Source organism: Hippocampus guttulatus, chromosome 1 (genome assembly GCF_054856545.1).
Source record: "Hippocampus guttulatus isolate MCC_2025c chromosome 1, RoL_Hgut_1.0, whole genome shotgun sequence".
In the NCBI taxonomy this organism is placed as follows: domain Eukaryota; kingdom Metazoa; phylum Chordata; class Actinopteri; order Syngnathiformes; family Syngnathidae; genus Hippocampus; species Hippocampus guttulatus.
The window spans coordinates 23,626,048-23,840,246 of NC_141261.1; the positions used below are offsets into that span (position 1 = coordinate 23,626,048).

General features: G+C 43.1%; 6 protein-coding genes across 15 annotated transcripts; 4 read left to right on the top strand and 2 right to left on the bottom strand.

The window, feature by feature from the left end:
* Positions 1-12,103: 12,103 nt before the first annotated feature.
* LOC147211057 (vasopressin V2 receptor-like) lies at positions 12,104-33,114 on the bottom strand. The gene is made up of 6 exons (XM_086121170.1): positions 32,834-33,114; positions 24,067-24,446; positions 20,526-20,771; positions 20,218-20,364; positions 17,996-18,512; positions 12,104-14,058 (listed from the first exon to the last, which is right to left on the bottom strand). Exons 2-6 carry the CDS (start codon positions 24,442-24,444, stop codon positions 13,859-13,861), a joined length of 1,488 nt encoding a protein of 495 aa, XP_085977296.1. The 5' UTR covers positions 24,445-24,446; positions 32,834-33,114; the 3' UTR covers positions 12,104-13,858.
* A 36,312-nt stretch (positions 33,115-69,426) lies between these two features.
* idh3g (isocitrate dehydrogenase (NAD(+)) 3 non-catalytic subunit gamma) lies at positions 69,427-75,684 on the bottom strand. The gene is made up of 13 exons (XM_086121195.1): positions 75,413-75,684; positions 75,189-75,236; positions 74,961-74,972; positions 74,611-74,708; positions 74,430-74,545; positions 73,439-73,499; positions 73,241-73,373; positions 72,794-72,927; positions 72,627-72,729; positions 70,788-70,934; positions 70,607-70,701; positions 70,467-70,527; positions 69,427-70,377 (listed from the first exon to the last, which is right to left on the bottom strand). The coding sequence occupies exons 1-13, from the start codon at positions 75,491-75,493 to the stop codon at positions 70,276-70,278; spliced, it is 1,191 nt and encodes a 396-aa protein (XP_085977321.1). The 5' UTR covers positions 75,494-75,684; the 3' UTR covers positions 69,427-70,275.
* A 79-nt stretch (positions 75,685-75,763) lies between these two features.
* Positions 75,764-87,216, top strand: fam3a (FAM3 metabolism regulating signaling molecule A). The gene is made up of 10 exons (XM_086121182.1): positions 75,764-76,019; positions 76,867-76,903; positions 76,990-77,097; positions 81,329-81,352; positions 82,840-82,966; positions 83,245-83,303; positions 83,377-83,427; positions 84,708-84,792; positions 85,106-85,232; positions 85,676-87,216. Exons 2-10 carry the CDS (start codon positions 76,891-76,893, stop codon positions 85,772-85,774), a joined length of 693 nt encoding a protein of 230 aa, XP_085977308.1. The 5' UTR covers positions 75,764-76,019; positions 76,867-76,890; the 3' UTR covers positions 85,775-87,216.
* Positions 87,217-88,370: 1,154 nt separating this feature from the next.
* Positions 88,371-142,310, top strand: wnk3 (WNK lysine deficient protein kinase 3). Its single transcript, XM_086121209.1, has 25 exons — positions 88,371-89,386; positions 100,371-101,409; positions 111,926-112,098; positions 112,472-112,692; positions 114,289-114,446; positions 114,546-114,634; positions 114,719-114,938; positions 115,970-116,261; positions 116,340-116,455; positions 118,131-118,292; positions 120,370-123,210; positions 123,441-123,484; positions 124,578-124,713; positions 124,799-124,915; positions 125,531-125,632; positions 125,713-125,761; positions 125,846-125,998; positions 127,226-128,760; positions 129,127-129,373; positions 132,901-132,995; positions 133,074-133,402; positions 134,448-134,683; positions 134,758-134,853; positions 136,059-136,222; positions 137,909-142,310. Exons 2-25 carry the CDS (start codon positions 100,714-100,716, stop codon positions 138,488-138,490), a joined length of 8,853 nt encoding a protein of 2,950 aa, XP_085977335.1. The 5' UTR covers positions 88,371-89,386; positions 100,371-100,713; the 3' UTR covers positions 138,491-142,310.
* A 1,698-nt stretch (positions 142,311-144,008) lies between these two features.
* Positions 144,009-160,955, top strand: phf8 (PHD finger protein 8). The gene is made up of 22 exons (XM_086121221.1): positions 144,009-144,283; positions 144,738-144,986; positions 145,776-145,861; positions 146,103-146,229; positions 150,946-151,106; positions 151,264-151,405; positions 151,956-152,142; positions 152,226-152,388; positions 152,509-152,596; positions 152,743-152,849; positions 152,927-153,018; positions 153,773-153,862; positions 153,988-154,269; positions 154,357-154,439; positions 154,545-154,711; positions 155,986-156,071; positions 157,776-157,897; positions 158,027-158,361; positions 158,598-158,693; positions 158,779-158,888; positions 158,972-159,332; positions 159,417-160,955. The coding sequence occupies exons 2-22, from the start codon at positions 144,880-144,882 to the stop codon at positions 159,503-159,505; spliced, it is 3,081 nt and encodes a 1,026-aa protein (XP_085977347.1). The 5' UTR covers positions 144,009-144,283; positions 144,738-144,879; the 3' UTR covers positions 159,506-160,955.
* A 3,838-nt stretch (positions 160,956-164,793) lies between these two features.
* On the top strand, positions 164,794-213,214 carry huwe1 (HECT, UBA and WWE domain containing E3 ubiquitin protein ligase 1). Of its 10 annotated transcripts, none has more exons than XM_086121246.1 (82): positions 164,794-164,839; positions 166,434-166,501; positions 174,233-174,300; positions 175,410-175,508; positions 175,671-175,877; positions 176,461-176,613; positions 176,698-176,760; positions 176,863-176,940; positions 177,042-177,089; positions 177,177-177,345; positions 177,439-177,539; positions 178,839-178,989; positions 179,063-179,190; positions 179,254-179,394; positions 179,484-179,589; positions 179,677-179,784; positions 179,866-179,967; positions 180,083-180,163; positions 180,320-180,426; positions 180,618-180,795; positions 180,873-180,964; positions 181,046-181,266; positions 181,395-181,452; positions 181,530-181,706; positions 181,825-182,070; positions 182,234-182,367; positions 182,447-182,559; positions 182,644-182,817; positions 182,918-183,134; positions 183,209-183,331; positions 183,420-183,657; positions 184,457-184,804; positions 184,982-185,104; positions 185,196-185,291; positions 185,404-185,673; positions 185,873-186,025; positions 186,111-186,238; positions 186,357-186,438; positions 186,557-186,733; positions 187,194-187,739; positions 187,826-188,021; positions 188,101-188,268; positions 191,466-191,614; positions 191,695-191,761; positions 191,891-192,114; positions 192,202-192,413; positions 192,501-192,683; positions 193,702-193,874; positions 194,156-194,295; positions 194,402-194,477; positions 194,569-194,667; positions 194,747-194,871; positions 194,957-195,116; positions 195,267-195,498; positions 195,589-195,764; positions 195,858-195,947; positions 197,422-197,582; positions 197,700-197,742; positions 199,466-199,554; positions 199,624-199,837; positions 200,010-200,217; positions 200,311-200,432; positions 200,545-200,765; positions 200,871-201,262; positions 201,359-201,995; positions 202,389-203,097; positions 203,186-203,274; positions 203,431-203,587; positions 203,695-203,827; positions 203,926-204,128; positions 204,209-204,438; positions 204,992-205,091; positions 206,302-206,451; positions 207,614-207,859; positions 210,023-210,140; positions 210,222-210,362; positions 210,441-210,728; positions 210,813-210,918; positions 211,117-211,234; positions 211,805-211,986; positions 212,074-212,264; positions 212,357-213,214. In XM_086121246.1, the coding sequence occupies exons 2-82, from the start codon at positions 166,456-166,458 to the stop codon at positions 212,457-212,459; spliced, it is 13,671 nt and encodes a 4,556-aa protein (XP_085977372.1). In that variant the 5' UTR covers positions 164,794-164,839; positions 166,434-166,455; the 3' UTR covers positions 212,460-213,214. The 10 variants fall into 10 exon arrangements, with proteins under 10 accessions (XP_085977372.1, XP_085977356.1, XP_085977367.1 ...); XM_086121242.1 differs by adding an exon at positions 174,115-174,161 and having other exon boundaries at positions 164,799-164,839; positions 199,466-199,837; XM_086121230.1 differs by having other exon boundaries at positions 199,466-199,837.
* The last annotated feature ends 985 nt before the right edge of the window (positions 213,215-214,199 follow it).

Sequence of the window (214,199 nt, forward strand, 5' to 3'; positions counted from 1 at the left end):
GAAAACAGCCTTCTCTTGTGGAAGGTTTTTGAACTGCAACATATCTTTCAGAAAGGAGCTGGTTGCTCCGCACATACAAATTTAGATAACAGGTGGCCACTGCCATTGGTGGCCGTGATGTCAAATCGCATTATTATCACCGCCAAGAAAACAATTCGCTCTTCGCAGATCTCGCTCACAGCGGAGCGCGAGTTTGAAATGCAATAAACATTATTGGTGGGATAAATGTTAGCAGGTTGCATCTTAAGGGGTCGCTACAGCCTTCTGCTCAAATCAGTTGAAGTGTGAACAGGTGAGTGAATACTGCTCATTGCTGGACTCGCGCTATGCTCGCACCCACATCAGGTTTCAGGGGCGAAATCGTTTGGTGGGTGTTTTTTATCTATTATTTAACATCTTTTGCATGTGATGCGGGTAGCAACAATGTTTAGTTTTAGTGGTTGTAAACCGGAATTAAGTGCTTGAGAGATCGAGTCTGGCTGGAACCATGTTAAAACGCAACATATCCAACTGTTGAATACCAACATTGCAGGCAATTTAATACGTGTCTGAAGAGAAAATGACTCAATCACGGCTGTGACAGGACCGGATCTGAAAATGAATTACCGAACATTGTGGCGCACATCAGCCGTTAGTTGTGGCCTATAAAGTTAAAAGTACCTTAAGGCTGACACGTGATTGGGCGGTACTTTGGCCACACCCTCTTATCGGACCTGGACTTTAGGGCTGCACTAATTCTGTGGCGGTGTAAGTGGCCCCCTCGAGTAAGTCAATTTCGGATTTGCTGCTGGAGGTCGGTTTGGCAAAATTTGCTCAAGGATCATAAAACCCATTCAGAAATACTAAATTTACGGTAAACTGAAATGTATACTACCCACTGAAAAGGTTCCTAGACAAGTTTGTTGCTATGTTAAATGTGAATGTAAAGCAATGTATACATGTTATAAAAAGGAAAACATTTGTTCATGTTATTTTGTCCTATTTCGATTGTTTAATAAAATCCTTACTGCAGGTCCCTGGGATTAAACTGCAAAAAATGCTCCTCAAAATGAGAAAGTTGCTCCTCAAATGAAGCAAAACTGCTTGGCAAAGAAAACCCTTCGCGCTTGGCAAAACCCACGACAGGGTTGGAGTTTCCAAATCTTTGTGGCACAACCATGTGGAAACCTCGATTGTGTGCAGTCATCTTGGCCTGAGGACAATAGAGATGTTGAGTTGTTGATGATTAAGAAGGAACATGAGTTGGAGGCACGACCAGATGGAGTCACCTATGAGACTGTGGGAAGAAGTCCTGCTTCGCTGGATGGATAGAACAAACAAACATGCAAAAGGCTTCAGGCTGGTCTTTCTTTCTAGTTGTGCGGTGGTGTTCCAAGGCATGATTACACATCACTGCGGGAGTACAAATCAAATATGTTGACATTTCTTGTTTTGGTTTCAGGGTAATTGCAGCCACGGGAAGTTTATTTTGTATTATTCTTTGCCTGTGGGATTAGCTAAAGGTCATACTCGATTTTCAGAAGAAAGCAGTTTGACGGTTTAAGATGAATTCATCACTACAAAGTGTCTATATGACATTCACCATTTAAGAATCACAGCCTTTTTTTTCTATTACAGCCATACATCCATTCTTGATAGTGCTTGTCCTATTCAGGAGAGAGCTGGAGCCAAAAGATGGACGAGTTCCTGGGCTGGTCGCCATTTAAACACATGCCACGTTGTCACTGAAGGGAAGTAAAATCCACACACGGAACTCAGGGAATGTGTGTGTGTGTGTGTGTGTGTGTGTGTGTGTGTGTGTGTGTGTGTGTGTGTGTGTGTGTGTGTGTAACAGAGAGAGGGACACGTGTGACAAAAATTCACAAAAGGACCATATAAAAATTAAAACACACACTGAGCTCATTCTTTAGTTCTGGGCTTTGGGTGTGCGTGTGTGTAAGGCCAAGCAAACCTACTTTGACAGAAGGGTCTAAAACACAGGTGTCAAACACAAGGCCCAGGGGCCAGATCTGGCCTGCCACATGATTTTATGTGGCCCGTGAAAGCAAATCAAGCAGGTCAACTTGATGCTTGCTAAAATCTAAACCAAAATTTCAAATTGCCAAATGTAATAAATAATCATGTTGCTATATTGCAAGCATTTTCTTGTCATGTTATTACAGTAACTTGAACAGCAGTTGAACAAACTACTATCCTTTTGATTTAAACATTTTTTATCTATTAATTATGTACTGTGGGAAACTGTGACTACCATGTCGCATGTGACAAAAATGAGACACCTGTGGTGTAAAACATCTCCAGTTCACTCATGCCGGTCATTGTGAGAGTCCATCTGTTCATCCATCTATTTTCTGGACCACTATTCATGGTAGTGGGTCATTACAGCCAATTCCAGCTGATCTCTGGTGAAATTGTTGCCAGTCAATTGCAGGGCCCATATCGAGGCAGCACATTAATATTGTTAGTGAGCAGTAACTGAATAGTGCTGCCTGCATCAAAATCTGGCAAATGTTCCACTACTCCGTCAGTAACTCAAAGTGAGATTCCACCGTTTGGAACGTAGTATCGCACAAATGATTGTCGCGCAGTCACTCTGTATCTTTTCACCCCCCATGCTTGGCGTCTGACCGTACTTCAATCATAGTCATTGTTGTGGTGATTTTATGAGTGCCGAAGCATGCAGGCTCTGACATATGCCCTATGTACGGTAGAGCAGCTGCAAAAGTAACAGACGACTTTTAAAGCCATGTAAGCCGATATGCTTTTCTCACACTCATCCTGTCCTGTGTGAGCATCTACTAATCCACTTTGCCCGCCAGCCGAGTTGCTTGTCAAAAAGGAGCCATATATGGAAGCTGCCCCCTTTCTTTGGCTTCTGTTTTCATTTTGCTTTTCCATCATACTGGAGCCTATTTCACTCAATCGCACAGAGCGCAATCTCATTGACTGCTCCCAACTGGAGGTCAGTCATGAAATATGACGAAGGAGACAGGAGCAGATGCAGCATGTCAAACCGTTACGGTGCCCGTAAATCCACTGAAAAGTTGTTCCATGAGCTCCCGTGAAAGGCCTTTGACCAGGTGATACTTGCACGACAAAGAAATGCACATCCATGTGGAGGTGTAAACACAACTGCCCTCTAAATTATAAAAACGAAGTGGGCGAACAATACAAAAGCTCACCTTGATCCCTTCCAGCTCTTGGTGTGAGCTCTTCTCAATCAGTGTGCTGTATGTAAAGAATCAGGTGAGAATTTCTGAAGAACCGGAAACAGTAAAAATAGAAGTGTGGCTATATTTGGTCAAATAAAACGGATGCCTTGTACTATTTTATACACCGGTACATTTGGGGGACGAAATAAAAATGAATCTACAGCTGCTCAGAGAAACCAGCAGTAGAATTTGCACGGTGGTACTTTGAAGTTAGTGGCCCAAAGGTTTTTGAGTTTGGAGGTCCACAAAACATTGACAAATTCTCCAATGAATAACCTATTTTTGGAGTTCAAACCGACATCATACATGAGTCAAGTCAGCTTCTGGTTTGTTCTTATCTGGGCTTCTTGTAACATTTTGTCAGAAAGGATTACATGATGAGATGCTCAATTCGATTTGAAGCAGAAGAGACACCTATTCAAATATTTCTGTCCAGCGTTAGCTACTTTTTCTGATGCTTAAAAAAAGAATGGGGTTGTAAAGTACACTGCTGTTAGCATAGCTGCTAGCTTGCCAGCAATCTTGTGGAACAGCAATTCATTTTTCTGCTTGTCACGAAACAGTGGGGGGAAAAGATGTATCAACCTTTTGGAATTTCTCCAAACTGTAAACCGGCCATAGTAATTGAACTTCACCTAAATCACGAGCATAAGCAAACAGTTTGCTTAAACTAATATCGCACACATAGTTGTATGTTTTCATATTTCTATAGATCATAGCATGTAAGCGTTCCCAGGATATGACCGGCTCTCATGAGGTCAAGCTACAACATCTCAATCGGATTGAAACCGTGGATAACACCACATACAGTATAGGCTCCAACGGCCACTTTTGAATTGCATTTGCATGTTACGAGTGAAACAGTGGGGCTGCTAGTAGTTGTATCTAATTAAGAGAAGCTTTTCATAACTCTTGCCAGAAAGTCAATTTCTTCTAGGAGTGAGCACCAAAACACAGATCACTGAAAAGCCGCTCACTTAACTTGAATATATTTGACGACTCTCCCCGACACGGAAAGAGAAAGCTCACAGTATAAACTGTAGCGTCAGCAAAGTTGATGGCATCCTAGCAGGCCTCACGGTTCAGGTTGACGGTAGTTCCCCCTTTATTTGATGTGTTCCATAATGTACAGTTGTTTGTTCGTACACCTTTCGTTAGGAATGGGGTCTTTCAGGCAGGCACCTCCTTTATTTTATTGTTCAATAACTATTACCGGTAGTATTGTTGCATCTACGGTGAGTGAATGTTGTGTTCAGTGATCTGCCTCATGTTGCTTGCTTTTGCAAACAAGTGGGAATTGTCTGCTATCGCCACGTCTGAGGGAAATCTTCAGCAAAGTGAGCGTATCGCTCTTGTCCTAGCTTGTGGGTCACCACCATCACAAGACAACAAGAGTTACCTTTTTAGTAAGGAAAATGATAAAGACAGTAATGCTCAGTGACTTGGATTTTTGGAAATAGACATATTTTAGATGACTCTTAGTAAATAAAAACTAAAGTTGTCATATCATACCTTGTTATTAATACAAATATTGCAATAGTAGCACGATACACTTCAATGATGTTAACATGTGTGGTTTTGGAATGCGGGAGGTGAGGTAGATGAGCTAAGCCCACATTACATCTGTGGTTTATTTAATTTCACATGTCTGGGACTGTTAGAAGAAAAACATTGTCTATATTTGAAGGTCATGAACAATTGCGCTGCTTGTTGTTCTTTGGCTCCCTCTGCTTCATAAATAGAATGCTGCAGTGCACAAGTGGTAGACTCGTCGTCTGCAGATTCATTGTCTGGTGCGAAGTGCAGAAATGCACAGGATCTCCTGCATCGAGCAAAGGTCCTACTTGGTGGGTCTGATTTATACTGACTTTAATCAAGGCTGGTGGCCCCCCCGTTGCACACCATTCACCTGTTTTGCCGACCTTGCGACAGCCTCAAAGCGGATTCATTCATTCCTATTATAGTCCGTCGCTTGGCAGGAAACGCCACCGCAGCACGACATAACCTTGACTTGTAACATCAGCCTCTTTTCTCTTTCTGCAATCCCATCACGATGTATAGCGAGCACACCCACTCACTAAAGGCACACAAGCGCTCTAACCTTTCATTCGCTGTAAGGACATTTTTGATGGAAGCGTCAAATTGGCCAATTTAATTTTCCTTGTTTGGGTTATTGCTGCCAAATTAGTATTGTGGACCGCATCCAGACAAAAGATGGCTTGTCATGACTGCTTGGGACCTCACGAACACAAAAATAAGATTTTGTTGTGTCTTCTTTTTCTGTACACAATGGATTCTAAATGAAATGTCGTCACTGTGTGAATTCTCAGCAAATTGGATTACACATGTGGATGTATATATATACTGTATACGGTATATATACAGTATATATAATTAAAAATGGATCAGTAAATAAAAATACTCACAGGAATGAATTCTTTGTCCTTTGCGAGGAATGACAGACATTATCGCAGCTTATTAAAGACTTGTAACCATCTCCATGAGCATAAGTGTCATGATTCGGTTTAGGGACCAACAGGTGGCACTCTAGGGCTCCCCCGGCAGCTGCACACCTGTTGGTCATAGGTAATTGGGGCTTTAAAAGGACCCCCAGCCCGAACACTTAGTGTCGGGTCATTGTTGCTCTTTGCTCCTGTCATGTTCGTTTGTTTGCTGTTCCTTTACCGCTATTAGGTTTGTTTCGGTCATGTTTTGGTCACGGTTCTGTTTTAGCTTCACTTGTTATTTTTGTTTGCTACTTTGGATTGTTTGTTTTTGGATTTAGTTTTCTCTCTGTTTTATTAAATATAATTCGTCAAGTACACCCTGCTCCTGCCTGCTTTTTGGGGTCCACCACCACCACGCAACGTGACAATAAGTTCTTATTGTGCTGTCTCCAGGTGGCCAAGCTGTGTACACCAGAAGGAACATCACAATGTCCATAGAGAGGAAAAAAAAAGGAGAGGGGGTGAGCGCTGTTGTAACGGATTAACTACATGTCCATTCATTTCAATAGGGAAAGAATATCTGAGACTGTGGTTTGAATGTGGTCCCAGAACGGATTAAACTTGTTCCTCAAGCCATTGTACACATTGTACACATTTTGTACACATTTTTGTGGAAGAGTTTTTTTCCCTATTTAAATATTTTTTAATATTTAAATAAAATAAAACTTTTTTTAATTTTTCCCTATTTTCCCTCTTTTAAATGTAACTGTTACACAATTTCATTTAAAAAATGGATCGATGCTTGCCTAGCTTTTTATATAATGCCTTTTAATGAGCTTCATTCGGACTTTGTCTTCTGAGGCTGTGTGTTACTAGCGGAGGGCCCCCCACATGTGGCTCAACAATTTTAAGAAACGGTTGAATAGCGATATTTCTGAAAGGTATACAGTATTGCAATTAAGTCAAACGTCAGTGCAATAATCACTATATAAACATGACGGAAAATGACATCATACCATCAAAACATTAAAAGGTATTATTACTGTAATCAAGTGTGGACACTGCAGAGGCTGAGTGATGGAGGCAGTCCTTTTTGAAGGTTTTTAAAATGGTTCACCGAAGCAAGAACTACTGCTTTCCGTCATGTTTAAATATGCAATTATGTTTCATAGTGTATGTAAAAGTAGATTATTTAACCAAACATGTTTCACACATTGTACTAATCTACATGTTTTTACACGAATGTAAGCTCATGTGGAGATATTTTTTTCCCATATTTATGCTCAAGACGTAACTGCTTTAAACAGAGACTGATGGCTTTGCCCAATGGCCTGATATTCATGTCATGATATTAACCCTTTAAGGGACAGCAACAAAAAAACACCCTTTTTTTTCAGCTTTGACGATCATAAAATCGCATTGTACGAGATCACAACTACCATGAATGGTTCAGTCCTAGCATCACATCACATCCCATAACATTATCAAGGGCGACATTTGAGGTTTCGCCCGTGTTTGCTGTGCATGGGACTGACTTCAGTGTGTATATTTGGATGTCTGCAAGCTCTCGTGTGTATTATTTAGCAGCTGTATTGGCCAGTGGCAATGGATGAGGAAAAGAACCATCCATTGACCTCGCCATTTCCTATCAGGAAGAGGAACATACATTAATACCCAAAGCGGATGGGGGAGAACTTCATCCATTTCCTGATGAAATGAAGGAGGACACGACAGGGTGTTGATGTAACTTTTCATCTGGCAAAGCTTCAAAGTGGAACCTTGTGTCTGTGGAACAAATGCACAACGGAGCGCCAGGTGAGAGGAAAAGGAGAGGCTTCTCCTTCGACACGAACGAGGATTCCAGAGACATCTTGAAAGCATCCCAGCATTGTCTTCAGGCTTTTGTGTGTTGGACACATAAACAAAACATTTGAAATGTATGCTTTTGATCTTCTCCTCTTCAATGGTTCCGTCTGCACAATTTAATGAGACACAGTCAGAGACAAATTAATGTAACAATACTGGATGTATATGCTTCTGCTGGTGTAGTTTGCAACGCACCATGTCGTACTGCGAGCTCATTTCCACAGTGGTGCCTTGAGGAAGGTTTAATTTGTTCCATGATGGCGCTCGTAACTCAACACACTCTCAAATCATCTTTACCCACCAAGATGAATGAAAATGTCATTAATCCATTCCAGGCTCCCATTAAAAAAATAAAATAAAAGCGTTCTATGAAATACTAAAAAGAATACAGTGATATCATCATTAAATTGAATGTTAAGCACAATTTTTTACCATGTGCTTTGCTCCAATTAAATGGACATTATGCAGATCTTTCGCCATGGATTCCTCAAGACAGTATAATACAGAGACACACATGAGCAAGTTTCAAAATTCCCTCAGTCAACATGTTTTAAAAAGGGTAACAACTGCCTTTGAGTATTGTCGTGTCTGTTTACATGTGTTGCTACGCCGTTTGTTTTCAAATAGCTGTCGCTTAAAGCAGTGGTCCCCAACCACCAGGCCACGATCCATTTCCTCCATCACAAGTGGCAGGAATGTGCGTGAGACCCCTTCTAACATTGATTTAGAAGTTGAAATTAACAAAATCCTCCCATAAACCAAAGATGACTCAGTAAACTGAAAGTAATAGTAACAAATAGACCACACGTACAGCTAAACCCGCCGCTGATCGGCAGCCATGACCTCCGAAGATGAAGCTATTTTCACAAGAAAAGTTCCTTCCCGAGAGGTTTGCCACAGCGATGTGGAGGAGGAAACTGTTGTGCATGCTCTGTCGTCAAAAACAAGTCAATAAAAGAAATCTGTTGAATCATTTGAACAAGCAGCAACCAGGTGAACAAGTGGAAAGCATGAAAATGCGAGCAGAGTTTGCACAGTCTGCCCACATAAACGTTAGCAGTTTAGTCGCTAATAACTAGCCGGCACCACCGGTTGAAAGCAGCAATCAATCATGTCATCTTTTGATCGGTCACATTTGCAAGTAGCAAAGATGCTAATGCTGCATGTAGGATCATAACTTCAATATTATTTTTTACATTATAAGGCGTATTTATTATTCTTCATTGGTCCATTTCTTGATAGTTCACTGTTTATTTTATTTTATTCTACATTGATTGTACAGTAGAATAAGACAGTTTGATATGAATGAAAGAAAATCTATGAAAAATAAAATTAAAAAGTGAATATTACTCCACCAACTGATAGTAGGAGTCTATTCTCTTATTTCATCATCTACACTCCTCGAATATTTACATGTATGACACCATCATCTGTTTTTTACCTGTATTTTAGATTTACGGAGCATTTTGATCATGTCAGGCTCACGTTAATGTGGTGATTCAGATTTGTTTGTTTCCACTACATTCACATCGATGATTCATCACTCTGACATCTCTTACATGGCAGCATTTGTATCATCTGATTCTCTGTGTGGTGTGCAACACGTGCTGAATGAAGCAGTGTGTGAGTAGAACTTCCTCTTGTGGCATTACAATTTTAGTGAATGGAATGAAGTTTAAAAAATACATGAGGTTTTTATTATCCCAGTTTGGGGGGGGGGCATCAGAATCAGGCACTTGAACCTGCAGTGTAATTACAGCCATTGAGTGGTTTTGCAAGTGTACCTAATGCTGTGGCCTGTGATAGTACACTTTGATGTGATCTCAGTTAATACACACTCGCGTCTATTTGCATTCTCAGAAGCTTATGGAGCAAAGCTTAAAAAATAAAAATAAAAAAACATTCATAAGTGTACTTGATGTCTGTCAGCAGTTGAAGACCAGAGAGCAGTACTCCAACTTTACGAGCAGACATAAGGTAGTAACTGTTGAAAAATGAAAGTGTACTGGCGAGACACAACACTCGAGCCCGCCTCTGGTGATAGCGCCTCCAAGAATAACATGGCTGACATCAGCAGGATAAACCAAGGGGGTAGGGCGGAGTGTGTAGGGGTGGGGGGAGTGTGTGGTTGTGTGTGTGTGGGGGGGGGGGTGCTCTAAAGGTGTCCATGGCCATCACAGACACTTGCTTCGAACTGGGACTACTTTCATTGTCTGAATGGCTTCCACTTTCTTTGTTTCTTCTTATAGCCTTGTAGAGTCCTTTCTGGTGAAGAAGACCACAAGCTTATCTTTGACTGGAGTTCTTCCATACAGGTTAAGCAGCTTTATAACCATATACATGATAATATTTGGCAACATTTACATTGCACATCTTGTCTAATGTGCGTGATCAATTTTGATATACGTTTCATCTGGTTTGAACAAGTGGAAAGCATGGACTGGTTTGCAGTCCTGGGTACGACGTTAAACTGCATCCAACTGGTCCTCCAGGTTGGGGGTTGGGCGTGAGGTTAACAACCTCACCCTGTAAAACAAAACCTGTTACAGAAACGACGAGAGGAAGCCATTCCGGTAAACCACGGCGAAGAAGAGACGGCACATCCTTGGATGTATGTATGACGGGGCCGGGTGAAATCCAGCAGGAAGCCCGACCCCTGATGACCCCGATCTTTGGAACCAAAACCAACACCAGAGTAGGCACCTGGAATGTGCGCACAATGTTCCAGTCTGGTCGCATGGACCAGGTGCTGAAGAATATGAGGGACTATCGCCTGGACATCTTAGGCATTAGTGAAATGAGGTGGACGGGGCAAGGGCGTCTCGTGGTTGATGGAGCAACTTTTCTGTACTCTGGGAAGCAAGACCACCATTCCCATGGAGTCGGCATCATCCTCTCCAATAGTGCAGCAAAAGCATTGATTGGATGGAAGCCGGTGAATGAACGGATTATTACAGCAAGGCCCTACACCAGATATGCCAAAGTAACCATCGTACAAGTCTATGCCCCAACCGAAGCTACCTCAGCGGACGATAAAGACACCTTCTACAACCAGCTCCAGACCGTGCTTGAGGAGATCCCCAGACATGACATCAAAATGCTGATTGGAGACTTCAACGCAAAACTGGATAATGACAGAAGGGGCCTGAATGCCTTGGCAACACCTTTTTTGAGCACAAGCGGATCCACAAAGTAACCTGGGTTTCACCTGGTGGCGGGACCCAGAACGAACTGGACTACATCTGCATCAACACAAGGTGGCACTCGTCATTGCTCGACGTTCGCTCCCACAGAGGTGCAGATGTGGGTTCAGACCACTTCCTTGTGGTGAGTAAAATCAAGCTGAAGCTGAAGAAGGTGAAAAAGGTGCAGCCCAAGAGACCTTACGCAGTGGACAAGCTAAAGGATAACAACATCTCAGAAAGCTTCTGTGAGGAGTTGAGTAGGAAGCTCAAGGTATCACAACACCTTGCAAACATTGAGGAGCAGTGGAGTATGTTCTCTTGTGCCATTGCTGAAACTGCAGAAGCAGTTATCGGCAGAAAGAGGGGTACCAACAAAGAGAGATGGATAACAGACAACACCTGGAAGTTGATTGATGAAAGGAAAGTGGCCAAGATAAAAAGAGAACAAAAGAGGAGGCTCCGGAGCTGGAGGATGGAAGACGAGGAGTACAGGCGCTTGGACAGGGCAGTGAAGAAGAGTTGCAGGAAGGATAAAAGACAGTGGCTAGAAGAGAAAGCAAGAGAGGCACAGGAAGCAGCCGAGAACAACAACACGACGACCCTATACAAGATCGTGCGGGAGCTAACCAACTCCAGGAGCAGCTCTAGCGTGCCAATCAGGAGCAAGGATGGCAGGACACTTCTAAGCGACGAGGAGCAAGAAGCAAGATGGCTGGAACACTTCAGGGAGGTTCTCAACCAACCAATGCCTCCCGTGCTCTTCAATTTCGATCAAGAGACACCAGCTCCAGCTCTAAATATTACATCGAAAGAGATATCCGAGACTGAGGTTGCCAGAGCAATCAAGGGCCTTAAGAACAACAAGGCACCGGGACTCGATGAGGTAGCTGCCGAGATGTTGAAACACGGCCAAGACGCTGTTGTGGAGAGCCTTACCCACCTGTTCAACCTGATTTGGCATGCTGAAGAGGTTCCTGCCGACTGGAGACATGGGGTCATTGTCACGCTTCCTAAGAAGGGAAACCTCGCAGACTGCAATAACTGGCGGGGCATTACACTGCTGTCAATCCCCAGCAAGGTATTCTGCAGTGTCCTGCTACATCGCCTTAAAGATGAAGTGGATAACATCTTGAGGGAAGAGCAAGCCGGTTTCAGGAAGGGAAGGTCTTGCGCCGAACAGATCTTTACCCTTCGAAACATCATAGAGCAGTGCCAAGAACTTCAGACACCACTCATGATCAACTATATCGATTTCAAGAAAGCCTTCGACAGCATCCACCGGGAGTCACTGTGGCAGATCGTCCAGCTGTATGGTGTACCCCTCAAGTACATCAACATCTTCAGGTCATTGTACCACAACTCAACCTGTTGTGTCAAAACCAACAGTGGCACAACTGATGATTTTGACATTGTCACTGGTGTAAGACAGGGTTGCATTCTGTCACCCCTACTCTTCATCATCATAATTGACTTTGTGATGAGGAAGTCCATCACAGGGGAAAAAGTTGGTATCAAGTGGGGAGGGAGCAGACTAGCTGACCTGGAATTTGCAGATGATTTGGCTCTGTTAAGTCACACCCAGCCCGCACTCCAGGAGTTGACCAACAATCTGCATGAGCACGGAGTTAAGGTCGGTTTACGAATTAGCCAGGAAAAGACCAAGGCCGTGGCCGTCGGACAGCACCAACACCTTCAACCACTCACTCTACACCAACATGACATAGAGTACATTGACAGCTTCACATATTCTGGGAGTAACATCTCAAATACAGGTGGTGTGGAGAAAGACGTCAACAGTAGACTTGGTAAAGCTGCGGGAGTGTTCCAACGCCTCCGCAACATCTGGTCATCGAAAGCCATCACTACGACCACCAAGCTACGCCTCTATATGTCAGTGGTTATCCCAACAGCGATTTACGCCTGTGAGACATGGATGAAGACAGCCAACATCACCAACAAGTTAGATGTCTTTCATCGGCGTTGCCTGAGATCCATCCTAAGGATCTCATGGAGAGACCACATCACCAGCGAGGAGGTGATGAAGAGGGCAGGAGTGGCTGAACTGTCAGACATTGTCTCTGAAAGGAGAAGGAAAATGATCGGCCACGTACTCCGGCTGCCAAGAGAGAGACCGGCAAGTGTGGCCATGGACTGGATGCCAGAGGGTGGAAAGAGGAAGAGAGGTAGGCCAAAGAAGATGTGGAGACAGACTGCCAAAGAAGACCTCAGTGAGATGGGTGTCAGCTGGCATGGAGCAAGAAGGGTCGCCAGTGACCGGAACAAATGGAGGAGGCTCGTCGCCCAATGTTCCAAATAGGAGCGGGCGGAACTAACTAACTAACTAACTAACTCATCTGGTTTGTTCTCGTACGTGGAATGTTTTTGAAATGTTTCCTCTTGTTCCTTCAGCGGATTGCCAAAGGCTTCACAGTCAGGAAGGTCCTTTTGTATACTTCACGTGCTGTGTGTACACGTAATAAAAACACATCATTGTGTCCCGCTGGCTTGCGGAAAGCTGAATTGTTCGTTTTGCAGGCCTAAACCGCCTGGTGGGACTCGTGTTTGTTTGGGTGAATGTATCCGAGTGTGTGACTATGTGTGTTTCAGCTTTTGAATGAGCCTCTGTCCAGCTTGCTCGCAGCTCTCTGTTGGACTGAGAAACTCCATGGGTTCCTCTTGGGTGAATATAAATACAGCCGTTGCCCATTCACTTGTTTTGATTTAACAACGTTTGTTCACATTATTAGATTTCTACTACAGCGTTCTTGTGGAACAGCCACCAACACCGCCGTCTGTTGCCAGTCCCGCGCCGTCTCTCCTGTCTGCTTGCTTGCCCTTTGTCCTAGATTACGTCCGTCGTGATTCACACCTTGCATTCTTTATCTTCTTAAAATGACAGAACTTCTTTGTGGCACTCAAATGCTGAGCCGAGGACACCTTGCATCGCAAATGCTGTCGCTGCTCATTCCACATGCGCGGACACCTCCAATGGCACTCTCCGATTCTCTTTGCATGGAGGGGCCCAATGCAATCGGAGATCCTGCTGACAACTAGCTGTCATTTGCCGTCGGGAACATCTGGCGGAAGCGGGCTACCTTCAGAGGACGAGGCAAGGGCGCACGCGCATCTCCCGGGTTGTCTCAGTCAGTCAGTACTGGCTGTCCTTGGTGGTGGAGGTGTGTGTGGTGGTGGAGTCATCAGGCAGCGAGCCCCGACGCCCGGCTCGTGAGCCACAGTGCAGTAGATGTTGCAGCTCTCTGGACACGCTGCTGGAAAAGGCTGTGTAGATCCACGGGTTTGTGCACGAGTTGAGACTGGCCAGCAGCATGAGGATCGTGAAGGCCACTCCTGAAAACAGTATGACGTCATTGCAGGCTACAAATGCCCCAAAAGTCAAGTTCAAACGAATAACAACTGTGTCACCGCATTTCGATAACTACTCCTCACAGCGTTGTCTTCCGTCAGCAATGTGCGAGTCAAAAATCCTCTCGAAATGAACCGATTGGAACGAAATGCCAAAGACACGTGATTAGCGCTCAATCGACGACTCCACATCAAGCTGTATTTATATTCTATTGATATTTATAGACTCTTTGGAATGACCTCCCGCTGAATGTTAGGCAAGCCCCCTTACTGCCCGTCTTTAAAACTCATTTTTATTCTTTGGGAGTTGAGTTGCATTGTCACTTATGGCAATGCGGAGTAGGGGGAACATTAATTCCAATACTGAATCCTAATCTATAACATTCAGTATTGGAATTAATGTTCCCCCTATAGTACTCTCAACATTCCAGATGGGCAAAATCTCACATCCTGTTTCTGTTTGGATCTAATCGTAAGAATTCTATAATAAAAGAAACGGCAGACAACAAACGAGGAAAAAACTGAATTGAGAATATGGAGCGATAAAGATCAGCACTGTATGTTTGTGTGTGTGTGTCTGTTACAACAAATAAGATCGCATATCACTCGTTTAAGGTAAAGGTCAATTCTAAAACTAAGGCGAGGCGTGCATGTGAGCACAATGTCCTCGTGGGGCCTGCCTGTAATTTTGACTGAGTGCAGGCTGCTGGTGCAGACCGTTGTTGATGAAATGTCAACATTTGGTCAGGTTGCAAAATCGGTGGGGAATCTAAACAGGTGATTTATTGGCGTCTGCTGTTTGTCTGAGATAAAAGTGAGAATCTTGCCTACCTTGTTTTTTTTTTCTTCATTAGCCCTAATCCTCTTCTGTAAAAATCTCTTTCCCTTTCTCTCTCTCTTTGAATCATCAGGTGTGCTGTACGAAATTATCCATTTTTACTTGATTTGTCAGGAAATTATTTTGTTGCCACAAACAATGTGTCTTTGTTCATCTGTCTGTAGGGACTGGTCGCAAGTCGATCACAAGCGGTGTAGAGGGAAAAAAACCACAATACAAAACAAAACATTTGGAAGTCTGTGTGCGTATTATTTATATAATATATATTTTTTGTTAGTGCATACTGCTCCCTTAGCATCCTATCAATCTCTCTTTCACAAAAGTGTTTAAAAAATAAAATTAAAAGGCGCGTGACCTGCATCACCGGAAGTTAATAGCGGCGGCCAGCAGTCTGGAATTGCAGCTTGCGACCAGTGCTGTTGCGTTATATCGTTCTTGTCATTATTATTCTCATTAAGAGTTTGTTTCATGTACAATTCGGGCAAAGAATGGGAATCTGGAGTGCATTTTAAATTGGTACACGGGAACTACGATCGTGAACACGCCGCAAAAGTGCGTCGGTCCCATGCCGCCACGTCTGGTGTCTACAAAGGTAGGCAGTGTTTTGCTTTTAACAACCTCACAAACGTTTGTGTTATTTTTCTATTTAGTTCATTTTAGGGTTGCTGCTCATCAGGGGATGCGTGTGTAAGTGCGTGCGTACCTGATTCATGTGTGTGTATACAGTACAGTAGATATATACAAATGTGCACAAAAGTGGAACAGAAGAAAAAAAATACGATTTTGAGTACAGCAAAGTAAAACAAAACACTACTATATTCACTGTTTATATTAATATTGCCATACCATATTTTTCGAGTATTGATTTTCTAAATGTTTTTGGAATTGATTCAGGTGTCAGATGATTTCCGTAGGTTTAAACCTTTTTTCCGAACGGTCTTTTTTTTGGAATACGAAATTTCCCTTGGTATTATGTTTATTTTCTCTCAGTTGGGACCACTCTTATATGCTGCAGGGTAACTAATGGTCAATTGTTTTGTGCATGATTTGGAGAATTTTATAGTCAATTAGATCATGGAATTTGAGTAATTGTAATTCGATTCAGTGAGTCGGTCTGCTCTCTGCAATGTGTTTCATTGACAATACCAATAGCTCGTTTTGCAGGATGAAGACAGGATGTGTGTGTTTTGTACGTGTTCGCCGTACTTCCACGTAAGAGGAGATGTATGGAAGTATAAGGAAACAGTCCTGAGTATGTACTGACGCTTGATTCAAAAAGTTCATTATTGTATTATTGCAATTGATTTGGATGTTTTAGCATTGATAAAATCTCTATGTGGCTTCATGCTGAATTTATTGTCAATTTGTTCTCCTGGAAAATTAATTGCTGTTATTTTTTCAATTTCTGTGTTGATTATCATGCGTTTCTGGTTGGAATTTATCGGTCGGTTCCCAGAGATGATAAATTTAGTTTCAACTTTCATGAAATTTAGTGTTATTTTAATCTGGTAAAACGCGTTCTTTATCCTGCTCAGCTCTCGACGTGCATTTTCTAAGAGTTGCTCCCAGTTGTCGCCATGGCACAGGAGTTTGTGTCATCAACAAACGGTGTTATTTTGAACTTTTTTGATGTTTCATATATGTTATGTATGGTATGTACAGGAGTGGTCCTAGTCTTGAACCCTGAGACATCCATTGTAGTTTTCTGTAATTGTGATTTAAATTTCTACATATTGGTATCTATTGTGTAAGTAGTCGGTTATCCATTTCAGCGCTGTCCCTCTAATGCCATACTTTTGCACTTTTCTGACTAACAGTTTGTGATCTGTGGTATCAGATGCCATTTTAAGTCGAAGAATATCAATACTCTTTGTTTTCTATTGCAGTTGTGATTTCTTTAACAAATTTTCTGAGTACAAATAATGTCCTTTTTGTCCTGAAGCCATATTGTACATTGTCCAGTTTATTATGTGGTTGATGAAATGACCCAGTCTTGTGTTGATGAATATTTTGGAGAACTGTGGTAGTAGTGAAATGGTTCTGTCGTTTAACAATATGTGTTTTTTTATAACTTTGGCTGTTTTCATTTTGCTCGGAAATATGCCAGTTTGTAAAGACACTTTGGAGATGTGAGACAGAGGGTTGGCAATACACTCCATTATGCTTTTAACAGTTGTCATATCGATATCAGAATAGTCTTTTGACATCATACTCTTGAGTTTTATTTACGGTGTCAATGATTTCTTTTTCATCAGTTCCTCTTATGAAAATGGTTTCTTTGACATATCTTTGCTCTCAACCGCTTTATCACTAGTTTTTGCAATCTCACTCGCCAGGCCAGGAATGACATGAGTGTTGAATTCCTTAGCAGTTTTGGACATGGCATAAGTGGGAGTGACATAATTTATTACAAAATAGTTGGGCTTCGTTGCTGTCAAATTCCCTTTCTTGACAGTCTTTCATTGTCATCCATGTGTTTTTAATGTTGCTTTTGCTGTTCTCTAATAATTTACGAAAGTGCTAGTTTTTACTGATTCCAATTATTTGAGTCAATTTATTCTTGTCCTCCTCTGGTGCTCCTTTGAGTGTTATATAAACTGCAGCTTGTTGTTCATATGGATTGGATCTTGTCCAGTTTCCTCAAAAAGGGGGCATGTGCAATGTTTTTTTTTGGGGGGGGGGGGTTCAATGTTCATTGACGTACACTTTTTCCATTCACAATTTCATATGTACCTGTAGATGAAATAGTGAATCTTGTGGTCAGAAAATGCGCACAGCGTACATACTGCACGGGTTACATTCAAATGAATTGGAGCACGCCGCTCCTTTCAAAATATACCCTTTTTTGTCTTTATTCCTGCCCCATGTCCCCTGTCTGTAGCAACCTGCGTCTTCCCTAACATACACTCCATCTTTTTATGGATTAAAAACGAGTGACATGGTACAACATATTAAATGAGGAGCCTCAGCATGGGGCAGCGCGGTGGAAAGTTGGACGTGCGCACTCAAAAGTTTAGAGAAGGTCAAATTAAAGAACCCAAAGCCAAACACATCAAACGCTTTGTCAATGTATATGTTACTGACCTTGACTGGGAGAGTTGGGGTCCCATGCAGCCCACAGCTGGACAATGAAGAAAGGGGACCAGCAGACGGTGTAGACCAGGACAATGACCAGTGTCATTCGGACTGTTTTAGACATGGCTTTGGTGATGCTTGGTGGCGGCATGGCGGCAGGGTCATGGGGGGCATAATCGAGGGAGCAACGAGGTGAGCCTGAGGCCACCTCGTAGGATGTGCAGGACTCCTGACAGTCAGGACTGCTCACTTGCTGCTGAGCCGCCGGCGGTGTGGTTCTTGCTGTGGCGTCTCCCACGTGACTTGTCCTGTAAGTGTTTTTGTGAGCTTTGTTTGTCACGGGCTTCAAGTGCAGCCCCGCCCAACCTCCACCTCCGGATGCCCGCCAACCCCCTTCCCTGGTCCGTTCCTCTTCCTGCCTAAAGCTTTGGAAGCGGAAGAGGATTTCATTCCTCTTCAGCTCAGCCATCACCGTCCTCTCCGACTTCAGGTAGATATTATTGTGGATCTCCCGGAAGATTCTTATCTGTAAAATGGCCAATTAGCACAGTTGAAATGATATCACCAAGACTTTTGCTCTGGATTCAATTTTACGATGGGCACATGCCAGATTCAGCTGCCAGTTATCACGTTCGCATTTGTGGTTGAAGGGCTTCAGGAAATTGAAACAAAAGAACGAGGAGTGTGTGTTGACCTTCACCATCAGCAGTAAACCAACCACGGACATTTTTCGTGTGGCATTATCCAATTCCTCACTCTCTAATTTATGTTCAGAATGAACTCTCAGTGCTCACAGCCGTTGTTTTTTTGCACTATGCTTTTGGACATCTGCTCCTCCAAAACACAATGTATACAATCAAGATGGCCACAAGGTGATCTAAGGCATTACAATGTCATGAGTTATTAATTTTAAAATGACTTGTGTTCTTTGATCCCCAACATCTAATATTGGCGTCTTACTTTTGACATTTCCTACTTTTGAGTCTTTTGGGGGGGGGGGGGGGGTGCGGGGGGTTTCTAGATGTGCTAGCTACCTAGCTAGATAGATAGATAGATTAATGAGACAGCAAGCTAGCTAGCTGTTTTATTAATCTAATTTAATCTAATCTAATCTAATCTAAAAATCTAATGTTCTTGGTTTTACTGTTTGGTGCTTTCTACCGCCTTTATTACCGATTTGTCTTACTGTTTATTGTGCATGTTAAATTGCTCCATGTACAGCACTTTGTATGCAGCGATGGCTGTTTGAAAGTGCTCTATAAATACTGTTGTTGTTGTTGTAATTAATGAGACAGCTGTCTAACTAGCTTTCTAATTAATCAAATTACACATGTCAAAGTTCAGACCAGCCTCTCCTTAGAGTCCCCGTGGTTTATCCCACACAAGTAATTTGCAGCAATATATGAGGACAACACTCTTTTGTCAAAGACATGGTGCTGAACAGCCAAGTCGATTGAAACGTTCAGGAGGATTTCCTTTTGGCAGTGACAATGTCACATTTGAAAAAGTGCCTGAAACGTGCAATGGGCTCATCAAAATAAATTGTCAGCAATTCTGTTTGGCTGCGATCTGCTTGTCTTTGGCAGGCAGTTCCCATGTGGGCAGCTGTTTTGAGCAATCCCGTTCAGCGGTGGTCCTCCAAGTGTTGTCTTAATTAGTGGTAACAGCTCGACTCCGGAAATATCGTTCTCCAAATAGAAGAGCAACGAGTTATGCCAGTGGTTTGGGTGCTCCCAGGAGGCCTGCCCACCATGGATGTTACAAACACCGACCGCCAAGTTCCGTGGCTTGTCGAAACAGTACCCTCCATATGAGCCTGACATGAAGTCAAAACACCATTTTATTCTTGTGCTCAATAATTAATAAGAAGCAATGCATCATCATAATTGCAAAACTGTGTCACAGATGTAATTTCAAATGATGAGGCATCATCATGTGTAATTGATTCAATTATAGACCCTCTGGCTCCCTTACTTGCAAACACACTAATGTGCATCCAATCACGGTACTCGTGATTGGTGATTAGTTTCATCACCAGTTGCATCTCGGCTCATTTTCTTGTTGTCGAAGGCTCTCACAAGGCAGAGCTAATGCACACAATTCCAATGTTTGTCTACTCTTTTAAAAGTAACCAGACAGCACACTTGTTTATTGGATGCCGTTGTCTGCCTCATAGTAGTCTACATCCTGGTCTTTGTGGACGAGCCAGAATTGTCTGAAAGCACTCTTACCTGACAGATGGTAATGATGAGGGCGGGCAGCAGAAAGACAGCTACCGTCATCCAGGTGATGTATGCCTTGAGCCCCCACACCTCGGCAAAGTGACCCCAGCATTCAAATTCCCCGGGACTCACTTCTGAGCGCGAGAAGATGAACACCTGGCAGAATGATGAGAGACTGCACGATCTTCAAGCTTACATCAATCTTACTTCGGCAATGACCTCACGGCACTAAAAATAGATTGAGTTCTCTGGTATGTGTAGTCACCAGCCTGGCCTCGGTACATCAGTGGCAGGGAGGTCATGATATGAGCGCTTACCTGGGGTATGCTGAGGACAAGCGCCAAGCCCCAAGCCACCATGACCGGTGTGTTCCAGCGGGATACCGCCCCGCTACGGTAAGCCTGTAGCGGGCAGCAGATGGCATGGTGCCGGTCCACCGTCATGGCCACGATCATGTAGGAGGATGCAAACATTCCCACTATCTGGAAGTACTTGATGGAGCGGCACAGGAAATCAGGTCCCTGAAACTTATCTGTGATGTCCCAAATGAGCTGAGGAAGAACCTGCATACACACATTATTATTTTGATTTTTTATTTATTTTTTATTTTTTTATTGTAGCCAACCTGAGTTTCTTACAACTCTCAAGACTTTTCATTTCTAATTGACATTTGGGAAAACACATCCCAGTAGGCCTTAATCACTCTCCTTTGGGAGAAATGATTCTTGAAGCTGTGATTCATATCTTTGAATGATTGCGATTGCTTCACTGAGTTGGTATCAATGATGATGTTGATGTTATTTTAGCTGCTGGCAAAAAAACCCAAACAGCGAGTCAGACAGATGCAGGATCTTGAAAATTATTTGCAGATGTTAAAAGTTAGCCTTGTGGTGCCAGTGCTTTAAGTAGTATCCGAGGTAAAACCTGCCGCTTTCCTATTGTCTGTTGAGTGATTGCTCACACTCGCGACCTATGATGAAGGCACATGAAATGTGATATTCTGGCTTGTATAGGACACAATAATGACTTCATAATGATAAGAAGAAGACATTTTTTTAAGATGTAAGCACTTTTCTGGGCAGTCAAGGACACTGTAAAACATGAATAACACAATAACAACAAAATGTAAAAGTGTATTAAAATTAGGAATCAACATTAGTAGTGCAATGATTAATTTGTTAATTGACAACTATTCCATTATCAAACTAATCAATAATTTTCATAATCAATTAATTTAAATTTTAGGTGTGCATCCATCCATTTTCTAATCTGCTTATCCTCACAACGGTCGCGGCACGCTGGAGCCCATCACAGCTGACTTCGGGCAGCTGGCAAGGTACACCCTGAACTGGTTGCCAGCCAATCGCAGGGCACACAGACAAACAAACAAACGCGTTCACAATCACACCTAGGGACAATCTAGAGTGCTCAATCAACCTGTTTTGGGGATGTGGGAGGACACCGGAGCACCCAGAGAAAACACACACAGGCATCCACAAAGGAAGGCTGAAACCAGAATGGAGAGGTGCAGGGTCCTCTGCAGTGTGAGGCTGACGTGCTCACCATTTGAGCACCGTGCCACCCAACAATAAAAAAGTAAATTAATAAGGAAGTCTGTAGAAAGCACAAAAACAGTATTCCAAAAAAAAAAGAAGTCTCATGCTGACTCAAAAGCCAAAGAATAAAAATCAGGGATGAGATTTTTCCGCTTTTTGGCGGAATTCCACTTTTTTCCAGTCAAAATGGACCTTTTTTATATTGTTCCAAATCCATTGAGAAAATTTAAGGCGGGGGTAGGGTCTGGTGATATTTCTGGGCTGCCGGACTTACTTGTCTTTGGCAAACTCAGGACTCGTAATGTTTACAAATAAAGTTTGCAAGCATCCATTTTGAATACCGTTTTTTCTCGCAAAGCGTTAGTTTGTCTTACTTGTTGTGATTGGTCGCTATATCGGCAAATGCAGAATCACAACCAATCCGTGTTCGCCTTCCTAAACCCCTTTCCCGCGAATTCTGAATGGTTTTGCAGGAGGGATGTAGTGTATTGAAATTACTTGTGTACGTAGCCTGTATTAAACAAATGCCGAATGTTATCGAGACTCGTGACGAAGCTAACGTGCGTCAGATAGATGCAGATCTGAAAAACAAGTTTCGATGAGACTGGTTGGACAGAAAGCTGACCGTGTCCCCAGTAGGAACCATTGTCTGTGCTTGTGTCGGATTTCATGAAAAAGCTCAATGTCGCTGGTAAAGCTCTATGTACAGTGTGTGACGATATCATTCTACACGGAAAATGCATTCATAACCCATATATAGTAAACAGTTTGGGACTTCACGATCACTGTATGAGGTAAGAATCAACAGCTTTTTATCACATTTACACAACATTTTATGAATACAAGTAATGAACAAATCTTAAATAAGGCAGGGAATTTGTTTCCTTTTTTTCATTTTGATTTTGAGCAGCAAATTTGAAGTTACATGTTAGTGCTCACCAGGAATGCATAAGCAAAATTGCACAAAGGCCGATGTGAAATTTTCACTTGAAAGAATAGTGAACAATCTTGGGATTTTTTTCTGTAAAAGTTTCAAGTAGTGTGTACATTGAATACACTTCATCTTTAGCATGTTTAGTATAAAGTGCCAATTTTGAAAGCAAATAGGGAATGGTATTTCAAGAAAAATTGTAAAATTTTGTTGATAAAATTAATGGTTTTAAGGCTTTAAAATCTCTAAAACCCATTAGCTTCCGGGGGCTTTGACCCCTGAGCCCCCATCCGGGGCGATCCGCCGGGAAGAGTTAGAAGAAGTGGCTTAGGAGAGGGAAGTCTGGGTTTCCCTTCCCCCGCGACCCGACCCCGGATAAGCAGTTAAAATCGTTACCTGGTTTAAGACCCAAGTTCGAGAATGTTTGCTTAAGATAAGGGGGCCCAAGTCCACAGGACGCGATGTACAAGGGCCACTGGGACCATCACATCTGTCTTCTTTTCATTGGAATTAAAGAAATTCAGTGCCATCCAGGTCTTGATTTCCTCCAGACAGGATCAAAGTGGCCTTTTTTAGCTTTTGCTCAGCGGCACATAGATCTGACAGTCATGCACATAGCAGTGAAAGGAAATGGCATATCTCCTAAAGATGGAACCCAAAATGAGCAGATACTGTGAGAACAGCAGAGGCCACAGAATGGAGCTCTGTGGAGCACCACACGACAATGGGGCAGTTTGTGACTCAGAGCAACCAAGGCTAACTCAAAAAGTTCTGTCAGCCAAATAGCACCTAAAGCACTCAATGGCGCGTCTGCCAACCCCCACCAGGTGCTGCAAACGAGCCAACAAAATACTTTGATCCACTGTATCAAATGTTGCCGTTAAAACCGACACACATAGTCTCCAGTGTCATTTGCCTGGAGGATGTCATTAAAAACTCACGACTGACTCTGTGCTATGCATCATCTTGAAACCTGACTGGAAGACCTCCAAGACGTTATGTTCATAAAGGACACCACTCCTCATCCGTAACTGTTTTCATTCCTTTTACGTGACCGATAGCTGTTTAAAACTGACTGGTTAACATTGGGAGAAGATGGACACATGGATAGAGAACGCATGGGTCAAGGAACCCAAAATAAACTTTTTATATTATTTTTACTGTACAACCCAAGCAAATGCTTGTGAGAACAGCCACCCCTTGGGGAATGCATATAAAGCACGGGTGCCCAAGTTGGGTCCCCAAGTGCCCCTATCCAGCCTGTTTTAGATGTGCCCCTCCTCCAACACAATAGTTCATTTGAATCGGGTGTGTATCATCGAACACACAGGTCATAGGCTAAATACCGAAGACGGGAAGTCATGAGGTCACCTGAAAAAAGGCCACCACCAGGTCAGCCACACACAAGTTGACCATGAACACGTGCATGGGTGCATTGTGCTTCCTCCTCCTGAGTAGCACCCACAGCACAAAGCTGTTCCCCAGGGTGGTCAGAGCCAGTACCACCCCGAGCACAGCGATCTCGGCCTGGGCCAGGCCCTGGTCCCTCACCCTGGGCTGGGGCAGCGGGTACGGGGTGGTGTCGGAGCCATTCTCTGGAAATATCCCGAAGAAGGAGCTTCCGCTGCGGGAGCCGTTGAGGCTGTTGAGCTCAAACAGAGACGAGGAAGAGCGGTTGTTTCTTCCCATCCCAACCAGAGAGGAGAGGGTTAAAGCATCCCAGTCCGTTTGCACACTGATGCTTTCCATTCCTGCAAGACAAATGACGTGGTCAAGTTTTCTCCTCATGTGGGACGTGATGAAAAGGGTGTTGTTCGGATCAGGATCATGGGAAGGCCGTTCTCTTCTCATTATTTTATCATAACTGGATTAGTGTCTTGTTTTAATTTTGCTTGTCCTGACCTTTTCCCTCCGATCCAAAGGCCAGCACCTGAGCCTTATGCAGCATTTGAGACATTGACAATGATCGTATTTGCTACAAACAGCCTCGACATTATTTGACAGACGATCATGCTGCCATGTGAATATTACATCTCGACTTTTTAATAAGTCCCGATCGTCCGTCTGGATGTTTGTCCACTTCCCGGATTCTTATGTTCAGTTTGACGCAAAACCAGCACCGTTTATTTTCCCTTTCATATTTTCTCAAAGTTGATCGACAGATTTTCCCTTGATCCCTCCAAATGTATTCCATCACCTCGCCTCCACATAATCACCCCATGCGCACCCGCTGCATTCCCGCTTTCCCTTGTTTTTCTTTGCTGCCTCGCGTATACATCTCATTCTTTTCTCCTCCCCGTGTCACTCTTGAGTGGAATAAATGTCATGTTTGTTTTCCTTTGCTTATAAATAAATTGCTTGAACATCGCAAGAGAGGAATGACATGACAATCTAAGGAACAACGGGTTCATGGGAGTCTGTGTGCAATCTTGCGCAAATAAACGTGGAAATAGAAGAAAGTACGAGAAAACATGATGAGGGTGGTGTGGGGGGGGGATTCAGGAAAAGAAAATAGTACAGATAAGGTCAAACAGTCGTGGTTGATGATCAGAAAGGCGCGGGTGGCTAAATATGGCTCTTAAGAGAGCTTGGTTGCTTTTAATGCAGTGGCTTTAAGAGTGTGATGCTTCTCCTGCCAGTGATCATGTTGATGCCTCTTTCTTCTCTAAAGACATGTTTAGTACTGTTACCGCTTTTGTTTTGGTTTCCGCCTACTTCCTAGTTTGGTTCAATTACTCAAGCAATCAATACATTATTTATGTACTCCCTTTCATCCTAAAAACAAAACAAAACAAAACAAAACTTTATTTGGGCTCTTGTGTGACCAGGGTCAGTGCATTTGAATGGTCGATGTTTGTCAAGAAGAAGCAACTAGCATTAGCTTGTCACACTGGCCACTTGCTGCCTCATTCAAAAAAACATTAGCGTATGATTATGTTTGTGTGACTGTTACTGTGTCCAAATATTAGCAGTGGACATTTTTCATTACGCTTAACTGGGTGCGAACTTAACGCCAAATTTGACTTTGCAAGAATGTTGTTTGTGCCCCACTGGTCTAAACAATTAACATTGCGTTTATGGAATAAGAATTATGTGGCTTTGCTCAGAGACTTGGGGGGGGGGGGTGGACGACTATTGCAGGTAGTCCACGTTCCAAACTTGCAATTAGTTTGAACACTAAAAGCATGAAGAGTGTTTTGTTTTGAACTGATATGAGATTGGCTCAATTCTGTTTTGCCTGTGCAGTATAAGTTTCAATAGTTTGGTGGTAGAATATTCCAAAGAGACATTTTGTTTTGAAAAAGTGTTTTTGTTGACTTTGATTAGATTTTGTTTTGTTTCATGTTTTGCCGTGTTTTCCTGTGTTGCTTTTTTCACATCATGTCAACTCGTTAGGGTTCCAGCGGTTCTCGTCAGCTTTGTTCTTCTGTGTCAGTTATTCAGCTCCCTCTAGCCACTCAAATTTTGTCCGGGTGCGTCTCGCTGCCTCGTCAAGTTCTCACTTTCTGTCAGCCTTTCCTGGTTCATTGTTGCGTTTGTGTACTTCTGTTGTTAGTCATGTTCATCTAGCTGTGTGATGATTCCCTTTGTTGTGTTTCTTTGCTACTTTTGAGTATTCTGGTTTTTCCATGAGCCTTGTTCACCCCTTTTTGGAAATAAATTCCCCCTTCCTTTTTTTTTTTTTTTAGATTACAGTGATCCCTCACTATTTCGAGGTTCATTTATCGCGGCTTCGGTGCATCGCGGATTTTTTCAAACATATTCATAAAAAATATATATATATATCGCGTGGGTAACTGAGCTTTAATCAGTTTCTAAGTGTTGTTTCCGATGCTGCTAGTGTGTGCGTGCGCTACGTGTCTGTGTGGCTGAAAGAGAGAGAGAGAGAGAGAGAGAGGAGGCTTATAAGAACAAAAGCAGGTCTCTTCCATCCTTAATTGTCTAATCATCCCTAATTGACTAATCATAAACACGTCTGCTGCACACCGAGAGATCGCTGGCTTGTGTGTGTGTGTGTGTGTGTGTGTGTGTGTGTGTTAGTGCGCTCTGCTCAAGCGCAAAGGCCCACGTGGGGCATTTTTTTTGTAATGTATATGTTAATTGGTCGCTACTTTGTGGATTTTCGTTAATCGCGGGTGGTTTTGGTCCCCATTAACCGCGATAAACGAGGGATTACTGTACTCCTGCTGCCCTGCACTTGAGTCCACTTTTTACTTCCACACCAACACCTCCAATATCCATTTGTGATTCTGCTTGGCTAAAAATAGGGAGGTGAAAGTGCTCTAATAGTAGGTGGACGTTCACACTCCTCCACTGGGAACCCGCTGACCAATTAGCTGCCAATCGTGCCGCATGACATCCTGTCAAGTGTCACACGCTGACTTTGACGGAGGAATGCGTGAGAAGCCATGCCAGATGGACGTCGATGAGATGCGGAGAACGGGACTCTTCTCTTGTCAAACATTCCTCCACATCTTTAAAGCCTGTCCTTGGCTATCAAATGTTCTTCTGAGCTGTTACTATAATTTGTCCATGTGGCACACCAAAGCACTATTTAGCTAAGATGGCCTTTTGTGACTTGTTGCCTGCATATAGATATGGTGTGACGTGAATAATTGTTGATTTATTTCTTTATTCATTTGTTTAATTAAGGTTTAATGTTCCAAGGAGGTCTTGATTTCCTTTGGCCTCTCTTTCTTTGAACCTTGCTGTCTTGCTCCCCTCTCTGTAATTACGCCATAGAGGATTCTTTGTGCCTGCGATATCATCTCATTATCTATGTACTCTATAAGCATGTGACTGACTTTCAATGCTTTTTTTTCCTGCCTGAAAGCAAATAAGGTATGATTACAAGGCAAGAGCCCCAAAGCCCCCTTAAATTTGATGACGAGGTAATGAACATCACATTTCACTGAATAATTTAATAACACTGTCACCCAAAACAAGTATACCATCAAAATCAACCACTTCTGTCATGTGAAACGTTATAACACAACAAGCTTAAAACGCGCTATAACAATTGAGAGACTAAACTGTGTACGATAAATTAAATCAAAATGCAATTTTGAAACACATTTATCGAGAAATGTGAAATGAGAAAAGTGTTAAATCCTTTTTTTTTTAAATGATGTCACATTACTGAAAAAAAGGCTACAAATTGTGTTTTTTCTTTGTCTATGGAGGTTCTCATCCAGGTCATGGTAATCTGCAAAGGGTGAATTTATGCAACTGGATGCGTTTTTTTTGGGGGGGGGTTGTTGTTGTTGTGTTTTCTTTTCATGTTTTTCAAAAACTTTTAAAATATGACCAAGGCAACTATGTTATCAGCCTAATGCAACAACTGGCAAGTTTGGGGGGGTTTCAGCTCCACAGTGTACTAGACATTCCTTCTTTTGGGCTGGGTGCACGCCCCCCCCTCCCCCCACCTTCCATATACAAAATGTACTGGATAGTCTACTGGTTTTCATTTGGCTCCAAAGCTCAACTGCAACTGATCCACGCATCCTGTACTTACTTTCGGGTCATGCTATCTGTCTTTCAGATTTAAAATTTTTTATATACTTTTTGTGAGCAGTCTTGCCTTGAGTGGGTTTTACTTGTTTTGGATGATTTTGTTCCTTAAATTCATTGCATCCCCTTTTCTTCTGCTGGTACAGCACTTTGTCAGGCATTTGTTGTTTTAAAAGCGCTTAGAAAGTAAATTGAATTGATTGGACGGGCTGCAGACATCGCTCTTGGTTGTCACGCACGCCACACTGGGCGTTGGCTTTACTCTCAGGCTTTCACTCAGATTAATCAAGGAGTCTGCTCATTCCCCGTGTAGCTTTCCAGAGACAAAGCTGTGCACAGCCATCATTTTCCATGGCGTCCTCGTCCTCTCCAAGCTCAGCATATTCGGTAACGATGCCTTAGCCTTGACTCAAACAGTTAAGGTGCGCGAGAAAATATTAGCGATCTAGGGACTCTTTCAACGCATCAGTCCTGTGTACACGTTTGGCTCAAAAGCCCTGAAAATGATGTCATCGGCAAACCATGCACACAGCCAAACACCGTCCAACTCTCGGACATCATCCAATGAAATATGGCCGCAGAACTTTGAGAAAAATTAAAGACATAGAGCAAAACAATTCAAGGAAGCACACGCCGTGTGTCTTTGTCAGCCATTACACCAAAACAAGACCGCCTCATTGGAGGGAAACGCGCCACTCGTGAAAACAAACTCCATTCAGCATGATAGCAACTTGTAGTTGGATTAATGTGGACTGTTGAGGGCTCATCTCATCAAGTGCAACATGTTCCAAACTATGGGAAGTTGAGCTCATGTATTTATTTAGTGGACTGATGTCTGTGTGGGAACGGAGTGTAGTAGAACTTAAAGGCACCGCTGCATATCTGTACTTCCCCTCAAAATTCAAATGTATGGCTTTTTGGGGGGGGGGGGGGTTGTTTTCTATTTCACTTTGTCCATCTCCCTCAGTGTGTGCCTTGTTGATTATGTTAAACATCAGGGGAGAAGCCTCATAAATACTGTGGGGGTGAAGGGTCATGACATACAAATACTTGAGCAGATTTTTCAGGGATCGTAACGCAAGGACCTTGAATATTGATTTTTCCGAAACGTTTTCATTGTCGTCCCCACATTTGAACACAGCTGTCTGTATTTACTGCTGCTTACTTTGTAAAACGAGACTCGTTACTTTTTAAACTTTTCGCGGATGCGGGCATGATGTAAAAAAAAGATGCCGGTGATTGTGCGTTGAATGATTGGAACTTCCAAAGTCACACCATCTGTCTCTCTGATTGGATATTTGGCCTCTGGCGTGGCTTCTTGTACTACTGTCAAGTCACAGTGACTGTTTTAACAAAAATAACATTTTTTTCTTTGCTTGTACAACAGTTGAATCAGGACTTCTCCTCTTGTAGAATTGGACAACTTTTGCCAGTTCTTTGGAAGTTTTCCCCGACACAGCTTGTCATCTCTCACAGTTTTAAAATAAAATTGTTGTCCAGCTCCATTATTTGCATGTCCAGTGTGGTGAGCTTTGTGTTGCTGAGGCATAAGAGTCAGTTTCCATACCGATCGATACAACAAAGGGCCTCGTGAGTCACCGGCGCATCACAAAGCCTGCGCCGGCGGGCTTTCTTCATGAAGCTTGACTTGTGACTGTATTAGAGCCGGATGCAGCACCAGCACATGACAGTAAACGAACGAAGCGCTTCGATGCCAGGTGGACGTTCTACACATTAATGCGGATTAGCGGCAATTGGCGGCTGATTTATTCATCGGACACAGCGCCATAGGGGTAATAAAAGTTAACAATTTGTTCTTGCACTGTGACAGCACAGCAGATCATTAAATGTTAATGGTGTGGAACCACAGCTCATTAGTCACCCTCATTGTCACTGCCACCTGCACTTTGTGTCACTCGCAAACAGGCGCCGTGTATTTCCACAATACGGCGCACCAATAGGGCAGTAATGAAGAAGTTTGCTCTTTTCGTGTGGGGTGGGGGGTGTTCAATGTATCATTAACCAGCAACACGTGCATTGAACAAACTCTTTGCCACAGAGGAGAGGTGAGGCGACATGGCGGATTTTTCCACATGACGACTCGCCAAGGAAAGTCCTTTTGTGCTCGTCTTGGATTGGACCAAACACTTGGGGGGGGGGGGGGGGGTAATTAAATGTATTGAATGATGAATGGAACGAGCCTGCTAGAGCCTCAGTGTTGATGCAAAAAAAGAACAAATAAATTCTTGGACTCTGTCATTCAGATATTTGCCAAAAATTGATGTGCTGTTTTAGCAGACACACATACTGGGATTAATTGCCATTACTCCATCTGGAAAGTGCTGCAAGCACACGTGTGGGCTAAAAATACGCTTTTCTCAGGCTTCAGTGTAAAAGAAACCAAGCTTCCACAGACACAGTAATCACACAACATAAGGAGAAAACCTACTGGGGATTGGAAAGTGAGAAGTACGACTAATTCTGTGTCCACACTTGTCACGTTTGCTTGCGTTCAAAAGTCCTCTGCTGCGATTACAGTACTCTGCTTGTGCCCTGTGGTACAAAGTGAACGCTGATATCCGAACCCTGGTGCGGTTTGGTTCAGCCGACCGAAGATGCGGACCAGTGTTAAAAAAAATCCAAATGAAGTCACAAATGCATTGTACACATCAGCGTGTGCATTAGAAGTTGTGATTTGAGGAGCTTTTCTCGACTGGTAAATGTGAAATGTAAAATGTGAAACAGCAAACTCATTCAACTCAGCAGAAGGCATTTTGTTTTTGGAAAATTTTTGTTTTACTCTCTCTGTATGTCAGAAATATACAAAGCAGTGGGGCTACAGGAAAGGAAAATAATAATTCTACGAACAAACGGATGTCGCAATTTGGCCATGTTCATGTGTTTCTTTGTTCAAGTCCTATTACATAGACTACTATTTTTGGAGACAGGTGCACGTGCGCTCGCAATAAAAACCGGCTCATATTGGTATTCGTGTCGGGACAAGTCTAGTTTGCCGTATTAGGGAATTTAGCTGAAGTGCAGATCGAGGGCATTTTACTTTTAAAGCCTCCAACGCACTTGGAAATTTGGTGACCGAACATAGACAGCTCAGAGCAGGTCTAAGTTGTGGCGCAGACAGACAGATTCTGCGCTACACTGATGTGTGAGTTTGTGGTGGATGTCATCGTATTTCATTCGAAATTGTAACAACAGGGTGCAGTGAACCCTCAGAATCATTGTTGAAAAAAAGTCATTGAACATTATTCATTATGTTCATTATTATCATCGTCTCTGTGATTATTTTTCCAAACACCCCTCCTGGGCCATGGCACAGCTATCAGCTATCACATTATTAGCAAGCAGAGATCTGCTTGTTTGCTTGCAGTGACTTGCAAACCTACTTTGCAGGTGTCGATCTTCTGCATGGACCGGAGCGAGTTTATTTCTATTTCCACAATGCCAAAGTCTGTGTGCGCCTCTCCTGCCCTGAATTTAAAGGTAATGAGAGAAGCCTTCCAGTGGCCAAGAAGCAAATCAACTCACCCATGCACACAGTTAGACGGCTTTTTTGCACTAGACTTGCACTGGGTGCGAAAATAGGGCCCAAAGGCTTTCAGCGTCATGCGCCTCCATTCCTGGCTAAAGACGCGATGAATCAACGCTCACTTCCAGCAATTGGCAGAATTCTTAACCATGACTTGATCAATTATTACGTGCGGTGCGAATGCCTCCCAGCTTGCTGTGTGCGCTTCCTCGTGCAGGTTTTTGCGACCGCAGCTGCGAGACAAAATATTGGCGCTCCCACCATTTATAGTCCATTAACATTTCAAGCTTCAGCGCTTGACACGCATAAAAACGACACTTTCCCGGACTAATCCAGTTCAACCCTGTTGAGGGATCGCTGCGGTTACACATATCACTCGTTTTCACATGATCATTAGTATTTTTTTCTGTATGACATTATTTAAAAATATATATTTCATGAACTTGTTCTTTGCTGGAATGTTGTAGCCTTCTGAGGGGAGTTTCTAATGTTTTTGTTGAATACAATTTGAGATTATTTTCTCCTGTAGCAATCGAAGTGAAGATTCCAAACAGTTCTTTCCTCATTCGTTGGCGTCGGTGAAAGTCTCTCTACTGTCCATTTGAAATGCCGTTTATTGAGACAAATAATAATATTGAATTACCGCTCTTGTTTTGAGTGTAAATATTTCACCACTTTCCTTTCCTCCAGTTGCTATGATCATCTTATTACAAAAAGAAGCTAATAAGCAGCATGTCACACATTTTTTTTGTAATTTGCATTTAACCGCACGCCGGTCAGGTAACACGCCATTCTTTTTCATTTCTTGATAGTGAGAGTGCGCGGAACAAAATAAAAACAATGACTGAATTGTTTGACCGCTAATAACGACGGCGTAAAGGCGGCGTGTGTGCGTCTCGTGGAGACCTCAGCTGTTTGTTTGCAGAGAGATGACCCACATTGATCCTCAAATAGTTGAACTGCACGCAATCACTTAGAGGCATTGGATTTCAAGATGTGTGCCATGATGAGACTAAAAGCCATAATTACAATAGTAAAAAGAGTTGGGGAGAAGGGGCGGGGGGTTACATGAAAGACACTCACGTTGAATCCACTTTGGCTGTGCAACTGTGTGAGTTGTCAGAAGAAAGAAATGGTAGATCCAGGTCTGATGGCTCTGCTATGACTCAGGTTGGATGCAAAATAAACAAATGTCACCGCACCTTCATGGAAGCATTTTTTGTTGTTGTTTTTGTTTCTTCTCCCCCAAGGGTAGTTGTCCGTCTCTCTTATAACGTTGGTGTAATCCACAATGGGAGCCGGCTTGTCCGCTGTGCTCTGCCTTCTGATTGCTGCACCAATGCAAATACATTCGAGCTGCTGCCTCCCCCACATCCCCCTGGTGTATCCCCTCCTCCTGGGTCGTGCCTGTCCTCGAGGGCTGAGGGTGGAGCAAGCGTGCAGCCGCTCCAGGAGGGCTGTGATTGTTCTACATGCCTGTAAAGTGTGAGTGTGCGAGAGAAAGGTAGTGGCCGGCTCAGTCGCCTGTTCGGAACAAATCAAGCTTCATGTTTGCCGGGGGGGTGGGGGGCAAGGTGAGAGCCTCCCTTCCCCCATTCAACCCATTTGTGCCTTGTGCATACATGCCACTTTTCTTTTGATTCGGAGCACACTCCTGCCTTGTCCTTTGTTGCTGGAGGCCGAGTGCCTGTTGGCCATCACGATGCATGCAGGAATGTCATTTGGCTGAGTCAGCAGGTTGTGACCTTGGCAGGTACAAAGGTTAACGTGAAAAAAAAAAACATCTGTCCTGCGCATTCAATGTCAGGCCTGTTCTTTAAGTGGCAAAAGTCTGTTCCACTTGTGCAAGCAGAAATTTTACACCACTAGGGGGAACCGCTGCGGTCAATTTCGACTCAAATCCACCTGTGTGTGTGTGTGTGTGTGTGTGTGTGTGTGTGTGTGTGTGTGAGTGTGTGTGTGTCTTTTTTTCATGGAATCCACATATTATTTGTGCTCTTTCTGGAATGCCCTAAAACAGCACAAGACGCCACTAATGCCCTGTCTAAATAGGAAAGTAGTACTGTAATTGGTGCCATGGAAGCATGTTGAAGTAATACATCTTCACTGACGGCCAAGATTTGTATGTTAGAGAGGCCTTGAGTTTAGGTTGGATTGCTTTAGTCTCTAGCACCCCGGGACCTTTTACGGCATACCGGGACTTCACATGATCCCACAGCAACCTCTCGTTCTATTTCTCTCTTGTTCTTGTGATACTCACAAGACGCCTTCAGGAATTTGAGTACCGTACCTCAAATTAAAAAAAAAAAAAGATGGATTATTTTTTCTTCCGCTGGTAACAGTTTATTTATCGTGTGTCCCCTCATTTTGATGTGTCAAGGGAGCAAACATACTCAGGCGGAGAAAAAAAAATTGTGTGTTTCCGGTATCGCGACCGACCGAGAATTTCTACGTCGAAAATGCCGACTATAAAGGTTTTTTTTTCTTCCAAACAACCCTCTACGTTTTTGTGTAGAGGGTTTACATCGGTGCAAACTCTCGCGATATTCACGTTGAGCGCGTGCGTCGTTTGTCCTGTCGTCTGTCAACAACATTGAATCATGGCGGCGGCCGCGATCTCCGACGACCGTTTAAACCGCGTTTTTTGTGTTACAGTCGCATGCTCGCACCGTGATGTTAAGAAAATAGCATCCATTGATGTATCAAAAAAATTCAGCGAACTATGTGATGAACACCACGGGCCGAGTATAAACCACGTGAAAATAGCACAGTGCCAACAGTGAATTATATGACATTGATGATATGGATATGTCATTGTTTCAAGTTTTAAATACTTTGGATTCGATTTAGATGTATAGAAAAAACACAAGAAACAGTGGCAAAAACAGAAAGTGTAGACGTATTCGATGTCATGATGAAAGCAGCACGTTCAGAAAAACAAAAGGTCCAACAAAAACTCCAAGGTAGGTGGGTCTACTTGTTACCAGCAAGTTGTGTCTCGTGTGCCAAAGCGATACGAACAGGTTTTGAGTTCTGAAACAGTCAGAATATTTTATGGTTATTTTGTTGAAATTTTTGATGAAAAAAAAAAAAAAGATTAAAAAACCCCAACTTTGTCCGACCTACCGACCCTATGCTTAAATTTCATGTTACCTGAAACACACTATCTTTTTTGTTTGGCCTCATAATGTAACACACTGCCAACTTCAAAACAGAAGCTTCCCAAATAATAGCCTTAAAAAACTTTCTCGGCTTTTATTTTCAAGTTAGCACGCGTGGTGGGGTAACGGCTAGCTAGACTTACATCTCGACATTTTGGCTTACCTTAACACAGCTAGAATGCCAATACATCGTTACTACCAGCATCACCACAACACCATCCTGAAATCATATTCTCCCTCATGTTGGTGCATATTTCCACACAAATGAAAATGCCAGTTGTTTTCCTCGATGAGCAGAGACGTTTGAGTGAATCATCTCAAGTGAGGACGATTACAACAAATGTTGCAATGACATTATATGACGAAGCCATTCATCACTGGCCGTGTGCTCCTGCAGTCCTTCAATCAAATTTCCAGGTTTCTTGGCTTCCTTGGCATTCTGTCACATTCCGCTAATGGCTGCCAACGGCTTAAAAAAAAAAGAAAAAAAATATGTTATTCGGTTTGAGTGGAATGTTCAGAGAGCGGCAAAGGGATTTGTCTTTGTTTTGGACGTTTCGGACAAAGCCATGACTTGGCTTGAGGTCCTCAAGCCAAGTTGAGGAGCACACGGCACAAAACACCTGTTGGCACAAAACAAACGAAGGCACATCTGAGAGAGCCATTTACTGTCAGTCAAGCCATGAATAACGCAGATGGATACCAGCCATGCATTCATCTCCTGTGATTCCAAGTGTGCTGAGTCAGTAATAAGATGCTTTATTTCCACCCCAGCTCCTCTTATCCACAGTGCTATTGATTTTTCCACCGCTCTGTCTATTTTCATTGGCTTGTTTTGGATATTTAGGGCTCTATTTTCGTGCCCCGTGCAAATCTGGTGCAGCGCACAGTCTAACTATGATTTCTTTCTTTACTATTATCCTACATAAGCAGAGGTATAAGGGGGCGTTTGCGCCGTTGTGCGGGAAAACACACCCGACTTGTCTGCCATCCAATCGGAGTGACTCTACTAATTCGCTGTCAATTCAGCGCTGAGCCTAAAACTTGAGCGTGCTTACTTTAGGCCACCTTCCTATTCCCTCTTTTACCATCATCATAGTTTCAGATCAAGTGTCGCAGAAAGAAGAAGAAGGTGAAAAGCACTGATGCAGAGTTAACCCTTGATGCTGACTGGAGTCTGTAAAACATTTGTGGTGGTACCGCTGCAGATGCTTCTCCTCCTGCCTTATATTGAAAGCTGCCTTGAGCCGTAGTTGCTCTTGAACCGTCCACTCGTCTTTTTCAGCAGCCTTTGGACCCTGACGGGCTAAGCCACTGTTGACTTTTTGCAACGGTCCATAACAAAGTTGTACTCCATTGGGAGGGACATGTTGCATTTGCAGTCAATCATACGGCCGCCGCAGAGATGGAAGATGAACACGTTTAACAAAACAAAAGGACTTTGAATTCGATGATCTGGGTGCCATACATTCGAGTTCATCTGTTCGTGAGGAGTGACCATGTCGATTTCTCGATTTATCTCTCACACTAGCCACAGGCTGGTTGTGTTTTATCTGCGTCTTACGTTTGGAGCTTTAAGTTGAGGCGAGTGGATGATTTGACTTTCTCTGTGCTGACTGGTGTGCTGCTCGGGAAGACTTGCGGCTCTTTCCCACTCCATTAAATGGCCATTATCAACTAACGAGCTTGCAAACATGGTCTGCATTGATGCATGTGGTTTGTCACAAGCACTTATGATCTCATCCGTAATGAGTTGCAGCAATGCGCCAAACATTCTGATGTCTGCGGACTGTATTCGTTGTCATGGAGGACCTTGATCACGCAGGTTGTGATTCGTCATTACGTGCCACGAGACGGATTCGATCAAAAGCGCCTTTGAAATCTTTGAAGTTGTACCCTTATCCCGATATTTTCCTTAGACGCAGAGCTTTTGGATTGCATCACACTCGGGGATGCATTCCTGTGTTGTCTTGACGCTGATCAAGTCAAGTGAAGATCATCACAGACACATGAATACATAAATTATGGATTTAAACGACTACAAAAAAAAATCATGGCGAATGCATCCAGTGTCGCCTATCCCAGCCTTGTGGGCAAGAGGCAGGGTACATCCAGGCGCGGTCAGCAGTCAATCACAAGGGAAATAGAGACAAATGGCTTGTGATCGGGAGGCTTATTTTCCGCTACCTGAGCCAGGTATCGACCCCTCTTCCCCCACCCCTAGTTTTTGTACTTTCTTCTGTCTCCTCCTAAATCCTTCAGATGGCTTGCACTTCTCACCTTACCTCGTATCTTCGACTCAAATGACACTCTCCTACCTTCACAAACACTTCTATTGGACAGCTTGGAAAATAACACCCACCCAACTGACACTCAGCTTGGGGTGTCATACCACCGCTGCTTGCACTCGTTGCGCTCCAACAGTCAATGTACTGTAAATCCTTTTCCTATCGGTCTGTTCAGATCTAAATTGTGGTTAACATGGTTGAAATGCTCGTTGATATCCATGAAATGCTCATTTGTGGCAATGAAGCAGGTGTAACGTGCCCACAAAATACAACTTCGTAAATATTATTCTCGATCCCGGACAGTTGGGTAAGAAAATGGCGCGCATCTTCTCACGAGAGGTGCGGCAGTGAAGTTGCGCGCCATTTGCTTACCGCGACATTCATGTCGTCCATGGGAAAGATTTTAAGCCCGCCAACCTGTATCACGTGTGCACGATAAACTTATTTTGCCGCCACAGTTTTTCAAAAATGCCATGTCATTTCAGAGCTGCCGTAAAAAGAAGACTCACAGCTTAAAAAGGAAAAATTAAATGCTTTTCTCAAGCTTCTACACTTGCAAGGTATTGGGCTGCTTAATATGTGTAACTATTTCAATTACTCAGAGTCATGTACCGAATTACATTTTGACTACCGGTACTTTTGTATTCATTTTAAACAAATGGCCTCAACCATTTTCATATGTTAAAACCTGATAGCGTGCAAATCTTTCAGCAGAATTTAAACTAGACAAAAGACGAGACCCGAAAAGAGAAGTACCGGTACCTTCATTCGTAACACCGTTCTTGCATCAGAAGTGAAACTCAAGCTGACTTTCTCATTAACAATTTTTGCGGCCCATTCTATTGTACATGTGTAAACTGCACACATGGAGCATTATGGGAGAAAAAAATGCGACGCTTGCAGGTACGTTTGAGCATATTTGCGAGTACGTTAGGATATATTTGCCAGTCCAAAATGTTTTACTTCACACTTTGTAAAAAGAGGCAACGGCACAAGAAGAACATTGCTAATCCCATTTTTGTGGCGATTTTTAAAATGTCCAAAAGCAACTGTAATTTACTTTTCTCCTTGTCATTTAACAGGTTATAGTTACATACATATATTACCTGATCTCCTTACGTGTCATTTTTCACACTGGTGAGAAATGTTCACTTTTTCCGTAAAGTCGTGTATAATACCCCCACTTGATGTTGAATGATTTTTTTTTTTTAATGTGTGTTGTTTTCCAGAAATTACGATAGTTGTCAAACATCCTCCCTTGTTCTTTATTGGCGTCCCAACATCAGGGATGACTTGGGGCTCACACAATGCGCTCGTCACAATGGCTTGCGTTGAGCAAACAGTCGCTCTACGTAAGCCGCAGAAAGTGAAAAATGATCATGTCTTTTCGGAGTTGGATGCCGTTCAACTGCCTTGTGTAATGGCAGAATGCTGAGGGCTCTATTTGTTTTCCATTAAGCGCAGCAGACCATCCCTTCTCAGAAGAGAACAATCCCATCTACTTATAGTCTCGCTCACTCACACGCTGATGAGGGACAATAATGCAGGAATGAGAAACCTTGCAAAGCATGACTTGGAAACATCCCATAAGCGGCTACCTCGCGTCCCACACAGAGCGCTATTGACACTATCTTGGGCGGCTTCCTCTTCCTCGCGAGCTCCTTCCTCCTGGCTCGCAAGCTGATCTCCTGCCCCTCAGACACTACGCTCATTCAAGCCTTTTCCACCTCCGAGATGAAATAAACATCGGCATCATAATTATCATGAGCTCAATGACGTCAACCCCGGCAAAATGCACTCCGCTCCAAGTATGTTGCAATGAACACGGCAAAATGCACCCTCTCCATTTTCCACAAGGGAGCCCACATTTTCTATACATGCTTGTTACCTTGATGGGAAATTTGGCCAACTTTCAAAACATTTCCCATTGAGAACATTATTATTTTATTTTTTTTTGCAGTCCTTCATGCCAAGTCCAGACATTCACCTTCAAGTGTTACTTAACTATACAATTAGTCTGTTAAGTAGCATTTTGATGTGACTAATCTAGTCTACTGGTCTAGTCCGATTGTATTCAAAACAAGAATTTTTTTTTTTTTATTTTACTTTGATGCATTGTTTTTGTTTGACAGTGTTGTAAAAGTGAACCCTGGTGTCGGCGTTCTCGGGAGTTTTGTCCTCATCTTCTATAATGAGGGAAAGACCAGACATCAATGGCTGTGAAATTCAAGTATGCTGTATGAACACAATTGTAATTTGCAGATGTTTGGATGAGTGAACTGTAAACCGGTGGACTTGAGAAACAAAACAAAACAAAAACACCTAACGAAGGTTAATAAATGGCATGCATCTCATTTTCAGCATTAATTGTCCCACACTACAAATGTAAGGTGTAACGCGCGCTACCCTTTGCTTACAAACTAAGCAGTGCCTTGACATACAAGTTTTTGCTTCTCTCCTCAAGGAACCTTTCAGTCTGATTTCCGCCTGCAAGTGAGATTGATATGCTTCCATTGTCAAAGGGTTCATTTTCCCCACAGCTGGAAGTCTTCATCCATCTCTTCTGGTGTGTTTAACACAGCTTAAGTTTTGGGGGCTTTTGGAGGAGATGTTTCAGGATTCAGGCAAAGCTTTCAAAACAAATAGCAGCAGCTCATCTGGTAGCTATCTCCACTCCCGTTTTCCTCTGCTTAAAAGTTGTGGGGCTCATAGTTTACTTTCTGAAAGAGGCCCCGCAGCCAAAGTGAGCTAATGGGTTTCCATTGGCCCCCTCCACCCTCATACACTCTCTAGTCCCTCCATTTTGCGCGCAGGGCTCAAGCCACTCGACAAGTTGTTGACTGGCAATTAAAAATATGTTGCAAACAAACAAATAAACCAAAAGTGGATTTATGCACAGTGGAGACTTCAGTTTTTTTTTCGAGAGGTGGCCTCCAAATGTTGATATGATAGCCCTGAAAGAAAGGATCAGGTGCCCTACTGTATCAAAATTATAGAACCTTCTTTCAGGAAGCGAAAACCTTGATCCTTACAAGCCAAGCTTGTCAGCATTGACTTGTGTTTACTTTAATTTTTTTAATGCATCCGGCGTTGGGAGAGTTTGCGTGGGTTGATTTGTGTGACTCATGCAATTCCTGTTAGTGTATAGAAGTGAGTCATGTCATCTAAATGAGCACTTTGTGTGCATATACCCCGCTGGTGTAGGGCCAAAACCTCTTGTCACATTTTCATATTTTTTCACAATGCTACACTTTTGGCCAACCCCCACGAGAGTGATTTTTATTTTATTTTTTTTAATCAATGATCCACCAAACCAAAGTGTTAAAAATGGCTTACTCCCTTTGAAGATCCAACGTCAATGGCGAACAAACTAGATGTCTTTTAGTTTTCTTTATTTGTTTTATTTTTTATTTTTTGCGACGTGAGGGGGTGTGAGGATTTGGTGAAGGTGATGATTTTGGAGGTACGAGGTTTCCACCGACACCGGCATTTGAAGCAATGCCATTCATGTGGGTATATTTGTGTAATATCTTGAAGTTATGCGCTGTATTACCGTAAAGGTGTACACTGTGACTACTGTAGTAGTCAAGTCAAGTTCTACAGAACTTGAAAATGAGCCAGAAAGCTGTCATCTGGCATAGAGCGTCTCTTTTCTTAAATTCAATCTTTTCTGTACATGGCCCCTGACAAATCAACGAAAAGCTTTGGAATGAGTTTCCATCTTTACCCCTACTTCACTTTCCACTTTTTTTCGGCAAAGTAAAAGCAAGGGGAAAAAAGCACTCTAGAACAAGGATATTTTTATGAGCACAGAGTAAGTAAAGTGCTCTCTAAGGTTAAATGAAGTTAAATGAATTCCAGCAAATAAGATGGGACATGGAAAAAAAAAAAAAGTACATATACAGTAATCCAATTTCGATGCAGCCGGAAATGGCTTTTGGGGCCCTTCGGCATCCGCAGGCGCAGGCACAGTCGACTATTTGATTGCTGGGTGTTCACCTGATGCAATAATGTAAATGCATTTCCGAATATGTAAACTGTCATTCCTCTGCGGCACGTACACAAACACGAGGTGTTGAATGACATGAGCAGTGGAGCGAAAAAAAAAACAAAACCAAAAAAACGTCTCGACTGTGACAGTCGATGTTGGCGAGCTCTCAGACGCACAAAGTCGTATTCAACACGTCCGCATCTGCAAGCTCGCTTCTCATGCTTCTCTAAACAAACTTCCAATGTGAATGGAAACATGCTCCGCACTTGCGTACACGCACTAGGTACACATGCGCGCGCTCACACGCCAGCACACGGCCTCACGTTGTGCTCACGGCTTGTCCACGGACGCAATGCTCACGAAGCGGCGTCTTTATTTTGAGGGGATGTCACCGCTTCTCCACTTGGGTCTGTGAATAGAACACGCAGCTTCAATTTCCCTCGCTTGCCCTTTCCGCTTCATCCCTCTGATTCCTAATCAGCCACCAGTCGGTATTTCTTTTTCCAGGATGCTCATACAATGTGCAATGCCTTGCGCGTGTCTTTTACCGTTGACTGACAGCCAATCCTGTTTTTCCTGCTCCAGATGGCTACAGAAGAGATTCCGGATCTGAGAGGAAGATAAATGTTTTTGTGGCAGCCTCCTTTGATTGATGGCTTAACGTGGTTCCAATTAGAGGAGAAAAATGAAACATTTTTCGTTTTCAAAGTCCCATCCAGTTTTCCACGTGGTGCGTTTGTGGACCGCTATCTCTGACATGTCTCTTGCTCAAAAAATGGCAATTGATTTCACCTTTATTGACGCATAAAAGAGCACAACCATTTTCCTTGACTTCTGATTTCAAAACTAGTTCTCCACCGATGTTTTGTGAATATGTAATAAAATGTCGAGGCGATTATGCATTTAGATAATTTCCCGTTCATATCGGCCCTATTATTGCGATTGTTTTTGCCGCAGAACTTTGCTTTCTTATCCTATCTGAGTGAGGTGACACAGAAGTGCTCAGAGGAAAGGTTGTGTGAATTCTAAAAACGCTTTGGAAGGGGGCCTCAATGCAACCTTCAACCCATATAGCATAGGAAACTCCTGAGCAACGTTGAGAAAAAAGATGTTACCCATAATCCTTTGTGAAGAGGAAAATTCATTGAACAGAAGCAAAAGAAAAGAAACCCATCTGGAGAAAAGCTAAATCTTGAGTAAGTCACCGGTACGCCACAAAACGAGAACGCCCGAAGAAAAATGAACACTTAAAAAAGCTTGTTAGGCGAGAGAACGTCCTCAGCAAAATAAGTTCACGCTCTTAAGTGATTCTCACTCACTTGCCGTCATGTGACGATGTCAGTTAGGAGAAGAGGAGTTGAATTTATTGAAGCGGTGCTGACTTCCTATATTCTAAAAGCAAAACTTTTTGCGATGAAAACTTTGCCGTACAGGACAGGAAGGCTCTTCAGCGTGTCATTTCAAATGCGCATCACATCTGTGAAATAGCCTTCATCCCACTGCAGCACATATAAAACAGCCGTGGCACAAAGAGGACACAGAACATTATCAGAGACGGCGCACATCCACAACACGCACTTTTCAAACTTCTTGCATCTGGTCGTCAAACATCGCAGTCAGAACAGAACAGAAGTAACCCTGCTCACTTGAATACTTAGACTGTGCAATACCTCCACTACTTGAAGAGTCAAACGCCTGCATCTTTGCTCATTGCTACTGCTCAACTCAAACACGTAGTTTTTTCAATTGTCATTGTTTTTGCCCCATTTTATTTTCACTGCCTCACATTTTTCCTTTGGTAATTATCTTTCATCTTTTAAAATTTCTCTTTTTTTAATCTTTGATATTCTTTGTATAAGTGGGCGGAGATTAGCCAAGTAAGAATTTCTGTGTTTTTACTGTGCATATGACAAGCGAGCATCTTGAATACTTTTTTTTTGTTTTTTTGCATCTTGCTTTACCCCAATGACCTTTTCAACAAAGGTTGTGGAAAGTTGGTCCAAAATCAGCTCTGCTACATTAAGATATTGAAGAAAACAATTCACTGTCAGGGTTCAAAGTAAAAAGATATATTTATTTTGGGATCAGCGACTGACAAATCAAAATGGCAAGCCTGTGGAAAAAAGGCAAGGACTGGTTAGATCTTTGGCGAGAAGCTGGAGTGCACGCACAAGGACAAAACAGACTGGCACGGGACAAAAGGAGACAAGGACCATTTAGGTCAGGTGCAGCAGGTGGATAAAATCTGAGCGGGGCTGAGAATCGGACTGGCACAGGAGAAAAGCTACGTGACCTGAAATGAGAGGAGAATCATTCTTTCAAAATAAAAAAAGGAAGTGACCAGACAAACACATACAACTCCCACCCCGGTGTGATATTAAGAATTGATTGGTGATCAGTCGAGGCTGTACAAGCCATCATCGGCTGCAGCTCAGCTAACAAGCGGCATAGAAAATGGATGGAGGAATAAATTATTTGATAACAGAAAAGTTTTCCCACTGATTGTCTAAATGGCTTCTCGAGAAAAAAAAAAGAGTCCCATTTACTTAAGCTCTTGTGTTTATATTCCGCTGTTCTTTGCCTCATCTGGGTTTTTTGTGCATATTTGCTGCACAAGAAAAGAAAATCCTTCAGTGGGCTCCGTCGGTTAGTGGCCTCTGACAAATTGTCCTACAAACAAAGCGAGAGGCCTCAGCGAGGACAGGAAACAGATGACAAAGACGAGAGTAAACCATCCAGGAATTCTTAGGACAAACATGTTCATAGACATGAACCCAAGAACCTCCTTTGATGCACTGTAGCTGGTTCGCAAGACCCCTTTTATGCTGACTATGTGATGTAGCTTTTGAACTTAAGTGGAGCAAAATGCAGGGCAGACAAGGACAACGTGCGTCATCCGGAATGATTTATTGCAATTGGGGTATGATAATGACGCTATGACACATGACTGGAGTGGTTACGAAAGAGAGACCTGATTTCAATACGAGGCCAGTGGACCACAGGCGTCTCTGATCACACATTGCAGGCTTGACTCTTTACAGCAGCGGTTCGCAAACATTTGACATCAAGTAAAAATACTTTAGAGGTCCTGTGCTTAAATATGGTGGATAGGGATCATGCCAACCGCGCGCATTTAATTGACACCCATTGAATACAATTTGGGCTGCCGGGTTGGTGGATACATTTTTTTAAGTGGATGTACAGATGTACACACTTAAAAAATGTATCTGGATCCAGGTGAATATATTTTGTAAATGCAACTAAATCATTTTTTCAGAGCAGCATGAATGTTTTAAGACGGCGACACAATGGTCAAATGATTTTCTGCGTGGAAAATTTGTTTTATAATCCCAACAAATTTGCCTGTGTTTGACCTGCCAGGTTGCTCTTGTCATTTGCGTTGCTCGCTTATTCTTTCCATTGGAGAAGTGCAGAGAAAAGTGACTTCTCGATTTATCCCTATAGTGAGCCTCACATTATGGTCTTTTGATTTAATTTACCTGGGTTCAAGAGAGATTTTGCTGCTAAAGACTGACTTAAAAGAATCACAAGGGGGAAAATGGTGCATCGGTACACAACAATTACAGTAGCAGACAATGACGTGAGTTGTCCCCGTCTCATAAATAAAGGGAGATGGGAGTGTTTGCTGACTTTAAACCAGTTAAGAAGCCGGGCAAATCGGGTCCACCGCTTTTCTTGAGTCAACAAGCAAACAGAGAAGGCACCCCGGGATGGAAGGTTTTTGCGACTGAGAATTGGAGCATGGAATAAACCAAACAGAATACGAGAGCAGTGATTATGAAAGGGGTCAACTTTCTGTTTTTCCCCCTGAGGGGGAACATGGTTGGATGGCGCATGGAAAATCTCCAGCGCAATGAGTTGAGGCGGGAGCATGCAGTGTTGCGAGAACACACAAGCGCACATAAAACGCAAACGGTGCTGCTCTCCTGTTACACTCAATGAAACATTAAGTGTGTCAGTCGCCATATTGTCTGTTTGGCAGGTGTCCGATTCACCGTCGTCTTTCTTGGTGGGCTTCTTGTGTACAAGACCGCATCAGAGGTGGAGGACTTGACTCACAGTCAACAATTTGCAGACTTGCGTGGCTCAAATTTAGGAAAACCTTAACTTTCCTTTGACTTGGTATTTATGAGACTTGACTTTGACTTCAACTATAGAACAAGTCATCCTGTTCACGAATGAAAATCTGAATTTTCAAAATACAGTGGTACCTCTGCGTACGAACGTCTCTTCATACGAAATGTTCAAGTTATGAAACGTCTCAACAGGAAAATATTGTCTCTCGTTACGAAAGAAATTTCAAGATACGAAAGGTAAAAACACAGTATGGTCTGCTACTCGCAGCGCGGACTTTCCTGAACGCTACACACTTATAGCTGCTCTGCCATTGGCTATTAGCGAACATCATCCTGGCATCCCATTGGCTGAGAGGGACTTCTACCGCATGTGTCGATGTGTGTAGATAGAGAGATATGTGTCTATGCAGCGTCCTCGTCATTCGCCCCTCGGGCCAAGAGGTGTTCCGATAGTTTTACGTAAATGTGAATAACCCAGAAAAAGTGTTCACCAGTCGGGCGATCGCTCACTATGCCGATGTTTGCCTTGGACATTTTCGAAGGATTGTTAAAAGCCGACAAAAGCAAACGTCCTTGGATCAGTTCTTTTCAAAACGCCAGGCAAAAACCACTTCTGAGAGAGAACATGAACTAAAGAGGGCAAAAAACAATGAGGATGCCGTTAAAAGTTAAATGACCATCATTTTTATTCGTTACGTGATTCTTTGTTTTTTACGTTATGCATAACTCTCATTTATTGTACAATAATCTAATTGGAACATGTATTTGTAACATATTTTGATGCATTTTTTTGCTTTAGGGAACATTTAAGTCTCAATTTTGGGGGGGGGCTTGGAACGAATTAAGGCATTTACATGGAAAACGTCTTCACTGACAAAATTTTCGAGTGAAGAAATTTCTTCCACAACCAATTAATTTCGTAAGTAGAGGTACCACTGTAGTTTGTCTTTTGATTTGGGAAGACAACAGCGCTAAACCTATCTTAATAATCGGATCACTCAGTGGTTGCAATTACACTTTGTACTTTTTTTTTTAAACAAAGTAAGTCGTCGAAACCACAGATCTGCTTTCAAATACGGGGAGTGAAGGCAAAATGTAGTCAGAAAAATAAATACGGATACCAGTATGTGAAAAACCTGCTCAACTACAGTACTTGCCGCCACTGGTATTGGATGTCATTGAACTGTAGCATTAATGCTGTTTCGTAATGCACTTCCATGCGGAACATCTGAAGGCGCATTGGGTGTCAGCTTGACTCAGCTTGAACAAAATCTGTTGCGTAGCACTCTCAGCGTGCCTTAATAATCACCTGTAAGCGTGTGAGTTCTGATAGGTCCACTTGGATGGTTTGTGCGCATGTGGCCCAGTTCTCAGGAAACTTGGAGTTGGTTCCCAGGGCCAGGAGAGCACAGGGGCCGTGGAAACAGCAGTACAGTACCACCATAAGAAAAGAAAAAAAATCCTGTTGGTGGTTTGGAGTTACATAAATGGGACCCCAGGACAACATATACCGTCATCTGTTCGCCATCTAACAAGCAATTAGCCTTCCATTGATACAATGTACATAGTGTACAGCTTGTGTCGTCCTCAGTGGACTTCAAGCATTTGAAAAACACTAAGGCCAGCCAGTGTCCTGACTTGCTGCATCTTCCAAGGATTGTTGTCTTTACTGACACAAGTTTGTCACTTTGTTTGTTTGTTTTTTTATTTTTTGTAATTTTCACTAGTGCCTTGTTCTTTAAACATCTCAAAAGTTTGAGGGTTATGATAATTGGAGATGACTGCTTTCTGGATGACTGACCATAAGCGTCCCTTTTTAATGAGCCGAGTTTAACATTGTTTCCGGTTTTATTGGGTTATGCCCTTTTTTTTGTTCTGCTGTTGTTGACTTGATCGATTATTATTTTGGGTCTCCTCTGACTAGACCGCTATGTTAATTCTCAGTTCGCAGGTTTGTCACCCCAAAAAAAAATAAAAATCCCCCCATTGCTGGGGACCAAAATTCAGTATGGGGCTACCGTAAAAGGAGAAGAATGAAGCTACATGTTCACCTGCACATCCTGTAGGGCAGGGGTGTCAAACTCAGGTCTTGGAGGGCCGCTGTCTTGCATATTTTCTAAATCTCCCTGTTGCAACACACCTGATTCGAATGATCAGATCATCAGCAAGCTCTGCGGAAGCCTGACATTGAACCTCATCATTTGAATCAGGTGTGTTGCAACAGGGAGACTTGGAAAACATGCAGGACCTGAGTTTGACACCTATGTGTAGGGCAAAGTATATCCTCACTATAGCACTACTCGCATGATGTTTTCACCGCATTAGGCAACAGGAGGATCGGAAGCCATGGATCAGGCCGGGCCGGGGGCGCTTTGAAGTCGGGAAGGGGGCCATATTATGCACACGTACTGACCCGCTGAAAGAAGCATGAGTGAAAGAATGTGAAAACACAAAGTGACAAAGCCTTATCCTCAGACGGATATTAACATTGCTTTCCTTCAAGATGTGAAGTATTTCAAAAGCTCTGGGTTAATCACTTCACACCAACGGCTCCTCGGTCATTTGTCACTTTTGCGGCATCTTTACAAGACGATCAAAAGCTGTAGGACACATTGACTGCCCAGAAATACATCTTAGGAAAGAAAGCCTAATGGCAGGAGATGGGCTGAGAACAGACAAGTCAGCTTAGGGCTTCATTCCTGCTGGATTTACTGCTTCATCCCTCTCCAGACTGGCTTGACAGCCGGCAGCTTTCCCAAGATAAAAGGCAAGATAAAAGCTAGTAAGTTAGCATTAGAGCAGCATCATTCTGAGTGCCTTTGTGTTGGGAACCATGGGTTTGAACACCACTTCATGCCCAAGGTCACATGGGGTTGAGTGTTAGTTTATGGTTAACCCACAGAACAACAAAAAAAAAAGTGCATGGCTTGGGATTTAAAAATCTTCTGAGACCTCATGATCTCAATCTGCATATTTTTTATTGAACAAAAAAGAAAAGATAACGGTCTGGTGAAAAACAATCATGTGACACCGGTTTCTTCACTCATGGCAGTGCGACGTCACGCATAGTGGGCCAGCAATTCAGACACCGTTTGCGCAATCAATGGATGGTCTCACATGTCATCATCACCATAGAAGCACCAATTTCACATTGAAGGTCTGTAAGAAAGGAAAGATGCCTCCTCAATTCTTGCAATAAAAGATAGCAGTTATCTGATCTACTGCAGTGAGTCTCAGAAAGAGTAACATGCGTACCACTCGTGCCATGCCGACGCTGGTGTTGTTGATATCACATCTCAGCCAATCCAACTACCTATGAAAGTCATCATCTCTTCAGCATTCAGTTAGTTTTTTTGAAATGCTATCTGTTGGTCATCATTACATTATGGAAGTGGAAAAAGGAATAGGATTGGGAAAAGAACAATGGGCACTACTGCCGAGCTTTGCTGTGTGGCTTTGTGTCAGGCCTTGATAAATATGTTCATACTCTTCAAATTTCCCGCAGATGAGACAAATCCCACTGATCTACACTGAAGAAAATTGTGTTTTGAATTCACTCCATTTTATTTTGCCAAGTGGTTGCACAAAATAAAATTGTCTGGATCCAGATACATGTTTTAAAGTAGATGTGTAGTCCGAAATGTGGGCATCCAATAAATGTACTGTATTTTCCGCACTATAGGGCAAACCGAAAAGTCTTCCATTTTCTTAAAAGCTCACTGAGCGCCTTAAAATCCGGTGCGCCTTGTGTATGGTCATTACGGTAATACGTCCACCCCAAGATGGCTCCTTGCTGGAGACATGCTTACAATGTTAGAACTTGCTGTTGGTTCAGTAAACTGTGTCGCTGCTTTATTAAATACGTTTTTGTTGGAGCTCCGAAAAAAGGAGAGCTGTGGTGTTGTTTTTTAAAACACACACTTTATGAATGGACAAAGACATATCTGTAGCTTCATCTAGTGGATGCATTGTAGATTGCGCCTTATAGTCCAGTGCGTGCAATATATGAAAAAAATTAAAATATAGGCCATTCATTGAAGGTGCGCCTCATAATCCAGTGCACCTTTTAGTGCGGAAAATACAGTAAAAAAAAATAATGGCAAAATTAGACATAAGTATTTTTTACAGGACAGCGACAACAATCCACACACACACACAATCTTTTTTTTAGATCCCAAATATTCTTGCACCACTTGCCATTTTCATGCAGTCATATTTTCATAAAAACAAATGCTTAAAAATATCACTCATCATTAGCTACATTTTAATGAGGCATCTGTATTTGTTTTCCACCAAGTAATACTAGTATTAAGTATGACAGCAACGACACAGTGCCAAAGCTTTTTTATTGTATGATAAATAAAGTTGTTGTTAGCACTCAATTGTTGTCCGCACATTATTGAACATAATCTGGTGATAAAACCGCTGCCCTTCTTCCTCGAAATTAATTTGTGAAGACTAGCAGCTCGTCTAAAAGAAGCTTTTGGCTAACATCCCACCTCTGCTAGCTTCCCAGTGCAGTGGAGTGGAGTGTGAAGCGATGCATTACATCACCAGAGCCACAAAGTATTTTGGCTCCTTTTTCAACCTGTTTGAGCAATGTGATCCATGATTCAAAAAAAGTTGTATGTGTGTGTGTGAGTGTGTGTGTGTGTCCTTAATAAGACTATCTTAAGGCCGTAATAAGGGAGAGTTGAGTGACCAAATACGACAAATGTAACAATATACGGACAATCAGTAACAGCTGGCGGCTCTGTATCAAAATAAGTTGTTGTTGATGTTACTTGGACTCATATAATCAGGGGTGGACAAAGCGAATGATTTGTTTGGCACAATATTTTTCACTAGATGCAGCTTGCTGACGCAAACCCACACTTTTTTCATCCCGGTCTGGGACCAGCAGAGGCTGGCTATTTGAGCATTTGCCCGGAAAAAATGATTGAAAAAAGAAATTGATGAAGGATAACTGATTCATTTTGGAAGATCAAATCAAAACTTTTTTAGGTTAAACCCAGGAAACAATTGACACAATTTACACAGCCTCCCCTGTATCAGTACAAGTATTTTTATTTTATTTTTTTAGACTAGACCATGACCTCCAGCAACCATCAATTACACTCCCCTGATGCTCACATTGTTCCTTGCTGACAAGGAAAGGCTCGTGAAATCATGCGCCGCGGGAAGCTGAGGAAAGCATGGTCTGTTCATCAGGCCACATTCATCAAGAGCAGCACAGAAAAATAATCAAAGCGGTGTTTTCTGGTGGCTTTAGAGAGTTTTCCATCCAAACTCCTTTGAGATGCTTCACCTGGGGAGGGCGAGGAAAGTACAGTAGGCATGTATGACACGATGAGGGAAGTCTCACGACAAACTCTAATCGGGAAATAGCAAAGAGCTTTTTTCAGTCAACAACTGCACTGTTAGGTAAAATGTTTGGAAAACGAAAGGAGGGATTTAAGGATATAGTAAATAATGAAATTACTTTTTAAGACGTTTTGAAATGATTGCACAACTCTTTCATTAAAAACCCCTTAAAGTTAGGAGGGCCCCACCTGTCACGTTACGCATGAAGCAGGAAAAGGGAACTGCTTCGTACGTAACAGAGAATAAGTGGATCCCCGAAGGAGCAGACACCGACAAGGACTTCGTCAAAACAAAAATATTTATTACAAACAAAACCCCGTCAAATAAACAACAGAAAGCGCTGGTGAAAACGAGAACGAGGAAATAAGGAAACGCGACAACAGAAAACGCTTGCAAAAAATGGCAAGGAAAATATGTTAAGACAAGTACTAGTTCACGTACGCTAATCTAATGATTCCCTTGGGACGACGAAAATTTAACCAACAGCGAATGGTATCGAATAAGAACTACAATCATAGGCAACAGCAGTGGCACGGCATGCAATACTCCGGCAATGGGTTGACCGTCGGAGCGCCTAGATAAAGCAGGTGCAATCACTGACAAATAGGCAGCAGGTGTTCAGGCGGCAGGAGTGAACGCGTGCCACCTGCTGCCGAATACGGAACATGACAGTACCCCCCCCCCCCCTCAACGGACGCCTCCCGGCGGCCCACCCGGTTTGGACGGGTGAGAAGCGTGGAAGTCACGAATTAGGGACGGATCTAAGATCCAGGAGCGGGGGACCCATTGCCGATCCTCTGGCCCGTAGCCCTCCCAGTCGACCAGGTACTGGAACCCCTAACCCCTGCGCCGAGAGTCCAGGATGGCCCGCACAGTGTACACGGGGTCACCGTCGACGACCCGCGGAGGAGGAGGCGGGGTGGGAGACGGAGCCAAGGGACTGGTCGCCACCGGCTTGATCAGCGAGACGTGGAACACGGGGTGAACCTTCATTGAGGCCGGCAACCGGAGCTTGACTGTGACGGGGCTGATGACGGAGTCCACCACAAATGGTCCGGTGAACCGTGGCCCCAACTTGGCAGACGTGCCGGCCAAGCGCAGGTCCCTCGTAGCCAGCCACACCTTTTGCCCCACCACATAGGTCGGCGCCGGGCGACGCCGACGGTCCGCGATCTGCCGATTTCTGGATGCGGTGCGGGACAATGCGGCCCTGGCCTCCTTCCACACGCGATGGGCCCGTTTGAGGTGGAACTGCACCGACGGAACCTCCACCTGACCCTCCTGGGGGGGGAACAGCGGTGGTTGGTACCCGTAGGCCGTCATGAAAGGGGACCGTCCAGTAGCTAAAGAGACGAGGGTGTTGTGAGCATACTCCACCCAAGGTAAGTGGTCAGACCAGGACGAGGGACGGTGGAGACACACACAACGGAGGGCCGCCCCCAGATCCTGGTTAGCGCGCTCCGCCTGCCCATTGGACTGCGGGTGGTATCCCGACGTCAAACTCGCCGTTGCCCCCAGGGACCGGCAGAACCGCTTCCACACTCTGGACACGAACTGTGGCCCCCGGTCGGATACAATGTCCAGCGGGATGCCATGGAGACGGAAAACATGCTTTACGAGGAGGTCGGCGGTCTCCAATGCCGACGGCAACTTGGACAGCGGGATGAAGTGGGCCGATTTAGAGAAGCGGTCCACAATGGTTAGAATGACGGAGCGCCCACGGGATGGTGGAAGACCCGTGACGAAGTCTAGGGCGATGTGGGACCAAGGTCGAGGAGGAATGGGTAGAGGTTGGAGCAATCCAGCCGGAGGCCGACGCGAGGCCTTGCCGCAGGCGCAGGCGGAACAGGCGTTGATGTATTCCACGACGTCCTTCCGTTGCTCAGGCCACCAGAACCGCTGGCAGACGAGATGTAATGTCCGGGTCACTCCGGGGTGGCAAGCCACCTTGGACACGTGCCCCCACTGCAACACCTCCGACCGCAGTGATGGAGGCACAAACAGCTTCCCTGCGGGACATTCAGCCGGAACTTGGGCCCCGTCTTGAGCCTCCTGAATCCTCCGCTCGATCTCCCACCTCAAAGCCCCCAGAATGCAATGGTCCGAAAGGATTGCTCCTGCCGTGGGATCCTTTTCCGTGGGATCGTGGAGGCGGAGAGGGCGTCAGGCTTGGTGTTCTTGGATCCGGGACAATATGTGAGGGTGAAATTAAATTGCGTTAACAGAAGCGCCCACCGGGCCTGTCGCGAATTCAGTCTTTTAGCGGACCGAATGTACTCCAGGTTTTTATGGTCCGTAAAAACAGTGAAGGGTTCTTTAGTCCCCTCGAGCCAGTGTCTCCATTCCTGTAGTGCTGCAACTACAGCTAAAAGTTCACGGTTTCCCACGTCGTAATTCGCCTCGGCGGCGCTGAGACGACGAGAGAAAAAGGCGCAGGGGTGCAGCTTCTGGTCAACCGGAGAACGTTGAGACAAAACTGCCCCCACTCCTGAATCCGAGGCGTCCACCTCTACGACAAACGGGTGGTCAGGATCAGGATGTTGCAGTACAGGTGGATTGGTGAAGGCTTTCTTTAAGTTCGCGAACGCTGTGTCTGCGTCCGGGTCCCATTTGAACGGGAGCTTAACAGAAGTCAACCTGGTTAACGGAAGAGCCTGTTGGCTATAGTTACGGATGAATCTTCTGTAAAAGTTGGCAAACCCCAAGAAGCATTGTAGTTCCTTGCGGCTGGTGGGCGTAGGCCACTCCACCACCGCCCTGGTCTTTACGGGGTCGGCTCTCAGCTTACCCTGCTCAATGACAAATCCCAGGAACGAGATGGCTTGTACATGGAACTCACACTTCTCTGCCTTGACGAAGAGCCTGTTCTCTAATAACCGTTGTAAAATGAGCCTGACGTGCTGTTTGTGCTCCTGTACTGACCGGGAGAAAATCAAAATATCATCGAGATAAACGAAACAAAATACATTCAGCATGTCCCTCAACACGTCGTTGACCAGACTCTGGAAGAAAGCGGGAGCATTAGTTAAACCGAAAGGCATGACCAAATATTCAAAATGGCCTAATGGGGTCTTAAAAGCCGTCTTCCACTCATCCCCTTCTCGCACGCGAACCAGATGGTACGCACTACGCAAGTCTAATTTTGAGAAAATGGTGGCAGATTGTAAGGGAGCGAAAGCGGAATCTAACAACGGAAGTGGGTATTTATTCTTAATTGTAATGTCATTTAGCCCACGATAATCCACACACGGCCGTAACGACTTGTCCTTCTTCTCTACGAAGAAGAACCCGGCACCTAACGGTGATCGTGATGGTCTGATGAGACCTGCAGCGAGCGAGCTATTAATATAGTCCCTCAATGCCTCTTGTTCTGGACGAGACACCTGATATAATCGGGAGCTCAGCAGCGGGACGCCCACCTGCAGGTCTATGGCACAGTCGTACGGACGATGCGGAGGCAAAGATCGGGCGCGATCCTTGCTAAAAACCTGTTTCAGATCGTGATAGTAACTAGGCACCCCGTCAAGGCAGATGACTTCAGGGGCATCGTTACAGACACGCGTATGCCCCCCTACGGCCGACCGCAAACAATGCTCGTGACAAAACGGACTCCATATTTCTATGGCCGGGCGGTTCCATGATATAATTGGGTCGTGTGTCTTGAGCCAGGGCAAGCCGAGAATAACCGGAACGGCTCGGGAATGCATTAAATAAAACCGTCTGTGCTCTACATGATTCCCTGACAACCTGAGCTTAAGCGGTTCTGTGATCCGGGTTACCACCGCCAGAAGGCGCCCATCGAGATCGTGAACCCGTTTCTTTTCGGCTAATTCCTCGGTCAAACAGCCTATCTCTGAGGCAATGTCGGTGTCCAGAAAGCAGTCGTCGGCACCCGAGTCTATCAGAGCCCTGATCTGTCGCGCCCGAGACGCCCTGTAGATCTCCCCCTCGAGTTCAAGTCTTCTGGGGTGTCCCGGACGAGAGTCGACTCTCCGAGGCTCTCGAGATTCGGCGCGGGGTCGTGACTCACAGTACTCGACAGGCGTAGTCGGTTGGGGTTCCGATGGGCAGGATGCGGCTCGATGTCCTTGTAGACCACGGTTGGAACACGCCTGGTCCACGAACCGACGCCGTCTCTCCTCCGGACTGGAACTTCCGCCCCCCAGCTGCGTCGGCTCCTCCCTGGCGGCAGCCCTCCGGGCGCTGGGGTGCTCCCCGGACCCAGCTGTCCGAGTGATCTCGCTGGATGCACCTTGGTCCGCTGTATGCTGGAACGGGAACCAACCGCTTCCGTGCTCCCGGCTCCTCTCTCTCAGGCGGTTGTCCAGGAGCAGAGAGAGATCGATCAACTCCTCTAGGTTGGAACTGTTGTCGCGGGTGGCCAGTTCATCTTTAAGTGTATTGTTAAGTCCGCGACGAAACAAGCCACACAGCGCCCGGTCGCCATAGCCACTTTGGGCGGCCAAAATGCGAAAGTCAATCGAGTAGTCCGCCACGGATTGTCTCCCTTGGCGGAGCTCTAATAGCCGGCCCTCAGCCTCTCTTCCCCGCACGGGATGATGGAACACACGGCGAAATGCCGCCACGAAGCCGGGGAAGGAAGACCGGAGGCTCGGTTGTGCTTCGCTCACGGCAATTGCCCATGACGCCGCCCGACCAGCCAATAGGCTCATGATATATGCGACCTTCGCGTCATCACTGACATAGACGGAAGGCTGCAGGTCAAAAACGAGCGAGCACTGGTGGAGGAAGTGCCCGCACTGACCCTGCTCGCCTCCATAACGTGGAGGGTGGGGAAGCATTGGTTCCCTACTAAATGGAGGAGACTGGACGGGTACCTCCAGGGTAACATGTCGAAGCTCCGGGGTAGGTGCTCTCCGCCCTTCTAATTTGACTACGCGAGGTTCGTAATCATCGAACTTGTGAGCCAGCATGGAAACCGCGCCGCGGAGCTCTGAAATGGCTCGGTCCTGCTGACTCCTAAGCTGCTCTTGACGGGACAGAGCCGACAAAACCTTCCCAATGTCTGCGGGATCCGGAGTATTCTGTCACGTTACGCATGAAGCAGGAAAAGGGAACTGCTTCGTACGTAACAGAGAATAAGTGGATCCCCGAAGGAGCAGACACCGACAAGGACTTCGTCAAAACAAAAATATTTATTACAAACAAAACCCCGTCAAATAAACAACACAAAGCGCTGGTGAAAACGAGAACCAGGAAATAAGGAAACACGACAACAGAAAATGCTTGCAAAAAATCGCAAGGAAAATATGTTAAGACAAGTACTAGTTCACGTACGCTAATATAATGATTCCTTTGGGACGACGAAAATTTAACCAACAGCGAATGGTATCGAATAAGAATTACAATCATAGGCAACAGCAGTGGCACGGCATGCAATACTCCGGCAATGGGTTGACCGTCGGAGCGCCTAGATAAAGCAGGTGCAATCACTGACAAATAGGCAGCAGGTGTGCAGGCGGCAGGAGTGAACGCGTGCCACCTGCTGCCGAATACGGAACATGACACCACCAAGGGCCCTCTGTCATCTGTCAAAGCAAATCGCTGATGCACGTCGTCATGTGTGAACATGTTATACATCTTTTAAAAGCTGAGTTTCTGGAGATTTGAATGGTACCCTACATGTTACAATTGTCGAATTTGAACTGAAGCTTGGGGAGACTTAAGCTTTGATCCTGTAGTGTTTTCAAGTCCTAATCAACATTCTAAATCCATTTTCAAGGCAGATATTGTGAAAAGAAAGTAGACGAACATAAGATTCGGCTTTTTTTGTCTCTTTTCGAACATCCATAGTTCAGTGACAGGAGCACTTACACAGATTCTTACTGTACGGGACAAATATTCATAATAATAACATTTTGAATATTTCAAAAAGAGACCCAAACTATGCTGATACTCCAAATGGTTCAAGAATAGCTACAAATTAACTTTGGGTGCACCTTTCCATAGGCGTTTTTGGCAAAGTTGCCCTCGGTTTAAAGGGTTAAGTTAAATTTACTCTTCATAGAGACTTCTAAATTGCTATTACCATCTTCTGAAAGTAATTATTTGAATTCCAGTGTTACAATCTCTGTATTGGAATGGGTTGTGAGTAAGGACACTCCCATTATTACGATGGCTCCAAAGATAATTGCATTAGGTTTTCCTGCAGTGTGTGGTATTCAGATTGGTTTTGACCTCTCGGAGGCAGTTTTTAAATCTTGCCATGTGAAGCAGGCTTAACTTTTACGGACAGAATTTTGTGCCGCAACCTATGTGTGAAAGGCATTGGGTTTGGTGCCGTTTGTATTGCATCTCTGCTTTTTGCAGATGACGGGGTACTGTTGGCTTCATCAAGCTGCGATCTCCAATTCTCACTGAGGCAGTTTGCAGCTGGGTGTAAGGTGGTTGGCCTGAAAACGCCTCCAAATCTGAGATCATGCTGCTCAGAAAAGGGTGGCTTGCCCTCCTCTGGTCAGTAATGAGATCCTGCCCCAAGTATCGGAGTTCAAGTATCTTGGGGTCTTGTCAGGAGTGAGGCATGATCGGAGCCGGATATCAATCGGTGCATTGGTGCAGCGTCTCTAGTAATGATGACTCAGCTTTGGTTTGTTGTGGTGAAGAAGAAGCTGAGTTGAGCTGAAAAATGAAGCTCTTCGATTTATCGGGGAATCTATGATCCCATCCTCACTTCTAGTCATGATCAGAATCATCTTTATTGGCCAAGTATGTAGAACAGACAAGGAATTTGTCTCCGGTAGAACACGCTGCACTCGTATCATCATAGACAAGGACATGACAAACAAGTATGGAAGGACATTCCGTAATGTAAGTGAACCGTTGTGCAGTGGTAGCACCTGGTGACAACTGTGAGACAATGTGCAAAGTATCAAGCAGAGCTAAAGTGATCAGTGGTAAAATAAAATACTATAACAGTTGTATCACTTGGTCGTGACCAAAACAATAAGATTACCCATACAAGTGGCCAAATGAGTTTCCTCCACAGGGTGTCTGGGCTTCCCTCAGAGAGACGGTGAGAAGCAGGCTCAACTGGGGAGGGGCTCAGAGTACGGGAGGGGCAAGATAAGGTGACTCCTGCATCTGTTAGGAATGGTGAGGTGATCTGGGCACAATCCAACGAGAGGGCCACTGGGAAAAAAATCAGGACACACTGGAAAGCAGTATGGTCGGGTTGTCATGCAGAGATGCATCGGGATATTGTCTTTCATCCAGATCATTTCATTCTTAGGGCATTGAATCATTGGGAAGTGGACTGCTCTGTGTGTCAGGGAAGGTGTTTTGCCTCTTACCCGAGCAGGCTTCATCAGCTCATGCAGCGAGTCTTGGTTTGACAGATGAGCTGGACAAAACTAGCTGAGGAGAGGGAAGTCTGAGCTGCTCTGTTTAAGTTGTTGACGCCGCTACTCAGGCTTTTGCACTAAATCAAAAGGAACGAAAGGGAAGAAAAACTTCCACATTGTCTCATGCGCATTTCCAGATTAGGAATATTAAACAAATTCTCATTTCTTAATTCTAAAAACATTTATTCTCCAGGTAATATGTGCTCCCCGTCACAGTCCTGCTGCTCCGTGCATTACGGCCACTATGTCATACACGTGAAGACTGATGAAATGGAGATGTGGGCAATTTTAAACTGATGGAGTATTATGGTAACAGGTGTACAGTACTACGACTGAAATGCAAATAACAGGCGATTCACAACACTTTAGCTGGTAGCTCCAGTTGCTCCGTAGGCTACACATTTATTCGATTAAACTCAAATGTAAATGTCACGAGCAAATATGGTTTGTTTTGGCAACCGTGGGGACCAAACACTTGTTCAACTGGTGCTCTGCAGATGACTCTGCAGCAATGAAAAAGAGAGCAAAACAAAAGTGGGGGTTGCAGAGCTGCTAAAGAGCCACGGCGCTCCAGTTTCATGGAAGCCGCGTTGTGATGACATCAGACAAGTGTAATGCAGGTTGTCATGAGGGCAGCATGCTTGCCTTGCAGTAATGTTTCTCTGGCACTGCTTCCTCAACCCCCGGCAGACGGCAAAACGCTTTAACCCATTAAAGATCCAAAAGAACATTGGCGAGACGGAGAATTGTTTGAAAGAGAGCAAATAGTCCATCAATAACACCCTCACGGAGCTTCCCTGTTTGTCTTGTATACATCTGGTTAAAGCGTGCACTTTTCTTTTTTAACCATTGTGTCATTTCTATGCTCCTATGGGTGCCAAACTGATTTTGTGGTTAAGGTTTCCCGAAGAGGGCCAATTGACTGTTATTAGATCAGATACACAAAAAATACTAGTTGTTAAATCGGGTGACAGTAACAAAACAAAAAAATGCCTGTGATGTGTATGTTCTTAAAAGTGATGACAAGTTGCAGGAATGGTCCAGATTTTGATTTGATCATAAAAATGTAGTAGAAAGTAAACAATTTGCTCTAATGGGCCATGTCAGATTCCCCGGCTGCGCATTTGGGCATCTGTGTTCAAAAGGAACCGATTAGCAACACAAGCCTGACCATTTATCATGAGTAAAAGAAAAACAAAAAAACAAAAATAGATGCAGGCTCACTTCAGTTTGCTGAGTGTCTTTTGTTGCATCCCAGAGGAAAAACTAAAGTGTGCAGAAGTGTAAAGCCCACTGCTTTTGTAGCACAGGTGGAATCTGTTTGCAGCAAAGAACCTGGCTACAGCAGCAACAGAGCTATAAATCAGCGCACCTCTTTCGTCTGTCCTTACCATTATCCCGCTGATGATTTTTGGCACTTCCTGTGTGGAGTTTGCCTACCCCTTGCACATCTCACATTCCAAAACTATGCATGCTAGCTTCACTGAAAACTCAGTCAGGTGTCTTTTTCATCACAGGCAGCAATAACCCTAGTTATTGTTTTGCTCAGAGAGCCACTATGATTGTATGAACCATACATACTGGTACCTTGAGATACAACTTGAATTTCAAAAATCTCAAATTATATTTTCACCTTGAAATGAATCGAAACGTCACTAATCTGTTCCAGTCTCACTAAAAAGCTCAACAAAACTCTGTGTTTTTTCATTATGAAAATAGCACTCTGTATTATTGCGCTTTATAAAACATCCAAGACAGAATATACAGTGGAGCTCTGCTCTTCGTTGGCGATAGGGACTGGGCTGGCTGAAAAGCCGCATATAATTGACGGCCATTGAAATACAGTGAGGGGGGGCTCTTCAAAAAATGCTTTTGTTTCCCACAAAAACAGGCGGACAATTAGGCTAAACACACACACACACACACACACACACACACACACACACACACACACACAAATGAAAACCACACCTCAAGGTGACGTAATGAGGACTATCAAGCACCAAAGAAAATGGACACATTTTTCCCCTTGTGCTAATGACTTTATATTAGTACTCAAATGTCAGTCAATCAATAATCACCTCCACAAAGCGATGAATTTATTGGAAGAACAACAATCGACACAGCCATTCCCGAATAACAATTCAAAGAATTGCTTCTTCTTTCTTGTATTCGGTGCCTTAGAGCAGCCACAGGGTGAGTGCCTTGTGTTTCTTGGCTTGTGTATTCTCTTTTTTTGCAGTGGCATATTGAAATGTGTGGCAAGGCATGTGCTGCAGGTTCTGTAATTAAGCTTCCATCATGAAAAAGCCTACTTTTACTCTTTCAAGGAAAGTCCTCGTGGATCCAACTAGCAAGGAGTCAAACGCTCTATTATGAACTATGAGGTGATAAAGATAGAACTCAACAGTTGCTCCGTGCACTCCCACACGTCCAAGATGGATATTCTTCCATCTACTTCCACAGTCGGCCCCCTAAACCCCCATATCCCAAAACCACCTTCATTCACACGCTCTCTGTTTCAATGTTTTGCTCGTCCACTTCATCTGTTTTCCACAACATTTGGAGTCATTAGTTATCTCGGATTAGGCTCGTCACAGCTGTAAAGCCCCAAATACGAGCAGCCCAATAGCAAATAGCAAACCGCTGACGTATAGACGATCTCTGTATATGCTGAGCTGGGATGCGTCTGAGTGAGTGTGTGCATGTGTGATTAGCCCCATTAAGGGCAAATGGAGTTGGCTGACTGCTTGCAGTGGTAGAGGCAGATCAGAAATGCCGCTTGATTGACGACAATTGTCTGCTTAGGGTTCTCTGCGTGTACTGCAGGGTAGTGGATAGGAAGGCCGATAGAAAATAAAAAGCTCAGCATCATCCATCCATCCATTTTCTGATCCGCATTATCGTCACAGGGCTCACGGGACGTGCTGGAGCGTATCCCAGCTATCTCCGGGCAGTAGACGGGGACACCCTGAACCGGTTGCCAGCCAATTGCAGGGCACATAGAGACGAACAACCATGGGGAGAACATGCAAACTCCCCCCCCCGCGAACCTCGTGAGGATAAAGCGGATCGGACAATGAATGATTGAATGAAGTACTTCATATAGTAACGGGTCGTTTTTTGTGTATATCTCGGTTTGACGGGCGAAGGGAGAAATCTAGATATAAACAAACGCATTTTGCGGGCTATATTTAGGTAGGTTTATGCGACTTTCGGTTTGTGCACATACTGTTTGAGCACATACGGTAGCATATTTGTGCGTCACTTTTCAAAATTGGTGCCCCGTTACATTACGACATCTCATCAATTTATTGGCTTAAAACTGATTTGTATAGTTATTTTGCGGTTTGCTTTTGAACCTCTTTTTGGACACAGCAAGTGGGTCGCACATTTTCTGGTCAGCATGATGATCTTGATATCCAAGTCGTCAGGGTCCATACTGTCAAGCGACTCCAGATTTGACATGCGATGCCCGCAGCAAGAGCTCATTTGGCTTTTCTTTTTGAATGCTTGAAGATCTTTTTGACAAAGAAAAGAAAAATTTCTTTTTACTTTCTTTGTTAAGGTCGCGGTTGTTGTGAATGCGCCTTGTGAATTAGGGTATGTTGTATAGCACGTGAAGTATTGATAATTCAGTGTGACGAATGCTGTTCGTTATTGTATCAAGTTGTGATATTTACGTGCGCGGCACACACGGCAGCGTTTTATTTTTTTGAGAGGGGGGACTTGCTGACTATCAGCAACATGATAACGTTTTGGGTTCAGTTCACTTCTGTTTAATATGCGGCAACAAATTCCAATCGGTTGTTGAAGAATGTGGCAAAAAAACAGCAGAACTATGTTGCATGATAAGGTTTATGTCAGCACTGGCAGTAAACCCAAAATTCTTTTTTGCGTCATGGATTATCTCACGCGTTGGCAGGGGGAATGGTGTCTCTGGTTCGGAAACATGATACAACCTATGGTTTTAACCAATGTTGTAATACGGTACATTTCGAGCTACATTTCCATTTCAGATAATTCACATGGGTTTCGTTAAATTAATGAGGGGATGCCATATTGCCTGGGTCTGGTTAAGGCTTTTCCAAAGTGGGTCAAAAATTGATAAAATAGAATGCATGTTTCACATTTTACTTGAGACACTATTGCTCCTGCCGTCCACAATCTGCAGGATTGGTAGCAAGTCTGAAAGTATATGGTTAAAATTCAATTAAAGAAATTGAATTGAAAGTAAATTGACTTATATGTTAATATTACGAGAATGGTGTTTTCTTCTTTGTTTGAAATATTGTTTGGGAGACCATATAAATTACTGATATGTTCTACAAAATTGTGAACTAGGAAATGAAGCTGATTCGGTTGACAATATGTGAGAATGTTTAGAAAAAAAAAAGAAATGAATTGAGATTGCCGTAAGACGATTGTGCTTTTTCACAGCAGGTTCCAGCAGACCTGGCTCTGATTCGAAACATGAAAAAGAAACATTGTGCTTCTTTGAAGTGTTGCTGACCACACCGATTGACGGACATTGTAAAAAGCTCATCTTGATAGAAACATGCACTGAGGAAGGTGAGCGAAGTCCGGTGACGCGATGGGCACAGTATTTTAGTTACTGGGAACATCAAACGACCGGCGGAAGAAGTTTCAAGACACCTTTGCTCTCATTTAGGGTGTGTTTCTGTCGACATGCTAGAATATCAGTGGTGGCATGTCATTTCCTGTTATATGATCACACTAACATATGGACGACTGTTCTCCTTTTTTATATGGTATTTGTGCTCTCCTTTAGCACATGTGAAAGGGGATGTATTTTTTTAATAATAACCTACATTTTGCGAATAGATCTAGACCAGGGGTGTCAAACTCATCTTTGTCACAGGCCGCTTTGGGGTTACACCTTCCTTCGGTGGGCCGGTACGACGGTGAAATTTGATTAAATGGTTATATTTTATTAATTGTACAACTCAACTCAACTGTGTTTATAGAGCGACTTGAATCAACCATCGCTGTATACAAAGTGATGTACATGGAGTGAATATCAGAAATACACTGATGAAATTATTTACTAACAACATATGAATGAATTGCCAATTCTGAAGCCAGTCATATTTTGTTCAATTATTGTTTGGTTGAGTGTTTAACAGGTAACAAAATTATCACAAAATCTCGAATATTCATATAGAATTTTGACATTTCAGTACAGATTTTAGCAGGGTTCATGGAAGTTGATGCGCGTCAATTGCTTTCACGGGCCACATAAGTACATGGGGTTTCGACTTTGACACCTGTGATCTAGATGATCTTGGGAAGAGAAATGAAAAAACACATTTCGGCACAAATTGTTGTATACATTTTTGTTTTGGCGGCAAAAGTATTTTATTTATAATCGGTTTGGTCGATCTCATTATGAAAAAAATAAAAATAAAAATTGAGAAGTGAACACACCAAGGGTGATAAAAAAGAGCACGATTTGGTATTTTTTTGGGTTTGTTTTGGAGGTTGAAGTGATTTGTGTATTGTGCTCCTCTGTTGGTGTTGCTCAGCTGAAATTGAATTTATTACCGTTGATTGATTTATTTCTAGTTCAAATGGTGCATTAATTTGGTCATAATGGTTCAGATACAGATTTTAAATACATTTCTTAGGTGATTTTATGAGTTTAGGATCTTTTCTTTGATGGTAAAAGGAAAAAAGAAAACAACCCGACAGTAATATAGTTATTCTCTGCTGAAAGTTGAACTATATTTCTTTCTTTTGTTATTTTATTTTTATTTTATGTTAATGCGGATACAATGTAATGCAGTAGTGTACTTCTACTGATTTTGAAGGCAAATGATGATTATCGCGGCCAAGAGTTTTTTCTTTTTCTTTGCGAAAAATCCTGAAAGAGCTCTGCTTTAAGGGTTGTCACTGGTGTTTGCGCATTGGTGTCACTGCTTTTACCAATGACTGTTTTTCGTCCACAGGAGAGGATATTTGAGATTCCACCTATGTTGGTGTAATTGGGGTTCCTCGTGGCGTACCAGATGAGTATAAATTGGTTAACCAGGTTGCTGCACGATTGGGGTCCATTTTTATAAACGCGCTGACGGGATCTGCTACCTCCACTACAGTGTCCAGAAGCTTGCAAATTATACTGTGGAAGCCTTTTTGGCGATTGGAAGTAAAACAGTAATTGACAGTCATCTCTCTGATGGTGTTCCGGGACTGCATAGCGGTCAATGTGCTCTTGGCTGAGGCCAATCGAGCGTGTGCGGTATGTGGTGAGCGGTGCTGTTCAACCACGCCCTGAGGGCCCCGCAACACCGCTCCGGCGTGACCACGCCCTTGTCTTCAGAGTTATGGAGTAAGACCTTTGTCACGTAACATATTGGTGTGTTATGTCTTAATCTTTCAAATTCTTTTCTCTCAGCTATCTCGACATTGTGTGGATTTGCTGCGGTCCCTGTATCAAAAGCTCTGCTTATCCAATTTATCACTACGGTTGTGGCACCCACGACGTCTAAATTGAATGGAAGGTACCCTCTGCTGTTACTTTTGGATGACAGTGATTCTGATGTGGGAAACAGCTCGGGTTGTGGTGACTTGTTTTCATTTGGATATCGGGATGTTGTGGACGATGTTTACCATCTTTTCCTGGGTTCTTTTTCAGATTGATTTTTGATCTGGTGATAACCTCTTTCTTTTCAACCCCTGGGTCTTCGGAGCTGGAATCGAACCCGGTACCTCTGCACGGTGAGGTCGACGTGCTAACCACTGGGCCATCGGTCCGCCCAAGTTCAGCATCACTGTATAGTAAACTCAAAAACCACAACATCAGGCACAGCAGTACAATGACAAAGTCCAATCCAAAAGCTGGATTAAGAAAAGGTGGAATGAGAGGGAATATTTTCAGTCAGTGGAAGGAAATCGGGGGCGGGAGAAATACAAGTCGCGGAAAAAAATAACATGAGTTACCAATCAAATGTGATTGATGTCTTTTGGATTCACAAAGCCAGACAGTGTAAGCATCGCTCCTTCCAAGTTAAAGTACATCTTAGCAGCCACCTGCTTCAGGCTCAAAGATACATTGACCACTCGGTCACTCCAGATGAACACGCGCTGCACACAAGCTGAACAATTTTGAGTTAAATTGTTAAAGGTTGCTCTATATTTATTTATTTTCTTTGGAGTCGTCACCCTGTTACGCGAACAGTCAGGGCAACCCACTGGACCTCATTTCACAAAAGAAGAACAACCACCAGAAGTTAACAGAGGCCAGAGCACAGAAAACAAGTGAGACAATGGAAGCATTTATTTCAAGATCTAATCACCAAACGCCGTGACACTTTGTTTGGTAAGAGTTGGGCAGAAGTGCAGATGGCTCGCTCAGAAGACAGAAAACTTGAGATTGACTTCAAGTTCATGTAAAGTGAAAATGAATGTGTTGAATTTATAGGCTTGAGAAGCGCCCCAATAAATGAGATTGGGCCGCGAGTTTTGCATGCTGCTCACGAAATCCTAATTTCATCCATGAGACATATGAAATTGTAAACATGGTTCCAGATTGTTGTAAGACACAAAATTTGTATGTTTGGCTGTCTTAAAACCAGAAATCGATTTTTCGACAACGTGAAAGCTTCTGCGAATTTGATGGGCTGTACTTTGCATCGTCGCCAAGTCACACAACGGCAATTCATATTTTGAATCGCTCCAACAACATTGGCCGAGACTCGCCACTTTTGAAGTGTAGACATGCTGCGAGTGTGAGTAGGGCAGCGCAAGCTTGCGCAATACAGTTGGTCCCGCCCCCATCCTGTCGTGTGCCTGTTGTAGGAAAAGCAAAGGAGGCCGTGTGGTGCCAGGCATAGAGGTGTGGTGTGGTGCGGGGATGTTTGGGGGCTCATGGAAAAGCGCCATGTGTCAGAGTGTCCCCGGCTGGCTTGCCAAGCATATCATCACATTGCCGTAGAGACAGCCTTGGCCATCCCAATTGAGAACACATGAGGGAGGTGTGGGGGATAACACTAGCGTCCAAAGCAGTAGTCTTCATCCCAGGCAAAATTCCAGATGACAAATGTTTTGGGAGCAAGCCGAGAACAATTCCGGTCAGCCTTGACTCTTTTGCCAATGACCTTGAGGGGCATCAATTAGCCATCAATTCTTCAAGACGATGTAAAAAAAAAATACATATATATATATATATATATATATATATACTCACGCCCACACGATTCGAGCATTGGAAAGGCAATTGGGAAATACAATTGTAATTCGTTTCCCTCAAGCTTGCTGTCTTGAAGCCATTCTTCTGCTGCTGCTGTTACTTCTTCTACTACGTTGCTGCAGCAGCAGCAACAAGGAATGTAGAGGCACAGCAGGCTCCAAGTACATCCTATGGCTCTGTCCAAATGCGTTGGCTGCATCCTCCAAAGGCCAAAATTTGTTGACCAGGTGATGTAACTTCTGGCCCACCTTGACCGCACGCCGCGGTTTGAATTCATGCGGCCTTTGGATCCCGCCTTCAAATCTGGCCTTTGGATCCATGGAGACGGATCCTGAGCAAAGGCTGCTTCAGAGCACACTTTCCTGGTCTATGTTGCTCTGCTCTTCTTCTATGCTGGGCCTGACCAAAATTGCCACACTTTTTTTGTGGTCCACGCAGGCTATATGAGGAGGAATCTGCAATGGGTCCTCCAGGACACAACCGACAAAGTTGAACAACATTTTATGTTATAAATCTATCAGCATCACATGCTTGAACTGCTTCCATCTGTTCACTCCAGCACTCCTGTTTTTGTGGCACTCTGAATAACCCAACGGCACTTTCGAAAAACGCTCAGAGTTTCCGAACGGTCGGACTGGAGCAGAGCGCATTCAGAGATAATTTTCCGAATGCACCCGTAGATCAGGAGATGGCCACTCTCGTTGCAATGGGAGTGTACAGAAGGACTGGCTGACATAGTGAAAAAGCTGGTGACTTTCAACTATGTTTTAAACAGCAACACTACAGAGGCAGCAATTTTTGCCAGCACGCAATGAAAAGTTGAGACGAGCAAAGGGGAAGAGAGAATGCGAAGCGATGAGTGACAGGGGCGCCAGGGTGCGTGCTGATGACCTGAAAGGAAGAGGATGATGTGTGGGGAAGCTCTTGCGAAAAAAGCAAAAAGCTCAGCATTATTCTCGTCTGAAATGAGAAGAATCCTCTCTGAAGAACAACATATATTACCGCTGCTTACTGAGAAATAACTTCTGATCTTCTCTATGTCAGTATTATTACTGCCCCTCGGTGGCCAAGGCTCACACACCAGAAGAAAAAAATATGGCACTGTTGAATTCTTTACATTCTATTTAGCTATGTCATCACTATCTGTTTTTATGAAGTCAAATTCTATATTCTATATTTTTTGTGGTGAGGCTGAAATGAATTCATGCATTTTTGCATTCATTTCGAAGGGCAACTGTGATTTGAGATGTTTTGAGTAAGAAGCATGGTCATGCAACGAATTCAACACGAATCCTGTCATCTCCAAGTGAGGGAAAGGTCAGATTGGGCAAACTACATCGGAAATGTTTTGGATTTTACCTTGTGACGATGGTTAAGTTCTTGAATCCAATTGAAATGGAGATCCACGAGAATGCCAGATGTAGTCATATTTGGTTCACATTCTGAGCCCGTTATTCATTGTAACCCAATTGAGAGAAGCAGAAATGTCACAATTATGTTTTAACAAGCTCTCTGCCAGAGGGGCTTGCATTTGCAGTCGCCTAAGACACGCACGCGCGCAGATCCAGTCATTGTTTCAGCTTGCACAGTCTGCGCGCGCGTGTCTGCCCCCTAGTGACAAAATTGAATTACAGCCAGTTGCAAAGGCCAACTTGTTTGAAAACAGGACCGGCAAGGTGTTGTTTAAAATGGACGGATGGGCCGACCACCAGCTCATTTGTAAATCAAGTAACCCCCCCACCCCCGCAAATGTGTATGTAAAACAGGTCATCCATTTTCATTTCAATTTTTTATAATTCGTTTGCCAAAGATTTAATTCAATAAATGTTGGTTATACAGGTATGTAAATGCCAAATTATTTATATTTGGCATGTACTTTTCCATGAGCCCCCAAACATCCCCGCACCACACCACATATATATTCCCAATATTTTATTTCTATTCACAATAATTCATCCATCCATTTTCCAAACCGCTTAATCCTCACTAGGGTCGCGGGGGGTGCTGGAGCCTATCCCAGCCGTCTTCGGGCAGTAGGCAGGGGACACCCTGAACCGGTTGCCAGCCAATCGCAGGGCACACAGAGATGAACAACCGTGCACACCCACACTCACACTTAGGGACAATTATTAGCGTGTTCAATCAGCCTGCCATGCATGTTTTTGGAACGTGGGAGGAAACCGGAGTACCCGGAGAAAACCCACGCAGGCCAGGGGAGAACAGGCAAACTCCACACAGGGAGGCCGGAGCTGGAATTGAACCCGGTACCTCTGCACTGTGAAGTCGACGTGCTAACCACTGGACTACCAGGCCGCCCTCACAATAATTCGACTAGCCAATTATTTAATCAGATAAATTAAATAAAATTTCTTTTAAAATTATTTTGGGGGTTAGGGTTTTTAAATTAATGAAAAATACCGTATTGGCCCGAATATAAGGCGGCGTTTTTTTGCATTGAAATAAGACTGAAAAAGTGGGGGTCGTCTTATATTCGGGGTCTAGACATTATACCCATTTACGACGCTAGATGGCGCCAGATATCATTGACGCGAATGCTGAACTTGACTCCCCAGGCCAAAGTGAACCCCTGTCACAAAGAATAAAAATAAAAATAGCGGTAGCACGAAGAAGAAAAATAAAAAAATAGCGGTAAGAAAGAAAAGAGAAGAAAATAATAGAAGAGATAACAGAAAATGGAGAAACGTAGTGACAATCTGGAGAAAAGTGGGTCGAAGATCGGCCAGGTTAACCGGCAACTGAGGAGAAGTTATGATGTAATTTACATTTCAAAAACCAGAAGCCATTCATTTACGAATGTGATTGCACTTTAGTTTACATATTTAAATGTTCAGATATTAAGATTTGAATGAGGCAAAATAACATGCTTTTTCTCTCAAATATATTGTTAGAATCATTTGTTTCAGATGTACTGTAATTATTTTCTGTATAAAAATTAATTTGGTGTTCAGAAAGTCTTTTTTTCAAACTTGAGTCTTGAAAAAGAGGGGGCCTTCTTATAATCAGGGCCGTCTTATATTCGGGCTAATACGGTACTACACAGCTCTTGATCGCGAAACCAATTGGTAGTCCTGGTTAAAGAACACAGCATTCCTTATATGGCCCCCTGGCTTACAATGACTGCATACGCTTTGTTTTGATCATATTGAAGAAGCTTTAGTAAATGCACTTCCACAAAACTCCCCCCCACCAAAAACGAATCTTTATTGATATGTATGTTATAGAGTGCAACCATAGCAAAATCAAAGTCCACATTCACTAAAGACAAAAAGCTTGTAATGTCACGGTGCACAGTATACATTCCAATTGAGTTGTTTGGTTGATATGCTGTCAACATACAAGATAGTACAGTTTGTAACGTAAGAATGCTGTTACTTTTCAGACAACTTGTAGAGTACGGTGGCCTTTTGTATCATAATTACAGCACAGCAGGAAGTCATTCATTGCACAGCATGGTCAACTGAAAGTTGAAAACCGTAGCTCCATAAATAACGAGGCTTCACGAGGCTAGAAAATATTGTAATGCTTTTTTTGTGAGTGAACCTACAACAGAAGATAACAATCTTCCCGAAAAGTACAAGTAAATTGCTTGTCTTGGAACAGCTAGGGTTGTGTCTTCTGATTCTTGACAACCACAAAGCTTTAGCTAGCGTTTGCATTTCATTTTGATATTCCTTTCAGCATCTCAGGATATGACTTGGGACTTGTGCAGATGCCTCAAGGCCATTGCTTAACCATAATAGCTTTGGAAAGAGTCGGATTAAACCCTAGCCTTGAAAAGTGCATCTCACTGAATTTGAGTGCAGCCAGGAATGAGTCAAACCGTGCTTAGCCAGCGAGTGTTTCCAGGGTTTGGCTTAGCAAAAGATCAATGGGAGAACAGTAGGCTACAGTAATGTGACTGGGAATGGGCCGATATCAGTTAACACGGAATAAGCATCATCAGAAACACACTTGGAAAAATTACTGTTCTGAGGTCTAAAATACAAATGACGATGTGTGCACATGTGAGGGCCGTCAGTGACGTGTTTGATATTTACATCTCAGCTGTGCGTTGTCCTTTGCTCTGGATGATTCGCATGATGGACTGAACCACTTCTGATGTGGTGCCCTGCCCTCCAATGTCTGCTGTGTGCAACTGAATGGTGACCCAAAACCAAAACAAAACATTGCGTTAAAAGGGCAACACGGTGAATGGCAAGAAATGCCGCAGAAAGCAGGACTCACCTGGGTTTCATTCATGGTTGTGAGTACCGCATTCCGGATCAGAGTTGCGTAATCATACAGCCTGGAGGCACCCAGAAAGGAAGAAAAATCAAGTTAAAAGAGTCGCATGGCAGATGAAGGCAGAAAGCGCGGAGACGTACTTAAGATGGTCAAGCATCATGCAACTGGCAAGCAACAGGGCTGTGGGGTTTGCAATGTTCTTGTTTGCGATACTCTTGCCAGTGTTCCTCGTGGCCTGGGGAAAAAGAAATCATCATCAGCTCATCTTGCAAACACAACTGTTGCAATTTCCATCCTCGTGCAACAGAAGAGTCCTCGCACCGTTTCAAAAACGGCGTAGTCACGGCCGTAATTGGCTCCGGGCACGAGGCCGGGCCCTCCCACCAGGCCGGCGCACACGTTGCTCACCACATTGCCGTAAAGGTTGGGCATCACCATCACATCAAACTGCTGAGGCTTGGACACCAGCTGGACACACACACACACACACACACATTCAGATGGGCCTGGGCCACTTGTTGATTCTTTAAATCATTTTTCATGGGCTTTGGCCATCAGTTTTGATTTGAACTAATGGGCCATCCAGAGTTCTTACTTCTCCATGTGTTAGTCTGTTATTAGTCGCTAATCTGAGAGCAAAAGATCACAGTGCGGCATCCTTTTTTTTATCGTACTCCACACGCTTCCTTAAGATCTGCGAGCAGCTGCAGGTGTTGATATTTTTAAAGAAAGTTACTTTTTTAGCCCGGCTTTCGATGGCATTTATTCAATAGTTTTTCCGATATCGTTTCCTCTTATTCTTATTTAGTCTATTAGTTTCCTCAACCTTTTCAATGTTTCTCCTTAGTTGTTCTCTTATTAATACTAATCTTTCAACTTAACTTTTATTTAAACCAGCGGTCGGCCAAATAGGACGTTCCTCGTGTCATAATTCGTGTTTATGTTCGTTATTATGTTTAGAAAATACCACAATATCATGCAGGTCATATCATATTATTGTGTTGTATCTATCCGCCATACCTTAGAGGCCGGTCCCTGAAAATATTGTCTGACATTAAACCGTTCCGTGGGGCAAAAAGGTTGGGGACCGCTGATTTCAACCATTTTATTAAGTTAGTCCATTTTATTCATTCATTCATTCATCTTCCGAACCGCTTGATCCTCACTAGGGTTGCGGGGGGTGCTGGAGCCTATCCCAGCTGACTCCGGGCAGTAGGCGGGGGACACCCTGAATCGGTTGCCAGCCAATCGCAGGGCACACAGAGACGAACAACCATCCACGCTCACACTCAAACCTCGGGACAATTTAGAGTGTCCAATCAGCCTGCCGCGCATGTTTTTTTTTGGAATGTGGGAGGAAACCGGAGCACCCGGAGAAAACCCATGCAGGCCCGGGGAGAACATGCAAACTCCACACAGGGAGGCCGGAGCTGGAATCGAACCCGGTACCTCTGCACTGTGAAGCCGACGTGCTAACCACTGTAGTCCATTTTAAATTATCCTAATTATGAATATTGCCTGGACATAATTTACATTTGTTTTCTTACAGCAAATCGCTGAATTTGCCTGCATTCCTTTCTGCACATATATACCTAATGTTAGACGACTAACAAAGTGTGTGTGAGAATGTGTGCGTACGTTTGTTTGTTTCGCATGCTTTTATTGTGCTACATTGGAATGTGTGTAAAAAAAATGCCTTCTCAAATCAAGTGATTATTTTCACTGATAGATTTTATTCATGAATTTAAGTTTCTGGCTAGGGATCGGATGTGGCAGAACTAGCAGAACTAGAGGGTAGAACATCCGCCTCACGGTTCTGAGGTAGTACGCTTGCAAGTAATTCCAGACTTCTGGACCCGCCGGGCTATGAGGCTTCACTGCTCATTTTAGGATTGTGTTTCCAAAGGCTTCTTGACAATAGGGGTCTGTTTCTCCCAAGAATATCCCAAATGTTGACGAATCGATAATTATTTCCGTGGAAGTTTATGCAAGTTAATGTTGGGAAAACAAAATTTGGACAATTCTATTGTCATTTGCTTTTTCATAAAAGGGGGTTGGGGGTGATTGAAATCAAGACATCTGATTTGAAAATTGACATTTTAATTGAAGGCTATACTGCACAGCCCGAGGGCAAACATTACCCTCTGTACATGTTCTCACCTGCATGGTGGTGTTGTCCACAATCATGCTATCGAATGTGATGTCGGGGTACCCCGAGGCCACCTCTCTGCAACACTGCAAGAACAAGCCGTCGCCCAGTTTCCTGTTGGCACCGAACAATTAGCCACACAATATGACGCAGGGGAAGAGAGGCTCGTGCAACTCACATGATGTTAGCCTTGTGGACAGCCGTGACCCTTCGTCGGCCCTTCTCTCTGGCCAGCCGGAAGGCGTATTCCGCAATTCGGAGGGAATTGTTCCTGGTGATTATCTTAAGAGACTCCACAACACCGGGCACACTCTAAAAAAGGCCAAAGGACACATTGAGCCATTAAGAAGGCTTGACTGATGATGGTTAAGGATTTGCGGCACATTATCGTGGGGGTGGGAAATTATCCAATTTGACTTAAGGGGTCCAAATATTTGTTTGTAAAAACTACAAATAATGTGTCTTTGTTCATGGAGCTGTGCCAGGGACCGAGAGGGTGTTTTCACACCAGAAAAGTCCTTTGGCTCGCTTGTTTGGTCCGTACTTGCTCTGCAGGTCATTCGATGCATGATATGTGGCGGCATTTGTTTTTATTTTTTTGGTGAGAAACGTTGGTCCCACCAACCTCATGCTCCAGACTGCTGTACTCTCCCTCGGTGTTCTCCCGGATGATCATGATGTCAATGTTCTTGTGGCGAGTCTGGACGCCTGGGAGGGACTGGCAATGCATCACATTGGCATACAGGTCCAAGCTTGTACTGTTGAAACATAACAGAAAGGATTAAACAACTAGGACTACATAAAACAAATAATTAAAACTTACCGAAGAAGATTATTCCTGGATTTGACAGAAGGGGGCATGGTGTGTTTGGTTTCTATGTTACCTGTCGAAAGAATTAACGACATAGACGACATTAAACTCAATTAAAACCATTGACTTGTTATATTATCTGTCTACATGTGTTGCTCCACCGTTTGTGTTCAAATGTCAATGCTATACGTTAGCCTGCCTGTGCCCTTTTGCATTGTTTTTTAGCATTCAGCTAAGTGGACATTCCAAAGGCAAAGCTATGTGGGTGTTTTAAATACGCAACAGAATGTATCTTTGTTTTTCTTTTGGTATGTTTAGTTTGAGAGTAAAAGTCAACTGTGAGTGGCAATGAAGGCAGATTGAAGACTTTTTTTGAAGAAGATCTGTCAAACTGATGCTTGTTGTGAAGTCCGTTGAGTTGAGTTCACTGCCACCATACAGCACTCAGTATCTCAAAATTTTATTCGCATATCCACGCAAACAATTGACAGAACAACAGCGTGTATTTTGAAAATCTCATAATTAGGGATCACCTGTATCTCAAGGAACCCCCCCCCTTATATCTGGAACACTTTTTGAAGTATTTTGCCAAATTCTTGTGTATTATCCATCTCAATGACATCCATTCAATAAAAATCCCCTAAACTCACAACGACCTTAATAATACACAATAAAAAACAGCTCTGACCAAGTGTTTATTTCAATGAATGTTAAAGGCTAGGCAGAGGACTTTTCTCGTGGAGGCTACATTATAGGGCTGTCACAATCAAATTTTGTTAGAAAAGATTATTCCATCGGTTGATCGAATAATTGGATAAAATGTTCTTCTACATTGTGTATTACAAAAACCACATTTTTCTCTACTACTGTTTATTAACTGATTAATTTGGTGTGCATTTGGGTCATTTCGTGTGTTTATAAAACTGTGACTTTAATTAGAAATCACTTGAAAATACAAACAACATTTAATAAAATGAAAACTGAAGATGATGAAATTATTCACCTTTGAGGGCTACTCCATTACGGCGAATGGCAGTGATGGCGTTATTGATGTCATCTTCAGTCTCCAAGGCAGAATTGACTTGTACCACCTCAAAGTCCACGGGTACACAGCTGAACCTACAGACAAGACACAGGGTGAAACAAAAGCTCAACTGAATTTGTTGCTGTTTGTTTATACCAACCTGAACACTTCCCTGACGTGACTAAACAGCTCTGGACCGATTCCATCTCCAGGGATGAGAGTGACAGTATGTCTGCCGCCATACTTTGCTGGAGGAGGCTGTAACAAATTTGATGCAACCAATTGTGACTTCTTGTGATCTCTTATGAACATTGTGTCTTAGAGACATGATTTGTAGTTAAAATAAAAAAAGACGATGTGTAAAAAAAAACAAAAAACATCAGATTTTTCCTGTTTAATCATTGTATTTCAATTTTTTACAAGTGCCAATAAGTTCTCAATATCATGATGACCTTTAAATTCGTAGTGTGTAATGTGATGCATTGTCGTGTTGCCATGTCACATACTTACAATGTTATCTCCCTTTGGATGCAGACAGGCAGCATGGAAAGCAGATCAAACGTTAGAAAAACAAACCCAAATTATGACGAATAAGAACTATTTCAGCCCGTGTAAAGTTAAAGTTAAAACAGATTTACACACAATTCTCTATTGGCATGACATTTTCATGAACGAACATATTAGGGGCAAGAAACCCCCACGTGTATTCACACTGACACGCAAAGTTAAATCACTCACAGTCAGCACCGTCTTATTCCTGTGAGTTGTGACGGTTGTTCCAAATACCTGAAGGATCACAATTAAAATAAAAATCCGTCAGCGTTTGACTGGAAGGGAATAATGTGTATTACTACTAGTTTATACTCATTTGACCTTGTGCCACGATAAAAATAATGAAACAAGTTTTGCATATAATTCAAGCACAGACGTTTGGGGCATATTAGAAGCGTTGATCGTCTTACTTTCAAAGTGTTGCCAGCAAATCCAGCCCGAAAAGGTTGGATTATTTTGGACATGGAGAGTGCAGCACAGGAAGCAGCCATCTTGGGTTAGTGCGAGCTAGTAGCGGTACACGAAAAGAGAAGGTGGAGTTTTTTTTCTGAAACAAAAAGACATCCAAATAAGTATCTTTTTATACATCTATTATTTGTTGAACGAAGCACACGATTGACCAGTTGAGGATGTTGTGATTTGATGGCGAAAAAAACCCGAACTGTAGAAGATTAAAATGGTTGCGGAAGTCGCGAACCAATTTCCTGATCCACCACGTGATTATGTTTGCGCAGACTCAGCTCAGACGAGCCAATATTACCGGAAGATGACCGACATCATTTCTTTTCACGACTGCGTTTTCCACCGCTCGTATATGACAAACACCAAGGAACACGGTTGTGTGTTTGTGTGAGTTGCATGTCTTCTCAAGAGCCGCTACCGTCGATGAAAGACCCCATGAGGAAAATGCGAAAAAAGTAGTTCAGCGTCTCGGGCAACGACTCTTCTTGTTCCCTCACTGAAGCTAAACGACAGCAACGAAGAACGCGACATTTGACTGAAGTGTGAACACGGCAGGTAGACAGAAGTGACAATAATCTTCTACAAACAATGATGTCTTGGTTGCCTTGTGTCTGAAATATTTGAAGTTTCAATCGAAAACTGGTGTCACCTAGGTACCAAAGTCGCGACCAACTTTTTTGCATGTTAATTTATTTTTCATAATAGATGAAAATACACACCGAAGTACATTTTCGAAGTGTCGTTCATTGCACCTTATTAAGAACATTATGATTAAAATGAAAACAAAAGCACTAAATTACCTTGGCAATGATCTCTTCTTTTTGGGAAAGTGTTGCATCATTCGTTTGTCTTAAGTTTTTATTTTTTAATTGAATGATGCAACAACAGTCAAAATGTTTATGTAATAAAAAGTGACTTTTGTTAGCAAGAGGCTGTTTAAATGCCACTGGAGGTTGCTTTACAACTACCCTAATATACATATAACACTGATGAATGCCTCTATTCTATTTGTAACCACGGCAACGAATTTGTATTTTAATTTCTGTTTGACTTAGAACCATATCGCGAGCCAGGACTTCCAGAGAGAGTCTTCCAGAGACTTCCCTTCCTTTTTTGTACTGTGCTTGTTCGAGTGGCCATGTGGCTTGAACGAAAAGCACTTACACACTGTCCCTTTACCTATGATAAAATGTGTTGTGTGGGAAGTCGGTATGGTACAGAGGCAGACTGAATACTGTACAAACACATGTACCGTAACACTCCATAAAATAATGCCTTTTTGTTGAGTATTATTGGACAGAGCTGTGTAAAAAATCGTCTTGTGCACGCATGCACGCGCACACACACACACACACACACACACACACACAAACTATTTATCTACTTTTTTTTTCTATCCTAGCCCAGCTCCACGAGAGAGGTAATCATGCGATTAACGGGTAGGTTTTGATTTTTCACCACTTTTAGCCAAGTCGCATCCTAAATTTTGCGTGTCCTGAGTGATCTGTTCCATTTGTCTTCACAGGCCCCATGCGAGCTGTGGCTGTGCTGCTCTTGGTGGGACTCCTATGGCTGCTGGCAAGCACAATGTTTGGAGAAGAAAGTGCTGCTTTTGTGCATCATTTCCTCAATAGTAAGGGATGTTGTAATACCCATTATTACATTTTGCAGTGAGTCGCTTAGAAACGGGAAATGAATAACAGTTTATCAGGTCACTATTAGGGATGTAACTATGACAGATGATGACATGGCCACAATATCATCATCGTCATTTTACGTTATTAAAAGCAGCCCATCTCTGTCAAAAACATTACTTTTTGCCCGCTTCAGCTAAACACAGCATTGTGAACTACAAAGCTCATGATACTTTGTGCCTCCAGCCAATAAGATAAGATAAGATAAGAAAACCTTTATTAGTCTCGCAATGGAGAAATTCCCAATTCACAGCAGCAAAGTTATGAAAGGAAGAAGTAGAACAACAAAATATAGGAGCTGCTGGAAAGGCAGCCACTCTCGCGGCGCCATTTTGAAGTCAAAATAACAACACAACACATAGGACACAGACAGTCGTGCAATCTTCACCACTTTTCTGCATACACTTTGTTGTCTGAAGCAGTTATAGATGAAAGAGGAGAGGATCAAAGTATCCTTTCACCAGTGGATCAGAGACGTCATGCTGAAAATGTGCACACGTCTGCTACAAGCTAAGTTTTGAAAGCAAACACAAAGCTGTAGCGTCCATTGACGAAAAGAGATTCGTTCACTTCTCCTGTCCCACGTAATCCGCTTCAAACTCCAAGCCGCGACTCCCAGTTCCAAATCCGCATCGGCGCTCCGCGCTAACGCTCCTTTCTTCTCATCGTCGGCTCCTCAAGCCTTACATCCATCCAGCCGCAGACCGTTCAACAGCACCGATCTCTCCGCTGAACAAAGCGGGGCTGTGAAAAATGCTGCCCATTACAGGCGCAAGACACAAGCGCCCTGGGACTGTCCAGCAACGACAGTCAAATGGCACCGACATTCCTCCCAGTCAAAAACAGTGCTGGTATACCCATGCTGCCGAGAAGGCGCAACCACCAAGCACACTTGATGAATGTCGTGGCCAAAAAATGCTGAAAAAAGTCCACATCAGGTCCACACGACGTAACAACAAACACAAAGTGACAAAACAAACACAAAAACAACAAAAAAAGCAAGGCTCATGAGAGCACTTGCCGATGGCTGCCTACTCGGGCACCATCTTGACTATTAATAAAATGACTGGTCGAGTCTATTTTTTTGTCACTGCTGTTATTCATCCATCCATGCATCCATTCATTGAGCCAATTTCTAATCTGCCTGTCCTCACAAGGGTTGCTGTCCTCAGACAGTAGGTTGCGAGCCAATGGCAGGGCACACATAGACAAACAATCATTGGCGCTCACACTCACACATAAGGACAATTTTCGAGTGTTCTATTAACCTGCCATCCATGTTTTTGGAATGTGGGAGGAAACCGGAGTACTCAGAGAAAACCCACACAGGCACGGGGAGAACATGCAAACTCCACACAAAAAGGCCGCAACCGAAATTGAACCCCGCACTTCTGCACTGTGATGCCGACGTGCTAAGCAGTCGACCACTGTGCTGCCCACTGCTATTATGTAGTAAAACACAATATTCAGCTTTTTTCTGAAAAATCCTGAGCTTTTTTTCCCCCCAACAATATTGAGTTTTTATACAGTATCATTTTTAATCGCACTTCTGCACTGTGATGCCGACGTGCTAAGCAGTCGACCACTGTGCTGCCCACTGCTATTATGTAGTAAAACACAATATTCAGCTTTTTTCTGAAACATCCTGAGCTTTTTTTCCCCCCAACAATATTGAGTTTTTATACAGTATCATTTTTAATATCGCCACTCTCCCCAAATTATCGTGATATTTATCATATCATGAGGCTCATATCATGATAATGTCTTATCGTGACATTTGGATATCGTTTTATCTGTTGCCACTATCGCCATTTTGGGTTGAAATATCTTGAAAACTAAAGCATGTTACATCCAGTATGAGATTAATAAATCAAAATTTTGTCATAAGTACACTCCATCGTTATGTTAATATCATGTAAGGAGGCAACATTAGAAACCCTTCTTGGGATGATGAAATGCACCTACCTCTACTAACTCCTACCATCGTAATAAGCACATTTGTAAATTCATCTCTGACAGCATCATCATTTTTGTTAAGGCACAATTTTTCTTATGGCCGTGATGATGTGGTGAAGTTTATGCCTGATAACATAAAGATTCAAGGTTTACACATTCGTGAGCCAAACGAAGTGGCGTCGGCGTCTAAAAGGTATGCCAGCATTCCTTTCAAACACAACATTTGGCGCGCGCCCACACAGACACACACACTCAACTCAACTCGAACATTGTTAAAATATACCTAATAGTAGTGATGGGCAAATTGAAGCCTTATGAATCAATGAGACATTAGGAGTGTTCACACGGCAAGATTTGGTCCGGTGCTACGCCGGGGCTGCCCCAGTAGAGCGTTCACACGTGCAAATTAGCTCCGGCGTAGCCCCGGAAAAAGGCTTACACCGGACCAAATTTGATCCACCTCAGGGAGGTGGTTTAAAAATTTGCTCCGGAGCAAATGCTCGTTTGCGAAGCAGCACCGATGTAAATTTGCACGTGTGAACGCAACTGGGTTAAATTTGCTCCAGAGCAAATGCTTGTGAAGCGTACGTACGGCGAGAATGCGTTGCTTTCGCTCTCTGTCGGACCTCCGTCATGTGTTTGTTTAATAATGACACAAGACTTGGCTGGTAACATCTTTCCTTTTGTAGGAGACTGGACTGTCTCGGAGTTGTTAGTGTAGTTTGTTCCTTTGTTGTGTGTTCACAACCCCCCCACCCCCATATAATTTATTTAGTGATTTCCTCTCTTGATTTTCTGTTTGGCGCATGATGTGTTTGCTTTTCTGAGTGTCATTGAAGTCATCGTTGATTTACGTTTTCGGGGGCGGTCACTCTCTAGCAGAAGGCACGGAGACCGAGAAGGAGAAGGACGTGCCTGTCCAGTAGTTGCTTGAGTTGTGTAAACGTTTTAAAAAGAACCAACACGACAGCTCATTTGTTTTCTGTCGTTTTGCTCCGCTGCAGAAACTGCCGTGTGAACGCAAGTGGGGCTGCACCGACGCTGTGCCGGTGCAGACACGCTCAGCGGCTTTGTACGTGTGAACGCTCCACACAATTTGCTGCGGTGCAAAATATATCGCAACAAAATACATCACTAGATTTTCATTCATATTAGTTCTTTAAGAACCTCTGCTGCACGGTGAGCAGTATTACAATTTGTATTTTTAAATAAAGGCTTGTAATGTCGCTTCATTCCAAATAGCCTGTATAGCAGTGGTGTCAAACTCATTTTTGTCGCGGGACAGATTTTAGTTACAATTTATTTATATACTTTTTGTCTTCTACTTTCTCCCTTTCATAATTTTGCTGCTGTAAATTGGGAATTTCCCCATTGTGAGACAAATAAAGGTTTTCTTATCTTATTCACCTATTGTTTAAGTTACCTCAATGAGGGATTTCGTGATGTGAAAATGCTTACAGTCACTCTTTTTTATTACAAAGGAGAATTTTAAATGTTGGTCGAGATTTTAGTAAGCATCATGAAAGTTGACATCTTTGATTTGCTTTTGCGGGCCACATAGTTTGACGATTGTTTGACAAAATTAATCATAATGCTCTGTAAACACTACACTGCAACTAAACTGAATGACTGAATTTCAACTATTTATCTATCGATAACTGTATTCGCTGTATGACTGACTACATAAACTTTCTCTCTCTGGGTCTACAAATGATTGGATAACTACCCAACTGACAAAATAACTGAATTTAATAACCAACTCAAGATTAATAACTCGCAAAACAATACTCCTCACAATCTCTCTGAACAAAGTCAATAACTCCCTCTCTCGCTGAACACCTCAACTCGCCAGATTAAAACCCTGTGACACGTCATTAGCGAATTAGCGAACCACTCGTTTTACCAGGTTATGTCACATTTTCCACTCAATACGCACACCCCAAACGAGACGTCTGTTTCTCCTGGTCACGTGACAATAATGTCACTGACACACGCCTTTATACGAGACCTCATTTTCGACACCCACTTTTACTTGACACAAGCTTTGAAGTCCCATGTCATTTTGCCCATCACTACCGAAAAGTTTCCAGTGTTGTGTAGACAGAATAATGGAACTGTGCCTCTTCTTATGTGATTTCTCTCTCTCTCTCTCTCTCTCTCTCTCTCTCTCTCTCTCTCTCTCTCTCTCTCTCTCTCTCTCTCTCTCTCTCTCAGGTGCAAGTCAGGAACCAACCCACGGTACGGATGTGGCACTAGTTTGTATATGTTCAAAAAACCATAAAAACACATTTATTTGGATTGCACTTTACATTCGTTGATCTCAAATTGCTGCAGAGAAGAAATTTAAAAGATAAATGAATAAATAAAATTGGATACGATTTTCAAATGATCAGAAACTCAAAACGACATTTAGCCTACTTCTTTTGTCAAAGGGCAGTTTTAAGGTCTTTTTGCACCTTTGTAGTCTGTGGGCCCCTCAGGTGGTGAGTGAGTGTTCACTGCAGCTTGGGAGCTGCAGAGAAGAAGACCCGATCACACATGGTCTGTGTGGACCTTGTTTCTGGGGACTCGCAGGCTTGTGAGGAGGTAGAATGTCTTGCGGAGGTGTTTGATGTGGGTGGCAGAGGTGAGGGCCTTTTTAATGCCAGATGGCGATGGGTGGCTTCTGTTTTGAAACAGTTCAACTGAAGGAAGGCTAGGGCTTTGTTCAGTCTCGAGTTATGAGTTTTTTGCCCAGATGCTGATATTTTCATGCAGTGTACAATTCAGATTTTTTTTTTCTCAAATCCGACTTGGGCTTCTTTTGCATGTGGATATAAATGGGATGCTGTCTGCACGCTTATCTGCACACATCCGACACATACTGTACGTCATATTAAAAGCCCAGTCTGCGCTTTTTTTCAAAGTCATGTTCTAGGAATGTGAACGAGCACCTAAAAATTCTGATTTAACAAAAAAATTCTGAATTGGGTATCACACTCTGCATTGTGAACGTAGCCTTAGTTTCAATCAGCCATCTACAACAGTGGTACCCAAGTCCAGTCCGTAAGCGCTCCTATCCAGCCTTTTTTATACCTCTTTCTCCAACACACCTGATTCAGATGATCAGGATCTTTAAGGCTTCTGCGAAGCTTGCCAATGAGCTGATCATTTGAATCAGGTGTGTTGGAGAAGGGAGACATCCCAATCAGGCTCTCGAGGGCTGGACTTGAGCACACTTACCGGTACTTATAGTATGTCTCCACCAGGCAAGTGGTCAGTGTGGATGTCGGCAGGACAGCAACAGAAGTGGGGCTTATCTTTTTCGTCTGTGTCATCAGCATAACAGTAGTCGGATATCCGATGTTTGCTAATGATATTGCCCAGGGAACGTGTAGAGCAGGTTCCCAACCTTTTTTTTCTGTCTGGTGGATCCTCGAACTTTTTTGCCATACAATGTGTACCTCTTCATTCATACGTGTTGATGATTCTTCACAAGCAGAATGTAACAAAACTGATTATTTTAACGAAAGTGCAAGTGGTGTATTGCAAGCAGCGAAGGAAAATGTTGTGATCAAGTGGATCTAAAGCAGTTGTTTTTAACAAAAGAAGCCTCCCTCTTGGGGGACCTTGCGTTTGTAATGCAAACACTCGCAGGATGATGTCATCGTCTTCGGGATGGGTCAGAACTCCCATCTCCTCCCCTGCAAGTAACATTGTGATCTTTTTGCCTCCTTTTTTTTAAGCTGAAGTTCGACCACGAAGGTATAAATGCGGCCTTTCAGCAGCATGCCCCCCCAAACATCTGGCTTTCCGCCTGGTATCGGGAGCTGCCAACGTCATTGGGCCCAAAATCTGTCTGGAGGATAAGATGTGAGATTTGCTGCTTATTGTTTCCTTTGTATTACCTGTTATCTCACTTGGATGCAATTTGCTTCACACTATCCCCCCTGATCTCCTTCTGTGCTGTCTCTTTTGGGGTGCTGAAAGCATATACACTCTTTTCGCCTGTCCCATGCTCCTTTGGATCACACTCAAGTATTTTTATGTCCTCCACAGTGATAATTTTTTCCCTGATTGTATTTTTTCCTGGGTTGGAAAGGCTTGAGCAAAGTAAGTATTTTGCTTTAACCTGTCTCACTTACTCACAGGTTATTAAGCAGCGTGAAAAACAACGTTGGCAGAGGATTAAACATTGCTTTGGTGAATGGTACGATGAATCAAGTGTTTTCTATGTTGCGCACCTGGCAGTCATTTTCACACACTTTTTGTATTAATTTCAGGGGTGACGGGCGAACCTTTGGAAACAAAGACCTTTGACATGTGGGCAGGAGGTAATAAAAAAAAAGACATTTTTAGGTATACAGTGAAAAGTTCCACTACACTCAGTTCCATGATGACAATCAAAGACTAAACTCTGCACCATAGCAGCCATCTCGTTACCTCTGTGTCCCGCGTCCGAGACGCATAATTCTCCAGCGGGACACACAGTTCCAAATAATGTGCGTTTTTGGGACGCAAGGAAATTTCTCAGCCAAAACCAAAAAAAAAACCCTATGGTACATCTTTTTTTCCAGCAACGATTGCAGTTTGACAATCACCGCCATTGTTGTTTTGATCTCGCGTTAAGTAATCTTGCGTGACGAGATTTCCGTTCTCGCGAGACGAGATTGGCGAGATTGGATTGCCAAGTTGTGTAATGTTAAAACAAGTGTTGCAAAAGTTTATTGCAGAGATATCACAGAGGAAGCAGCTAAAGTTGGATAGTTTTTTGCGATAATAAGTTGACTTTGAGAAAGATATATAATTGGTAGCAGATTAAAGAGAGGAGAATTTATGAACACGTAGACTGAACCATGGGATGAAATAAGAACCTATTTCTCAGCTAATCTTGTATGCCTAAATTATTTAAATTTTTGCAGCATTTGTTATAAGAAATAAACCTATTATCAATGTATATTGTTGTTGTTTGTGTTTTTATCATATGCAATTGAATAAGTAGACCATTTCAGAATTCGAAATTTGGGACTCCCTAAATGCATAACGGGACTCATACTTTTCTGATCAGCGAATCCCTGGGACTCGCAGTGCTCAAACTGTAAAATTATCACTGCCATTGAACGTTCATTATTTATACAGGCAACATCAATTATAATACAAGCATAATCAGAAGTGATCACATCTAATATTCATCTGTGAATATGATTTAAAAAATAAATCAAAACTGCGGTATTTACCACTTATATACATTTTGACCACAAACTTTGCTGTTTCACCCAAAGGTACATATGAAATGATAAATGTGATTGAGGAATGGTATAAAACACAATATATGTGACCTGTATATCGTGAATATGTGATGCTTGCTTTGTCCCGCTAGTAGCGTCAGGAAGTAGAAAGTCATCCACCTAACTACTGGCGATCATATGTGGCTATCATGATCCTGAAACACTCACTCTTTAAGTTTTCGGTATATTTTATTGCAAATTTGGGTTGAAGTCCAAACTGTTTAGCTTTTGCGGTGTTCCATCTTCAAGGTGCCACTATAAACGTCTTATCAGGAGCAAATGGCTCTGGAAGACCAATTAATAGCTTGTGTGATGTTTGTCCTCAGATGTTTCTGACCTATTGAAATATCTGCGACCGCTCCACGAGGGAACACTGGTGTTTGTGGCCTCCTTTGATGATCCAGCTACAAAGTAATGTTTATACTTGCATAAGTGGAATCTTACACTGTCTATAATTTTATGTCACCCTCTTTTGTAGTACACCGTGGAGTACCCCAGGTGTCCGTTTTGAGTCCGCATTCATTTTTCTGCGTTCTTCACTGCATTAATCTATATTAGTTGAGGGGATAATGGATAGACATAATAAATATAAAAGACAAACTGTCCATCACTACTGATGAGTAACATTCATAATCCAATTCCTGTTTCATCCTGCATCTCACCACAGCCATTCTAAATGCCAATCTCAATCAAATAGCTTTCCCCCAACCTTTTTCATTGTCAGGTTGAATGCAGAGTCTCGGCGACTGTTTGAGGAGCTCGGGAGCACTGCCGTCAAGGAATTAGCTTTTCGGGACAGCTGGGTGTTTGTTGGTGCCAAGGGCATCGACAACAAGAGTCCATTTGAACAGGTACACTTTCAAACTGTGTTAATACTGGTGTCAAACACTCACATACATACAGCCACACACTGTAGATAATGTAATGGCCTTTTCACTTCATGACGTTGCATTATTACCTGTGGATGTGACTTACAGTGATCCCAAGGTGCTTTCTAAATGCACTGCAACATATTGAAGGAAATTTAAAAAAATAGCCAGTAAACAAAGAGTGGTCTTGAAATTATACCTAGGTTAGATGTAAATTACAAGTTTGTTCATTCGTGGACAATGTCCTTAATTTGCATTTAAATGGATGTATTTATAGTCGTTGCACTAATTTCATTTGTCACAAAAACAACCATTTCATACGTACCATCAGCACTCTGTATGCAAGCAGTCGCTGCATTGTCAGTAAGAAGCTCATCTTTCCATGTTGCTGACATCAGATATGTTTTGTTTGTCGTTCCCATTAGCGGATGAAGAACAGTAAGAGCAGCAACAAATACGAAGGATGGCCAGAGTCACTGGAGATGGATGGCTGTATTCCCTTACGGCCTGCTGTGGAAGTTTAATTCAGTCCTTTGCAGTAAACGTTTCAATTACAACCAACCACCTGACTGATTGAAGCCAAGGAGCAACTCAATGTGCACCCTGATTAAGTCACACACAGAGATCGTGGTCGCGGGATGTGATCTTGAAAGTAGTAAATGTGGGGAGTGCTTGTGAAAGATTTTCGGATAATGCGGAAGCAATTTGTGTGGGCAAAGTTGTAAAAGGGAAACTTGAGAGGTGAAGTTCAACTAACAAAGGAGCTGGAGTCGGTCTTCCTTGAAAAAAAAGTGATACTTCTCCTCCCTGCCAAAAAACTGAATCCACTCCAGAAAGTTGTACCGTATTCTCAAGTTCACAAAACACTTTTTAGCATTTTCCTGAAGGGTAAACATTTGTAGTTCTGCCTCAAGTTTAAATGTAAACGTGTGCTCTTTTCATTCTGTGACAAATATTTCTGTGAAATTGTATGCATAATAATAAGAGACGTTTGTTACCTTCAAACCTGATGCACAAGCTTACCCAGTGTTTACCGACATTGCTAGACATTTCCGTTACTTGTTTCACTGTGCCAGTGGTGTCAAACTCGGTTTTGTCATGGGCCACATTTTAGTTATCGGTTCCCTTGGAGGGCCATTATGACTGAAACCAAATTTTATAAAGTCAATAATAACGGTTTATTCAACTATTGTTTAAGTTTCTGTAATGAGGGTTTTGGCGACAAGAAAATGCTTACGTGTCTCTTATTTATTACATATGAGAATTTTAAATTTTGGTAGAGATTTTATCAAGCATCGTGGAAGCTGACATTTTTGATTTGCTTTCGCGGGCCACATAAAATTATGCGGCGGGCCCGATCTGGCCCCCGGGCCTTGAGTTTGACACCTACGCACTAGGCTCTATTTATTGAAAGGCCAAACAGAAGCTTTGCCATCAATGTTCAATTTTAAACAGCTCAAGTTTTTAATAATATCCAATGCTGGTTAATATTTGTCCACTGAGTGCTAGTTTGTTGGAATTTGCGTATGTGGTTTTTTTTCCTCAATGTTTGGTATGGTGGAACTATTTAAATGCATCGAAATAGAATTATGAATTATGGCAGGGATGGCAATTTTCCGCGGATACGCGGAAATCCGCCGTTTTATTTTTTAAATTGATCAATTTTTATGAATCGTCTAAATCCGTTGAGAACATTTTAGGGGGGGTCAGGTACCTTATCGTCGCGTTTTCACGAGCTCTCCCGATCAGTCTTTCCATCTTCCGATTGTAAACAGCCCTGCGATTGGACGTGTATGATGTCTTACTTGTTGTGATTGGTCGCTCCGTCCAGGCCACGCCCCTTTCCGTATTTTTCATCACTAGCCATTGCCATCCCTGATTATGTGCTGCTTTCGAATGGTGAATATTTTATACAAAGCTTTGTGTGTGTGGCAAAAATTACTTTAAAATAAAATCATTATTCTCATCCAGAGTTTTTAAATTTAACGACAAAAAAAAGATTTACAACATGACATACAACCAAACGTTACAAATGAAAATGAATGGAAATATCTATGGCGGCCCGGTGATCCAGTGGTTGGTTAGTGCGGCGACCTCACAGTGTAGAGGTGCAGTGTTCGATTCCGGCTCTGGCCTCCCTGTGTCGCATGTTCTCCCCGTGCCTGCGTGGGTTTTCTCCCACGTTCCAAAAACATGCACGGCAGGTAAATGGAACACTCTAAATTATCCCGAGGTGTAAGTGTGAGCATCAATGGTTGTTTGTCTATATGTGACCTGCGATTAGCGGGCAACCGATTCAGGGTGTCCACCGTCTACTGCCCGAAGGCAACTGGGATAGGCTCCAGCACCCACGCTCGATCCTTGTGGAGATGGATGAAAATATCTGTTATATATAATGAGTTATTTCAACATTTATTATGTACACACATAGGGCTAATGCGGAATTTTAATGTCGCTTGTGATTCTGGTACTTGGAAGATATACAGTATAAAGTGTCCTTGGGTGTCTTGAAAGGCGCTTATAAATAAAATCTATTATTATTATTATTATTTTTTGTGTGTGTGTGTTTTTAGGCTGACACAAGGGGGAGAATCGTGGTCAAGTTGCTACAGATATCCACCGGAGGGCGACAAAAGCGCAAATGTCAGCCATGAGGGTTATTCGGTTCACAATGCTTCAGGCATTTCTTTTTCCGAACGGACATAGTGATCTTGCACAGATCCAACGATCTAACGTGTTATTGTGAATTCACATACGAGTAGCGACGCTTCGTCTTTCCTGTCAATGTTTTAAAATGCAAACAATTTATAACTACGAAAGGCATTCCGTTTCGGATAATCAAGTGTGGGATGACAATTATATAAAATAATTTGTTTCTATGCAGAGGTGGCACTATACCAGAGCCAATGGGCGCTATTGCCCCATCAGAAATCTGCGTAGCCCCAGGTAAGCCACTCCTGTCATTTATTTGACATTGTATTGATATATTCGTATTTATGGTTTACTTTCTCAGCCAAGGCAACCCCCCCCCCCCCCACCCCGTTGTGTTGGGCAAGCCCCCCTCTCGACCTGGTTCTGGGGGGAAGGGGATCCTGGAACCGTCCCTGTTTATGTGGGGAGAATATCATCGGCTCGTGTGTGCGCAATGTGGACGTTGTTTCATTAAACTGCCATTTCAGTGTCACGCACCCTCGGGAATGTTTGCAAATACTGCACAACCTGTTCTAAACTCACAATTTCTTCAGGAACAATGGAACAAAAAGTAAACATACCGATTAGCTTTCTACTGCCGTTGCAGAAAGGTTTTGTTAACGGGATGTATTTTATGCAGTTCTTTATTTGCCCTTGCGCTTGAATTAAAATATCTGACGAGTACAGGCAAGATAGACTGGAGGACTGAAATGTGATCACATGGACGCAGTTCGCTCGATGATTGGTCACAAGCAAGTGGCGCTTGGCTGATGAAGATGATGGTGGTGGCGATGATGAAGGTGATGATGAGGAGGAGGAGGATCCCTGTGGCAAGTGTACACCGGCGAGCAGCAGCAACGCTCAGTTGAGTTGACATGAGAAACCGCCTTGACACGAGAAGCCGCCTCGTCCGCCCAGGCCCCTTGCAGTGAACTTGTAAAGAATAAGAATGTCATCATGTACCGTCAACAACATGATTGATTGGCCTACGAGCCAAGTCGTGCATGGCCGCTCGCGAGCAGCGGACGGGGACAGTCGTCAGGCGGCGGCGGCGACGGGCATCGAGTGAGGGACTTAGAAAAAGCCGAGCATTGGCGGCACACAACCGGAGTACCTGCGGATAGAGGAGAACCGAAGCACCGCCCCTCGCCGGCCGCGGAGCTGCACAGACACCGAGGCTTTCAGCCAGGGTCGGCGGCTACTCTGGGGCATTTTGCAGCCTTCAAACCCCGTTGTGAACATATACAACAGCCGGATTTTTCTTTTTTACAGTACTTTATCAACGTGTTTTTTCAAATATTTTTTTGATGTGTCAACGTCGGGATGTAACGTTTCTACTTAGGAATACCTAGCGTTTATTTGTGCTGAATTGGCTCGCTGTCTTTTTTTTTTCTTGAAAGAAATCCATTGCCGGCCCTGACAGACAGACACGATGTTGCATTCGGGTGAGTAAATAAGTGAAGTTTATTCATTTGATTTGTGTTGAGATGATGTCGGAATGTTCTCCCCCTCCAATTGAGGCATATGACCACATCTGCCTTTGAATGGCTGTAAACCATGATTGACTTATAGAGCTGTATTGCGTTGTTTAAAGTCAAGTGTCTTCTGTTTGACTGTGCATGAAATATAGCACCAACTTATTATTGTATATTTGGGTTGATTTTGAACATCGATGCCGACAGTAGCCTGACCTGCGAAGTCAGTCAGTTAGGCCAGCAGCAGCAGAAGCATTTCAGGCATCACCAGTGTCTTCATCAGGGGTCACCAACCCTTTTGAAACTGAGCTACTTTGAGATTAACGAAAAAGGAAACCAGTTTGATACACACATCTGAATTAACAAATTTGCTCAAATTACCTTTAACTTAATGTTATTGTCAATAAGGACAAACTGATTATCGCCCGGACTCAATATCAGCAACGATATTGCGCATTTTCGAATATCGACATCAGCCTATTTTAAAAAAACATCTGATGGCAGGAAAGACATCAATTTAAAAACGTATTGTCTTCAGGGAATTGTCTAAAGTTTCAGGTAACTTAATAAATAAGAGATACTACTGACTCTGGGCACCTTTTGCTTTTATTTGAAATTAAAACAAAGATAACAAGTGAAACATTTTAGTTATTTTGAAATATTGGAAAACTTTACTTATATAGAGAACTGTAAATAGTTATTTTCCCATTAAATTTTTCATTTAACTGATGCTGATGACCTCGTGTGCTCCCTAAAATGTTGGGGTAGAATTATTAAAAAAATAAAAAAGTTTGTTGTTGAAGATGGAAAAAAAAGTCAACATTTTCCAAATCTCAAGTTGTTTAAAAACATGCTTAAAGACATTTCACCAAAGTCAAGACTTGACATTTGTCTTTTTTTTAAAAACCGACGCAAATATTTTCCACTTTACTAAAAATGAATATCAGCTCTAAGAATCACTGGCCATTCTGATCCGGGGGTCAACTGAAAATATATGGTCAAAAAAATTTACTTTGTTTTTGTTTCACAGAATGCACTGCACTTTCCTTGTGCAACATCTTCACATTGCTCACGTAAGCATTTCCTGTAAAAAATTACATCGGGTCGATGATTTTGGCCAATGTTTGAAGGGCTATAATCGGTCGATTTAATCGGATGGCCGATTAATCGATCACGGACTACTATCTATTCATAATTAATCTATGTGAGACTGACCTTGTTAATGATATCTCAAAGAACGAATTCTTGACAGATAACTATCAATAGGTAACACTATTTCGGTAATTCTTTGCAAGTGTTTATATTTTCAAGGTGTCCCAAAAGCAAATGGAAGGGAATATTACTGTATTTGTCAGAAATCACAATGTCCCATCACTAGTGAGATATTTTTAGAACAGGCTGGGTTACTCATTTGGCCCTTGGGGATGACCTAGGCCCTGCAGAGAAACCACATCGCTGACCTGTGGTCTGCATGCTGCAGATTATAAATAATTTACTTTCATTGCATTAGATTTGGAGGGATGTTTCCAAAATACACGTTTGCTTTCCATATTTTTCCTTCCTGTACTGATGCCTAAGTATTGCATCTGACGTCCACGGCAAGGGCGAGTGGGTGCTCACTTGACTAAAAAAGGCAGACAGCTGCTGAGCCACTCCAGTCAACTCTGATCTCATCCGGCTCAGTCATCCATAAAGCCAGCCTTTTGCAGGCGCATAAGAAAAAAAAAGGCTCATTTGACAAGTAAATAGCATGTAATTTCCATTCAACAGTCTCATTAAGGAGATGCTCTCCCTTTCTCACCTGCACTCTTTTCCAGGATGGTTCTGCTTGCCGAGGGCGATGAAAGACCAGGGGGAAAAAAACGGGCTTAGATAACACATGGTTGTTTGTGTCTTTCCACACAATGTGTGCTACGTACACACTACGGTACTCTCCTATGCCTGACCTGGATTGGACAAAAGTCCTTGTGTTTCCAACCTTGGGTTTGCTAATACAAAGAGAACAATTAGTGTGTTTGAATTTACTTGATGTTTTCAGGAGATTTTAACATGTGTTCCTTAGGTTGACAATGCAACATGTGCTCAAGTCACTCACTCATCCACTGAGCTGCAGGAGTGCAGTCCTAATGACCCAACTCATGGTTTAGAAGCAGCCCTTTTTTCGCACCAGGTCAACGTGAGCTCCGGTGCCTCTTGCGCTTTCTCCCTACGTCACTGAGCTTCTGTCTTGCTCTGTAGAAATAATGCTGAGTGTGGGAGAAGTGTCGCATACATTCAAGTGCTACATTAATAATGCTGGAGAAATGGAGTTGCATTAGTTTGGATTAGCTTGCATCACTTACTCAGTCAGGATAATCTTTTTCAATAATGACTCTTTCGATGTCACGCCGACGACTACGACTACTTACCATCACTCAATGTTGGCAAAGTATGACATTGCCCGGCAACACACAATTACTTACTCAAGTTCAATGGTTGTGGCCTACATTTGGAATAAAAAGAAACAAGGTCAGCAGTCTATTATAATCAAGGTACTAACAGTGTAGTGCAGGGGTGCCCAATATGTCCATCGCGATCGACAGCTCGCCCCCGGTCTGGTCCCAAGTCGATCGCGAGGGATGCATGGGGAAATTTGTGTGTGTGTGTGTGTGTGTGCGGGGGAGGGGGGATTTGTGTGTCTGTGTGCGTGTTGTTACCCATCTATCCATTTTCTAATCTGCTTATCCTCACAAGGGTCGCGAGCATGCTCGAGCCTATCCCAGCTGTCTTCGGGCAGTAGGCAGGGTATGCCCTGAACTGGTCACCACCCAATCACAGGACACATATAAACTATTCACACTCACAATCACACTTAGGGACAATTTAGAGTCTTCCATTAACCTGCCACGCATGTTTTTGGAATGTACGAGGAAACCGGAGTACCCGGAGAAAACCCACGAAGACAGGGGAAGACATGCAAACTCCACACAGGCAGGCTGGAGCCGGAATTGAACCCTCCAACTCTGCACTGCGAGGCATACGTGCTAACCAGTTGATCACCGTGCTGCTGCGTGTTATTAATATTGTATATTTTTTAGTTCGTGCACACCGCACTTTAAGCATCCTCTCAGTTTAGCATTCAAAAATAAAGTATTTAAAAAATAAAATGAAAAAGCAGGTCACCTTTAACCTAGGGTGGCGCATGATCTGCATCATTGGAAGTTGTTAGCAGTCAGCCGTCTGCAATTGCAGCTTGCGGTCAGATATCTTTTTTTATTATTACTGTTGTCATTCAAAGTGGGTTTCATGTATAATTCACCAATGCCACTACTGGCACAGAATGGGAATCTGTAGCTCCAGGAGAAGCATTTTAAAACCGTACACATGCGTACGATAGTTTCTGCACTTAACACGCTGTAAAAGTGCGTCCCTTGCCAAAGGTAGGCAGTGATTTCCTTCTCACAGACTCAGAAACTCTAGTATCAGTTTTTCAGTTTCGTTTATGTTAGGGGCCGTTATGGACGCTGCTCATCATGGCATGCATGTATACATGCTTATGCATGTTTTGATATTTGTGCATGTGCAGTAACGGGTCGATCGCGGGAGGTTGGTAGCTTGAAAAGTAGCTCTTCAGTCCGAAATGCTTGGGCACCCCTGGTGTCGTGGCACGCTAGCTGAACAAATATGTAGACTGCATGGGTTCAGTTCCCACTCAGTGATGGTGTTGATTGATGGATTTCTGCTCCTTTACTGTACGTGCCCTGTAATTTAGGGGACCAGTCCAGGGTAGGCATGAGCCGTTACTCTGTGTAAATAGCCACAACAAAAAAAAAACACTTGGAGGAATCAAATCAAGTCGCCCCCAATCATGGACTACCTCATCACAATTTAAAATAACATTTAGGGGTTCCAGAATATGGAATTCATTTCCTCACTTGGTTAAACTCTCAACAAGATCATTTAAGAAGTCCGTTGAAAACATATTGCTGAATGAGTAACCTAACATTGTCTTTTCTAAATTATTGTTTTTGTATATGCTTCTTATCTTATGTTTGATTGCTTTTTTGCCTGCTCATAAAAACTAATATATAGTCAAGCAACTTGAGCATTTTTAGTTGGTTTCCTTCGCATTAATTGCCCGCCCCCCGACCCTGCCCCACATTTGTTGCATCTACATTTGTGTTTGTTTTGTTCAAATGTAACATGCCTAAATAAACAAAATGAAGCTGTAGACTTGCTACCATGGCAACTAGCATCGGTTTGTTTCCACTCATTACTTCACAAGTCACAGAAGAGCAGAGAGGTTTTTATTTGGGAAAATCCAATTGTTCATTGTCATTTTACGTTTATGTATTTTAGAGCCGTAGCATTATTGTAATACTGTGACACCGGCAAACCACGATCTTATTGCTCATGGTTATCATACCGTCAGAAGCTGATATGGGCCCATGCCGGGCCTCACATAGCAGTGCAACATTAGCATGTTGGTTGCGAGCTAACAATAGCATAGCACTATAATATCCATCCATCCATTTTCCGAACCGCTTGATCCTCACTAGGGTCGCGGGGGGTGCTGGAGCCTATCCCAGCCGTCTTCGAGCAGTAGGCGGGGACACCCTGAATCAGTTGCCAGCCAATCGCAGGGCACACAGAGACGAACAACCATCCACGCCCACACTCACACCTAGGGACAATTTAGAGCGTCCAATCAGCCTGCCATGCATGTTTTTGGAATGTGGGAGGAAACCGGAGCGCCCGGGGAGAACATGCAAACTCCACACAGGGAGGCCGGAGCTGGAATCGAACCCGGTACCTCTGCACTGTGAAGCCGACGTGCTAACCACTGGACTACCGGGCCGCCCTAGCACTATAATAGAAATAATAAAAGTACTGTACTTTGCTTGACTGGCAGCAAATAAAAGGAGTGCCTTTTGAACTTTGAAGGATTCAACTAACTGTGGAGAGCCTACATTGATCAGGATTCATTTGAGTTTCTGTTTCTTACGTTCTCTGTAACCACAGTATCACCGTTGTTCCTTTCTCTTTTTTTTTTAACTTTCCTTCCCAATTAAAAGTTATTATTCAAATAAATTATTTTTCAATTGAGTGGTACAGACAATGTAGAAAGAGTTTTGAAATGATTTATTTTGGTCTGCATTTGTCATATGATGTAATCCTTCCATTTGACAAAGAGGATGTGTAAACGTCACCTTTAATATTCACCAGAATGGAATAAGCCTTCATTTGTCCCATAATACGGACATTCGTGTTTTGTGGCACACAAGTGTAGCAGCACGCTACAATTGTACAATCTGTGCACACATTTACATCACCAAGCAATGAGACTGAGCCACAGCAACTGTATGTGAATAATAAAAATGACATATACAAATGTGATTGTGGACAAGCGGCAGCGAGACTAGGCATCAGTCTTGCGAACAGTATATTGAAAAAACTACACATATCTTTAAATACTCCATAAGAAGTTCAGAATGAAGTGAACATGGGCAATATAGTTGTTGTTTTTAGCTCTTTCTCATTTTGTTGCAGCTCTCTCTCCTCTCCGAAGCAACTTTACAGTATCTGCCTTTGTTGGCACACGCATTTAGCTATAGCTGCTGCTTTCATTCACACATTCAACACTAGCACATATTTTATTAGACAAAATCCCCCCCAGCCCTCTTTTGTCTGCGCCCCCCTCCCCTCTTGATCTCTCTCTTGTTCTTATTCACACACACATTTTCCCACCCCTCTTCGAAAGCCCCTTGTTCTCTCCCTCTCTTCTTCCAGCTCCCCAATTTCTAACTCTACTGTCCAATGTCAATCCCTTCCTGTCCCCCTCAACACTTTTTATCCAGTCCTTTCTTCTCCCTGACCCCCCCCCCCATCCCTCCTCCCTCACATATACACACAAACAAACAGTCTCCTCTTTTGTCTGCCTGACTGATTTTCCTGCTGCATTTGGGATTCAGGAATTTAATGTGCGCTGAGTAAAGGACCCAAAGTGCAATTGGTTTATCAATAAAATGATCAATTTCATAATAAACTTAAAAACGAGAGTCAAAGACTATTTTACAAATTCATTTATTTTAACATCATCTATGAAATGCCCATCTGTCCATTTTAAATATCAAATATGGACCCGCGTCGATTAGTTGAATTTTATGTCAAGTTCACAATGCACCATCTTCATTGATGAATGTGGATAAATGCTACCTACGTATGTTTAAAAAAAACAAACAATTATCAAGTGTAACATGAAACATGCAGCTGTCAATTATTTAAGTATTCGAGTATCCTAATGAAAATTCTATAAAGTAATTGTGTACTGCAATTGAATAAACTACATCGATTTCACTGAATAACGAATAAGCTTTTGCTTTCCTTTTTTGTATGATCAACAGTTTTAATTTCTTTAATTCACATTATGCATGGCGGCAAACTATGTTAGTGTCTAGAAACTTTTAAAAGTGGAGCAGTTTCAAACAAATATAAATTATAACTTAAGCTTTGCATTTCTGTCAAAGAAATAGGCATTATAGATAAAAAGGCTTGAACAGCCTCTGTGCAACTTAATTTGAGCAGCTAGCATTTTAGCCTGCAAGATAATACTAGTATGGACGTTTTCCAATTTATTTTGTTTGTAATCCTGTTCACAACCCAAAAAATGTGAAAAACAAATGCAAATAAAAGTATGCACTCCTTGTTGGTTGGAGTGGATACTCATGAGGAGGAAAAGGAAAGAGGTGGAAGTACAATGTTTGTTTTAGCTTGCCTATGTGTTTACCATTTGTGTGTACAGAATGGAGACTGTGTGTGTGCGTGTGATTGTGTGCGTGATTTGCGAGACAGTGATGGGTTGAACTACCGGTAGTTTGATGTTCTGTGATAACTCGGTCCGGTTTGTGGATTTGATGGCAACTCCTTGCCCTGAGGCCAATAAACTCCTTCCTCCAAGGCAATTTGCCTCTTGTGGCGTTAGTTGTGTTCAACCGGAATAGTCCCCACATCCTGCTTGAACCCCAAAGTCAGTCAGTGCTTTTCCATAGCATCTTGCTCGATTGAATGTCCTCGTTCACATTAGACTTACGATCTCTATTGTCTTTGCAGTGTACAAAACTCTTCCTGTGCACACTACTCTCAGTTAAAGTAACATTTTGCCAGTTGTAATGCAGTTGTGGTCAACGATGATTTGTGTTTGTGTTCCCGCTGTGAGATTAAGGAAGGTTCTTCTTTTTTTTTTCGCCCCCTGTTGGTGTCTTAATTATAGGTCTCTGACATTTCGCAAAGATTGAATATACAAGCAACTGGGCTCCTCTTCTTTGTTGACATTTTGGTTAAAATACACGAAGGATAAGGAATTACATTTTATCATTGTACAGCTTTGTGTTTGCTTTCAAAACTTAGCTTGTAGCAGACGTGTGCACATTTTCAGCATGACGTCTCTGACCTACTGGTGAAAGGACACTTTGATCCTCTCCTCTTTCATCTATAACTGCTTCAAACAACAAAGTGTATGCAGAAAAGTGGTGAAGATTGCACGACTGTCTGTGTCCTATGTGTTGTGTTATTTTTGTTATTTTGACTTCAAAATGGCGCCGCGAGAGTGGCTGCCTTTCCGGCAGCTCCTATATTTTGTTGTTCTACTTCTTCCTTTCATAACTTTGCTGCTGTGAATTGGGAATTCTCCATTGTGAGACTAATAAAGGTTTTCTTATCTTATCGCACATCCACTTGTAACAAGCTGAAAGCACTTTTTATTTTTGGTGGGTGAGGGAGTTGTCTCATGTCATACAAATAATAAGCCGATGCTTACACTGCATCCGTGCACTACGGAGCCACCACTGAGTATGGCTTTCGTTTTTCATGAAAACCCAAGGCATCATAAGGGCATTGCGACAAAGTGAGAGGTACTCCTTGCTCAGTGTGAAGAAAAGAAAAGTGAGTTTCCAAGTAAGTTTCCATAGCATTTTAACTGGTGGTGGCAACTCTTGATCACCAAGCTGCTGAGCAAGATTTGTGTACCTGATTTATTCATGTGGCAAATGGCTGGACTCCGAGCACCGCATGTAATTGACGAATCTTCGCCCAGTGTAGCTGCTAAATCATGGGGCCAGAAACGGTATTCACATGCAAATGAATGCCACTAATCTGGCATAATTCAGAAGAATTTGAACAGTTTTGGAGACGGACAGCTCACAGAACATTTACATGTTTGTGTATTTTCACAGCTGATGGATAGTCCGGCACTATTTGTATACAAACAGTTCAAATACTGGATGTCACCTTTAAATTGTACGCTGCAGCGTCTCTGATCATTCAGATTGTGGGACAAAAGTCCTGAGTGTATGATTTGTTCTTCTGTAATCATGTTACATCATAGCCACCTGTTTCATACTAATGATAGTTTTCCCCGACATCTTGGAATGTGGCAAAGCTGGAAGTCCTTTTCATACTTTAGAATCCTCAAGCCACTTGCTCTCGCATCAGCCGATTGTGCTTGCTATTTGATTGACAGCTTGTTGGTCGCTTTGTCTCAACGCGAGTAGCACCATGCGTGACATGTTGCTTTTATATTGGAAGAAATTGCCAAGACTTGCTGCTGACTGCGCTTGTCTGCAAATCAACAGCACATTTCTATGGCACGCAAAAACGTTCCTGGTGGATGCGGTGTAGGAGGGCTGCAACCTGAGACGGGGCTACCTGACAACAGTGGCCCTTTACTGATCCACATGTTTGGTTGTCAAACGTGAGGAGTCGTAAATGTGAGTTCATACACCGACCTGTATCCCGCTCTTCACTTCCACTGTGGCGATACTCTGACCCTGACAGAGTGACCACAAAGCAACCCCTAAACATTTATGGGGAGTTGAAAGTGTCATTCATATGTGACATCATTATGTAATGTAAGCCGTCAGCACACCTCCTGTGACCTCTTTTCAGCCAGCATCAAAGGATGAACTCTGACTGGCTTCTTTCTCTCAAAGGACGGTGGTGGTAAGAAAATGCGTTACTTTAACTTAGGGTTAGGCTAACGTGTTGCTTCTATGAGGCGATTTCACTTAGATATGTTTCTACTTGCTGTTGTCCAACTGCCGGTGGCTAGATAAGACGCTCATGTGTCATTTGTTGTGAACAAATGACTTCTTGATCTTCGGTGGATTGTGTCATGCATTTGAGGTCATCTGTTTGTGATGTACCCTGCGACATTAGCATCTCACGCTACCTGCTTTTACTTGTCCTTTCCCCTCTTGATTTAGAGCACAGGCAGTGTTTAAAGCATCTGTTTTCAATTTTACCAGATATTTTTTTAGACTTGTTGCTTATGTATTAGTGGCATTTAGTCATGTTTGATAATGATGGAAATAAGTACCGTAAAACCAAGATTGATGTATACAAGATATACTCAACAGCAGCCCTGGAAGTCCTTTCACCAAAAGCTTTCAGATGCTTTTTCAAAGCTCCATATAATCACTTCACTGTTTTACTTTCAGTACACTTTGTCAGCTCCGTTGCACATGAAATATTCACACTGAACAAGTCCATAGTTCTTCGTCCATATTTAATGATCAGAATAGAACCGCTGACAGTCTAGTAAAGAAAGAGATAACCGAGTAAAAGTACGAGTACCTTAAATGAAAATAACTTCAACAGAGTGACGAGACACAAAGGAAGGTGCTGGGCGGGGGTGGGAAGATGCACAGCCAATCAGCTCACGGGATAAATCCACTTGTGCTGTCATTGGCCGACGTTGCGCCAGGAACAAATCATGCGTACAGGCATGTACAAAACCTCTGAGTCATTCGGCTTTTTTTTTTTACTAAATATAGTACTGTGAAAAAAAAAAGTGATGTACTGAAACCGCGATAAATGAAGCGTGATATAGCAAGGGGATGACCGTATATTGTGAGATACGATTTAATTTTATTTTTTTCCATATTGCCCAACACTAGTGGCGGCCCGGTAGTCCAGTGGTTAGCACATCGACTTCACAGTGCAGAGGTACCGGGTTCAATTCCAGCTCCGGCCTCCCTGTGTGGAGTTTGCATGTTCTCCCCGGGCCTGTGTGGGTTTTCTCCGGGTAATCCGGTTTCTTCCCACATTCCAAAAACATGCATGGCAGGCTGATTGAACGCTCTAAATTGTCCCTAGGTGTGAGTGTGGGCGTGGATCGTTGTTCGTCTTTGTGTGCCCTGCGATTGGCTGGCAACCAATTCTGGGTGTCCCCCGCCTACTGCCCGAAGACAGCTGGGATAGGCTCCAGCACCCCCCGCGACCCTAGTGACGATAAAGCGGTTCGGAAGATGAATGAATGCCCAACACTACACTATCCCGTACCAGTGTCACGACCACATCAACACAGTCAGGACAATGGTGCCATGATGAGCAACAGCCATAATGGTCACTGACATGAATAAAAAAGAAAAATAAACGAGATACAAGTCAAGATTGAGTTTGTAAAAAAGGAAATCACTCCCTTAGTGGGAGACCTGACCCAGGGAGGCATGGGTGCACTTTTGTAGTGTGTTCAATACAGAAACTGCACTAGCTTGCGTGAACCGGTTGAAAATGCTCGTCCTGGTGCTCCAGATTCTCTTTCTCTGACAAGGCCACCGTTGCGTTGCAGATCAAACAAACTTTGAATGAGAATAAAGAAAAAAAAGATCTCTCTTAACAGCTCTGATCGCGTGCTGCATTAGTCATTCGTAAAATAATGTACCCACTAGCATCCAAGCAGGTTGTAGGTCAGCAGCATGGCACCGAAGGCACAAGAATTAAAATGGTTAGAAGCTAACTATACGTGTATTGTTGTTCAGACAGTTAGGGTTGAGCTGTTAAATGGATTTTAATTATGTCAGATCTGTTTGATGGTCATCCCACTGGAAATGAAGAGAGGCTCACATGGACTGTATTGCATTGCAAGATGGTGCTTCTCAGCCTCTTAATTGTCTGTGTTGTTTTTGTTGTCTTGCAGGCTTCAGGTGAAGACAGTCGTTGGAAGACCCCATCCCTTCCGGCAGGCTTGTGGAAATACCCAGCTTGAGTGTCTTCATAAGGCCTTGAAGGAGTGCTTATTGGTGACATCAAGTGGATCTTGAAGAAAATGTAGAAGATACTTAAAAGGAAAGTCAGGACATAAACCACTCTTCGGTGCTCCCACTGTTGAAGAAATGTTGAACGAGAGAGGGACGAAGGTGGCTCTGGGTCACTAGTTTGAGCACAGAAAAAAAAAGTCTAGTGAGAGACAGAGACGGGGACTGACGGAGGAGGAACGCTACAGAGGAGGTCTTGGTGGACTGAGGAAAAAAAAAATCTCAATGGCTACCGACCCAGGAGAGCCCACAGGCACAGAGGACTCGTCAGAGAAACCAGATGGACAGATGGAAGAGGACTTTGAGCAACATGGTGGTGCCGACGCACAGAGGGACAGGTCAAGCAGCACCCCCTCCGACATCCTCCCATCTCAGGCTCAGGGCTGGGGGAGGACAGGAGAAGAGCATGGAGGGACAGGAGAAGCTCATCAGGAGGCTGTGGTGGCCTGCCTCACGCCTGAAACCTTCTTCTCAACCTTGCCGCTTGACACAGGCCAGAAAAGTCAGAGGAGAGAGAAGCGCTTTTTCAGAAAGAGTGTGGAGATTTGTGAGGAGGACCATGACGTGGCTCTCGCAGAAGCTCCGCACAGCGCGCCCAAGCTTGATTTTCACTCCTTTGATCCAGTCTTCAGCGGCAGTGCCCAACAGCAAGGAACCGTGTCCTGCACTCGCCTGCGCCAGGATCCACCCTGCCCCAGTGACCAGGAGCCTGACAAGGATGGCCCTCCTTCTTTGCCCACCCCAAAAGGGAAAGAGAGGGAGCGTGAGCAGGAGGAGGAGGCAGAGATGAAAGCCGTGGCCACCTCTCCTGGAGGCAGGTTCCTCAAGTTTGACATCGAGCTGGGCAGAGGAGCTTTCAAGACCGTCTACAAAGGCCTCGACACTGAAACCTGGGTGGAGGTGGCTTGGTGTGAACTTCAGGTATCATGACTTCTCTTTTCTACAGCGAACCCTTGCCCATTAGTTCTTCGCTATTCTCAAATTCATGTTTTTGTTTTGTGGCACCTATCCTGAGCTTGTTTCTGAAAATGGTCTGCCCATTTTATAACGCACTAAAGTGCTAAACATTCAAAGCTCTGGCTAACAAGAATTTTCTCGGAAGCATGTTGAATTGATTTTTGTCTGCCTGGGAGGAGCTAGGTTTAGCCTGGGTTGTTATCGGATGTTATGGAGTGCCACATGCACATGCGCACTTCTCTTACATTTTTGGAAAATCAATGAAGCAATTAATTTATTAAGGTGATGTTGTCAGATGAATTTAAAATTATATTGAAATTTCAGCAGCAGAATATGTAATATATATAGAATATTTACAATATAAACCAGAGGTGTCAAGATGAATCGATTAATCAACAATTAATTGGTTGTCAAATTAATCTACAACTAGTTTATTCATCAAATAATCGTTTAGAGCAGGGGTGCCCAAACTTTTTGGACCGAAGATCTACTTTTCGATCAACTAACCTCACAGGATCTACCCTTACCGGCACGCGCGCGCATGCGCACACACACACACGCACACACACACTATGATGAGAAACAGCCTGAAACTGAGGCATGCGATGCACTTTTGAAGCCTGTTAACTATCGTAGCTCACACGTACCGTTTTAAAGTGCTTCCCTGGGCCCTCCTAGATTCTTTGCCCGTGCCCTCTGTGAATTGTACACGAAGCAAACTCTGAATGAGAATAATGACGATAAAAGATAGAGCGCAACAGCTCTTATCACAAGCTGCAATTGCAGACTGCTGAGTGCTAACAACTTCCGGTGACGTAATCACGCGCCACCGTAAATTCAAGATTTACCTGCTTTATTTTATTTTTGAAATATTTATTTGGTGAAAATGAGACTGATAGGATGATTAGGGTGCAGCGTACATTAACACAAAAAATATATTACTAACATGTTCTAAGACACACAAATGGTTGTTTGTTTTTTTTCTCCTCGACACTCCTCGGATCTACTTCGGACCTGTCTTAGATCTACTGGTAGATCAGGATCGACGTAATGGGCACCCCTGGTTTAGAGCTATTGTTCAACTTAAAATTGTCCAAGTCCTCTGTTTTCAGTCTCTCAGCTGTCATGATTTTCTGCTTTCTGTAGTCCTTCATGAAAACAACACGATTATCTATTCTGTTTCATCAAAGTAAGACATTTGCAAAAAAACATGGAAAACCATGACCTAACCAAAAGCGAATCAGTTTCTAAAAGGTTGCTGAGTACAACATCATTCCTTCTCGTGTGATTTTGCTTAAATGTTGTCTTTTGGTCACCATACCGACAATAATTAGTTATAAAACCTTCAGAATTTTTTTTTTTATCATGAATTGCAAAATGTTTTTAAAAATGTTTGCTTATCGATTTAAAAAAATATTTGCCACTGACAGCTGTAGTTTAAACATTATTGAAATGGCATTACTTATTCACTCATTATTTTTTCACTATTCCCAGAAGGGCTTGGTCCCTAACCCTGCAAATAGCTGGGCTTGACTTGATTGCCCTAATGTCCAGTAAGTCCCTTTCAAACTGTAAAATTGGCAAATCAGGGATGTCACGCTAGAGCCAGGATTTATTTGCCTTTCTTATTTCCTATTTGTCTTTCACACAAGACCCATCAAAATGGGACATTAAGAATTAAGAAAACCTTTATTAGTCTCGCAATGGAGAAATTCCCAATTCACAGCAGCAAAGTAATGAAAGGAAGAACTGTGTCCACGTGGCATTATGCAACAGTGACACAAGAAAAAGGTGACACCCCCCCCCCCCCGGCATTGCAGGCGCTGAGTTACCTTGTTGAAAACAGTCTCTTTTGTGAGTCGAATTTCCAGGAGTTCTTCCTTTGAAACCTTGACATCCCAGCATGCCAAAGAGGACTTCAGGGTGTCAAGGAGGTCCACGACAATTTTTTCTTAAGCTTAGTGCTGTTTCACAAGTGTCTTTTCTATTCATTTATAGTTAAAAAGGGACCTTATTTTTAACCTTTTTTTAGCCATGATGAATACATCGTTTGGGGCACTTTGACCATGAGACACAAACCAAACGCAAGCATTGTTGCCTGGCTCATGTCATGAAGCAAGAGATGCAAATGAAAGCTGCAGCATAATGTAGACATTGGAACATGTAGTTAACATGAGTAGTGGGAGACATTCTTGCGGAGGAGAATCAAAAGTACAATAGAAGGCAGTGTTGTTGCAGCCGCCCTCATTTGACTACTGGCTTTGTGCGTTTGGTTTGGTGCTTATCCTCCACATCACTTTTAGACTGGCAACTAGCAGCCAGCTTGAATTTTAAAGACATAAAATATCATAAACCCGACCCTCATTCTACACAGATTGTTGTACTTTCACCACAGTAGAGACCCAGCCCATAGCTTAAAAAAACAAAAACAATAACGTTACAAGAATCATACAAAGAAAACGATTCATTAGTTCTTTTAAAATTATAGTCTAATTTCAGTGTGAGATCAATTGACCTTTTGCCAAAATAAGCTCTTAACACAAAGAGAGTAAACCGACGCTCAACTGACACATCGTGTCTTGTGATCCATCAGCACACACCACTTGACCTCAGTTTAACCAGAATCAGTGGATTAAATCTTTGCTCTTTCTTTGGCTTTGTGTGACAGGTTTTCCATTTCGTGGTGGTAGAATAGCCACCAGAGGTGTTTGTGATGTACGTATTCTAAGCAGAAAAGACTCCAAAGTACCTTTTGTGCAGTGTGTGTTTCACTGTCATGATCGTTGCACGCCGATGACTGAACACAAGCGTTGCCTATTTTCAACCTTGTAAACCCTGTTACCGCATTGATTCCAGTAAGTTGCTACTTCCTGCTTGAAAGGATTCTCAATCTCTTTTGAGCAGCATTTTTGGAAACACCATCTGATGTAATTGTTTGAACGATTTGACAAGAAGGAGCCATGAGTGAAAATGTTGATTGCTACATCAGCTTTTTATGCCCACAAACCTTTTGATAAGCCACGTGGAAGTGAAAACTGGACCGTCTCAGCATCTCGCAAAATAATTGGCTTCAGCACACCTTGCTAGACTTAATTTCAGCCAGCATCAATGAGTAAACTCTGCCTGTGGCTTTTGCTGCGAGCGTGTATTGTCACTTATATAAGAGTTGGTTGGAAAGCGCCTGTTTTAAATGACTTTCTAGTCTCATGTAAAGTATTCTGTTGGCAGGATGTTGGGAAAGAGAAAACACATTGAGAGTGTGAGAGAAACAGTACAACAGTGAGAAGAAAAAAAGCTGAAAGACGGAGTGGCAAATGGAGGATTACGATGGCATCCTCCCAGGGAGTTGTTGCTGAGCTAATTCTTACAGTGGGGCAACTCAAGCGCACGCACATACGCACGCACACACACACACACAGCAAGGCTTGGTTCTGTTGGATCCAGCGCCACATTGACTACAACACTCTGGCCACATGAGCTGCACCATTTACTCTTGATTACCAAAGTCCTTCCAAAGCACAGTGACATTTGGATGAGTGCTTGGGCGAGCCAGATTGATGACAGCAAAATTATAATTAACTCACAGTGATGCGGACAACTAACAAAGGATTACATAATGTAATGAAGACCATTTACAAGTTGATGCTTTTCGTGAGAGCACCTTGCTTATCTTCCTCTGTCTACAAAGATGCGGAAGACAGGGGGAAACCCCGCATGAAGGAGTAGCAATTAAAGTTCATGGTACTGACACCTTTGCTCTTACAGTATTTCTTCTCCCTCTTTTTGTGAAATTCCACAGGCAGAGAACAGGAGAGTCAAATGTCACCTTTACATTTTCCATCAGTGGATATGCCCTTGAAGAAGATGCTGGTAAAATTTTTATTCAACTGGCTTTCAAACCATAATTTCAGGGTGTAACAAAAACTGTTTGAATGGGAAATTCAAAGTGTTGGCTTTGAGTACCGCTGCTGGCCATAATGTGGCGGTAATCAATGTTCCCTCCATTTTTCCATGTGTCTGAGCATTCACACAACCTCCCTGAGCATCCCTTGGACCACAATGAGCAACGTCAGACATGCACACGATGGCCAAACCAGTATCACACCTGTCTAAAACCTCGGATCATAGCAAGTTACATGATATTGATATGTTATCCCAAAAAATTCAAACCACCTATATATCAAAGTAGAACAAATCACTGAATACAGATTTGTGACACAAATAAAGTCAGCCTTAGTTTCGTACTTCTACTTTAGCATACAGGACTCTTTTAAGGGGCTCGCAAACTAAACCCATATTTGGACTTCCTGAATGGAGTGGCTCGCGAGTTGCCTGCAATTTCATGTCAGTGGTTAGTGTGAGTTTGTCACCGTATGATTCATACTATAGTAGAACAACTGAGTGTGCACCCTCGGTCGCACGACTGAAACTACTGAAACAGGGCAAGAGGGAATGGTGTGGTGTCCTGTTTGTAGATTTGTAGACTGGGGTGGAAATGAAAAAATGTGTGCCCACTTCACCGTGTGAGAGTGAGAGCTGTGCGAAACCGCTCTCGTGCGCATCTTAGAGGGAATATTGGCAGTATGCATAAAAAGTATTTGCAACCCACCAAAAGAATGTACAGAAAGAAATGGCAGAAGAGGTTTTAGTCATGCAAGCTGGTGGCGAACATTTTTCAGTTGCAGAAAATCTTTTTCAACAAAATGTATGCTCCGGTTATGTGTCTGCCTGTCAGCCTTGCCCCATTTCCCTTTCTCGCTATCCATAATTTCTGTACGTGTGAGTAAGCATGCAGGGTGATCCAGGGAGTTAATTACAGCGGGGACCTGTCAGGCTGGAACAAAAGCCCTGCACAGACAGCATACCAGCGGCAGCAGAAAGCAGACTGGTTCAACCCAGCTGTCCCAGACCAGAGCAGCTCAACACAGCTCATACTGTACACTCCCTTTAAGGCCATTAAGTACATGGATTAGTTTTGTCATCGTGTAATCTGCACCTCGTGCTCTCCAAAAAAATGCTTTGGCAGAAAAGTTCTCAAAAGGCTTCTTGTTTACAAGAGAATATATTTTTGGTTTTATTGCTGATTTGGTGTGGATAAAAATCTGTGACAAGAAGCTAAAGCTAAGAAGATAGAGAATACAAGTATGAGATTAATTTTGTTGGTTCTCAAGTCGACTTTATTACAGCCCACGAAAGTGTGTCAAAGGGCTTCACAGGCCCACAAAGTTCACAAAAATGAATGACATCCCCTGGTTTAGACCTCCCATCCAGAAACAGAAAATCCTATTTAAGGAGGGGGGGGGGGGGGGATCCTTGAAGGATGGACGGATCACCCCTCCAGTATGACTCGGCTGCAAGAGACAACAACATTTGGTTCTGATCACCCAGGAACCATTTGCATTAGTTGAGGTCATCTGGTCACATAGTATTGATGAAAGCCTACATTTAGTAACAAAATACAATGCACTGTAGCTGAACCCAATCGATCCAAACGGACCTGACATATTTGGACAGCCCAAAGCCTGGAGCTTGCGAACCCATCCATCCATCCATTTTCCGATCTGCTTAGCCTCACAAGGGTTGCGGGGCGCGCCGGAGCCTATCCCAGCTGTCTTTGGACAGTAGGCGGGGTAGACCCTGGACTGGTTGCCAGCCAATCGCAGGGCACTCGTAGAACTTTATTTGGTCCCACTGCGGTTTATTAAGCAGTCACACTCAATAACTCAACTCAGTTTTATTTATAGGGCACGCACTTTAAACAAAGCGCTGCATAATGAATACAAATTTGACTTTAAAATGTACAGGGAGCCAGAGTTAGAGCTTTGTACTCCCTCCTACAAGCTCTAGTTTGTCGGAAAGCAGCAGCATTTTGGAGCAACTGGACCCACTTGAGGTTGAGCTGGCTGACTCCAAAATAAAGTGTATTACAGTAGTCCAAACAACAAAGATATTGATTACTGTTGAGTGCAGGAAGCTAGCTGCCTGAAATGAAAAGGAGACAGCACCAATTTTTACGGTGCAATTTAAAATTACCGTTCAAATTAAAACCCAAATTCGACACAATTTGCTTTGGACAAGACGGCAGGTTGGGATGTACAAGGCTCATTGGGACCAAACACCATCACATCTGTTAATTATTCATTCAAATTCAAGAAATTCAGTGACATCCAGGCCTTGAGTTCCTCACTTAATTGCAGGAAATGAGTTGCTGTTTTATGCAGGCAAATGAATTTTTTCAACCACGAAAACTGGGACAAAATTTGGGGGTATGGTCAAAAGATAAGATATCCTTTATTTGTCCCACACTGGGGAAATTTACAGTCTACAGCAGCAAGATTGTGGGTAGAAAGAAGAAAGAAGAAAAAACCCAAACACCGTTCAATTAAGTGCAATGTAAATACAAATATGGATAAGGTTGCAGTGCTATTTACAATTGTTTTTCACATCATTTAATTAATTTTTTTTAAATTCAGCAGCCTGACAGCAGTCGGTAGGAACGAGCGGCGGTATCTCTCCTTCTTGCAGCGCGGGTGTAACAGTCTCTGGCTGAAGGAGCTACCTAGTGCTGTCAGGGCGGGCTGGAGGGGGTGGGAGGGACTGTCCATCATAGCTTTTAGCTTAGTTAGCATCCTCCTGTTGCCCACCTCCTCCAGAGTGTCGGGGGAGCAGCCCAGGACAGAAGTGGCCCTCCTGACCAGTCGCTCCAGTCTCTTTCTGTCCCGGGCCGAGATGCTGCCTGACCAGCAGTCAATGCCATAATGGATGGCCGAGGCCACCACCGAGTTATAGAAAGTCTTAAGGAGTGACCCCTGAACCCCAAAAGACCTCAGTTTCCTGAGTAGGAAGACTCTGTCCTTTCCTAATCAGGGTGTCCGTGTTAGTAGACCAGTCCAGTTTGTTGTTTAGAAGAACACCTAGGTACTTGTAGGAGGTCACCCTCTCTATGTCCATACCCTGAATGTTCATCGGTGCTGGTGAGGACTGAAAAGCCAAAGCATAGGACAACCAAGGTCACACTCTGTATCACTACTACTGGTGTATCTAACAGGATGGCACCTTTTTATTTGTATCCATTTCATTCTTCACAAGATACTCCCCCAGCCTTACTATCATGCATGCTTGTAAGGCTTCCTCACAGTGTAATGTGATCAAATGAATACTTCTTGTTGTGGAAAACCTGCAGCCCATTTGTCTGGTTGAGTTGATATCCCCAAATTAAAGAATCACACACCGTTGGTTTCATCCATTTTTCAACACCGCTCATGCTCGAGGTGCTGGAGCCTATCCCAGCTGATTTAGGGCGGAAGGCAGACTACACCCTGAACTGGTCGTCAGTCAGTCAGTCGCACGACCCTTACAGAGACGAACAACCATTCGCGCTCCCAATCACACCTCCAATTTGGAGTGCCTAATCAACCTGCCATACGTATTTTTGGAATGTGGGAGGAAACTGGAGTACCCGGGGAGAACATGCAAAGTCCACATAGGAAGACCGGAGCCGGAATCAAACTCTGCACCTCTGCACTGTGAGGCCGATGTATTTTATTTTTATTTTTTAAATTAATATTGGTATATGAAAACTTGTATACTGCAAGAATCAATATAAAATCGCATTGAAGAGCCAGAGACAATTAGATTAGTGACAGATTTGTTGAGCAAATTCAATCAATGCACAATGGGCCCTTGAGATCGTTATTCCAGTTCACATACTTAGTGAACTTGACCTAGTGGCCTGGCCTTCTAATCTGGCATGTGGGCCAGCCCTTTTCCAGTTTTCTATCTTGTTACTGAGCGCTGTCGTGGTTTACAGTAATCTAATCCCAACCACCCGCCACCTTGGGTTGCCAAATGCCGGATGCTTACTTGCACATTACGGAATCAAATGCACCATAATTGGACCAGGGACTTAAGAACAAAGCTTCTCTTGTATGAACTTGCCTTGTTTATCTTCTCATGTTACTAATTCACATGACGATCAACATAAACATGGAACCCACAAGTATCCCTCTGTATGCTGATGACATCTCATAACTCACACAGTATTTTCCAAAATAGACGTTTTAGTGCTCACAAGCACTGACCTCATCTGCCGAAAAGCCATCAGGGTGCGTTGTCGCACAGCCCCTCAACTTCTCCCGGGTATGTTCTGAGGCTGCCATATGCGCGTATAGTTTGGCCTGCTCAGGCAGATGTCTCATTATCCACAACATAAAAAAGGTCATCCATTAACAAAAAGATGGTGCCAAATATTTGATTTCATTTTACAGCAGCAGTTGGATGCGGATGGGGGAGAACGTTTTCTGCAAGTCTGTCTCGTCAGAGTTGAACTCTGTGTGAACTGCGCAGACTCAAAGACGGCCTGATGCTGCACAAGGGAGCCGCAGTACTGTAAAGGCTGAGGCGGCAGTCGAACGCTCTTGTCTCGTCTTGAGCTTGACAGTCGGGATCATGCTTTGACTGGCAAGGCGCTCAGTGGTCACAAGCACCCAAACGGGTGTGGCAATCACTGACAAAACGACTAAAAGATGATCGCAGGTGGGGGGGACAGGCAGTTTTGACGCATTTGAACTTAGGCAGCCACATTTACACAAGCGTTACCTAAGGTAGTTGCTGAGGCCAAGAGTGATGGTGAGCTGCGACGTATTCTTCACCATAAATAGTGCAACAAAGAGCAGCCTGGCTTTCTGTTGAAGCGACTTTCCAATTTGGAGAGCAGCGCTGCACTGTTTCCAGCAGTACTTCCACAAAAGGAGACTGAATGCATTTTGAATGAAATGACCAAAATGAAGCATACAAAGGAGGAAATGTGGAAGCGAGTCATTCCTGTATTACATTACAGTCAGTTCAGACCTCTTTTGTGGGCGCCTCCTTTGCTAGACTTGTTTAAACCTGGCTAAAGAAATGATATCATTGATCGGTGGAAAGCTTTTCGATTACAGCGACGTCTATTTTTAGGGAGGCCTGTTTATGACACGAGTGCTGCTGTACATCTGCCTCTTACTTATTCTGAGTATATGTCTGCTGGATTTTGGTGCTTACAATAGCGGTGGAAAATGCACTTCATTATCATAAGACTATTCACAAATGTCTGACATTTGAGCCCTTGACCAATGAGCTGAAATTCTTTGGATTCTGTACTCACGGATTAATCAGTCAACAACGGCTGCTTGTGAGACATCTAAAAATAGAACAGCGCACATGTTGGGATTTCTTGCGACATTTCAAATGCTTTGACAGCAGTGGTTGATGGATTTGCATTAAAATATTGTCATGACCTCGTCCTCATATTCATCAACGTAGTGCTCTTTTGACTTGACATCCGGGGTAGTTGCACTTGATAAAAAAGGGCCCTTCCTTTGTTTATTGGGGGTTGGGGGGGGGGGGTGCTCAGTGTGCCCTACAAATTGCATCTTTCAAGTAAACGGAACATCACTTTTCCCAATAATTGTTGCCATCGTGTGAGTAGATTGGATACCTGCCCCATCCTCTTTAGTGGACACAAATGTGTTGGAACAAAACCTTAAAGTGCCACCTCGGGACTGGTGCAACACCGTGTGGCTGCTGGCATCTAGAGGCCTTCCAAATCAGTGCATCGTCATGACAAGATAGAGCTGATGCTGTGTGACAAAAAGATCAGCAATTAATCCTACCATTACTGTTATGTGAGACATTACGTATACAATTAAGATGATCTTTAAAATGTCAGTTCAATGCATTTTCACCTTATGGCGCTGTGGAAATGTCCACGTTTTCCAAATACCAACAAGTCTCCCGCTTCCATTGTAAATTCATGCATGACTCCATTTACACAGTCCCTGCGTCTGTGATGTAATCTTGCACTCGATGTTGTGAACAAATATGCTGCTTGCATCTCGGTAACTTTTCAGAAACCCCCCAAAACTGCATGGTTGTTGAGCCTTTACTATTGCATCATCAAAAAAAGCAGAGAAAGCCATTTTCAAGACTTTGTTAATGCTTTGTCAAAGTAACAGACCCACGTGGGGATTGACCAATAGTTTAGATTTGTGAAAAAAATATGAAATTGAGACATGGGAGGCTCCCATCCAACAGTGTTAGGTATATTAAGGAAGTTCATCTGATGATTTTTTTTGGTAGTCTATGGCTATAAATGCCAAATTGTTATTGTTTGATTTTTGCATAATTTAATTTTACTCGACTGAGTTGTACAAATTCTAGGTCACATCGATGGTGGAAAAAGTTTTGAAATCAGTTATCTCTATCTGATTTTTCTATATCGCAAAAACCTGGCATTGGGTCAGAGGTGTGTAGACTTTTTACATCCAATGCATTTGTACTTAGTGTGTTGAATTGGTTTGATGGTAAATCACAAGGTTAAGCGTGCCCCTCCTCCTTCCATTCTTTTTAACTTAGTCAAGACATCGCTGCTGGAGGGAAGGGGAATTGGGTTCAAATGTTATGGATTGCAATCCATGTCATCCGCGTGTCGCCTTCCTCTCAGGACCGCAAGCTGACCAAGGCGGAGCAGCAGCGCTTCAAGGAAGAAGCGGAAATGTTGAAGGGGCTCCAGCATCCCAACATTGTGCGCTTCTACGACTCGTGGGAGTCTGTACTCCGTGGCAAGAAGTGCATCGTCCTCGTCACTGAACTCATGACCTCGGGAACACTCAAAACGTTGGTGCAGCCTCTTGCTATCACTTATCACTTGTCACGACAGCATATTACGGTGTCATGTTTTTTCATCTAAAATCAACTACTGTATTATTTCTTATTCAGTGGCCATTTCATTAAACGTATGAAAATGAACCCTTTGCAAAGATATGAATAGTTGCCTTCCGGTGTCAAAGGTAACCACGTTTATTCTTTTGCATTTGCGTTAAAGAAACAGGGAGCACGCACAACACCATTCATTGGAAAGTAGATGAACATGTCTTTGAAATGTTACTTTTATGCTGAGTGGATGTTATTTTCCTCATTTGTCTCTACCTTTCCATTTTCTGTGCAATATTTGCCATGTCGATATTTCTGAAAGGGTCTCTGTGTGCAGGTACCTGAAGCGTTTTAAGGTGATGAAGCCCAAGGTGCTGAGGAGCTGGTGTCGGCAAATCCTGAAGGGTCTTCATTTCCTGCACACCAGAACCCCTCCCATTGTGCACAGGGATCTCAAATGTGACAACATCTTCATCACGGGCCCCACTGGTTCCGTAAAAATAGGCGATCTGGGGCTTGCAACCCTCATGAGGACTTCGTTTGCCAAAAGTGTCATCGGTAGGCTTCATTTGGGAATCAATGCTTGTGTGGTTGCTAGATCAGCACAAGTTAGGGGCCATAAATATGAAGTGCCCAAAGTGTATACTTTAGATGAGTATTGACAGACGCTCTAAAACAGGGGTCACCAACGTGGTGCCCACAGCTACCAGGTAGCCCATGAGGACCACACCAATCCTAGCACTGACGGGCTGCCAGTGCTAGGATTGTGATTTGCTAGTAGAAATTATGATTTAAAAATGCAAACACGGACAGTATTGTGAGACATCTTTAAGATGATCAGAGCCTGAAAATTAAAATCATTAAGTATTAAAAATAACACATTCTCATATTATTAAATGTAATTTGTACAAATGTTATTATACATGTGTATCAATTTGGTAGCCCTTCACACAATCAGGACACATGAAGGACCTCTCACTCTCAAAAAGGTTGGTGACCCCTGCTCTAAAATGTATGTGTGCAGCACTTCCTCAAGCTTAGAGTGAAAAGCCTGTACAGCATACCATGCATTTATGAACAGTACAGGTCTATAATTAAGAAATACTAATAGTCAAATGGGGGCTGACTAGTATGGCATTTCACACGCTTCAAAGCATGATTCCCAAGAATGTTTTTGTCTTGTTTTACAAACTCACAGTTTAGTATTAGATTTGAAAAAACGTTCTCTTGTCTTCAACCTGTGTGAATGAGAGAACTGTGCTGCAATTCGCCGGTCTGCGCATTGGAGGGGAGGGGCCCGAGCACACAGTTACAGGGTGCGGCCAGTACAGACCCACGGGAACAGCGCAACAAAATCTCAGCGCAGCAAAAAATACAATACATCGGTGACAATTTGACTGCCTAATCTGCCTGATTGGGCTCTAATAGGGATGAACAGGGATGGGTACCGTTCACCGTTCAATCTGTTCGGTTCAGATTCTCTGTACCTGGGAATCGATCCCGGTACTCGATGGTGCCAATTTTCAGGACGTTTTTTTTCCTGTTGTTTGCAAAAGAAATAATAATTGATTTAACCCAGGAAGGAGTTCGGATAATGCGTATAACATTGTACAATGAACAAAGTATAATTAATCCAAAACGATAATTAATTACACAAGCCCAAGTGCAAATCAAAGAACACCACAAGGAATGAAGTGAAACAGTAAATCATAATTGTATTAGTGTTTGTTCCTCATGCAGTTGTTTTTCAAGGACGCAAGGTACCCCAAGCTGTGCCATCACTTTGAATTCACCCTGGACTTACAGTAAATATAGCAAAAAATATTGACAGAAGAGGACGTGAACGAGACCCACGCAAATAATTGTTGGCATCGAATTCATCATTTGAATGCACCCGATGTGGTACAAAATGCTTCGGTTATTTCACCCATATGAAAAACCTAGATATGGCAATGCTGCGTTCAAATGGAAATTCGATAACTCTTCTACTGCCGCACAGTTGTGCGCTCTTCTGAATCGAAAGGTGGCAGCATTTGATTTCACGTGAATGGGTTCTCTGTATTACCGACCCAAATCGGTCCATCCCCTAAAAAGGAGCGTCTTTGTTAACCATCCATAGGGATGAAGCTGCAATTATCTGTTGTGCTTGAACAGGAACCCCCGAGTTCATGGCTCCAGAGATGTATGAGGAGCATTACGACGAGTCTGTGGATGTCTACGCCTTTGGAATGTGCATGCTGGAGATGGCAACTTCCGAATACCCTTACTCCGAGTGCCAAAATGCCGCTCAGATTTATCGCAAAGTTACAAGCGTGAGTCAATTTGGCACGAGTGAAACAAGCAGGTCAGGTGTTGAAGTGATCATTTTGTGAATAGCTTTCTGAAACTATTTCCTGCATGCCTTTCTGCAGGGTATAAAACCAGCCAGCTTTGATAAAGTGAATGACCCCGAGATAAAAGAGATTATTGAAGGGTGTATTCGTCAGAATAAAAGCCAGCGGTAAGCAGGATTCTTGTTTTCAAGCCAGACCCAGAAAATTTCTTGCTTTCTTTATTGCTATCCAATCTTTCCATGCATGCGCAGGCTGTCCATCCGAGACTTGCTGAACCACGCGTTCTTCGGTGAAGACACGGGGGTCCGCGTGGAATTGGCAGAGGAAGACAATGGCACCCAGGACTGTTTGGCTCTACGGATTTGGGTTGATGAGCCCAAAAAACTGAAGGGGAAACACAAAGATAACGAGGCCATCGAGTTTAGCTACGACCTGGAGAATGACAGTGCTGAGGAAGTGGCTCTTGAGATGGTGAGACACCCGACAGTACTTGACCCTGAAAAAAAATGGCTAATTTGTGTTTGCTCAAAGGTGGACTGTAATCCAACTGAGTCGTAAAATCCTTTGAATAATACGCACCTGTGGAGAATACTCCCCTTCGATTCAACCGTAAAAATGATTTGTTTGTCTGTACCTGTTTATAATATGCCATCCTGATTTGCAAGTATCCATTATCATCATCTGGTCGCATTTGGGCAAGTGCTTGTTTTTAATGCTCCCGTAACACAGTTTAACACTCTACACTATTAAACACGATGGTTGAAAGTCACCCTCTGTTTTTATTGTTGAAGGTAATCTTGGTAGTTGAGAGTTGCTCTTTTTGACTCTTTAGGTCAATCTCCACTTACACATTTCCTGTTTTGAACAGCGCGCCAGGAGGGTGTGTGGAGACAAAAAACAAAACAAAACTCATTGGATTTACTTAATTTCAACATATACACATGATACCACTGTGTTAAACTAACATGTTAGATGATTATTTATATAACAGGTTGTAGACACAGATAGGATATGATGGTGGAAGGAGCTGTTTTGCATTTTCTTGTTGAGTGTTTAACTTGTGAGGTTTTGGACAGATTTGATACCGGCTTGGCCGCCACTTGCATGTCTGATGTTGCTCACCGTGGCGCAAGGGATGCTCAGGGACTTTGTGTGAATGCTCAGTTGCATGGAAAGTTGGAGGGAACATTGGCTGAAGAGGCCATCAGCTCACAATACAGTACTAGAATCCACAACTGAGGCCTAGTCAGGTTCACTGACTGGTGCTGTGATATGACGACGTCAGCTGTGAGGACAATTCCAACCCCCAAATATTTCAACTATGCATCATATTTTTACCAACATTTTGGTCAAAAGCCAGACTTTTATTCCTCGGGCTTCGTGGGACAACTGTATAGAATAGGTCAATATCGGATTCCTCCTTGCTCTCTTCAAGACAAATTATACATCTTTGTCTCTCTCTCTTTCTCTCTCTCTCTCTCTCTCTGTGTTTCTTGTCACAGGTAAAGTCGGGCTTCTTCCATGAGAGTGATGCCAAGGTGGTGGGCAAATCAATTCGCGACAGAGTCAATCTGATAAAGAAGTCACGGGAGAGACGGCAGCAACAGCTGCTCCAGCAACAGCAGCAGGGATTTGAAGAAAGACGCGACTCCACTCTAACTTCCTACGCTTTGCCCCATTCATCCAGCCCATCATTAATGGGGGGCGGAACAGCTGGACGAGGTGGGCAGGAATCTGACAACCTGCCTGAACTGGACCAGCATGTTGTCAGAGGGGCAACGCTATGCCTGCCAGGTAAAGTAGAAACCAGAATGCACTTCATCTCGACCCTGAAGACATGCTAAGTTTCTTTTCATTCTCTGGACTTGTTAGGGGAAAGTCTCGGGTCTGCCAGCTGTGAGTCATATGCTAGCGGACAGAGCCAGTCACACTCTCAGTTGGGGGAATCATTAGCTCCCCCGCAGACTTCTGAGCCCATCGCTACTTCTGTATGTATCACACACGTCATTTGGGCTCACTTGTAAATGGCACCAATTATATGTAGATCACAAATATTCCCCGCTATATCGCAGCTCCGCTACATTGCACATTCTCATTCATTTCAGTGGGGAAAGGTGATTCGGAATACAAATGTTTCCAACATGGTCACCAAAAAAATTAAACGCACTTAAGGCATCACTATACTTACCGTTAATACCCTCACATGTGGGAAAGGGGAGCCACAGTCATAAAGGAACATGCATGCATGCGCAAACTCTAATACAGTGGTCCTCAACTAGAAATGCTGTAGGTCCACTTTTCTTTTTTTTAATAAGACCAAGGTCCGGTCCCATGCACGGCGGTCATGGGGAGCAGGGCTATATGCCCATTTAGTATGGTCAAGCCAAGCTTATACAAATCAACACTCCTCACAACCAACCAATAATGGGGTGCATGATAATAACAATTATTCACTTTGCCAGTACATAGCAAATAATGAGAGGTATTGTGTTGAGGCACAGGAACTATTTTATTTTGTTATGTTGTGCCTGCTTAATAATAGAAATAGCCCTTTTAGGGAAATAAGACATTTTTACTTTAACTTTGTTAAACAGTAGTTGTCTTTTTTCCCCTTAATTTAATAAAAACAAAACAAAATACAAATTTTACCAAAATAAATACTAAACATGAAAACAAAAATATCCTTTTCATTTGTACAATTCCCCTTTTCACATCCCCTCTGAAATCACTGAAAAATATATCAGAAGAGGAGTTAAGAACCATTTTAGATACTGACACAAGGGAGCACAGGAATGTGCAGTGCTGTTCTTCCACTGAAGGTGAATGCAATGTCTGAGGCATGCAAATATTATTTGAGGACGCCATTGTGATGTTCATTTACCATGTTGCGGTGTTCTGCTGTTAAACAGCTGCAAAGGTAGACGGGAGCAAAACTGCACACAATCGAAATCTCCCACGATTCGTCTTGTCTAATTGTCTGTGTGCGGCTCTCCTGGGCTGAAGCTGTGAGCACACTGTGGCGTCGCGCATGCGTCTGTTTCCTGACACAATCATCCATTTTGAATGCGTGTCTATTGGGATAGACGCTTGCTAACGCTTATGTATGGACACACCTTCAGTTCAGAGGAGCCAATCAGCGCATCGTTATCGCCGACATGCCCTGCTCAGCCAGGGTCTCCAGTTAGTCAAACATTATACACACAAAGTTGCGCTGCTGCGGTCCTCTGCATTACATCTGTTAGTGCACGCAAAGAATACAACAGATAATTTTAACAAGCGATCGCGGCAATGCGCAGATTATAGTCCAAAAATATAAAATGTATAACGTAAAAATCACTTTTTAATTTATTATTTTATACAATTTGCCGAGGGTCGGGACAGAGGAGGTCGGCGGTCCGGTCGTGGATCGCGGTCCGCCAGTTGAGGAAGGGTGCTCTAATATGTCGAGTATTTTCTATTAACTTTATGATAGCATTTTTTGTGTTAAAATGTTTACGATGTATTTACCTAATGTGTTTAGATGTTTCACGGGGGATCCCTGTATCGCTTTTGTTCATTCACTCCCAAAGACGTTTTTAAACGTCTTTTCAGACTTGGTCCAGAATTGGTTGGTACTGAATGGGTTAAATGTAATTGCTCATCCTCCATTTGATTGGTCTGTAGTGTACCGCCGTACTGGCTAATCCTCCGAGGCTCCCAGTTGGTGAGAGTGGAGCTGTTCCAAGCTTGCCAGGTGGCCAGAGTGTCACTTTGTCCAGCATCGCTCAAAGCAGAGGCCCGCCTGTTGCTCAGACCTTCCTCCAGCCTACTGCCGTGGTTCAACAGGTATCGCCAAATATAGCTCAGCAGTATTTTTAGGGGAAAGGAGCGATAACTCAAACTTGTAATCAGTTTGGAGTTGCTGCAGCACTCCACTGTCGTCTCGATCAGGGTTCGTATCTTCATAACTTGATTCTGTCGTCTTCTATACATTGGTGGACTGTAGTATTGCTTTGATCATGTTTCATCTTGTTGAATGTTTTTCTTGTTTCCCTATGTCTCTTGTTGATTTCATGTCTACTTGCTCGGTTTTGTTTCCATCTGTTCCTTGTTGTTTTGTTAGTTTGCGTGTCGTGAGCTCCCTGGTTTCTATCGGTCCCAGTCTGGCCATTGTCCTTGTTGCATCAGTCTCCTGACTCACAAGCAGACCTCTTTGTTTTTTGGCACTTTTTCTTGTTTAGCATCTATCCTGCTGCGCCAGCAGATTTTGCTTTGCTTGTTGAGAATAAATTATTTTTGGTAGTCTTTTATTTACTGCCTTTAGGCATTAAATATTAATTTTTTTAATTTTTTTAAATCAATTGAAAAACAAGTCAGGATGTCTCCTGACTCATTTATTTATTTATTTATTTTTGCGTTTTGTTTTTTTTTTTTTACATTTTATACATCATACTTTTGGCTAATACTGAGGAGAACAAATTATCTAAAATTGTAAGTTTACTTTTTGTCAATTCTTTTGTTTTTCTGTTTTTAATCGTTTGCAAGTTGTTTCATCTGAAAACCAAACAAATCACAGTTCATCCAAACAAAGCTATGCATAGTGTCCCCTTCCTTAACCGTCCTTCTCTTGATGACTCTACCAGATGATTTCTATGATCCTCTGACACAGGGGTGCCCAAACCTTTTCGACCGAAGATCTACTTTTCGATCAACTAAACTCCCTGGATCTACCCTTACCGACACGCGTGCGCGCACACACACACACACACACACACACACACACACACACACACACACACACACACACACACACACACACACTATGATGAGAAACAGCCTGAAACTGAGGCATGCGATGCACTTTTGCAGCCTGTTAACTATCGTAGCTCACACGTACCGTTTTAAAGTGCTTCCCTGGGCCCTCCTAGATTCCTATTCTTTGCCCGTGCCCTCGGTGAATTGTACACGAAGCAAACTCTTAATGAGAATAATGACGATAAAAGATAGAGCGCAACAGCTCTGATCACAAGCTGCAATTGCAGACTGCTGAGTGCTAACAACTTCCGGTGACATAATCACGCGCCACCGTAAATTCAAGATTTACCTGCTTTATTTTATTTTTTTAATATTTTTTTGTGAAAATGAGACTGATAGGATGATTAGGGTGCAGCGTACATTAACACAAAAAATATATATTACTAACATGTACAAAGACACACAAATGGTTGTTTGTTTGTTTTCCTCCTCGACACTCCTCGGATCTACTTGGGACCTGTACCGGTCGATCAGGATCGACGTAATGGGCACCCCTGCTCTGACACTTTCTCTCAGACTGCATGCTACACGGCTATTTCCCCAGGTTTTTAGTGGAGATGTAATTGAACAAAATAGCAATTGAACATCTATTACAGGATGTTAGCTGGTCCTTAAAATGCCTTGGAAAGACACTTAAATCCACTCTTCAAAGGTTTGAACACAATAAGCTTTGGACAGCTGTGAAGAATTACCGGTTGTCAAATTCGTAACTACAGTACTGTACACTGTAATCAGTCAAATGTTTGTTTTACCCAATTGTATATAACGTGTCCAAAATATGAGCGCAAAATGAGTACAGTATTCTGGTATAATATTGAGCCCATGCTGTCTTGCAAACTCATAGTGCTCAAAATAATGAATGCTGTCCTACAAAAGTCTTGAATTTTGCTTCCTTAAACCTGCAGTTGTTTTAGTGAAGAGTTTGACGTGAGGGTCCTCCACTCAAAAAATGTGGGAAATCCTGTCATATCAAATGTGTTAATTGTTCTGGCCAAGCTTATTCTTACCTAATGTTTACTACTTTCTCCCCCCCCCCCCCCCGCCACCCCCACTACCCCCACCCCGCTTCTTTCAACACGAATCACCATTGTGTCATATCACTACACAGTCACAATCATTTCCATCAGATGTGTTTCAAACAGCCACCCCCCCAGCGTCGCTGGCCCCCTCCCAATCGTACATCAGCTCTGTTTCCCCACAAGTTCTCACTTCATCCATGTCACTCAGCGATCCTGCTGGGCTTGTGGTGACTATTGTTCCCCTCACACAGCAGCCCCAGCCCGAGGCCCCTCCCATGCAGCTCACTGACATTGTTCAGCAGCCAGCACCCCAGCAAACACAACCTGTACAGACCATCGTTCAGCTGCAGCACCGTGGTCTCGGTGGCCAGAAGTCCAGTCTTCAGCAGCAGCAAATGGAGAGCCAGCTTGCACTGCCAGAGCAACACTTGAGCACCACTCAGCCTTCAGTAGGACAGCTTCAACAGAGCCTTCCAGCTGTAGCGGTCCTGAAACATCAACATGAGCCTCAGCAGCAGATCTGTGTACAGCAGAGCCTCCCCCCGGCTCCACAGGACCAAGCGGCAAGAGTAGGTATGGTGCAACACGCTTTGTCGTTGCCACCACCGGGAGAACATTCTCAACCAGTGAAGGACCCTTGTGAGCAGATCACCACCATCCAACCGCAGCAACAGCAAACCTCGCGACAACTACAACCGCAGCAGCGAGTTTTCCAGCTGGAGCAACATCACAATTTTATCCCGCTTGATCAGCAACAAGCTCAATTAAAGCAGCAGCAACTGGACCAGCAGACCCTTGTACGCAAGCACTTATTGGATCAGCAACAAGCTACTCTTCAACAGCAGCATCAAGCCATGCCGCAGCAAGCACATTCACAACACCATTTAGGGCAACAGCAGCCCGAACTGTTGTATCAACAAATGGAAAGAATACACGAGGAGCCACCGAAGCAACAGCAGGTGGTGCATCAGCAGCCCCAGCCGACTCAACAAGAACAACAACAACAAGAAGCTCTCTTACAACAGCATCTCCAGCAGCAGCTCGTCTTACAGCACCAGCAACAGAAGACGCAGCTGATGCCGCAACAAATCCAGCAACAAGTTCTTCTGCAGCAGCGGCAAGAGATTCTGCTTCAACAACATCAAACAGAGAGACCTCAACAAAAGACCCCATTTCAACAACAGTTTCAAGAGCAGCAACAGCGCCAAGCTGCCGTCGTTCAACTTAAGCAAACAGAAAAACAAGAGGCGGTCTCTTCTCTTCAAAGCAGCGGTGAGCAGCACATACAACAGAAAGAACCTGAAATGCTTCAGCTCTGCGCCCCTCAACCAAACAGCACTCAGTTTGTAGCTCATAACCCGCTCACGGGCGAACAAGCTGCACTGATAATGCAGCAGCAATCGTATTCTACTCCACTTGCAAGAGAATCTCATATCCCACTCGGGCTTCCACCTAACGCTGAAATGATTCAGCAACACACTCGTCTTGGTTACCCAGTCGTGGGATCAGGTATCGTCCCAGCTCAGGCGCTCCCCCAGCAAGGACAAAGTCAAAGTCATGGCCACAATGTTCCGCTCCAATATGGAAGCCAGTCGACCACGCAGGCAGCTCAGATCATGATTGACTCCCGTGTTGTTCCTGTGGTTGTAACCACCCAAGGACAGGCACAAATTGTTATCCAAGCCCAGAAAGTTGTAAGCGCTTATCCTGAGCCAACACCTTCTACTACAACCCAAATGTCTGCTCAGTCAGTCATTCCGGGTCAGCCTTTGCAGCCAGCAGTCTACCAGTCCCAACCATCGCACTGCCAGAACTCTTCTGCTGACGTTCAGATCATGGGCCAGCAAAGCCAAACTGCTGTCAAGATTCCAGCAACAACAATTCCTGCTCAGATACCGCAGGAGACTCTTCTTCATCCCGATATTCAAATGCCAGACATGCTTCAGTCTCAGCTTCGGCAACAAAATCCAAGCCAGGCCCAAAGTCACATTCCGGCTAGCCCTCTGACCACTCAGTCCGGCCCTCCGAATGACTACCGATCCCCGTCACTTAGACATGATGTCATAGATGTGACACGGCAGCCAGTGCTGCAGTATCAGCCGGTGGCCATGTCTGCTGGAGCCAACACAGCCAGTCTCAATTCTTGGGGAGAGCCTGCATGCATTGTTACCACTGCAATCGATATTCCAGTGGTCCTGGACCAGCAGCAGCCATTAGGAAGCACCGCAAATTCATCAGCAATTCAGCCAAGCTCCCAGCCACAGCAGCTACAGACATTTTCTCAAGCTCAGCAATCAGCACCTCCTTCGCTAATCCAGTTGCCAGTTGAGCCCATCCTGGCTCCGAGCCAGCCAAAATGTCCGCTCAGTCAGGCCGCGATTGGCAGGGATGAGGCGAAGCTGCCGGCACAACGTCAGCCTGCTCCGCATCCCGACGCACAGCGAGCCCCCTGGAATGCGGCGCATCATCATCATTCCCACGTTACCAACCTCCCGTCCTTGCACAGGAGCGCAACGACAGGGGTCGGATCATCCTCCCAACTCCAGTCAACGCACACGCTGCCTGCACTCACTCCCGCACATAACAGCATTCAGGCCCAGTCCCAGACATGCATTCAAAAGCAGGCTCATTGTCACGCGCAAGCACCAGCTGCCGAAGCGCCTCTTCTTCTCCATGCCGTCTTCCCCGTACATCACATAGTCCTGAGCCCCTCTCACCCAACGCCTCCCCCGCCATCACTACCATCCCGCCATCCTCCTCCTGCCACCCCTGCGCCAGAGCTGTCGTCGCCACCAGCGGCCCAGCTCACTTTACCGGGGCAAGGAAACTTTGGACCTGCCACTGCTATAGACTCACTTAATTGTCATGACCCCAAACTACCCCAAGCCTCGCTGCAAGACTGTGACATTTCCCTGCTCGGCATTTCTCAGGTATAGGAAGAATGTCTGCAGTTGATTTTGACTGTGTGATTTCAGTGCAATTGTGCTGGTGGAATGAGTGAGGGCATATAAAAGTGTCGTATTCAAAACACTTCTTCATCCTAATGAGTACTGTAGTTGTTCATATGTTAGTGCTTCACTTACATTCATCGCTGATGTCATTTGTGTTCGTTCGCTGTACCTTTTTGTGTTTATATTTATTTCATCAATTTATTCCACAGGATTGTCTACCCCTGTCAAATACAGACCGCCCTTCCTCAACTGGGTACGTTTGACCTCACATGTGTCTCTGTGTGCCCACCATCATGCATTTTAAAATCCAAATAGGGTTTGTATCAGCTTAATACAAAGCAGCTTCAAGCATTTCTTAAAGTGACTTGCAATGCTTTAAGCTTTTATGTTAGAATTGTTGAAATGAATTGAAAAGGCATAATCAGATAAATGAAACTATCTTCATTCTAGTCATCGTAATGACAAAGGAATCTCAATTTGCATGTATGCTTATTATTTAGTATTCTCCATTACATTTTTTTTTCTTGTTTCAACCAAATCCAGTGGTGCCTTGAGATACGAGTGACCTGACTCATTCTGATTTGACTTATGGGCTGAAATATGAGCCGTCCTTCAGCCATATTTTTGCTTTGACATGTTTGCAGAAATTTGAGTTGCAAGTGCTATATGGTGGCAGTGAACTCAACTCAACTCAGCTCACTTTGCACTTAGCAGCAGTGCGCCTTATAGTGGGGGAGGGTGTGTGTGGCTTGAAGCTGTTTATTGCAACACCCATTTGAATTTAATTGTCAAACTCAACATAAAACAAACAATTACACATTGTGTATTTAAAACTAACGAATAATCATGCCTTGATGCTTGTGGCAGTTTAGGTTAATGTGTCTTTCACTTGTATAGCAATTTTCCACCTACAAAGCACTCCAAGCGCTTCTCACTACTCCTCAAGACTCACAGGCATATATTCTTTATCCTTTGGGAAGAGGGTAACATGTAATATTACTGCAATCTTTTTTGTGCTGATTGTGAAACTCTTCTTTGAGTGTCTCTCTATACAGCCCCCAGGTGGCCAGAACCCACACATCAGAAAGAGCAGCACAGTGTCCTTTGAATTGAAGCAAAAAAAAAAAAAAAAAAGAAATGTGGCAAAAACTTTTAATGGTTGATATTTCATTGAATAATTACATTAGTGTAAGTTTACCGTAAAGCATTATAGCGGTCACGGAAGAAATTAATCTCGTATCTCAAGGAAGCACTGTATGTATATTTTTCCGTTGTATTCGCCAATACAATGTCCTTCTCATGTTCAATAAAATGCCTAGCCACTGAAAGTACTGTGCCACCCACAGGTCTGTGCCAACGAATGGAGAAGAAGCTCCTTTGCTCTTGGCCAATGGCAAATTAGAAAAAGTAAAAGGCCAGAGGAGAGCATCTTCTCTGAGACCTGAGAAGGTTTCACATCAGTTTCAACTGAGTATGCTTCAGGTGAAAACACGTAACAACAAAGAACAAACGTATCCAAGAATACATTTGCAATGATGACATTTTTTTTCTCGTTGTTCGTACCAAGGTGTCAGGCAGTGGCGACAACATGGTGGAGTGCCAGTTGGAGACCCATAGTAACAAAATGGTGACGTTTAAATTTGATTTGGAGGGCGATGCACCAGAGGACATTGCAGATTATATGGTAACCTGCTCACGCATAACATTGTCTGCAGTCTTTCTGAAAAATACTTCATCATCAAATATTAAGAATATCAGCACTAGCTAATACAAAGGCAACAAATGTTATCCTGGTCAACCAGAATGTATTTAAGGGTTTACAAACATGCCCCAGTAACACTGGTCAACAGCAAATTTTAATCAGAGATGGCTGATGTGACTGTAAATGTACTTTGGACACTGATTTAAAAAAAAATAAATCTTAGTGACTTCCAAGGAATTTGCCTCAATCCGCTCAATTGGAAACAAATATACAAAAGAGATTTATCCATTCCGCTTATCGGGTTTGGTTCGCGGGGGATAGCAGCTTTAGCAGGGAAGCCCCAACTCGCCTCACCCCTGCTACATCATTCAGTCTTCCAGTTGAATGCCAAGGCGTTAGCAGACCAGTCGGGAGACATCCTGTAGTATATCCTGGGTCGTCTCAAGAGAAATATGCAAGGCAAAGTTGCCGAGCTTTTTTGGCCAAGTCACCTAATGTGGGTGGAGCATGGCGTGAAACTTGAATGATTGTTTGGAACATTGGCCAGAAAAATGCTCACAGCTTTCGTGATTTGTTTGTATTGGATTTTGTTTCCAGGTGGAGGAAGTCTTTGTCCTCGATGTGGAAAAGGAGAAGTTTGTTGAAGAGCTCAGAGCCATAGTTGCGAAAGCACAGGAAATACTTCAAACGCATTCACTTGTATGTACATTTATGTCTTCCGTATCGCCTGTACAATCTGTGTTTGATTCCTGATTATCCTTTACATGTTTCCCAATCAGACAGGGTCAACCGATCAGTTACAAGTCAGCACGCCCACGAGCTCTACGTGTAAGTTAATCGTAGTCTTTTAAGTTTTTGCCAATAATGCGGCACTGCAGAACAAACTGAAAATGTGTGTGTATGATTCCTCAGCCGACTCCGTACCGCACTCATCTCCGGTGGGACGCTGGCGTTTCTTTATCAACCAGACCATTCGCCACAGAGATTCTCTCTCTAGCCAGGGGGCTGCCATGACACCTCCCACTGGAGAAACAAGGACACTCCCAGCCCCGAAAACAGATACAGGTGAGCTCAGGCGTCACTTGCAGCATACTGATAAGAAAGCATAACGGTAAGATTAGAGCAAATTCTTTGGGGAAATTGGCCTTTTGCGAAACCGCAACCTGGGAACGCCGACTGGCCAATCAAAGTGCGGCGCAGAACAGCAGTCGTGATAGTGCGTGATGAAATGAACTAATACACTTTAGAATTTGTTTTGTGTTAAGTAAATTTGGGGTAACCATGTGCTTGGCGGACCTGCACAAGTTCCACGTTGTCCCACAGAAATTTGAAAGGGAAATTTTATTGTTGCTGTTTTTGTTTTTGTTCTTTTGCAGCGATTCCGAAACTTAAGACTATGTTGAGTAGTTTGAGTAAACCTTTGGAGTCATCCATATAGTCACTTGAATTTGCAAAAACAATCACACCTTTGCCTGCTAAAATGTTTTTGTATTTGTCAAATATTAGTAAGCCGTTTTACCTTTCCAACCAAAATGCTGCCATTATTCCTTCAGTGACTAAGAGGACGAGTCTTTGTGGAAAGCTAATTTGGCTAAAATTAATAGGCATGAATTTTAAAACCTTAGGAATAGGCAATAATATTTAATCATTCAAGAATTAAACAATTTTGTCTTTCTAGCGCAAGACCTACTCTGCTGGCTAAAGCCAGTCAAAAGCACTTACCACCATTTCCAGCCGAAGTGAAATTGTATTTATTTATTCCTATCCCTTTATTACTTTCTCTTGGTTGCATTGCTTCCAACATGTGGATGTCACCGCTTTTGTCCAATCAGATTTCAGCCTCTGCGTGTGGCCATGTGAGTCTAATCTGGCCACAGCCTTTACAATCACTGGTATTTATTTTGCGATGGGACAGTTTCCTTAACCGATCGCCATTCAATTTCTTCCTCAATGAGATCGGCATTCATCTGTCCTATGATTGGTTAGTCAGGTTTGACGAACAAATCAAATCTGTAGTGATCTGCACACATTAAGGTAACTTTTTATCTTAATACTAATTATTACCATCTCCAGTGAGTCCGATGTATTGATCGAAACAGATTAAATTGGTTAAATTAACATCAAACTCCCAGGTATTAAATGTCTGGCCCGCCACTGCATTTTTTGATGATGACAATGTACATTATTGACAGGAGTGTAGCAGCTAATAATTGAGTATTATAGGCCATGGCTGTGAAGATGATAAAGTTATCAGGACCACAAACCACGTGTTTGTTTCTCTCTGCTTTGTAGAAAAAGAAAGCTCCCAGAGTCTGGAATCCTTCAGTGGAGTGTCCTCTACTGGCTTCGCCCCCTCTGCCACTACTGCACCGACTTTGCACGCCGCTGCACCTGAAAGCATTCTTGAAGCCTCTGGCCCTCAGACTATTTCAGGTGGTGCCAAGCTGCAAGTTGTTACCGCAACCTGTGGCCACCAAATGCTCAGTTTGCCCATTTCGACGGCAGTGTCTCCTACCAGCAACCTTAGCTCCATCCCCGCTGCTGTCGCCGTACCTGCCACGCCCATCAACGCTGGAGCTGATGGCGCAGTCAGCCTAGCTGATTTAGAGCAGCTGCAGCACACCCTCTCCCAAGGAGGCCCATCAGCTGCACAGCAGCAGGTTCCAGTTGCCCAGCAGCAGTTGCATCTTGAGCAACAGTTGCAGGCAGCACCGCACCAACAACAACTGCAGCAGACGCAGGAAGTATACCAGGAACAAATTCAGGTACGGCAGCAACAGGAGTTTGTGCAGCAGCAGCAGCAACAAACACCGCAGATGACGCCGCATGCGCTGCTTGAGTATCAGCAACAGCAGCAGGCTATGCCTCAACATCAGTCCCACACGGACCATCGGCAGCAACAACTAAACACACTGCAGACGGTGTACACACCAGAGCAGCAACAACATCAGCAGCTCGTTTGTAGTCAGGTGGCGCAAATGTCCCAAGTCTCAACTGACCTGCCAACACAGCGTTGCCAGACGCAAAACGCAGAGCGAGAGGACGTGTCGAGCACCGCCGACACGATTCCTAAACAACACCCGCTCCCCAAACAATCCTCTGTACAGCAGTCCGAGTCGCAAGTGTCCACGGGAGACATGAGCTTCACAGACGACCCGATGCCGTGGCATCCTTCTTCGGACTCGTCTTTGCCACCTCTTCATTTGGGAGCGACCGAAGCCTCCTTCATCCCTCTGTCCCTCACACTCACCCCTTCCCCTGCGCAGCCTTCCTCGGTGGCCGAGTCGGACAGCGAAGGTCCCCCCAAAATAGAATTTGGAGACAATCGTATGAGGACGCTGGATGAAAAGCTGAGAAATTTGTTGTATCAGGAGCACTGCGTCAGCGGTGCGTCTCCAGCCGGTGGGGCTGTGTCTGCACTGACCTCAACATCGGCGGCCTCCACATCTGCAGGTGGCGATGAGTCTTCGGAGCCACAGGCGTTGTGCATCCCACCCCCTACTTCTGTCTCAGATGCATCTCCACACTCCACATCCTCCACCACCTCCTCCTCCTCCTCCTCCTCCTCCTCCTCCTCCTCCTCCTCCACCTCCTCAACCACCACCAGTCCTGACCCTGAAAGCTGTAAAGGACCACGGGGAGGCTCTTCAGAAGTTCCCCAGTCAGCCAAGCAAGGCCTGATGGAGTTGCAGCTTTGCCCATCTCATTCTTCCACCGACTCGACCGCCACCACCGGCACCACACCCTCTGCAGCTTTTCTCCCCGCCAAACAGGATGTCCCTGCTGAGCCACAGCATCCTCCTGTACCAGGAGAACCAACTATCCTAGTGAGTGACGAACACCCGATCAATCATGGCTTGCATACAGTACATCTCGACGGTATAGTGGCCTCCTGTCTAATAGACGCCCGGTGTGTTGTCCGCCTGAAGCAGAGTACATACCATTACTACATGAATAGATGCCAAGCTTTGCAATTTTCAGAACAATCACTTTTTGTCATATTTGTTAAAACTGGTCAACTTACATTTAAGTCATTGAACACCCCTGGCCACTTGATGAGGAAATCTACTCCGTAGTCAGTCCATATTCAGTTGAATGATGTCCTTTTCAATGTGATGCAGCATGTTTCTTGTTTGTCCATCTTTCTCTTTAAAATGTCTCAAGCCCACTCTTATTTGTCCCAACTGTTTTAGGCTATAGCCCCCCACTCTGACAGCAGCACCACTGAAGAAGCATTGCGGGCCCACCGCCAGCAGATCCCCCTCCGGAATGGAGCGCAGCAGCATAATGCTGGAGGTGGATATTTTGGCCTAAACCTGACATGTCCTAGTATCAGAAATCCGGTTTCTAGCAAGAAATCCTGGACTCGCAAATTCAAAAACTGGGCATGCAAATTGCGCCATTCCGCCAGCTTGTTCAAGAAGCCCAGATTCCAGCAAGGTAGCGTGCTCTTAGGGATTTCTAAAGACACTGATTGACTGACTGACTGACGAGAGTGGAGTGTGGTGAGTGAGTGAGTGAGTGAGTGAGTGAGTGAGTGAGTGAGTGAGTGAGTGAGTGAGTGTGATGTTGCACTTGTAAATGGAAGTAAAATATCTAGTACTAGTTTTAACATACAGTAGACAATTAACTTGCTTAACTTGCACCAAGTGTTGATGTCAAACATACTGTAGATGGATAACCCCATGTTTGAATATTGTTATGTAACTGCATTACAGTGAACACCCTGCTAATTTGCGGTTCATTATTCATAAATCCACTTTTTTTCATTTTTTTTTAATCCCTTTGGATTTAATCCCTTTGAATCCCTATTGTTAGCTTTAGTCAGAAAAAAACAAATCACCAATTCACATTTTTTGCTCCTTCTGTAACTGCGATAAGATCCCACAAGACGGCGCTAAAGGCAATAGGTGAATCAAAAAGTAGTAATTGTGGTTGAGGAAATACAGTGGTGCCTTGAGATACAATTATAAAATAATTTAACAGTATTTGCCACATTTCTGCTTCAATTCACTGGACATTGTGCGGCTCCTTCTGGTGTGTACGCCTTGGCCTCCTGGGGCGGTCTAAAATGGACACACGAAGAAGAGGTTCACAACCGTGTATGTGTGTGTGTGCATGTGTGTGTCTGTATATATATATATATATATATTTTTTTTTTTTTTAATCCTCGTCTCACCCCTCGGGTGGTGTCCGTCCCTCATTCAGCTCGGGTCCTCTACCAGAGGCCAGGAAGCTTGAGGGTTCTGCGCAGTATCCTTGCTGTTCCCAGCACTGCACATTTCTGGACTGAGATGTCCGATGTTGTTCCCGGGATCTGTTGCAACCACTCATCTAGTTTGGGGGTCACTGCCCCGAGTGCTCCGACCACCACAGGCACGACTGTCACCTTTACCTTCCAGGCTCTCTCCAGCTCCTCTCTGAGCCCTTGGTATTTCTCGAGTTTCTCGTGTTCCTTCTTTCTGATGTTTCCATCACTTGGGACCGCTACATCCACGACAACGGCTTTCCTCTGCCCTTTATCTATGATCACGATATCAGGTTGGTTCGCCATTACCATCTTGTCAGTCTGGATCTGGAAGTCCCACAGGATCTTCTATATATATATATAAGAATTATAAATATATATATATATATATATATATATATATATATGACCTCCGTGGGCCGCGCCTCGCACTCTTCATATATATATATATATATATATATATATATATATAATTCAATATATATATATATATATATATATATATATGACCCCAAGGTCAAAATGGGAAACACCTCCGAAGGTGGTGGAGAAAGACAGAGCGAAGATCCTGTGGGACTTCCAGATCCAGACTGACAAGATGGTAATGGCGATATATATATATATATAAAAACACACAGACACACACACACACACACACACACATGCATTGAGAAAGTACGTACATCTCGCATCAGCAGCACAAGCTCAGACAGACACACGCATCATGGTGAAATAAAAACTAATCTGAAATAAAAAAAATATAGGACTGTATCATTGCGGTCTTAGGAACAACGTTGCCAGCTTCCAATCGACATAGCCAAAAAGGACCAGGCTTGGAGAATGGGGAGCGAGGAAGTGCCTCACACGTTAAAACAAAAAACGACCGGACGATGTCGCTTATCTCAAAAATATGGAAGTTGGGTCACTTGTATCTCAAGGCACCAGTTAGACTACACAGACGCTTCTGGTGCATATTTTCAAAATCTGTCAGCTTTTTTTTTCCCCAGGATAATGTCAAATGTTTGAAATGTTATTCAAGTGCATATCAAACTTGGTGGAGTATTTATAATTCAATCTGTTAATACAAGCATTAGGAATATTTTAATACTGGAACATCGGTTACTCACTATTTGGTTCTCCCTATCTCCCGCAAATAGCAGGGGTTTATTGTATCCCTATTCTATGATCAGTGCTGACATTATTGCTCTTGTGGTTTTTGTTTCCACCATATGTAATATTCTCGGCACTCTTTCCTTTTGCATGGGTTGCTTGTGGCAAGATGAGCGATGAATAGTGGCGCGTGCATGGGGAGTGGAGTGCCGATGGCCAGGACATGTGCCTTGATTTGACAGCAGCCCTTCCCTCCCCATCCAAGTCCACAGGCACTGTCAGCTGCGTCGCTCTCAGCTCACACCACAAAAAGCATCTTAAGGGGTGCGCAATTGCTAAGCTGTATTCAGTAGTGATTCTCAACCAAGGTCTCGTGACAGGTCACTCACTTTTTTGTTTATTCCTCGCAAGTTGATCTTTGCCCAGTTATCTATGCCAGGGACGTTGGAGCAATGATCTCTTCTGTGAGAGGGCGGAAGGTACAAATCAACCTGTTGCCATTCATGCAGCAGAATGAATCGCCCTTTAAAGCGGCCCACATTTCTGCAAAGCCAATTTGCGAGTCAATTGCGATGAAATCTTTATTTCAGTAGCACGTCCGCCTCATATTGCAGAGGTGCAGGGTTAAATTCCGGCTCCGGCCTTCCTGTGTGGAGTTTGCATGTTCTCCCCGTGCCTGCGTGGGTATTCCAGTTTCCTCCCACATTACAAAAACATGCCCGGTAGGTTGATTCAACGATTTAAGTTGTTGTCCCTAGGTGTGATTGTGAGTGTGAATGGTTGTTCTTCTTTGTGTGCCCTGCAATTAGCTGGCAACCAGTTTAGTGTATCCCGCCTACTGCCCAAAGTCAGGTGGGATAGGCTCCAGCACGCCTGCGACCCTTCTGAGGGCATTCATTTCTACTGAGCAGTATTCATTTGGCTCAGACTGGTTTGATCTTTGCAGTTTTAGCTCTTGGATGTTAAGTCACTTTGTTCGTCAAGGCACCGTATGCATGTGTGGCTGATGATTGGTGGAGAAGCAGGAAGCCAGCCAGTGGTACGCATGGGTGGGAATGCAACGAGAGATGCTTTTCTTAGTGGTGTAGGTAAAGGTGGGTCAGTAACGGTTTTCCTGACAAACCGCCTGGAGATAAACACGATGTACAAAGTCATGTCTTTAAAGAGGATCTAGATCTTAAATTGGATTTTGAATCTAAGACCCACACGGGACTCTCCGAACTGACCATTTGCCAGCTTGTGTTGTACCTTGAATAGTTGTTCATAAGAAAGATTTTATCTGAGTTTTAGTTATGTTTGTATTAGAACTGTCCTTTTTTTATAAGCCTGTACAGTTCTTTGTACATCATGACTCACTTTACTGATGTCGCAGTATTTTTTTAATACACAACTCACAAACCTGCATGCAGCCAAAGTACTCTATGTCACAATTAATAATGAGTGATTTCATGGATGGATTTTTAACATGACTGTATCTTTGTGCTCCATGTTTGTCTGTATCTGCATGTCCTCTCTCGTGGACATTATTCTGTGTCTGTCTGTGTGTTGTGTATATTTATGTATCTGTGTCTCTCTTGCTCCCTGTTATCCCTTTTGGTTTTTACCCCAGTCTCATTATCAGACGGCCGGTCAGCTGGTCAGTCGTTCAAAGAAATGAAGGAGGTGACCCCGCATCCAACTCAGTCGCGCAAAGGACGATTCCATGTATGGTTTTGATCTCACCGTTCATTTGTTTGGACAAGGTACACAGTGGTGATGTTTCCCCTTATCTGCTCTCAACAGGTGACCCCTGTGCCTCAGTCCTCCCCACCCAAGAATGCGTCATCAGGCTGCGGCAGCACTCACAGAAAAGTGGGCCGCTTCTCCGTGACAAAGGCCGAGACGCAGGATGAGCAGACGGACGGCTCCCCGGTGGCTCCTGTTCTGCTCCGGGAAAGGAGGAGATCTCGTGCAAAGGAGGCCGACAAAGAGAGGACGCTAGCGATGGCCCATCTTTCGAGAGGGCACGGGCATAGGCGCTCCCCCGTAGATAGCAGCGATGATGATGACGACAATGCGAGTGAGTTGGAGGATGACGACCTGAGAAGAGAACTTCACAAGCTGAGAGAGAAGTAAGACAGACTTTCTTTTCACTCAACCCTCCTTTTACATTCATTTTTCAGGCACAACAGTCATATGCCTGGGTCACTCTGACCACAGACCATTATTCAAGGAGCATAATTCACTTTTTATTTTTAATGAAAAATACATATTAGAAATCCCCCCACCCACCTCCCTAAAGGTTCAAATATGGCAATTTTTAGTAGCCAATTTGAAATTTTGAAAAAAGCTTGAGACCAAATGATTCTTGGATGCTGAACTGTCTAAGGCGGTGATTCCCAACCAGTGCGCCGTGGCACATTTGTGTGCCATGAGAGATTGTCAAGTGTGCTATGGGAAATTGTCCACTGTCAATTATTTTCTCCACCCCGCCAAAATGTTTTGTTAATCAATCCATGCCAACCACATATATAGTAACAGTCAGAACACTCAAAAGTTCTTCCAACAGATGACAGAAGGTACATTTTTAACCTGTGTATCCATCCATCCATCGCGGGCGTGCTATCTCAGATGTCTGGGAAGATATGGAACCACAGTCATTTGCTCTTGTCAAGTATCACGTTAATACATATTTTGGACATGCGTGCCTGCTGCTGCTGATGTACTGGTGACGTGTCTGACCATTATGATCGATTGCAGTGTAATAAAGCAGTGATTTTTGCTTGATTTAGCCTATTAAATTAGTGATTCAGCTTGATTCTGATATTGGTGCGCAAGGGTTCATGATAGAAATTAAAGTTAAGATAAGATAAGATATCCTTTATTTTACTACCAACTCGAGTGATGGGATGTTTGGGGATTAGAAACCTGTGAGTTTTTTTATTTTTATTTTTTAATTTCCTGCAAAGTGGACTTTTGGGAGATGCAAGCGTTCCACCGATTATGTACTATTTCTACATTACCTCAGCAACATTTTAATTTTATTTATTACCATACAAATGCAAGCAGAAGATAAGCATTTTTTTAAAAACATGTTCCCACCAATCATAATTGATATATGGCAACGCTTAATGTCTGAGCTTAATACAACACATTGACTGTGTTTTGGACATTCAGGCACATCAAAGAAGTGGTGTCGCTTCAGGCCCAGCAGAACCGAGAGTTGCAAGAGCTGTACAGACAGCTTCGTTCCCAAAAAGACCAAAGGCAAAGTCTTCCTGCTTGCTTGTCTTGGAGCCCCGCCCTTCCCACAGCGCCCCCATCCATCTCCCCTCGGCGACCCAGGCCAGCCAAAATCAAACTGCGGCCGCGACCTCACTCTCACATGGATAACAACGGAGTCACACATGCTGGTAGATACATTGGCTGTGCTCATGATTTCTCACTGGTTTTCGCTGTGTCATTATTTTTGGTACTCCCTGTCCAGCATTCCAGCAGTCGAGCAGTTTTTCAAGTATGGAGCAGAGTGGAGGACCTCCTCGTTGCAGCTACAAGGATCGTTCCTCATTGCCTGTCAAAAGAGGTATGCCACCAGAGGTGGGAGTAAGCCACTTGTGTCCAAGTCTCAAGCCATAACCTTCAAGGGTCAAGTTATGGCTTGAGGGGGGAAAAGAAAAAACTCAAGTCGAGTCAAGTCGGTACGTAGTTTAAGCAAGTCTTAAGTCAAGTCATGTTCAATCTTTTTCTGTCACAATAGATACTGTAGTCGTAAAAATATATTGCACTGATCAAAACCCAAGCAAATACATTTGTACAGTAGCACTAAAGATGAAACGAACACATAAGAAATATATTTACGTCTCTAAAAATTCAACAAGAATGTACAATTAATTTATGTATATAGACTGTTTCGAAAAATATTTCTTCTTTAACGTTTGCATGAGTCTTTACAGATACAAATATATATAACTGTGACAATAAATATTGAATCGTTATACGGTTTATGGGAGTAAACGTACTGTAGTCATCAGATTTAGAAACTGCATCATTATGTAAAAATAAGAATTGTTTTTGGTACCAATCTGTTTGCCAAATCTATTTATCTATGTAAATGGGTGAATGAGAGGCATTAACTTAGTGCACTTTGTAGGGTGTGGCTTTATGAAGTTTAAATCAAGTTGATTTGCATTCGTTTAAGGGGCCCTGTCTCATCAAACATGGCAGACATGCTAACGTCCAGAAAAGCAGCTCAAAGTGGAGTCTGTGTTTCCACTTGTATGCTTAAACCGTGTATTAAAAGAGAGAGAGAGAGATTTTCATGTAAACAGAATGGTAAATGGTCTTTCACTTCCACCAATGAAGGCGCTCAAAGCACTTCTAGCTGATTTCACATTCACAAACTGATGGCGCAGCATCAGGAGCAATTGGGAGTTCAGTATCTTGCTCAAGGATACTTTGACAACCCCCAATCTCTGGGTTGGTTGAGACTCCCGTTCTACCCTGAGCCATGCCGCCCGCAATGACAACAACACAAGTCATTGAATTCAAGTCAAAGTCGCGCAATTCAGAAGGTTTTGCCAAGCAAGTAATACAATCAACGACTCAAGTCGTCTCAAGTCCAAGTCACGCGACACGAGTCCCCCATCTCTGTGTGGTACTGTGATTTGTGGCCGTAGTTTCAGAAGTTTGTCATAGCAGTGGTTTTATGGCAAAAGGAGGAAGTCAACTATCTGGGCGCTTCGTGACGGGAAGCCATCATTGTGTCTGCATGCTTCATTTGTTGTGCAGATCAAAGCCCTGCCAGGAAGAGCACCTTCACTGATGAATTGCACAAGTTGCTTGACAATTGGACAAAGGAGGCAGTGGGCCAGAACATGCCCAAGCCTTCTCTCAATCAGATCAAGCACATTCAGCAGGTGCAAGAGTTGGGAGGCTGGACCCAGCCAAATGAGGTACCACCAACATACACACACACGCACGCACACACACTAAAATGAATACAAACTATTCGTACTCTGAGCCACAAAGACAAAAATGCTCTGTGCTCATCGGCATTCTCATGAAAACTGCCGGTTACAAACAGAGGTAGTTTAAAAATCGGAATATTTGCTTATAATAGGTTTTGTTGCTCCTTCAGGATTGTCATGACAAACATTTAAAATTTAATTAGTAGCACTACACCTTTTAACGTCATGAGATTTGGACTTGATTGTCAGTAAGCACATGGATTGCGGAATCGCTGTGAAGTTAGGGGTGGCTAAACTATGGCCCGGGTGCTGTTTGGCATGATTAGGACCAAAATGATAGTCACAATTCTTTTCGATCAATATTGTAATTATGATTTTGAATCACGATTATCCATTATGTCAAGTATATCATCTGTATTTTGATTGCATTACTTCTATTCTGATTACCATTTGTAAACAGTTTTCAGTGCAAAATGACACTTGAAAAGAGAATAAATATTAAAACTACAAAAAAATGATTATTTAATTTAGAAATTACAAAGGGCTGACTGAATCAATATGCAATAAATGTGCACTCACGAAGTCCAGACAACAGATATAGGGTACAGAAGGACCCTTGATCACTTTCCAGGCACTTGGCACCTCATCATGATTCTCCTCATCTCTGGTTTTAGCTGTACTTTATTCACTTGACATTGCTTGCTCTTCTGAATCCACCAAGTCAAGTCAAGTCAAGTCAACAGTATTTATAGAGCACTTTCAAACAGCCATCGCTGCATACAAAGTGCTGTACATGGAGCAATTTAACATGCACAATAAACAGTAAGACAAATCGGTAAGAAAGGCGGTAGAAAGCACCAAACAGTAAAACCAAGAACAAATCTAAGTCATGCTGAGTCGAATGCCAAAGAATACAAGTGAGTTTTGAGGAGGGTTTTGAAGATGGGCAGCGAGGAGGCTTGCCGAATGTTCAGTGGGAGGTCATTCCAGAGAGAGGGACCAGCAACAGAAAAGGCTCGATCCCCTCTGAGCCTCAGTTTAGTTCTTGGTACTTCTAATAAGGTCTGGTCCGCAGACCTGAGGCGCCGGGCAGGTGTGTAGGGGCGGATGAGCTCAGAGAGGTCAGGTGGCGCGAGATTATTCAGAGATTTGAAAACAAATAAGAGGATCTTGAAAATAACTCTAAAATGTATGGGGAGCCAGTGAAGGGATGCCAGAGTAGGCGTTATGTGCTCCCTCTTACGAGTACCAGTCAAGAGGCGAGCAGCGGCATTCTGGACCAGCTGAAGGCGCTTAATGGAGGACTGGCTGACTCCAAAGTAAAGGGCATTGCAGTAATCGAACCGGGATGTGACAAAGGCATGAATTACTGTCTCAAAGTGTTCATGTGAGAGGAGAGGCTCCCGCTGCAGGCTGCGCTCACTTGTTATTCGGGCAATTTAATGAGGCCTTGCATTTGTCCCCTGGTGGACAGCTAAAACGTTGACAAAGTGCTCGATTAGATATGCAGCAGATCAGGTTAATTTAATTGTGGCAACCAACTCGCAATCATGATTAGAGTTTGATTAATTGTGCTGCACTCAATAGAGTACAGAAGGACGCTTGGTTTGGCGCACCAGTATACAGAGCAAACAGTAGCAACATTACCACAAGATGTCTTTCCCCGAACAGGTGGCTTCACAGGGTTGGTTTCCGTTGGTCCCACTGAACCCACAGGTACCCCTGGCCGCTGCCAGCTTGCCTGTGTCAGCCCTTCCCCAGAACACGGCAGGGGGGGGCCTTCCGAGCCCCCCTGGGTCTCCACCACAAGTGCAAATGGCCCAAGTACCACAAATGCAGCCCAGTTTACACCTCCAGCAGCAGATGACATTTCAGCAGTCTCCGCTGGGCCAGCATGTACATCATCAGCCCCGACCGCAAAACCCAATCCGGCCACAAGACCCCATACGGTCGCAGTCTCTAGCGCACACGCCGGCTGTCGTCCAGCTGCCCGGCTCATCACATCAAACCCAACCGCTGCTGCCTTCCCGCGCCGCCGCCTCTCCTACGGTCGTGTCCTCGCCGCCTGGCGACACTCCCTCTGCGCCCGCGGACAGCAGCGTTGCCGGTGGGGGGGCATTGGGCACTTGTTCCTCCTCATCCTCAACTTGCTGCTCCTCCTCCTCCTGTCTGAAAGCTGCTGTACCTTCCAGTGCCAAAAAGAATCACCCTGCAGACACCCCTGCCTCCACGCTTCCTCTGGGACAGGAATGAAACCAAGGTTGGTATGTTTGTGAAAAAAAAAAGGCACCAGAAAAGCAATAACTGAGTTGCAGCAGGATGTAGCACAGATCCATTTGGAGTATTCGGCTGGATTTACACTACAGTATTCTTCTGCTATCCGCAGATGATGGGGAGTGAGCCCATGTCTCAAATACCAGGGGAAAAAGGGAGGACCTGACCCACCCCTTTAAAAACATTTACGAATTGCCTTCATCAATCGTTTTAAGTAACTGTATACATGCATACTCAGAAATATGCCCCCTAAAACACGTGTGTATGATTTTAAACTCATTTTACAAGACTAGACAGGAAATCGACAGGTCGATACACAGCAGGAAACTCCTGCGAAAACATAGACCATTAAATAGGGTGTAAATATGCTCCCTTCGAAAAATAAAAACATCTTAATTGCCACCGGCAACCTGTTGAGGTTATCTTAATTTAAACCAGTGACTGCAAGAATCAGTTCAGGCCAACTAAATACGATGTAATATTTATTTTTTGTGTTACTTGAATTTATTATTGTGGACCTGTTGGTTGTTGCTGCCCAGGTTATATTTTCAAAATCTGACATTGGCGCTAATCCCTAAATGGGCGCTCGGCCCTGCAATGTAAATCCAGTCTTAGGTAGATTTACACACGAGGGGGTTTTAACCGCATCGGAGAGTGACGCAATGGAGTGTGAATGTGAGATCTGAGAGGTTCCAGTATGGTCAGATTGAAGGTGACATTGAACGCATCACCTGAGCTTTGTCAGTAGTCAGACGCATGGGTCTCGTTTTTCACGTGTTTGTGTGGCAGAGAATTTGCGATGCATGCCCGACAAACATTTACATATCCAAACGTCACCATCGTACCTCCCGAAACAGAGAAAATATATGTTGATGACATGTTTTGTTTCCACTTGTCAATGCTTGCAGTGAAAAGACTATCAATTTTAAAAGTGCAATTAGTAATGATCATGGAAATTGATCAGCATGTGTTGTCATGATTTGTCTGTATGTCATAAAATATTTTTGTAAAAGTCAAGTGATGAAACTTTTCAAACCGTCGGCTTCAAGCACAAATTGCTTCAGTGGACCATAAAACAAAACCAACAAACAAAAAAAGTTAGCAGCTTCCAGAATAGCCTTTATTTCCAGTTGTGCAACTCATATTGACCAAAAGCAACAATGAAGAATTTCTGCTGTGTGGCTCATCAATCCCAGCACTAAACTCCAATTTGCGTATTTTCAGACTAAAAGTCCCTCTGAAGTCACCTTTTTTTTGTAATATTTTACTTTTTACTTCATCCATTTCTTGCCGGTTGGTGCACTAAAAGAACGTCAACACGATTAGAGAACAGAGATTTGGGGTGACAGTCCGAGCTCTGATGATAAGAATAAATCAAAACAATTTGCACCTGAGTATGTCACAGTTCCAGCTAAACTATTAAAAAAAAAAGAGTGACAAGTCTAAAAAATAGGGTAATTACATGTAATTAATACCATCCCAGCTCATGTTACTTTTGGTGTTCAATGCTGCTTTTGTATGTAAAATTGTCACGTAGGTGTGTGACATCTTGGCTTGCTTTTATCAATTTTGGAAAGCGTCATGATACTGCACCTGTACAACATATTGTCACTGTCTGGCGGAATCGGCGCAACTCCAAATTCACCACTTTAAGGAAATCCCCCCCCCCCCCCAAAAAAAATTTCACAACTCCTATCCAGTCCTGTTCCCGTTCAGCATGACTCCCACTCCCATACCACTACCATTTTTGAGGTCAGCTACATTTAAAAAAAATAAAATGTATGTGACTCATTTATTGAACAGTTTGTTACCCCCTTTTTCCTCACTGACTCTCTATTTTGTGCATTTCTCTATTTGTTCCTACTGTATAATTTGGGTCCCGTCTGCTCCCGTGAACTTTTTATTTTGTACTGTCCCAATCTCGTGATTCGAGGTAAAGTTGAGTCCCATCCCACAGGAATTCTCGAGAAAATGTGACAATTGTCTTGTGGTCTGCTCAATGAACAGATATTATATGTACCTGGACAATAATTAATTTATCAAATGAATGAAGACAAAATATGAACTTTTTACTGCTGCAAGTGGCGTACATACTGTATGTGAAGTATGTATCCTTTTAATAATGCCTAAAAATAATGGGACTTATCAGATTCCGCACGACAGCGACGATATGTTGATTTGGTGCTGCAAGTTTGGCATCTCATGATTAAAACAGAGTTGCACCCTGCTAAATGATGCATTTAAAAATTGTTTTCGAGTGCGGCTAACCGCAATTTGAGGAGCGGCTCTCGGTGTGAAGCATGGCAATGCACACAACCAGAAAGATAAACAATGGATAAAGCTCTACCATTGCCATGACTGATCTATTCAGAACCATTCATTCCAGAGTCGCAAAACCTTTATTCGCTGTACTGGCAATGTTTTTCAGGTAGCGTATTAGCATTGTGAGTGATCACAGGTATCGCATTCAATCAACCGCTAACGTCATGTCAATACACTATAAACACACACATCAAACACTCGACCCTGTGATCAGAAATGACCAACATATGGCAGCTAATGTGTGAGAAACATTTTCGTTTCATTGGGGAATTGCTCAATAAAAACGGTTCAAGCCTCTGCAATTGGACATCTAATGTGACTACCCCAAGGCACAATCAGCTGCTGGTGAAATTCATCGGCTTGGTAAAGCAAACCCACAGCAGAAATGTTTCCTTCCACATTAGCCGTCACATATCATCAAATATTGTGGTGACGTGCTTTGGAGTAAAGTGCAAACCGTGAAGCAACTGCCAAGTTATTGTGACCTGGCAGCTCGTTTAGATTAGCACATTTTGCCTTTTGCATTTTTCAGTGTGTAAGTCGTGTTTCTCCTTTTGACTCGCATGGAATCATTCATGCGCTCAAATGAGCCTCTCCAGGATGACTCAACCAACTTTCTTTTCTTCTTTTTTAATGTTAATTGGTGTAGTTGACCGCAAACTGTCATAAAATAATGTGTGGGCAATTTATGTGTTCAATACACACTGCCAAAGGTTCATGATGAAAGACAACCCAGCCCTCGATGTTATGCACTCATGTTCTGTGCAGCAGTATGCAAGCAGATGCATTACACTGGACTGGTTTAGCAGCATACTTAGCCGTGCAGGATGAAACTTTGCGTTGTTTCTGGACTTCATTCAGAAGATCAAACATTGAGAAGATCAAATAGTTGGGTTACTTTGGGCATCGTTTAGAATTGACCGGTGATTTTCTGGATCCTTCGCAGTCATGCCTGATACTAACTTGAATACCACAAGCTTGATTGTCACATTGCACAATGTGGAGCTGGCTTTGTGTTCCCAAAATCTAAAAAAATAAATAAATAAAATAAAATATTTTAAAAAAAGAGAAAGAGAAAAATATTATTTTTGTATTTTTTACTGGAAACGCTTCATTAGAATATTGTGATCTTAACAAATCAAAACGCGTTCTCATACGTGTTCCATGGGACTCACCCTGTTTTTTTTTTGTTTTTTTTTTAATACATCTTTCTGTCCTGAAACAGAAAATATTTGCCTTGTCGAACTTAATTCCTAACACAAACATCACACCTCTTGACTTCACTCTCCGATTGGATGCCATCAAAGTCAAGTGAGTCCCGTTCATGCATGACTGAGAACCAACGATGAAGAAACACATTTGGGAAATCCTAAAAAGTATGTTACTAGTGATTTGCCCTCTGTACATTGTAACACAATCAACTTTTGCTTTTATTTATCTTTTGTAACTAATACAAATAAATGATGTCCAACATCCACATTCTTTTCTGTTTTTATAAGGCATGCACAACTATCCACTGCATCATCATTACATTATACATTGTATTAAAGCTGATCTTATAAACAAAACAAACATGTATTCTGTTTTTTAAGCATTCAAAACATGCAGTACACTCTCAAGTCATTATTGGCGTATTTCCATATTTCAAAATTATCTTCAATATGTTTTTGTTGTTGTTGTTGTACTGCAGAATATACATTTTGAGCATTGAACTGTACAATTTTGAACATTGAACTGCACAATTACATCCAGCATTTTCGATGATTTTTATTTTTTGGCCACACAAGAAAGAAAGGGGAAAAAACTTCTGGGGATTTTTAAAAAAGATATAATTCCTGAATAGATTATTGTTATTCTTGAAAAATTGCAACATTTCTTGAAAAACACTGCTTTATATTAGTAAGATTATAACAATATTCTCATAGTATACTGTAGTGATTCTAATCACTGTACCGTTGCACTTATTGTACTGCATGTGGAAGATCCTACATTTTCACTTTTTTTCCCCCATTTAATAATTGTCATTTTAGTTTGTTCTTCACAAATGTGACTTTGTTTATATGCCATTGATGTAAAGTGACAGGCAGAACAATGAAATACCCTTCCATTAAATGGCAGAAGGTACAATTAACATCGACGGGTGCTTCATACTACAGAATAATAAATGTATGGGTCCATATTTCACACTGAGGAATTACAACTGGGAGTATATTGAGACAAAATCGTGATTGCACTTGACTGTACGATATACATTTTTGTTTTGTAAAGTTGCGTAAGGTCATCTAATGTACAGGTAGGTAAATATGTGACGAGGCTGAAATCATTTGGTGACACTGAAAACCTTTTGACTTTTTCCCCTGTTAAAGTACAATTTTTTTTTCTTGTAGACGCTACGAGTATTTTCCTTGAATTACTATCAATCAAGAAAAAAAACTTGATTGATAGTTACAAGTTTTTTCTTTCAAAGATATGGATTTTTTTCACTGCTACAGTACCGTCAATATGTTGATCCAGAAGTGGGGCAACATTTAGGAACCTTGTTTTGTAGGGTCGGTTGGGGGTGTACTTAATATTTCTTTTATCACTTTTTGCTCTGTCTTCAAGAGATTATAATGATATAGATAATGCGAGTATCAGGGTGACATTGGTTTGAGTGACTCAAAACATTAAAAAGAAAAGAGAGGACTTAAAACTAGGTGTGCCCATAGCCAGAGCAATCAGCTTGGAGATGCCGTTTCTGCTGATTCAAGTAGCTGAATTTTTTCCCTCTCTCCCTCTTGAAGACTAGAGGTCAGAGGATTTACAACGTGTCTGTGATAAAACTGTTTGAACCATTATAAGCAAGGCATATCAACGAAATTATGCAAAAAGATGGATTTTATCTGTCATATATGAGTTGGTCATCAGGGTGGCAGGAGGGAGGTACAACGGGAAAGTCCTTCGCGGGACTGTTCATGCGCTATTTGCCAGTGTAAAGAATAAGTAGCAATCACTTTTACGATAGCTACAACTACATTTTGCCTCAATACACCTAAATTCTAAACAACAGGTACGTGCTTTGCGCTAATTGATTACTTTATTTGGTTTTTTTACTCGCCTCTGCGAAGACATTATGACTGCCGAAAACTTTATTGTGCGCACCCGTGTTAACAGTGATGAACAACGGTGACGCTGTTGTCTTTGAAAATGGCGTCAGTGCATTTGAACTCCCCTGTCATCTAGCTGAAGTGTTGTTGCGGGTCGCTTCCAAATTCCCATTTTGGATGCGAAGCGACGTTCCTGTTGGGGCATTTCTCAGTCGCTAGTAGCCACATAAAAATGTGGCGAAGCCAACTCTTAATAATCAAGTCCGCTGCATAGTTCGGCCGCAGTTGCCCTGATCTGCCGTAGGTTTGTAAACTGCTCCGACGGCGGCCATTGCAGACTCGGCCTCGCTGGAGCGTCAGTTCGGTGAGTTGCTCAACAGTACTTTGAGCTTTAAGATGCCTTGTATAAACTACCGCTCACGTTTGTTTTGAGTTGGACAGTTGAAGCGGATAGTTGGATGGGCCTCGGGAATGCATTGCAATTTTGCATGGATTTAGCAAATGTTGGTAGATTAGCAACATCGCTAGCTCACGTACCGAGCTAGCATCACAACGTCCCGATCCGGAGCGTGTTTACAAGTAACAACCATTCATTTTGGATTTACAACATAGCAACAGTAATCACCTTTGATCAGTATGATATACTTCGTCTAACGTTACATTTTATGCCCTAACTTAATGATAGTATGCAATTCCATAACTTAGACCATATTTTATGTTTTCGAGACTTTTACGTTCAAACATACTTGCTGTGTCCACCCATGACTATTATTTAATTTAACATAGTTATCGATTTCTTTTCTGTGCGTGTATTTCAGCTCTCCTGGTGCACCCAATTGGATGTGTCTTCACCAGCTCCAACCTTACTACAGCGCATAAATATTCAGAATTACATTTGACAATTGAACCTTTTGAATTTGAGTTTTAGCTTTTTAGCTTCTCCCAAATATAAACACACACATGATCAGTATGGCTTCTGTACCAGTGTACTGCTTGTGTCGCCTGCCATATGATGTGACTCGCTTCATGATCGAGTGTGACATTTGTCAAGACTGGTTCCATGGAAGGTCAGTATTTAAAAAAAAAATCCTTACTGCCATGATCATATTTATTGCCTCTCAGTTTACCCTACAGCCACTAATTTGAGTAACAGAACATTATTCATCATTCTACAACTTATTAGTCATCAATCTACAACTCTTAATCAACTCTTATCCTGCCATTGTTCCTTACAAAAATTACTGTAAAAAAATATGGAATGAGCACATCAAATGATCCCTCTCAAACATAATTAGCATGATTTAAGTCGGTTCTAGGTTTTGTTGTTGTTTTTTTCGGGCAAGAGACACTTGTAATCTTGTCGAGTTGATTTACAGAACCTCTTGGAATTTAGACTTTCAGAGGAGTTTCCAGAGTAGCAGACAAAACAAAAGAATTTTTCATTTTATTGATAAATAATAACATGACACTGTTTTCGTCAAATTTGAAGGTCTTTTTTTCTTTTTAAAACGTATATTATACTATATAGGCGATATCACATTCCACAAATGGCCATTAGTTTCAACACAAGACAAATATTTTTTACTGGAACCCACAATCAAATTTTCAAAATTCTGTGTTTGTTCTACTCGGGTTTAAGTGGCCATTCTAACTAAATTCATCATTTTTGTGAGCGTACGTTGCTACTCTTGGTGTCTTTGCGACCCCCGTCAATGTCTAAATCTGTTGCATCGGTGCTTTCTTGTGGGATCGTATGTACAATAATCCCTCCTCATTCATGGTTCACTATTCACAAATTCTTTTTTTAGAACTGTTGTATACAGTGCAACTTTTTTTTGTTGTTTATCATTTCATAGCTGTGTTGGAGTAGAGGAGGAGAAAGCAACAGAGATAGACCTCTATCACTGCCCCAATTGTCAGCTCACTCATGGACCATCTGTCAGTAAGTCAAACGTTCCTTTTCTGTCATGTGGAAGTGTTCAACAATGACACACATTTACAGTTGCAAGAAAAGTATGTGAACCCTTTAGAATTTCCTGAATTTCTGCATAAATTGGTCATAAAATGTGTTTTGATCTTCATCTAAGTCACAACAATAGACAAACAGTCTGCTTGAATTACTACCACACATGCAGATGCAAATATTTGTCATAATATTCAGGCTCTCTTCTCCATGCTGACAGTGCGTAAACGCCGTGGAGGCAACAAGCAAGCAGATGGAGCCACTACCGGGGTAAGAGACCCCAGCCGTTTGGTGAAGACGGGCAGTCCACAATTTGTGAGGGAGCTACGCAGTCGAACTTTTCCCAGGTACAATCTCTATGAATTGAAATCTTGGAAAAACTTTATTTAAACTAAACTAATTGTTTAGATTTTGATTTAACTCAAGACGGGTAGCACAGTGGAAGACTGGTTAGCTGCCTGAGTTTGATTCCAGTCCCCGGCCTTTCTGTGTGGAGTTTGCACGTTCTACCCGTGCCTTTGTGGGTTCCCTCCCACATTTCAAGGTTAATTGATCAATCTAGATTGTCCGTAGGTGTGAGTGCGAATGGTTGTTTGTCTATGTGTGGCTGGGATTAGCTCCAGCACGCCCGCGATTCTCATGAGGATAAGGCAGCTCGGATGATGGATGGATGGATGAACTCGAGACATGCTGATGAGCCTGGAAGCTTTGGCCGCCTTTTGTTATAATTTTAAAACAAAGCTGTCCAGTGTCTATATGTCTAAAACTAAAAGAAAAGCATTTAACTTTTTGCCTATTTGAAAAGTTATTTTAACAAATATATTCAATAATTTCAAAAAAGCGTTAGAATTGGGTTCGGTTACCCGTTTTTTAAGTATTTTGATTTTCCCTTTTACTGCAAATTAATCTCGGCTCTAAAATACGGGTCATTGGCCTCTTAATTCCTAACAATCGGTATTTTATCGGCCTTGAAAAAAACACTTCAGTCTATTGCTAGTTCACAATAAATTGTGCTTGAAGGTTGTCAGACGTTTAAAAAGAAAAACAAAAGCTACATCCGAGAGTGAACGTACTAGACCTTCTCTTTTTTTAATATAAAAAGAGTTGAGAGATTGACAGACAGGTTCGCGAAAGGTGTGACATGTCAAAACGACCTAACTTCAAATGGAAGTTTAACGAGTGTCATCCATTTGGTCACAAGCAAACTTGTTCCCCAACGGTTGCATTTTGTGGACTGGTCATTTTAGCCCGCACAAGCTTATAAATAACGATGTAAATGTATTGTCTAGCAATGAACATATCAAATGCACTCTAACAGAGGATGCCCTCATTCTTTGGGGTGCTATTTGCATGCACAGACAATTACATAAAAATAGGTTTATATAGAGCGTCCTCCACATTGATGTGTATTGTGTTTAAAGTTAACATTCAAGTAGCCTAAATGTCATGGCTATATAGTAATACCTCGTTTATCGCGGTTAATGGGGACCAAAACCACCCGCGATAAACAAAAATCCGCGAAGTAGCGACCAATTAACATATACAGGTAAAAAAAAAAAAATGTTTAAAGTCCGCAAACAGTCTGTGAGAAGCTCCAAAACAACAGCGAGTCACATAGAGCAACATATACAGTACTGTACAGTACTCCATGTATATGAAAAAAAACAATTTAAAACCTTTTATTTTTTTAATGAATATGTTTGAAAAAATCCGCGATGCACCGAATCCGCGATAAACGAACTGCGAAATAGCGAGGGATCACTGCAGTTCCTGTATTTGATCATTTTAATGCAAAAAAAATAAATAAAATAAAACCACTAAGAGTTTCAATACAAAAATAGTGAAAGTCTCCGATGGACCAATAAACAGTTTGAGTTATGTATCATCAACGGAAGAAAAGAAAGGAAGACATGCAGAACTTTGATTTTATTTTGAGAATGATACAAAAAGCAATTGGCACTGATTTGGTGGAATATTCCATTAAAAAAAAATATATATATATATATATATAGTGTATATATATATATATGAAAATGAGCACATAACACCATCCAGTGTGGGTCCTTGGGCAAGATCCTTCACGTTAATGCCTACCTCATACAATGATGAGCGACAATAAAATGAATGACATGCCGGCTCAGACGTCGCCCGGCCAAACAAGGTCTGCGTCAGGTGCTGGGGAACGAGAGCACCTTGATGAAAAATGGGCTACTGGAACAAAGCGGAGATGGGCGAGACGCGATAACATGGCTCTGTTGGAATGCTACTACTCAAGCAAGCCTAGTCAGAGGGGTTACATGCAGAGAATGTGGGCTAAATGGTTATTTCGAAACCCACAGTCACGGTTGACCACGAAACAACTAGTAGCTCAGTGTTCCAACATCCACAAATGGCAACTGCTGTCACAACTTGAGATTGATGAGGTACAACGCAGGTTCCATGGTGAAGGGCCCCAGGCTGCCAGATCGGAGGAGGAGGTCATACCAGAGATTGGGAGGCAAGCCCCAATGAATGCAGATGATGAGATTGGGAGGCCAGCCCCAATGAATGAAATGCTGAGCGAGGCAGCAACTGACCTGAAAGCTAAGATCACGGCGAGAATGAAAGCTGGGCAACCTAGAAACCGATTACAACGGCTCTGTGAAGTACCACCTGAAAGTCTCATGGAAAGTGTGAATGCAGCACTGAGGGCGATCCCTACCATAAACGACATTCTCTGACGTACTCAGAGAATGTCTCAGACAATAGGGAACAGAGGATGAGGCGCTGGAAGAGGGACCATCATGGGAGGACAAGCCCCTACACGGTATGTACCACCGGACCATAACTGAAGTGGCTGATCTCAAGAAGTCCTATCAGTGGCTAGAGAGGGCTGGCCTGAAGGACAGCACAGAGGCACTCATCCTGGCTGCTCAGGAGCAGGCCCTGAGCACCAGAGCCATTGAGGCCCAGATATACCACACCAGACAAGACCCAAGGTGTAGGTCAGTCTTCCTCAACTGGCGGACCGCGATCCACGACCGGACCGCCGACCTCCTCTGTCCGGACCCTCGGCAAATTGTATAAAATAATAAATTATAAAGTGATTTTTACGTTATACATTTTATATTTTTGGACTATAATCTGCGCATTACCGCGATCGCTTGTTAAAATTATCCGTTGTATTCTTTGCGTGCACTAACAGATGTATTGCAGAGGACCGCAGCAGCGCGACTGTGTGTGTATAATGTTTGACTAACTGGAGACCCTGGCTGAGCAGGGCATGTCGGCGATAACGATGCGCTGATTGGCTCCTCTGAACTTAAGGTGTGCCCATACATAAGCGTCAGCACGCGTCTATCCCAATACACACGCATTCAAAATGGATGATTGTGTCAGGAAACAGACGCATGCGCGACGCCACAGTGTGCTCACAGCTTCAGCCGAGGAGAGCCGCACACAGACAATTAGACAAGACGAATCGTGGGAGGTTTCGATTGTGTGCAGTTTTGCTCCCGTCTACCTTTGCAGCTGTTTAACAGCAGAACACCGCAACATGGTAAATGAACATCACAATGGCGTCCTCAAATAATATTTGCATGCCTCAGACATTGCATTCACCTTCAGTGGAAGAACAGCACTGCACATTCCTGTGCTCCCTTGTGTCAGTATTTAAAATGGTTCTTAACTCCTCTTCTGATATATTTTTCAGTGATTTCAGAGGGGATGTGAAAAGGGGAATTGTACAAATGAAAAGGATATTTTTGTTTTCATGTTTAGTATTTATTTTGGTAAAATGAGTATTTTGTTTTGTTTTTGTTAAATTAAGGGGAAAAAAAGACAACTACTGTTTAACAAAGTTAAAGTAAAAATGACTTATTTCCCTAAAAGGGCTATTTCTATTATTAAGCAGGCACAACTTAACAAAATAAAAGAGTTCCTGTGCCTCAACACAATACCTCTCATTATTTGCTGTGTACTGGCAAAGTGAATAATTGTTATTATCATGCACCCCATTATTGGTTGGTTGTGAGGAGTGTTGATTTGTATAAGCTTGGCTTGACCATACTAAATGGGCATATAGCCCTGCTCCCCATGACCGCCGTGCATGGGACCGGACCTTGGTCTTATTAAAAAAAAAAAAGTGGACCGACAGCATTTCTAGTTGAGGACCACTGGTGTAGGTTGTGCAAAGAGGCACCTGAGACGATCCAACACATAACTGCAGGGTGTAAGATGCTGGCAGGGAAAGCCTACATGGAACGCCATAATCAGGTGGCTGGCATAGTCTACCGAAACATCTGTGCGGAGTATGGACTGGAAACCCCAAGGTCAAAATGGGAAACACCTCCGAAGGTGGTGGAGAATGACAGAGCGAAGATCCTGTGGGACTTCCAGATCCAGACTGACAAGATGGTAATGGCGAACCAACCAGATATCGTGATCATAAAGGGCAGAGGAAAGCCGTTGTAGTGGATGTAGCTCCCAAGTGATGGAAACATCAGAAAGAAGGAACACGAGAAACTCGAGAAATACCAAGGGCTCAGAGAGTAGCCGGAGAGAGCCTGGAAGGTAAAGGTGACAGTCGTGCCTGTGGTGGTCGGCGCACTCGGGGCAGTGATCCCCAAACTAGATGAATGTTTGCAACAGATCCCGGGAACAACATCGGACATCTCGGTCCAGAAATGTGCAGTGCTGGGAACAGCAAGGATACTGCGCAGAACCCTCAAGCTTCCTGGCCTCTGGTAGAGGACCCGAGCTGAATGGGGGACGGACACCACCCGAGGGGTGAGACGAGGATTTTTTAAAAATATAAATATATATATATATACAGTATATATATATAACATACAAATTGTTGCGTATATACATGCGCCTGTATGTATATTTCTATATTAATTTTAGAACCCTCTCATGCACACTCTTTTTCTTAATGCATTGCCTAAGTGTCGGATCAGGACTTGGTATCGGCAGATACTTCAACCAAAGACTCGGGTGTTAAAAAATATTAATCCATCCATCACAATATGATCAGGGTGTCACGAATTAAACGGGTTGTAAACAGGCCTTGTTTTTGTTCACAGTGCAGATGAAGTCCTGCTGAAGCCGTTGGGGGCCCAACTGACAGTGGAGTTTCTTGAAGAGCATTCGTTCAGTGTTCCCGTCATGGTGTTGAGGCGAGACGGGCTTGGCATGACTCTGCCACCAGCATCGTTCTGTGTCAGCGATGTCGAACACTACATTGGTAATTCACACTCTCCCCATACAGTATTACCGGGTGCTTCCACTCTGGACCACAATCTGGTCAGACTTCATGTCATGCCATATTTGAACCTAAAGTCACTTCTGCATACATCTCAACAAGAAGGCAGACCTAATTACGTAATTATACCTGCATGCAGGTTCGGACAAGGAGATTGACGTGATCGACGTGTCTCGCCAGTGTGACCTGAAGATGCGGCTCGGTGACTTTGCTGAGTACTACAACAGCCCCAACAGAGACCGAGTACTAAATGTCATCAGCTTGGAGTTCTCGGAAACCAGGTTCTAAAAATAAACATGATTCTTAATCGTTTTTATTTATTTATTTTTAACTAGCATAATAAAATGAAGCGCCAAACTTTATATAAACCCCTTCCAATTCTCACATGCTTTTCACATTTACAGTTGCACACATGAGTGTGTGACGCCAGCAAAATATTTCAGAGGGTTAGGCGGAGTAATTTCAGAGTGCTAAGAGCAATAGACTGGGAAAAACATCCGCACTATGCCCACTACTTTACAATATAGGCAAGTGTACACCGGAATGCTTTTGCCCTTGCTAAGCGCTGCACACCAAGGAAACCCAAGTGCCGTGTGTGAAGGCCTTTTGTCAGTGCTTTTGTATAACGTCTAAATGGGCTACATGTCTTAGGCAATGGTCAGCCTCATTGACTCAGCGAATGCTTTCCACGTCTTGTCGAGCGATTGACGGTGTACAAATGATTCTGATGATTCATTCATTCATCTTCCGAACCGCTTTGGTAAATGGCCCAAAGTGAATAGATGCAAGGGAAAGTTTTTTTACAGCAATTGTTCTTTTGTTTTATCTCAGGCTTTCAAACCTCGTGGAGACTCCAAAGATAGTGAGGAAGCTGTCATGGGTGGAGAACCTCTGGCCTGAGGAGTCTGTGTTTGAGCGGCCCAATGTGCAGAAGTATTGCCTCATGGGAGTGAAGGATAGTTACACAGACTTTCACATTGACTTTGGAGGCACCTCTGTTTGGTATCATGTTTTACGGGTGAGGACAATTGTGACTGAACATTTTTGATTCATTGAATTGGTTTTCATTTCAAGAGCCTTCCAATTGTCCTGTTCATTCAGGGGGAGAAAATATTCTACCTAATATCCCCCACACCAGCCAACCTGGCGCTCTTTGAGCGCTGGAATTCCTCGTCCAATCAGAACGAGATGTTTTTTGGAGACCAGGTTGACATGTGTTACAAGTGCTCTGTCAAACAAGGAAACACTTTGTTCATTCCAACAGGTAAGAAGAGCAAATTACTCTTTCACTTCTATCCTGCATTTTTCTCTGTTTCATTGTATTCAATCAACCAACCATTTCCTAGCACTTGTGAACATGGAATTGATAACATGTTTGTTCCAGGATGGATTCATGCAGTGCTGACCCCAGTGGACTGTCTGGCCTTTGGGGGAAACTTTTTGCATAGTCTTAATATTGACATGCAGCTTCGGTTAGTTTCCTCAAACCTTTTGTGCCATTCACACACACTGTTGGTGGACACGTCCCCTCTACAAACTACACAAGAGATGGGAGTGAAGATGAATGTTAAATTGGTCATCATGTAATAAGCACATATTCCTCTGCTTATGTTTTAAGGGCATATGAATTAGAGAAGCGGTTGAGCACGGCAGACTTATTTAAGTTTCCCAACTTTGAGACAGTGTGCTGGTATGTTGGGAAGCACCTTCTTGATACCTTCAGAGGTAATATAGAAATGTGCACCCCCGCCCCTTTTTTTCATGATGTTTATTTTTGTAACATACAATGTTGTATCTGGTAGGTTTGAGAGAAAATCGCAGACACCCAGCCACTTACCTTGTTCATGGCGCAAAAGCACTGAATAATGCCTTCCGGACTTGGACCAGGAAAGAGGTAACTAACATCACTTTCATGATGCAGGATGAAGTAGGGATGTAACGATATCCAAACATCACGCTATGAACCTCATGATACTATGTTATCACGATATTGTGGGAAGGTTGGCTGTACTGTGTAAAAACTCATGGTATTAGAGAAAAGAAAGGAAAAAAATCTCACCCTTGGGGGGGAACTTGTGTACATTCGTACATAACAGCAGTGACAAATAGGCTTGGTAATTGTCAGGTGTTCCTATTTGCTCAGTGGCACAAAGTATCATTGTCTTTTAGGTCACAATGCTGTGTTCGTCTCAACTGGGCCAAAAGTCGTGCTTTTTGATGGAGATGCACTTGGCAATCCACACACGTTGTGAATCACTTTTTGGAGGAACTCTAATGTGCTACTTTCCCCTTCATCTGGCAATTAGCGTGGGTCTTAATCGTAGGTGGTCAAAACATGCCTAATTCAAATTAAGCTGCACTAAAAACCTCACCAGAGGGTGGCCGAACTGCACAAATGTAAAACAACCTGGCCTGTTTAACAGATTTGCTGCTTTTAATATCGTGACATGACGACTACGATATTGTGGCAATTGCGTTATTGGCCTTGTGTTTGCATCCCTCGGATGAAGTGCTCCATTCCGATTTAGTACCTTTTTATCGATTTTTTTCCTTTTCAGTTGACCCCTGAAGAGTGTCGTTGTGCACATTATATTATACATGGAGCATGCTGCATTCTTCAGTTGATTACTGTACCTTGCTACACACAGGCGCTGGGCAATCATGAAGTGGAAATTCCAGAAACCATCAGTACGCAGACACTGGTCAAGGACCTTGCTAAGGAAATCCGTCTGGTTGAGGTAATATGCCCATTTTTATGGTGTGGAATGGGCAATTGTTTTTTTTTTGGGGGGGGGGGCTTCTCTCTCTTTCAGCTGTATTTATAGTATAGTATGACCTTATTTGCTCTCTGTTCTCTTTATAGGACATTTTCCAACAGAACATTGGGCGTACTGGGCCACAATTTCCTGGCTCGCCACTCTTAAAAGCCCCCTTGACCACCTCTCAGAATTCAGGCCGCCCCCCTGGAAAGAAGAAAGGCATCAAACCCAAGGATGTGATTGCAGGTCTGGGGCCACCAGGACCCAAAAAGAAGAACCAAAAGGGTCTCCTTAAGACAGAAGCAGGAGAGTTGGACCTGCTTGAGATCCACACCAAGCATACACTGAAAAAAATCCAACCTGGCAAGTCCAGAAGCAAGAACAAGGTACACAGAAAAATAATGTCATCTTAAATGTTTCAAAAGTGGAAGCATGATTTTGCCTGTTTTTCTGCAAACCTTCCATCTTTTCAGTTGGAGCTGCCTTTAGACGGCTTTGAAGGAAAGTTAAACAAAAGCAAGTTGAAACTTGTGCTGACCAATGGGAAAATTCAAGGGTAAACTTTTTTAACTTGTTGCTGTGTTGATGATCTACTGTGCTCACCGAAGGCCAAGGTTCCAACTGTGTGTGTCGTGTGTCCCCCTCCCCTTTACAACTCCAGCAAGAAAGCGGGTAGCAATGGTGCAGGAGGGGCTGCCAACTACCGGCACCTTGCAATGGAGGGTTCCAGTCTCTCTGACCTGGAATCGGAGGACGAGCTCCAAATAGATGAGACCCCGCCTCCACGCCGCAAGCTTACTGGATCAAGCAAGAAGAAGAAAATCAGCGGTGAGATGGGAAGGCACTACAGCTTGTACGGCATAGTAAAAATTAAGAGATCCAAGCCTCGAAAAACAATTTTTTCTTTGCTGAGCAGTTTTGCTCATCGATGATTTCATTTGACAAGCAACATTCTTATTTTGAGGAGCAATTTTTCACAGGTTCATCCCAGAGACCCGAAGCAACAGTTTTATTAAACAATAAAAGTATGAAAGTATCATGAGTAAACAATTGGCTTTGTTTTTATATATTTTTTTCCATCTTAAATTCACATTGTGCATAGCAGCAAACTATTGTCTCTAAACATTTTCAGTGGGGTGGTTTCAAACAAATCTGAATTTCAATTTTAACCTAGTTCTGAATGGGTTTATGGTCTTTTAGCAAAGCTAAATTGGGGGGGGTCTACTGTAATGTAATTCTGAGCATATATATATATATATATATATATATATATATATATATATATATATATATATATATACATACAGTATATATATAAAACACACACACACTGTGCAGACCACAGAAGTCAAAATCAATACTCGGAACTATTGTGAAAGCTGATAAAGCACATTAATGATATAAGTATTTTTACACTATATTCATTTAATCTTATAGGCCACTGCTCCCTAGTGTACACCATAACATAATTCGTATCCAGTTTGAGTCCTGAGTAGTGTGGTGAATAAAGCGCTTAATTTGCCTGCTACTTTACTGTTCAAATGGATATGATCTCCGCTTTATTGTGGTTAGAGCCAGACTTTGTCAAAAGTGTAGTCCATCACCCAAACAAATTCTGGCATTTCATGATTCCATGTGAATTGATGCAATGAGCATCACTTCTCCATTTTTCCTCATCACCCCATCGGGACAATATTTCTCAGACTTGTAGCTTATTCGCCACCATGGAGGCGATGATTACTGATTTAGGAGCGGCTCTGCAATGTCTTTAGCCACACGAGTAGCCAGCCAAAGATCGTTGCGAACTAGCTGGTGCGACATAAGTCTGACCGAGCTTGCCTCGATGTCACCTGCCGGTGGGTAGGAGACGTGCTTCCAGCTCAGTGAAGCTTTTTGGAACCTTCTCGGCCGTTCAATTATTAGAAAAAAAATAGATTCTCAGTTTTGCTGTTCCATGTGTTTGGATGATGCACAAAATGCACATTCTGACTCACAAACTATGATGCGAAACAGCTTGTTTGGCGCCTTGCGATCACTATGTCGTATGCAAACATATGTATCTGTCGATGAGTGACATATGGCGTGGTAAAATATGCCTTCAGGTCTTCCAAGGAAGCTGCCCAGAGCCAAGCCTTGCTCCGACCCAAATCGTATCCGGGAGCCAGGCGAGGTAGACTTTGACATTGAGGTAAGCTCAGTATGGATAATCACTTTGATGTACTGAATGAGACACTCAACTTGTGAGCTGCTGAACACCACGTTATTTTTATAGCAAGGGGTGCACATAAACGGTGTGCAGGAATGCATGCATACTGAAAATAGTCATGTGTGGACAAGATTGAACTGAGTCAGTGCACCTTTGCGCACCAAGCATAATTGCATCTCAGGCAGCGTGACTGCAGTGAGACCAGCCACCAGTCGGGAGTCGAGTCAGCCACCATAAATGCTTCCGAAAATAAAAGCCGTATAAGGCATGAATATCGAAGTAAAGTATTACTTGTTGGGCTTTTATGTTGAAGTTGACTGTTGTGGCACATTGCGTAAGAGCCAAATCACCGTTCAAAGGGGCAATGTGAGAAACTGAAACAGTTGTCGAAGGCCACACCAAAATACTAACTCAATTGTGTTAAATATGAATTTAATTATTATAAAATGGTGGATTATGTCAATCAGTTGCTATTAGTTTATCAAGTGGCCGCTGATTAAAATAATATGCCAGTATATGTTTTAATAAAGAAAAATTAAAACTGGCTGGGGAAAAAGAATCAGTCACGTTGAAATGACATAGCTGCACATTCACAATAAATCGCTAAACAACATTCAAAACGAAAACATGTCTACACTGCATTTTTTTCTCTCCGGTTTTATAGTATGCTGACATAATAAACAAACCACTATAAGCTGCTTTTAGGGCTCCCAAATTATCATCAGGGAAAAATAGTTCTCTTCCCTCTACTGTGCAGGAAATGATTGTTGCTCACGTGGACCTCTGCATATGTGTACGTCATACATACTGCGACTCCAGTGTTGCCATTCAAATGTTCCTCAGTGACAATACACGCGACAAGCAATATGCTATGAGTCCTTATAATTTGAATGCCAAAATTCTGATATGGTGTCTGTTTTTTTACGGATAATTCACATCACGATTTGCTTCACCACTGGTTGGTGCCCAGCCTCCCGAGCGTAGTTTGGACCGGCTTCATGTCTTTCCCCTCGTCTTTAATATACTGCCTCCAGGTGGCCGAGGTGCATACACAAGAAGGAGCCACGCAGTCACACTGAATTGACGCACCAACTGTTATTCTTTATGCTCTTTTTATTTTATTACTGTGTTTTTATTAAGTCCAATATTATACAGTGATATTTTCCTTATTCAAATATGCATTACAACATCTTTACTTTTTCTATTCATTTAAATGGAGAGCTGTTTTGAGTGGCCACAGAACATATCAAACTCATCTCAAGGCTCCAGGGTGTGCTTTTGTCTATAAATGCGAGTAAGGTTCACATTAAGTTATTTTCACAGGACCAGAGGAATATTTTTTGTATACTGATGCGCATAAGAAGCAGTTGAATTATAAAAATAAATTCTCGAATGGAGGGGAAAAAAAGAGCCTGAAACATGCTTGTTTCCAAAACAGCAAATGAAAAGAAAACCATCTGAAAGCTGTGTTTGCTGCTCTCACGCATTCTAGCCATCACAGTGTTATTCCGTAGTTTGCACATGTGTATTTTTGACAAGCGTGCCCATTTTGTGACCACTGCTCACTTTTATAACATTTAGCCACATTTGCACCCACCAGTTAATCAAGCATAATCGCTCAGATGAAGATTTAGAACTTCTAAAGTTGCGATCTTCGCTAAGGGATGTTTGTGCACTTGGCCTCAGGAGGATTACACCACAGATGAAGAGGCACTGGCTGCTCATGGTGTGAAGGGTGGTGCAGGGGGCATCCTGGACTTACTGAAGGCCAGCAAGCAGGTGGCAGGCTTGGACCCCTCTGCACTCAGGTTGGAATACTTAAGCTAACTATCTTCATTTTATGGTCAACATTTCTAATAATGATGAGAAATTATTATACACATGTGCCCCAGCACCTTTTCTTTGAGGTGATTTCCTCACTTTTTTTCCTCCTCCAGTGAGGAAGCGCCAGCCTCTCCCAGTACTCGCGATGCCATCCAGGGCATGCTGTCCATGGCGAACCCACCTTCGTCGTCGTCCTCATCGTCGTCGTCCTCCTCCTCATCACCCTTGTCTATCTCTGGAGGACTGACTGAGGGATTGGGAATAGTGAAGGGGAAAGGTGGCCGAGCTGTGTGGGTGACTGGGGAGATCAAAAAGACCTCAGAGAAAAAAGCAGTCATCCAAAGGCCTGGAAAACGGCCCATTAAGCGTCCAGCCCGCCATCTTAGCGAAGAGGAAAGTCCAGATGAACAGGAGACACTGGGAACCTGTTTTAAAGATTCAGAATATGGTGAGCAGCCTCCAACAGACAACCAGTCTCCCCCACTTTATTGTGGCCCTGCTTCATCACTGAAGGAAAGGAGTACAACTACTTATAAAAAAATAATAATAATAATAATAATTAAAACAGATCTAATTTGGTTTCAGTTGATTTTCACTGATAGCTGGTGGGTCTGTTATGTATCGCTTGTGAATATTATGGATTTATTGTACTAAATTTCTGTTTTCATTGATGGTTCTTCTAAGTGTATCCATCGTTAGAGTCTGATGAAGAGGACCATGCAAACAAGGCCAAGATGAAGCGCAAGAAAAACTGGGATGACACACCTTGGAGCCCTAAAGGCAAGAGCCGAGTTGACCTCAAGTTTGCATTTTAAATGTTGATCCTTGAGTGTCTACTAATTTATGTCCTGCCTTTACTACTCAGCTCGGGTGATGCCTACGCTTCCAAAACAGGACCGACCAGCCCGAGACGGAGCTCGAGTGGCGTCGGTGGAAACGGGCCTGGCAGCAGCTGCAGCCAAGCTAGCGCAGCAGGCAAGTGCAGAAACAATGGCGAGATAGAATGTCTTGGTGAAAGTTGTTGAGCTGCAACATATTTGACTTTTATTAAACCACAGGAGCACCAAAAGCCTGCTAAAAGGAAGTACACTAAAAAGGTGCGTCCTCCTGTCCCTGTTGCGAGCCCTCCTCCAGTTCATGCAGATCAGGCTCCACCCTCGCCAGCGCACCTTCCAGAGTCGGCACCAGACTTCAGCCCACACAGGAGGATGGATTACTATTCGGCCAGTCTACTGGACCATGAATACACAGCAGGGCCGGGACCTTTTGGGCCCGGTGGCCCTCGAGGCGGCGGTGCCATGGCCCCGGGGGTATTCCTTACTTCACGCCGACCATCCTTGTCTCCGCAAAACAGCAGCTCACTCTCTGGTGCGGCGCCTTCAGGGCTAGCCAGTCATGGCACGGCAGGCGTCGGTCAAGGTAAGTGCAAAGAGCGAAGCGACACAATCCCTATCTTTGTCTCTCTTCTCACGTATGCTGCACATGTGTTTCTTTGGTATTCAGGGAAACGTCCAAAGAAAGGACTTGCAACAGCAAAACAGAGACTTGGGAAAATTTTGAAGATTCACCGCAATGGCAAACTGCTTTTGTGATGGAATCTGCAACTGCCGCTGAATACCTGAGTAGGGATACTTTTTTTTTTTTTTGGTCCAAAATATTATTGAAGTAATGATAGTAATCTATATTTTATACTTCAAAAGTTGTTTGCTAATGTTTCCATGTGTTTGACCATCTTTTGGCCAATATCTGCTAAGCTATTTAAAACAGCTTTATTTGGCACTCCACTACTGACTGTGCAGAACGGTGTCACAAGCACACCTCTCACTTCCCATTTTCTAGGCCGCGTAAAGTGGACTACCACTACTAGTAGGGTTTTCCAATCACATTTTTAAAGGGAAAGAAAAATGATACGTCTTTGTCAGTTAAAATGTATTTCCAATGCAGAAATACCTTTTTTTTTTTTTACCTCAAATCAACTCATTTTTTTTTAATCGAACTTTTGAAGACATTCACAGTCTCTACAATTTTGCTAACAAGTTCAATGTAAAAATCACTGTTGCTTGTCTAACATTTCAACTATACCGGTAGATTGTTCTTCAAATTAAGATAGGAGAAGCAACAGTTGACCTTGTACACTTATATTTATTTTAATTTATTTCAAAAGGCAGTGTTTTGTCATCTCTAGCCTATTTGCTTGTTATACTCTTTCCACACGACTTTGTCATCCTTCTTGGTCCCTGCTGTCTTTTGCAACCGCAGTACAAAAATAGTAATTATTTTCTTGGCGATCTTTTCGTATTTTTACGTTTGTTTTAATTGTACATATGTAATATCTGTGATGTGTATATAGCCGGATTGGAAGAGCAAAGACAAAAAAAGATGATTTGCAGTGGATAGAATGTTTTTGTTTAGAAAAAAAAAGGAAAGAAAAAGATGTGAAGGGATCAGAACTTGAACTTTTAGTTCATGATTTCTGGATAAACATGTAGCAGAATGCATCTCGCTTACTGGACCCCCAACATAAAAAGAGCAAAGAATAATATCCAAACCACCATGCTTCATAGTGGCCATGGTACACTTGATTTGGTCTCTATCTGGTCTGGCTCTATATCCACTGTAATTCCTGCTAGGCTTTAGCATTCATTCCACAGAATGTACAAGAAACAGAATGTCTGCAGAAATGTTGATGTACCAAGTGAAAACGTGAATGATCAACTTGTGTAAATGTACGGTATGTTGTAATTTTGATTTTATAGTGCGGAAGCATTGAACCTTTCTTATCGGTGTACATGACACATTGCTGTATTTTTTTAAATAGTTGTTTTTATATTTGTATGCAGTAATTGTCGCGTTTAGTCACGTCCTGGCTATGTAACATTTGAAGTGTACCGGGGAGGTGAGTTCATTTTATTTCCTCCTGGTTTAGTTGATAATTAATCATCATAGAAATTCAATTTGTGTTTTTGTGTACTGTTTTAAATGTGCTTTATTTACGACATGGACAAGAAATTATAACGAGGGTTTTTTTTTCCCAAATGTGAAGTGATTGATTTTGTGTGTGTTGACTGTAGTGGAGACCGTTGTTACTTTGAAAGCTGCACACTGTGTGTGTGTCTGTGTGTGTGCGTGTGTGTGTGTGTGTGTGTGTGTCAAGTCAACAGTATTTATAGACTATACAGTAAATAACCAAGGTGCTTAAATAGACAGGATAGATTGGTCCATCTTCAGCTCAGATCGCTGAACGGTTAATTATTTATTTAACTAACTGATCAGTGATCGGCTGCAGAATCCTGATTGTGTCAAGACTGAATATAACATGACGGAAACGTTTGAGTTCCATAAGCCGGTGGGTGTCTCAAATGAGTATGACCTGTATGTTTGCACAAGAGTATGTAGGTAGGCTATGTGGACTGCACCGGCCCACAAATAGCAGCAATCTCCATATAATTGACGTCCATTTAAATGCATTGCCCGCCCCCTCAACCCCTCAAAGAAAACTATTTTTTTAAAGCCCAAACATTCTTTGAAAAAACAGGGGAAAATGGGGTGGAACTAGCAAAGTCAAGTCAACTGTATTTATAGAGCCCTTTCAAACAGCCATCGCTGCATACAAAGTGCTGTACATGGAGCAATTTAACATGCACAATAAACAGTAAAACAAATCGGTAAGAAAGGCGGTAGAAAGCACCAAACAGTAAAACCAAGAACAAATCTAAGTCATGCTGAGTCCAATGCCAAAGAATACAAGTGAGTTTTGAGGAGGGTTTTGAAGATGGGCAGCGAGGAGGCTTGCCAAATGTTCAGTGGGAGGTCATTCTAGAGAGAGGGACCAGCAACAGAAAAGGCTCGATCCCCTCTGAGCCTCAGTTTAGTTCTTGGTACTTCTAATAATGTCTGGTCCGCAGACCTGAGGCGCCGGGCAGGTGTGTAGGGGCGGATGAGCTCAGAGAGGTAAGGTGGCGTGAGATTATTGTGTGCGCGCGCGTGCGCGCATAGATAGTTTCAGTTGTGCTCATAGGTTTGCATACCCTGGCAGAATTTGATTTCTTTGCCCTATTTCAGAGAAAATGAATAATAACAAAAACTTTTAGTGCTTGGATGAAGGCATTTATTAGGTGTTTAGTTACTGAGAATGCCAATGAGAGGCAGTGGTCAAACTGTAAGAATTGGGAAATGAGAGATTCGCCTGAAAACAAACCACGATCAGGTCGACCAACAAAAATTGTTTGAGATGCTAAGAAAAAAGCCATCTTCAGCTGAAATATGCACAAAACTTGGCTCCATGATCAAGTTACCAGAAAAAAGCAAAAGCCATTACTACACTCAATGCCACCAAAAATAAAAAAAATCTCTCTTACAATATTCCAAGTAATAGAGACACAAGTCTTATAACTTCTGGAACCAACATTTGGAGAGATGAGATCGAAATGTAACTTTTTGGCCAAACCCATGAACTTTGCTTTTGGAGAGGAGTCAACAAGGCCAATGATGAAAACTACATCGTTGCCACTGTGAAATGCAGAGGTGTTTTTTTGATGTTTTGGGGAGGCACAGACAACTTGATCAAACTTAATGGCAAGATGAATGCTGTATGTTATCAAATAATTTTGCATTCATCAGTCTGGTGGCTGTGCATGGGATGTACTCAGATGTTTCAACATGATTTTGATCCAAAACAAAGCCACTTCAACCTGTCATTGGCTGCAGCAGAATCATGTGAAGCCTCTGGTTGTGAAGCGGCCAATATCAGCCTTCTGACTTCATTATCACTGAGCCACTCTGGGGAGATCTCAGGTGTGCTGTTCATGCAAGTCGGCCCAAGAATTGACAGGAACTTCAGGCCTTTTGCCAGGAATAATAGGCAGTTTAACAACAGCGAAAATAAAGAGCCTCATCCACAATTCCCACAAATCCCTCCAAAGCTGTCATGGATGTTAAAGGGGGCATTATACACATTATTAAAAACTGGGCTATGTCAACATTTGATCAGGGTCATTTGGAGGATTGCTACCTTTCAGATCTGAATATAAGGGACACTCCTCACAGTGTCACTGCAAAACCACGCGGGCGAAAAAACTTTGAGGGTACCTTGAAATCCACAGAATCACATGTATTTTTATATGAAAACCCCCCCAAAATGCTTTGATTTAATTGGCATTATTTAACATGTCATATTAGCCACCGGGCCCTGGGGTCACTCGGTGGTCAAGGAAAAGTCAAGAAAGCATTTAGACGTACAAAAGTTGAAAGTCCCTTATTTCTTTTATTGACTTCAGTAGCCTGAATCTGAGCATAGCCTCTTCTAGGCTATTAAAAAGTGCTGTCAATTAAACAAAAAAATGTATACTTTAACAACACTTAACAATGATGGAACACTTCATAGCCTGAACGTGAGCATATAGACCCGGCCTACTGTATTGTGTACATATAAAATGCTGTAAATTAATTAAATATCTAAATTATTAAATTATCTGTTTGGGAACAGTTTTACTGAAAGAGGACAAAACTGAAATTAAATAGCTGATAAAGTGCTGTTAATCAAACAGCTGGGCACACATTTAAGAGGAAGACAAAAATGACAAACGTGTAAACTTGTGTGTGTACATGTTCAAGGCTGAATAAACTGAACTAGGGTGAACTTGAGCATACCGTACTGTATTACATGCATATACTGTAGAGTGCTGTAACAGCTGTGACAAAGCCTGTCTGTGGACACTTTTACTATAATAAAATTAAACATTCGTGTGAACCCAAATGAAAAGATGGGGGGGGGGGTATGGGAGAAAGTGCAAAACAATCCTCTTCCTCAACTCCTTTGTGTGCACCTTCTTCCAACATTACTTCTTGTTACTCCTTGCAGCACTGAGTAGCTCTTTGTCTTTTTCAAACCCTGTGGTGGTTGGTGTGCAGTGAGCGCATTACAAGGCATACATCACGACAGGCAGCGCAAAGGGGCGGGCCTGCAGACAGACAGAGGATTTGGCACAGCAGAGAAGAGACGCACCTATAAAGGCTACGCTCCCGGGTCCGCAAGAGGTCCTGCATACCTCCCGCCAATACCGCGTTACTGTCTTTAATATTTCCTGTCTTATATTTTGTTCATGATTGTTAAATTCAGTGTTCACGTTTGTGTGTGACAATTAGGACAATACGGAACAAACCGCGTCCTGTATTGGTTCGATATGGGACGCGACATTTAATTCTCAATTAAAGGACGATAACGGCGGACGGTGGCAACCTTAGTCATTGGTAGTTTCTCTTGTCATTTGGATTTCAAAAGAGTGAGCAAAGTTTGATAATAAATGGCTTCACCCAAGCTCGAAGCATGACTGCAAGAAAAATGTTTGTGTTATCATTAATGTTTTCTGAATAATCGACAATAATCAAAAATTCTTCCAGGGTATGGAATTTATGAGCATATTTTATTTACACATTTAATTACTGATGACCAACATTTTCATTTACCCATTTTCCATATTACTTTTCCTCTTTATGGTTAAACTGGAATCTTTTTTGAGACCGTGTGTGTGTGTGTGTGTGTGTGGTGGGGAGGGGGGCTACTAACGTGCGCGTTTTTGCAAGTAGAAAGCTCACTTGAGCAAGGGGGAACGTGGAAACGCCACACAGTATGGCCAGAGTTGGGATTCAAACCTTGACACTTACACCTGTGACGTGCAAAGTATAAACCATTTGGTAGACGTGCTGCTTAATTAATTCTTTGGATGTAAATGTGCACTCGTACTGTCCAACCTCGGTGAAATGTGCGGAACCGGCCGTAGTGGTTTCAAATTGATAGCGTTGCCGACTGACTGTTTCTGACCCCGCCCCGTCAGGTCGACGCAGCACACGGCCATTCTCGCGAGATCTCGTCTTGCCCTCCCACTTGTTAGCTCAAGATGGAGAAGTGAGTGTAACACGCATTCGAGGTAAGCACAAGTACTTCTTTCGACCAGTGTCTCCTTGGATTTCTAAGGCCGCTGCTGACATAATTTCTCCCCCCCTAAATAGTTGTGCTGACACACGCCCTGGTTTTTCGTTCCAGAGGCTACAGGGGCGTTGTAAGGGCTGGTACACAGTGGCTGTAGCGCCTAAAACGCCATTTTTAATGTAGCCATGATCCAATGATGGAGCATTGTGGCGAGTTCTCGTTGCTAGCTTAGCAACAAGCTACTTGCAAATACACTAATAGGCTACAAACGGCGTGCTAGCCTACCACCCGCTGATGGTCTTCACTTGTCTGTATCTGTCACGGCTACGAGATCACTTCTTCGACTCAGTTATAGCTCTAGTTCTTCTCAAATGGACAGATGACCAATGGGTGAGGTGAAAAAAACGTGTTCCAGACGTGTATCCGAGTGCTCGTTTGACTTTGTAATTTGCGAACGTTAGCGGTTAACCCCAAACCTTAACTGGTGCCGGGGTGACAGGCATTAGCTTAAACTGTAAAACACTGTACATACGACGGCTGCGTTTTAATTTACCATCGATTTGGTTAAAAAGCCAAGGGGTTCGTATTTGATCAAATATTTGCAGTCAGGAAACGTTATTGTGTTTAACTTTTTGCTGACCCGAAGAAAAAATATTGCATTCACGTTACCTATGTTGGTACAAAGTGTGCTTTAATGACAGCTGCGATACTCGGTGTCTTTTACATATAATCTAATATAATATAATATAAAACAATTCTCATTTACTGTGGCTGATTGCAATAAGAATGCCATAGTGCGAAAATAGGTCACATGATTACGAACGGCTCGCCTCGTGCGGTGAACCTGATGCACATGTATTGGAATTATTTTAGTTGGTCACCGTTTGTCATTTGCACAGTTTGTTCTTAAAGTGGATGTGCAAGTGATGCCCCTGACAGGAAAGCTTCAACTGCTGTCTTAAACGTGTTTGTGCTGCAATAAAACAGTTGTTGTTTGTCTCAGCCACTACCAATCACAAATGTCACAAAAAGTTGATGTATTTCACAGTAGGGCTGCACAATATTGGAAACAGATGTGATATGCCATATTTGTGATGAATAAAAAGAACAATATATTTTTGCAATATTTGATATGTATCTAAAGACATGACATTTTTATAATCAACGTTATTTTTTCATGCAGTAAAATAAGCTAACTCAATGTATTCTTAGGTAATTAATTGTAATGTCCCTCCATACTGTTGACCTATTGCATGGCAATGCGCATTTAAGGCTGCATCTGACTGGCCAAATTCAGATAAAAGCATACAAATCCATATGAAACTTACTGCATGTCGTTGAGAAAAGTGTATTTCATTGGCAATGGTTGTGTTAACGATACATTTTTTAATATATTGTGTATCCCTATTTCACAGTTAAATAAAAGCAGATAAAGTGTAATGTGCCTATTATAACGTAAACATGTAGATAACCAAAGGGGCTTCTTTCAATTCAGTGTTCTTGTTTATGCTCTGGAAACTCTGTCCATGTCGGAATCAACGAAAGTAATTGTTAATTGTCCTTTCTTGTCATTCACAAAAATATCTTTGTAGACACTGAGCGAAGCTGCGAAATATGCCAGTGAACAGAGTGGTGGAGCTGTTGAACAGAAGCAGTTCTGGTATGTAATGCTTCATTCTGTACGCCAACCTTTCAGATCTAGAAATAAATACAATATGCGGCAAGGCCACATTTGATTGCATGAAAGACAGATATCAATTTCTTAGTTAACTTATTTTCCCCATCACGTGGTTGTCGGCAAATGTGCCTAACTGTAGAGTAGCAAGTTTCCATCATGTCTCAGGATTAAAAAAAACAAACAAAAAAAAGATTTAAAGGAGGCGTCTATTTAAGGTGTGGCACTCATTTGTTCATGTGGACAAACATACTTGCAAATGACATTGCTCATTATTTAGGACATTATTTAGGACAATGCGTCTGTGGACTACTTGCACCATGTCTGTGAAGTGCTTCTGGTCTCGCCGGTGATGAGTTTTCAGTCACGTTCCTGCTCCATTCACAACAGTGGGAGCATGAACAAACTGAAAAATGCGCTTGAGCTGGCTTATTGTTACTCAGCACACAAAGATATGTAGCAGACATTTCAGCAAGATCAAATGAATGTTACAGGTACGGGTAAGTGGGTTTTACTCACAAACATCCTACTGTCGCTGTTTTAATGCAACATGTCCTTTCTTGCCCTTCTGATATACACTCAACCTCGTTGGGTAAACTTTTCTTAAATGGGATCCCCAGAGCTTACGATACAGCGGGCAGAATTTATAATATGAAAACCGAGATGGCTCTGTTAACATACTTTGTAAATACTGTAAATTCTTCTCTTGTACTGTCCAACCTCCAAACAAACACCATGGTGACATCATTCTTCCAGTCAAACAATGACAGTATGGCATTTATGACTAAAAGCCATCTACCCTTCACAACACAATGAATTTGATCCTTGCTGACATCTGCCACACACCTTTTGTGTGCCAAGTAACAACACCCCCCCCCCCTTCCATTGTACACTGAGGATGAGGGTCTGAAGGAAAATGGAGGAAGCAAATTATCGTGGACCACCATATACTTGGCACGTGCACAGTTGGATATTCACAAATTCAAAAAAAAAAGTGTGTGTGTGTGTGTATTATTTCTTTCACCTTAGACAGCTGGCCAAAATAAAACCTCTCCTCTCTCATGAACACTTTGAGACAGTAATTCATGCCTTTGTCACATCCTGGCTCGATTACTGCAATGCCCTTTACTTTGGAGTCAGCCAGTCCTCCATTAAGCGCCTTCAGCTGGTCCAGAATGCCGCTGCTCGCCTCTTGACTGGTACTCGTAAGAGGGAGCACATAACTCCTACTCTGGCATCCCTTCACTGGCTCCCCATACATTTTAGAGTTATTTTCAAGATCCTCATATTTGTTTTCAAATCTCTAAATAATCTCGCGCCACCTGAGCTCTCTGAGCTCATCCGCCCCTACACACCTGCCCGGCGCCTCAGGTCTGCGGACCAGACATTATTAGAAGTACCAAGAACTAAACTGAGGCTCAGAGGGGATCGAGCCTTTTCTGTTGCTGGTCCCTCTCTCTGGAATGACCTCCCACTGAACATTCGGCAAGCCTCCTCGCTGCCCATCTTCAAAACCCTCCTCAAAACTCACTTGTATTCTTTGGCATTCGACTCAGCATGACTTAGATTTGTTCTTGGTTTTACTGTTTGGTACTTTCTACCGTCTTTATTACCGATTCGTTTTACTGTTTATTGTATATGTTAAATTGCTCCATGTACAGCACTTTGTATGCAGCGATGGCTGTTTGAAAGGGCTCTATAAATACAGTTGACTTGACTTTGCTAGTTTCACCCCATTTTCCCCTGTTTTTTTCAAAGAATGTTTGGGCTTTAAAAGAATACTTTTCTTTGAGGGGTTGAGGGGGCGGGCAATGCATTTAAATGGACATCAATTATATGGAGATTGCTGCTATTTGTGGGCCGGTGCAGTCCACATAGCCTACCTACATACTCTTGTGCAAACATACAGGTCATACTCATTTGAGACACCCACCGGCTTATGGAACTCAAACGTTTCCGTCATGTTATATTCAGTCTTGACACAATCAGGATTCTGCAGCCGATCACTGATCAGTTAGTTAAATAAATAATTAACCGTTCAGCGATCTGAGCTGAAGATGGACCAATCTATCCTGTCTATTTAAGCACCTTGGTTATTTACTGTATAGTCAACCAACTGTATGACCAAAACGTGTTAATTAAAAGAATCATAACAATCTCTCTCTCTCTCTCTCTCTCTCTCTCTCTCTCTCTCTCTCTCTCTCTCTCTCTCTCTCTCTCTCTCTCAAGCAAGTCATAGCTAGGCTTAACACTCAAACTCTCTGAGAGAGCACAAAAAATATTAAAAAAACATTGGGTTTGGCAAAATCAACTGTTTGGAACATTCTTAAAAAGAATGACCGCACCAGTGAGCTCAGCAACACCAAAACACCTGGAAGTCCACAGAAAATGGACAAATCCTTTCCCTCGTTAAGAAAAACCCTTCAACAACAGTTTGGCACATCAAGAACACTCTCCAGGAGGTGGGTGTATCTGGGTCCAGGTCAAAAATCAATAGACAACTTCACCAGAGAGGTTTCACCACAAGGTCGAAGCCATTTGTGAGCCTCAAAAACAGGAAGGTCAGATTAGGGTTTGCCAAGAAAAATCTTAAAAGAGCTTGCACAGTTCTGGAACGGCATCTTGTGGACAGATGAGACAAAACAACTTTTACCAGAATGATGGAAAGAGAAAAGTAAGAAAGAAAAAGAAACCTTTATTAGTCTCGCAATGGAGAAATTCCCAATTCACAGCAGCAAAGTAATGAAAGGAAGAAGTAGAACAACAAAATATAGGAGCTGCTGGAAAGGCAGCCACTCTTGCGGCACCATTTTGAAGTCAAAATAACACAACACATAGGACACAGACAGTCGTGCAATCTTTACCACTTTTCTGCATACACTTTGTTGTCTGAAGCAGTTATAGATGAAAGAGGAGAGGATCAAAGTGTCCTTTCACCAGTGGATCAGAGACGTCATGCTGAAAATGTGCACACGTCTGCTACAAGCCAAGTTTTGAAAGCAAACAAAGCTGTAGCGTCTATTGACGAAAAGAGATGAGTTCACTTCTCCTGTCCCACGTAATCCGCTTCAAACTCCAAGCCGCGACTCCCAGTTGCAAATCCGCATCGGCGCTCCGCGCTAATGCTCCTTTCTTCTCATCGTCGGCTCCTCAAGCCTTACATCCATCCAGCCGCAGACCGTTCAACAGCACCGATCTCTCCGTTGAACAAAGCGGGGCTGTGAAAAATGCTGCCCATTACAGGCGCAAGACACAAGCGCCCCGGGACTGTCCAGCAACGACAGTCAAATGGCGCCGACATTCCTCCCAGTCAAAAACAGTGCTAGTATACCCATGCTGTCAAGAAGGGGCACCCACCAAGCACAGAGTCTCCTCCTTGATGAATGTCGTGGCCAAAAAAATGCTGAAAAAAGTCCACATCAGGTCCACACGACGTAACAACAAACACAAAGTGACAAAACAAACACTCACAAAAAAAAAAAAGCAAGGCTCATGAGAGCACTTGCCGATGGCTGCCTACTCGGGCACCATCTTGACTTCAAAGTATGTAGAAGATGTAAGTTTTTAGCCAACTTTGGACTGGTTTGCCAGCGTCCGTGGGTTTCTTGCCACTAATATGAGTCTATGAAAACTAGCAGCAATCGGGACCGAGTCAAGTAAAGAGCTTTCAGCTAACTGCACTCATCCGCTAGCTTTCACAGTGACACATTATATCACCAGAGCCACTGATGTCATAGATCACAATTTTTTTATAAAGTATTTTTGCTTGTTTTCAAACTTTTTGGGCAGTGTGACCAATGTTTGTTTGTTTGTTTGTTTGTTTTTTAATGTCCACATGTTCTGTCCGTAATGAGGCCGCCTTCAGCTGTTTGCGTAACAAATTAGAGAGGCAACCCCAGTGAAGTCACTCCTGCGTATAAACATGCAAGACAAGTGTTGGTCCTCTCTTGCCTTCAAGCTAGCGCAAAACACACACTCTTACGACTTCCTTGTCATAATGCTAACACATAATGTTCGCATGAAGCGAGTCATCAACAGGCTAAAAAGATATATGTGACGGTGTTTTGATGCTTTTATCAGTGGATATTTGAATACAGACAGTGCATCAACTAATCTAGGCAGACAATATGAAGATACTCAGACATATTTAACCTTTCCAAAAACGGCTGTTACTAAAGCGTTCTAATTCACTTGCAATAATTGCGAAACTCTTTTCTGTCTGCGTGACTGTAATATATTGCCTCGCAGTGGTCTCAAGTTGCACAGCGGTGTATTGGTCCGTTATGTGAAAGCTAGGATTGTTTATATTGTATTTGTTGTAACTACAGTAAATATATCCATCGACGGAGTTCTTTCAAAAGAAAATTCCTTCATCCGGACTAAAAACCTATGCATTACAATTTCGACTACGATATTACATTAACGATCATAACGGAATTTCCACTACCCGGAAGCCATACAGAAGCCCGCAGTGGCGCAAACACAAGCAAGTCCCGCTCGATATTACGGAATAACTCTGTCCGCGCCGCTATTTACTTTCATTGGAGACAAAACGGCGACATGTAAGTGACTCTATTAGCATGAGTTTTACTGCAATAGTGAATGATTTTTATTTCGTTCACAGCTCTGAGTTTCCTGAACGGAACATAGTCATAACATAGTCATCGCTGCTCTGCCATTGGCTTACCGAGCTTCATCCTGGCCTCCGATTGGCCAAGAGGGATCTCACTATATGTGTGTAGATACTGTAGCTAGATCCGTGGAAGAGAGAATGGAATGCATCCGATTAGCTGCTCAGAGTAAATTGCTTGTGGCTCTACGGACAGTCAAATAAACAAACGTTTCCTGGAATGTTTTACTTGTTATCATGCTAAAAACCTTACGCTAACTGGAGTGCTAATTAGAGAGAAGGCGAGTTCCATCGCGCTAACTATGGCCATCGAGGACTCCGAAGCATCTCATGGCTGGCTTTAAAAGTTCATTGCATGGCATCAAGTGTCCTTGGGTTTCTTGAAAGGCGCTTATAAATAAAATGTATTATTATTATATTATTATCAGCTGAGCAACGCTGTCTTGGGTGGCGATCGAGGGGAGGTCGAGTTAGAGCAGGGGTGTCAAACATACGGCCCGCGGGTCGGAACCAGCCCCCAAGGAGGAGGTTCCATTAGGCCCGCGGGATAATTTAAAAGTGAAAAAAATGCATATAAGACATGGAATTAATATTTTAATAAAGTGCAATTCATGGAGTATCCGCTAGGGGGCACACAGTTTTGATCAGAGTAGAAGACAACATTGTTTTGATCAGAGAAGAAAACACTGAGACAGACCCAACACAGCAGACATACTGTATATCAAGGACATGTGAATACTTTCTTTCCACATTTAATAGCACTCTCCTTAGTTTGTAAGGTGTAGGCAGGGATTAAATTTAGATTTTATATGCACATGTGTAAATGGTTGAAAATTCCTTTCTTTATAAAACTCATTTAATCTTATTTAAAGTGCATTACTATCTTTTTCAATACCAATTACTTTTTAAAGTTTTGTGCCTTTGTACAATCAGTGGGATCAGTTGCAAGTCAATTGCACATTTGTCTGAGGAAATCTAAGGTGCTTCATGAAATGTTTTGTAAAAGATATGTTCATTAAATTTCAACATTTTCCGAATGTTCTTGTGCTTCCTTAGACCAAAACAAAGGAAAGACATATTTTGGTTAATTATAGCAGAGTATGGTATAATTTTAATGGTCCGGCCAACTTGACATCTACTGAGGCCGTATGTGGCCCACAATGTGAAATGAGTTTGACACCCCTGAGTTTGAGACAGTGAGATAGTGGGAAAAAAAAGCCACCAGGTCTGTTACTCGTCTCATTTTAGAGCAAACAGTCCTAAGTTTGTTATACTGTATTTTGTTCATATACCTGTACAGTATACTGTACTGTAGCTTTTGTCTTATAAACAGTGTTAGGAGCATATATTTTTGCATTTCATTGCTTGTGTTGTTACACGTGTATTTTGTTCACATACTTGCATGTTCATAAAGGACATGCACTATGCTCATTTCCCACATAGGGAAATTCTTTTATAAGGAAGGATTGGACAGCGCAAACATGAGTCCGTACTAGAGAATATTTACTGTATGTTGTTGCTGCCCCCCCCCCCCCAATAACGTTACTTGAGGGGGGGTGGGGGGTGAAAATGGCATTTTGCATTCATCTCACTGAGGAATTGTGTGTTGTGTGTGTATATATATGTATATATATATATATATATATATATATGTGTGTGTGTGTGTGTATATATATGTGTGTGTGTGTGTATATATATCTCACGTGTATCACACAACGTACCAACGATCGCGGTTCTTTTCCTCGCCCGAGACCGTTGTTGTGTGTGGGGGTTTTTCTTTCCTTCCGAACGCCAAGTGAGAATCGCAAGTGTGTGTGGCAGTGTGACGACAATGATTCAGCGAGTTGCTCTGTCGATACGTTGCTGCTCGCTAGCTGTAGCTGGCCAGCTAGCGCGTGCTACTGATGAGTCAGGGTAAGAAACTGAGCAGTGGCAAACGCACGTTAGCCCGCCGCACTTGTTTCACTTGGCCGCATGTCATCGTCGCGGCCACCCGAGCGCTGTTGGTGCGGCAAGAAAAGAAGGGACCCGAGAAGGAGCTGCGGGCGTCTTTTCTCGGCCTGCGCAGCCCCGACCTCAATTAGGGAACAGTCAGGTTAGGACAGTGTGCCGGATCCCCTCGTTGTGGATTGACAGCTACGACTCGGATAGCGTCAGAGACAGGTTTTGGCCTAAGATCGTTTTCAAGCTAAGCATGGGCGCGTCTTTGGTGGTGTTTGGCCCACTTTAGCGCAGTCTTCGGGTATTTTGAACGCTTTGAAGTGTGTATCTTGACACACTTGAAAGCGATATGGGCTAACAACAACTCAAAGCAAATGTTGCCGTGCCTTGATTTATTGCTCGTGGGTCGAATGTGGGCGAAAACTCCAACCAATTATGTTTATCGTGCTGGGTGTTTTTAGAACACTCTTTGTATTTGCAAGGGCAGCGTGACCGGCGTATACATTCGCGAATTGTTTACATTTAACATCAAGCTGGTGTTAGCATGCTACTTAGCTAGGTAGCTATCTAGCTCCAACTTTATACTGTCAGCGTTAAGTGTTTATGGTGGTCTCGTCATCTGAATGCTCGCCATTTAGCTTCGAACCATACTACTCGGGCTGTACAAGAAAACCTTATTGGAATTCTAGGCCAGTCGAAGGCGACTTTTGCGACTATATTTGCTAGCGCCGTGTGTTCCTAGCTAGTCACCGGCTAATGGGCTCTGTGACTTTGCTTTGTGATGACTAGTTGACTCCCAGCAGTCACTTGAAAACCTAAATCATACTTTCTCATATTTGCTTGGCGACGCTTCCCATGCCATTTGCGAGTGCTTTTGAAAACATTTCAAGATTGCTAATTTTTTTTTTTTTAAACAAGTTTGGATGTATGCTTCTGTCAAACAATAATGAAAATGCAGTACAGTAATGGTGTGCGGGTCAAACCTGCTGCTCAATTTTCTTAGTTTCCTTATTCTACCCTCTTCTAGGTGAAGCGACTCAAACATGCCGTTAAGCGGCCGTTTCCAAAGCATCTGTACGTATACTGTGAATTTTTGTGCATTGTTTCTGAAAAGCATGGTTACTAATCCGTGCACTTTTCAACAGGAGCTTTCAATAGATCACCAACCATGAAGGTGGATAGAAGCAAGTTAAAGAAAACCCCTACAGAAGCTGTGAGTATGCTTGAGCATTTCTGTGTGACAATTTCTATTAATACCAATGCTGTCAACAATTGACATCTGTGGACGCCAGCAATATTTCAAACATGCACTATAGCAACTTGATATTTTGATAGGGCTAAATGATCATTTAAAAAATGTACTGTATTTTCTGGACTATCAGTCACACCAGACAAAGTATGCATCATGAAGAAGAAAAAAACATGTATAAGTAGCTGCGGGGTCTAAATCATATTTTGGGGGCTGGGGCGGGGTATTTTCTTTTAACAAAACAAACAAAAATCTGACCAAGAGCAGTACTGATACACCAAATTCCCCATTCCTAATTGTGGGTGCGTTCAGAAATACGATTCAAGCGCACACACTGACCGTTGGAAACAAGGATCATTGTACCATTCAGTTATACAGAACAGCTGATTGTTTATATAGCGTAGGCTGTTGAGTAGTGCTGCCAAGATTAGTCGGCTAATCATGATGATCTCGACAAAATCATCGACAACTAATTTAATAGTTGACGTATAGTTTATTTATTTGAAGCGTTGGTTTTTTTTCTCGGTACTGCCTAGTTTCGTTCTTCTCCCACTGGCTGTAGTATGCCTGTCCGCAACACACATGCAGAGTAGTGGTAATCTGGGTCATCTGTGATGGAAACAGAAGCATTGTGTGTAATGCAGTGTGTAAAGCATGTTAGCAACACAAGCCGAAAGTTATGGTGCACTTCACCAAATATGCTCAATACGACACAAATCTGCCTTTCATGGCAGCATGACGGGGATGCTCAATCATCTAAAAAGGAAGAACATTGTTGCTGCTGCCTGAATTCATTTCTGACATAGGCACCGTCGTGTCTGGAAGCTAGTTGTCATTAGCCGGGAGCTGCAAAATCACCAGGAATTATCATGATGTGCAAAAGAAGCCAATTTTTGATGAGTCTTGGGTGCATGAAAATCACTCTCGTCCCAAGAGGGTGAAGTGATTGCAGAGAATGGAAATGTCAAGTTGACCGTTTGGCATCTTGTGACACCCAAAAGGATATTGAAGCAAAAGTGATTGGTGCGCTATATTGTTCAAACTTCAACTTTGTGTCCCTTCTAAAACAACAGCCTGCTGACTGTAGGATACTTATAGAGAAGCTCAAAGCATGCAGCGATGATCAACTGCTCGTTGAATTGCAGCACATCAAGACCTGGAATATTGGCAAGGTAAATCTCAAGCAGTCATTTCTTTGTCAAGGCAAAAGACCAACCGGAGAGTTGCATTCCATGAATTCCACAGAGTGGTTACATTTTGATAGAAACTGGCTGAATTTGTTTCATTTTGACAACCTTACTGGAGTGCAGTTCATTCTTGTCTTTGCTTGATAGTGCGAGTTGTACCACTGGGTGGATCTGCTGGACCGCTTCGATGGCATTCTATGTGATGCAGGCCAGACAGTGGAGAATATGTCATGGCTGCTGGTGTGTGACCGGCCGGACAACAGCCAGCTCAAAGCCCTGCTTTTGGCAGTGCTCAACTTCACAGCTTTGCTCATTGAGTACAGCTTCTCTAGGCACCTTTACAGCTCCATAGAGGTACGAGGGGGCCGTGGCAGTGGCTGTAAAATTCGTACCGAATCGCATGAAACCCTTAAAGCAGTTTTTTTTTGGAGGAACTAATGTAAATCCAATTAATCTATTCTAGTGTGTGTATGTGTATAATGTAAATCCTTTTTACACAACATAGGAATTTTTTTTAGATGAACGGGCATCGATTCTGAGATGCATCTTTGTGTTAATAAACCAAGTGCTGATGTCCTTTAAAAATGACCTTTGTCTGAAATGTATGATTGCAACGTGTATTTGTAAATTTAATTTGTGACTGACTAAGATGACTAAGACTGATTATTTCTTTTTTGTCTTACTCAACTGGATCATTTTTTATCAAACTATGAAAATATGTAAAAAATGTATTCGTTAATATAAAGCATTGTCATTTCTTGACTGTTTTACTTCCACATACAGTACATTGTAATATATTGCAGTCATCAGTGACTCATTAATTATAGCCAGAGGTCTTGTAATGTCATATTGCAAGTTAAACTGCCATTCGGACTGTGAACACATGTCATGCATGTCACAATAACTAATAATTTGATCACCTGTTCCTCCTTCACAGCACTTAACAACCTTACTGGCGTCATGTGACATGCAAGTGGTCCTGTCTGTGCTGAACCTCCTCTATGTGTTCAGCAAGCGGTCAAACTACATCACAAGACTAGGATCCGACAAAAGAACACCTCTCTTGGCACGTCTGCAACATCTGGCTGAGGTGGAGTAAACTTTTTTTTTTTCTTTCATAGCATGATTTCAGAATGAAAAGGTCATATTGTTTTGTCTCTTTGGGGTATAATAGAGCTGGGGAGGAAAGGAAAATGGCTTTGGCCTAGCAGAGTGCTGCAGGGATCTCCTCATGACGGTAAGAGTCTGTCAAATACCTATTTCATAATGCTGTTTTAAGATTCTGCCGTGATGAAATAGAAGTCATTTTGCTAAACCACCATTTCTCTACCTTTACCAGAAGTACCCTCCTAGTGCCACCACACTGCACTTTGAGTTTTATGCCGAACCAGCTCCTGAGGTCAAAGTGGAGAGGAAGGTAAAGATGAATGAATTCTTTGTAATATGATTAAAGGAATGCCTGAGATGGATTTGTCTATATTAAGTGTGTGTCTTAATGTGTCCCCAATTTCCAAACAGACAAGCAGCAACACACTACACTATATTCATATTGAGCAACTTGACAAGGTATGTCCTGCTTAAATTACCGCATCAACACAGGATTGATAATGTAATACTCAATTTAAAATATGATACTTTTGTTTCCCCTTGTAGATTTCAGACAGTCCATCTGAGATCATGGAGTCACTCACAGTCATGTACAACATACCGAAAGACAAGCAGACACTGCTTTTCACACACATTCGCCTGGCTCATGGCTTTTCAAACCACAAAAAGAGGCTGCAGGCCGTGCAGGCCAGACTGCATGCCATCTCTATACTGGGTGGGTTGAAGCTAATCACTTCACATTAATAACAACTGCGTGTACATGTGCCTCTGTTTCTAAGAGCTCATTTTTTTCCCCTAATTTTTGCAGTGTATTCAAATGCACTGGGCGAGTCCACCAATAGTATTCTGTATAACGGCTTGATAGAGGAGCTGGTGGATGTGTTACAGATAACAGACAAACAGCTTGTGGTAAGTGATGGATGACTTTCTATAGTGTCCCATGTTGTCTTCATATACGAGTTCTGTGACAATGCTCTTAAGTCATAACACATGTATCTCAAATAAATTTTCACCAATGAAATAAATGGAAATGCCATTAAGCCATACCAGCATGCACTAAACAAACCAACAGACTTTAAAAAAATAGTACTCTACAATATTGCTCTTTATTCAGACATATCGTAATAACAAATAGAATGAAAAGAGTTAAACATTTGTGCCTCATGATTATGATTTATTCATTGCGGGCTTCCTCTGGTGTGTGCGAACTTAATACAGTCATGCATACACGTACAAACAAGTTTTACAGCTATTGTAAGTGACTCAGTATGCTGCTTTTAGTATTAAACATTTTTCGCAGAGGAAAAAAAGTTTGTGAGTGTTGTCTGTCTGCTTTTGCTGCTGCACTGATGTCAAATATCTGTTGCTTCAAGTATTAGGCACTGCCAAATAAATGCTGTTTGTTGGCGTTTGTCTCAGCTTTAAAGTAGCAACTGTAACGTAAAGTTATGTGTTTGCTATAAATACATGTAATTCAGTTTGGTAGTAAACTTGAACTGTCTGGCAGTGACAGTAAATACATAGACTTTTATTTTTATTTTAATGGATTGTTCAATGTGTACCAAACAGCTGCTTGCTCCGAGGTGAGGTGAACAGAGTTTACTACCAATATTAAGTGCTAATGTCTCAGATTTTTGCTTGCATCTCAAAGGGAAAACAGGCTGTATTTGTGAACTTGTAAATCAGGTCACTCAAGGCAACACTTCATTGTGGAAGTCAGGTTTACAATATGTTCTGTGCGGCCCAGACAGTCTAAGCATAGGATTCTGATTCAATACTGTGTTTGTGGAATATGAAGTAAGAAGCAAAATCCACCTGTTTTTATGCATTCCAGGAGGTGATCATTTTGCTACTGTATGTTGGCTGTTGACTGTACATGACATCACAGTTGCTCAGGGCAAACATCACATGATCAAACTCAGAATAAGGGAGCCTTTTGGTAGTTACCGAGACTGTTGCGAGACTAATAAAGGTTTTCTTATCTTACCTGCGCCCTGAGCAACGGTGATGTCATTTTCAGTGTACAGCAAGTGGCAAAATCGCCCCCCCAAATATGCATAAACGGATAGCTTTTGCTGCTTAATTCATATTCCGCAAGCGCTGAATTCATCAGAATACCACGTTTAGGCCGCGTAGAAACATACTATTGTTAAAAATGTTGATTTGGCCTTTAAACTTGAGTTTGAAAAAAAACTCTTGGCACTTCAGGATATCAAGGCGGCATCCCTGCGCACTTTAACCTCCATTGTCCATTTGGAGCGAACACCCAAGCTTTCCAACATCATTGACTGCACCGGCACCGCCTCCTACCATGGCTTCTTGCCCGTGTTGGTGCGCAACTGTATACAGGCAATGATTGGTGAGTATCCCCCTTTGCTAGCAGTTGGCTTGGCACCTCATACTAAGGAGTCTTCTGAACCTCTCCTTTCCAGATCCTTTGATGGAACCTTACCCACATCAGTTTGCAACTGCACTGTTTTCCTTCCTCTATCATTTGGCCAGCTACGATGCTGGGGGTGAAGCCCTTGTCTCTTGTGGAATGATGGAAGCCCTCTTAAAGGTATACCTACATCTCTTGTCAAAGGAGTTCCTTTTTTCAACAGCATGATTTTTTACTTCACAGGTGATCAAATTTCTGGGAGATGAGCAGGACCAGATCACTTTTGTAACGAGAGCGGTTCGGGTCGTGGACCTCATCACCAACCTTGACATGGCTGCCTTCCAGTCACACAGCGGCCTTTCTATTTTCATCTGCAGACTAGAGGTAGAGTCCCAAGGGTTTGACATGTACAATCATTGAAATGTAAATATTCCTTCTTAACCATTCCCTTCTCCGGCATTTGACACACACAGCATGAGGTGGACTTGTCAAGGAAAGAGTGCCCATTCGTCATTAAGCCAAAGATCCGAAGGCCAAGGCCTGCTGTCGAGTCTGAAGACATGGACACAGACATGGAGAGTAAGTCAGCTAAAACGAATCACTTTTTAAAATGGTATTGATCATTTAGATTGCATTTAACATAACATGATTAAATAAATGAAACAGCGTCTGAAGTTGCCATGGAAAGCAGCCCTGGGCCATCAGCGGCTTCTGCTTCCAGACCGGAAATGGAGCAGAGAGCACTGAGCAGCACTGCAAACACGCCCCGTGCAGGTAGACACGCGCAGTATAATCTGATGCAAAACAACACAGACACTTTTGAAATATTTCGACTATTTATGTCCTTTTCTGCAGGCATGCAGTGTATTCCCCAAAGGGCAGCTCTGTTAAAGTCAATGCTGAATTTCCTGAAGAAAGCCATCCAAGACCCTGCCTTCTCTGATGGCATCCGCCATGGTGAGTCATCCTCTACATCCAGAACCGCGCAGCCTAAAGCTCCACCTAAGACCTTTGCATGCAGTTTGCTGCTGCTGCTAATGTTTCTGTGGTCACTTTTGTATTTTCTTTCAAGTCATGGATGGATCCTTGCCTACCTCACTCAAACACATCATCAGTAATGCAGAATACTATGGACCCTCGCTATTCCTTCTTGGTGAGTTCTTTTTAGCGCTTCAGAAAGTGTTTTATTAAGAAAGACTTTTAGAATCTCCTAGAAAGACATTGTTTTGTGTTATCACGTTACTGCTTGTTGTGTTTCCGAACAATAATAATGCTGTTTTTCTTTTCTCCTGTCTCTTTGGGTTTGTAGCAACCGAGGTTGTGACGGTGTTTGTGTTCCAGGAGCCATCCTTGCTTTCCTCCCTGCAGGATAATGGTCTCACTGATGTTATGCTCCATGCCCTTCTCATCAAAGATGTGAGTTATGGCAACCTAACTTTGGGACATTTAAAACAAAACAAATAAATGAATACCTTGTTTGTCAGCTGAGTTTGGCTCTAACCAATTTAAAATGATCAATCTAGCTTCGGGAACATTACCTCTGTGACTGCATGCAATCGTTAAGTGATGCCCTTTAATGTGCATTCTTAATCTTTCACTTGAATTAGGTTCCTGCTACTCGTGAGGTCTTGGGATCTCTCCCTAACGTGTTCAGTGCTTTGTGCCTGAATGCCCGAGGGCTCCTGTCCTTTGTTCGTTGTCAGCCCTTTGAGCGCCTCTTCAAAGTGCTCTTGTCTCCCGACTACTTACCTGCCATGCGACGGCGACGCAGTTCTGACCCATTGGGTGAGTTGGCTTTTGGTGCCATGTGTTTTCAGTGCCTTTGTAGCTTGCTCAAGTGATACATTTGTCCCTACCTGCAGGGGACACTGCATCAAATTTGGGAAGTGCTGTAGATGAGTTAATGAGACATCAACCAACTTTGAAGACAGATGCCACTACTGCAATCATTAAGGTAGCTTTAAATTTTGAAGATACCTCTTTTGTCGTATGATTGTGGCTATACATTCTAATAAAAGTTGAATTGTTGTTTTAGTTATTGGAGGAGATCTGCAATTTGGGCCGAGCTCCAGAGTATGTCTGCCAGAAACCGTCTATCCAGAAAGCTGATGGTACTGTGACTGTGCCACCAGCACGCTCCAGCCATGCTGCAGAAGAAGCTTCAAGTGAGGATGAAGAGGAAGAGGAGGCCCTCCACACATTTAGCCAGCAGCAGGGGGAAGCAGAGAGCAACAGACAGTCAGTGCCACTTGAACTGTATGACACTGGGTTTATATGACAATAGAGCAGCAGCTCTGATATACATTTTGTATGGACGGATGGTTTAAAATGCATTTTGTACTTGGTGTATGTCACTCTTCATTTTAACACATACCTTCTTTCAGGGTGGTGGGAACTGAGGAGCGAATACCTATTCCTTTAATGGATTACATTTTGAATGTGGTGAGTCTTGAGTCTTTGGTGTAAGCCTTATAACTGTTGTAAAACAATGACCGACATGTGATATGGATCTTTTCTAGATGAAGTTTGTGGAATCCATACTTAGCAACAATACGACGGATGACCACTGTCAGGAGTTTGTGAACCAGAAGGGCCTGCTTCCTTTGGTCTCTATTCTGGGTTTGCCCAACCTGCCCATAGATTTTCCCACTTCAGCAGCCTGCCAAGCTGTTGCTGGTGTGTGCAAGTCCATTTTGGTGAGTCAAATCTCACTTTTTTACTTTTCTCCCTTTATATGTGTGAGTAGCTCCAAACAATTGAACTGTTTTAACTGACATCCTGAGCATACTTCCTGCTTTCATTCCATTTATGAAGACACTCTCACATGAGCCTAAAGTACTTCAGGAGGGATTGTGCCAACTCGACACTATTCTGACATCTTTGGAGCCACTACATCGGCCAATTGAGGTTCCTGGTGGATCTGTTCTGTTGAGGGAGCTGGCTAATGCTGGCCATGTGACTGATGCCACATTGTCGGCTCGTGCCACACCCCTGCTACATGCGCTTACTGCAGCGCACGCCTACATCCTAATGTTTGTCCACACGTGTCGCGTAGGACAGGTAAATACTTTCAGAGTTTATTTGATCCCATTCTCTCTCTCTGGTTTACCAAGTTGTTCAAAACAATGCCCCTCCCCTTCTCCGTTTCAATAGGAAACTATCTCTGCAAATGACGTTTTGATTTCGTGTTGGTCATTCTTTGAATGTGTCTGTTTGTCAACAGAGTGAGATCAGGGCAATCTCAGTAAATCAGTGGGGATCCCAATTGGGTTTGACTGTTCTCAACAAGCTGAGTCAGCTCTACTGTTCACTGGTATGGGAGAGTACTGTTCTGCTCTCCCTTTGCACACCTAACAGGTATAAGCACAATTAATTACCTCCTACATTGTATCGCCTTCGCCCACCATTACCCACCTGATGCTTTTGTCTTTAATAGTCTGCCTCCAGGCTGTGAGTTTGGGCAAGCGGACATGCAGAAACTCTTACCCAAAGACGAGAAACCCTCTAATAGTGCTACGGCAACCACAACACCTGGCTCCAGGAGAACAGGTTACATAGTCATTTATTTCAGCTAAAATCAAAGGTTTTGTGTGCACCTTTGGAACACACTTTGTCATCTATTTTTATCAATAGAATCTGAGGTGGCGGAGCCTTCTACTGGTGGACTATTGGAGGGTATGGGTTTAGATGGCGATAGCTTGGCTCCCATGGAGACAGACGAAAGCACCTCAACAGACACTAAGTCGAAGTCCAAGCTTACCCCTGCAATGGCGACGCGCATTAAACAAATAAAACCCCTCCTCTCTGGTTAGCTGATCAAGTTTTTTAGCAAAGCTTCTGAACAGATTGAGCTTTCCTGCAATAATTACTGTATGTAATGTTTGACTGATGTCTTGACTGCCTTTAGCGTCATCTCGGTTGGGGAGGGCACTTGCTGAACTTTTTGGCCTGCTGGTGAAGTTGTGTGTCGGCTCTCCAGTACGTCAACGTCGTTCCCACCATGCCACAAGCACAGGCACAACACCCACACCTGCAGCCCGAGCCACTGCTTCTGCTCTTACAAAGCTCCTCACTAAGGGTCTGAGTTGGCAGCCCCCACCCTATACACCCACACCTCGCTTCAGGTAAGAGCATGTTGCACGAATTATGTAGCTTAACAAGTGGTAATTGTCACATAAGTGTTCTTGTGCTTTCACAGGCTGACTTTCTTCATCTGCTCTGTTGGCTTCACATCTCCTATGCTGTTTGATGAGAGGAAATACCCATACCACCTCATGCTGCAAAAGTTTTTCTGCTCTGGTGGACATGATGCCCTATTTGAGTCAGTTGAGCATACAGCTATGAACTTGTATCGATTCTAATTTCATATATAACAGGAATTTCAACACTTGGGTGTTTTTTGGGGGTAGGACGTTCAACTGGGCCCTGTCAATGGGTGGAAAGGTTCCCGTGTCTGAGGGTCTGGAGCATACTGAATTACCAGATGGGACAGGAGAGTTTCTGGATGCTTGGTTGATGCTGGTGGAGAAGATGGTAAATCCGAGCACTGTGCTAGACTCTCCACATTCGCTGCCAGCAAAGATGCCAGGGGTCACACCAACCACACCCCAGTTCAGTGCACTTCGGTTCCTCATAGTAACCCAGAAGGTAAGTTTTCTTTAGCTGTGCAATGCAACGAAGTCTAATTTTAACCATGCATATACCCTTAGCAAAGATAATTATAAGCACACAAACACAAAATGTCAGCATTGTACTTGCCATTTTGAACACACATTTATTAACGTCATATTCTTTGATGGTGACACAGTTACCAACTGGTTAGCAAATTTGCCTCAAAGTTCAGAGGTTGAGGTTTTGAAACAGGCCTCCGGCCTTTGTGTCCATCAAGAGACTGCGCCTAACAGCACGTAATGTCGTTTTGCGCTGTTCGAGGATGCATGCCAACGTCATGTGTGACCCAGATCCGGTCTGTCGTCTGATATGAGCAGTAGGGTCTGTCCAAAAAAAAAAAAAAATTCAGTGTTCCACAAAACATTTGGAATCTTTCATCCTTGCTTTTTGAGTTGGTAACGGTTTGGTTAATGGCTAAAAATTGCTACGTTGGGGTTTATTCTGTCGGTGTTTGAAAGTGAATTGGGAGTCCATCAGTGACGCACAGACAGACCTTCCGTATTTACGGACTGCCCATCGCTGAATGCTACCACTTTTAATGATATGGTGAGAACATGTAAACTCCACACAGGAAGGCTGAAGCCCCAATTTGAACCCATAACCTCTGCACTATTAGGTACGTGTGTTAACAAGTCATCCACCATCATCAGTCATCCTCAGATATTATCGGATGGTCGGAGTAAACATGTAAAAAAATATATATTTTTCAATCCACAGTGTGAATCAGCAATCTGGTGACAACCATGATGTTGATAACAAATGTCTTTCTTTTAAGGCTGCGTTTAGCTGCATCCGCAGCCTGTGGAATAGGAAGCCGCTGAAAGTTTATGGAGGCAGGATGGCTGAATCCATGTTGGCCATTCTTTGCCACATCCTGCGGGGGGAGCCAGTTATCCAGGAGCGCCTGGCCAAGGAGAGAGAGGGCACAGCACGTCCAGATGATGAGGGGGCTCCTTCTTCTTCCCTGGGAACAAATGCAGCCCCAGGTGTAGCAACAATCAGCGGTGAGACGGCAGCAGCCACGCCACCAGCTGCTGGAGTGCCACCTGGCGGATCAGTTGAAGAGTCAACCAATTCCACTCCAAGACGTGACCCCCAGGTTAACCAGGCGCAGCTTACACAGGTATGTCAGATTTTATTTTTGAGGCACTTGAGTCAGCATGCAAATCTAAATTCGAAATTCAGTTCTTGAGTTTGTATGGTACTCTTGAGCCATTAAACAAATTTCATCTGTTTATTTTTTCAGTTGTGAACATAGTTTTTTCCTGTTACAAAATAAAAGTAATATTTTATATTTTAGCTGATGGATATGGGTTTCTCAAGAGAGCACGCCATGGAGGCCTTATTGAACACCAGTACCATGGAGCAAGCCACAGAATATCTTCTGACACATCCCCCTCCTCACCTTGGGGGAGCAGTAAGGGTAATAATGTTTAGACACAATCGGCACACACTTTTGAAATAATCATCATTCCAACTAAGGCGACTGGCAATGTTGATCGTTGTTGGTCTAGGATCTTTCCATGTCTGAAGAGGACCAAATGATGAGAGCAATTGCGATGTCACTTGGCCAGGAAGTCAGCATGGAGCAACGTTCCGACTCCCCTGAGGTGCGTCTTTCTTGCTGCTCAAAAGTGTGTTAAAAACCTGACCATTGGCCGGGAGGTGGCATGTCATGAATGAATAGACAGGAGACAAGTTGCTGAATAAATGATCTCTTAGGAAGCAGCACGTCGGCGCGAGGAGGAGGACAGGAGAGCCAGGGAGCGAGCGGAGGAGGAGGAGGTACGCTGTTTGGAGCGCTTCATGGAGGCTGAACCCCTGGACCCGCAAGAGCTGCATGCCTTCACAGACTCTATGCTCCCTGGATGCTTCCACCTTCTTGATGAGCTGCCTGACACGGTCTACCGGCTCTGTGACCTGTTGATGACTGCCATCAAGCGGAGTGGCCCCGAGTACAGAGACCTCATCCTTGGCCAGGTCGTCGATCAGGTCAGTGATTTCAATTTTCATGATTTCTAATGCTTTTCCTTTCTCTCATTTTTTTATTTCATATCTGTGTTTATTATGTTCAAATAGTCAAATTTGAAGTTTTGTGATGCACCTGTATACTTGTATAGAAACACTTGAGAGCAGATGAGCCATTAAATGATTCAAACCATCGTTTGAACATTTTTTGGCTGTATTTTAGGTGTGGGATGCAGCGGACGTGTTGATCAAGGCAGCTGTGCCTCTCACTACAAGTGACACGAAGACTGTGTCTGAATGGACTAAACAAATGGCGACACTACCCCAGGCATCAAAGCTGGCCACTCGCATTCTGCTGCTCACGTTGTTATTTGAGGTAACTAGAATGTTTTTACAGTAGCACAGCAAATGTATATCCCAGTCAATGATCATATTTGTTTTTTTTTTTTTTTTCTGTAAAGGAACTGAAGCTCATGTGTACCACAGTGGTCGAAAAGAGTGGCATTCTGGATTTGTTGATTAAGCTGCTTGAAGTGGTACAGCCCTGTCTGCAGGCAGCAAAAGAACAGAAAGACATACAGACACCAAAGTGAGTTTCCAAGGGCTCCAAATAGCCTTTGACATAAAGAACTGCATAACCAAATTAATACAAAAATGCTGAAACTTGGTCATTTTTCTACATGTACTGCAATATTCACTGTCTGCAGGTGGATTACACCAGTCTTGTTGATTATTGACTTTTATGAGAAAATGGCAGTATCTTCAAAGCGCAGATCACAAATGAACAAGGTAAAACATTCAGCTGCTTCATAAATGATAGTTGCACTATATGTGAGCTGTGTTAAGCTTTGTGTGGTGTACAATCCATGGCTACTACTAATAAGTTGCACTGGTAATTTTTCTTCAGTATCTTCAGCCGAATGGGAATAACTGGAGATGGTTTGATGACCGCTCAGGCCGTTGGTGCAGTTACAGCGCTTCCAACAACAGCACTATTGACTCTGCATGGAGGGCTGGGGAGAGCAGTGTTCGCTTCACAGCTGGACGCAGGCGATACACAGTTCAGTTTAACAACATGGTGCAGGTATGCAATAACGCATTGTACAAAAAATGGGGATAACCTCTCGAGCTTCAATATGGGTTATTTTCTAATCAAGATTCAAGGTCATCTTTATTGTCAAATATGCTTTATGTATGACATGCAGCATAGATGAAATTTCCTCTCCATCCTCAGTGCAAACATGCATGCAAACATGCTGTGCATTAAACACACAGCTAAGACAAGTTAGCAGCTACACTGTATAGAAGACATAATATGTAATCTGAACAGTATAAACAGTATAGACAATGTAAACAGCATAAACAATGGCACTTGTGGGTAAAGTGAGGTAGTGCATTGTGCAATACGCAGATGTCGGATGATGAGGGGAGGGGCATAGTCTGTGACAGGAGGCAGGGGTCGGGCAGAGGCAGAGGGCGGGGAGTGCGGGCAGAGCAGGGAGGGAGTTGAGTCTCTAATCTAATGACAATGATCGTTGGTGTAGGTAAATGAAGAGACTGGTAACCGGAGGCCAGTGATGTTGACTGTTCAGAGACTTCCACGCTTGGCCAAACCGGCCAAAACCAGCTGCGTAACAGACTCTGAGCGAGAAGAGGGAGACCGGTGCAAAGCCGAAGAAACTCAGGCTGACCTTGAAATTGGGGTGGCAGTGGAAATGAGTGCCCCCAAGGATGTTTCCAGCCATCTTAAGGAGGTGACCTCTGGCTCCGCATCATCCCAGGAGTCGGACTCTTTGCAAGGCTCGGACATCATCGGCCTGAGTGACGACATGACCACCGTTCTCATCCGCGCTTGTGTCAGCATGATTAGTGTCCCGGTTGACCCAGACACCCTCCATGCTACACTGCGTCTCTGTTTGCGTTTGACGCGAAATCACCACTATGCCATGATGTTTGCTGAGCTGAAGAGCACCCGAATGATTCTTGGGCTCACACAAACCTCTGGTTTCAATGGCTTCACACCTCTTGTTACCCTGCTCTTCAGACACATTATTGAAGATCCAGCTACTCTTCGGCATACTATGGAAAAGGTTTACGTCCCTTCTCATTTTCCTTATTTTTCTCACTGCGTGAGTTATGTCAATATATATTTTAAAGAGTTCATCTGTTGCTACAGGTGGTGAGATCTGCAGTGACCAGTGGAGCAGGTAGCACCACCTCAGGAGTGGTGTCAGGCAGCCTTGGTTCAAGGGAAATTAATTATATCTTGCGTGTCCTTGGCCCTGCTGCCTGTCGTAACCCAGAGTGCTTTGCGGAAACTGCCAGCAATTGTGTCCGCATTGCTCTCCCTGCACCCCGTGGAGCTGGCACAGGTATATTATAATTTCATAGGGCTGTCCATTTGTTTTGCTGACCTGCATTCCTTCAGTTTGGTTTTCTGTCTTTCTGTAGCCTCTGATGACGAGTTTGAAAACCTTCGTATTAAGGGGCCAAATGCCGTGCAGCTGGTGAAAACGACTCCTCTGAAATTGTCCCCACTACCTTCTATTCCGGAAACTATCAAGGAGGTCATATATGATATGCTCAACGCCTTGGCTGCGTATCATGCGCCAGAAGAACGTAAGTTTTTTTTTAATTTTATTTTTTATGGGGTGTTCTAGGGCTGTAACAAATACAGTCAAACCTCGGTTTTCGAACATCTCTGTTCTCGACCAAATTGGTTTTCGACCAAAAATTTCGAGTTTTTTATGCCTCGGATTACGACAGAAAATCGATTCTCGACCAACCTGAGCGCACTTGAATGCGCCACTTGACTCCTCTCGCCTTCCTTATACGAGGAAGTGATGCTTCATCAGGTAGACGAGGAAGTGACGCTTCCTCGTGTAGCGTTCCATTGTGGGCAGACGTGTTCAATAAAGATTTTTTTTTTTTTTTTTTTAAGAGCGTGGTTTCGGTTTTCGAACAAATTGGTTTTCGGACAGCCTTCTGGAATGGATTATGGTCGAAAACCGCGGTATGACTCCTCTACAACGAAACCTGCATGGGCGAAAATACCCCCTAATGTGAAAAAAATTTCATCCATGAAAGCCATTCCCACTTTTCTGCTCCCCCTACGATGAAAAATCCCCCTGTACCATTATATGAAATCTTTTTCTCTGCTCTTGCCTCGCGACGAGATTCACTACAACGATAAAAATGAAAGATGGAGGAAGCAAAATAAAATACATTATCGAAGAAATTGATGTAAGTGAAAGTGAATGCTGATCGTAAATTTCGCAATTTCTTTCCCTTTTTTTCTCTTTGTGCACAACTGCACATTGGCTATACAGTACAGTACTGTGCAGTATGAAGTGTCTTTGCGATTAAGATTGTTTGATTTCAAAAATCATTGATTTAAATCAGCTAAAAATTAACAAATCAATACTTTTATTTTCTATCAATTATTTTTTCACGAATGGATAGAAAATTCGAATGTTGCTTTTCAACATAACCAAAAAGTGTAACGGATTTTTGGGTGGGTTTTTTTTGTCTTAGTTTTGTATCATTAAATTTATTAATTACATATTCATAAGGTGTTACAGTACTGTATACGGTAGACATATTCATTACAGTACTGTTATGCTTCAGGTGCATTTTATAGAAGTAAAGTTTGAAATCAAATTATCGATACTGAAACTTCCTTTTTCATAAGAGTATAAATTACCTTTTTAAACCAACAGAATGGAGTGATTAATACAAAAATTGTATGTTAATGTTAAACAATATCAAATGAGTGTATGCTCATATTTATGCACTACGTACAGTATTGAAATAAAAATAAAGAATACACATGTTTTTGTGTGTGTGTTTGCATCTGCGATAAAATTTGCTACAGTGAAAACCCCCCTGATGTGAAAAAAATGTTGCTGCAAACTGTTTAGCGTGTCAAATTATTACATTGCAAATAATTAGTCATATTTAGCACGTTATGTTTTAATCATGTTAATCTAAATTTGAATCTCTAACTTTATTGTTTCTGTAGGTGGGGTGCCTTTTTATAATACTGTATCCCTTTTTATGTGTTGGCTTCCTGTGTTCGGGTTGTTGAGGGTGGGGAAACAGTGGTCAGTCACAGCCTGATGCGGACATTGATTGACTGTCATTATGTTTGGGCTTGTTTAGCATGAGATGATAGGCTCCCATTGGAGTTGGGAGGGCCAGGTAAGCAGCGGAGAGGTGAGGAGAGGTGAAAATGGAGGAACATGTGAAAGTTCTCGGCCCAATGAATGGAAAATTTACATTCCAAAAACGTCCTGACGGCACTATTGATAAATGTAGTGTTGTGCCTAATTTGTAAGAAGGAATTTGGTTACCACAGAAGCAGCTCAAGTTTAGCCTACCACATCAATGCAAAGCACACAGTCGCGAGTGCAGCCACACCTAACGTTAGCACCGAAACCGTTAGCAATATAGTGAGCCATAGCAAAACTCTTTGCCAAATTTAAACTCGAACACCCCGCGTACGACGCATGAAGTCAGCATTGCTGCTGTTTCCTCTCTAGCGAGAAGTGATTGATGTTTATTTCAGCACTTTATTTTGGAATGATGAACAGTGTTATTTCTGAAGTGCTAATTTACAGCACTGTGATTTAAGGGTCTTTTATTTTTTTTATCTGAAGCAAGTTCAGTGTTCAGTACTTGTATTGCTGTTTTTGATATATGAGCCTAAGCAATTTTTATGGACCTGGTGTTCTATTTTATTTTTATTTTGTAATTATTTGGAGATTTACAAAAACAAACAAAATGGTGATATTCACCCTGGTAGTCGAAACTAAAAGTTGCAAGTAGGACTTGGGACTAGTCTCAACTACGGCAGAAAGTGAATGGCTAGGACTGCATCTGTTCGTCTGTTTAAAAACAAAATACTTTATAATGCCACTTTTTTTGTCTTTTTATCTACCTCGATAATGTAATGAATTTAAAATGAAAATAGGGGTTTTCTCGGCAATTGTTAGGTGAGATTAAAATATAGATTAGATCAATTAGTTATAGATCATAATTCATTAATTTCACCATTTTTAATCTCTTGACAGCACTAAACAAATAATCAAATAGCTCAAATAATTGTATTTGAAAATAAAAGTGAAGCAAAACTCAACCGCTAAGATTCCGTGATCACCTTTCCATATGCACCAAGGTTACTACATACTCTTGAACCACTCATTATGGAACTAAGTTGGCGCAATGGTGATGACCAAGGATGAAAGAGTGTATTAAGTACAGAAAATCCAAATGTTGGGATCATTTAAAAAGAAAAAATGTCTTCAATGTGTCTTCTGCAAACCAGGACATGCTTGCGCATGGCGACAATCGCCGGTACAGAAAATGTAAACATCCTTTGCTGATTCAACACAGACTGCAACCTGCAGTTCGAATGTTTTGTAATGCCTCACAAGTGGTCAACGAGAGACACAACCACCTACCAGTGGATTGAACAAAACAAGTCAACACATAAGGACATTGAATCACTTTCTGCAATGACAACTGATACCCAGTGAATCAATGCGCAGTCTGCGCCAACAGCCAACTAACTACATGCACACGACACTCACCAAGCCAATCTCCGTCCCCTAAAACCCCAAACATTTAAAGTACGATATTGTAGCGCACGCATAATTTGTTTGTTAAATTATTTGTTTGATTAATCGATAGAATAATCTGTAAATTTTGCTGTGAATATATTGAATCGTTCACTTGCTGCATCCCTTGTGTCATCACATTCAGTGTCAGTTATTTGAACTTAATAGTGAAACTTTTTGTTGTTTTTGGTGTCATAGCTGAGCGTCCAGAAGAACGTGTTGCAGCTGTTCCTGGTAGCCAAGACCTTTGCCAGATTTTGCAGGATGTCGGTGATGATGTTTACCAACAGTACCGTCTCACTCGACAGGGCAGTGACTTTGACTCCCAGTCTGCATTCCATATCAATGTGAGCTTTATCAATGATCAGAAAAATTTCAATTGGTTGCAGTGAGACCGTATAAGTCATAATGGGCACCTTTTTCCTAGACTCAAGTTTTTGCTGCGGATGGAGCTGTGGCAGAGTCTCCCCAGTCTGGCACACCGCAAGGAGAAGGTGAAAACAGATTTATTGTAGTTGTCTCACAAAGCAGCCTTTTAAAAAAGTAGACCTTTTTTTTGACGATTTACATTGTGTCATTTAACTTATGTGAGACTGATATATAGACTGCATGCATGTCCTTAGTCTCTACACCTGAAGAAATGCGGGAGGAAAAAAAGGAGCAGGAGGGAGATAAAAGCAGCAGCTCAGAGGAGGCTAAAGCTGCAAAGGTAAAGGCAAGCAAACCCCTCATGCCTACCTCCACCATCCTGAGACTGCTGGCTGAACTGGTGCGCTCCTATGTTGGCATTGCCACACTAATAGCCTCTTACTGCTACACTGCAGGACAGTCAGAGCTTATTAAGGAGGTGGGTAAAAAAAAAAAAATCTGCTTTGTGGTGTCTTTCCTTTTAGTCCAAATTTTCTCTTCACTTGTTACATGTCTGTTCCAACAGGATTGCAGTGTGTTAGCTTTTGTGCTCGACCACTTGCTACCTCATACCCAAAATTCAGAGGACAAGGACACCCCAGCCTTGGCCCGTCTTTTCCTTGCTAGCCTAGCAGCCGCTGGCACTGGCACCGATGCTCAGGCTGCTTTGGTTAATGAGGTGAAGGCTGCCCTTAGTCGAGCCTTAGGAATGACAGAAGGTGCTGAAAAACATGCTAGGTAAGCACGATTTGTTACAAATGCACTCTGATGGTATTAAAAAAAATTGGTGATGAAAACGTCCGCCTACCAATCTGTCTCCCACAGGCTTCAGGCAGTGATGTGCATAATCAGTACCATCATGGAATCATGTCCCTCCACGTCCAGTTTCTATAGCACAGCAGCAGCCAAGACGCAACACAATGGCATGAATAATATCATACGGCTATTTCTTAAGAAAGGACTGGTCAGCGACTTGGCCCGTGTGCCTCACAGCTTGGATTTGTCAAGGTACATGATTCTTATGTTGAAGTTGGCCTTCTTATCACGTTGGCGGCATATTATCGTCATTTATAGCACAAACAAATGTTGCTGCCGTTTGATCCACACGGTCAAGTTCATCTCCTAGGTGAAAAGGTCAAGCTGCTGAAATATATACCAATCAATTGAGCTACCGTATTTTCCGGATTATAAATCTCTCCGGAGTATAACTCGCACCAGCCATAAAATGCAAAATAAAGAAGATAAAAACATGTCGCATTTTGGGGGGAAATGTATTTGATAAAATCCAATACCAAGAACAGACATGTCATCTTGAAAGGCAATTTAAAATAAAAATAAAATGGAGAACAACAGGTTGAATAAGTGAACGATATGCTAACGTTACATGACGCATAAACAACGAACCGAGAATGTGCCTGGTGTGTTCATGTTACATATTAAGAGGTATTCAGATAACTATAGCATAAATAACATGCTAACAAGTTTACCAAACTATCAATGTCACTCCAAATCACTAAAGCCAATGAAATCTTCAACACCGACAACTCCGGAGGTAGAAGATGCGGTGCTCCTCTTCTGAGTCGCTTACCTCGGACTCATCGGCGACTTATCAACACGGGCGTAGAGCGCCCTCTTGCGGTTTAATGTGAATATAATAAGTGAAATGATATAATAATGTGTTATTAATTTCACACGTAAATCACCTCAGAGTATAAATCGCATCCCCAGCCAAATCATGAAAAAAAATGGTGGTTTATAATACGGGAATTAAAATTCGGTGGGCCATAGCTCCCAAGCCCCTGCTTGTAGTCGGGAGATGCGCATTATGTACTGTAGCAATTGGGAACATTGTGAAGTTGGTCACATGGAATTAGTCTTGAATGTGACTTGGATTAAGATGCGGAAACCCTAAAGATTTTCAGAGAAAATAAGCCTTTGTATAAGTTAAGGTGGTATTTTTGTGTACACCATTTGCTGTAAAGTATGGTTGAGTGATTCCTAATAATTTACATTTGGTCTTGTTTAGCCCCAACATGGCCAACACAGTGAATGCTGCCCTTAAGCCTCTGGAGACTCTGTCTCGCATTGTTAATCAGCCCAGCAACTTGTTTGGGAGTAAAGGATGTTCCAACAAGAACAAGACCGAACATGACACAGCGGGCGCTGCAAGGGATAGCAACAGCAACACGCAAGATCAAGGTATCCCCACACTCAACCTGGCACACAAGATGGTTTGGTTCACAGAAGACACAGCAGACTATCTGGTGCTTAAACACTCACATCTGTGACAGGCCACCCACGTAAATTACATACACTAGTTGAGTTTTGGGAACAAATATCATCCAGTTCTGATTAAAATTGCTGCTTTTGTGCCCTCTAACTCTATCGCTTTATCTCCCTCCCGACACAGGAGGATGATTAGTGAATTCCAGCCGGATTTGGAAAGATATGTTTCTGATGTCTCTGGCATCTGTTTACAGGAGAATCTGGGGAAGCGGAACCAGTTGAGGGCAACCACAGGGTGCAGGGAACAGACAGTGACTTGATGGATGGAGAAACAGAGGGTGATACGGTGGTCATTGCTGGTCAACCAGAGGTACTCAGCACGCAGGCTATGCAGGTGAGTAGCATTGTTTTGTACAGGATATTTACTTCGATTTCACTGCATCATGTAAACAACATGGAGTTGCCGCACATGCCATGACGATATTGACATATGCATCAAGGTGGAGAATGAGTTGGTGGATCTGATTGATGAGCTACTCGAGAGAGATGGCGGTACTGTGAATAGTACAATCATAGGTAAGCCTTAATGAAAGGTCCGCATTTATTTGTACGGGAGAAATGATCAGAAAGCAAAGAATTCTTTCCCGATTTTCATGTTGTGTTTCAGTCGGGCAAAGTGCTGAGGATGAATCTCAAGAGGATGTGCTGATGGAAGAGGCCCCCTCCAATATTAGCCAGGCATCCACTCTTCAGGCAAACCGAGAAGGTGAGTGTGGGGAGAAGACTGTTTTAATATTTAGTATGCTGTAAAATGTGCTCTGGTTACAATTCGCCTCTATGATTAGATTCTATGAATATCCTGGAACCAGAGGATGAGGAGCACACACAAGAGGAAGATTCCAGTGGCAGCAATGATGATGATGACAGCCAGGATGAAGAGGAGGAAGAGGAGGACGAGGAAGAGGATCCGGTTTGGAGCAATATACGGCTTTATAAAGTGTTGACTCAAGTAGTGTTGCTTGTAAATAAACTTATGACTGCCACTTGCTCTCAAGGATGATGAGGAAGGAGATGAGGATGATGACGACGAAGGTTCAGAGATGGAGTTGGATGAGGATTTCCCTGACATCAATGCTGCACCTCATATCCGCTTTGAAAGATTTGACAGAGATGATGACCTCATCATCGAGTTTGACAACATGTTCTCCAACAATGGTTAGTAGACATACCTGTTTTCACTTGTAATATTTGAATCAGCAATGATTAGTTGCTAACATAGACATGGGAAAACGTCATCAACACAAATGCTTGAACTAAATTGCAGATCTGTTCCCTCATGTCTACCTACATTTTCTCTTCTTCCAGCAGCTGACATCCCTCCATCCCCAGGCAACATCCCGAGCTCCCACCCACTGATGGTGCGCCATGCTGACCATGGTTCCCTCACCCTAGGCGTAGCAGGCACAAGCAGCCGTCTGGCACAAGGCATGGGCCGCAGCCAGCGGACGCTTAGGCAGCTTACTGCCAACAGTGGGCACACCATCCACGTCCACTACCCTGGAAACCGCCAGCCCAACCCTCCACTAATCCTGCAGAGGTAAGAGTTGAGCAGTCTATTGATGTTTGAGCTCTTCCAGAGCATCAGCAATCTAGTTTGTCAACATTTCCACTCTTTAACCACATGTAGATTGCTGGGCCCCAGTGCTGCTGCAGACATTTTACAGCTGTCCAGCTCTCTGCCTCTGCAATCTCGTGGTCGAGCTCGTCTTTTGGTCGGAAATGAGGATGTCCACATCATTGCTCGTTCCGATGATGAATTTGACGACTTCTTCCATGAGCAGAGCAGCACGGGGGGTCAAGCGGGTGAGATCACTCAAGCTTTTTGTTGTTGTTGTATGGTCTTTTTGTTCAGGAGTTACTGTAACTGTTTCATGTTGGATTTTTGTTTCTGTCTAGGCACCCTCTCAAGCATTCCTACTGCCTTAACGAGATGGACGGATGAGTGTAAAGTGCTGGATGCTGAAAGTATGCACGACTGTGTCGCAGGTAAAAATGTTTCAGTGATGATGCTTACATGATCAACATGCTGCTGCACTGAAAGCTCTATCACCATTAGTGTTGTGGTCAAGACCACACCAACCAAGGCCAAGACCTTATCAAGACTGGAGTAGTGAGACCAAGACAAGACCCACGACTTTTGAATGTCGAGACCGAGACAAGACAATGACTGTATATATCAAAGGGAAAAAACAAAACGGAACAAAATGACCAGTATCTTCTTTTTTCCCCCGATTACATTTGCAACAATAACAAATTCAGCTAAATAATACAATGAAGCAAACCTTGCAAATTTCCCCAGTGTAGGACAAATAAAGTTTATCTTATCTTTCATTGTATACGATTTTTCTGGGGCTCAGTGTCTCTGGTTTTCTTCATCCACTCTCTATGGCACTACAGGCAAGACCGGGAAGGCAGTGCAGCACCTGCATTCTCCTGTTTCTCACTGATCACAGTAGTCTTGACTAATCTTGGTCAAAAATCCTGAGTTCGCCCTGTACAAGACCAAGTAAAAATGCATTTGGTTCAGAGATGAGACGAAGACCATTTAAAAAGTGCTCTCGAGACCCAAACTGATCCTGAAATACATCACTCGTCGGCAAATGTTATGGAGTGTATTTGCGCTGGAGAACAGACAAGAATCGGAGACCAATGCTCTTAATAACTTAATAAAGATCAGGGATGCATGATTTTATGTTGGGATTTGTCGATGATTAGACGACGATTGAAGACTATGCATTTGGGCCGGGAGATAATCAGTGAATTGAGGTTAAGCACAGTATGATTTATTAATTTTAAAGCGGCACTTAATGTACCAACAACATGGCCGTTTTTAGCGACCTTTTTGGGTGTGTTCGGACCTTTCATAGACTATGGACAGCAACAACAAAAATCAGACATAGAATGTTCATAGAAACACATCAATAAACAAGTCACAATTCAATGTGAGCAACTCTCTTAATAAAATTGTTAATGTTAGGTTAATAATTATGAATTTATTTCAAAATTGGGAATACTTGTCCACGCTATACAAATGATACACATGATCATTAAAACAAGTGAGGGTTGTGTTTTACATATGTTTTGACAAAAAAAATCAGTGTGGAAGCCTGTTTAAAAAAAAGAGAACATTCTGTGGAAGTTAATGCTTGGAAAAGAGATGTTTGAAAATGCATTTAGTAACAAAAAATAAAGCAATACATATTGAATGCCATTTGCTTTTTCTATCAGTGAAATTTGATTAAAACAATCTGCTTTTTGAATAAAAATCTGAACTTTGTAAAATCCTGTCGCCTGGCCCTACTTTACAGAGGACTAGTAATTGGGTATCTGTACTTTAGTGACTGCAGTAGCATCAACATGTTCTATGTTCTGTAATTAATACGGTATCTGTGCAAGAGCTTGTCACCTTTTTAAATAATAGCATCAACCAAAACGAAGTGGTTACATATCTTGTTTTCAGTTGTGAAGGTGCCAATCCTGCAGCATCTGGAAGGTCTGCGAGATGAGGAGTTAGAAGAGCGGAGGGAGAAGCGGAGGCGCCAGCTGGCTGAGGAGGAAGAGACCAAGCAAAACGAGCGGAGGACCTCTGGAGCAGAGCAGACCCGGGAACAGAGCTTGCAGGTAGGTTTGCACATTGCAATGCATTACTGACATTATTATACACATCCGGACATGACTTGATTAATTTGCAACAACAAGCATTCACGTTTTCTTTGTTTTCTGCTTTCGTGTCTGTAGGGTTCTGGATTAGGGACAATTAATGGCGCAGAAAACACTGCAGGTACTGACTTGTTGAAAGGGTTTCACAATTGTTTCTTTTGATTGAAATGGTTCCATCTGAAAGAAATCACAAGGCATCAGGAGTCAGCAATGCGTGCTCTGGGATGAGGTAGTAGTTTGTATAGTTTTAGGATCACACCAGATCTGGGAGATAACTATACAGTCTACTGTCTTTCTTAGGGCAGCGCCACAACATCTTGGCCTTATCATGTGCAGGAAAAGATCTGCTCTCTGAATACATGCATCTCATTTTGAAGATGGTTTTGCTGTGGTGAGGTAGTAAGTTGTGTTGTTGTTGGGGAACAGGATTGTACACCCCGTTCAGGAGATAACTATACAACTTACTGCCTTCCTCAGTCGAATTATTTGTGTTGCTATTCCTCCTGTATTTGTGTTAGATTAAACTTTCGCCTGAAATTGAATGCGAAACCATTTGGGCCATCTACAAACAAAGCATGATGGCTGCTCTCTTACACAAGTTGGCTTCGGAACCCTTTCCAGGGTCATTATGGGGACTTTGACTCTCATTATGAGAGCTGTCAGTTACTATTTTGGTTACCTCTAATATAGTTACTCAGGAGATTTAAGAAATGTTAGGAAACGCTCTATGTGATGCAGTTCACTTCAGTTTTGATAAAAACAATTACATTTCTAAAGACAGCATAATTGATACAACACTTACATTGTGCAAGTGGTCAGAATGTTGTGGCTTGTGATGGTACATTTATTAAAGAAAGAGTGAAAATACACTATATTGCTAAAGGTATTCGCTCACCTTCCTTGACTCACATGGGAATTTGACATCCCGTTATTAATCCATCGGGTTCAATATGAAGTCGGTCCGTCCTTTGCAGTTATAACATTGTCAACTCTTCTAAGATGTCGCCTACTAGGTTCAAAGTATATTCATATAATATATTAAATATAAATTAATAAATATAGTACCAGTAGTGCTTTATTTTCACATTACATTTCATATTTGATTTTAACTTTTGATCTGCACAATAAATGTCCAAATGAGAATACAGTAGATTTTTAAAAACAGCTTTGCCAAAGGAACCACACAGCTCATTCAGAAAATCTAACTTCAAAGTGAAACTTACATTTGTTCTTGAAATAGCCCCACTGAAAATGTTTCTAGACAAGCTAATAGTTTGCTGCTATGCACGACGTGAATTTAAAAAATGATTAAGTAAAAAAAGGAAACAATTTGTTAGATTGTCATATTTTTGTTTAATAAAACCTTTGCCTCAAGTGCCTGGAAGTAACTTGCAAAAATGTACTTCACAAAATGGTCAATGTATAGCAAAGGTGTTCCTCATTTCATCTTGGACAACAGTGTTGTACATGAAAATGCACCAGAATCAGATTGGTAGATTTCTTGTCTGTTCTGAATGGGCTCCGATATTTAGAACTTACTTAGTATTTTTTTTTTTTTTCATTTCTAAGTAACAGTTGTAATGGCTTCAAAGGCTGTGCGACAGAAGGTAGCCATGTGGTTTTTTTTTAAATTGTTTGTTTTGGGGGGGGTTTTTTGTGCTAATGTCACTCTCCAGAATATCCGAAATATTAGTCAGCAGTCCTATTGTGTGTTTTGTCACCTTTTTCATCTGAATTGTATTCATTTACCCCCCCCAAAAAAAAAATATATATATATATATAATATTTCTCATGTTAATATCTAAACACACTGTGTGATTTCCCATATTTTTGTCTTTTTTTAGAGGGTGAGCAGTCTCAAGGAGGTGCAGTATCTTGTCTGGACCCACCCAGGCTGTCAGAAGGCTTCCTCACTGCTCCCCCTTCTACAGAGGTTACTCCCACTACCCCAGCTCCCCATGAACAAGCCCTAGTTTCCTTGGAAACTGCAATTAATCAACAGGTCCACCAACCGATGGCTGGCCTGCTGTTGGCCGAGTCACATGCCGGCTCATTGGCGGCTCTGGCAGGCCTTCCGCCCTTGTCTGCAAGTGACAGGCCTAGTAGTGAAGCAGAAGCATCTCAGATGGAAATGTCCCCAGCACCCACAATCGGTGAGAGAGCCATAGGAGGTGGTGGTGGTGGTGGAGGAGTATTGTTGGAAGAAGGCAGGGAAGGTAGACTAACTCTCTTACAAATTATCCATGAGTAAGGGTGCATTCATAATTTAAATCAACAGTGCTTAGTTGTAACCAGTCATGTTTTCAGAACACAATCTCAACTCAGGTTGACAGTGAATAGAATACTTTATGACAATCTCTTACCGTTGGCAAACTCCCACCCCCTCAGCCTCAAGCCCGGATATGGTGGAGACCTCAGAACCTCCAGTAGTGGGTGTGTCACGATTGGAAGGGTCACCAATGGACACGAGCAGCCCTGCCTCTGCCACACAAGATGAAGCTATTTCCAACCCTGCCCAGACTGTCCTTGTGTCTCAGGACCTGTCTGGCGGTGGAGAGAGTGAATTGACCAACAGGCAGACCAGTGCAGAGTCCGAGTATGTTTTTGTGTTGTTGTTTGTTTGTTTACAAATGTTCCATCTATGTTGATTTTAAAAATGTTTCTTAAGAAACTGTCTTCATTTGATTAGCTCCACTTCGGTTTCATCTGCTGCTGAAGCAATAATCAGGAGTGACAGTGCTGACAGCCAATCCCAGGCTATCCAAGATCCTCTCCCATCCACAAGCAATGAGGAAGAAGACCCACTTGCAGGTACAGGTGGTTATTCCCCCCAATATGCACATCCAGACTACTGATCCCACAATACATGATATCATAGTTGTGAAGTTTCAAATTTGCTCTGGTGTTCTCTTTGCCTTTGCAGGAATCAGTCTTCCTGAGGGTGTTGATCCATCTTTCCTGGCAGCTCTTCCTGAGGACATTCGAAGAGAAGTGCTTCAAAATCAATTGGGAATAAGACCACCATCCCGCTCAGCTGCTGCGACCAGCCTGCCGTCTTCTACTGCGCCTGTACTCACAGGGCCTGGGGTTACAGAGGTCAGCCCTGAGTTCCTGGCTGCATTGCCACCTGCCATACAGGAGGAGGTGAGAAATTACTGGATAACACAACTTAAAAGGATATGAAATAGAAGTGACAATGTGATTTTATAGAAGAAGGAGTTAAACTAAGTTTGCCATTGATCATTTTAGGTCCTTGCCCAGCAACGAGCCGAGCAGCAGCGCAGGGAGGTTTCCCAGCAACCCACACAGGGAGATACACCTCTGGACCCAGTTACCTTCATCCAGACGCTGCCCTCTGAGCTGCGACGTAGTGTGCTCGAAGACATGGAGGACAGCGTGTTGGCTGTGATGCCACCTGACATCGCAGCTGAAGCGGCAGCCCTGCGCCGAGAGCAAGAGGCACGGCAAAGGCAACTGATGCACGAGAGGCTCTTTGGTCACAGTTCAACATCGGCGCTCTCAGCCATCCTGCGCTCACCAGCATTCACCAGTCGCTTAGGGAGCAATCGTGGCGTCCAGTACACTCGACTGGCTGTGCAGAGAGGAGGCACATTTCAGATGGGTGGTGGCTCTAACCACAGGTACAAGAGACACATTTATGATGATGATTTTTTCACTTTTCAATGGAAGAACAAATGTGGCTTAGATGCTGGTCGCTAATCTTAATATTTCCTCAGACCATCCAGTTCCAGTGTGGATTCTTTGCTGCGTTTGCGTGGTCGTTTGCTGCTGGATCACGAGGCCTTGTCCTGTCTGCTGGTGTTGCTATTTGTGGATGAACCGAAGCTCAACACCAGCCGTCTACACCGTGTGCTCAGGAATCTTTGCTACCACTCTCAGACACGTGGGTGGGTCATTCGCAGTCTGTTGTCTATCCTCCAACGCAGTAGTGAGAGCGAGGTGTGTGTGGAGACCTCACGCCTTGAAGATTCTCGTGGGAAAAGGAGCTCCCATGGAGGATGCGGGGCAAAAGGTTCAGCTACCTCCTCCCTCTGCTCTTCATCCTCCCTCGAGCTACTAAACAGAGTGGAGTCTCGTAGTTCCAGCCAGCTTTCTTGGCTCTCTGTGTCCATGGATGCGGCCTTGGGCTGTCGGACTAACATTTTCCAGATCCAACGGGTATCTGGTAGGAAACATGCTGACCGCCACTCAGCTGCTGGTTCCTCAGCATCTGGAGCCCTAGGAGGTGGTGTGTCAGGAGCTGCTGCAGGGGTCACATGTGCGGGAGGCGGAGGCTCCACAGTACACATCCACCCGCAAGCTGCGCCTGTAGTCTGTCGACATGTGTTAGACACTCTCATCCAACTAGCAAAGGTCAGTCATGTATCACGATCTCAATGTGCTTTATGGTCTTGATATACTATACAAAAGTGTTCAATTGGGCAATGTTCAAATTCTCTCGCACTTTAATAAGCAATTTACTCGAGTCTAGACTTGGGCGAAAACTCATGAAACTTGCGAAACACATCAGACATTATTTTTGAGATTTCTAAAGTCTCACAAAATGTGTCAGTGGTGCTTCCTGCAATTTTTGGGGGCATTTGTATTCAAAATGTTGCATCAACCTGCCACGGTACATCAGATGGAAACGGATGCAATCTGGCGTATTTACGTGTAAAGCTTCATTAATGTCTTTTCTTGAAGGAAAGATTTGTGTCAGTCACGGCATACTTATTGAATTACTTTTTTTGTGTTCTGTCACTACAGGTGTTCCCCAGCCACTTCACCCAGCAGCGTTGTAAGGATCTCTCCGTGTCATCCTCTGACCTCGAGGCCCGTCTTTGTTCAAGCTCCTCAGGCGTAGGTGGGATGGGTGGAGGGTTGAGGTCTAGTTCCCAGGCTCAAAACAACCCAAACTCCAATGCTTCCAGTGCACAGAATGCTTTTGGCTCCTCAAACATCACACCCCAGTCTCTGGGAATTTCCACTGATTTTTGGGATCTGCTTGTAAAGCTGGACAACATGAATGTCAGTCGCAAAGGAAAAGCCTCAATGAAGACCGTGCCTTTAGGGGGCAACGCAGAGGCTGAGGGACTCCAGTTAAGCCTAGAAACCTCCCCTCTTGGTCAGTTGATGAACATGCTGTCCCATCCTGTAATCAGGCGAAGCTCCTTGCTCACTGAAAAGCTGCTGCGTCTGCTCTCCCTCATATCCATTGCCCTGCCTGACATCAAGGCCACAGAGGTACCTGCTGGCCACGCTACTCCACAGTCAGCCAACCCTAATCCGATAATTAGCTCAGGATCGACCGCCTCGGTCACTACACAGGGCACAGCAGCATCAAACATCCAGCCCTCTGCAGTGGGCACAGTGGCCTCTGGGGCATCTGGGACCCAGAGCACCTCCTCAGGGACAAGTCTGTTAATGTTTGCAACTTCCACACCATTACCAACATCCACTGGAGCAATTTTCACAGGTAGAAACACCAGGGAAAGCATGAGAAATCTCTGTCATCGCTTGAGAATGGTGGTTATAAATGATGATCATTAATTCTGTTAAAACAGCAAAAACCAAGAGCTCTTCGATTAGCATGGAAAGTGACAAGATTGCTACGGCTGGACTTACAGAGAAACAGCTTCAGCTGTCAGTGGAGGTATGAGAAAATGTTATGCGAGTGGGTTATTAAAATTGCACTTCCAAAGTTGCCTTGTGGACTAATATGTCCTTATTTGGGTATTATTATTTTGTTGTTGTGGTTTTTTTTTTTTTTTGTTTTTTTTTAAATTTCACACTCTATACTTTTTGTAAGGTGTTGACTTCTCATTCGTGCTCAGAGGAGGGTCTGGAAGACGCAGCTAATATTTTACTTCAGTTATCCAGAGGAGACGGTTCCACCAGAGACACTGTGCTCAGACTGCTGCTCAGTGGAGCAAGACACCTTGGTTATACCCTTTGCAAACAGATTGGTCAGTGTTACGCCGATACATACTCTTTATTTTCTATCGATTGGTTTGTTTGCTTAGCAAAGCCTCATGAGCTTTCCTTAAGCATTTTAAAATTGCCTCCCTTTCAGGTACACTCCTGGCTGAACTTCGAGAATACAACTTGGAGCAGCAGAGACGAGCACATGCAGATTCTCATTCCCCCGATGCACCCCCTGATGACTCTTCCATCTCTGCCAGACTGAAGGGCAAAATGACCAGCAGGTAAGACCATGACAACTTTGGACACTCAGTGATACTTTCTCATTTGTTGACTCTGAAATTGCCTTGACCTTAACTGTGTTTTGCTATTTGGGGCACAGGTTTGATGGAGCGGAAAGTGTTGTGATTGTGGCTGCACAGAAGCGCACGCTTGGCGGACGAGAACTGCAACTCCCCTGTATGAGCTCGCTAACCTCCAAGACATCGACACAGAAATTTTTCTTGCGAGTGTTGCAGGTCATTATCCAGCTACGTGAGGACACACGCCGTGCCAACAAGAAAGCTAAACAGACTGGGCGAATAGGTGAGAGATTTATCCAGCATAGAAGCCATTGTGCAGATGAGGTATAGAGTGATAAACCCGCGCTCTCGCTCAACGGCCAGGCTCGTCCAGCCTGGGCTCAGCCAGCAGCATTCAGGCTGCCGTCCGTCAACTGGAGGCAGAGGCTGATGCCATCATCCAGATGGTGAGAGAGGGTCAGCGGGCCCGCCGGCTCACACAGGCACCACCACCCACTTCCGCCTCGGCCGCCGTCACCGCCGGATCATCAGTCGCAGCGTCTCATGCCCCCGCTGGTGCTGCCCCCCCTGCTGGCACAGCTGCTGCTGCCACGGTTAGCATGGGCCGCGTTGACAGCAGACAGATCTGCACACTCACCCACTGGGCGCACATTTGAACATTTATCATGAGGTCGTAGATTTGACTCAATTGCTGTGGGCCACTGACATGCTTTTAGCCAAGTTGGGGTTTTCATGCTGTTTGTTTGCATTTTGCAAAATCAAAAGCGAATCCATTCAGATGAAAAAAATTAATGTCGACATTAACATCAAAATGTCTTGTTTGCAACTTGCGCCTGTTTTATGAGTTAAAAAGTGGATGTGCCAGTAATCTGTTTTATATGCTGTCTCAGAATAATTGTTTGTGAAAGCTGTGAATGTGCCTGCTCCAAACTCAACTCCCCGTTTGTCATCAGCAGTGGCGGCTGGCTGAAGTTGCTTCATTCTTTACCCAGATCTGCTTCAGCCCCAGTGACTTTACCGTTGAATCGGAATGTCCTGATGCATGGCAATGTGGATCAGTCAAAATTCATAGCTAAAATATAATGATAATTATTTTCCCTGTTTCCTATCCCGTGTCACTGGCCGTCCCTCGTTCGGTGGCTACAGTCCGAAATGCAGACGGTCTCAGAGGCCCAGGGAGCTCAACGAGATGACATGCCGATGGATGTTGACCAGCCATCTTTGGAGCTGGACTCTTCAACTCTGGGTGAGTTATTCACACCTTAAAATGTTGGAAGTCTTCCGAGGACACTTGTGTATTTATTGATTTATATGGGGCAGAAAATTGACTTTCTTAGTTTATAAACTGACAATAAATCTATGATGCCAACAAAATGTACAAACGTGTGTATTACGTTACTTTATTTTGATGTTTTGCCAGCTATACATGGACACATTAAAATTGACTTGTATTCATTTTTTTTTTTTTTTAGCAACATGGATTTATCATCCCATATTCATAACAAATCTCCATCCACCGATTTTCTTTTGCTTATTTGGTGTCAGATCATAGGGGCAGTAGCTTTAGGAGGCAAGGTGAGACTTCCTTCTACGGATCGTCTTCATCCAGCGCTTTTGCAGGGATCCCAAGGTGTTCCCAGGCCAGCTGGCAGACAGTCTATGTGTCCTGAGTCATCCCTGGGCCTCATCCCAGTGGAAAATTACTATAAAACCTAACCAGGGAGGCTTGCAAATATCCTAATTAGATGCCCAAGTCTCCTCATCTTGCTCCTCTCAATGCGGAGAAGCAGCGTCTCTACTCTGAGCCCTTCCCAAATGGAGTTTCTCAAAGGGACAGCTTGGAGACACTGCAACTGAAATTCATTTAAGGCGCTTGTATCTGGTATCTTGTTCATTTGGTCACGACTCACAGCTCATGACCACAGCTGAGGGTAGGATGTGCCCCCCAGGCCGCACTTTGCCCTGGTCTGTTCTGCTTCCTCATAACGGTCAAAGCTGTGGTCGGCCGCCCCAAAAATGGACGCGCAGAACTTGATCCTGTTTCCCCTAGAATGTGGGTGAAGTTCTCCCGGAAGTGGGAGTTGACATGGGGATTCTGGCAGGCGTTGCTAGCAGACGCTCGCAATCCGTGATGGACTCTGAAGTCGAATAACAGAACATCAATCAGGGTCTGATTGGGGAGTGTGGCGTTTACTGCAGCTCCTGCTGCTATTGTCCCCAATCACCCTGCCCCGCCTGAGGCATAATGACGCGGACTGCTTACCTCCTGGTATCATTGCGGCACACAAACCCCTCTTTCACAATAAGGACAAGGACTTTAAGGCTCAGTTTACACTTTTATACTTACAGGAACAGATTGCCTTAATAATTCAGATGTATTAATTGGAGTTGTTTCTGGCCAGCTATTCATGCAGTGAATGCATTGGCTTACTTTTTTTGGAAATGTTTTTCCTCAGATGAGGAAGCAAATGGCCAGTCCGAGAGTGAAGAGAAAGTCCCCGACCTCCCTCTGCTCAGCGAACAGCTCCTGCTGGATGAGCTGTGGGACATGCTCGGGGAATGCTTGAAAGAGCTGGAAGAGTCCCATGACCAGCATGCTGTATTGGGTAGGAGGAATCTTCATTGGACAGGATGTCTATCTGCTTCTTTTTACACAAAACACCTTTTTACAGTAACATATTAACCAGGTATATCAAAGTGTCACAAGAGTTTCACTCTAAGCTAAGTTTTCCTCTTGGAAGTAATAGAACAGAATGTGGACCATTGCATCTTTTTTTGGGGGGGTTATTGTGCTCTTTTGAAATGCCTTAATTTAACAGTATTTAAACAATGGTACAGATTTTACAAATGCTGCCAGATTATGTAAACTTCTGAGCGCCTGTGTTTGTCAAACTGGAAAATATACAGACTGGGCAGAACTAATGTGACAACTTTGGTACTGCCCATAAAAAATTGTGAAGCATTCCTCTTCATGCCGTTTCTCAACAGTGATGCTTGGCTGCATAGGCAGTATTGCTATCTGGGAAGCATTATAATTGCAAGCTGTTGGAAATAGTCAATCCTCCATATTCTGCCATGTTTCAAAGAAATTGGGTGGGGTGGTTGTGCTTTAAATGGATTTTGAAGTTGCTGCATTACGATTTTCTTCAAATACATATACTACAAGTGTGTTGTTGGCTCTCTGTATTCATCTGGTTTCAATCCAAAATGATCTGACTCAGTCGCCGTGACATCAGGGTTTGCAACTAATTCCATTTATGCCACTCAACAGGAGTAACAGATAAAAAACCGAGCTTTCAGCATGCGCATTCCTTCTTGCTGTCCACATACACTATTCATGCTGTATACTTGTGTGCCCGCCCCTTGACAGGAGAGGGGATGAAACATGCAGGACTGAATGTCGATGACATGTTTAAAAAAAAAAAAAAAAAGTAATTGATTTTATTTTGTGGACAAGCTCATCATTGGTTGACTCTGCTGCTGTTTTGGTTAAAAATTGGTTTTCAAATGTTACTCTTTATGACCTTTTGAAAACACTGACATTGTTTTCTGCGGGGAAGATGGGAGGAGTTTGTTTGTGACGGGGTATTTGCTCAACTCCTTCCGATGCTGTCTGTTACCGTAAGGATCTCAATCTGGAATTATGAAAATGTTTCATCGGTCAAAGTAACCTAAAATGGCTCAGATTTGGCAGCAACCCTGCTATCTTGTTTCTGCAATGCCATTTGTTCCATTTGATTTCCATTGTAACACTTCCATGTCCCTCAGTTCTGCAGCCTGCTGTGGAGGCATTCTTCCTCGTACACGCCACCGAGCGAGAGAGCAAACCCCCTGTTCGGGACACTCGGGAGAGCCAGCTTTCTCACATCAAGGATGAACCGCCGCCACTGTCCCCAGCGCCGCTCACACCCGCAACACCCTCTTCCCTAGACCCGTTCTTCTCCCGGGAACCTTCCTCCATGCACATCTCTTCAAACTTGCCACCAGACACCCAGAAGTTTCTTCGATTTGCCGGTGAGCCAGAATGGACTCTATGCACACACCGCTTCCGTGTTTGTTGTATGGTGCTGTGCTAACCTCCGGTCGCTACACTAGCTTAATGTATAGCAAAAGCATTGACTTAATATACTTGCTGTCTCCTGGAGTGACATCAAGTTCCGATAATGACATATTGCCTTTCTAATTGTTCCAGTTATCGATGTTTCTGCAAAGCGATCAAACGAACATATCTGATGTAACGAGCCATTTGCTGGTTCACAGCACCTGCAGGTCCATGTGTACTAGGGATGTGAATCTCAGCACTGAGGACGATTCGATACACATCTCGATGCACTACCAGCGATGCGATACTTAAACGATACATGGAATTTTCTGGCGACACGATGCGATACGTTTCACCGTCTTCACGATGTGATACGACGCGATACACATTTAGTTCAAATCAATGGGATACGATACAATGCAATTTGTTGTGATATTGTGCAATTAAACATGATGCAAATACGCAAAGAAAAAAAGTTTTAAAAAAGATGGAATTCAGTATGGTATTGCAAAAAGTATACCACTTTATTCCTTATAAACAGTAGAACGTGTAAAACAACTTATTTAAGCCCTTTCACAATTGGGTTTTGTGCAAAGAAAATGTAAACAATTTGGCACCTGAGACTCACAGCTGTTGCTGTAGTGTAAACACAAACCGACTACTCTCACTGAGTGTCTTATATGAAATATCCATCTCCATAGGACAGAAAAAAAATACTATTGAAACAATGTGGCAGTCACAGCCTCAAAGCTGCTGTGTGTATTGTAGCGTACACAGACCACTCTCACTGAGTGTCAAAATGAAATGTCCAAAAGAGTCATCCATATCTAGTTTTTCCTTGCGCGGTCACAGTGAGCTGCAAGGGGACCCCCAAAATAAGAGGCGATTTTTTTTCTGATCCTGACCTGGTTTGCCAAGAGTTTCTCCGGTGTCCGACGAGGAACTGGACGGGGAGGCGGGGGAGGGGGCGGGAAACTTGTCGGTGATGTGGTGCCATCGTTTTAAGTGGGTCTGCATATTTGTGGTGCTGCCGTTGTATGGCTTCTTAGTGCAACATTCTTTGCAAATTACAGAGGTTTTATCAAGCTTTCCGTCTTTCTTTTCTAAGATCTGAATGTTGCGGGTGCATTAAAGTAGTAGTAGTCGTAGTTTCCTCGCTGCTGCTTGCGCGAATTTCCATAGTGTTTCGCTAGTAGTCTACTGCACTGTATGTGACTCACGGCTTCCGTCCGTATTCAACACAAAACGCAAAATAATGATGGTGCATTCATTGCGCCTAGGAAAGGGCAGATAGGTGACGTTTAACATGAATAAAACGGCGCTTGAATCGGATTTTACCGATACCCACCAATGCATCGTGATGAATCTAGATTTCACCCGTCAATTGCGTCATACCCAGTGAATGAGCCGATGCACTCGCATCGCGCACGTGCGCATCGATGCATCAATTAATATTGATTCTTTTCCACACCCTTAGTGTGTACGTGGACTTGCATGACCTCTTTTAACACGATCATATCAACTTTGTTTATAGAGCACAAAACCAACCACGCAAACAAGAGATTGAATCAAATGGAATAGAAAGCATTTATTGTTGCGTTCTATGGTGCACATACACCCAAATGGAGCTTATGAAAGCTTCATCAAAAGACAGAAAAGCACCAGTTCTGAGCTATTGACTCCCCACTTAGGTACACAAACCCATGTTAACAAACATTGAAAGAATGGGGGGGATTTTTCCTCTAGAGGGCGTCCCAGTAGCTTTTAGAAACACGTACCATGCCACACTTTTGCCCCGGAAATACTTACTATGCTGCCGTTCTCATTGACTTTCAGCTAAGCCAATTGCGGCGCAACACAGCACACAACAGAGGTCCTCTCCTGGTGATGCTATTCTGAATTCAATAATTGTTTTTGTTTGTATCATGTGGATACTCTTGAAGGATAAATTACAATATTTGAACAATGAGCATTGACCACCTTTATTTACTATTGTTTTCCCCATTCCAAAGTGGGAGGGAAAAAATAATGCAAGCAGAGTTACGTCAGCAATAGGTAACTTAATTGTGAAGGAGAGTGAAAAGGCTTTGCACATCGTGTCTGACAGTCTGAGTTTTAATTCTCCTTGATTGTAGAAACTCACCGCACAGTACTCAACCAGATCCTGCGTCAGTCCACCACCCATTTGGCTGATGGACCCTTTGCTGTCTTGGTTGATTACATACGTATCCTGGACTTTGACGTGAAGCGGAAGTAAGCGAGATTATTTTGACCTTGTTTGACCTGCGTTAAATTGGCAATTCTCAAGTTGCTGGCCTGTCGTTCCTCACGCAGGTATTTCCGCCAGGAGCTTGAACGCCTTGATGAAGGTCTGAGGAAAGAGGACATGGCAGTGCATGTGAGAAGAGATCATGTGTTTGAGGACTCGTACAGAGAGCTGCATCGCAAGAGCCCAGAGGACATGAAGAACAGGCTGTACGCTCCCATTACTGAAACAACAACAACAACCTGAGTCTGCTCCATCCAGAAGCATGTGAACTCTTTGTGTTGCAGGTACATTGTCTTTGAAGGAGAAGAGGGCCAGGATGCTGGCGGCCTTCTGAGAGAATGGTATATGATCATCTCCCGAGAGATGTTTAACCCCATGTACGCTCTGTTCCGCACGTCGCCCGGAGATAGGGTCACCTACACCATCAATCCCTCGTCCCACTGCAACCCCAACCACCTGAGCTACTTCAAGTTTGTGGGCCGGGTGGTGGCCAAAGCCGTTTATGATAACCGGTTATTGGAGTGCTACTTCACGCGTAGCTTCTACAAACACATCTTGGGCAAGAGTGTCAGGTAATGGTGACGGGGCACCGATTCCGATCAAAGAGCAAATCAATAATTTCATTGCTCGCAATTTAATTGTTCTTCTGTTCCTAGGTACACTGACATGGAGAGCGAGGACTACCCCTTCTTCCAGGGTTTGGTGTACTTGTTGGAGAATGACGTGTCCACGTTAGGCTATGAACTCACATTCAGCACAGAGGTTGGTGCCAGGTCTCGAATTGTTAGTTATTTCAAGCGGAAAGTGGGTTGTGATGCCGAAGTTGGTCTCTCGGGAGCCTAAACACGAGTGCTGCCTTGAAGTTGCTTGAAAAGCTCTTTGGGGTTGACTCACAGAAGTGCACTTGAAATACTTGGAGGCAAGTCGATGTGAAGACTTTCCTGCTCTTTGTATGTTTAGGTCCAAGAGTTTGGTGTTTGCGAAGTGAGAGACCTCAAGCCAAATGGTGCAAACATTCTGGTCACAGAAGAAAACAAAAAAGAATATGTGCACCTGGTTTGCCAGATGAAAATGACAGGTAAGTGTGCTTCATGTATATTTTTTCATGAGTAACCTCATTGGCAAAAATGCAATAAAATAAGACCTGTCAGTGGTAAGATTTTCCATAGTCACCTCGAGCCTTAAATGGGGTTTTTGAAAAGGGGAGGAGTTAAGCAATTTCCAGCAAAATCACTTCCTGCTTTCTCTTTAATACTTTGGCCAAATGCCGCACTCCCAAGAATAAGCAACCAATTAGAGACCGAAAGAAACTGTGACTGATCAGGTGTCAAATCATTTGCTGCGCACTTGCAGGCACTCTCATCACTGGTATACATCCACTGCGCCTTCGCACTGACCCGTTACCCATCAAAAGCACTTCTTTCGTAATGGGGAGAATTACTGTGATGCAAAATGCTAATGCTTTGAAGTTTTGTTTTATGTTGATTGAACAAAGGAAATGTGCTTTCTGCAATAACTTATTAATAATAAGTTATTATGGAGCCCAGTGTCGCCCAACCCTTGTGATCAAAGCTCATGGGTGGTCTGACAAGCGATGGAACATTCTGTTATTGGTGTTAATCAGCCTTTGGATGTCAATGTGGCGCAGGTGCGATCCGCAAGCAGCTGGCCGCTTTCCTGGAAGGCTTCTATGAGATCATCCCCAAGAGGCTGATCTCCATCTTCACTGAGCAGGAGCTGGAGCTGCTCATCTCTGGCCTGCCCACCATCGATATTGATGACCTCAAGGCCAACACTGAGTACCACAAGTACCAGTCCAGCTCCATCCAGGTACTTGAAATGGGTGCAGGCTGATCATCTTGATGCCATTAGGACGTAAACCACATGTGAAGTCGCTTGTTTGTATTTTTCCAAAAGATCCAGTGGTTCTGGAGGGCCTTGCGTTCCTTCGACCAAGCGGACCGAGCCAAGTTCTTACAGTTTGTCACTGGCACGTCCAAAGTTCCCCTTCAGGGTTTCGCTGCTCTGGAGGGCATGAACGGCATCCAGAAGTTCCAAATCCACCGCGACGATCGCTCCACTGACCGCTTGCCCTCCGCTCATACTTGGTAAACAAACCTGTTGCATCTGACAAATGAAGATGCTTGCCATCTCCACAAATGTGGATGTGAAAATAACGGCGTGTGTTCTGTGCTCGTAGTTTCAACCAGCTGGACCTCCCTGCCTACGAGAGTTACGAGAAGTTGAGACACATGCTGCTGCTGGCCATTCAGGAGTGTTCTGAGGGATTCGGGCTGGCTTAATTAATGAGACTCTTTAAGACGCGCGCACACACACACACACACACACACACCATATTTAGATCTGACTACAAAAGTTACATTTTTGAATACACACAGACACACACCCTACACAGATAATACTGGATTACCTATAAAATGGCCCAGAGTTTCTGATTTCTAGTCCATACAAAACAGATTAAACCATCCAGTCAAATGGTTTGATGAACATTCAATACCACATGCAGAGTCTCAACGTGATCTCGACACACAACACGTGCGCACGCTTGTGGGCCCCTCCCCATTTAAACGGAAAGGGCAAATGCAAAGGCTTAAAACATGGACTAATATAAGAGACATTTTCTTCATCTAGATTGATTTTTTTTTTTCTGTACAAAAGGTTTGGGAGTTTATTGTTTCAATGTTTTTTTTTGTTTCTCTGGCTGTGTAAAAAGAAAAAAGAATGTGTGAACAGGATGGTTATAAAACCTTTGGGGAAACACGTTGGTGGTTTCTTGTTGCATATTTTTGACCTCACAAGCCTTTTTTTTGTGGGGGTGTATGAACAACTTGAGAAATTCACAAAAATGCACTTTTCAAAAACATTTTGTGGCATTTTTAAGGAAGGATGGTACACTTGAAGCGAAAACCTGAAGGAGATTTAAAAAAACAAACAATTAACCATAAATTCTAGAGTATTTTTTACTATTCAATTTCTGACTCAGCCTTGAGCCTTTGAATCCGATTGGAATAGCGACATGAATAAATGCATAAAATTGCGTCTATTGTCTTTTTACGTGTTTTAACTTGACCAATAAGTTTGCCGAATCTTGAAAGATGCTTACCATTAGATGCGTCACAGCAGATTCTGTTGTTAGTTACAGTAAACCGTAAACAAATGCGGTCTATGGTTATTTCATCCGTACAGTTCCAGCTCATCAACTCCCTTAGCATAAAGAAAGAAGGCATGCACTAATGTATTAAGTTTAACCGTCGTCATTCCTCATTGACTTTTCATGTCTCCACCTGTCCCTCACATCACCTCCCTTCCTCCATTTCCATCTGCCTTCAAGTGCCAGATTAGTTCCACTCACAGGACCCCGACTACAGTGAAAATCAAACTCCCCCACCACCCCAAAAACACCGCTTGTGAGTAACACAAGGTTGTAGAAGGATCAGCAAACATTTGATTCCCCTTCTACTGCCAGGAAACCAATGTGAGCATATGGTGGCCGAATGCTATGAAGGTAGCTGCTGCCATCTCGTGGTGGGCGTCTGAAGCGCACATACAATGGTGCCATGAGTACGAGTGAGTTGCAGAGCTGTTGTTTGGCTGATATTTTGCTTTGACTTGTGAATGCCAACTTGAGATACGAGCATGGGAGGGTGACAGTGAACTTGCTTCACAATAAAAAGCACTTTGCCAAATAGTGAGCACTTCTTCAGAAAGAGGCTTCAATCTGTGAATGCATTCCCAGCTGAGGTTTACATGCAAACTACGCATAAAAAACAAGGAACTATGTATTGTAACTCAAGAAGTGTAGATTTAAAACAGCCACAAAGCATTTTAGTCCACTATTTTAATGCTAATGCGAATGAGCTTTTTGTGGTGGTGCAACCCTTTTAGCACAAGCTGTGTAGCAACACATGCAGGCGGACAATAAAGACTACTCAGTCATGGATCATTTATGTGAAAAACGCATTATACTCGAGCCATATTATTGAGCTGCAATAGCTCAATGAACAATAAAATCTGTATGTCCA

Excerpts from the sequence above, each read along its gene's own strand:
- wnk3 (XM_086121209.1), top strand. The coding sequence starts at position 100,714 with ATGGCTACCGACCCAGGAGAGCCCACAGGCACAGAGGACTCGTCAGAG. Across the intron at positions 114,447-114,545 it reads TTTATCGCAAAGTTACAAGC|GGTATAAAACCAGCCAGCTT; the intron begins GTGAGTCAATTT and ends GCCTTTCTGCAG. Across the intron at positions 125,762-125,845 it reads CACGCCCACGAGCTCTACGT|CCGACTCCGTACCGCACTCA; the intron begins GTAAGTTAATCG and ends ATGATTCCTCAG.
- huwe1 (XM_086121230.1), top strand. The coding sequence starts at position 166,456 with ATGCCAGTGAACAGAGTGGTGGAGCTGTTGAACAGAAGCAGTTCTG. Across the intron at positions 177,090-177,176 it reads ATATTGAGCAACTTGACAAG|ATTTCAGACAGTCCATCTGA; the intron begins GTATGTCCTGCT and ends TTCCCCTTGTAG. Across the intron at positions 186,026-186,110 it reads TGCTCACGTTGTTATTTGAG|GAACTGAAGCTCATGTGTAC; the intron begins GTAACTAGAATG and ends TTTTCTGTAAAG.
- phf8 (XM_086121221.1), top strand. The coding sequence starts at position 144,880 with ATGATCAGTATGGCTTCTGTACCAGTGTACTGCTTGTGTCGCCTGCCA. Across the intron at positions 152,597-152,742 it reads AATATTGACATGCAGCTTCG|GGCATATGAATTAGAGAAGC; the intron begins GTTAGTTTCCTC and ends TTATGTTTTAAG. Across the intron at positions 153,019-153,772 it reads GGACTTGGACCAGGAAAGAG|GCGCTGGGCAATCATGAAGT; the intron begins GTAACTAACATC and ends TGCTACACACAG.
- fam3a (XM_086121182.1), top strand. Across the intron at positions 83,304-83,376 it reads AAACATTGCTTTGGTGAATG|GGGTGACGGGCGAACCTTTG; the intron begins GTACGATGAATC and ends TATTAATTTCAG. Across the intron at positions 83,428-84,707 it reads CTTTGACATGTGGGCAGGAG|ATGTTTCTGACCTATTGAAA; the intron begins GTAATAAAAAAA and ends GTTTGTCCTCAG.
- LOC147211057 (XM_086121170.1), bottom strand. The coding sequence starts at position 24,444 with ATGGAAAGCATCAGTGTGCAAACGGACTGGGATGCTTTAACCCTCTCC. Across the intron at positions 20,772-24,066 it reads TGGTGGTGGCCTTTTTTCAG|GTTCTTCCTCAGCTCATTTG; the intron begins GTGACCTCATGA and ends GTGTGTATGCAG. Across the intron at positions 18,513-20,217 it reads TCATCATTACCATCTGTCAG|ATAAGAATCTTCCGGGAGAT; the intron begins GTAAGAGTGCTT and ends GCCATTTTACAG.
- idh3g (XM_086121195.1), bottom strand. The coding sequence starts at position 75,493 with ATGGCTGCTTCCTGTGCTGCACTCTCCATGTCCAAAATAATCCAACCT. Across the intron at positions 75,237-75,412 it reads TTGCTGGCAACACTTTGAAA|GTATTTGGAACAACCGTCAC; the intron begins GTAAGACGATCA and ends GTGATCCTTCAG. Across the intron at positions 72,928-73,240 it reads ACAGCAGTCTGGAGCATGAG|AGTGTGCCCGGTGTTGTGGA; the intron begins GTTGGTGGGACC and ends GGCCTTTTTTAG.